At 38.9% G+C, this 258,947-nt stretch overlaps 6 protein-coding genes across 14 annotated transcripts; 5 read left to right on the top strand and 1 right to left on the bottom strand.

Moving 5' to 3' along the window:
* Positions 1-3,785: 3,785 nt before the first annotated feature.
* On the top strand, positions 3,786-14,274 carry polr3d (polymerase (RNA) III (DNA directed) polypeptide D). The gene is made up of 9 exons (XM_061985787.1): positions 3,786-3,915; positions 8,578-8,740; positions 8,822-8,865; positions 8,929-9,092; positions 9,498-9,622; positions 9,692-9,848; positions 13,370-13,617; positions 13,690-13,842; positions 13,913-14,274. The coding sequence occupies exons 2-9, from the start codon at positions 8,579-8,581 to the stop codon at positions 14,024-14,026; spliced, it is 1,167 nt and encodes a 388-aa protein (XP_061841771.1). The 5' UTR covers positions 3,786-3,915; position 8,578; the 3' UTR covers positions 14,027-14,274.
* Positions 14,275-25,324: 11,050 nt separating this feature from the next.
* LOC133623180 (glycerol-3-phosphate acyltransferase 4-like) lies at positions 25,325-53,686 on the top strand. Its single transcript, XM_061986241.1, has 13 exons — positions 25,325-25,479; positions 26,712-27,211; positions 32,387-32,456; positions 32,545-32,845; positions 35,206-35,280; positions 35,380-35,469; positions 40,906-40,999; positions 41,106-41,221; positions 41,911-41,966; positions 42,042-42,127; positions 49,979-50,107; positions 50,169-50,248; positions 52,578-53,686. The coding sequence occupies exons 2-13, from the start codon at positions 27,044-27,046 to the stop codon at positions 52,684-52,686; spliced, it is 1,374 nt and encodes a 457-aa protein (XP_061842225.1). The 5' UTR covers positions 25,325-25,479; positions 26,712-27,043; the 3' UTR covers positions 52,687-53,686.
* Positions 53,687-54,905: 1,219 nt separating this feature from the next.
* Positions 54,906-136,179, top strand: inpp5l (inositol polyphosphate-5-phosphatase L). 4 transcript variants are annotated; one of them, XR_009817858.1, is made up of 17 exons: positions 54,906-55,329; positions 69,234-69,275; positions 69,538-69,638; positions 69,964-70,051; positions 88,846-88,909; positions 89,308-89,411; positions 89,604-89,656; positions 92,347-92,466; positions 95,916-96,000; positions 96,191-96,283; positions 96,380-96,454; positions 109,713-109,786; positions 109,878-109,989; positions 112,287-112,355; positions 112,444-112,511; positions 132,537-132,630; positions 135,928-136,179. XR_009817858.1 is itself a non-coding variant. In XM_061986244.1 (16 exons), the coding sequence occupies exons 1-15, from the start codon at positions 55,270-55,272 to the stop codon at positions 112,483-112,485; spliced, it is 1,182 nt and encodes a 393-aa protein (XP_061842228.1). In that variant the 5' UTR covers positions 54,906-55,269; the 3' UTR covers positions 112,486-112,511; positions 132,537-132,970. The 4 variants fall into 4 exon arrangements, 3 of the variants coding, with proteins under 3 accessions (XP_061842228.1, XP_061842226.1, XP_061842227.1); XM_061986244.1 differs by lacking the exon at positions 135,928-136,179 and having other exon boundaries at positions 132,537-132,970; XM_061986242.1 differs by lacking the exons at positions 132,537-132,630; positions 135,928-136,179 and adding an exon at positions 114,309-115,056.
* Positions 122,030-130,517, bottom strand: nkx6.3 (NK6 homeobox 3). Its single transcript, XM_061985788.1, has 3 exons — positions 129,978-130,517; positions 123,417-123,583; positions 122,030-122,394 (listed from the first exon to the last, which is right to left on the bottom strand). The coding sequence occupies exons 1-3, from the start codon at positions 130,369-130,371 to the stop codon at positions 122,167-122,169; spliced, it is 789 nt and encodes a 262-aa protein (XP_061841772.1). The 5' UTR covers positions 130,372-130,517; the 3' UTR covers positions 122,030-122,166.
* A 6,373-nt stretch (positions 136,180-142,552) lies between the features above and the next one.
* LOC133622934 (E3 ubiquitin-protein ligase NEURL3) lies at positions 142,553-153,913 on the top strand. The gene is made up of 4 exons (XM_061985789.1): positions 142,553-142,713; positions 148,749-149,267; positions 153,366-153,461; positions 153,540-153,913. Exons 1-4 carry the CDS (start codon positions 142,689-142,691, stop codon positions 153,755-153,757), a joined length of 858 nt encoding a protein of 285 aa, XP_061841773.1. The 5' UTR covers positions 142,553-142,688; the 3' UTR covers positions 153,758-153,913.
* A 27,091-nt stretch (positions 153,914-181,004) lies between these two features.
* sorbs3 (sorbin and SH3 domain containing 3) lies at positions 181,005-256,401 on the top strand. 6 transcript variants are annotated; one of them, XM_061986248.1, is made up of 22 exons: positions 181,005-181,133; positions 191,497-191,856; positions 220,319-220,383; positions 223,045-223,221; positions 225,455-225,527; positions 225,657-225,763; positions 225,883-225,946; positions 226,223-226,261; positions 230,081-230,159; positions 233,571-233,679; positions 236,578-236,625; positions 236,746-236,859; positions 237,406-237,461; positions 241,219-241,289; positions 241,709-241,770; positions 242,634-242,680; positions 242,795-242,909; positions 242,978-243,103; positions 249,448-249,924; positions 250,020-250,105; positions 250,185-250,291; positions 255,699-256,401. In XM_061986248.1, exons 3-22 carry the CDS (start codon positions 220,372-220,374, stop codon positions 255,716-255,718), a joined length of 1,989 nt encoding a protein of 662 aa, XP_061842232.1. In that variant the 5' UTR covers positions 181,005-181,133; positions 191,497-191,856; positions 220,319-220,371; the 3' UTR covers positions 255,719-256,401. The 6 variants fall into 6 exon arrangements, with proteins under 6 accessions (XP_061842232.1, XP_061842229.1, XP_061842235.1 ...); XM_061986245.1 differs by having other exon boundaries at positions 255,235-255,702; XM_061986251.1 differs by having other exon boundaries at positions 249,448-249,549; positions 255,235-255,702.
* Positions 256,402-258,947: the final 2,546 nt, after the last annotated feature.

Genomic DNA, 258,947 nt, shown 5'->3' on the forward strand with positions numbered 1-258,947 from the left:
ATTTAGTTCATTTGAAAAGGGACAATACATATTAATAAATATGTGAGATTACAGAAAATGGCTAGTTTTCATCTCCAGTCCCTCTGCAAGTAAAATAAACACACGCACATTCAAAACGTAAAGTAGACAGATTCACAATATTAAAATGTAAAATCCCAAGTGTCAAAAGTGCTGTTGTAAACACTCACTGCTACAAATGTACCTTGTAAATTACATGAATACATAAAACAATTGAAAACAGCCAACGACCCATAATATGGGCTTTTTAAACATCAGATCATTGTCTCCCAAAACATTATTAGTTCATGAGGTCATTAGAGACAACAAGCTAAACGTCCTTGGTCTCAGTGAGACTTGGCTAAAACCAGATTACCTTTTTCCCGCTTAACGAGGCCTCTCCTCCTAACTATACAAGTGCACATATTGCCCGTCCCCTTAAAAGGGGTCGCACTAATATCCAATGAAAACCTTAGCCTTAGCCCTAACCTAAGTCCATCCATCCATTTTGTACCGCTTGTCCCTTTTTGGGATCGCGGGGGGTGCTGCAGCCTATCTCAGCTGCATTCGGGTGGAAGGCGGTGTACACCCTGACCTAAGTAATAAATATAAATCATTTGAGGTGCTTACTATGAGGTCTGTCACACCGCTACCTCTCTATCTGACTGTTATCTATTACTTCCCTGGGTCCTATTCAGACTTTATCAGTGAATTTTCAGAGTTTGTTGCTAAACGAGTGACGCACACAGATAATATAATTATAATGGGGGATTTTAATATCCATATGAATGCCCCCGTCAGAACCTCTGTGTGTGGCGCTCCAGACTATAATTGATGGCTGTGGTCTTACACATCGCAACGGTAATATGATAGATCTGGTCCTTGTTTGGGGTGTCACCACCTCCAAAGTTATGGTACTCCCGTACACTGAAGTAATTATATTATAAAATTTGAAGTTCTGACTCATTGTAAACAAGCTACTAATAACCAATGCTGTAGCAGCCGTAACATTAATGCTGTCACAACTACGACTCTTGCTGGCCTACTGCCTTCGGTAATGGGCTTTATCGATAACCTCACTAACAACTTTAACGATGCCCTGCGCAACGCCATTGATAGCATAACACTGCCGAATCTAAAAAAAAGGCCCCTAAAAGTCATACCCCCTGGTTCACGGAAGAAACCAGAGCTCTTAAACTATCATGTAGAAAGCTGGAACGCAAATGGCGTGCAACTAAACTTGAGGTTTTCCATCAAGCGTGGAGTGATAGTTTAATAACTTATAAAAACGCTCTTACCATAGCTAAAACTAATTACTACTCCAATCTCATCTGACTCAATAAAAACGATCCTAAATATTTGTTCAGTACAGTAGCATCGCTAACCCAACAAGGGACTCCTCCCAGTAGCTCCACCCACTCGGCTGATGAATTTATGAAATTCTTTACCAAGGAAATTTAACTCATTAGGAAGGAGAGTAAAGACAACCCGTCCCAGGTCCAATTGGGTTCTATTAACGCAGATACGAATGTATGTACCACGGATTTTGCTCTCCAAAATAATCTCTCTATTTTTGAAGAAATAACATTAGAGGAACTCCTGCGACTTGTAAATGGGACAAAGCAAACAACATGTTTACTTGACCCACTTCCTAGGAAACTTATCAAGGAGCTGTTTGTAATATCAGGACCATCAGTGCTAAATATTATTGACTTATCACTTTCCTCTGGTATTGTTTTCCTAGCATTCAAAACAGCAGTTGTTCATCAGCCATAGTCGTCTCTTCCAGGGTTTCTTGTCCCATTGGGTTAAGTTTTTTCTTGCCCTAATTTGGGATCAGAGTTGTTGTGGTTTTTGCAGCCTTTTGAGACATTCGTGATTAAGGGCTACCGTATTTTTTGGATTATAAATCGCAGTTTTTTTCATAGTTTGGCCGGGGGTGCGATTTATACTCTGGAGCGATTTATGTGTGAAATTATTAACACATTACACTAAAATATCAAATAATATTATTTATCTCATTCACGTAAGAGACTAGGCGTATATCAGCAATCGTCACACACAGACGTCAACCAATACAAATTTGGCGCGAGCGGGTCATGGCAGAAGTGCATTGTGAAAAAAAAGATGCTACCTGCTACTACTTCCGTACTTATGAAAATTGATAATTTCAACATTGGCGGTAATTTATAAAAACTGAGAAGGGCTGAACAAAAATGGCACCAAAAAGGAAATCATATACTGCAGGTTACAAGCTGGAAGTAGTGAAATATGCAGCTGTTGTTCACTATTCTTTATTTATTTTAAATTGCCTTTCAAATGTCTATTCTTGGTGTTGGATTTTATCAAATAAATTTCCCCAAAAAATGCGACTTATACTCTAGTGCGACTTATATATGTTTTTTTCCTTCTTTATTGTGCATTTTCGGCCGGTGCGATTTATACTCCGGACCGATTTATAATCCGAAAAATACGGTATTTAAGTAAACTTTGATTAATTGATTGATTTAGTTAAAAAAACAAAAACATTTCTGAAAGATGTACATGTCATAATAAAATACATCAGTTTTTTTTCTGAATGAATTATCAATCAATCATAATAATATCAATTATAAGATAATCATTTATCATATGCATATTGATTAAAAAAAATACGTTGTTCACAAATAAGCTCAAGTTTTCTGAAGAGAACTCACAGGCCATCAGTTGAATAGTCCAAATGAGGAAGAAGAGAGGACCTAAAATGGAACCTTAAGGATCAGTATCTTATATTGAATGAAAATACAATACAGCTCAGTTTGAATTTGGTGTATTGTAAAATTATGTATACCAACTAGGGTTGGACGGTATACCGGTATTAGTATAGTACCGCAATACTAATTAATTATATTCGGTACTACACCGCCTCTGAAAAGTACCGGTCCGCCAAATTTGTGGTATCATCCAAAACTAATGTAAAGTATTAAACAACGGAAGAATAAGTGATCATTACATTTTAACAGAAGTGTAGATAGAACATGTTAAAAGAAAAAGTGAGCAGATATTAACAGTAAATGAACAAGTAGATTAACAATTCATTTTCTACCACTTGTCCTAAATAATTTTGACAAAATAGAATGGAAAATAAAATGGAAAATGAACAATATGTTACTGCATACGTCAGCAGCTACATTAGGAGCCTTTGTTTGTTTACTTACTACTAAAAGTCAAGTTGTCTTGTATGTTCACTATTTTATTTAAGGACAAACTTGCATAAAGAAACATATGTTTAATGTACCGTAAGATTTGTTGTTAAAAAAAAGCCAATAATGCATTTTTTTGTCCCTTTTATTTAGAAAAGTACCGAAAAGTATCGAAATAATATTGATGTAAATAGGATGGGCTGTGTATCATAACTGTCATCGTCCAATATCCACTCAGAATTACTTTGAAACCATTCAATATTTGCAATTTTTATATGTATTACTTAAAGGAAAATTACCTACACATACTACCCTTTCGCATATGTAGTCAGAATATTGCACCTGTCATTCATTTAGTTATTTTATTGATCTAATTACGCAATTTGTAATTTGATCTTGTTTTGCATGTCTGCACCAGAACATAAGATGCTTTTATATTCATTCTGCATGCCTATATAATGACAACAAAATACATTATTTTCCATTATAATTGTAACAGTGTATTGTCACGATCAGCAAATGTAAGGAATGTATGGTCAACACGTAAACATGCAACTCTAAACAGCTGTTTATGCGCAGCTTTGTGCGCAGCTTTGATGCGCACGAGCTTTGGCTGACGAAACCCGGAAGTGTCATGTCGGCGGCGTGTGAGTAAGCATTGCGACGGGACTGCAACTTGCCATGTTTCGGCTCACACCTCTTAAGTTACTTTTTAGGACACATACGCGGTATTAACGTAAGTAACCTTCATACATTTTGTGTTGCAAATAATCTCTTTAGTAGTAAGTTTCGTGTTGGCTGTTTGGCATTTTACCGGCGTTGTAATTTGGCCACGTGTGACTTGCATTTCTGTTACGTTGTTGAAGAAACATAACTTATTCATATTAACACGACAATATACTGTAAACACTATTTTTTATTAATATTGTTGTTTTTTTTATATTTAATTTTTACAAATATGCCTTATTTCTCTCTTCTTTAAGTGAGTAATACATGTAAAGGACATCTGCCCTTGTTGTCAGTCTGCCCTTTAAATATGTACGTTACTATAAGAACGTCTAGTTACTAATAATACTATTTTATTGATTCGTTCAGGTAACTTAATCCGTTTATTTCTGACAGTTAAACAGCTGTGCAATTTTAATTTTAATTTCGTAATTATCAGAGGTGGGACCAAGTCATTGTTTTGCAAGTCACAGTCTGTAGAACTTGCACCTGGCTCGCTGACAATAAACTATCCATACACTTAGGTAAAACGGAATCCATCCTGTTTGGGTCCCACATCAATCTTAAGAAAGTCAATGACTTCACTATAAAAGTGGGTGTCATTGTTATCACCAGGAAAGATGAGGTCACCTACCTAGGTTTCATTCTAGAGGCTAATCTTTCCTGTGATAAAATGGCAACCTAGGTAATCAAAAAGGTCAACCAACGAACGAGATTTCTCTATAGAATCTCCTCTCTGGTCAACAAAAGCACCATGAGGATTCTAGCGGGAACTCTCGTTCAACCCTTTTTCGATTACGCATGCACCTCCTGGTACCCTAGCACCTCCAAAACCCTCAAATCTAAACTCCAAACATCCCAGAACAAGCTAGTCAGATTACTTCTAGACCTCCACCCCAGATCCCACCTCACTCCTACCCACTTCTCCAAAGTGGGCTGGCTCAGGGTGGAGGACAGAGTAAAACAACTTGCGCTGAGCCTAGTCTATAAAATCCGCTACACCTCCCTGATACCGAAGTACATGTCAAACTACTTCCTTAACGTAAATGACCGCCATAACCACAACACCAGGGGGAGCTCCACTAACCACATTAAAACCAGATTCCGATCTAACAAAGGTCTTAATTAATTCTCTTTCTATGCCACATCAATGTGGAATGCGCTCCCAACAGGTATAAAAGAAAGGGCATCTCTATCCTCCTTCAAAACCGCGATAAAAGTACACCTCCAGGCAACTTCAACCCTAAACTAACACCCTCCCCGGATTGTTAATAATCAAATGTAAACAATCAAATGTAGATACTTTTCTTATGCCTTCTGATCTCTCTCTCTCTCTCTGTCCACTACTTGCTGTCCATATCCTACCAAGTCAGACCTACACTGTTCAATATCCATTTCTCTGTTCTCAATTGTTGATGACTTATGATAACAACCAAACCTAACCCCCCCTCCACACCCTGAATTGTAAATAATGTAAATAATTCAATGTATACACCCTGATGATTATCTTGTGTGATGACTGTATTATGATGATAGTATATATGATAGTATATATCTGTATCATGAATCAATTTAAGTGGACCCCGACTTAAACAAGTTGAAAAACTTACCATTTAGTGGTCAATTGTACGGAATATGTACTTCACTATGCAACCTACTAATAAAAGTCTCAATCAATCAATCAAAAACAAGTATCAAGTCTTTGCCCTCAAGTCCCGAGTCAAGACAGGCAAGTCCCGAGTCAAGTCCAAAGTCAAGACTGGAAAGTCTCAAGTCAAGTCCCAAGTCCTGCATTTTGAGTTTCAAGTCCTTTCAAGTCATTTTAACCACAGACTAATATATTTACACAGATTGTAAACATTGTTTATGTAGGATATACGCATGTATATATAACCTAATCATATTGTTTCTTCAAGTTAAAAATAGCTGACCGGTTTTCCCCCCCTTCTCTGGGATTATATTCCCAGTTTTGATCTCGGATGTCTGGTCACTTATAGCATATAAGAATATTCTATTACTGTTAAGCAAACTATGAATAATAAAACACGCCCAAACATGTGTCCTTTATCATAGCTACACGAATGACAAAAAACGCGTGAAAATCAGTGGTATTCAGTGAGGTAAGTTGAATTAAATGCACTGACAGTTCATTGCTCATTGATTGATTGATTGATTGATTGATTGAGACTTTTATTAGTAGGTTGCACAGTGAAGTACATATTCCGTACAATTGACCACTAAATGGTAACACCCGAATAAGTTTTTCAACTTGTCTAAGTCGAGGTCCACTTAAATTGATTCATGATACAGATATATACTATCATATATACTATCATCATAATACAGTCATCACACAAGATAATCACATTGAATTATTTACATTATTTACAATCCGGGGTGTGGCGGGGGGCCGGGGGGGTTAGGTTTGGTTGTTATCATCAGTCATCAACAATTGAGAACAGAGAAATGGATATTGGAACAGTGTAGGTCTGACTTGGTAGGATATGTACAGCAAGTAGTGGACATAGAGAGAGAGAGAGATCAGAAGGCATAAGAAAATGTATCTACATTTGATTGTTTACATTTGATTATTAACAATCCGGGGAGGGTGTTAGTTTAGGGTTGTAGCTGCCTGGAGGTGTACTTTTATTGCGGTTTTGAAGGAGGATAGAGATGCCCTTTCTTTTATACCTATTGGGAGCGCATTCCACATTGATGTGGCATAGAAAGAGAATGAGTTAAGACCTTTGTTAGATCGGAATCTGGGTTTAACGTGGTTAGTGGAGCTCCCCCTGGTGTTGTGGTTATGGTGGTCATTTACGTTAAGGAAGTAGTTTGACATGTACTTCGGTATCAGGGAGGTGTAGCGGATTTTATAGATTAGATGCCAAATGAATTGCACTGAGTGGAGCGGATCACCACTCCAAGATGGCGGCCCCGCGTCTCGTCAGCGCCAGTAGGCAGTAGCCTACTGGCTAAGTTACGTTACTTAGCCAATAAACGTTAGCTTACATTCAAAACTTACCCTTCTTTTTGCATCTTCAAATGTCGAACGAAGTTGGAAGTTGTTGCGTCTCCGTCTGTTATCTTCGAACCACATGTTTTGCATAATGCAATGCGTTTTTTGTTGACCAACTCGTAGTTTTTATACCCGAACGAAACCAACTTTGGCATAATTTTTTCTCACTGCCGCGTTGTTTGACAACTCTTCTTCGTTGGTTGTCCTGCAATTTGATTGGATGAATGCTGTGGGAGGAAAACAACGTAGATCTAATTTGATTGGTTGTTGTATTGACAGCACACACGCTGACAGACACACGTATACAATGAAAGATACGGAGCGCTCCTGAATAACTTTTTAATCTTTGGGTTTTGGGGAAAGTAGCAAGTCTTGTCAAGTCAAAAGGCTCAAGTCCAAGTGAAGTCACAAGTCATTGATGTTAAAGTCTAAGTCGAGTTGCAAGTCTCTTTACATATTGTCAAGTCGAGTCTAAAGTCATCAAATTCATGACTCGAGTCTGACTCGAGTCCAAGTCATGTGACTCAAGTCCACACCTCTGGTAATTATTGTTACCCATACTTGCCAACCTTGAGACCTCCGAATTCGGGAGATGGGGGGGTGTATATATTTTCAAGTATTTCTTATATATATATATATATAATCCGTTCATGAATGAGTATATCCGTTTGGCCACCGTGTTCATTGGAGAAGTCTGATCTACAAAATTTGCAGGCAGCATACGAGCTGTCCTGGATGAACTGAAATTATTTTTTCCAATCCTTTTGGAACTTGCAAGCATACTTCTTCTTACTCGTTGTTGCCATGTCTCAACTTCGTTCTTCTGCTTCGTCTCTGTTATGTTTTTGGACATTACTACTTGCCGTAGTTTTGAAGCAATGCATAATGGGAATCCGGATGTTATGTGTCAGTGTATTAACGTGCCGGCTGGAATAAACACACTCTGAGAAATAGCTCCGTGCCTGCCTACTTTATGGGTTATAGAAAAACCTATGGATAACGGAGACATATATAATAGTCTCCTTTTCAGGTGAGAGGGAGGATGCTAAAGGCAGTGCCTTTAAGACACGCCCCCAATATTGTTGTCCGGGTGGAAATCGGGAGAAATTCGGGAGAATGGTTGCCCTGGGAGATTTTTGGGAGGGTCACTGAAATTCGGAAGTCTCCCGGGAAAATCGGGAGGGTTGGCAAGTATGTTGTTACCTCATGTTACATCATGAATCAACCCACACTTTTTTAACCATTGTGAAATTGACTGAGCAAGTCATAGGCAAGTTAAGTGTATTTTAAAAAGACTTTCCTAAACCCCTTAAGTACCGTATTTTCCGCACTATAAGGCGCACCTAAAAACCTCCAATTTTCTCAAAAGCTGACAGTGCGCCTTATAATCTGGTGCGCCTTATAGTGCGGAAAATACGGTACTTTTAGTCTAAATTAAACCATCAGTGTTGTCTTAAAACCTTGTGTGTAATGAATCAGGTCTGTGGTGTTCTGAATGTTAGTGTGGCGAGCCGCCACATATAAACATTGCATGGTGATCACAGGTTGCTTCGTTAAACAATGTAGTAATGCACAGTGTTGTAAATGTTAAAATATTTTTACTTTGCGTCACGCAACAGTAATTTTTATTGCCACCTGTCTGTGTATGCTAAGGATGGCTGATTCAGGTGCAGGGGATCCCAGTGGTCATCACATGCTCCCCCCTGGAGCAAGTGCCAGGGGTCAAATGATGGGCCGTCGAACACCTGCTACTATCTCTGCTGGCCGCCTCCCTACAATGCGTTCTAGAGACCTCACCTTGGGGGGAGTAAAAAAGGTCTGTGCCATCAAACATTTAGAAGAGTAAATGGACTTTTGTAACGATATATTTTCACCATTCCTTGTTTCTTTCTCGTAGAAAACATTCACACCCAACATCATTGGCCGTAAAGTTAGAGAAGAGTAAGTTCACAAACAGTTCTGTACCGCGGAACAAGTTTTGTGACCATGGGTTTTGTCTAAAAGCACTAAGGATGAGGGCACGCCAAGGAGGGACAAGGATTCAACCCGAGGCAGAGGTTCAAGAGATAGAGGCAGGGGTCGGGGTCGTGGACGGGGTTTCCCTGACACCATCCAGTCCCATTCTATTTTTGAGCAGGGCCCTACAGAAGCGGCCGTAAAAAGAATAGGTAGGTCCATACTTTAGGTAGATACTGTTTGTTTGGTTTTAGATCAGTGGTTCTCACACTTTTTTCACCAAGTACTATGTCCAAAATAACTTGGCTCACATAGTACTACCATAACGACCAACATTAAAATACTGTAGCATAGTAGGCCGAAGTATTCATTAAAAACAAGGCAGAGGTTTTCTTTAACAAGTATATTTAATATTTTTGGCCACTGTATTATTACACATAGTTTGACCAGTAACACTGTTTCAATACAGGGAAATAAAACGCTGTACTTTAATCAGGTAATACTTTGACGTACCACTATATGAAGCCCGCACACCAGTAGTGGTACACATACCACAGTTTGAGAATCACTGGTTTAGACAATATCGTATTAAGCAACTTCCTTGTTTTGAATAACAGCCGGTTATCAAAGTGAAAGAGAAGCCCCAAGTATGGGACTCTCACCCATCATCAATATCAAAAAAGAGAAGAGAGAAACCGAGGAAGAGACCAAAGAGATCTTGCGCAAACTGGATCGAGACGACGTGAGTTGATAAAAAAAAACATACATCAAGTGTTATTTGCATTGTAACGTGACTTTTGTTTGCTTTTAGTTTATAGATGATCATTTATTGAGGGGTGAACAGACGAGCTGCCCGGTTCAGCTTCCTCTTGCTGTGTCAGGATGGAGTTTCAAGGAAGAATCGAGTGCCCCTCGTGTTAAAATTGAGAAGATGGATGAAGACGATCCCATGGAGCCTGCAGTACAAAGTACTTTGACTTTTGCACCATGCACTCCATTTTTTAACATTAACAGCTGCAGAAAAGGGAACAATAACACAATAGTACCTCAATTTACAAACTCAATTCGTTATTTAATGGAGCTCTTAACACAAAACACTTGTATCTCGAATCAGTGTCTCCCATTGAAATTACCGGGTAGTTGAAAACAATTTATTCGGTGCTTGCGTCCTCCCCTTTTCCAAAAAAAAACACAAAACAACAACACAATTAACATGTAACATGTCTTTTAAAAAGAAAAACAAACTTTTACATAAGAAATATAGTTAAAAAACACAATAGAATGTACTACTAACAACGACAATAGTTTTACAATGTAATGTAATAATAATGTACAGCATTCACCTTGGTTAGTGGACTTCTACAGTATCTCCTTTCAGCTGCTTACATGAACAGCTTTTTCATAATTTTCTGAATAAATGTCTGCCGTTTAGATATTTTAACATTCTTGGCTGGAGGGGTTTCACATGGAACTTTAACCTAGCTCATGTGAGCAGGCTACTGTATAAACACATTTAGTTGGAAATTACACAATATTGGGGTAATTAGAGTCACCCACCTCTTCTAGAGTTTACATATCACTGTACCAACTGTCCTTTCAAACGAGGTGCAGCACTAATTTTGCCGAGTTAGTTTTGTCCAGGCACATCTATTTTTTGCTTCACTTTCTTCCTGAAACGACCATTTCTTTTTTCTTTTTTTTTCAACCTGTGTTCAGTTCTCGGAGAAACGGCAATGTCAGACTGAAAATCGCTCTGTGTTTTCTCTAAACACGAGAAAGAAGCACCCCCTACTGAACTGTAAGATTGGCCAGACCTTGCCGAGTTCAAGCATATTGCTACCTTTAATGTGATATGTACATTATAAGGGCTATGGTCTGGACGTGCCAAGCCACGCACAGGTCTGCGGACGATTCCAAGTAGATTGCAATGTCATAAAGAAATGGGCTTGGATTTGTGCGTGCAAACACTTTAATACACCTACATTTTTACGTGTGTACGCTGTTTTTGAAATTTGATCGTACGTCCATTTTTATTAGAAAAGCCATGCAACTGTTACATGAGTGCCCAGATGTCTTGGGCGGTAGCATAACAATTAGCCAATCTCAAAACAGTGTTTTAAGTTGAGGTACCACTGTACCAGATATTAACACTGCCCTACTCTGACACAGCCAGGCTGCTTTGCTAGTTGGACATCAAATCCCTACTCATGTTTACAATACTTTGACACCTACGTTTTTGGTAGTAGTCCGTTCCAAAATGTCAGATAAAGACCAAATCTTACATAGGCCTGGGCTGATAATACATTTGGCTGGATGACGTGTTGTCCCGCAATTTATTGTCAATAATATTGTCAGCATTATTTTGAAACCAAATTCAAGTACTAATGTAATCATTAGGGGTGTAACAGTATTATAAATACTGCTGTATTTCGGTATCAAAATCATCACAATAATACTGTGACGTGTGACGGTGTAAAATTAAAACTTGGTCACACAACTTCTTTGGTCTGCGTACTGCAAGGCAAAATCGCCGCCTTTGTCTTGAGTGTTTCCAAGACGACACTTAAAGACAGTCTGAAGTTGTGATATTTTAACCCACATGTTTTTCAATAAGATTGGTGCTATTAATGGATTTGTGATCTAAGTTTTAAGTAGGAAATGCGGCAGTGCGGACAAGAAAAAAGTTGGGTGACTGCGGGGAACACAAGTCAAATAAGACGCTACTTGATAAACCACCCCTCAGAAAATATAGTTGATGCCTAGGAGGCCAAGCATCATGTGAGGTATATACATTGTTAAACATTAAATTGTCAGCTAACTTAACTGAAAATTAGCGTTTTCCAAAGTTATGTAAGATGTCAACTACAGAGGACATCTTACATCTATGAAGTTAAAAGTTGAAAGACAGTAACGTAAATGTTATTGTTTTACATTTGTTACACTGGATGTTTATATTGTCAGTTTAAAGACACTTATCTGAAAAAAAAAAGAAAAAGAAAAAAATATATATATATATATATATATATATATATATATATACGGTATATAATTATTTGGTTGTTGTAATAATATGATTCAAACGTTTGAGCATTATATTTGTGTTCAATTACAGTAAGTGTGTTTATCCTAAATATTATTACCACTTCATTTTACACACAATAACAATTTTAAGATTTTTTTGGGACATATACCATGATAATATTTTACTGTGGGCTAAATGCCGTGATATCGTACCTTGACATTTTGACACCTTAACAATCATAATATATAGTAACTTTTTATTTCTCATTAGTATTTTTTACTGTTGTAATTAGAAGTTCAAGAACTTTTAATTATCTTGAATAATTAATCAAACAATAAAATTGTAACTTTAATAAATATCAACAGTACTAAAATCGGGGTCGATTTTTATTGCAACCATTTTTATTTTTTTATTTTTTTAAATTCAGCATATACGCACTTGTATTGTTTTTGTTGATGGGCTCATCTTAATTGCTCACTCAGTTTGAAGCCAAAATATTACCACGCAGTGACATTTTACTTTGCAGTTGTCTTTTTTTTTTCTCCTAATTTTTGTTACTTTGCGGTGCTTCTCGTTAACGACGAACAAGGCTAGCGGTTGAGCCTCCGCCCACCAAGACAAAGATGATGGATGGAATTTTTATGTATTCATTAATTTTTTGGGGGGGATACAACAAACCAAAAATATTCTTCACATATACAACTACATTAAGAAAAAAAACATCTCCATTACAATATTGTAATTTCTTCAAAAAAATCCAATTTAAGGGGAGAAAGACGAATCAAAGCTTATAATGTCCTGCCCCATCACTCAGATACAATAATCAGATTTTTGATCAACAATGTAACATAATCACCTGATACCATAATCCCTCTTGCACCCTGATTAGAAGCAACAAACGAAAACTATCAAGTTAATTTTCATTTATCTTTCATTTAATCAATGTTTTGACCCATGTATTGGCTCAGGCCTAATCTTACAAAAAAGAAATACACTTCCCATAACAATTCTAACCAAATTAATCCATTCCAAATACCCAAAAATATGAACTCAAAACACATTTAAATGAAATGGATAAATGGACATTTACTTTCCCTTTTACCTTAACTGAAGACTCATTTTGGCGAATAGAGGAAAGGGGAGAGCAAAACCACTTTTTTGGTAAATTCAATATTGTTTCTCAGCTTCTTTATTGAAGTGCTGGTAATCACTACTTTATTTGGCCCCATGGTGGATTATTTTGCAGTTGTACTCAATTAAAAAAGACTGAGTCACCAACTTTGATTCTCTGTTTCTGCTCTCAATTCAAATGTGGCAGTTCAATGATGAGATAGTATGTGAAAAAAGGAAAACATTTTTGTCATATTGAATCCTACAAAATTAAGGCATACAAAAACCAAGGTACCACTGCTATGCTGTATAAAAGTTTGTAAATCCAAAACAAGCATTTTCAATTCTTCTCTTCAGTAAAGGAGGAGCAAGAGGAAGTAGAAATAAAGAAGACAGAGGCCACTTATAAGCTTCCTCCGCTGCCGGAGCCTGAGGTTCTACAAGACCTGCTCCACAAGTGGAGTCTGAGCAAAAATGAGGAGCTGTTCTTCATGCAGCTGCCCGACTCACTGCCTGGCCAGCCACCCACCAAGGAGTACAAGCCTATAAAAACGGAAGTGCAGTCTGAGGATGGACAGTCTGTTCTACTAAAAACAGAGTCTGAGGTAGATAACAATAATGAATTAATCTATTACGTATACTGAATGTATGAATACAAATACTTGAATATTTTACAGGAGGAGCAAGTCGATGATAATAGTTGTAATTTGAAAGACCTACGAGATGGTCTTGTTGGGAAGATGCTGGTGCGGAAGTCTGGCCGAGTGCAGCTCATAATGGGACAAGTCTCATTGGACGTGTCCCTCGGAGCATCATGCGCTTTCTTTCAGGTAAGACGGGGTGATGACGTCCCAATCCTTTTGTTTTATGATGCAGCAAGTAACTCCTTGTTTTCTTTAGGAACTTGTCTCTGTTAGTACGGAGGGACGAACAGGAGACTTGACCGTGTTAGGTAATGTTAAACACAAAATAGTTTGCTCCCCAGACTTTGAATCTCTGCTGGAGAGCAGATGATGATGTGTGATGGTTTGACCGCTTGGGATTTGCTCTGTTGTGTCATATCAAAGTAGGAAATATAAAAATATAAACTCTAAAGAAAAAACTGGAAAGACCAGTATTCTATTACTAGCATTGATTGCAGTGGTATGCCATATTTATGTTTCATTGTCCTTCATCTAAAACGATTTGACATGACTGTACATTGATGTAAATGTGTGAATAAATGTTTTTTTTGTTATTAAAATGGAAAATCACAATTTTAAGTCAGTCCTGTTAGTTCTTAAATTGTATTCTTCTTTTGTTTTGATACAATTTGCTTGTGGGTCATTCCAAACTAATCTGACTTTATTCGTAGAGCACTTTAAAAATAACCAGTGGACCAAAGTGCTGTACAGAATAATACAAAAAATATAATAAGAGGTCTAAAAACTCACAAAGACAACAAGATACATCTTAAAAAACACCTAAAATAAAATTAAGTCGTAAAAATGTGGATAAAAAAAGAATAACAAAAAAACTAAGCTAACACCAAATAAATTACTATATGAAAGAAAAAGTGCCAAATAAGACAAAAACAGACAGTGAAGTCTAGTATGTCTAATATTCAAATGCAAATCATTCCACTGTTTTCCACCAAATCTGTGCCATTTGTGTCACCAGGAAATTAAATGTACGATACTAATGCACAATAAAATTTAATAGGATTTTTTTTTTTTCATATTAAGCTAAGTATCCTTTCATTGATTTGATTGAATGTTTATTAAATACAATTGAAATGCATTTGTTGCCTGTACCTGCTTCCTAAAATTAGCATGAAATTATTTTAATCCTTAAATGTTTTTATTAAGATAAGGGTCTTTCTGCATTGATTTGATTGCATATTTATTAAATACAATTGAAAAGGATTATTTTAAACTCTAAACATTTGCATTTATTGCTTGTCCCTGCTTCCTAAAATTACAATGAAATAGAATCATTTAAATTCTTAAAAAATATAATTTTTGTACATATGTGTGTCCTTTCTTGTCCCAACTACTAAGTATTAAAATTGTTGTCTTAAATAAAACAAAAAACATAATACATATTTTGAATGGATCAATATGTGTATTATATTGTTAAAAGTTTTGAGAGAGAAAATGGCATTCATTCGGTGGGATGGCCCTAATGTATTTTTAATACATAATCCGGTTGAACTAGTATGTTGACTTTTGATGACCTCAAACAGAATTTGTTTTACAAAACTGTTTAAAGACAGGTGTGCCTTCTGACAAGTTAGTCTACAAGGTAGTGTAGTTTGCTTTAGAGCAGTGGCCGACATGGCAGATTTTTAATCAACTTTCAGCAATTTGTCTTTATTTGATAGATTGTTGCTCATCCAACAAACTTTGTGTATCCCTCCCTAAATGTGTATATGCATATGTATACATATATGTGTATATATATTTGTGTGTATGTGTGTGTATATATATATATATATATATATATATATATATATATATATATATATATATATGTATATATAAAATTAACACCATTACTTTGATATTTTTAGTATGCTATTATACTTTTTAAAATTCATCATTCCAATTGGTGTATAAATGGAGATAGGCTACCAAAACACAACAACAGAGCCACAACACGATTGCAAAAGCCACAACAAAGGCAAACACCGCAACAACTTTATGCCACAACACCTTTTTGTCACAACACAACAACTTTACGCTACAACAAACCAACATAAATCCAAAACACAACTTTACAACACAACATAAATCCACAACACAACTTTATGCCACCACACGAAAACTGTGTTTACGCCACAACACAATTGCAAAAGCTGCAATATATGAAAACGCCACAACTCAACAACTTTATGCCACGACACAACAACTTTACGCCACAACACAACAGCTTTGTGCTACAACTCAGTTGCAAAAGCCACAACAAATACAAACACCAACACAACATAAATTGACAACACAACCACTTTACACCACAACACAACAACTTGACACTACAGCACAACTCTATGCCACGACACAGCAACATAAAGCCACAATGTAACAACTTTATGCTACAACACAACATATTTACACTACAATACGGTTGCAGAAGTCTAATTCAAACGCCACAACACAACAACTTTGTTTGCGTAACAACACAACTTAAAGCCACAACGCAATTGTAAAAGCCGTAACAAATGCAAACATGAAGCTACAACAACTTCATGTCACGACACAACAACTTTACGCCACAATATAACATAAAGCAACAACACAACAACTTTATGCTTAAACATAACAACATAAATCCACAACACAACAGCTGTACGCCACAACACTGTTGCAAAAGCCACAACAAATACAAACACCACAACACAACAACTTTACACCATAGCACGAAGACATAAATTCACAACACAACTTTGCTCTACAACTCAACTTTACCAATATGCCACAACACAACGTTTAGCCACAACAAAATTGTAAAAGCCGCAACAAATGATAACGCCAGGACACATCAACTTCACGCCAGGACATAACAACTTTACGACACGCCACAACAAATACAAACACCACAACACAACATAAATTCACAACACAAGAAATGTACGCCATTACACAAGAACTTCACGCCACAGCACACATTACGTTTACACCACAACAAAACAACCTTTTAGCCACAACAAAATTGGAAAAGCCGCAACAAATGCAAACACAACAACATGAAGCTACATTAAAAACAACTTTACGCCACGACACAACAACTTTACGCTACATTGCGATTGCACAACGCACAACAAATACAAACGGCACAAGATAAAGCCACAACACAACAACTTTATGTCAGAACACCAACAACTTGAAGTTTCAACACAACAATTAGATAAATACAACAACTTTCAGGTACAACGCGATTGCAAAAGCCACAACAAAGGCAAACGCCATGTTAAGCCACAACACTACAACTTTGTGCCACTGTGCAACAACATAAAGCTACAACACAACAACTTAAAGCAACAATACTAAAACAGTAAGCAACAACAGAGATGTGACAGCGGAGCAAGTTTTGCTGAAAGACCAAGTAGCTGATGCGGAAAATTGAAGAAGTTTTAATGAACAAAGTTGGAAAAGTAAAGTGAAAGTAAGTTGTTGTGATCGATGTCACTTCCCAGGGGTATTCCAGAAAGTAGGTGAAGTGGAAACTCTTGAGTATGAAACTCTTAGCTGGGAAATTAAAAAAAGAGAGGTAAGTCAAACTCAAAGTCCGTTACCATGGTAACTTACTCTGAAACTAACCTTGAACAAACCCTGAGGGTTTTTTTTTTTTTTTTTTTGCAAAAAACAAAGAAATATCATTTAATTTCATCTGTCTTGGTCATAATTATTTAAAAAATATATATTTTAGGGCAGCATGGTGGAAGAGGGGTTAGTGCATCTGCCTCACAATACGAAGGTCCTGAGTAGTCTTGGGTTCAATCCCGGGCTCGGGATCTTTCTGTGTGGAGTTTGCATGTTCTCCCCGTGACTGCGTGGGTTCCCTCCGGGTACTCCGGCTTCCTCCCACCTCCAAAGACATGCACCTGGGGATAAGTTGATTGGCAACACTAAATTGGCCCTAGTGTGTGAATGTGAGTGTGAATGTTGTCTGTCTATCCGTGTTGGCCCTGCGATGAGGTGGCGACTTGTCCAGGGTGTACCCCGCCTTCCGCCCGATTGTAGCTGAGATAGGCTCCAGCACCCCCCGCGACCCCAAAGGGAATAAGCGGTAGAAAATGGATGGATGGATATATATTTTATTTTTCAAATAGATGTTTTTGTATTTTATCATTGTAAATATAACTGATGTATGTTATTTACAATAGGCAAAATAAACTGGCTACATAAGCTGAAATGTTATATTTTCCTTATTTACTTTTTATTTCTTTAATTTATTATCATCAGATGTTAGTACATAATATTCGTGATATGGTGCCTGGTTATAAAAATATGTATATATTAGCCACTCAAAAAAATGTTTACTATGCATTTGCATATTGACTTTACATGTCAAAAACTGTATAATTAAAAACAAATATACAATGTGTGTTTTTCATGGTGGGTTTGCACCCACATTGAACTGATAACTAAAAGGAAAATGTAAATAATCGTTAAATCAATAAATTCAGTATCCAAACTCTAGCAGTAATAGTATGTAACTTCAGTTGAATATTATTAAAATAGTAAATAAACTATTTGAAACAGCACCAAACTGCTGACATGTATTTACATTGTTGAGTTTGAGTTTATTTGGAACATGCAAGCATACAACATGATACATCACATTTACCAGTTTCTCTATTCAACATGTTCGAAAAGGAGTAGGAAGAAGCAGAGCTTATTCAATCCTACCCCTTTTCCTTTACATAGCAGTTGATAAAACTTTTGTTTACTTCATGTTCTCAATTTATTCACAATATACTCCATAAGTAATAACTATAAAAATAAATCAATAATAATTAGGGAAGTAAGTTATTTCATATGGTGAGATGAGTAAGATTATTTTGAAAATGAATGGATGGATGAGTTAAATTCAGAATGTTTATTATGGTTGTTCTTCTTTGTACTTTGTAAACACTTTTAAGTTTTGAAGAGTTTCTTGAAGTGGATCATATTACATTGTTTGATTTATTTGCTTAATCCATTCCATAATTTAATTCCACATACTAATATACTGAAGGTCTTAAGTGTTGTACGTGGGTACAAATGTTTTAAATTACATTTTTCTCTAAGATTATATTTCTCCTCTTTTTATGAGAAGAATTGTTGTATATTCTTGGGTAGCAGATTATAGTTTGCTTTGTGTATAATTTTAGCTATTTCCAAATTCACTATGTCGTGGGATTTCAGTATATTTGATTCAATAAATAAAGGGTTTGTATGTTCTCTATATCCAACATTATGTATTATTCTAACTTATCTTTTTTGTAACAGTTAGTGAACAAAGAGTACTTTTGTAGTTATTTCCCCATATTTCTTCACAATAATTCAAATATGGTAACACTAGCGAGCAGTAGAGAACATGTTTTGCTTTATTCATTATTGACGTGTTTCTTATATATATATACAGGTAAAAGCCAGTAAATTAGAATATTTTGAAAAACTTGATTTATTTCAGTAATTGCATTCAAAAGGTGTAACTTGTACATTATATTTATTCATTGCACACAGACTGATGCATTCAAATGTTTATTTCATTTAATTGTGATGATTTGAAGTGGCAACAAATGAAAATCCAAAATTCCGTGTGTCACAAAATTAGAATATTACTTAAGGCTAATACAAAAAAGGGATTTTTAGAAATGTTGGCCAACTGAAAAGTATGAAAATGAAAAATATGAGCATGTACAATACTTGGTTGGAGCTCCTTTTGCCTCAATTACTGCGTTAATGTGGCGTGGCATGGAGTCGATGAGTTTCTGGCACTGCTCAGGTGTTATGAGAGCCCAGGTTGCTCTGATAGTGGCCTTCAACTCTTCTGCGTTTTTGGGTCTGGCATTCTGCATCTTCCTTTTCACAATACCCCACAGATTTTCTATGGGGCTAAGGTCAGGGGAGTTGGCGGGCCAATTTAGAACAGAAATACCATGGTCCGTAAACCAGGCACGGGTAGATTTTGCGCTGTGTGCAGGCGCAAAGTCCTGTTGGAACTTGAAATCTCCATCTCCATAGAGCAGGTCAGCAGCAGGAAGCATGAAGTGCTCTAAAACTTGCTGGTAGACGGCTGCGTTGACCCTGGATCTCAGGAAACAGAGTGGACCGACACCAGCAGATGACATGGCACCCCAAACCATCACTGATGGTGGAAACTTTACACTAGACTTCAGGCAACGTGGATCCTGTGCCTCTCCTGTCTTCCTCCAGACTCTGGGACCTCGATTTCCAAAGGAAATGCAAAATTTGCATGGTTGGGTGATGGTTTGGGGTGCCATGTCATCTGCTGGTGTCGGTCCACTCTGTTTCCTGAGATCCAGGGTCAACGCAGCCGTCTACCAGCAAGTTTTAGAGCACTTCATGCTTCCTGCTGCTGACCTGCTCTATGGAGATGGAGATTTCAAGTTCCAACAGGACTTGGCACCTGCACACAGCGCAAAATCTACCCGTGCCTGGTTTACGGACCATGGTATTTCTGTTCTAAATTGGCCCGCCAACTCCCCTGACCTTAGCCCCATAGAAAATCTGTGGGGTATTGTGAAAAGGAAGATGCAGAATGCCAGACCCAAAAACGCAGAAGAGTTGAAGGCCACTATCAGAGCAACCTGGGCTCCCATAACACCTGAGCAGTGCCAGAAACTCATCGACTCCATGCCACGCCGCATTAACGCAGTAATTGAGGCAAAAGGAGCTCCAACCAAGTATTGAGTATTGTACATGCTCATATTTTTCATTTTCATACTTTTCAGTTGGCCAACATTTCTAAAAATCCCTTTTTTGTATTAGCCTTAAGTAATATTCTAATTTTGTGACACACGGAATTTTGGATTTTCATTTGTTGCCACTTCAAATCATCACAATTAAATGAAATAAACATTTGAATGCATCAGTCTGTGTGCAATGAATAAATATAATGTACAAGTTACACCTTTTGAATGCAATTACTGAAATAAATCAAGTTTTTCAAAATATTCTAATTTACTGGCTTTTACCTGTGTGTGTGTGTGTGTGTGTGTGTGTGTGTGTGTGTGTGTGTGTGTGTGTGTGTGTGTGTGTGTGTGTGTGTGTGTGTGTGTGTGTGTGTGTGTGTGTGTGTGTGTGTGTGTGTGTGTGTGTGTGTGTGTGTGTGTGTGTGTGTGTGTGTGTGTGTGTGTGTGTGTGTGTGTGTGTGTGTGTGTGTGTGTGTGTGTGTGTGTGTGTGTGTGTGTGTGTGTGTGTGTGTGTGTGTATGTATGTATGTATGTATGTATGTATGTATGTATGTATGTATGTATGTATGTATGTATATATATATATATATATATATATATATAATGTATATGGTGGGCCGTGCGTTTCCCACCTAGGCCTTCAGTGATGTCCGACTTCAAGGATTACCTCTCAAAATACCATCATTGATGTCCCCACATGACCATTGCTGGAGAAATACTATACAGAAACACATTTACGCACTACTGGGCATTGTACAAAATGGGTTATTTTCTGGCGCATTTAAAAAACAATAAACCCGCATCAGCAATTAAAACATCTTATGTGGTACTGTCCAAATTTAAATTGCAAAAAACATTAATTGTGAAAAAATTAAAGGCCTACTGAAACCCACTACTACCAACCACGCAGTCTGATAGTTTATATATCAATGATGAAATCTTAACATTGCAACACATGCCAATACGGCCGGGTTAGCTTACTAAAGTGCAATTTAAATTTCGCGCAAAATATCCTGCTGAAAACGTCTCGGTATGATGATGTCAGCGCGTGACGTCACGAATTGTAGAGGACATTTTGGGACAGCATGTTGGCCAGCTATTAAGTCGTCTGTTTTCATCGCAAAATTCCACAGTATTCTGGACATCTGTGTTGGTGAATATTTTGCAATTTGTTCAATGAACAATGGAGACAGCAAAGAAGAAAGCTGTAGGTGGGAATCGGTGTATTGCGACAGACTTCAGCAACACAAACACGGCCAGTGTTTCATTGTTTACATTCCCGAAAGATGACAGTCAAGCTTTACCATTGGCCTGTGGAGAACTGGGACAACAGAGACTCTTACCAAGAGGACTTTGAGTTGGATGCGCAGACGCGGTACCGTGAGTACGCATGCAGCTGCGGCTTCCAAACATTTGATTGCTTGCCCGTACGTGCGTGCCGCTATGTGCATGTCACGTACGTAACTTTGGGGACTTTGGGGAAATATATGTGCTGTATGAACTTTGGGGAGGTGAACGGTACTTTGGGCTGTGGGATTGAGTGTGTTGTGCAGGTGTTTGAGTTGTATTGGCGGGTTATATGGACGGGAGGGGGGAGGTGTTTCTTATGTGGTATTAATTTGTGGCATATTAAATATAAGCCTGGTTGTGTTGTGGCGAATAGAGTGTATAAATGTCTTGTGTTTATTTACTGTTTTAGTCATTCCCAGCTGAATATCAGGTCCCACCCGCCTCTCACAGCATCTTCCCTATCTGAATCGCTCCCACTGCCCTCTAGTCCTTCACTCTCACTTTCCTCATCCACGAATCTTTCATCCTCGCTCAAATTAATGGGGAAATTGTCGCTTTCTCTGTCCGAATCGCTCTCGCTGCTGGTGGCCATGATTGTAAACAATGCGGATGTGAGGAGCTCCACAACCTGTGACGTCACGCTACTCGTCTGCTACTTCCGGTACAGGCAAGGCTTTTTATCAGCGACCAAAAGTTGCGAACTTTATCGTCAATGTTCTCTACTAAATCCTTTCAGCAAAAATATGGCAATATTGCGAAATGATCAAGTATGACACATTGAATGGACCTGCTATCCCCGTTTAAATAAGAAAATCGCATTTCAGTAGGCCTTTAAGAAATAAAATATCTGAACTCACATTTCATCGACAGCTGAGCTAGCTTCCGGGGTTGACCGACATGGTCTCACAAGATGTAGTTTCTCTGTAAATATCCTTCTTGAAAATGGCCTTGCAAATATATGTGTTGTCTTAAGAGTCATAAGAGATGCAGACAAGGCGTGTTGGCTGACTTCTTAAAGTTTACTCCACAAGGTGCTCATCAAAAACATCCCACTGCATGTCTACATTCAACCTAAACAGGGCTACTGTGCATGCTCTTTACTACTGAGGCATGCTGGGTAATGGACTTATTATGTTGCCAAGCTCAGTGTTTTTCAACCACTGTGAGATACAGTCTGATGGGCTGTGGGACAATATGTAATTGTACCAAGTTGGGTTAAAAATATTTTTTGCAAACCAGTAATACTAGTCTGCAAATGTGAAGTGTCTGTGCTGTCTAGAGCTCGGCAGAGTAACCATGTAATACTCTTCCATATCAGTAGGTGGCAGCAAGTAGCTAATTGCTTTGTAGATGTTGGGAACATGGTTTGTCGTGATCACAATATGCGGGAGGCAGCGTGCAGATAACAGATAACACTTAAACCAAAAATAAACAAAAGGCGAGTGCCACTAGGTGCCACTAAGAAAAGGCATTGAAGCCTAGGGTTGGCTATGCAAAACGAAACTTAAAGTGAACTGGCTGCAAAGTAAACAAAAACAGAATGCTGGACGACAGTAAAGACTTACAGCATGTGGAGCAGACGGCATCCACAAAGTACATCCGTACATGACAATCAACACCAAAATAGGAGCGCAACACAAGAACTAAAACACTACACACAGGAAAACACCAAAAAACTCAAAATAAGTCACAGCGTGATGTGACAGGTCGTGACAGTATGCCTACTTGAGACAGGAGCTTTTGTGATGCATGGTTGGTTATGGTTTGAATTCATATCCAACAATTGCTAGAACAACTTTTTACTGTCAATATCGGCTGCTGAGTTTCATTGTTTTCTGCTGGTGTTGTGCCTCGGGATTTTTCCAATGAAAAAATATGTGCCTTGGCTCAGAAAAGGTCGAAAAACACTGCATTAGAGTACATGGAATCAGTACCCCCCTATGCAACTGGCTGCTTGACTTCCTCACAGACAGACCCCAGTCTGGGAGAGTGGGCAACAACACCTCCAGTGCCATCTCCCTGAGCACCGGCTCCCCCCTAGGCTGCGTCTTGAGTCCGCTGCTGTTCATGTTGATGACCCATGACTGCTGCGCCAGGTCCACTACTAACCACATTGTGAAGTATGCGGACGACACAACAGTAGTGGGCCTCATCCGTGACAACAACGACATGGACTACAGGGAGGAGGTGAAACATCTGGTTGACTGGTGCAGAACCAACAACCTGGTCCTGAATGTCGACAAGACCAAGGAGATCATCGTTGACTTCAGGAAGCACCAATCCAGCCACGCTCCACTCTTCGACGGCACAGTGGTGGAGATAATAAGCAGCACCAAGTTCCTGGGGGTGCAGATAACTGACAATATGACCTGGTCCCTACACACCGGAGCTCTTGTAAAAAGAGCTCAGCAGCGCATGCACTTTTTGCTTTGGATGAAAAGAGCACAGCTCCCTTCCCTCAATCTCACCACATTCTACAGAGGCACTATAGAGAGCCTACTGACCAACTGCATCTCTGTCTGGACTGGAACCTGCACTGCCTCAGACTGGAAGTCTCTCCAGAGAGTGGTGAGGACGGCGGAAAAGATCATCAGGACTCTTCTTCCTCCTATACAGGAGATCGCAAAAAGCCGCACCTCCTGGTACCCTAGCACCCCCAAAACCCTCAAATCTAAACTCCAAACATCCCAGAACAAGCTAGTCAGATTACTTCTAGACCTCCACCCCATATCCCACCTCACTCCTACCCACTTCTCCAAAGTGGGCTGGCTCAGGGTGGAGGACAGAGTAAAACAACTTGCACTGAGCCTAGTCTATAAAACCCGCTACACCTCCTTGATACCGAAGTACATGTCCACTACTTGCTGTACATATCCTACCAAGTCAGACCTACACTGTTTCAATATCCATTTCTCTGTTCTCAATTGTTGATGACTGATGATAACAACCAAACCTACCCCCCCCCCCCCCCCCCCTCCACACACCGAATTGTAAATAATGTAAATAATTCAATGTATAAACCCTGATGATTATCTTGTGTGATGACTGTATTATGATGATAGTATATCTGTATCATGAATCAATAGTGGACCCCGACTTAAACAAGTTGAAAAACGTATTTGGGTGTTACCATTTAGTGGTCAATTGTACGGAATATGTACTTCACTATGCAACCTACTAATAAAAGTCTCAATCAATCAAAAAGCCTGACCAGGGCTCAGAAAATCTGCAAAGACTCCTCCCACCCCCACCAAGGACTGTTTTCACTGCTGGACTCTAGAAAGAGGTTCCGCAGCCTCCGTAGCAGAACCTCCAGGTTCTGTAACAGCTTCTTCCCTCCGGCCGTAAGGCTCTTGAACGCATCATAATTAAATTATCCCCTCAACTTCCCCCAGAATTAATTTTATTTATTTATATATGAACCTTATTTCTTTTTTATCCTGCACTACTATGAGCTTATGTAACGAAATGTCGTTCTTATTTGTACTGTAAAGTTCAAATTTGAATGACAATAAAAAGGAAGTCTAAGTCTAAGTCTATGTACAAAATGTTCATATCAGCATCCGCCATAACATGGTTCAGTACTACCTTCCAACCAGCAGCTGTCGCAAAAGAGGAGAGTGTGTCGTGTTCTAGCAGTAAAAGCACGCAGCAATAACAAGGCAAGCCTCAGCCAGTCAGTGGCCTGTTGTCGGCTCACGTTGTTCGCCGGCTGCCTTCTGGCTTCAAGTCCTAACAGAACAAAGACGCGATGGGCTCTTTAACCCCACTGAAGGTAGGTTTTTCCATTCACTTTTCCCCACGTGTGTTTTAAACCGTTATAAAGCTAGTTATAGAATGAGAAACGAAGCACTTAATCCACGCTGACAAAAGCCTCGGATCAGCACTTCATCCTCAAGCGGCGGCCGTTAGCAAGCTAACCCAGCAAGTTGCATCCAGGTCCGGCAGCCAACCTAATGGAGCAGTCGGGGAGCTAAAAAGCTAACTTGAGTCCCAAGTAGGCTTTGTGGGCACTTTTAACTACCCGGCTCGCTATTAAAAAGCAACCTTGGTCAGTTTATGTTGGCAGAAAATGGTGATAATAGCTGGGTGCCTGTGAAGAAGAAGCTAGCTGAACAGAGGATGGAGCTTCTTGTTAGCACATCAGTAGATGTCATCTTTATGCCCAGTAGCTCATCTTTAACGTTACTTTTCTCTTAAATAAGTTGACACCAGCGCTAAGTAAACACAACAAACGCATCAGACTTAGACTTCCTTTTTATTGTCATTCAAATTTGAACTTTACAGTACAGATAAGAACGACATTTCGTTGCATTAGCTCCTTGTAGTGCAGGATAAAAGAGCAATAAGGTGCAGATATAAATAAATGGGTTTATGGATGTATGTTATATTGTCTTTATATTCCAGCGAGTTAATCCATTTTTGGGGGGGGGTATTATGATGCGTTCAAGAGTCTTATGGCCTGAGGGAAGAAGCTGTTACAGAACCTGGAGGTTCTGCTACGGAGGCTGCGGAACCTCTTTCTAGAGTCCAGCATTGAAAACAGTCCTTGGTGGAGGAGTCTCTGCAGATTTTCTGAGCCCTGGTCAGGCAGCGGCTTTTTGCGATTTCCCGGATAGGAGGAAGAGGAGTCCTGATGATCTTTTCCGCCATCGTCACCACTATCTGCAGAGACTTCCAGTCTGAGGCACTGCAGGTTCCAGTCCAGACAGAGGTGCAGTTGGTCAGTAGGCTCTCTATAGTGCCTCTGTAAAATGTGGTGAGAATGTGCTCTTTTCATCCGACGCAAAAAGTGCATGCGCTGCTGAGCTCTGTTTACAAGAGCTCCGGCGTGTAGGGACCAGGTTATATTGTCAGTTATCTGCACCCTCAGGAACTTGGTGCTGCTTACGATCTCCACTGCTGTGCCGTTGATGAAGCTGTGCTGAGCAATGGTTAAATTGTATGCTGAAGGAATATTCAACTACGTTACAATAATCCAATGTATTTTTTATTTTTTTTTACCAGGCCACCTTGAACTGAGGATTTTCATCACACAGAGCAGCACTTACATGCTGTGTCCGGCTGTCCTTTTTTTGTTGACATTATTCCAATGGGACATTTGCCGCAAATCAGGATGTTAAATAGTTTCCGAGACTGATGGAACAATGGAACTATTTAATACTTTGCCCCATGAGGGCAACATTAAGATGATGCTCTGCAGTCCGAGGAGGAGCTCCATCCCACAGTCGCCCATATGAAGACATTGTGTTGACACCAGATAAGGGCCACTTAAGGCCACTTCTGCTCAACTCGTCGAACTAACAATCCAGAAGACCTCACTCATACGTGTCTTCAACATGGAGCTGTTCTTCAACCCCTTTGACAGCTTGGTGTGTATCCTCCTGGGGATCTCTTTCACCGTGTGGTTCACGTTGCTGCTTGTCTTCATCATCGTGCCCGCCATCTTTGGAGTCTCCTTTGGCATCCGACGCCTCTACATGAAATCATTGTTGAAGCTTTTTGAGGTAGGAGTTTGTATCGTAACTTTGTGTTCAGCAAATGTTTTTAAAGGAATTTAAATCGTAAAGAATATTTTCTTAATTCATTGCACTTGTAGACTGTACAGTAGAGCTATTCAACAGGCGGCCCAGGAATGACAACATACCAGCCTCCCCAAGTTCAGTTCAAAACTTGGGAGACAAACATTTTTGCAGCGAATTCCTTAAAGGGGAACATTATCACAATTTCAGAAGGGTTAAAACCATTAAAAATCAGTTCCCAGTGGCTTATTTTATTTTTCGAAGTTTTTTTCAAAATTTTACCCATCACGCAATATCCCTAAAAAAAGCTTCAAAGTGCCTGATTTTAACCATCGTTATATACACATGTCCATTTTTCTGTGACGTCACACAGTGATGCCAATACAAACAAACATGAAGGATAGAACAGCAAGATATAGCGACATTAGCCTCGGATTTCAGCGGCTTAAGCGATTCAACAGATTACGCATGTATTGAAACTGATGGTTGTAGTGTGGAGGCAGGTAGCGAAAACGAAATTGAAGAAGAAACTGAAGCTATTGAGCCATATCGGTTTGAACCGTATGCAAGCGAAACCGACGAAAACGACACGACAGCCAGCGACACGGGAGAAAGCGAGGACGAATTTGGCGATCGCCTTCTAACCAACGATTGGTATGTGTTTGTTTGGCATTAAAGGAAACTAACAACTATGAACTAGGTTTACAGCATATGAAATACATTTGGCAACAACATGCACTTTGAGAGTGCAGACAGCCCATTTCAGGCGCGCTAAGAGCATATATTTTTCCACAATTTCAGCACTCAGGTTAACCATACCTAAATGGACACAAAATACTGCATTACACAAGACTACCCGAATGTACTCGAATGATTGAAAAAAATAAATGTTTTAAAGCTAAATTACTGGTAAACACAGTTTATGTATAATAATTTACGTAAAACCGCGAGTAATGAATAAAGTTTTCATCAATTAATATATTCTGTAGACATACCCTCATCCGCTCTCTTTTCCTGAAAGCTGATCTGTCCAGTTTTGGAGTTGATATCAGCATCTGCTTTGAGTGTCGCAGGATATCCACACATTCTTGCCATCTCTGTCGTAGCATAGCTTTCGTCGGTAAAGTGTGCGGAACAAACGACTGACCATTTCGTCGGCTTTCCCCACAGCCTCGTATTTTGAACAAATTTCGTCCAATTTCTTGCCACTTTGGCATCTTTGGGCCACTGGTGCAACTTGAATCCGTCCCAGTTCGTGTTGTTACACCCTCCGACAACACACCGACGAAAGTGAGAAAATGGCGGATAGCTTCCCGATGTGACGTCACAACGTGACGTCATCGCTCCGAGAGCGAATAATAGAAAGGCGTTTAATTCGCCAAAATTCACCCATTTAGAGTTCGGAAATCGGTTAAAAAATATTTGGTCTTTTTTCTGCAACATCAAGGTATATATTGACGCTTACATAGGTCTGGTGATAATGTTCCCCTTTAAGAGTGCTCCTGTTGTATAGAGGAACCTGGACCACTTTTAACACATTGGCAGTTCCTTGCATTGACATTTCTTAACTTTGCTAGCAAACCAAGGACACTGGGGTCCAGAACTTACATTACTGAAGTGCTCCTCAAGGCATCCCTTTAAATCCTTTTTTGCAGTTACACGTTTTTTTCATAAAGTGATTTATGTAACTATGGTGTTGCTGTAGCTCGTTTACTTCAAATGCAGTCAGTAGTCATTTGTAGTTTTCCTCAAGGTTCCATTTTAGGTCCCCTCTTTACATAATTTGGGAAAATCAACTGGTGGCCCGCGAGTTCATTTCAAAAATTTTGTAAGAGACTCACATTTTTGCAGGAGATTTCCTAAAAACGCTAAAATGCTGTCAGAAAGATGATCTTTGACTAGCTTCTTTTTTTTTTGCTGAATTCCTTAAAAAGGTATACAAAATAAGACTACCGGTAATAGTGAAGGGAGAAGTCCGACCCCCCGATCCTTAGCTTTCTGGAAGTGTGGCCCATAAAACAATTTAGTAGAATATCCCCGGTGGTCAGTGCATGAAGTGGCGGATATGGATTACATTGCAACCTCCATGCAGCTGCTGTTATGTAATCTTTGGCAGGGTGGGGTGTCGTCACACTTCACCAACTAAGGTCTGTGTCACAGCTCCAACTAGCTCAAATACAACCCACAGCCTTTTTCTCTTAATGCATTGACGTAAATAACCTTTTTAAATTTTAAGCTACTACTTTCTCAACTCCAACTTGCACATGTGCCAGAAACAAATGGACCGGAGGAAGCTTGAGGAGATTTTCCTAGCACATGACTCCAGTAGCAAGCATGATGAATGAGTTAAAAGGACATGCATCAAGGTTTCATGGTTTAACATCAATTCCTCCTTTGATCACATCAGTAAAAAGCATGGCATGTTGTTAATTAGATTTTAAATAGTCTTCAGTGTTTTCTACGTTATCTAAAAAAAGCCTTTTGAATAAGCTTCTGTAGTGTCAAACTTTGGAGGCTAATTCCAGTGAACTATTCTGACACGCCTATTTCACGTTACTGTACCTTTTTTTGTATGTGCTCGCAAACGTTGCACTTTTTTTGGCTCACAGTTAAGGACATTGCGTACTTCTCTCTCAGCTACTAGGGACCTCCCTTTTTATGTCCCTTAAAGGGGTACTGCACTTGTTAAAAAAAAAAAAAAAGTTATCATTCACAGTCCTTACATAAGACAAGCACACATATATTTTTCTTTTTTTTAATCCATTTTAACTACGGTAGTAAACAAAAGCGCTTAAAAAAACATTCCAACACCTCTATCAAGGTTGTATATACACACTGTTAGTATATTTGTAATGTAGTAACAGACACATTTATAATAACATGTACTATTTACATTTAATAATTTCAAGCATATGGTGGCACATTAATTTCACAAACACATCACAACGTTCGCTATTTCTTTTGACAACATCACTGATTACTACTCACTGCAGACAAGAGAGCCAACAAACATAACGGGATGCCAACTGATGGGAGGTGTCGATATATTCCCATTTAGATGAAGAATATTATAATTATAATTCTCGTGAAGAAAATAAGGGGTGGAACCAAGCATGTTTTTGTGTCTCTCTCACCATTTTCGGGTCTATATTGGATGCCAAAGTTGACCAACTTGTTGGATTACATCAGGGGGTGCTCACACTTTTTCTGCAGGCGAGCTACTTTTCAATTGATCAAGTCGTGGGGATCTACCTCATTCATATATATAATTTATATTTACTTATTTATGAAACATATGTTTTTGTTAACAAGTTAAAGGTGTTTAATGATAATACAAGCATGTTTAACACATATAGTTAATATTGTTGATAAATTAAAGGTGTTTAATGAAAATACAAGTTTGTTTAATACATATAGTTAATATTGTTAACAAGTTAGATGTTTAGTGATAATGCAAGCATGTTTAACACATATAGTTAATATTGTTAATAAATTAAAGGTGTTTAATGATAATACAAGAATGTTTAAGACATAGTTAATATTGGTAATAAGTTAAAGGTGTTTAAAGATAATACAAGCATGTTTAACACATATAGTTAATATTGTTAATAAGTTAAAGGTGTTTAAAGATAATACAAGCATGTTTAACACATATACCGGTAGTTAATATTGTTAATAAGTTAAAGGTGTTTAAAGATAATACAAGCATGTTTAACACATATAGTTAATATTGTTAATAAGTTAAAAGTGTTTAGAGATAATACAAGCATGTTTAACACATATAGATTCCTTTCTTTCATGAAGACAAGAATATAAGTTGGTGTATTACCTGATTGTGATGACTTGCATTGATTGGAATCAGACAGTGGTGATGATAAGGTCCGCATTTTCGAATGGAGGAGAAAAAAAATCCTCCTTCTGTCCAATACCACATGAAAGTGGTTGGTTTTTGGCATTTTATTTATCCAGCTTCCGTACTCCTTTGTATACACTTTACAAGAAATCCATTGTCGGCAAACTCCGTAGCTTGCTAGCTTGTGCACGCCAGCTTTCTGAGACTCTTATTTTGGTAGCGCAGGCAGGATGAAGAAGCGCTTTTATTGTGCAACTGTGCAGTCGGTCTTTGGAGTTTTGACGACAGGTACGGCGCCAGAGTCTGTTGAAATAAAGTGTTTCTCGCCTTCCAGTCGGTAATTTTAATGAGCTGGCAGCAGCCAGCGTCATCTCAGAAGACCCTCGGGTGCCGTGAATGTCAATCAAGTGACGAAAGTGACGTCATAGTGAAGATTTATGATCGCTCATTTTTAGGACTATTTTTTTAATGGCTGGCTGGTGATCGACTGACACACCGTCCGAGATCGACCGGTAGCTCGCGATCGACGTAATGAGCACCCCTGGATTACATCCTCATCCTTCTACTATGACATTGAGAGGCATTATTCATGTTCGAGAATAAACTTTGATGAGCTCCTAGGCGAGGAAGCAGCTCACCAGCTAATGACATCAAGATAGCAGCACAAGCTGCTAAAAATAGTTTGTCTGTGTTAGCGCTTTCAATAACAATATCACTAATAATGATGATAATAATACTTGGTTAATAACAGTGATCAAGGGTGATGGGTCAAATGCAGAGAATCATTTTGCCACACCTAGTGTGTGTGTGTGTGTGACAATCATTGGCACTTAATTTAATACTTGGTTAATATTCAGGTCACAAAATGTGAATTGAGTATTGTTGGCGGTTTTTGTATGGTTATTTAGGGGGCTTTTTGGGCAAATTAGAAGACTTCCCCATTGACTTCAATGTAAGAAAACTTTTTTTTCCATTTACATCAGTTTTCTTGTCTCTCATAATGATTTTAAACGGTAAGAGAAATTAAAAAGAAAAGTGCAGTCCCCTTTTAAAGAAAGGCTTCTGGGTTCAAATAGACCATAACTACACACTTGTTTTAGTTACATTTATTTTCAAAATGTACTTACTTTCCATGCATAGCCTATTAAAAAACTAATGACCATTTGTAAAATGTTGTGTTTTTGTTTCGATTTTGAGTGCAACTTTAAAATAAACATGATTATAATGCAGTTATATGAAACTTGCAATTACAATTAGGGATTTGTGAATCAATTTTCCACCGAACACTATCATCTGTTGTTTTGTAGTGGGCGACACTGAGGCTAGAGAGAGGAGCCAAAGAAAAGAATCATCCCTTGCACAAACCCTACTCAAATGGTAAGATGTGACATGTCTGTGTTTCTTTGCGCATGTTGATGTTCCATAATGTTTGTTTATTTCGCCAAACTCCTTTGAACCCCTCCAGCAATCATTGCAAAAGAGCCCACTTCTTTGGAAGAAGAGATCAAGGAGATTCGGCGCAGTGGCAGCAACAGAGACTTGGACTCAGCCACTGAGTTCGAGATGTCCGATATTTTTTACTTTGCTCGGAGAGGGGTGGAGAGCATCATGGACGACGAGGTGACCAAGCGGTTCTCTGCAGAGGAGTTGGAGTCTTGGAATCTGCTGACACGCAGCAACTACAACTTCCAGTACATCAGCCTGAGGCTGACAGTCCTTTGGGGACTCGGCCTCCTGATCCGCTATGGTTTCCTGCTACCTCTCAGGTATTGACAGCACAAATAATTTATATATTTACTCAAGCTTTGGGGTAGACATGCAAACAGATCTGTTAATGCAAATGAGGACCTTCATTGTCATGCTGTAACTAGAGTAACGTAAAGTCTTATTTTGACTGTAACACGAGCTGATACCATAGCGATACAACTGCTAACTACTGTCAGTGCATATCAACATCATTTTGATTAGAAAAAAAGAAACACTCTTGTTATTATACTGTTGTTTCCACAATGCTCTACTGCCTCAGTAATAGTTCAGTTATTTTTTTCCAATCACTGAATGGGGGCATGAAAAATAACAATTTACTGGACACTTAATTAGGTACGCATGCACAATGTTACAAGGCCTATATGTAAAATTATGCTTTGTCAAAGATATTAGCAATAATGATGACAGAAAAAAAGAAGAAACCAAGGGCAAAATACGAAGCACCAAAATTAATTATGATGCCAATTATTACCATTGCATTTATGGCTTTGACTGTGTGCTATACTCACTAATATCTAGGCATTGCAACTCCACAAATTCATATGTATCCTTCAAAGAATGAAACAATCAAAAAGTTTTAAAAAGTTATTATTAAAGATATTAAATGTAATATATTTTATAATAATAATAATAATAATGACAAAATAATGGATCGACCAAACACTGAATGGTGCTAGGAAAGGAGTTGACAGGCCCCAATGATGAAGTCAACAGGGAAGCATCAAATGGGTTGTTTCACTGCAGCCAAACTAAGTCATTTTTTCACTTAAAGTTCATTAACTCTAAGTTCCTGGAACCTTTCATTCCTGGAACAAAAGGATGCTGTAGGGCTGTGTGGTTTGTGTTTCCACCAGATTTCACAATTCAGGGTAGTTTATACAAATTACGCTGATGACGTATGGATGAGTGGTACAGTATATAATTTTTTACACTGACACCATATAAAAATACAGTATTAGGTCATATGTCTTTCACTAAAGTTTAAGTAAATGAAATACAAAGCAATAATATTCACAACAATATGATTTTAAAACAAAGTGTCCCGGATTTTACATAAAAAGTCTGGCTTTTGTCCACATTGTCCAACAGTCAGAAAGTATTTCCCTCAGTAAATGATGAATTTACAAGAGTAAGGCGAGTCCTTATGATCCATTTCAGCTGTAAGTAACAATATATAAAAAATAAATGTCAGTGTTTATCTTACGGCAAAAACACGGACACATCGGATTAGGGCTGCACAGTTTATAATCTTCAAATCGACTTTGAGGTTTTAATAAATGCAATAAATAATCGCAAGAGGCAAGGTTTGTTTTTTCTCTCGCCTTCACCAGCATTAGAGTGATAGACGTATGCCATTCAGAATTGTTGAGCCTTTCGTCCTTTGCCTACTGGCCAATCAAAGGTGTCTACAGGAAACGGCAGGTTTGTGTGCACTGCAGTGGAGGCAGTCAGTACGCTAATATAAAACACCATTTGCACCTTGGAAAAGTTTTGATGGTGACTAGGCCTGGGTCGATAGTCAATAAGTCAATCGAACGATAATTTAAAAATTAAGTCGAAATACTTTGCTGGCATGGATAAATTGATATGACTCTGTATGTTTATTTTCTTTGTCTCTTGCTTCAAACAGGGAGACAGAGGTCTCACTCTGTGCGTTGCTCTCCTTACCTGAGAGAGTTTATTTAACAGTATAATTAACTGAAAGCAGTGAGCCCTCTTTTCAATCTTTCACAATCTTTGTCTCAGTGGGCGTAGAGTAGGACCGCTAGTTTACACACACAGGAAGCACAACAGTGCCAGATAGAGCGGAGCGAACTGTCTGAATAATTGGAAGGTACCCTGATTGCGCATTTAAATGTCACACAGTGAGTAGCTAAGCGAGAAACCACTCCATGCGTATCACGAGTAGTCCAGCACAGCGACTCAGTGCTGAGCGTGACTGGCACGCCTCTAATGAGCAGCCGGCAGGCCAGTCACGCCACATGCGAACAAAGTTTACAAGTGTCCTCTTGCTCATATTGTCCCTCATTAGGTGTGTTTGCAGACATTTTGTTTTGTCTTGATCAATTCAGTGGCATCCTTATCCAATTTAATTAGAAACCCTCCCAAAAAGAGTAAGATTGAGTCTTTTAGATTACTTTCATCTCTTGTAGAGTCGCTTTGTTGCCAGCAATTGTAGAAGTGTTTTTGCTAAATGATGCCTTGCCATTTTTCAGTTTCTATAGGGATGGATCATAAGATAAGTCAAAAGGTTTCAGCGTCTTTCTGACGCCGCTCTATTGGAATCACTCTTTGGTTTTACCTGTATTATGTTGACTTCTACCTGCTGTCATCAGTAACGCGCATCTGTTTGTTCCAGGGTAACCCTTGCCTTCACTGGTGTTGGCTTGCTGGTATTCCTCACCTCTGTTATAGGCTTATTGCCCAATGGAAGGTAGCCTTTTTTTTTTTTGTCCCATCAATACACACACAAAAGCGCCGGTTGGTTTACATGGCTCAAGTGACGAATCCTGTTGCGTGCTCCTTCTTGCAGGATAAAAAGCGTCCTGAGTGAAAAGGTTCATCTCATGTGCAACAGAATATGTGTCAGAGCTCTGACCGCCATCATAACATACCACGACAGGTAAGGGACTGCTGAAATAATTTGACTAAGCGGCATTGTCTGACAACAGACAATGTCAAAGGATCAATTGTTCATTTGCTATTAGTAAACAGACTTTTATTGTCGTATACTACATCTGGCCCAAAGTTCTTCCAAGTCCAAGTGGTTGTCATTTTTAACAGATTACCATTGCTCCTAATCAGTCATGATTTACAAACCCTGTTTCCATATGAGTTGGGAAATTGTGTTAGATGTACTGTAAATATAAACGGAATACAATGATTTGCAAATCCTTTTCAACCCATATTCAATTGAATGCACTACAAAGACAAGATACTTGATGTTCAAACTCAAACTTTATTTTTTTTTTTGCAAATAATAATTAACTTAGAATTTCATAGCTGCAACACGTGCCAAAGTAGTTGGGAAAGGGCATGTTCACCATTGTGTTACATGGCCTTTCCTTTTAACAACACTCAGTAAATGTTTGGGAACTGAGGAGACACATTTTTTAAGCTTCTCAGGTGGAATTCTTTCCCATTCTTGCTTGATGTGCAGCTTAAGTTGTTCAACAGTCCGGTGGTCTCCGTTGTGGTATTTTAGGCTTCATAATGCGCCACGCATTTTCAATGGGAGACAGGTCTGGACTACAGGCAGGCCAGTCTAGTACCCGCACTCTTTTGCTATGAAGCCATGTTGATGTAACACGTGGCTTGGCATTGTCTTGCTGAAATAAGCAGGTGCGTCCATGGTAATGTTGCTTGAATGGCAACATATGTTGCTCCAAAACCTGTATGCATTAATGGCACCTTAATGGCGCCTTCACAGATGTGTAAGTTACCCATGTCTTGGGCACTAATACACCCCCATACCATCACAGATGCTGGCTTTTCAACTTTGCGCCTATAACAAACCGGATGGTTCTTTTCTTCTTTGGTCCGGAGGACACGACGTCCACAGTTTCCAAAAACAATTTGAAACGTGGACTCGTCAGACCACAGAACACTTTTCCACTTTGTATCAGTCCATCTTAGATGAGCTCAGGCCCAGCGAAGCCGACGGCGTTTCTGGGTGTTGTTGATAAACGGTTTTTGCCTTGCATAGGAGAGTTTTAACTTGCACTTACAGATGTAGCGACCAACTATAGTTACTGACAGTGGGTTTCTGAAGTGTTCCTGAGCCCATGTGGTGATACCCTTTACACACCGATGTCGCTTGTTGATGCAGTGCAGCCTGAGGGATCGAAGGTCACGGGCTTAGCTGCTTACGTGCAGTGATTTCTCCAGATTCTCTGAACCCTTTGATGATATTACGGACCGTAGATGGTGAAATCCCTAAATTCCTTGCAATAGCTTGTTGAGAAAGGTTTTTCTTAAACTGTTCAACAATTTGCTCACGCATTTGTTGACAAAGTGGTGACCCTCGCCCCATCCTTGTTTGTGAATGACTGAGCATTTCATGGAATCTACTTTTATACCAATCATGGCACCCACCTGTTCCGAATTTGCTTGTTCACATGTGGGATGTTCCAAATAAGTCTTTGATGAGCATTGCTCAACTTTATCAGTATTTATTGCCACCTTTCCCAACTTCTTTGTCACGTGTTGCTGGCATCCAATTCTAAAGTTAATGATTATTTGCAAAAAATTTTTTTTATCAGTTTGAACATCAAATATGTTGTCTTTGTAGCATATTCAACTGAATATGGGTTGAAAATGATTTGCAAATCATTGTATTCCATTTATATTTACATCTAACACAATTTCCCAACTCATATGGAAACGGGGTTTGTAAGATTGAATAAATACTCATCTGGCTAATACCATTTTTATCAGGATTGATAAATTACACAGCAAAGATGGCACACAGGAGGAAGAATGACTTCATTCTTGAAAAGGTTGACTGCCTGCATGAACGCTACGTAATTAGGTGTGGCACATTTAATTCCTTTTAGTACTGAGTAGGGTTTTTTACGATTAATTGATGTATCGATTTATATTCCTTAGATTTAACTACATCAAACTATGCTCGCCAAGTTTGCTTTCCAGAAGATTGTAGGTATCAATCCAACGTCGTTTTAAAAGGTAATCGATCGATTTTATTGATACTTTAAAAGGGAAACCATTGCATTTAGGAACAGCAGACTTTATATGTAGTTTAGCACTTTTAATGATAAAGACGTTAAACATTTTTCAAGTCCGTATGTCCGTCTGGCGTCATCGCCATGAGTCATCGAAACAAGAATGGCGGATACCTCAGGTAGCCGAGAAAGGTCACAACAAAAACACGACAAGACAATATCACAAAGCCACATCACCTTCCTAAACAGTTGAAAACAGTGTAATGAACATAATATATTAGTATTATTGAAAAAGTTAAAAAAAAAGTTATTTATGACTGAAAAAGTGGTCACACTTCACTTACTTTTGCAACTTCATTCATGGCACAGTTTTCATCTTTTCGCCTCAGGAAGTTGAGTCGCCGAAACTTGTTCGCTGTCATTTCCGTTCTGTCTTTGTGTTGTCGTGGTTTGGCTTACAGTTGTTGTGTTATGGCTTTATGTTGTTGTTGTTGTGGTGTTTGTATTTGTTGTGGCTTTTGCAATCGTGATATAGCTGAAAGTTGTTGTGTTGTGGCGTTTGCGTTTTTGTGGCTTTTCTCTGCCACCGTAAAGTGTAGTGGCCGGTCAAACCACTGCTCATTTAACATAAAAAGATTTGGTTAAACTTAATTTTTTGTATTCATTTATTTTGTATTTGTATTATTTCTGTGTCAAAAAACAACAGTAAAAATAGCAGTTAAATCTACTGATAATTTAAACTGAAGATATGTTGTTTGCACGTTATTGTTTATAATAGTATTGTACTATTTTATGTTGAAAAATCAAAGCAGAAGTAGCAAGTAAATCTACTCTTAAAATGTTGGTTACCGTACTGTACTTTTATTGAAAATGCGAGCAGAAAAGGTTTTCTCTTGTTGAAGAGGAACTGCACTTTTTTTGGAATTTTGCCTATGGTCCACAATCATTCTGAAAGACCAAATGACGGATGGATTTTTTTTATTGCATTCTAAATATTAAATAAACATAAATAAAAGTCCGCTTACGGCGGAGCTAATGGGAGGTCCTCTATTCTGCCCATAAAATCCAATAAATAACCATTCAAAACATGCCAACAATACTCCATTTACATTTTGTGATTTGAATATTAACCAAGTATTGGTGATATTGTTATTATAAACGCTAATGCAGATTAACTATTTATAGTAGTGGTGTGATCAGTACCGTGTGTCCCTATGTTTACATCGTTTGGTCTGCTGTTTCCTCGCTTTCCGGCTCCTTGGGAGTTTATTCTTGATCATAAATCATGCCTCCCACCCCCCCGACCTGCGACTCCATTTCTTTGCGACGATTGAGTCATTTCTCATCTAAAAGGGAATATATGAACATCCCAGCAGTCGGCAGCCTAAAGACAGCAGACTTTATACAGTAAGTGATGTTTTATTATGTTTGTTGGCTCTCCTGAAGTCTGCTGTGAGTAATAATCGTTTTGAAACATTTTGAAATGTATGCGCCCCGTATGCTTAGTGATCAAAATGCGTAAAAATAAATGTTACTATTAATGTGCCTGTTACTACTTTACATATATACTTGCATCATGTATATAAAACTTTAATGGAGGTTTTTTGTAAGGGCTCTGTAGGCAGAATTGAACGGCTCTCATAGGCTCCATTGTAAGCGGACTTTTGATTGCATTTATTTAATATTTAGTAGGCATAAAAAAATCTATCGTCATGTTTCTCATAAAGATTGTAGACGATGGGCAAAATTGAAAAAAAGTGCCGTTCCCCTTTAAAGCTGGGGTACTTCAATCTTCTGTCACCAGGCAGAATTCTGAAAATTAAATTAAGTCATTATTAATGAGCTATATTAGATACAGTCGTTCTCGCCACAGCGTGCTCAGTGGCCTTGTGGTTAGAGTGTGCGCCCTGAGACTGGGAGGCCGTGAGTTCAAACCCCCCGGCCGAGTCATACCAAAGACTACAAAAAATGGGACCCATTGCCTCCCTGCTTGGCACTCAGCATCAAGGGTTGGAATTGGGGGTTAAATCACCACATGATTCCCGAGCGCGGCCATAGCTGCAGCTCACTGCTCCCCTCACCTCCCAGCGGGTGTCCCTTTTGGGGTTGCGGGGTGTAATGTACTGCTGCTCAGCTGCATTCGGGCAGTAGGCGAGGTGTACCCTGGACAAGTCACCACCTCATCGCAGTTTCAAATATCACTACATCAGATTTTTTGAGGGATTGATTTTTTATTAAGCATATTTCACAATATTTTGGTCCTAAATTAATGTCCGGCACCAATTAACAGAGATAAACATGGGACGACTGTAACACTAAAAACTATTTGCTTTGTCACTTATGACACAAAAGCTAAGATAAATGATTTTTAAACAGCCTGGCATAAACAGTAATAATATGTTCAGTACGAAACAGTTTTAAAATCTTCAAAGTACAAAATGTATCATAGTGGTCCCCATAGTCTTTCATTTTTAGCATGTGGGCCTTTTTGAAAAAAGTTTGGACTCCCTTCCATAAAAGTTTAATTGTTGAGCGTTTATAATACTTTTTGTTGAAAAAAGACCCCATCCCAGATTTGATTACAAATGTGTAAGCATTGTGCTGCAAAATACTACTTGTATTTATTTTTTCTTTAAACCTGATCCGCCCTGGTCTACAGGAGGAGATTACATAATGCCAGATGGGTTTTCTCTGAAGGAAGGAGGCCAGGGTGGGTTAACAGTAGGAATGTAAGAGTGGAGTTAAAAGGGTGGTTGCCAGAGGCTCAAATTTATGCCCAAGACGTCAATGGTTTGGACAAAGCACGGAAACCTCGAGAAAAAGGCTCTTTTACATATAAAAAAAGTTCTACTGTATATAAAGGTTTAAACAAGCACAGCAGATTTAGTGTTCAATTCTGTGTTTTTTGGGTGTTTTAAGTTAAGCAAGAGTAATGCAGACAATTCAGGAAGTGAAGAGTGTTGAAAACAAAAGGCTGGCGGTGTTTAGGTAGCCTGTTTAACAAATGGCTATAATGACATTCATTTATTTTGTGTCTGGTATGGCAGTGTCTGCTACCAATATGGTTGTAACACATTTTGTCATTTTGTGATATAAATACACCAGTAATGATGTCATGCTCTGTAACGCAATCCCTGAAATGAAGACTTAGTATATGCAGGTCTTACATGCTCAGAAGGTGAACGAGTTTACAGCGTCTGCATAACTCACTTTGTTGAAATCAAGAAATAAGTTTATTGCACTTAAAGCTGGCTATATTTCTTATAAAACAATCATGTTGCTCTGTAACTGTCATCGTGACTTACGGTTTGAATTATTTTTTTTTAAATGTTTGAGGAAATGCCAACTTAATGATCAGTTTATTTTTTCTTTCCTAGTGAGAATAAACCCAAAAACGGAGGAATATGTGTTGCCAACCACACGTCACCTATTGATGTCATCATTTTGGCCAGTGATGGCTGCTACGCCATGGTAACTGTTGACTCGGTTGCTTGTCTGTCTAAATTTCCACAGGCACATGTGAAGCCCTTTGCACGTGTTATATTGTGTGTGTGTGTGTGGTGCGTTTGTGTGTCAGGTGGGCCAAATTCACAGAGGCCTGATGGGAGTCATTCAGAGATCCATGGTGAAGGCCTGCCCACACATTTGGTTTGAGCGCTCAGAAGTCAAAGACAGACATCTAGTGGCCAAAAGGTAGAACTACTATATTTTATTACTCCACAGCAGTGGTTCTTAACCTTGTCGGAGGTACCGAACCCCACCAGTTTCATATGCGCATTCACCGAACCCTTCTTTAGTAAAACATCAAAACAAAAAAAAATTCAAATTCAAGAAAAAGTCATATGTCTTTTTTACTGGTGCACAAAATGAACCGTGCATGAACATCACCTTGTTCAAAGAACAAAACCAACACAGTGCATGAACTCACAACAAATTGCACACCTTACACACATTACCAGGAATTGATTAACGTGGACCCCGACTTAAACAAGTTTAAAAACTTATTCGGGTGTTACTATTTAGTGCTCAATTGTACAGAATATGTACTGTACTGTTTCATATAATGTATTCTCTTCCTTTGCAATCTACTAGTAAAAGTTTCAATCGATCAATCAAAAAACCTGCAAATCAGATGGAAAATTAGAGGGAACATTGTTTGGGGGTTTCCATAATACGCTGATAGGGAGAAGTTTTTATTTACACGATAAGTCGGATGTGTCTTTACCTCCGTGGCGGAGGCTCCGCCGAACCCCTGAGGCCGACTCACCGAACCCCTAGGGTTCGATCGAACCCAGGTTAAGAACCACTGCTCCACAGTTTCATTGTACCATAAATGCCAACCTGTTAGATTGTGAGTTAATTTTCTTCTTTCAACAATTCAGGTTGAGTGACCATGCGCAAGATAAATCTAAACTTCCCATTCTCATTTTCCCAGAAGGTGAGTGCAGATTGTAATGTGTTTTGTTTTTATTTTCAATTTTCAATTGTTTTATTGGTTCTTTTGGTTCTGCAGGTACATGCATTAACAACACATCAGTAATGATGTTTAAGAAAGGCAGCTTTGAAATTGGAGCCACAGTTTACCCTGTAGCCATCAAGGTGAGAGAAACTTATTTTTTCCTTCATTGATAGATATTTGTCGTAATGTTTTATATGCAGTTTGCATACAAAATGCATTGCCATTCCTCTCAATCTTGTGTCTTTCTGACGCTTTCACAGTTGTTGAGTTTGGTCCAGTCTTTGAGGTCCATGTTGCTCTGTTCCTCCCTTTTCCTCTCTTTCCAACTATCTTGCCTTCTATCAGCTGTCTTTGTATACCATATTTTCTGATTATATTGCCAAAATATTTTAGTTTCCGTGTTTTAACTGTGTAAAGTAGTAATTTATTACTATTCCTCCTTTCACCAAAAATGTGTTTGTTTTTAAGTCTGTCCATTAACACTTTAAACATTTTTCTGTATAAACAGAGCTCAAATGCTTCAAGTTTTTTTGCTTAGTTTTTAGTTCAGGTCAATGTTCTGTGACTATACAATAGTGATGTCCCGATCCGATATTTGGATTGGATCGGCCGCCGATATTTGCCAAAAAATGCGTATCGGCAAGGCATGGGAAAATGCCGATCCAGATCCAGTTGAAAAAAAAAGACTCCAGTCCGTGTTTTCCAACGCACCGATTTAAATAATACATTCCACTTTTCTGCTGCTCCCTAATTTCCGTTCCGCATTTTCCAGCACACCTTCAACACATCCACAGGTCTGTGGATTCTCAGCAGTTGCTTTTAGCTGCTGGCATTACACGACAGGCTCTTCTCACTCTTTCCTGTGTCTCCCTCTCACAGACAGCAAGCGCACCTTCTTACACACGTCACGTACTGTCACGACATACGTCACGTACGTATACGCCCTCGCACAGCAGAGAGGTAGCAGCATGGCTAATGTTAGCTGTGATGCTAGCGCAGCCGTGCGAGCAATGTTCCCTCTAAGGTGCGCGCCTGTGCAATTGCGCACTGCTCAAGCGTCCTCTGCGCACGGCAAATCTATGCCACGCACAAAATCAAATAAAAAAAGAAGCGCATAACAATTTTCGACACACGGACACGACAGAGAAAACAGTTTTCGTCATCATTGTTCAAATATTGTAACGTCTGTCGAGATGCTTATCTCCATTCGGTGCCACACGCCCACACCATCAAAATGCCGAGGAAAACCTTTCCAGATCAACACCGTATGAAAAAAAATAGTGATTTTTTTAGTTGTGATTTCCTTCTCTGCATGAAAGTTTAAAAGTAGCACATGTTATTGCAGTATGAAGAAGAATGTTTTAATGTAGACACATATAATCATCATACTGCTGTGATTATATGCATTAAGTGTTAATTCAAGGCTAAGGCCATATATCCACACATATATCGTGTATCGCGATATGGCCTTAAAATATCGCAATATTAAAAAAAGGCCATATCGCCCAGCCCTAGTTCAATGATGCCATTTCTGTTTGTCATGTATAATTTTGTCTATTTTGAGTTTATCCTTGAATAAACAGGTCAGTTTCTTGTTACCAGCCATTGTGTATTATTCAAACTCCCCTGATTCAGCTGGCTAGTTGTTATCAAGAGTACTAAAACCCTTTTCAACATGATTCTGACAACTAAGTAGGCTAAATAACTTTAAACTTTAATACATGCTCGGATAGGCCAGTATCGGATCGGAAGTGCAAAAACCTGGATCGGGACATCCCTACAATAGGGTAGACCACACATGGCTTTTGACATGATTTTCATGGTTTCAAGATGACATTTTTCTAATGTCAGTTTTCATATGATTTCTTAGCAATTTAAAATCTTCTTTTTATTTCATTGTCAGTTTTTCCATTCTCAAACTGCATTTGACCAAAATATACAATCTTTCATACTTGTTCTATAGGTCTGCCTTCTATTGTAAGGATTATTTAATGAACTGGAAAAATTAAACTTCATTGCTTGGTTTTTTTTCCACATCCATTTCCATTCCATATAGTTTGCCGTTATCATTTGCCACTGTTAATAATTGTTTTGGGTATTTTGCGTTCTGCACTATATTAGGTACCACTGTAATTTTGCTTTATTCTTCACTTTAAGCGTGAATGAATAATACGTAACGAATGCACTACTGACCTAATAAGTACTGATACAGATGATGCAGTATTATCTGCTTTAAGATTGTACCTGGTTGTTGATTGAGCACACTGCAGCTAGTTCTGGGAAGTACCACTCCTTAAAGCAGGGCGATACACTTAGCTTTTTCACAAGTAGCACTGGTGCTATTAAATGGACAAAAATAGTAGCACAGAATTTTTTTTGTGGCACAGAAAAAATTTAGCAGCAATGTGAAATGTCTTAAATATCACAATTTTATTATTAACACTCAACGTACACATGCGAACTCATACATAACACTGCTACTGTAACGCTCAATTGAACACAGAACATCCCTAAACTGTGCTAGCACTGTCAGTAAAACAAGTGTAGGGCTGGGCAATATGGATCAAAACTCATATCCCGATATAGTTTGGCCCAAAAACTAACCCATCAATGGAAATATTCGTTGACGTAACTAAATATCTACACCATGCCTTTATTTAAAATTTTCGGGGCTGATGGAAATCCCAAATACACAAAAACAAGTACCAGTATGAAAAGTAAGTTTTACATTATAGGATCCCAACTTAAGAAGTGTTTTGAGTAGAGATGCGCGGATAGGCAATTATTTCATCCGCAACCGCGTCAGAAAGTCGTCAACCATCCGCCATCCACCCGATGTAACGTTTGATCAGAACTTCACCCGCCCACCATCCGCCCGTTGTTATATATCTAATATTAATAAAAAAATTAAAAAAAAAAGGGTGAAAACTACGCGAATTGCACCTTGTGCAGACAAGATTTTTCGATCGGACACGGAGGAATTAGCGATGTAAAAGACCACGTTGGGACAAAAAAACACAAGTCTAATGCCGTTGCTAGCGATACAAGTGGAAAACTTTCAACGTTTTTCGTCGCCCAAACAGATTCTTTGGATGTGATAAATGCCGAAGTTTTATTTACGGAGGCAATAATTGAGCATGGACTTCCAATCGCACTGGCTGATCACATGGGACAGTTAATAATGTAATGCAACCTTTAAAAATCATTACGCGGTGATCGCGATCCCAAAAATAAACTTTTCTTGCATGATAATGTCCAGAAAAATTCGCTTTATATTACTATAGAGTCCTTTTAACGAATGAGTTTGATGGTTTATCACAAACCTTAAATGAAAGAAGTCCTTTGTTCTCCTGCACCGCATGCGCAATCCTGTCGGCTGTATTTCACAGCACGACATACTGTAAAAAGTGTTTATACTATTTATACTTTCAATTAACAAATTGAAGTCTTGTGAAAGGTTGACAGGATAACTGGCATTAACTGTCAAAATAATTTCAAACTATTGAAGTTAGCTTACAGAATAAACATGTCAATCAACCCATATGATTTTTGCTGTAATATTTTTGTTTTGAAAAGTCACTGTGACTGATAGAAAAGTGATGGTTTTAGCAACATTTTAACCTATCTGAATGCTAATAGTCATTTTGCGTCGGGGGGCGAAGCCCTGAACCCTCCACCAGGACTTTGTCCTGGACCTACCGGGGCCTGCGGCCCTTGGACCCTGGCTACTAGGTTTTTCTGATTTAAAAGTTGGCAGGTATGGTGATGTTATAATGCTTTTGCCTATTAAAGAAAAGAGACTGATCCAATGCACAGACATTCGCGTGCCACGCTGTCACGACCCAGACGCACACCAGTGCGCAACCATATGGGAGCCGCGCTGAGCGCACCTCCAAGCGCGTCTCGCTGCCGGCGACGGCCAGATATGGGCCCACGCTCCAGCGCCATCCATTTTCAGGGCTAGTTGATTCGGCAGGTGGGTTGTTACACACTCCTTAGCGGGTTCCAACTTCCATGGCCACCGTCCTGCTCTCTATATCAACCAGGGTGAGCCCCACCCCTTTCATGAGCGCACTACGCGCAGAGTGACCCCTGTTACGCGCCCCCGGCAACAGGGGTGGCAAGCAGGTAAGCTGCGCGGGCGGAGCGCGCGGAGTGACCCATGTTACGAGCCCCCGGCCACGGGGGTGGCGGGCAGGTAAGCTGCTTACCTGCTGCGCGTGACGCCGGCCGCGGCGAAAGCGGACGAGGCGGGGTGTCGGTGCGGTGGGCGCGGTAGTGACCCTGGACGTGCGTCGGGCCCTTCTCGCGGATCGCTTCAGCTACGGCTCCCGGTGGGGCCCTCTCGGGGGAAGGGGCCTCGGTCCAGGACCCCGGCGAGGCGTCCCTTCTCCGCTCCGTAAAAGTGTCCATCTCTTTTCTTTTTTTTTCTTCTGTTGTGGCATATGCAGCAGGTGCCTGCTCGTTTTTCGTATGTGGGTAACAACATTTAACTATGTATATATATTTCCGAATTGGTTTAACTGCCACCCGCAAAAAAAAAAAAAAAAAAAAAAATTAATCCGCCCGACCCGACCCGCGAGCGGATAAAATCTTAGTTTTTTTAATTTCATCCGCCCGATCCGCGGATAATCCGCGGACTCCGCGGTTGTGTCCGCAAACCGCGCATCTCTAGTTTTGAGTTAAAAAGAAAAAAAAAAGAGAACCTTAAAAATAATATAAGAAAAGTAAAATATAATCTACAGTCTCCTTTAAAAAAATTATTTAGCTACTGTACAAAAACAAACAATAACATGTGAAATAAAGTACCCTGGTTTAAGAGGACTTGTTTAAATATCAGCAGCAACATGAAAATAATTGACTTTTATCAATGGTGTTTTTCGAGGTAAACATTATCGGGCAGCACGATTTTGAGAAAAAAACAAATTGCGATTCTTTTTTTCCTCAAATTACGATTCGATATACGATTGTATATTTTATACAAAAAAATGCATTAAACTGCAAAAATTAGTAAAGGAATACATTTTATTTTTAGACTGTCAATCAACTTATCCTTGTCTCAAGGTGCTACACATTAAAACAATATGCAGTAATGTACTTTCAAAAATATTTGTCTTTTTGCAGAAAGAGCTTTTGCCAACATCTTGCTCTTTTAACTGAAGAAATATTTTATTAAAACTATACAGTGATTATAATGTAATGTAATCATAATATACAGTATATTATTGCAATTAACCATTTAAAAAGATATACACTTATTTCTCATTACTGTAGAATTGTTTAACATTGTACTGTCATTGGAACGTAAATGATTATTATAAATAAATGGACTAATTTCTGTAACTAAATAGATATTGAGCATCTTAAAGTGCATTTTTTCCCCCGATGGAAAAATGAGGTTGGATGTTTGTTTATTGCTATCACGTGATCGCGACGGCATTTTCGCTCATTTGTCTGTGTAAATGTGCTCTTATCGCCCATTCGATTTGAAGCTGAAATATTCCCACAACGGAGCATTTGGCTTTGTAATCTTTTTCCTCCTAATTTGTGTTAGTTTGCAGTACTTCTCACCGGCAAGTCGCGAGTCTCTCTGTACTGTGTGTGTGTCGGCGGCGGCGCCCTGCTTTTGTCTCTGCCAAAGCACTGACTGAAAAGAGGGGTCACTCTGTTCAGCTATTTCCACCGTTAAATAAACGCACTCAGGTGATGAGAGCGATGCACAAACTTTCTTCCTGTTTGAAGCGAGAGTCAAACACCTTAAAAATGTGTGTTTTTTAACTTAAAAACAAATTAAAGTAATAATGTATGAATGGATATATATAGTGTAATATATTTGGTAGAGTTTACATTAGGGATGTCCGATAATATCGGACTGCCGATATTATCGTTGATAAATGTTGTAAAATGTAATATCGGAAATTATTGGTATCGGTTTCAAAATTATCGGTATCTGTTTCAAAAAGTAAAATTTCTGACTTTTTGAAACGCCGCTGTGTACACGGAAGTAGAGAGAAGGACAGAGCGCCAGTAAACCTTAAAGGCACTGCCTTTGCGTGCCGGCCCAATCACATAATATCTACGGCTTTTCACACACACAAGCGAATGCAAGGCATACTTTATCAACAGCCATACAGGTCACACTGAGGGTGGCCGTATAAACAACTTTAACACCGTTACAAATATGCGCCACACTGTGAACCCACACCGTAACACAACATAAACACAACAGAACAAATACCCAGAACCCCTTGCAGCACTAACTCTTCCGGGACACTACAATGTACACCCCCCGCTACCCAACAGTCACATACGGGTCGCAGTCAGGTCGCATTGTGTTTAGACTGAGGTCACATTTGAAAAGATCAGATTGCATTCGGATTGGGACTACCTCATGATGTGGCCTGAATCTGATGTGAAAAGATCCAATTTAAAGCACTTCGGAGCGTTTAGACTGGCAAAAAAATCAGATCCGTGTCACTTTTTGAGGGCTAAAAAAAATCAGGTTTTGTGTGCAGTGTAGACGTGGCCTCTGAGTCTCACTAGCATTTTAGCTTAATGCTGTTTTTGTTAGCTTAGCAGCGGCAGTTTGTCAGCTCTGATGGGAGCTCTTTTGAACCTTTCTCTGGTTTGTGTAAACTCTGCGTAATAAAGGGATTGAATGTGCTTCCATGGCTGCATGTGCTTGACAACAAACACTATTATTGTTTGAATGGCAAGTTTGTCACTTCAATCATTGATTTGTTGTTCAATATTCCACCCGACCCTCCTAGTCAGTTTAGGTGGTGAAAAAAATGTCGTCTTTTACTGACCAGTTCTTCCAACTAAGACCTTGTTTCTTCCGTGTTGGAAGACTGTGTGTGTGAGCTAGGGGTTTTAGCCCCGTTATTCTCTGCTCGTGGCGCAGAAGGGACGGACACACTCAGCTTTCAGCACGCACAGATTGATCAGTGACACCGCCGCATCAATCACTTGGTTATGATTATGGTTTAAGGTTTTTCCAACAAATGCAAATACATATGGGTGAACATTTTACTCTTGTTTGATCAAATTTGGATGGATTTATTTTAGGAGCAAAATGCTAGTTTAAGAGTTAAAAACTGTATTTGTAAGTGTGTTACTTTTTTTTTTTTTTTTTCCAATATACTCGCACAAGCTACTTTTAGACTAAAATGCTCACACTGTACAGCCCTGCCTTAATGCTTCAGTAGCATGCAAGATTCTCACAGGAATGAGGCAAAATGATAGTGGTACCTACTGTAACAAGGATGTATCATCAGCATATCGTAGATTGTTTGTGTTCAGACACCAGTTTGTGTTTCATTTTCATTTTTCATTTATTTATTTATTTCAGGTAATGACATAAAGTACAAAGTTGACAACACATAATATAAATTAATATAGTGCAAATGTAATGTATGTAATGCATGATTGTCCAGTTTTGCCTGAAAGGGAGTGGGAGAAGATAATTTATTTAATCCCACCCCCAGTTCTCCATTCAGTGATTATTCACATGAGTTTCACTTTTACTTTGATCAAGGACTATAATACAGATGTTGTATCATAGTGGCATTACCACAGGTAACAATAATTATTACACTGTAACAATAATTTGTATCAACAATGTAGGAACAATGAATATACCAACAATGGTAGTAGAAAATGTAGCAATAATAGTAATAGACAACATAGCAATAATGGTAAGGAAACATTGAGCACATGTTAACACTTTGAGACAGAGTACAGCAGCAGGTCAAATTAAAGACCCCATGTTTGTATAATAGTTTAAATCGATTAATAGTTTGGCATTGCTTGTGTTGTAAGTCCAGTTTGTTCCATAGTTGTACTCCGCATACAGACATCAGACATCATAGATAAGACTGAGTTACTGAATAAGATTGACTTATTTCTTTATCGATTAGATGTTGATGGATTTGAGATATTAATGACTAAGTTTTGTTAACATTTTATTTTGGTGTTTGTGTTCTGTGCAGTATGATCCCAGATTTGGAGACGCCTTCTGGAATAGCAGCAAGTTTGGAATGGTCAACTACCTGTTACGCATGATGAGCAGCTGGGCCATTGTCTGTAGTGTGTGGTACCTTCCTCCCATGTCCAGAGAAGTAAGACTCTTGACTTATTGTAACTTACGATTTATTACAATTAATCAAAATTTCCCAATAGGAAGGGGAGGATGCTGTACAGTTTGCCAATCGAGTCAAAGCAGCCATTGCCAGGCAAGGAGGACTAGTAGACCTCTTATGGTAAGACATTGCCAACATTTCTTAAGCTATCACATCATGTCACGTGTAGTTCAAGAGTATTCCTCTTAGGTGAGGTGGAATCTCACCTTACCTGCTTGATGACCTTTGCCTCACTCTTGTTTACAGATAAGTCAGAGGTTAAAGTTTAGGACCGTTTTAAGTTTGTCAAATTTTCCTATTTAAGATTACTACTTAAATATTTTTACAGAAGTGATTAAAGAGCAGAGAGCTATATGTAGTACTGTTAATAATGTTGAAAGTATATTTTAGGGATGTGCCGATCGATCGGTGACGGCCAGATACCCTCTGGGTGACACTATATATTTTAGACATGCGAGCAGCTAATTATGTGTCTCCATACAGTGTGGGGCCTCTCCCCTAAGCCAATAATAATCACCGCCATTACGGCAAATAAACGGTATTTCTTAATATCTTATGCATAATTATTAAGTAGCATTATCCCTGGAGGAATAGGCTAAATGTTACACACCGAAAGAAAGCCAGGAGCAGGCATGCTAATAGCCAAGCTAGCCTCTAAGCTAGCTTGAAACAACACCAAGAAATACGTTATTTAGTAAACTTTAGGAAGTTGGTGTGTCAGCATTGTCGCAGTCAGTACATGATAAATAAAATTGGTGGTCTTGGTGCCAAGGGTAGTATCAATATATGATCCAGTGACGTGCGGTGAGGTTGATGGCTGGTGAGGCACTGACTTCATCACAGTCAGATTTACAAACATATGAACCCTAAAGAGTATCTTATTCACCATTTGATTGGCAGCAGTTAACGGGTTATGTTTAAAAGCTCATACCAGCATTCTTCCCTGCTTGGCACTCAGCATCAAGGGTTGGAATTGGGGGTTAAATCACCAAAAATTATTCCCGGGCGCGGCGCCGCTGCTGCCCACTGCTCCCCTCACCTCCCAGGATGTGATCAAGGGATGGGTCAAATACAGAGGACACATTTCACCACACTTAGTGTGTGTGTGACAATCATTGGTACTTTAACTTAACTTTAACTTTACACATACAAACTGTAGCACACAAAAAAGCACATTTAATAAAAAAAACATTATTATGGTCTTACCTTTACTTATAAGTGCGGGAACAGTGGTGTTCGTGTTGGAGGAGTTGTGAATGAATGAAATATGAAATCCGTGCTGCAGTCTGCAGGTGTACCTAATGTTGTGTCCCTGCAGTCATTCACGGCTCCTCCGGCGCGAGCCTTTTTGTTTTTGCACTTTTTGGCTTTTTGTTAAGTGACTTCTTTTGGGTGGATTCGGTCTTGCACGTGGAGGGTTTGGGTGTGGGCTTTGGTTGGTGTGGCGCTCCCGTCGGGGGGTGCATTACCCGGCACCAGGAGGCGGGATTACTGCGAGCCTCACACAGTGCGTCTTCGCAGCAGTTTTATGATTGCTCAGCAAAAGAAATACGTTACACACATACAGTTGTTGACAAAATACACTGTAAATTATATACCTCCGCTAACTAAACTATGGAAATGTATAATATAGTTCATATAGCAATACGGTCTCACTGCACAGCAGACCAGCAGTTAGCCGAGTCATTGCGCAATCCATGTTGAGGCACAACTGAGTGACGTGCCTCAACTGGCTGCTGACTCACCGCAAGTCTCTTCTCAGTATTTGAACGGCAAATGTGAAAATTCAGCGATTTTGAATAAAAATAATCTAAAACTGGTGAAGTTAAATGGAAAATAACTGTATAGTATAATCACTGAATACATATAACAATTTAATTCTTTTTTTTTTCTTTTTACATTTTTTGTCTTTCCATGATGGCAGGTGAGGCCCCGCACGTCACTGATATGATCGGTAATAGAGGGATCAGGTCGATATTTTTACTATCTCAAAATAGTTTTTTGTCAATGTTTAGAAACTCAGGGAATCATTCCTTGAACACAGGAAGACTTGTGAGGGCAAAACACAATTGATTTAAATTAGCAGTACATAGTCGTTTTTTATTTTGTTTAGTTATTGTGAATTATTGACTGTTTTGCTCAAACAATTGTATGAAATCATAGAATAAGGAACAAGTTAAAATATTATGTTCATATTTACTTTCAGAAGCACTCACTATAAACAAGTTGAAAAATGTACAGTTAATACATGTGATTGTTATTGGTATCGGCCGATCTCACTAATTGATGATCAGAATCAGCTGCATAAAACCCTGATCAGAACATCCCTAGCATACTTATGTGCATGGTTCAAAAGCAAGTTATTTTATTTTGTGGTTGAACGTTTTTTTTTACCATTTTATTCAGCGTGCGAAGTGACATCAACTAATAATGTTGTTTTTTTTAACAGGGATGGAGGGTTAAAGAGAGGGAAGGTAAAAGATACATTTAAAGAAGAGCAGCAGAAGCTCTACAGTAAAATGCTGGTGGGAACCCAAGAGGACCGAAGTCGCTCATGAAGGATTTGTGAGGAGGCGGACCGGCTCAAAAACCCTCACAGGGAAGCGCTGACTGCAAATGAAGTCAGCTGTGCACCCTCTACACTCGGGGCTCTTGGACTGTAAAACCCCCTCAGCATCACAGAGGCGTGTGCAGTTTGCAGCGTTGTTTGGGTCCTTCTTAGCCTGCTGCCCATTGGGAGTTAAAACCAGGCAGGTATTGTTCACCTTAGAATGGGGAAACATTGCTCTGAGATGGAGCCCGGTCTTCCTTGTGTTTGAGGAAAACACTTACAATATAGCTGTCTTTGAGTACCGGTCTTTCTGTTTTGTAATTTTCTTTTTTCATGTTAATTTTGCAAAGTTGGGTTTTCCTGGGTATATAACAGATGAGTTCTAGACTATAAAACAAAACAATTGGAGGGTTTTGCATGACTTGCCAGACTTTGTTACATTTAAAAGTATTTTTATGAGTGTTTTTCCAAGAAACAGTCTTGTATTTTAAGCTTAGCGTTTTACATGAAGGCTTACAACAGCAGCAATTAGTTTTATAGATGAACTCCTGTCTATTTTCTTTTTCCCATGGAATGTGTAAATGCTGACACATTATGAAGTGGAAACTGCACTTGTTTCAGCTAATGACGTATCCCGAGTCAAAGAATACACAAGTTGAGGTATTTTTGGCTAAGCTATTCACACTTGCAGGTAATCAGGGCAATTTAAACAATTACCGTACAATTGTTCTCCTCACAAAAACATAATTAGAATAATAGCAAGCCGTTAACGTTCACTAACACACTCCCTAACAGATTCTAATGCCTATTTGCTGTAACGGCGACTTTATCTTATTTATTATAAGTGAACTCCAAGGGCATATTGTCTTGATTTCCCTTGCTTTGGTGATCTTTGTCTTACTTGGCAGCCTCTTCAAAAAGAGTGTATTTTGGCTTCCATCAGGCTGGAGCCAGTCAAAAATGGTTGCTTCAAACATTGTTCATCAAAATAAAACCTTCAAGAATGACCATTAGTGCCTGGACGGTTTATTTTGAATGCACGACAGTGTTATTGAAAGAACACAAAATAATAATGTCCTTCCGACACATTTGTTAACCCTTTATTTTCAGACTGGTGGTAACTGAATGCACATGGGGCCCAAAAGAAGTGAATGAAGTGCACTCAGTGGTGATGTAAATGGCCGTGTTTGAGCAGCACTCCACCAGCACCATGGAAACTGATGTGTTTGCCGGAGCTCACAATCTATGTAAGCCAAGACTTTCACAGCCATTAAATCCAGTTTGACTGAACACTGAGGCTTTACAGTAGGGATATTGAACTAAATTGTTTTGGGGGGGCCGTGGGGCAGGACTTCTCCCTTCACTATTATTCTTATGTTGTATATTCCAGAGTACCAGCGTCCTATGACAGCAATCTAGTGTTGTTAAGAATCCCCTGCGAAAATGTGAGTCTACAGTTTTTTTTTAACTGAACTTTGGTGAATAGCCCAAATTAAATGTGCTATATAAATAAAGTGGATTGAAATGGTGAAAAATAGAGGACCCAAAATGGAACCTTGAGGAACACCACTAGTATAACTAAAGAAGTTCAACAAATGGCTACTGTCTGCACCATAAGTAAACAAGCTACAGCAACACCTTGGTTACACAAATCCCAATAGGAAAAAAAATGGCGGTGTGACGTCATTACCGGGCTGCCAGTTGAATGGCTTGCTTTAACAGTCCTTAGCAGGAAATGACTTCACTTATGGGAATGTATTGTAAAACAGTCATTAAAAGGCAACTTTTAATTGCAGTTCATGGGTTCACAATGTCGGGAGTGATTCACACTTGCCACTTATTTTAAAATTGCTATAATTTATAAAAGCTCAATAGGGGAAGTACATATTTTCGACATATAAAAATGCGCTCAATTCAAAGCTGTTTCGTAAAAAAAAAAACGACTTCCTGTTTGCTACTGCTGTGGCGTGTGTTTGTGGTAGCGTAAATGGTGCATTCAAGTCCGTCTGTTTCTTAAAGTCACCGGGCAGTGGGGTTATGAGAGTGATGGATGATAATTAAAAACATGCACGTTTGCTACTGTACATTTGTGTTTGTAATAGAACAAGTAAACGTTATTTTGTACGCAGCCCGTACACACCCTTGTGTTGAGTTTGATCTTTGCTCCAGTGATGCCAAGACGACTTCATTCAACACGCAGTAAAGGGGCGGATCACGGACGTTCATTAAACGCACCGCGACTTGGTCCTGCCGTCTTGTCTTGGGTCGCTGTAAGTCTCCCAAAGCTGTTAGTCAGATTACTCGGGAAGATTGAGACTTCGCTTTAAAAAAAGAAAGAATAGTTTTAATTTAAAGCGCCTCCGCTCGACAATGTCCCTGTATGCCCGTGCTGCGTTTGAGGACCTGAGACCACTGTCCGCCATCGGCAAACCAGTCGGCACCAGACGCTGCACAGGCTCTTTGCTGCAATGCTAGTTTATTTTAAGAGCGAACTACTCTGCTTCTCACAATAAGCCTCGCTAAGCTGCTGACGAAGTCGCTTATAGAACTACTGATTGTCTAGCGTGAGTGTTTTAGATGCGACAGGACCATGGAGACACACACCGATGTGCTTCTTGTCACCGCCAACGTCGGCTCTCTCTTCGACAACGTAAGTAACCCAGCGTGCGTGGGCGTGTAACGAAAACACAATAAACATAGTGAGAATGAAAAGTGTGGCTGACTGTGGGCGAGTTTACAAATACATTACACCTTTTGGAATCGGCGCCATTTGGGCGGTACGTCACACTTTTTAAATCGTCAGTTTGTCACGTGCATGCCTACCGCAATAGCGGCTTAAATACACGCGTGTTATATTTACACGCATTCTTTACGGCAGTGTTTTTCAACCACTGTGTGCCGTGAGATACAGTCTGGTGTGCCGTGGGAGATTATCTAATTTCACCTATTTGAGTTAAAACATTTATTGCAAACCAGTAATTCTAGTCTGCAAATGATGTGTTGTTGTTGAGTGTCGGTGCTATCTAGAGCTCGGCAGAGTAACCGTGTAATACTCTTCCATATCAGTAGGTGGCAGCCGGTAGCTAATTGCTTTGTAGATGACGGGAACAGCGGGAGGCAGGGTGCAGGTAAAAAGGTGTCTAATGCTTAAACCAAAAATAAACAAAAGGTGAGTGCCCCCAAGAAAAGGCATTGAAGGTTAGGGATGACTATGCACAATGAAACTAAGACTGAACTGGCTACAAAGTCAACAAAAACAGAATGCTGGACGACAGCAAAGACTTACAGTCGTAATCAAAAGTTTACATACCCTTGTAAAGAACATAATGTCATGGCTGTCTTGAGTTTCCAATAATTTCTACAACTCTTATTTTTTTGTGATAAATGATAAATGGGTTGTACTTGTATAGCGCTTTTCTACCTTCAAGGTACTCAAAGCGCTTTGACACTACTTCCACATTTACCCATTCACACACACATTCACACACTGATGGAGGGAGCTGCCATGCAAGGCGCTAACCAGCAGCCATCAGGAGCAAGGGTGAAGTGTCTTGCTCAGGACACAACGGACATGACAAGGTTGGTACTAGGTGGGGATTGAACCAGGGACCCTCGGGTCGCGCACGGCCATTCTTTCAGAGTGATTGGAGCACATACTTGTTGGTCACAAAAAACATTCATGAAGTTTGGTTCTTTTATGAATTTATTATGGGTCTACTGAAAATGTGACCAAATCTGCTGAGTCAAAAGTATACATACAGCAATGTTAATATTTGCTTACATGTCCCTTGGCAAGTTTCACTGCAATAAGGCGCTTTTGGTAGCCATCCACAAGCTTCTGGTTGAATTTTTGACCACTCCTCTTGACAAAATTGGTGCAGTTCAGCTAAATTTGACCCATCCCCTTGATCACCCCCTGGGAGGTGAGGGGAGCAGTGGGCAGCAGCGGTGCCGCGCCCGGGAATAATTTTGGTGATTTAACCCCCAATTCCAATCCTTGATGCTGAGTGCCAAGCAGGGAGGTAATGGGTCCCGTTTTTATAGTCTTTGGTATGACTCGGCCGGGGTTTGAACTCACAACCTACCGATCTTAGGGCGGACACTCTAACCACTAGCCCACTGAGTAGGCTGTACTGTCTATATATATATAAATATATATATATTAGAGATGTCTGATAATGACTTTTTTACCGATATTCCGATATTGTCCAAATCTTAATTACTGATTCCGAAATCAACCGATAGACATATACAGTCGTGGAATTAACACGTTATTATGCCTAATTTTGTTGTGATGCCCCGCTGGATGCATTGAACAATGTAACAAGGTTTTCCAAAATAAATCAACTCAAGTTATGGAAAAAAATGCCAACATGGCACTGCCATATTTATTATTGAAGTCACAAAGTGCATTTTTTTTAACATGCCTCAAAACAGCAGCTTGGAATTTGGGACATGTTCTCCCTTAGGTTGGGGGGGGGGGGGGGGGGTTTAGGTTGGGGTTAGGGGGTAGCGGTGGTGTATATTGTAGCGTCCCGGAAGAGTTAGTGCTGCAAGGGGTTCTGGGTATTTGTTCTGTTGTGTTTATGTTGTGTTACGGTGCGGATGTTCTCCCAAAATGTGTTTGTCATTCTTGTTTGGTGTGGGTTCACAGTGTGGCGCATATTTGTAACAGTGTTAAAGTTGGTTATACGGCCACCCTCAGTGTGACCTGTATGGCTGTTGACCAAGTATGCTTGCATTCACTTGTGTTTGTGAAAAGCCGTAGGTATTATGTGATTGGGCCGGCACGCAACGGTGCTCTGTACTTCTCCCTACGTCCGTGTACCACTCCATACAGCGGCGTTTTAAAAAGTCATAAATTTTACTTTTTTTTTATCGGACATCTCTAATATATATATATATATGTATGTATGTATGTATGTATGTATGTATGTATGTATGTGTGTGTGTGTGTACATACATATATATATATATATATATATATATGTTTTTCGAAACAAGTACAACAAAGTTTGATGGCACTACCTGCTGGGGAAAAAAAGAGTGCTGCAGCTATGAATCCAGCAGTCAATTCACTCAGCATTTTCCAGCAGGAACTCTTGCTTAGACTTAGACAAACTTTTATGATCCACAAGGGAAATCGTTCCAAGTCAAGTCAAGTTCCATGTCAAGACAAGATGCTTTCACTAGATGTCAAGTTGTGTAACTACACGTTTTGTAAGTATAAAACTGTGTCCGTTTTGCATGTTATTTTTTATTAATTAAAATGTGTTTGATAACTGTTATAAGCATGTAATAGGGTTTAGACTAGGGCAGGGGTGCCCAAAGTGGGGCATGTGGGCCAAATGTGGCCCGCTGAGTCATTTTGTTTGGAGCGCCAAAGGGTGGGTTCATTATTATTTACATTTAGGTTATTTGTGTTCCACACCTAGAATTAGGTTGTCATGGTCTAATATACAGTAGGATATTGGTGTGATATCAACAAAAAAAGTATTGGATGTAAAATCTCTGTTCAAGCAGTCCTTCAGCATGTTTACTTTTACAGTTAACATCTGATAAATGTCCTCCAATAAGCACACAAGGTTGATCTTTTCTTGTACTTTAGTCAAGTCAATTACAAAAGTTAAACATACTGGGCTATAGGCTACTAGGAGCTACCAGCTACACAACAGCTAAGCACACAATAGCGCACAAGGTAGACATATGTGATAATAATTCAACAATATTGCAGTCTAAAACAGCACTTATGTCAATATGAACAAGTATCAAATACCTCCATCCATCCATCCATCTTCTTCCGCTTATCCGAGGTCGGGTCGCGGGGGCAACAGCCTAAGCAGGGAAGCCCAGACTTCCCTCTCCCCAGCCACTTCGTCCAGCTCTTCCCGTGGGACCCCGAGGCGTTCCCAGGCCAGCCGGGAGACATAGTCTTCCCAACGTGTCCTGGGTCTTCCCCGCGGCCTCCTACCGGTCGGACGTGCCCTAAACACCTCCCTAGGGAGGCGCTCGGGTGGCATCCTGACCAGATGCCCGAACCACCTCATCTGGCTCCTCTCGATGTGGAGGAGCAGCGGCTTTACTTTGAGCTCCCCCCGGATGGCAGAGCTTCTCACCCTATCTTTAAGGGAGAGCCCCGCCACCCGGCGGAGGAAACTCATTTCAGCCGCTTGTACCCGTGATCTTGTCCTTTCGGTCATAACCCAAAGCTCATGATCATAGGTGAGGATGGGAACGTAGATCGACCGGTAAATCGAGAGCTTTGCCTTCCGGCTCAGCTCCTTCTTCACCACAACGGATCGATACAGCGTCCGCATTACTGAAGACGCCGCACCGATCCGCCTGTCGATCTCACGATCCACTCTTCCCTCACTCGTGAACAAGACTCCGAGGTACTTGAACTCCTCCACTTGGGGCAAGATCTCCTCCCCCAACCCGGAGATATTATATAGTATCAAATACCTATGAATGCATATTACTTACACATAGAAACACATACGTGACATGTCCGCATCATTCGACTTACTGCGCCTTGAGCTTAACTTCATCATTTATAGTGGCCACTAAAAAAATACCACTCCATTTCAACTTAAGACAGCATAAGTCCATTACAGACAGTTAATAATAAATAGCTTTGTGTTTTTCATGACAACCATTGTTCTCTGTTTGACTCATTTCACTTGACCAAGCATTTTCTCACATTGCACACTACAAAATAATACGAGTACTGTATCTATGAGTGCTGCTGATTATGTACTGTATCAATATCGGTATCGGCCAGTTCGTATTGCAAGTGAAAAAGTTGTATCGGGACACCCCTTCTTAAAATCGCTGACTTTGTCCACTGGCACACATTCACTTTGATCCTTGGAGGCAAAAAGTTTGGCCCCCAGTGGACTAGGGCAGTGTTTTTCAACCTTTTTTGAGCCAAGGCACATTTTTTTAATAAAAAAAATACGGAGGCACACCACCAGCAGAAAAGGTTAAAAAATTAAACTCCCCCAGTTTGTTGTTGTTTCCTGTGTCGTTCTTTAGTTCCTGTCTTGCGCTGTTATTTTGGTGGCCTTTCCTGTTTTGTTGGTGTTCTCCTGTAGCAGCTTCACGCCTTCCTTTGAGTGCTACTGCCCGCACCTGCTTTGTTTTCGCAATCAAGACAATTTAAGTTGTGCGTACGCTATCCTTCTTTGTGGGGACATTGTTGATTGTCATGTGATGTACGGATGTGCTTTGTGGACGCCGTCTTTGCTCCACACGCTGCAAGTTTTTGCTGTCGTCCAGCATTCTGTTTTTGTTGACTTGTTTGCCAGTTCAGTTTTACTTTTGTTTTACATAGCCATCCCTATGCTTCAGTGCTTTTTCCTAGCGGGACTTGCCTTTTGTATTAATTTTTGGTTTAAGCGTTACATACCTTTTTACCTGCACGCTGTCTCCCGCTGTGCTCTGCATGTTGGGATTGCCAAGCTCTACACAGCGCAGGCACTAGACAACGGCACATTATTATGATTATTGCTTTGCAAAAAATATTTTTTGGACCAATTAGGTGAAGTGGCATAATTTCCCACGGCACACCAGACAATATCTCACGGCACACTAGTGTGCCGCGGCACAGTGGTTGAAAAACACTGGACTAGGGTATAAAAAAAATAGTACATTTTAGGGCTTTTAATGGGTGCCCCCATTATTCGCGTTTTTTCGGTCTCGGAATGTAACCCCTAGTGACAAGAACAATCAATGTAAGTATACTCCATATCCAATAGCAGGGATCTACTGTACTCACCCTCACATTTCAGCAACTATTTGGTTAGATTTTTTAGAAATGTGCCGCTTATTGGCCACCGATCAGTATCAGCCGATTTTTGTGGAAAAAGTACCTGTTTAGAGTCCATTTTAAAATGATCTTACTCGTTTTTAAATCCTTACGTGGTCTTGCCCCACCTTACCTCTATGAGCTGCTCCACCTCTATGCCCCCACTCGGTCCCTCAGGTCAGCTGATCAGCTGATCCTGGAGGTACCCAGATCAAAGCGCAAGCTTCGAGGGGACAGGGCCTTCTCTGTTGCGGGTCCAAAACTCTGGAACAATCTCCCTCTCCATGTGAGACAGGCCCCTTCTTTGGCTACTTTTAAGACTCTTCTTAAAACCCATTTTTATTCACTGGCTTTTAACCCAGCGTGAGACTTTAAACTGTTTTTAACTTTAACTGCTTTTTATCGAACAAATTGTTCTTAGGGTAATTTGTATTTGCTTTTTCTATGTGTATTTTATAGGGGTGTAACGGTACGTGTATTTGTATTGAACCGTTTCGGTACGGGGGTTCCGGTTCGGTTCGGAGGTGTACCGAACGAGTTTCCACACGGACATATTAAGTAGCGTAACGCACGTTGTGTAAACAATGCACACCGAGGCACAACACACGGCATGCTAGCAGCTAACGGGCTACGATAGACTGACCATACATCTTCTTTTCACCGGACATGTCCTCTTTTGTGAGCTGTCAGGGCGGAGTTTCTTAAATGCCTCAAATGTCCGGCATTTTGAGTTAGGGTTGGGTGTATTTTCAATGTACGTTCAGGGTTAAGAAGGGGTTAAAAACAAAACAAATTGTGTGCGCAGCAGCATTCGTGAGGGAGGGGCAGACACAGAGAGAGTGAGAGAGTTACGATAAACGCGCATGCGTTGCCAGGCTCTGCTTTTTATCCATAGATTTATCAGATTTAATTTTTTATATCTATAGCAGGGGTGTCAAAAGTGTGCCCCGGAAGCCATTTGCGGCCACACCTAATGTTTTAAAGGCCCACGGCACGTTCTAAAAATACTATTAAAATAAACAAAAACATAATAAAAGTGAAATAAAAAAGCTTAAAGGTAAAATGTAATTTAGAAAAAGTTGCAATGTTGACTAATAAAACAAAGCTGTTTTTTTTCTTTCAAACTGTCATTGCTCAAAACATAATATTGAATCAAAATCAATGTTATTATGAATTATTGACCTATCCAAGGTTCCGATTACTTCACATCAAATATTCCACTTTGAAAAATATTTTTGGTGGAAGATTTTGCAAATTTGGTAAATAAATAACCCCAAAATTTATATTTTGTTGTTTTCTTACTGTACCGAAAATGAACCGAACCGTGACCTCTAAACCGAGGTACGTACCGAACCGAAATTTTTGTGTACCGTTTCACCCCTAGTATTTTACTTCTGTTTTAAATGTTATTTTTTAGTCTGTCCTTTGCCTCTATTTCTTTGTGGTGTACAGCCCTTTGGTCTTCAACTGTGGTTGTTTTTTAAAGGGCTTTATAAATAAAGTTGGTATGGTATGGTATCGTTGATTATTGCTGATCACAAACGCCAATCCCCTCTGGCTGACACTGTATTTATTTATACTCCCCTGGTGTCCCGGCTGACAAGTGGCTAGCAGCTAAACATGTGTCTCCATGCACAGAGTGGAACCACTTGCCTAAGATAATAATACTCACCTCCAGTGGGCAAATAAACTGCATTTCTTAGTATCTTAAGTATCATTATTAAGTACCATATTTTTCGGAGTATAAGTCGCTCTGGAGTATAAGTCGTACCGGCCGAAAATGCATAATAAATAAGGAAAAAAACATATATAAGTCGCATTGGAGTATAAATCACATTTTTTGGGGAAATGTATTTGATAAAACCCAACACCAAGAATAGACATTTGAAAGGCAATTTCAAATAAATAAAGAATGGTGAACAACAGGCTGAATAAGTTTACGTTATATGAGGCATAAATAACCAACTGAGAACGTGCCTGGTATGTTAACGTAACATATTATGGTAAGAGTCATTCAAATAACTATAACATATAGAACATGCTATACGTTTACCAAACAATCTGTCACTCCTAATCGCTAAATCCCATGAAATCTTATACGTCTAGTCTCTTACGTGAATGAGCTAAATAATATTATTTGATATTTTACGGTAATGTGTTAATAATTTCACACATAAGTCGCTCCTGAGTATAAGTCGCACCCCCGGCCAAACTATGAAAAAACTGCGACTTATAGTCCGAAAAATACGGTACACACTAAGAACAAGCCAGGAGCAGGCATCCTAATAGCTAAGCTAGCGTTAAACATCGTCACTGTAAAAAAGACTTATGGTAACATAAGCTAGCCTGCAGCGTTTTTGTTGGTTTGAAAAATGTAACTGAGCAAGTTGCAAACAGCCTCTTTAAACCAGACCAATAAATTCAAGTCTTTTTTTTTTTTTTAGGTTTGTCTGAGAGCTTTTTAATAAGAAAGAATGCGGGGGCAGAATGTGAGCGCACCTCCCATAGTTTGTTAGCTATGCTTGAACTGACAAAAGTTCTTTAGTGAGGTCAAGCGCTCCCTTACTCATGGAAATTTGGCTCAGGACCATGTTTCCGGGTGCCACATCTGTCTCCAGTGGAAACATGTCCGATCCCATTGTGGGAGATATGTAAACAGATGGTTATCTTTACTCAGGGATTTGGGCTGTTCTCGTCAAATACCCCCTCCTTCATTCATATAAACAAACATTCTAAAGCGTTCATGCAGCTTTTAGCATATTAGTGTTGTTTGTTGGTGAAGTCTCAACTTTATCGTGCGATCCAAGGAGCAAGTGAGGTACAGTCCAATGAATATTAGCTCACTTGGGAGTTAGTCGGACGCTTCAAATGTTCCATATTGGTTAGATTGTATAGTAGGTACTAGGTACACATACACTATATTATGTATTATAGAGTTTGCTTTGTGGAATCACGTTGCATTACAACATCACATTTTTGTTACTCTATTCAAAGTGATTGTTTTGCATGGTTACGGGGCTTCCCAAAGGGCGTTGGCTTTTCAAACGTGTTGCAAGCATTATATCCTGCCCCCTTCCTGCTCCAAGCATGTAAACTGCGCCCCACACTAGGCTTTGTCTGGCTCCATTTTGGTCTTTAATACTTAGTAGTACCTATTTATTATTATTATTATTATTATTATTATTATTATTATTATTATTGTAAGTCATCTGAAGGGCTCCCATAACCTCCCCCTGTACACACACTCAGTATGTTTACATGCACTAAAAGACTACTTATTTAAGATAGGATAGGACTTTATTGTCATTGCACAAGTAAAACGAAACTTACTTAATTTGGTTGAAACTAGCTTTTTAAAACACATGTAAATTTGCAAGTTTCCCTTTATTTCATGCTGTAAGATTAGCTGATTGTAGGATTATTATTTATGGCTAATAATTATAATCCTAAACAGGGAAGCCCAGACTTCCCTCTCCCCAGCCACTTCGTCCAGCTCTTCCCGAGGGATCCCGAGGCGTTCCCAGGCCAGCCGGGAGACATAGTCTTCCCAACGTGTTCTGGGTCTTCCCCGTGGCCTCTTACTGGTCGGACGTGCCCTAAACACCTCCCTATGGAGGCGTTCGGGTGGCAGATGCCCGAACCACCTCATCTGGCTCCTCTCGATGTGGAGGAGTAGTGGCTTTTCTTTGAGCTCCTCCCGGATGGCAGAGCTTCTCACCCTATCTCTAAGGGAGAACCCCGCCACCCGGCGGAGGAAACTAATTTCGGCCGCTTGTACCCATGATCTTGTCCTTTTCGGTCATAACCCAAAGCTCATGACCATAGGCGAGGATGGGAACGTTGATGGACCGGTAAATTGAGAGCTTTGCCTTCCGGCTCAGCTCCTTCTTCACCACAACGGATTGATACAGTGTCCGCATTACTGAAGATCCGCCTGTCGATCTCACGATCCACTCTTCTATCACTCGTGAACAAGACTCCGAGGTACTTGAACTCCTCCACTTGGGGCAGGGTCTCCTCCCCAACCCGGAGATGGCACTCCACCCTTTTCCGGGCGAGAACCATGGACTCGGATTTGGAGGTGCTGATTCTCATCACAGTCGCTTCACACTCGACTGCGAACCGATCTAGTGAGACCTGAAGATCCTGGCCAGATGAAGCCATCCGGACCACATCATCTGCAAAAAGCAGAGACCTAATCCTGGAGCCACCAAACCAGATCCCCTCAACGCCCTGAATGCGCCTAGAAATTCTGTCCATAAAAGTTATGAACAGAATCGGTGAAAAAGGGCAGCCCTTGCCGGAGTACAACCCTCATTGGAAACGTGTCCGACTTACTGCCGGCAATGCGGACCAACACTATTGTTTAGGGATGTCCCGATCCAGGTTTTTGCACTTCCGATCCGATACCGATATTGTTTTTGCACTTCCGATCCGATACCGATACTGACCGATACCGATACTGATCGATACTGGCCTATCTGAGCATGTATTAAAGTTTAAAGTTATTTAGCCTACTTAGTTGTCAGAATCATGTTGAAAAGGGTTTTAGTACTCTTGATAACAACTAGCCAGCTGAATTAGGGGAGTTTGAATAATACACAATGGTTGGTAACAAGAAACTGACCTGTTTATTCAAGGATAAACACAAAATAGACAAAATTATACATGACAAACAGAAATGGCATCATTGAACTAGGGCTGGGCGATATGGCCTTTTTTTAATATTGCGATATTTTAAGGCCATGTCACGATACACCATATATATGTGGATATGTTTAGTCCATGTCACGATACACCATATATATATGTGGATATGTTTAGTCCATGTCACGATACACCACATATATTTGGATATTTTGCCTTAGCCTTGAATGAACACTTGATGCACATAATCACAGCAGTATGATGATTCTATGTGTCTACATTAAAACATTCTTCTTCATACTGCATTAATATATGCTACTTTTAAACTTTCATGCAGAGAAGGAAGTCACAACTAAAAAAATCACAAATTTTTTCATACGGTGTTGATCTGGAAATGTTTGCCTCGGCATTTTGATGGTGTGGGCGTGTGGCACCGAATGGAGATAAGCGTCTCGACAGACGTTACAATATTTGAACAATGATGACGAAAACTGTTTTCTCTGTCGTGTCCGTGTGTCGAAAATTGTTATGCGCTTATTTTTTAATTTGATTTTGTGCGTGGCATAGATTTGCCGTGCGCAATTGCACAGGCGCGCACCTTAGAGGGAGCGTTGCTAGCACGGCTGCGCTAGCATCACAGCTAACGTTAGCCATGCTGCTACCTCGCTCTCTGCTGGAAGAGGGCGTGTACGTATGTGACGTATGTCGTGACAGTATGTGACGTGTGTAAGAAGGTGTCTGTGAGAGGAAGACACAGGAAAGAGTGAGAAGAGCCTGTCGTGTAATGCCAGCAGCTAAAAGCAACTGTGTGAGAATCCACAGACCTGTGGATGTGTTGAAGGTGTGCTGGAAGGTGTGCGGAACGGAAATTAGGGAGCAGGAGAAAAGTGGAATGTATTATTTAGATAGGTGTGTTGGAAAACACGGACTGGAGTTTTTTTAAAAACTGGATCTGGATCGGCATTTTCCCAAGCCTTGCCGATACGCATTTTTTGGCAAATATCGGCGGCCGATCCGATCCAAATATCGGATCGGGACATCCCTACTATTGTTATTAGTGCATCTACGGGGGGTTAAGCCTGCTCTGTCTTTAAAAAACAGTGGCACCTCTGTTTCGAACTTTAATCAAGGGTCCTTGAAGGCACCACAGTTATGTGCTATGAGATGCAAAAGTGGCAGCATGGTGGAACAGGGGTTAGTGCGTGTACCTCACAATACGAAGGTCCTGGGTTCAATCCTGGGCTCGGGATCTTTCTGTGTGGAGTTTGCATGTTCTCCCCGTGACTGCGTGGGTTCCCTCCGGGTACTCCGGCTTCCTCCCACCTCCAAAGACATGCACCTGGGGATAGGTTGATTGGCAACACTAAATTGGCCCTAGTGTGTGAATGTTGTCTGTCTATCTGTGTTGACAAGCGGTAGAAAATGGATGGGATGGAGATGCAAAAGTAAAACTGAAACATAACTTTGTCGGATGCTTCCAAAAATAGATTTAAAATATTTTATCTTTAGTCACCCCATGCTGGTTCCCAAATGTTGGCGCTGGGTGTGAATGAATAAGGGTGAGCTTTGATGACGTTTTGATATCTGTTTTGTGCAAACAGTGTTCAATTAGAGCATACTTGCCAACCCTCCCGGATTTTCCGGGAGACTCCCGAAATTCAGCGCCTCTCCCGAAAACCTCCCGGGACAAATTTTCTCCCGAAAATCTCCCGAAATTCAGGCGGACTCAGGTCCATGCGGACCTGAGTCCGCTAACCCACAATATAAACAGCGTACCTGCCCAATCACATCATAACTGTAGAATGATCGAGGGCGAGTTCTTGGTTTCTTATGTGGGTTTATTGTTAGGCAGTTTCATTAACGTCCTCCCAGCGCGGCAACAACACACAACAACAGCAGTCACGTTTTTGTCTACCATAAAGCAGTTCGTCTGCCGTAAACAGCAATGTTGTGACACTCTTAAACAGGACAATACTGCCATCTAGTGCATTTGATGAAAGCACTTTTGTGCGTGCCACACAGCAATGCATCATAAGAGAGGGTGTTCAGCATGGTTCGAAAAATAGTGACAGAGAATAGAACAAGGATGGACAATTCAACCCTTAACTCAACAATGAGTAGATGAGTGTTATGTGTGTGTATATGTGTAAATAAATGAACACTGAAATTCAAGTATTTATTTTTTATATATATATATATATATAATAAAATAAACATATATTTATAGCTAGAATATATATATATATATATATATATATATATATAAGAAATACTTGACGAAAAACTAAGTCAAGTATTTCTTATATATATATATATATATATATATATATATATATATATATGACAGAGGGGGAAATTGTGGGGACAAGAGGGGGATTAGACAGAGAGACAAAAACAACAACAGCAAATAACAACAACAACAACAACAATAGAGCAACGTCAGCAAATACGACATGTACAAATATGATGGTAAAAGTAATAGCAAATAAGCAGTTAGCGAAAAAAAAAAAATAATACAGAAATGACAATGAGCATTATTACACTACAAATGGATCAATACAAATACCAATAGAAATAGCGCTATTGATAATGAACAATACCAATAATTTACCTTTATTATCAACAATACAGTTGTTTAAATGCAACAATACATATACGTAATGATAACTTGAGATACGAAAGAATGCAGAAAAATGAAAGGGGAGAAAGAGAAGCAACCTACATTAACCTTGTAGATTGTTATAGTCACAATAGGTTAAGCTTTATCAGTGTGCCATGTGTTACACCCAGTTTACCCTAGGGCAGGGGTGCTCATTACGTCGACCGCGAGCTACCGGTCGATCTCGGAGGGTGTGTCAGTCGATCACCAGCCAGGCATTAAAAAAATAGTCCTAAAAATGAGCGATCATAAATCTTCACAATGACGTCATTTTCGTCACTTGATTGACATTCACAGCACCCGAGGGTCTTCTGAGATGACACTGGCTGCTGCCAGCTCATTAAAATTACCGACTGGAAGGCGAGAAACACTTTATTTCAACAGACTCTGGCGCCGTACCTGTCGTCAAAACTCCAAAGACCGACTGCACAGTTGCACAGTTGCGCCAACAAAATAAGAGTCTCAGAAAGCTGGCGTGCACAAGCTAGCAAGCTACGGAGTTTGCCGACAATGTATTTCTTGTAAAGTGTATACAAAGGAGTATGGAAGCTGGACAAATAAGATGCCAAAAACCAACCACTTTCATGTGGTATTGGACAGAAAGGAGGACTTTTTTTCTCCTCCATTCGACAATGCGGACGTTATCAGCACCACTGTCTGATTACAATCAATGCAAGTCATCAGAATCAGGTAATACACCAACTTATATTCTTGTCTTCATGAAAGAAAGGAATCTATATGTGTTAAACATGCTTGTATTATCTTTAAACACCTTTAACTTGTTAACAATATTAACTATATGTATTTAACATGCTTGTATTATCATTAAACACCTTTAATTTTTTAACAATATTGACTATATGAGTTAAACATGCTTTTATTATCTTTAAACACCTTTAATTTATTAACAATATTAACTATATGTGTTAAACATGCTTGCATTATCATTAAACACCTCTAACTTGTTAACAAAAACATATATTTCATAAATAAGTAAATATAAATTATGAATGAGGTAGATCCCCAGGACTTGATCAATTAAAAAGTAGCTCGCCTGCAGAAAAAGTGTGAGCACCCCTGAATTAGAGGCTCTGAGCCATTTTGCATTTTTGCAAGATGGTTGTAGGTGGTTAGACATTCCTAATTGGATTCAAAGAACTTTATTATTGAACATAGACAGCAAAAATGATTGAACTTTTTTAGAGAAAAAAACAAACACATCCTCTTGCGGTTAGGTTATTGCAGTCAATATTTCGAGCCCTAATAAAAACTCAATAATATTATCGCCGACACCTAATTTTCAATTCAGTTTGACTTTATTAGAAGTTGTGACGAGTGAGTGTTACCAACAGTACTAAAGGTTTTTGAGCTCTATACAGTAACTATGACAACATTTGATACCAAGTTTAATATTGTTGTATCTTGTTTATCTTCTTTATAGGTGGGCGAAATTCAAAATGAATGGCTTCAGGAGCTATACAAGGTACATTTGGGAAGTGGAAGCCGTTTAACCTTTTAACTTCTTTCCTTGTGACACATACTGTACATAAGTATTTCATCATGTACTCTGGAAAACGGACACTGTCCTGATCACTGATAAGAAATGAACACATGGCCTGGTATGTTAACTAAGCAACCCAAAAATTCCAGTTGACCCCTTGTGGAAAATTACCCTTCTGTGACAAAAAAAGTGAGCCTTTTTAGTGTGCAATGTAATAATCTTTGCTTTGCTCTCTGCACCACAGACCATCCACAGCTACCAGCCACAGTTCATCGCCCTGCACTTTCAGGAGGTGGGAGGGAAAGACTACGTTGTCAACATGGAGCATGCAGAAAAATTCTTTTGGTAGGGAAAATATGCTATAAATAATCAGTCTGACGTTATATTTCAGGATTTGTGTTTGTTTTGATCACAGACGCTCTAAAAATGCGGGCTCATTGTCCTGCGCCCAAATAATTCTCATTATCAGAAAGTTAAACTCACATGTTTTCTCAAAGGACAAAGAAGTGATTGGATATGTTTGCCAACTAGCCATTTCAAAACAGGCTAATGAAGATCTGGAGCAACCACGGAACCCCCCCCCCCCCAAAAAAAACCAAACATAGGAATCTTTACAGCCTTTTATCAACACAACCACACATTATACTAATGATCACTCTGTTGTTTCCAGGAGTATTGAGTCCAGTCAAGAACTGAAAGACTTTGATAGGCGCTGTATCTACGTGGACAACCAGTTCCAAGCAGAAGAGAGCTTCACGGTGAGAAGGAAGCACACAAACCTGCAACTGTAAAAGTGATGTAGTTCCCTGCATCACCACTAGATAGAGCCTTTAGCACGTTAGCAAAACAAAGAGACTGCTTGGCTGTTTAGGAGCCAGTATTACAGTATAAGGTGTTTTGTAGACCTCCTGCAAAGTCACACATATATGTAGAAGTTTATTTACATAGTATATTAAGTGTTCTTAATATGTAAAAAACCTCTCTTTCATCAAATTAGGCCTTGTCCTTAATTATTCTCATATCATTATAGATACCCAGTTCCATATTATTTAACATGTTTTTTGCCACATGTTGATGTTAAGACTTTTAATTTAATTACCTTTAGTTGATGAGTCATATAGGTTCTGTAGGTTACCTGTACAATCTCTGACATCTGCCATATATAATACAGTTATTGTATTTGAAGCCTCCCAATTTGAACAAGTGCCAAGTGGCACACATAAAGATGCACAAAGTATTGTGATTTTGACAGAATACATTTAATTGTTTGTTATTCTTACTGACAAAAAAGCAAACTTGCTTCAATTAATTATTTTTAGAGTGAATTTAATTAGAAACTATTACATTTATTATTAATTAACACATGTTTAAAGTGCAATTTCAATGTTGCTGATGTGCATCTATTAGAAAAAAAGAATGAAGGTTTCGGCAAGCAGAATAATTTTAAATTGTTTAATATTTTCCTAAAATACACATTGAGACTATAAAATGTGTTTTATCCGATTTACCCGATCGATAGCTGCAGCCCTATTAGAAACCATAGACTCCTGCGGCAAAGAAAAAAACTTAAGCAAGTCAATATTTTGCCTCTTTATAATAATACATACTTTGGTAAAGCAGCTCTCATTTAATCCTACCGTTTCTCTGTGTTTATTCACATTATGTTTTTAGTAGAGATGTCAGGCCGATATTATCGGGCGATAAATGCTTTAAAACGTAATATCGGAAATTATCGGTATCGTTTTTTTAATTATCGGTATGGTTTTTTAAATTTATTTTAATTTAATTTTTTTTTTTATTAAATCAACATAAAAAACACAAGATACACTTACAATTAGTGCACCAACCCAAAAAACCTCCCTCCCCCATTTACACTCATTCACACTCATTCACACAAAAGGGTTGTTTCTTTCTGTTATTAATATTTTGGTTCCTACATTATATATCAATACAGTCTGCAAGGGATACAGTCCGTAAGCACACATGATTGTGCGTGCTGCTGGTCCACTAATAGTACTAACCTTTAACAGTTAATTTTACTCATTTTCATTAATTACTAGTTTCTATGTAACTGTTTTTATATTGTTTTACTTTCTTTTTAATTCAAGAAAATGTTTTTAATTTATGTATCTTATTTTATTTTATTTTGATTTTTTTTAAAGGACCTTATCTTCACCATACCTGGTTGTCCAAATTAGGCATAATAATGTGTTAATTCCACGACTGTACGTATCGGTATCGGTTTATATCAGTATCGGTAATTAAGAGTTGGACAATATCGGAATATCGGATATCGGCAAAAAAGCCATTATCGGACATCTCTAGTATTTAGTGTGTTTATGCACTCCTAGTATTTTGAATGTTTGTTTATTTACTTGGGATGGCTTAGCTATGATGGTAGAGTGGTAATTTGAGGGTTCTAGGTTCGATTCCAGCTTCCGCCGGTCTAGTCATGGCCTTTATGCCCTTGGGCAAGACACTTCACCCACCTGTCTAGAAAAGTGCTTTATAATTCTTATCCATTTTTCATTATTATCATTACTTCCTGTGTGGGAAAAAAAAGGGAATAGAGGAGAAAAAAATGAAACCTCAATAAGTAATAAATAGGAGTGAACAAAATGACACTAGCTTTTACAGTGTTAAGAAAAATAAAAAAATAGGGATACAAATAAAGTGTATCTTTAAAATGTATACAATTTAATTAAATAGAGAGTGCATAGAAAATATATGAATTAGAGAAAGTGGGAACATTAACGACAAGAAAAGGAAGGACATTAACATTAAATATAGGAAAACATTTTTGGACTTAAATGAACAATTCATGAGTTTCAACACATCATTGGCGATATAATGAGATCCTTTTCATAATTGTTCCCCTTTAAGGAAGCCACTTTTTCTTCCTGCAGCACATCCATTTTTTTACAAGGTGATACGTTATGATTTTTTAATTCCTTAACATATTTTGTTAAATACAGTAGTGCCTCAACTTATGACTTAAATTGGTTCAACATCTCCCGTTGAAATTAATTGAAATTAATTCAATTGGTGCTCGGACCCACGCAAAACAGCACAATTTTAACGTGTAACATGCCTTTTGCAAAGAAAAACTGACTTTTACATTAGAAATATTGTACAAAAACAATACAATGGATAATATACGGTACTATGAACAACTTCAGTATTTTTTTGTACAGTATTTACCTTGGGGAGTGGACTTCTACAGTATCTCCTTCCAGCTGCTACTTTGTCGAACATTAGCAGCTTTTTCAAATTTCAATGAATAAATGGCCGCCGTTTAAATCAGGGGTGTCAAACTCATTTTAGCCCAGGGGCCGCATGGAAGAAAATCTATTCCCACATGGGCCGGGCGGGTAAAATCATGGCATAATAGCTTAAAAATACAACTACCACTACTTCAGTTTGTTTTATTTGTTTTACTTTGGCCCAAAACACAACAAGCACATTCTGAAAATGTACATATAACAAATAATCCTCTTGACAAATCACTTCAAGTTAGTTGAAAATTCTGATGAATAATTTGGTGCCGTTTTAAAAAACACCATGAAGAACACAATTAACTTAAGACTTAATCTCAGTGTACCTACAAAGCAATTAAACTGTAGGTCACAGCCCATCTACGATTGGACAAAAAACAAAATAAAGCATAAATAAAAACTATTCTATGTATCAACGACCTCATTTGTCATTTCCACATATTAATCCTGTGCTAATTCAACAAACTATTCAAGAGGTTTGAGTTACTCCCTGACTTCTAGGCATCACTGTGTATCGATAGAAAAATAAAAGCTGTGCAATGTGTGAACAATTTCAACAAACCAAAAAAACTTAAACTGACAATATTGCAGTCAATCACACACTGTTCACTTTCTTTAAATTTGCACAGAAGACCAACATTTTCACAGAACTATATCAATGTGTTACCAATTTTTATTTCACTCCTGTTTGTTTTACGTTAGGTTGAGGGGGCGGAGTCACAGCCCTGTTTTACCGTGTACCTCTTGCTTGGTTTACTTGCTCGCCCTGGTATAAACTATTTGCTTGCCTTACAGAATTGCTATTGCGACATCTAGTGGACACATTTAGAACAGCAGTTTCTTTTAATTTAAAAATGCAGCCCAATTTTACACTTAGCAAAGTCCTCTCGCGGGTAGTTTTGAACCTGTTCGCGGGCCTGATTCAGCCCACAGGTCGCATATTTGACATCACTGGTTTATTATTTTAACATCCTTGGTTCCCTCTTCAGTTTTGGTGCAGACTAGCAGTGATCATCTCAAATTTATTTACCGAGTTGGCAAGACTTTCTGTCATGTTTTTGATCATTTATTTCTTTAAGTCAATGAATATCATCCACTTCTTTTTCTCAGTACTGTCCTTCACACTCACCTTCTTTCTTCCCATGGTTGGAAAACAAAGTTATATCCATATTTAACTATACGCTAATGCGGACGAGAAAGACCATATATTCTGGGTGAATCTTACGGGTTTTAATGTGACATTTGCTACGCCAACTAATGGATGTTAATTGTAACTCAAATTTGTGCTTGCAACTAAAAGCATAACAATTAGCCATAAAACAGCTTTTATCTCAAAACAATATGTAAATTGGGTTACTCTTAAGTTGAGGTAGCGCAGTATACCAGCCAACAATATGGTTTAAACAAACTTAACATTAAACAGAATTCCTTCGCTATTATTTACATGAAAAACATCTCACCGCCATGGCAGTAAAACATAAAAACCTGTTTCAAGAGTCACATGCAACGTTCCCTCTAAGGTACGCACCTGCGCAATTGCGCACTGCTCACGCGTCCTCTGCACACAGCAAATATATGCCGCGCAAAAAATCAAATAACACTCTAAACCAGGGGTCTCAAACATGCGGCCCGCGAGACGTTTTTTTTGTGGCCCCCACCTTAATATGAAAGTTTAATGTTAGTGCGGCCCGCGAGTTTTAAATGAATGGCGCTTGACAGCGTTGTGTGCGGAGCTGAAGGAATCTACCAATCACTGTGTGGTATAAGACTCTCGACAATATCGAGGGCATGACGTGATGACACTACCTTTAATGTCCTCTGAGAGCTGTCACCGCATCATCTTTTTCTCCATACTAACAGCGTGCCGGCCCTGACACATGTTGTATGAGGCTTCTGCAGTCACACGCAAGTTATTGCGTGTGACTGCAGACAGAGACGATTTTTGATGCAATATTTCTTTGTTGAGCACAGGGACACCCCGACGTGTCTTATTTCATTTCATTTCATTTCATTTTTATTTATCTCCTTCATTGATGTGCATCTTTAATCGATAGACAATTATACCTCAATTATTCAATTGTACATTTACACACCAATGCCTGAGAAGGAGCAGGATGAAGAAAAATCTTATATTTTTCTGCTTCCTTCAACATAATATGTAGTCTTACTTAATGATATCATATAAACCAACAATTACATCCAAATATAACGAAAACAAACAAACACACACACAAAAAAACACAAGAAGTGCAAACCGAACAAAAAAAACTAAATAAGTAATATACACCTCACGGGATGATACAAAACCAGGCAAAAAATAAGTAAAATAATAAATATAAAGCAAAATGTAGACACTTTTGGCTGTCCATATGATCTAATTGTTCTGTCTTTATATATTTTTTCAATTGGAATATATTTTTTACAATCTTTTATCTCATTGTAAAGAGAATTCCATAGTTTAACCCCCACCACTGATATGCACATTTGTTTTAAAGTTGTCCTTGAATACTGATGTTGGAAATGACCTTTTCTTCTATGCTCTTCATTCTCAGAAGTGATGACAAACATTTTTTGTAAATTTGCTGGTTATGTTTTACTTTTATCCTTAAACATGACACATAATGTCTGTAACTTTACTAGCTCCTGTAATTTCAATAAACCCGAATTAATAAATAATATGTTAGTGTGTTCTAAGTAATCTACTTTATGAATAATCCTTATAGCTCTTTTTTGTTGTTTATACAGAGAAAGTTGCGGTGCACAAGGAATACAATTTGAAACGTCATTATACAACTAGACATGCTGAAGAGTGTGCAAAATACCAGGGAGATGAGAGAGTGAACCAGGTTGCAAATTTTAAAACCAGTCTACTGAGGCAACAAGATTTCGTCAAGAAAGCAAGCGAAAAGAGCGATGCAGCAGTCAAAGCTAGCTACATGGTGAGTGAGATGGTTGCTAGGGCGGGAAAGCCATTCAAAGAAGGTGAATTCATTAAAAAGTGCAAAGAAATATTTTCTTGCGGCCCAGCCTCACCCAGTTTCTGCATCCAGTGGCCCCCAGGTAAATTGAGTTTGAGACCCCTGCTCTAAACAAAATAAACAAATTGTTTGTTTTGTATGATTTTGCAATGCAACTGTGAGTAACAGGTGACGAAAGGCGGCCACAACAGATAAAACAATGTTTGTCAACACTGTTAAATTATTGTAACGTCTGTGGAGACACTTAAAGGAGGACAGGAATTCCATTGGTCCCTTTATTTAGCGAAATTGTTTGTCGGCCATAACCACACCAAAACAATGTGTAAAATACTTTTATCTAGCAAAACTGGTTGTTGTCTACCGTACAAACCAAGCCAAAAGCAACTCTTTGTCATCTGTTGTATCAACAGCAGCCGCTTGCTCTCTCTCTCACCTGCACCAACACATGTACTATGGCAATTAGCCACTGGTGTGTTTATGGCCACACAAAAAGTTGGACAACTCCAACACTACACGTAAAGTGTAAATTTCAGGTCGTTTTACTATGACTCCTCAATCAGTGTGCTTATTCTACTGTCATTTGTTTTTTGGATATTAATCATGAAATGATGTTACAGGACTACATAATTGCTAATAAAAATATTTATTTTAAGGACAGAAAGTTAATAAACACTTCATCTCATGCAACATGTGAATGTTTTAAGGGGAACTAAATGTGATCTCTGAAAGGGGTACACAATCTTTCCAAAGAAGGACCCCCACCCAGGCATAAAATACTATAGTGCATAGCTGATTAAAAAATCACAAATCACATATATTAGAAAATAATCTCTTGAAATTGACTACTGTCACTTGATTATAATAATAAGACATTTAAATTGTTATTTCAGGTTTGAGACAATTGTGCTGCTGGTATGACCACAGTGTGTACGTCTGTATTCCACTGAATGCTCAGGGTGTTTGTGCGTTTGCTCACACACATGAAAGATTAGAGGGAACATTGGTCACATGGTTAACTTAATTTAAGAGTCTTGATCCTGCACACACTCATTGGATAAACAGTGGCCGTGTCATTCATAAACTATTAACCCATACTCCTCTCAGGTGATCCCCCTTGCCCTGTCATCCGACAGCAGAGGTCATTGGCTGCTCCTGTAGGGTTGAAGGAGAAAGTCAATGGTCAGGTGTGCGGCTGACAGGGCTAAGTCAATACATTTAAGTCTAGATTAAAACTATTGATCCCAGCCCATTTGTGGACAATAAGTAAAGTGTGTGTGGGAACGGGTTGGAAGCCGGAACAGCTGGGACTAAGTTTGCCCATGTTAGCACCCTCCACTCTTTGCCCCCGAGAGGGATCGTGCGTCCCCACCCGCCTGGCCGTGTGCCTTATTCTCATTTTGTCGTTGCCACCTGCATTGATTTTCAATTTGTTCCTCCACGGCTACAGATCATCAGTTATACAGCCGAGAGAGAAAGCGTTTGGGGGTGGGAGGGGGTCTCCTGCAAAAGTAAATGGGGCAGACTTGCATGCATTTTCAGTACAAATGGTATTTTGATAAAAAATCACTTGCAAGTCAATATTTTTTTTATTAAACTGCACACACCTGATTGATGAAGATAGGTGTTGGCCGGAGTATGTGGAGAAACGTGCTTTTCTGCACTGTTAAAGTCAACTAAGGCAAATTTAGGTTACGCAACCAGATTGTTGCAAAACAAATTTCTTGCTGTAATTATGGACTGCAATGTTTATACAGCTACTTTTGTCCTAGTGTTTTAGTAACTGTCAACAGCCCTCATTTGTGCAGCCTTAGTTTGGACAAGTAGGTCCTTAAAGGGGAACATTATCACCAGACCTATGTAAGCGTCAATATATACCTTGACGTTGCAGAAAAAAGACCATATTTTTTTTTAGCCGATTTCCGAACTCTAAATGGGTGAATTTTGGCAAATTAAACGCCTTTCTAATATTCGCTCTCGGAGCGATGACGTCACAACGTGGCGTCACATCGGGAAGCAATCCGCCATTTTCTCAAACACCGAGTCAAATCAGCTCTGTTATTTTCCGTTTTTTCGACTGTTTTCCGTACCTTGGAGACATCATGCCTCGTCGGTGTGTTGTCGGAGGGTGTAACAACACGAACAGGGACGGATTCAAGTTGCACCAGTGGCCCAAAAGATGCGAAAGTGGCAAGAAATTGGACGTTTGTTCCGCACACTTTACCGACGAAAGCTATGCTACGACAGAGATGGCAAGAATGTGTGGATATCCTGCGACACTCAAAGCAGATGCATTTCCAACGATAAAGTCAAAGAAATCTGCCGCCAGACCCCCATTGAATCTGCCGGAGTGTGTGAGCAATTCAGGGACAAAGGACCTCGGTAGCACGGCAAGCAATGGCAGCAGTTTGTTCCCGCAGACGAGCGAGCTAAACCCCCTATCCACCCTAGCTTCCCTGGCCTGCTGACATCAACTCCAAAACTGGACAGATCAGCTTTCAGGAAAAGAGCGCGGATGAGGGTATGTCTACAGAATATATTAATTGATGAAAATTTGGCTGTCTGCACTCTCAAAGTGCATGTTGTTGCCAAATGTATTTCATATGCTGTAAACCTAGTTCATAGTTGTTAGTTTCCTTTAATGCCAAACAAACACATACCAATCGTTGGTTAGAAGGCGATCGCCGAATTCGTCCTCGTTTTCTCCCGTGTCGTTTTCGTCGGTTTCGCTTGCATACGGTTCAAACCGATATGGCTCAATAGCTTCAGTTTCTTCTTCAATTTCGTTTTCGCTACCTGCCTCCACACTACAACCATCCGTTTCAATACATTCGTAATCTGTTGAATCGCTTAAGCCGCTGAAATCCGAGTCTGAATCCGAGCTAATGTCGCTATAGCTTGCTGTTCTTTCCGCCATGTTTGTTTGTGTTGGCTTCACTATGTGACGTCACAGGAAAATGGACGGGTGTTTATAACGATGGTTAAAATCAGGCACTTTGAAGCTTTTTTTTAGGAATATTGCGTGATGGGTAAAATTTTGAAAAAAACTTCGAAAAATAAAATAAGCCACTGGGAACAGATTTTTAATGGTTTTAACAATTCTGAAATTGTGATAATGTTCCCCTTTAATTGCTGCTCACTGAGGCAAAGCACACAGACACCTCTATTTTGTCAAACAAGGAGGGCTTTGGCCCTGAAGAGAAATGATGTCTTCAGGGAGACATCTCTCATACTGAGGCGAGTGGCGGGGGTTGTGCAAGACCCTCCCTTGCACAGTGGTCCGTCACGCCCTAAGCCCCCCAGTGGAAGGGATGATTTTTCTTCGCTGCCAGTCGCCGCAGCAGTGTTGGCAGTCAGCAGGCCCACTGCCTAATACCTTTTAAATAGTTTTAATCTTCTGTCTTTATTGATCTCGCGGGACATGATTAATCAGATCAGTGGAGCAGGCAGTTAGTACATTAAAAATTGTCAGACCGTGTTAAGGATGATTGGGTGGCGAAGCGGAGGAGGGTAGGGGGTGTTTGTTGAAGTCCCTTATAGTAAGTTGTATGTGTCTTTGGCAGAGTAACAAACAATGTTAGAGTATCATTCACTGGCAGCCTCGCAGTTGAACGCACATGATGGCGAAACAAACATCTCAGTTCATCAGCTCGACTGTCGGGTCAGGATGATTTCTGCTGTTTTTGTCGCCACGTTCAGTAAACTTTTCGCAGTTTGTTTGCGGGGCAATGCTTTTGTAGTTTGTGCTGCCGAATAAAAACACGGTGAAGGCCTGACACTGATGAATTACTTCATTAAGAAACCTCTTTTTTTGCAAACGGCACCCAAAAAAACCCAGAATCCTATGAAAAGTGGGGGCTACGTAAACCGAGATACCACTGTGTAATGATGCTCACTTTTAAATGACAGCGCCAGACAAATACTAATTTAACAATGTGTTTTTTGTGTTTCTGACCTTATACTGTATTTTTCGGAGTATAAGTCGCACCGGCCGAAAATGCATAATAAAGAAGGAAAAAAACATATATAAGTCGCACTGGAGTATAAGTCGCATTTTTTGGGGAAATGTATTTGATAAAACCCAACACCAAGAATAGACATTTGAAAGGCAATTTAAAATAAATAAAGAATAGTGAACAACAGGCTGAGTAAGTGTACGTTATATGAGGCATAAATAATCAACTGAGAACGTGCCTGGTATGTTAACGTAACATATTATGGTAAGAGTCATTCAAATAACTATAACATATAGAACATGCTATACGTTTACCAAACAATCTTTCACTCCTAATCGCTAAATCCCATGAAATCTTATACGTCTAGTCAGAGGTGGGTAGAGTAGCCAGAAATTGTACTCAAGTAAGAGTACTGTTACTTTAGAGATTTATTACTCAAGTAAAAGTAAGGAGTAGTCACCCAAATATTTACTTGAGTAAAAGTAAAAAGTATGTTGTAAAAAAACTACTCAAGTACTGAGTAACTGATGAGTAACATACACACACATATCATATATATATATATACACACACACACACACACACATATATACATATATATATATATATATATATATATATATATATATATATATATATATATACACACACACACACATATATATATATATATATATATATATATATATATATATATATATATATATATATATACATACATAGATATATACAGTATATAATTTTTTTTTTTTTTTTTTGCCGTTTTTGTTTACATGTTAATAGTGTTTTAATGAATATACATGCATGTTTAACACATATAGATTCCTTTCTTTCATGAAGACAAGAATATAAGTTGGTGTATTACCTGATTCTGATGACTTGCATTGATTGGAATCAGACAGTAGTGATGACAAACGTCCACGTTTTCAAATGGAGGAGAAAAAAAGTTCCTCCTTTCTGTCTAATACCACATGAAAGTGGTTGGTTTTTGGCATCTTATATGTCCAGCTTCCATATTCGTTTTTATACACTTTACAAGAAATACATTGGCGGCAAACTCCGTAGCTTGCTAGCTTGTTAGCGCAGGCTTTCGGAGACTCTTATTTTGAAAGCGCAGGCGCGATGGAGCGGCACTTTTATTGTGAAGACAGGAACTGTGCAGTCAGTCTTTAGGCTTTTGACGGGGTGTACGGTTGAAATAAAAAATGGTCTTTTTTCCTTCACACTTTTGATTGATTGATTGGAACTTGTATTAGTAGATTGCTCAGTACAGTGCACATTCCGTACAATTGACCACTAAATGGTAACACCCCAATAAGTTTTTCAACTTGTTTAAGTCAGGTCATGTGACCGCCTGGCTCTGTTTGATTGGTCCAACGTCACCAGTGACTGCATCTGATTGGTGGAACGGAGTGAACGTCACCAGTGACAGTATTTGTTGAAACGCAGGCACTATGAAGGTCTGTCTGACAGACCAAAACAAACAAAGCGTGCATTAACAGATCGATAAAAATTAGTAGCGAGTAGCGAGCTGAATGTAGATAAAAGTAGCGGAGTAAAAGTAGCGTTTCTTCTCTATAAATATACTCAAGTAAAAGTAAAAGTATGTTGCATTAAAACTACTCTTAGAAGTACAATTTATCCCAAAAGTTACTCAAGTAGATGTAACGGAGTAAATGTAGCGTGTTACTACGCACCTCTGCGTCTAGTCTCTTACGTGAATGAGCTAAATAATATTATTTGATATTTTACGGTAATGGGTTAATAATTTCACACATAAGTCGCTCCTGAGTATAAGTCGCACCCCCCGGTCGCACAAATTATGAAAAAAACTGCGACTTATAGTCCGAAAAATCCGGTACTCGTCTCTTGTTCGATAACCAAGATGATGCAGCAAAATTCCACACCAAACTACAATAACAAAAATATCATGATATCACTCTGCCTATCAAAAGTCTTCGAACAGGCATATCGTTTCATCCAGTTTGCATATCCAACCTCTCATATTAACACTCATTGTGTAGTTGTTGCTAGTTAGAATACCTTGATGTGAAGTAAACCATAATTGGACCTAATATGCACACATAATACTGCAGTACAGTATGTACACAATACACAATAATTACATTTATTTTGCGTAATAATTTACCACGCAACACATATACAATCCTGCTCAGTTTTTATTTGAAGACAGCAGAAAAGAAATGGCACTTGTGTGCACATGTGCAATGTTCATGTTAAGTCTTAAGTTTAGTACATTTGCTCAACTTTTTCAATCACTTTATTAGCTTCTTAACCATTAAAAAAGTAACTTTTAGACAAATAAATGCATGTGATGCTACTATTTGTTGCAATCTATTAAACAACCAGTTCGTCTGTACTAAGAAGTAATTATAGACAATTCGGTATGTATCTAGATACATGAATGATTCAGAAATGATACATTGTAAAATGTATTGATTCAATTCAATTTGGTAGGATTTCAATCTGATGCAATATTATGCAATTTGGTGCACTTCCTTGTTTAAAGAAGACTTAAAATGACCATAAGTCAGTTCTATAAATGTAGCACTGTTTATATTCAAATATATATACTACAGATGTCAGATAATGGCTTTTTTGCCGATATCCGATATTCCGATATTGTCCAACTCTTAATTACCGATTCCGATATCAACCGATACCGATATATACAGTCGTGGAATTAACACATTATTACGCCTAATTTTGTTGTGATGCCCCGCTGGATGCATTAAACAATGTAAGGAGGTTTTACAAAATAAATCAACTCAAGTTATGGCAAAAAATGCCAACATGGCACTGCCATATTTATTATTGAAGTCACAAAGTGCAAAATTTTTTTTAACATGCCTCAAAACAGCAGGCTTGGAATTTGGGACATGCTCTCCCTGAAAGAGCATGAGGAGGTTGAGGTGGGAGGGGTGGGGGAGGGGTAGTGGGGGTGTATATTGTAGCGTCCCGGAAGAGTTAGTGTTGCAAGGGGTTCTGGGTATTTGTTCTGTTGTGTTAATGTTGTGTTACGGTGCGGATGTTCTCCCGAAATGTGTTTGTTATTCTTGTTTGGTGTGGGTTCACAGTGTGGCGCATATTTGTAACAGTTTTAAAGTTGTTTGTACGGCCACCTTCAGTGTGACCTGTATGGCTGTTGAGCAAGTATGCGTTGCATTCGCTTGTGTGTGGGAAAAGCCGTAGATATTATGTGACTGGGCCGGCACGCACTGACGTCCGTGTACACAGCAGCGTTTTAAAAAGTCATAAACCGGTACCGATAATTTCCGATATTACATTTTAAAGCATTTATCGGCCGATAATATCGGCAGCCAGATATTATCGGACATCTCTAATATATACTTTACAAAGTATTTGTGTTGCGTTTGACATGACCATGAACCTCATAGAGTAAAAGTTGTGTGAATTTCCTATTTAAAAATGGTACACGCTCAAATTCAGAAAAGGTCATACACACATTTTCATATGTATTATAGCGAGCGCACACATTTATCCAAGCATATTTCTTTTTTACTTCCCAATCAATGTGGAATTGACCATTCATGTTGGCATGCAGCTCGATACTCCCTATCGAAGCCCTCATTTAAATGTGAAATCATATTTAAATTAGCCATGTGCCTGTAATCCCACACTCTGCCCAATCAGAATTCACAAACAAGGAGTAGGAGGTGCTTCTTTTTGGCGTTTCCAGCGAATAAAAGAGGTTTAGGTGGGATTAAGTGTGCGAGGCTGTCAATGCTGAGGGGTCAGACAACCGCACACAGGAACAAATAAGAAATAAGTGGTACTACATCATGGAGAAGGTGATGAAGAAGATGGATGTGGCCAAAGCAGGCCCAGGGGACCGGAGATAAGATCATTTGAAAAGATAATCGCTGCAATGATACGTAAAACTTTAGAAGAGGTGGGAGCACATGTGAGTGACTCTGATTACACCCCAATATAAATATAATTTGTGTTACTTGCAACAAAATGTTATATAACAGTAGCCCGCTAACAGCCAGATTAGTGTTTCATGTAAAAATGATGTAATATTTGGTTTTACATCTTTTAAATGTAAAAATGCCAGTGTATCAAAAAGGATACGGAAGACTTTGACTCTTGTTTGATTACTCAATTTATTATTATAACACGGGAGAGTGACTTGCGGTAGCAGCCCCGTGACGCAAAGTCGGGCGAATCCTCCACCGTCTCTGGTGCCAATAATGTGACGCAACCAACGGTGGCTGCAAATGTCCGCCCTACTGGCCAAGCTGTGCTGCAGTCACAGGAACACATAGTGACAGCGATTAGTGGCAACATGATTGCCTAAATACTGTCCGTTAGCAGTCCTCACAAATATGAATATGAATATGAAGCATTAAATTAATTGGCGAAAAAGTAATTTTGTGTCTTTTCCACGATTTTTTACATCGTTGAAATCAAATGTTGGCAAAGCCCGAACGACCACCTCTGTGTGTCGCCAAAGTATCCACAGCATGTAGACATGTGAGTTCATGAAGCTGGCGTGAAATATCGCACATTTTCACCTTCAGTTCACGCTTGATACATTTGTTGTGAAAAAGGGTGTATGCCAGGTCTTTGTGCATACGCACGTTTAATACATAAGGCCCAATTTCATTGCCTTTATTACTGCAACGCTTTACACTGAAAGCACTTTGGAAAGCCCCTCTAACAAAAAGTTGAACGGACCAATATTACCTATTGGCACAAATTGTCTTCATCCCTTTATTTTTTATACAAACAACTCTGGTATGCATTTGTCGGTAAAATGCTGGCGACTTAGTACCTTTTACTGAGGCTCCAATGTGTTTATTATGCCCCGAAAAGCCCTGATCTACAAACCCTGTTTCCATATGAGTTGGGAAATTGTCTTCGATGTAAATATAAACGGAATACAATGATTTTCAAATCATTTTCAACCCATGTTCAGTTGAATATCTTACAAAGACAACATATTTGATGTTCAAACTGATAAACTTTTTTTTTTCTGCAAATAATCATTAACTTTAGAATTTGATGCCAGCAACACGTGACAAAGAAGTTGGGAAAGGTGGCAATAAATACTGATAAAGTTGAGGAATGCTCATCAAACACTTATTTGGAACATCCCACAGGCGAACAGGCAAATTGGGAACAGGTGGGTGCCATGATTGTGTATTAAAATAGATTCCATGAAATGCTCAGTCATTCACAAACAAGGATGGGGCAAGGGTCACCACTTTGTCAACAAATGCGTGAGCAAATTGTTGAACAGTTTAAGAAAAACCTTTCTCAGCCAGCTATTGCAAGGAATTTAGGGATTTCACCATCTACGGTCCGTAATATCATCAAAGGGTTCAGAGAATCTGGAGAAATCACTGCACGTAAGCAGCTAAGCCCGTGACCTTCGATCCCTCAGGCTGTACTGCATCAACAAGCGACATCAATGTGTAAAGGATATCACCACATGGGCTCAGGAACACTTCAGAAACCCACTGTCAGTAACTACAGTTGGTTGCTACATCTGTAAGTGCAAGTTAAAACTCTCCTATGCAAGGCGAAAACCGTTAATCAACAACACCCAGAAACGCCGTCGGCTTCGCTGGGCCTGAGCTCATCTAAGATGGACTGATACAAAGTGGAAAAGTGGTCTGACGAGTCCACATTTCAAATTGTTTTTGGAAACTGTGGACGTCGTGTTCTCCGGACCAAAGAGGAAAAGAACCATCCGGATTGTTATAGGCGCAAAGTTGAAAAGCCAGCATCTGTGATGGTATGGGGGTGTATTAGTGCCCAAGACATGGGTAACTTACACATCTGTGAAGGTGCCATTAATGCTGAAAGGTACATACAGGTTTTGGAGCAACATATGTTGCCATCCAAGCAACGTTACCATGGACGCCCCTGCTTATTTCAGCAAGACAATGCCAAGCCACGTGTTACATCAACGTGGCTTCATAGTAAAAGAGTGCGGGTACGAGACTGGCCTGCCTGTAGTCCAGACTTGTCTTCTATTGAAAATGTGTGGCGCATTATGAAGCTTAAAATACCACAACGGAGACCCCCGGACTGTTGAACATCAAGCAAGAATGGGAAAGAATTCCACCTGACAAGCTTAAAAAATGTGTCTCCTCAGTTCCCAAACGTTTACTGAGTGTTGTTAAAAGGAAAGGCCATGTAACACAGTGGTGAACATGCCCTTTCCCAACTACTTTGGCACGTGTTGCAGCCATGAAATTCTAAGTTAATTATTATTTGCAAATAAAAAATAAAGTTTATGAGTTTGAACATCAAATATCTTGTCTTTGTAGTGCATTCAATTGAATATGGATTGAAAAGGATTTGCAAATCATTGTATTCCATTTATATTTACATCTAACACAATTTCCCAACTCTTATGGAAACGGGGTTTGTACAACACTTTAAGATCTTTTATCAGGGACAAAATATCACTTATTATTACATAAATGTATCACAGTTTTATCAAGTTTATTGTTACTCATAAACAAACCAAATGTCTTCCAAACTTCGGACCTAATCATGTCCATGTCGCACATTTTGTATTTCCCCCTTGTGGCTCCCTTAGACGTTTTGGCCCTGAACAACAAACATAGACCAGTGGTACCCAACCACTGGCCAAGGGACCGGTACCGGTCTGTGACACAAAAAACATTATATAATTTATAAACGACCGCATTTTCACCGACTTTACTTTTGCCCGTCCTGTTATACAGACCCACACTGCAAAAAGGCAGTGTTCAAAACAAGGGAAAACAAAAAATTAGGGGTAGTTTATTTGAACTAGGCAAAATTATCTGCCAATAGAACAAGAAAATTTGGCTTGTCAAGACTTTCCAAAACAAGTAAAATTAGCTAACCTCAATGAACCCAAAAATACCTTAAAATAAGTATATTCTCACTTATAACAACTGTACTACTATATGAGTACGTATTTTCTATTGTTTCATTGAAAATAAAAAAGCAAAGTCCATTTGGCTGTCATCTGTTTTAATTATGAGACACAATTGTGTCAAAGTCATGGTTTTTTTTTGTCATGCTTGAAATAAGAAATTATTACTTTAAAAAAGTAGTTTTATTCTTGTGAGTGTTGATGACACAGCTTTGCAACATAATTTTCTAGTTTCAAGCATGTTTTACTCAATATAGGTCATAAAATCTCAGCTACAAGCTGTAATATCTTACTGAGATCATTTGGGACCAAAACCCTTAAAACAAGTAAAACACTCAACATAAAATCTGCTTAGTGAGAAGAATGATCTTATCAGACAGAAAATAAGCAAATATCACCCTTATTTGAGATATTTAATCTTACTTAGATTCCAGTTTTTGCAGTGCACCAGCTTCTTCACAGATGTATAATAAAACTCTTAGAAGAAAGTCACCATTTGTTATATTTTGTATATCTTTGTGACATAGCATATTAATGCACATACAAACACCGTTTCCATATGAGTTGGGAAATTGTGTTGGATGTAAATATACCGTAAACGGAATACAATGATTTGCAAATCCTTTTCAACCCATATTCAATTGAATGCACGACAAAGGCAAGATATTTGATGTTCAAACTCATAAACTTTATTTTTTTTGTTGCAAATAATAATTAACTTAGAATTTCATGGCTGCAACATGTGCCAAAGTAGTTGGGAAAAGGGCATGTTCACCACTGTGTTACATCACCTTTTCTTTTAACAACACTCAATAAACGATTGGGAACTGAGAAAACTAATTGTTGAAGCTTTGAAAGTGGAATTCTAAAGTTAATGATTATTTGCAAAAAAAAAATGTTTATCAGTCTGAACATCAAATATATTGTCTTTGTAGCATATTCAACTGAATATGGGTTGAAAATGATTTGCAAATCATTGTATTCCGTTTATATTTACGTCTAACACAATTTCCCAACTCCTATGGAAACGGGGTTTGTATAAAATATAAAAGTGCCAGATTGTAGCCAAAGGCTAATTTTTAATCTGCAGTCCCCGGCAGGTTGATGGTATATACTATATAATATAGAGTATACCATATAATTTCTCTATATTATTATTACTATATAATATAGTGTATACCAGGGGTCGGCAACCCAAAATGTTGAAAGAGCCATATTGGACCAAAAATACAAAAAAAAATCTGTCTGGAGCCGCAAAAAATTAAAAGCCATATTACATACAGATAGTGTGTCATGAGATATAAATTGAATTAAGAGGATTTAAAGGAAACTAAATGAGCTCAAATATAGCTACAAATGAGGCATTATGATGCAATATGTACATATAGCTAGCCTAAATAGCATGTTAGCATCGATTAGTCATGCAGTGACCAAATATGCCTGATTAGCACTCCAACAAGTCAATAACATCAACAAAACTCACCTTTCATGCACAACCTTAAAAGTTTGGTGGACAAAATGAGACGGAAAAAGAAGTGGCATAAAACACGTCCTAGAAAGTTATACATGTAAACAAACTACGGTGAGTTCAAGGACCGCCAAAATTAGTAGGACAAAACGGCGCTCGCCAAATACTCGAATCAGTGAAGCATGTTTAATATAAACAGTGTGCTTTATAACAATTAGGGAGGTTTGTGTCATGGTTGTCCTCCTACAGAAACCATATTAAAACAAAAAATATTTTTTTTCCCCCTCATCTTTTTCCATTTTTCATACATTTCTGAAAAAGCTCCAGAGCCGCGGGTTGCCGACCCCTGGTGTATACCATCAAGGGACGGCGTGGCGCAGTGGAAGAATGGCCGTGCGCGACCCGAGGGTCCCTGGTTCAATCCCCACCTAGTACCAACCTCGTCATGTCCGTTGTGTCCTGAGCAAGACACTTCACCCTTGCTCCTGATGGGTGCTGGTTAGCGCCTTGCATGGCAGCTCCCTCCATCAGTGTGTGAATGTGTGTGTTAATGGGTAAATGTGGAAGTAGTGTCAAAGCGCTTTGAGTACCTTGAAGGTAGAAAAGCGCTATACAAGTACAACCCATTTATCATTTATTTATTTATCAAGGTGTCGGGGACAATCTCATCACAAAGAAATAAGCCCAGGACTATCATTATTTCAGCTTTATGGTGACTTGTATTTTTATCATTCACTTATTTTTGCTGTATTTATTTGACCACACGTGGAAGGTCAGTCCGTAAAAAATAATGCCTACTGGTGCAAAAACGGTTGGGGACCCCTGGGATGGAGTTTTTTATGCCAGGTACTGGCCCAGGATAATCCTTTTCTCTAAACTAAATTGTGAGACATATTTATTGAATATTTGTACTTTCAGGCTGTGTAAATTCCCTCTCTCTTCCTTTTTGCCTCCAGGCATTGGGCAGCATGTACTTCATCCACAAGACATTAAAGAACATCTGCCAGTATGACTTCAGCGGTAAAACAAACTTGATTATGTTTGAAATTTGCATTGGTGACTTCCCGTTTGTGTGTGTGTGTGTGTATGTATGAGTACAAATCTACTCGCTAATCGCTACCACTCCACCTCTCTGGCCACACGTTTGCAAAGAGCCAGTCATTTTCCCCCCTGCATAGTCCAGTCACGTTAGGCCTGAAAAAGCTCTTCCGAAAAGCTTATGGAAGAACCATAAACAACAAGGAGCTGCCACTCGCTGATTGGCCCAAAAGTGATAGTCGCTCACCAAACACAGTCTAATGGCCCCTTTATGGATCCCCCCATCATGTATGCCGCGCTGATGAGGTTAACACCAGTTTATTGATTGCTCTTTGCATGTTTTCTCACTCTTTTACATGACATCCGCCTGCCCCTCACAGTTAAGGATTTTAAAGCAGTGTCGGGACTGAACAAGCATGTGGGCTCTCTGGACGGGGTCACCAGCGTGGAAAAAGAAAAATTTCCAAAGAATTTCTGGCCTGATGTGAGTGTTTGGGTCCGTGTGTGGGATGGTAATGTTTGCACCAAAGGGAGATGCTTGGACAAATGAGTCTACTGGGTCGGAGGGGGCTGTCTGCCTGCTCTGACAGAGAGACGAGACAAATTATGTGAATGAATCAATAATGATCAGTTTAACTGCTATTTAGTGACTCACTCTAATTTGTCTGTGTTGCAGTTCAAGTGGTCCAGGAAGGGCTTCATGAGGACCCGCTGGATCATCCACAAGCGGTACATACATCAAACCGACTTACCTAAGATAATCCGATCTGGCACATTTACACTTACATTTGCAGTTACACTTGAATAAGACCCATTTGATTCCGATTCTGATTTAGCTGCAAGAGAAAGGAATAACACTTCTGTTTGTGATGGGTTTTTTTTGTATTCGATTAAAATACAATCATGTTGTCTAGTAATATCGCTCATTGAGCATTGTTATAATTATAAAGGCATCATTTTTAATACAGCTTTTGTATTAAATCTTAGTAGATTGTCCAGTGAGTTTTAAGTCGTTACAATTTGAGCAGCCTCATGAGCTTCTTTGAACCCTAATAATGTCCCCTGCACACTGCAAAAACTGAAATCTAAGTAAGATTAAATATCTCAAATAAGGGTGATATTTGCTTATTTTCTGTCTGATAAGATACTTCTTCTCACTAAGCAGATTTTATGTTAGAGTGTTTTACGTGTTTTGGTCCTAAAATATCTCAGTAAGATATTACAGCTTGTTGCTGAGATTTTATGACTTACATTGAGTAAAACATGCTTGAAACTAGAATAACAACTGTTGAAAAGCTGTGTCATCAACACTCACAAGTATAAAACTGCTTTTTCAAAGTAATAATTTCTTATTTCAAGCATGAAATAAAAAATCATGACTTTGACACAATTGCGTCTCATAATTAAAACAGATGACAGCCAAATGGACTTTGCTGTTTTATTTTCAATGAAACAATAGAACATACGTACTCATATAGTAGTACAGTTGGCACAGTACAGCAAACTGACAGTTAATATTTAAACATTTAACATGTGACTTTCCAAACAATTTTGAACAGAAATAGTTCATGCACATTCAGATAAATTCTTCAAAATTATAATAAAAAAAACATTTGGTCGAGGGCCGGGCTGTAAATATATATATATATATATATATATATATATATATATATATATATATATAATTGACTGAAAGAACACGCACTTGGCGCGATGATGTCATGGTATCGATGGGAAAATGCAAGAAATGTAATGCCGAGCGCATATCATTATGTCAAGATAATGGCGCTAGCATTTACTTAATTTAAGAATATTTTTCAACATATTGACAAAAAAGGTCTCATATTTGTTTTTTCTATCAAGAAAAGTGCACTTGTTATTAGTGAGAAAATACTTATTTTAAGGTATTTTTGGGTTCATTGAGGTTAGCTAATTTTACTTGTTTTGGAAAGTCTTGACAAGCCAAATTGTCTTGTTCTATTGGCAGATAATTTTGCTTAGTAAAATGCCCCTAACTTTTTGTATTTTTTTTCTTGTTTTTGAACACTGACTTTTTGCAGTGCACTTTTTCAAAAATCAGTTATTGTCCCCTGCACTGTTTAACGTCCAAAAATGATCTTGCGCAAATAAATGAAGACAAGTCAAACACTTGCGCCAGGTGGAAAACGGCTGCCCAGGCTTGTCCCTTTAAACCCGCTCACAAGCTCACTGATTGGCTTTCTGGGGCCGTTGTTCCAATGTGACAGTGATTGACAGGATGCAGCAGCTGGCCAATCAGCAGTCAAATGCGAGATGAGAGCGATTTATAGGAGCCTCTACATGGCAATATGAATCACGAACGAGTTCTACACCAAAAAACCTCCAAACAAAAGGTGTCTATTGATAGTGCATTGGCTTTGGTGTAATTTTTTTGTTCAGCGGGCATGGTTTGATTCCCAGCTAGGACATACAAGGTAAACATTACACAAAATCATAATGCAATCCTGAATAACCGAAGTGAAATGAAGCAAATTATATTTACGGTATATAGCGCTTTTCTCTAGTGACTCAAAGCGCTTTTACATAGTGAAACCCAATATCTAAGTTACATTTAAACCAGTGTGGGTGTGGTTTATTTTGTAGAAATGTAGCATCATCTACAAAGATACAAATAATTGCTATTGTGACATGCAGTGGACACATTAAGAACTGCTGTTTCTTTCATTAAAAGATTTCAGGTTTATTTTTATACTTAGCAAAATCATCCCGCGGGCCGGATAAAACCTGTTCGCGGGCCTGTTTCGGCCCTCGGGCTGTACGTTTGACACCCCTGCATTAGATTGACCAGAGAAATTAAGTGCAACTAATTGTTTTTAGATTAAATGAGCAGTGGTTTGATCTGCTACTACTCTTACTTTAATAAACACAGAACATAATGAAGACGTAACAAAAAGTAAAGTTATTTATTTATTTATGATAATTTTGTTTTTTCGTACAAACAATAAATTATTGAACAGTTTGTTTCCCATTCATATTACTCCAAAACATAAATCAATCTCTTAAAGCCACACACCCTTTTTTGTGCTGTCATTATGGAGTGTTGGTAAAAAATCAATTACAAAAGTACATTCCATTTTGGAATAAAGGCGTCATATAACAAAGTGTGGAAAAAAGAAAGCGCTATGAATATTTTCCAGATTTACAGTTGTGTTTTATTGACTAAAGCTTTTTTTTTTTCTTTTTGTTTTGCTAAGTGAGAACCTGGTGTCAGTATGTCAGAATGGTCCTTGTGCAACAGTTTACTGTTTGTTGTACAATGTGTTGCAAACCAATGCTTAACAAAACAAAATACTGAGCCAATGACGAGACGTGACATTAACTATTTATTGTTTTTATTCGCATGCTTGCTCATTTTGTGTTTGTGTGCTCTGTTTTCCCAGAGGGTTGGACCTGGTCAACGTCCACCTTTTTCACGATGCCTCCAACCTCATTGCCTGCAACGCCAGTCCTTCAATTTACTCCGCAAACCGCAAAAATGCACTGCGATATGTCATCAACAGGTCTGCATTGCAGCTGTACTAAAAAACGCACCAACAATGAATCCACACCAAGTGGAAAATGATCTTTAAAAATGTCTATGTCCTACTAGGGTTGGATACATTGTTTGTAATCTTTCCACCACCTGATAAAAGCTTTTATTTTAATACATAAAAACAGACAGTTTGATTTGAAGGTTTGTCCTTTTAATAATTAGACTCGAGATCCTCACAATAGCTAAAAATAATATTTCCTTCAATTTTGACTTTTTATTCAGCATTCAATGTCATACAAGTATAGTCACAGGTGACAATAGTGTACATTATAAACTACTTGAACCAGAATGCACTTGTAGAGATAGATACAAGCTTATACAACATTGAGAAATCAATAGCTTTGTTACTGTAGTCAAAGTGCTTCATTGAGCAACTTATTTAAAGGGTAGCTGCACTTCTTTCTTTTTTTTTTTTTTGCCTAAAATTCACAATCCTTATGAGAGACGAGAACACATATATCTTTTTTTAATGCGCTCTTACTTACACAAATAAAAGTCTGCTTACAATGGAGCCAATGGAAGCCTTGACGTCATTCATTCATTTTCATTTTTCATTTACCGGTATTTATTTATTTCAGGCAATGACATAAAAAAAAGTACAAAATTGACAACACATAATAATATAAATTAATATAGTCCAAAAGGTAATGTATACCTCATTGTCATTGTGTCATTGCATCTATTCTGTCCATTAAACCCAATAGATAACCATCAAAAAGGGCCAACAATACTCCATTTACATCTCGTGACCTTAATATTAACCAACTATTAGCGATATTGTTATTGTAAGCACCAACAAACAAAGGACAAAGAAGAAGAGCCATGATAAACATTGTGGATTTATTGATAATCTTATTCATCTCAACATATTGAAATACAACTTACTTCACTATTTATTGTTTATTTATTTTAACGTTATTCTTTATGGAGTATATTGTGAATAAATTGAGAACAGGAAGCGAACAAAAGGTTTAGCAATTGCTATTAGAAATGTCCGATAATGGCTTTTTTGCCGATATCCGATATTCCGATAATGTCCAACTCTTAATTACCGATTCCGATATCAACCGATACGGATATGTACAGTCGAGGAATTAACACATTATTATGCCTAATTTTGTTGTGATGCCCCGCTGGATGCATTAAACAATGTAACAAGGTTTTCCAAAATAAATCAACTCAAGTTATGGAAAAAAAATGCCAACATGGCACTGCCATATTTATTATTGAAGTCACAAAGTGCATTATTTTTTTTAACATGCCTCAGAACAGCAGCTTGGAATTTGGGACATGCTCTCCCTGAGAGAGCATGAGGAGGTTGAGGTGGTCGGGTTTGGGGGGGGCGGGGTTTGGGGGGTAGAGGGGGGTGTATATTGTAGCGTCCCGGAAGAGTTAGTGCTGCAAGGGGTTCTGGGTATTTGTTTTGTTGTGTTTATGTTGTGTTACGGTGCGGATGTTCTCCTGAAATGTGTTTGTCATTCTTGTTTGGTGTGGGTTCACATATTTGTAACAGTGTTAAAGTTGTTTATACAGCCACCCTCAGTGTGACCTGAATGGCTGTTGACCAAGTATGATTGCATTCACTTGTGTGTCTGAAAAGCCATAGATATCATGTGATTGGGCCAGCACGCAAAGGCAGTGCCTTTAAGGTTTATTGGCACTCTGTACTTCACCCTACGTCCGTGTACCACTCCGTACAGCGGTGTTTTAAAATGTCTTAAATTTTACTTTTTGAAACCGATACCGATAATTTCCGATATTACATTTTAATGCATTTATCGGTCGATAATATCGGCAGCCCGATATTATCGGACATCTCTAATTGCCATGTAATGGAAAAGGGTTAGGATTATATAAGCTCTGCTTTTTTCTGCTCCCTATACAAAGAGAAACTGGAAATTGTGACATATCATGTTGTAATTGTATGCATGTTCGTAGTAAACTCAAACCATAGCCATAATGTTAAGGGCCTACATTCAGTGGCGCATCGATCACAGAGAGGCAACGTCTCTATGTTGCTGTATTGACGTCATCAGCTGGTGAGCTGCTTTCTTGCCTCTGCTCGTGGAAGTTTATTCTCGATTATAAAAACCATGCCTCTCACTCTGACAGTAAAATGGTGTGGACATAAACTGAGAGGTTGGTAAACTTTGACAGCCAATTTAGCATCCAAGTGAGAGCAGACATTGATCAGTAAGTGTTTATTTAATTATGTTTGTTTGCTCTCATGAAGTCTGCATGAGTTTTAGTCAGTGTTGTAGTTGAAGGAAAAAGCAAACGTGATGCGTCCCATGAAATGAATGCGCCGCCGTATGCTTAAAATGATCAAAATGCGTAAATATTGCATGTTATTATGAATGTACCTGTTACTACATTACATATACACTTACAGCGTGTATATAAAATGTTGATGGAAGTGTTTGGATGTATTTTAAGCGCTTTGGCAGAATAGAGTGACTCCTATTGACTCCATTGAAAGTGGACTTTTGCTTGTGCATTTATTTACTAGTTAGAATGCATAAAGAAAGAAAAATATATGTGTGCTTGTCTTACATAAAGATTGCGAATGAATTTCCAAAAAAGTGCAGTTCCCCTTTAACCTCTTAAGGCTCTAGCTGTTTTTTTTTTTTTTTTACATGCTTTTTTTTTTTTAATTTCTCTTTGCTATTTGGGCTTATTGGACCCTAATTAGAATAAAAACTAAGAATCATCTTTTGATATGATGTACTTAGTCCATAAGTACACAAATGTGTACTTTATGTTTAGTGACATGCTAATTCTTATTTTTACTCTTTTTTTTTTCCAAATTCCATTGTATGTTATATGTTCATGTTACCATGAATTGATTAACGTGGACCCCGACTTAAAGAAGTTGAAAAACTTATTCGGGTATTACCATTTAGTGGTCAATTGTACGGAATATATACTGTACTGTGCGATCTACTAATAAGAGTTTCAATCAATCAAAAACTCTTCTGACACCACCAGATAGCAGTATAAGTGTCCATATGTCGGCATAAGACCCCAATTCAGTAGTGTACACAATTTTGGAAAAAAAAGCTAAAAGGTGCTGTCCACACATGTGGCCACTAAGCCTTTAGAGGTTTTAATGGCACATGTACAGTACATTTTATGTCGAAAACCCTCCTCAAGTTGGTACTTACTGCATAGTTAAGTTTTGTAAATCAAACTTTTCAAATGTGACACAAATGTAAAAAGAAGTTAGCCACAGTTGTTGGTAAAATGTAAACAACAACATTTTTAATAGGATTTTGAGTCACGCTGTGCCTGAGGTGTATTTTTCTAAATATTGTTTGACTTCTGAATTGGGCTGGGAATTTTTAAAACTATTGCTAAAATGAGTCCTAATCCAAAAAAATCATGCTGAGTGAATTTTATCCCCTCGTCTTTTTCCAGGATATCTGACAACTGCCACACTCCGATGCCTTTCTTCCTGTTTGGAGATTTTAACTTCCGTTTGGACACGCAGAGTCTGGTGCAGGTATACAATCAAACATTATTACTAGCTTTGCGTCTGTGTTATTCCCCCATTTTGACCAAAACTCGTGTGTGTGTGTGTGTGTGTGTGTGTGTGTGTGTGTGTGTGTGTGTGTGTGTGTGTGTGTGTGTGTGTGTGTGTGTGTGTGTGTGTGTGTGTGTGTGTGTGTGTGTGTGTGTGTGCACGTGAGCAGTATCTGTCTACCTCAGCAGACGTCCAGACGGTGAAGAAGGACAGCACGGATGAAGTGCAGAAAATCATATGCGAGGAGAAAGCTGACCGCCAGGTATTTAAAAAAAAAAAAATATATATATATATATATATACATTTCCACAGTCACCGAGGATTCATTTTTACTATCCGGCTCCTGTTTGATTGACAGGTGCTTCTGCTAATCGAGGACAAGCTCTTCACCTACCTGCACCAGGCCTTGTTCCGAGAAGACAATGGCAAAGCGGTGAGAGCAGAACTCACACAATTATTAATTATATGTTGAATGTCAAATGCTTTATGGTCAGAACAACTTCAATTTTACTTCAATCATCATTTGACTATGTGGGGACAGACATGTGCACAGTAAGGGCCCTAGTGGTGGTCTCTGTAATGAATTGCCCAAATATGTTCTTGTGAAAATTCTTCCCCAAACGCCCGAGGGCCTGCAAGAGCCAGCCAGGTTTACTGCTCCACAAATAAGACAAGTTCTCTATTTTTTTTTTCATTTAAAATCCTAATTATTGAGATAAAAGGTGGGTCTTAAGTTGAGCTATGAATCTGGTGAGGTATATATTGGTATATTATGCTTCAGCTCAGAAAACTCAGAAAACAGTAAAAAAAAAAAATATTGTGTGAATTGTGCACATTTATTTCAATCAGTTTGATCATTTGAGTTCGTATTTGTTACTACGGTGTATACAGTCGTCCCTCGCCACGTCGCACCTCTAATATTGCATTGTCTCCACATTGGATTTTTGAAGATATTATTATTTCTTTAAAGCATATTATACTATTTTTGGTGCTAAATTAAGCATTTCAATCATTAAAATGGCTAAATAAACTAAACATATCAATACTATTGTAATATCGTCCACTAGATGAGACCAAACCAATCAGAGTGGGCTGTTCATTATTGTGGCCACTGATTGGCTCAGCCTCAGACAGCATTACTATAGTTTAGTTGAGTTTAGTCTTTATTTGAAGGAACAATGCACAGAAACATTAAGCTCAAAGACAGATATGTATAACTTCCTATGAGGAAGCAGTGCCTGGGGAGTCTGTGGTGGGCTCTCCTATTTCTGGGGCTGAGGTTGCTGAGGTAGTTAAAAAGCTCCTCGGTGGCAAGGCTCCGGGGGTAGATGAGATCCGCCCGGAGTTCCTTAAGGCTCTGGATGCTGTGGGGCTGTCTTGGTTGACAAGACTCTGCAGCATTGCGTGGACATTGGGGGCGGTACCTATGGATTGGCAGACCGGGGTGGTGGTTCCTCTCTTTAGAAGGGGAACCGGAGGGTGTGTTCTAACTATCGTGGGATCACACTCCTCAGCCTTCCCGGTAAGGTCTATTCGGTTGTACTGGAGAGGAGGCTACGCCGGATAGTCGAACCTCGGATTCAGGAGGAACAGTGTGGTTTTCGTCCTGGTCGTGGAACTGTGGACCAGCTCTATACTCTCGGCAGGGTCCTTGAGGGTGCATTGGAGTTTGCCCAACCAGTCTACATGTGTTTTGTGGACTTGGAGAAGGCATTCGACCGTGTCCCTCGGGAAGTCCTGTGGGGAGTGCTCAGGGAGTATGGAGTATCGGACTGTCTGATTGTGGCAGTCCGCTCCCTGTATGCTCAGTGCCAGAGCTTGGTCCGCATTGCCGGCAGTAAGTCGGACACTTTTCCAGTGAGGGTTGGACTCCGCCAAGGCTGCCCTTTGTCACCCATTCTGTTCATAACTTTTATGGACAGAATTTCTAGGCGCAGTCAAGGCGTTGAGAGGATCTGGTTTGGTGGCTGCAAGATTAGGTCTTTGCTTTTTGCAGATGATGTGGTCCTGATGGCTTCATATGGCCAGGATCTTCAGCTCTCGCTGGATCGGTTCGCAGCCGAGTGTGAAGCGACTGTGATGAGAATCAGCACCTCCAAGTCCGAGTCCATGGTTCTCGCCCGGAAAAGGGTGGAGTGCCATCTCCGGGTTGGGGAGGAGATCTTGCCCCAAGTGGAGGAGTTCAAGTACCTCGGAGTCTTGTTCACGAGTGAGGGAAGAGTGGATCGTGAGATCGACAGGCGGATCGGTGCGGCGTCTTCAGTAATGCGGACCCTGTATCGATCCGTTGTGGTGAAGAAGGATCTGAGCCGGAAGGCAAAGCTCTCAATTTACCGGTCGATCTACGTTCCCATCCTCACCTATGGTCATGAGCTTTGGGTTATGACCGAAAGGACAAGATCACGGGTACAAGCGGCCGAAATGAGTTTCCTCCGCCGGGTGGCGGGGCTCTCCCTTAGAGATAGGGTGAGAAGCTCTGCCATCCGGGGGGAGCTCAAAGTAAAGCCGCTGCTCCTCCACATCGAGAGGAGCCAGATGAGGTGGTTCGGGCATCTGGTCAGGATGCCACCCGAACGCCTCCCTAGGGAGGTGTTTAGGGCACGTCCAACCGGTAGGAGGCCGCGGGGAAGAACCAGGACACGTTGGGAAGACTATGTCTCCCGGCTGGCCTGGGAACGCCTCGGGGTCCCACAGGAAGAGCTGGACGAAGTGGCTGGGGAGAGGGAAGTCTGGGCTTCCCTGCTTAGGCTGCTGCCCCCGCGACCCGACCTCGGATAAGCGGAAGGAGATGGATGGATTGATGGACAGATATGTTCTGTACCAGAATATAGCTAAATAGCTAATTTCCATCTGCAGTCCCTGGCTACCTAAATTAAAGGGATACAAAAATCATGCAATAAAATTATGACAATAAAATCATACTATAGCATGCAATCAAATTAAGAAAAGTCATAAAATGCCCTTTCATGGACACATATTTAATATACAATACACCCACACCTCATTTACATCATCACACAAAGACAATACATGCTCTTGTTCACATCTGTCATCATTTGTAAAAACAACCATGATTTTAACAGACACACCTCACAATTTACAACAAAAATGCTCTCATGGATAAATATAATACACATTAAGTTGATGTGTCAAACATAGTGCCCACCTTAGTGACCGTGTGAGCAGCTTTGATTGCTCCATAGCCACTTTTTAACTTCAATTGTGAATGAAGAGTAATCTGTTAGACTTTTCAAGTTTGTTGTGAGGTCGTTCGTTGTGCAAAAGATGTTGTCCCTATATGGATTAAAAGAGTGTAAAGGTGACTAAATAGTGTTCTTTCATGTCTAGAGTGCTCTCATAATGTTGAAAAATGTATTTAGAAGGTTGTAGACAGTTTTTATATGCTCTAGTTATGAAAATATTTGATTCATAAGTATTGATTCTGGCTTTGCGGCATACTTGCCAACCTTGAGACCTCCGATTTCGGGAGTTGGGGAGGGGGAGGGGCGGGGGCGTGGTTAAGAGTGGAGGAGTATATTTACAGCTAGAATCCACCAAGTCAAGTAGTTCATATATATATATATATATATATATATATATATATATATATATATATATATATATATATATATATATATATATATATAAATAAAAGAAATGCTTGAATTTCAGTGTTTATTTAATTACACATATACACACACAACACTCATCTACTCATGGTTGAGTTAAGGGTTGAATTGTCCATCCTTGTTCTATTCTCTGTCACTATTTTTCTAACCATGCAGAACACCCTCTCTGATGATGCATTGCTGTGTGGCACGCACAAAAATGCTTTCATCAAATGCACTAGAGTCTGGAATCTTCCACCTTTCCCTAGCTTGGCCCAAAACCGGTCTATCCAGGTCCAATCGCAGCTGCGGCTTGGAACTTACAAGCGTATTTCTTCATCTTACTCGTCGTCGGCGTCGCCACGGCTGTATCTTCCTCGTTCTTCTGCTTCGTCTCCTTGTTGTGTTTGCAGTTGTGCACTGCATTCTCTAAAAGCCGTAGATGTTATTGTCACATATGCATGTACAGTAGATTTTGAGATTTTGATGATACCGGGTAGAAGGAGACGGCACTGAGGCTGGGAGAGTGTTTAGCCTGGGGCGTTTTTATTCAAAAGGAAAATCTATATCTATATATATATATATATATATATATATATATATATCTATATATATATATATATATATATATATATATATATACTATATATTATATTGTATGATATATTATATGATATATTATATTATATTATATATATCAATATATGTATACATTAGATGTGTATGTAACCAAACAGGAAATGGATGTCAGACAATGTGTAGAATTTAACTTGAGGGTTTTACCGTAAGTGTTGGAGGTGCGTGTTGAGAGGAGCGGTGCTGTCAGACAAGGGCGAGGCAGGCAGGGCTTGTCCAGGGGCGGAAGCCTGGTCGGGAGGCAGGAGCGAGTCATCGTAGTCCGGGGGCGAGCGAGCAGTCGAGAACCAGGAAGCACGAGGAAGACAGGGAAGATCCAGAAGCACACGACACACAGCATGACTCGGGGACGCACACAGGGAGGGTACGATGTACAGATTGCTACGTTCTGGCAAAGGATCTCTGGTGGCGGTTGTTTAAGTAGCCGTCCCTCTCATCAGTGTTGATTGAAGATGGAACGCAGCTGCCTGCAGCAGCTTGAGTCACGCGCGCGCGAGCGCGCTTGGAGGTGCGCTCAGCGCGGCTCCCAAATGATTGCGCACTGGTGTGCGTCTGGGCCGTGACATAGATGGCAGTATTGTCCTGTTTAAGAGTGTCACAACATTGCTGTTTACGGCAGACGAACTGCTTTACGGTGGACGAAAACGTGACTGCTGTTGTTGTGTGTTGTTACCGCGCTGGGAGGACGTTAATGAAACTGCCTAACAATAAACCCACATAAGAAACCAAGAACTCGCCCTCGATCATTCTACAGTTATAACGTCATTGGGCAGGCACGCTGTTTATATTGTGGGAAAGCGGACGTGAAAACAGGTCAGGTCCGCATGGAGCTGGAGGGGGCGTGGCCTCCAGCTCGGCCTGAATTTCGGGAGATTTTCGGAAGAAAATTTGTCCCGGAAGGTTTTCGGGAGAGGCGCTGAATTTCGGGAGTCTCCCTGAAAATCCGGGAGGGTTGGCAAGTATGCTTTGCGGAAATGTATTTATTGCGATATTGTTTCGAACCAATTACCAGCCATACACATTAAAATGGCTAAATAAACTAAACATATCAATACTACTGTAATATTGTCCACTAGATGAGACCAAACCAATCAGAGTGGGCTGTTCAGTATCGTGGCCACTGATTGGCTCAGCCTCAGACAGCATTACTATAGTTTAGTTGAGTTTAGTCTTTATTTGAAGGAACAATGCACAGAAACATTAAGCTCAAAGACAGATATGTATAACACGTCTTCCTATGAGGAAGCAGTGCCTGGGGAGTCTGTGGTGGGCTCTCCTATTTCTGGGGCTGAGGTTGCTGAGGTAGTTAAAAAGCTCCTCGGTGGCAAGGCCTCGGGGGTAGATGAGATCCGCCCGGAGTTCCTTAAGGCTCTGGATGCTGTGGGGCTGTCTTGGTTGACAAGACTCTGCAGCATCGCGTGGACATCGGGGGCGGTACCTCTGGATTGGCAGACCGGGGTGGTGGTTCCTCTCTTTAAGAAGGGGAACCGGAGGGTGTGTTCTAACTATCGTGGGATCACACTCCTCAGCCTTCCCGGTAAGGTCTATTCGGGTGTACAGGAGAGGAGGCTACGCCGGATAGTCGAACCTCGGATTCAGGAGGAACAGTGTGGTTTTCGTCCTGGTCGTGGAACTGTGGACCAGCTCTATACTCTCGGCAGGGTCCTTGAGGGTGCATGGGAGTTTGCCCAACCAGTCTACATGTGTTTTGTGGACTTGGAGAAGGCATTCGACCGTGTCCCTCGGGAAGTCCTGTGGGGAGTGCTCAGGGAGTATGGGGTATCGGACTGTCTGATTGTGGCAGTCCGCTCCCTGTATGCTCAGTGCCAGAGCTTGGTCCGCATTGCCGGCAGTAAGTCAGACACGTTTCCAGTGAGGGTTGGACTCCGCCAAGGCTGCCCTTTGTCACCCATTCTGTTCATAACTTTTATGGACAGAATTTCTAGGCGCAGTCTAGGCGTTGAGGGGATCTGGTTTGGTGGCTGCAGGATTAGGTCTCTGCTTTTTGCAGATGATGTGGTCCTGATGGCTTCATCTGGCCAGGATCTTCAGCTCTCGCTGGATCGGTTCGCAGCCGAGTGTGAAGCGACTGGGATGGGAATCAGCACCTCCAAGTCCGAGTCCATGGTTCTCGCCCGGAAAAGGGTGGAGTGCCATCTCCGGGTTGGGGAGGAGATCTTGCCCCAAGTGGAGGAGTTCAAGTACCTCGGAGTCTTGTTCACGAGTGATGGAAGAGTGGATCGTGAGATCGACAGGCGGATCGGTGCGGCGTCTTCAGTAATGCGGACGCTGTATCGATCCGTTGTGGTGAAGAAGGAGCTGAGCCGGAAGGCAAAGCTCTCAATTTACCGGTCGATCTACGTTCCCATCCTCACCTATGGTCATGAGCTTTGGGTTATGACCGAAAGGACAAGATCACGGGTACAAGCGGCCGAAATGAGTTTCCTCCGCCGGGTGGCGGGGCTCTCCCTTAGAGATAGGGTGAGAAGTTCAAAGTAAAGCCGCTGCTCCTCCACATCGAGAGGAGCCAGATGAGGTGGTTCGGGCATCTGGTCAGGATGCCACCCGAGCGCCTCCCTCGGGAGGTGTTTAGGGCACGTCCGACCGGTAGGAGGCCGCGGGGAAGACCCAGGACACGTTGGGAAGACTATATCTCCCGGCTGGCCTGGGAACGCCTCGGGGTCCCACAGGAAGAGCTGGACGAAGTGGCTGGGGGAGAGGGAAGTCTGGGCTTCCCTGCTTAGGCTGCTGCCCCCGCGACCTGACCTCGGATAAGCGGAAGAAGATGGATGGAGATGGATGGATGGATGGACAGATATGTTCTGTACCAGAATATAGCTAAATAGCTAATTTCCATCTGCAGTCCCTGGCTACCTAAGTTAAAGGGATACAAAAATCATGCAATAAAATTATGACAATAAAATCATACTATAGCATGCAATCAAATTAAGAAAAGTCATAAAATGCCCTTTCATGGACACATATTTAATATACAATACACCCACACCTCATTTACATCATCACACAAAGACAATACATGCTCTTGTTCACATCTGTCATCATTCAAAAAGCTCAGATCCAAGATGGCTGCCGGCTAGATGCACTGAGTCATACAGCTCCAACAATTCATGAAAAATCTTGAATATAAGTTGACATCCATCCAGCAGAGCAACATCTTCATGTTTATAAGGAAGATAAACATTGAACTGCCGGATCAATTTTGTGATTTTGGACTTGTTGGAGACTTTTTGATGACATGTGCTTCAATGCACTGACAAGCCATCAATACTGGATTGCCTGGAATCAGAAAGTATTCTGAAAGATCAACTGGATTCTAAAAGTACTTTTCCTCTCTAAAGAATGGCAACTAAGAAGTTGGCAGAAGAAATGGAAGAGGTGAAAAAGTCTCTGAATTTCATGTCAGAGGAACTGAGCAAAGTAGCAAAACAGCAAACGGGCCTTCTGGACTTAATTGATGAAATTAAGCAGCTGAAGGCAATAATCAAAGACAAAGACAAGAAGATTGAAGAGCTTGAAAGAAGAGTGGACGATCTAGAGCAGTACTCCAGGATGGATGACCTGGTGATTTCTGGGCTTGAGACAAGCCACCGCTCCTATGCTCGGATCACAGCAGGTGACAAGGAGGGAGAAGGTGCACCAAGAGGTGAACTGCACACGCTTGAGCAGCAAGTCATCAACTTCTTCAATAACAAAGGAATTCCTGTATGCAGTTCAAGTATAGCTGCATGCCACACCATTCCACTGAAACAAAACAACAGATCCAACATCATCATCCGTTTTGTGAGTAGAAAACATAAAATTGAAATGCTTAAGCTGGGAAAAAATTTGAAAGGCACTGGAGTGTATGTAAATGAGCACCTCACAAAGAGAAACGCAGAAATTGCAAGACAAGCCAGGATCTTGAAAAAGGGAAAGCGAATTCAGGATACATGGACAAGGAACTGTAAAGTAATGATCAGATTGAATGGTCCACCAGAACAAGCAAGGGTATTAGTGGTCAGAGACATGAAGGAACTTGAACAATATAAATGAAAAAGATGATGATGATAAACAAGTGGAATAGTGGGGAAAAGTTGCTTGTTGGCTATGTACTGTGTGCAGAGAAACAGTGTGGACAACCAACATGACGGAAGAACAAATGAGCTGCACAAAATTCAAGTCTTTTGACTTTCATGATCATAAATGCTATGAGTTAGAAAATAACATTGACCCAGATATTCACTTCTATCAGGACTCTAATGTGGACTGTGAGTATTATACTGAAGAACAGTTTAATTCAAATGTTAAAATGGAAGGCTTTTCTGTGATTCATTTCAACAGCAGGAGTCTTTACAGTAACTTTTCCAAAATTAAAGAGTATCTTAAACATATACAGCAAAGGTTTACTGTAATAGCAATTTCAGAGACTTGGTTGAGTGATAGTAAGGAATTACTGGATGGGTTAGAGGGATATGAAATGTTTTTGAAAAACAGGATGAACATGTATTGTTTGTGATGTCCTCTCTCAAATGTAGGCTGATTGCTGACATGACAACTGCTATTGACAATATGATGGAATGTGTAACTATTGAAATCAGTGTTGAAAGATCCAAAAACATATTCATTAGTTGTATTTATAGAACTCCAGGATCATGCATTGATCAATTTAATAAGAAAATGTTTGAGTTATATGAAAGACTTAATGATAAGGTGATCTTGATTTGTGGTGACTTCAACATTGATTTGATGACATTTAATGATCACATGAAAACTACTGATTTTGTTAATCTTATGTTTAGCTTGAGTTTCTTTCCACTAATTGTAAAACCTAGCAGAATAACAAAGGACAGCTTAACACTGATTGACAATATTTTTATAAATGTATTTGATGGGAATAGAAAAAGTGGACTCTTGGTGACTGATGTAAGTGATCACTTGCCTGTCTTTACAGTGATCCAAATGAACAAGGAGCAAAACTTACAAACAAAAAGACAAATAAATAACTTTGTTAGAATAAAATCACCAGAAGCAGTTAAGGCATTCAAGGCGGATCTTTTAAATCAGGATTGGCAAAATGTTTTTGTGGAGGATACTAATGAAGCATACGATACATTCCTGGATATATTTCTGACACTTTATGACCGTCATTGTCCATTAAGAGAATATAAGCAAAATACTAAAAAGAGGGAGAAACCATGGATAACAAGGGGTTTAGTAAAAGCCTGTAAAAAAAAAAAAGGCTTTACAAGGAATTTATTAAGCATCGAACAAAGGAAAGTGAGGACAAATATAAAAAGTATAAAAACAGATTGACATGTATCATGAGGCTGCAACAAAAAAACTATTATGAACAATTGCTGCATAAACATAAAAATAACATTATTGAAACCTGGGATGTGCTTAATACTATGATTAAAAAATCTAGCAAAAAGGATTTTACAGCTTATCTGGTAAAAGATGACAACTCAATTATTGAAAATATAGAAGAAATAGCTGAGGAATTCAATACATTTTTTGTGAATGTTGGCCCAAATTTGGCAAAAAATATTAAGTTTAATATGAATGATGAGAAAAAGTTAAGGCGTGTATCTGACATTAAAAATTCAATGTTTCTTGGCGGAGTTTGTGAAAGTGATGTGTTAGAAGTGGTAAGAAAGTTTAAAAACAAAAAATCTGTCGATGGTAACAACATGGATATGTCACTTGTTAAAGAAGTGATGGATTGTGTCCTGAAGCCGTTTACTTATATATGTAATACATCTTTATCAACTGGAACTTTTCCTGACAAAATGAAAATTGCTAAAGTTATTCCGATTTATAAAAATGGTGATAAACATATGGTCTCAAATTATAGACCTGTGTCTCTACTACCTCAATTTGCAAAAATTCTTGAGAAATTATTTGTAAATAGACTTGATAAGTTCATTGACAAACATGAGCTACTGAATGACCATCAGTATGGGTTCAGGAGTAATCGATCTACATCCCTAGCAGTGATGGACTTTGTAGAAAACGTAGCTACAGCAATAGAAAAAAAGCAACACACCGTTGGAGTATTTATTGATTTATGTAAAGCTTTTGACACAATCGATCATTCCTTACTTCTGCAAAAATTGGAAAACTATGGCATAAGAGGTGTTTCACAAGAGTGGTTAAGTAGTTATTTAAGTAATAGATCTCAATATGTGGAAATCAATAAGACTAAATCACAGCCAAGAAGAGTAACTTGTGGGGTTCCACAAGGCTCGGTATTGGGACCTAAGTTATTTATACTATATTTAAATGATATTTGTTCAGTATCTAATAAATTGAAATTTATTATGTTTGCAGATGATACAAATGTATATTGTTCAGGAGAAGACTTGAAGGAAGTGTTGAGGGTAATAGAGGTTGAGTTGATTCAGCTAAAAAAATGGTTTGATATCAATAAGTTATCATTAAATGATAAGAAAACTAAATTTATGGTGTTTAGTGGTGCAAGAACAAATCGTGAAGTAAAACTAAAATTAAATCAAGTGGAAATTGATAGAGTATATGAAACTAAATTCTTGGGAATAATAATTGGTCATAAATTATGTTGGAAACCGCATATTGAATATATAAAGGGAAAAATATCCAAATCCATTGCCATTCTTTATAAAGTAAAACACATGCTGAATAAGAAATGTTTGCATATGTTATATTATTCTTTTATTTTTCCATATTTAACATATTGTGTTGAAGTTTGGGGAAATGTTTATAGAACAAACATAGACCCAATAATTAAACTTCAAAAAAGGGTAATAAGAATAATACACAAAGCGTGCTACTATGAACATACCAATCCATTATTTATAAGTTCTAATGTGTTAAAATTTTCAGATATTGTGTTTTTAAAAACAATGGAAATTATGTTTCGAGTAAAGAACAACAGCCTTCCAGCTTGTATGCTTAGGTTATTTCAATTAAGAGGAGAAACCCATAATTTACGGGGGGTATTGATTTCTGAAATAGGTAAAGCAAGAACGAATATTAAATACAAATGTATTTCAGTTTTAGGAGTTAAATGGTGGAACAAGCTCAGTGATGAGTTGAAGACATGTACTTCTTTGTTAAGGTTTAAGAAAACATTGAAAGGTGAGATAGTTGAAAATTATAAAATATAGTAACAATTACTTTCATCCCATTGATTTTTTTTTTTTTTTTAACATTGATGTTCCAGGTAATCTTATTTTCAGTGAAGGTATAGGATAGGCAAATATAAGCTTTGGCTTCAGCCTATTCCTTTTTCGGTCATGCTTTTTCTTTTCTTTTCTTTTCCTTTTGTGTGTAAATGTGTATGATTGTTATATTATATATATATCTGTACTTTTAAACTGGTCACACAAAATGGTTAATGGTTGATGGTTGATTATATGACCGAAATAAACTTATTTCATTCATTCATTCATTCATTAAAATTCATTAAAATGAATGTATGGATGAAATACATTGAGAATGAAAACAATAAAATCATACTATAGCATGCAATCAAATTAAGAAAAGTCATAAAATGCCCTTTCATGGACACATGTTTAATATACAATACACCCACACCTCATTTACATCATCACACAAAGACAATACATGCTCTTGTTCACATCTGTCATCATTTGTAAAAACAACCATGATTTTAACAGACACACCTCACAATTTACAACAAAAATGCTCTCATGGATAAATATAATACACATTAAGTTGATGTGTCAAACATAGTGCCCACCTTAGTGACCGTGTGAGCAGCTTTGATTGCTCCATAGCCACTTTTTAACTTCAATTGTGAATGAAGAGTAATCTGTTAGACTTTTCAAGTTTGTTGTGAGGTCGTTCGTTGTGCAAAAGATGTTGTCCCTATATGGATTAAAAGAGTGTAAAGGTGACTAAATAGTGTTCTTTCATGTCTAGAGTGCTCTCATAATGTTGAAAAATGTATTTAGAAGGTTGTAGACAGTTTTTATATGCTCTAGTTATGAAAATATTTGATTCATAAGTATTGATTCTGGCTTTGCGGCATACTTGCCAACCTTGAGACCTCAAGGTTGGCAAGGTGGGAAGGTGGGAAGGGGGAGGGGCAGGGGCGTGGTTAAGAGGGGAGGAGTATATTTACAACTAGAATTCACCAAGTCAAGTAGTTCATATATATATATATATATATATACAGTATACATATATATATATATATATATATATATATAAGAAATACTTGCATTTCATTGTTCATTTATTTACAGATATACACACACAACACTCATTGTTGAGTTAAGGGTTGAATTGTCCATCCTTGTTCTATTCTCTGTCACTATTTTTCTAACCATGCTGAACACCATCTCTGATGATGCATTGCTGTGTGGCACGCACAAAAATTCTTTCAGCAAATGCACTAGAGTCTGGAATCTTCCATCGTTCCCTAGCATGGCCCAAAACCGGTCTATCCAGGTCCAATCGCAGCTGCGGCTTGGAACTTACAAGCGTTTTTCTTCATCTTACTCGTCGTCGGCGTCGCCACGGCTGTATCTTCCTCGTTCTTCTGCTTCGTCTCCTTGTTGTGTGCGCAGTTGTGCACTGCACTCTCGGGGACGCACACAGGGAGGGTACGATGTACAGATTGCTACGTTCTGGCAAAGGATCTCTGGTGGCGGTTGTTTAAGTAGCCGTCCCTCTCATCAGGGTGTGATGATTGAAGATGGAACGCAGCTGCCTGCAGCAGCTTGAGTGACGCGCGCGCGAGCGCGCTTGGAGGTGCGCTCAGCGCGGCTCCCAGATGATTGCGCACTGGTGTGCGTCTGGGCCGTGACATAGATGGCAGTATTGTCCTGTTTAAGAGTGTCACAACATTGCTGTATACGGCAGACGAACTGCTTTACGGTAGACGAAAACGTGACTGCTGTTGTTGTGTGTTGTTACCGCGCTGGGAGGACGTTAATGAAACTGCCTAACAATAAACCCACATAAGAAACCAAGAACTCGCCCTCGATCATTCTACAGTTTATAACGTCATTGGGCAGGCACGCTGTTTATATTGTGGGAAAGCGGACGTGAAAACAGGTCAGGTCCGCATGGAGCTGGAGGGGGCGTGGCCTCCAGCTCGGCCTGAATTTCAGGAGATTTAGGAGAGAAAATTTGTCCCGGGAGGTTTTCGGGAGAGGCACTGAATTTCGGGAGTCTCCCGGAAAATCCGGGAGGGTTGGCAAGTATGCTTTGCGGAAATGTATTTATTGCAATATTGTTTGGAACCAATTAACAGCCATAAACAAGGGACAATTGTAAATTGGAAATATTCTGCTGTGATTGTCATCATAATTGATAATAGTGATTATTTTATGAATAATTTTCACGGTGTGTGCACTTTTTTCTCGCTTGATATCCTGCCACACAAAATGTCTTGTACCTGTGCGGAGATAATATGTAATGACGTTCCCTTGCTTCCAGCTGCTGAAATATGACAAAGAAGTCAGAGCCTTTCACGATGTTGTTAGAGAAGAGGGAATCCAGTTTCCACCTAGGTGAGATTTCAAGCTTACTGCTGCGTTTTTTTATTTATTTAAAAAGAACTTCAGTGTATGACACTGGTCTCTTTCTCGCTCTCTCTCCCAGCTACCCCTACAGTGAAGAGTACACTAAGCCAACCCAGTACATGAACACTCGCTGTCCTGCATGGTGTGATCGCATCCTGATGTCGCACACTGCACAACAGTTCATCCATTGTGTAAGTTGTGAGCCCACATGCTGTCCTTCCCTCGATATCAATGTGATTGTGTCCACTCAGGCCTGATTAAAGACAAAATCGAACAATTTATGGTTTTCTAAGTTCGTTGTTAAAGCATGTTTTGATCATGTATAAATGCGGATTAATCACATTTTTTATTTTGACGTCACATGCTCCTTTATTTTTAAACGGTCAGTGATTAGGTGTCAGTGCAAAGATTAAGGAGGAGACGTGTAATAACTGGAACATTTTGTATCAAAATACACCCAGACTGGACTTTAGACAAAAATGTTACTAAGTTTTGAGCAAATAAAGGACGTGTGTTTAAGTAAAACATTTGAAAGACAATAAAATTTGCATTTATGTCCAAATATTGGAGTTTTTTTTAAAGCCCATGTACTGTGATTAATTACAATTCAAAGTGTGAATAATCATATTTTAATAATTTATTGTTTGAATGCACTAATTTAAACAAACAATAAACCAAACAAGGTAAGAAGAAACTCGTAACTAAACTAATTGAAAGGAACAAGTAACTAATAGAGCTGTGAACTGAATTGATTCTTCGGTAACGATTCGATTCAGAATTGATTCTTAATTCAAAACGATTCTCGATTTAAAATAATTACTTTTTAATAACATTAGATGCCAGTTCTATGATTAAGTACATTCTTCCATAAAATAGATAAACAGCTGTGATAAATGTCAATATAACTAAAAAAAAAAACTGGTTTTGTTTCTAAAATTCTATCCAAACATTTAATAAAGTCAAATACAAATAAGGCAACAAGAGAAGTATCCCACGGTTTCTTTTTTCTAAAGTAAATCTGTACAGCAGATATGGGCATTTACATCAACAATATGATTTGCCTGAGTGACTGGACAGGACAGATAAATATATATATATATATATATATATATATATATATATATATATATATATATATATATATATATATATATATAAAATCATTATTATTCTTAATTTTTTTTAAATTGATTAAGAATTGTTACAATTAGGAATTGCGAATCATTTGAAAAAAACAAAACATTTTTTGACACCCCTAGTAACTTAGTTCCAAAAACTGATTTACTGCAGTACTGTACGATAAACTAAGCAAATAAACGATTTGCTTAGTTTATAAACAATAATCTCTAAATGTGGAAAAAAGACAAATCAAATTGAATGAGTGTCTTTCGAAGTAGAACTAAACAGTAGAGATGTCCGATTATGGCTTTTTTGCCGATATCCGATATTCCTAATTTTGTTGTGATGCCACGCTGGATGCATTAAACAATGTAACAAGGTTTTCCAAAATAAATCAACTCAAGTTATGGAAAAAAAAATGCCAACATGGCACTGCCATATTTATTATTGAAGTCACAAAGTGCAATATTTTTTTGAACATGCCTCAAAACAGCAGCTTGGAATTTGGGACATGCTCTCCCTGAGAGAGCATGAGGAGGTTGAGGTGGGGGGGGGGTGAGTGTATATTGTAGCGTCCCGGAAGAGTTAGTGCTGCAAGGGGTTCTGGGTATTTGTTCTGTTGTGTTTATGTTGTGTTACGGTGCGGATGTTCTCCCGAAATGTGTTTGTCATTCTTGTTTGGTGTGGGTTCACAGTGTGGCGCATATTTGTAACAGTGTTAAAGTTGTTTATACGGCCACCCTCATGGCTGTTGACCAAGTATGCCTCGCATTAACTCGTGTGTGTGAAAAGCCGTAGATATTATGTGACTGGGCCGGCACGCAAAGGAAGTGCCTTTAAGGTTTATTGCCGCTCTGTACTTCTCCCTACGTCCGTGTACACAGTGGCATTTTAAAAAGTCATACATTTTACTTTTTGAAACCGATACCGATAATTATGAAACCTATACCTATAATTTCCGATATTACATTTTAAAGCATTAATCGGCCGATAATATCGGCAGTCCGATATTATCGGACATCCCTACTAAACAGTTAACCAAATCTAATTCAAATAAATAATTAAATCCACTATGTTTGAGCCGACTAATTATTTTCAGGGGGGAGAAACGTTTTTTTTATTTGGTCTGTGATTTGTAAATCAAAACGTTCGTACCATGAGAGGTGAGTAAATCAATGTTCCACTATATTTTGTGGGTGAGAAGGTGAGATGCAGATATTTTGCCTGCGAACTTAATGTCTTCTAAGGCTGATTACCGATTACAGTTTGGATTTTAATTAGCTACAATTGGAAAAAAAAACCTCCATGTAAAGAACTGAAACAAGTGAGTAATAAATCAAAGGACCATGAGAGTATGTTCTCCTTCCAGGGCGCTGACGGTGAGAGGCGTGTCACATACGACACACTGGGTCCTAATGTCTGTATGGGAGATCATAAGGTAACACTCCATGCAGCATTCCATGCTGTAACGGCAAACCAAGCAGCCATTAACTGGACTTTAACCTTGCTCTTTCCCTCCCCCACAGCCTGTTTTCTTGTTCTTTGCACTGAAGACAAACGAACATTGACTGGGCGTCTTCTCGACGGTGAACCAGTGAGTGTCCGTATTGGTACTGGTTGTGGGAGAGTGTGTGTGTAGGGGAAGCGGGAAGTGGGCTGCTCAGTGGGAAAGCAGCAATCTTGTTGTAATCCCCAGAGAGACATTACAGCCAGCAGAGTCGTCGTATGAACTAAGATGAAGCACCAGCGGGACAGGCGCTGTCCTTTGTGTCCACGTGCCATCAGCACCTTTCCCTGATCTATGTCTTTTACATCCTCTCTACTGTCACTCATCACAGCGCGTTACTATGGCGACTAGGGAGAAGTACATTGTAGCCAATGTTCCCTCTAAGGTGCGCGCCTGTGCAATTGCGCACTGCTCAAGCGTCCTCTGCGCACGGCAAATCTATGCCACGCACAAAATCAAATAAAAAAGATAAGCGCATAACAATTTTTGACACAACACGGACACGGCAGAGAAAACAGTTTTCGTCATCATTGTTCAAATATTGTAACATCTGTCGAGACGCTTTGAGGACATGAATTCCATCCATCACTTTACTGAGCAAAACTCTTTATTGTTGGCCATAAACACATCACCAAAACATTAGTAAAAAAAATGATATCTATCAAAACTGGTCATTTTCTGCAGTACAAACCAGACCAAAAGCAACTTTGTTATATCAACAGCAGCCACTCGCTCTTTCTCATTTGCGCCAACACATGCACATATGGCACTTAGCCAGTAATGCGTTTACAGCCACACTAAAAGTCGGACAACTCCAACACCACACATAAAGTGTCATTCCAGGTCGTTACACTATGATTTACCAATCAAATGTGTGCTTATTCTAGTGTCATTTATTAGGAATCTTAATTTATAAATATTAATCATGAAATGCTGTTAGTATATTAAATAAATACTAATAAAAATATATTTTTTACAAACAGGAAGTTGCAGGAATGTACACATGATCCCCTGCTTACATCTCATTGTGCAACAAGTGAATGTTTTAATGGGAACTAAATGCAATGTCTGAAAGGGGTACAAATTATTTCCAAAGCAGGACCTCCACCCAGACAAACAATACAAGTACACAGTTCATGAAAAACAATATTTTTTGTTATTGTCATTGTGAGTGGGCCTAAACACTTATATTAGAAAATAACCTCATGGAAATGACTGCTGTCATTTGATTATAATAATAAGAGAATGTTGTCTGTCTATCTGTGTTGGCCCTGCGATGAGGTGGGGACTTGTCCAGGGTGTACCCCGCCTTCCGCCCGAATGCAGCTGAGATAGGCTCCAGCACCGCCCGCGACCCCGAAAGGGACAAGCGGTAGAAAATGGATGAATGGATGAAGATTGAACTTGTTATTTAGTCAGGTTTGGGACAGGTGTGCTTCTTGTGTAGCCACAGTGTGCACACACAGGATATTGGCATTTTTATGGCCATGATTTTTTGGTTTTGCTGCCATTTAAATGGACTTTAATGAGGATGACTACTGTTTAAAGAAAACCTATATAGTTCCCGTAAGACAATTATGTCTTGCATGAACCGGATCAACTAGATGTATTTTTGGCTCCAAGTCTTTTCAGTCATTAACAGCACTAAATTGGCCCTAGTGTGTGAATGTGAGTGGGAATGTTGTCTATCTATCTGTGTTGGCCCTGCGATGAGGTGGCGACTTGTCCAGGGTGTACCCCGCCTTCCGCCCGATTGTAGCTGAGATAGGCTCCAACGCCCCCAGCGACCCCGAAAGGGACAATCAGTAGAAAATGGATGGATGGATGCATGGAACTTTCAAAAGTCAACTAACTGTAATTGACTTTTGTATTTTTTTTCTGTGGGTGTGCGTCTCTTCGCCCGGTGCAGGTACGTGCAACCACAACGGCCTGGGAAAACTGGCGCAGCATCAAAGGGAAAACGAAACAAACTGTCCGAAAAAAGCTCCAGTGACTTGAAAGTTCTGATGTCCTCCGTTGGGAAGTTACAAACCTTCCCTATCGTTTCCTACAAACTAACCTTTCACTTTTTAATAGAAACTTTTTTTATTTGATTTTTATGCATCATCAAGAGATGTTTTTTCCCTATAGACACCAATGAATCCACTTTCAGCTGTAAATGTTTGTTATTATAGCCTGGCGACTTTATTTCTGTCTTGCCAACTTATTTGTTTTACTAACTTGTTTCTGTGGGTGTGATTTTGTTGACATTTTATACCGTTTGTAGTCATTTAAAATAACTTTTACGAGATTCTTTCCACACAACATTAATTTTACAATAGGTTTTCTACAAAAGGTGTGCAGCACAGATGAATAGATTTATACACTCCAATTTATTCAACCCTCATTTTAAATGATCAAATCATTTAATAATATTGAACATATACCGTATTTTTCGGAGTATAAGTCGCCAAAAATGCATAATAAAGAAGGAAAAAAACATGTAAGTCGCATTTTTGGGGGAAATTTATTTGATAAAACCCAATACCAAGAATAGACATTTGAAAGGCAATTTAAAATAAATAAAGAATAGTGAACAACAGGCTGAATAAGTGTACGTTATATGACGCATAAATAACCAACTGAGAACTAGGGATATTCCGATATTGACCAAACCCTTAATTACAGATACCGATATCAACCGATACCAATATATACTGTCGTGGAATTAACACATTATTATGCCTAATTTGGACAACCAGGTATGGTGAAGATCAGGTCCTTTTTTTTAAATAAATACAAATAAAATAAGATATATAAATTAAAAACATTTTCTTGAATAAAAAAGAAAGTAAAACAATATAAAAACAGTTACATAGAAACTAGTAATTTAATGAAAATGAGTCAAATTAACTGTTAAAGGTTAGTAGTATTAGTGGACCAGCAGCACGCACAATCATGTGTGCTTACGGACTGTATCCCTTGCAGACTGTATTGATATATATTGATGTATAATGTAGAGCCAGAATATTAATAACAGAAAGAAACAACCCTTTTGTGTGAATGAGTATAAATGGGGGAGGGAGGTTTTTTGGGTTGGTGTACTAATTCTAAGTGTATCTTGTGTTTTTTATGTTGATTTAATTAAAAAAAAAAAACGATACCGATAATTCCCGATATTACATTCTAAAGCATTTATCGGCCGATAATATCGGCAGGCCGATATTATCGGACATCTCTACTGAGAACGTGCCTGGTATGTTAACGTAACATATTATAGTAAGAGTCATTCAAATAACTATAACATATAGAACATGCTATACGTTTACCAAACAATCTGTCACTCCTAATCGCTAAATCCCATGAAATCTTGTACGTCTAGTCTCTTACGTGAATGAGCTAAATAATATTATTTGATATTTTACGGTAATGTGTTAATAATTTCACACATTAAGTTGCTCCTGAGTATAAGTCGCACCCCCGGCCAAATTATGAAAAAAAACTGTGACTTATAGTCCGAAAAATACGGTAATTACAGTAGACGAGGGTTTACTGTATTCTTTAGTGATCTGCCTCAAATGGTCTTTAAAGTTGATTTTCTCAACTTAAGATGAACGAATTGGTCCCACAAAAAATATCTGAAAACTACATTGTTAGTCAATAATAGGAAGGTATTTTTTCTTGCATATATTTACATTTTTGCAGCGATTATTTTTACTAGTCCTCAGATTTAAAAAAAATTAATAAAAAAATGCTTTGGTATTTTGCCACAAAAAGGCAAAGACACTTTACATTTGTAGTCGTTGCAAATAAATATGATTTACAAAACTTTTGAGTGGAACTGCACGTCTTTAAATGCTGCCTAGGAAGGCTGCAGCAGCTGAATTGGAACCTAGAATCAGTCACACTTTCGTTCCTTCCGTCCTTACTTCTTTCCTTACATCATTGCCAAACTAATCCCGTACTGCACTCTCCTTGTGTACTGTACAGTCTGTCATACAGTCGTCATTAATTTTATTAGATTTTTTCTTCCTAATAGTCAGATATTGTATATTTCATCTCTTTGCATGTGTTTCTGTTCTGGCTTTAATGATGTGAAAAAGGGCTGGGTGTTCAATGACACTGATCCCAAGGACACTGTGCTGCTGTAACACACGTTTATTCACACCAGAATGTTTTTTTGTGCATAAGTTTTGATATATGGATTGACTTGTATGTACACGCGTGTGACTTAATGCAATTTAAACACAACAAATGCAGCTACAAAGCAATAAACAACACTGAGTTTGCATGAGAGGAGGAATTTGCTATTTTGTTTCATACACACTGAGCTGTTTGATAATAATAATAATACCGGGCTATAGAGCTCACTGGTATTTAAGCCGCACCCACCAAATTTTAGAAGAAATACCTGTTTCTACATTTTTTAGCTGTACCGGCCCATAACCTGCAGATATATACCGATACGAAAGATTTTACTTTTTCCAAACGGTGCCTGTCACATGGCAGTAAAACGGCTGAGCAAACAAAACAGAAGTCATCATCATAGACCCACTGGCTGCGGAAGCTAGGTCCCCATTCACATACTTGCCAACCTTGAGACCTCCGATTTCGTGAGGTGGGGGGTGGGGAGGGGGGCGTGGTTGGGGCGGGGGCGTGGTTAAGAGGGGAGGAGTATATTTACAGCTAGAATTCACCAAGTCAAGTATTTCATATATATACTGTGTATATATATATATATGTATATGTATATGTATATATATATATACTGTGTATATATATATGTATATGTATATACATATAAATATATATACACACGAAATACTCAAGTATTTCATATATATATATATATATATATATAAATATATATACACACGAAATACTCAAGTATTTCATATATATATATATATATACATATAAATATATATACACACGAAATACTCAAGTATTTCATATATATATATATATGAAATACTTGACTTTCAGTGAATTCTAGCTAAATATATATATTTATTTTATTATATATATATATATATATATATATATATATGTATATATATATAGTATAGCAGTTCTGCACTGCACTCTCTAAAAGCCGTAGATGTTATTGTCACATATGCATGTACAGTAGATGGCAGTATCGTCCTGTTTAAGACTGTCACAACATTGCTGTTTACGACAGACGAACTGCTTTACGGTAGACGAAAACGTGACTGCTGTTGTTGTGTGTTGTTACCGCGCTGGGAGGGCGTTAATGAAACTGCCTAACAATAAACCCACATAAGAAACCAAGAACTCGCCCTCGATCATTCTACAGTTATAACGTGATTGGGCAGGCACGCTGTTTATATTGTGGGAAAGCGGACGTGAAAACAGGCTGTCGACACGTCACTCAGGTCCGCATGGAGCTGAAGGGGGCGTGGCCTCTAGCTCCGCCTGAATTTCGGGAGATTTTCGGGAGAAAATTTGTCCCGCGAGGTTTTCGGGAGAGGCGCTGATTTTCGGGAGTCTCCCGGAAAATCTGTGAGGGTTGGCAAGTATGCCATTCAGCTAATTCAACTCAATAACTCCATGGTGACATTTTGGTGAATTTACGAAACTGAAACAATACAAAAAGTATGCCATTGTAAATTAGTAATACTAACACAGACACTTGAAAATGAGCATATTTGCTAATGTTAACAATGCTAGCTTGAATTAATTACGATAGCACGTACAAATATGCATGAAAACACTCCTACAGACATCACACATGGGACGGTTTAGTAATTATGAATACTTTTTGTTATATTGTAAATGGTAAATGCGCTTTTTTTTACCTTCAAAGTACTCAAAGCGCTTTGACACTATTTTCACATTCACCCATTCAAACACACTTTCACACACTGCCATGTAAGGCCCTAACCCCGACCCATCAGGATTTACAGACGTTACTCAAATGGCAGAAGCTGGGGATCGAACCAGGAACCCTCTACCAACCGAGCCACGCCATCCCTTGCTCACAAACGTTGCTTGGAGTGATGAATGAAGAATCATTTCAAGCAGTAACGCTACGGACGAATACTAGACAAAAGGGGATATACTTCCGGTTCAAGGCACGAAACAGGAAGTACATTTTCAACCCGCTACACCTGAAGTGACCAAACTCGTCCATAAGAGTTGCGACATGGTGGCACAAACAATATCACACCTTTTCAGTGTCTCTGTTGGTTTTAAACAAACATTTGTTGAATCCAAAATATTATTGTCCATAAATTAGCCGCACCTATATACATATATGTATATATACATATACATTTATATGTATATATACATATACATGTATATATGTATATGTATATATATATATATATATGTATATATATATATATATATACACATACATACATATATATGTATATATATACATACATACGTTTACATGTATATATACATATATATGTATATATATACATATACATGTATATATACATATATATGTATATATACATATATGTGTGTGTATATATATATGTATATATATACATATATGTATATATATACATATATGTATGTATATAAATATATGTATATATATGTGTATGTACATCTATATGTATATGTACTGTATGTGGGATCTGACCCGAGGATGTCGTTGTGGCTTGTGCAGCCCTTTGAGACACTCGTGATTTAGGGCTATATAAGTAAACTTTGATTGATTGATATATATGTATGTATATATATATATCCATTCATCCATCCATTTTCTACCGCTTATTCCCTTTGGGGTCGCGGGGGGCGCTGGAGCCTATCTCAGCTACAATCGGGCGGAAGGCGGGGTACACTCTGGACAAGTCGCCACCTCATCGCAGGGCCAACACAGATAGACAGACAACATTCACACTCACATCCACACACTAGGGCCAATTTAGTGTTGCCAATCAACTTATCCCCAGGTGCATGTCTTTGGAGGTGGGAGGAAGCCGGAGTACCCAGAGGGAATCCACGCAGTCACGGGGAGAACATGCAAACTCCACACAGAAAGATCCCGAGCCTATATATATATATATATATATATATATATATATATATATATATATATATATATTCCGCGACCCCAAAGGGTATAAGCGGTAGAAAATGGATGGATGGATATATATATATATATATATATATATATATATATATATATATATATATATATATATATATATATATATATATAATACTTAGACAGTAGTTTGTGAAGGGTGTACAATATATAATGCTACTTTTGCGCTGTGGAAATTGGCACATTGATTAAAATGGAAACCTTTTGGCAGTGTTTTGGATTTGTTCTCTAATAAAGAAACATTCAGAGAATACTGATAAGTCTTTTAAGCATTTATTTTAGATCTCAAATAAATGCACTCTGCAAAGAGCACAGAGTCCCCCTCCGGGGCTTTCTGACGGGAGACAGTGAGAGAAGACAAATAAAAAAGACCCCCACGCTTTATCTTAGCTCATGAATGCACGGGGAAGGATTGGAGACTAACGAGCACTTCTAAGTTAGGAAAAGTAAACTCACAAACTAAGACATGACTTTGGTCCACATAGGACGCGCCTAGCAGAGCGTGACAGTCAGAGGAAACGAAGCAATTACAGCATAAATCAAATACGAAAAACACTTGAGGGTTAATCTTTAACCAAAATGAGTGCCACGAAAATATTGATTGTAGCTACTACAGCAGCAGTGGACAAACTACATCCTCATAACAAACAGCTCAGACGCTCGACTACAGGAGTATTCAAAGTGCATCCTGGGTGACGTTTCCAGCCCACATAAGGTTCTTTTATTGGCTCCCAGTATATTGTAGAAATGACATTAATCCATTATTTATCAGATGTTGCTCCAATTTGCATTTTGTTCAGATTGCTTAGCCTATATTGACTCCTTTACCCCTTGGGAATCCCCCAAATGTGGTACTTGTATAGGTCCTGGGGAATTAAAAGGGTTTCAGCTAGAGATGTCCGATAATATCGGACTGCAGATATTATCGGCCGATATTATCGGCCGATAATATCTGCATATATATACACATACAGTATATATATATATATATATATATATATATATATATATATATATATATATATATATATACACACACATAAATGCAGTAAATGCACATATGTATATTTCTATATATATATCTATATGCAGTATATATACTGTTTCTATGTACACACACATATGTATGTGTTTATATATATATGTCCTATATATATATATATATATTTATATATAGCTGTAGTTAAGGCATTCTGAGCGATTATTATACATACTCTTAATATATTTTTTTTTATCAACTTTGTTTATTCTCATCTCTATTCTAAGAACTTGTATTCATCATTTTCATTTTCATTTCATTTCATTTTTATTTATCTCCTTCATTGATGTGCATCTTTGATGGACAATTATACCACAATTATTCAATTATACATTTACACACCAATGCCTGAGAAGGAGCAGGATGAAGAAACAATCTTATATTTTCCTGCCCCCTTCAACATAATACGTAGTCTTAATGATTTATAAACCAACAATTACATCCAAATATAACGAAAACAACAACAAAAAAAACACGAGTGCAAAACTTCATGAAGTACAAACCGAACAAAAAAAACAAAAGAAGTAATATACACCTTACGGGATGATACAAAACAAATACAAAACCAGGCAAAAAATAAGTAAAATAATAAATATAAAGCAAAATGTAAACACTTATGGCTGTCCATATGATCTTATTGTTCTGTCTTAATATATTTTTTTCAATTGGAATATGTTTTTACAATCTTTTATCTCATTGTAAAGAGAATTCCATAGTTTAACCCCCACCACTGATATGCACATTTGTTTTAAAGTTGTCCTTGAATACTGATGTTGGAAATGACCTTTTCTTCTATGCTCTTCATTCTCAGAATTGAGGACAAACATTTTTTGTAAATTTGCTGGTAATGTTTTACTTTTAGCCTTAAACATGACACATAATGTCTTTAACTTTACTATCTCCTGTAATTTCAATAAACCCGAATTAATAAATAATATGTTAGTGTGTTCTAAGTAATCTGCTTTATGAATAATCCTTATAGCTCTTTTCTGTAGTTGATACAATGCCTTTATGTTACTCTTATATGTGTTCCCCCACACTTCCACACAATAGCTGATATATGGCAATATAAGTGCACAATACAATATACATGATCTAGTTTTTAATGTCAAATGTATCTTTCAAGATTTGACTTTTTGTCACGTATTGAACTTTTATTCTTTTTAATTATGGGTTCAAGCGCACGTTTACGTCACGCTGGCACTGTCACCTATTAAAGAGGTTCTTGTGAGGCACATTAGCCTGTAAAAGTTTGGTATGTGGATTATAACGATTGTACTTTAAGTGGTACAAATGTTTAAAAAAAAGTGCACAAATGCACCCGGACTGATGGGTTGTGTGAAAATTAAATCATGTGATGTTCCTCAATGTCATTTGTTCAGCGTATCTGAAACAAATACGTTATTGGAAGATGAAAAAGCCGCCTTGGGTTGCAAAACTTGGCACACAAAATAGAGCAAACAAGCAGAAAATAAGTGAAATATTTTTATTGTAACATACTCCTTCACATATGGAAACCCTTGCTAATAATATAGTCAACATATTTACTGTGTGGTCATCTTGCAGGCAACCTCCTGCATGAGCGTGCGTGCGTTCATTCCCGACGTGCATGCAGGTCAGATAAAAAGTAGGCGTCACATATGGTGAGGGCCGAGGCGCAGGACCGAGAAAGCTCGGCGATGTTTACGTAGCAGCAACCGGATCTTGTCGTCATCCGAGTCCGGGTCCAGAGGCTTGTTGTACTCTTCGTCCTCCACCTCGTTGTCTGAGGCCTCGCCGCCCGGCCCCGCCTGGGTCTGGCTGGAGCTAGGCTCAGAGGCGCTCTTCTTCCTCCACTTGGTACGCCGGTTTTGGAACCAAACCTGCATTAGTGGAACACACCTGGGCTCACTATTCGGCAAGAGCATGACTACCATTTATTGAAATAATATTCATTGATAATTAATTACCCAACTTATTCATTAAGTCAATATTTTTCAACCTTTTTTGAGCCAAGGCACATTTTTTGCGTTGAAAAAATCCGGAAGCACACCACTAGCAGAAATCATTTAAAAAAACGAAACTCAGTTGACAGTAAAAAGTCGTCGCAATTATTGGATATGACTTTAAACCATAACCAAGCATGCATCAATATAGCTCTTGTCTCAAAGTAGGTGTACTATCACGACCTGTCACATCACGCCATGACTTATTTTGAGTTTTTTGCTGTTTTCCTGTGTGTAGTGTTTTAGTTCTTGTCTTGCGCTCCTATTTCCGTGGCTTTTTTCTCTTTTTTTGGTAATTTCCTGTAGCAGTTTCATGTCTTCCTTTTGAGCGATATTTCCCGCATCTACTTTGTTTTAGCAATCAAGAATATTTCAGTTGTTTTTATCCTTCTTTGTGGGGACATTGTTGATTGTCATGTCATGTTCGGATGTACATCGTGGACGCCGTCTTTGCTCCACAGTAAGTCTTTGCTGTCGTCCAGCATTCTGTTTTTGTTGACTTTGTAGCCAGTTCAGTTTTAGTTTCGTTCTGCATAGCCTTCCCTAAGCTTCAATGCCTTTTCTTAGGGGCACTCACCTTTGGTTTATTTTTGCTTTAAGCGTTAGAAACCTTTTTACCTGCACACTGCCTCCCGCTGTTTCCGACATCTACAAAGCAATTAGCTACCGGCTGCCACCTACTGATATGGAAGAGTATTACACCATAACTCTGCCGAGCTCAACAACAACACATAATTTGCAGACTATAATTACTGGTTTGCAAAAAATATTTCTAACCCAAATATGTGAAATTAGATAATCTCCCACGGCACACCAGACTGTATCTCACGGCACACAGTGGTTGAAAAACACTGCATTAAGTGGTACCAAACTTATTTTTCTAAATTTTCCGTGTTTACCTTCACTTGAGACTCAGTCATGCCCAAAGAATACGCCAGTCTTGCTCGTTCAGGCCCGGCCAAGTACTTAGTCTGCTCAAAGGTCTTCTCCAGAGCAAAGATCTGATGTCCACTGAAGGTCGGTCTGGTGTGTTTCTTGCCACCTGACATGTCTCCCAGCGAACCACCTGAAATCATAATACATCAATACGTCTGAATGGCTCGTGCCGCAGCATTAAACCTCTAAAGGCCTTAGTTGGCCACATGCATGGACATCACCTTTTAGCTCTTATTTCCAAAATGGTGTACACTACTGAATTGGGGTCTTATGCCGACATATGGACACTTATACTGCTATCTGGTGGTGTCAGAAGAGTATAACATACAATGGAAGTTGGAAAAAAAAAGTGTAAAAATAAAAATTAGCATGGCACTACACATTAAGTACACGTTTGTGTACTTATGGACTAAGTACATCATATGAAAAGATGATTTTTAGTTATTATTCTAATTAGGGTCCAATAATCCCCAAAAAAAGCATGTAAACAAACAGCTTGGGCCTTAAGACGTTTTTAAGGAGGAATAAAGTGCGAAATCTTTTTGTGGGAATGAAACTGGAAAATATGATTATTATATATAATATTATTCATACCAAACAGATAAATTCCCCAATTTCACTTTGATTGTTTGACACTTGGATTACGTCTCAAAAAATTAGTTGCACAAATGTTTATTTTGCAAGTTCAATACAAAAATAAATAAATTAAATACTCTTATTATAGACTTAGACTTCCTTTATTGTCGTTCAAATTTGAACTTTACAGTGCAGATAAGAACGACATTTCGTTGCATTAGCTCGTTGTAGTGCAGGATAGAAGAGCAATAAGGTGCAGATATAAATAAATAGATTACTGTACAGATAAATAACATTGCACTTTTGCATATGCATCCACGTTTATGAATGTATGTTATTTTGTCTTTATATTCCAGCGAGTTAGTCCGTTTTCGGGGGTGAATTGAGGGGATTATTATGATGCGTTCAAGAGTCTTATGGCCTGAGGGAAGAAGCTGTTACAGAACCTGGAGGTTCTGCTACGGAGGCTGCGGAACCTCTTTCTAGAGTCCAGCAGTGAAAACAGTCTTTGGTGGGGGTGGGAGGAGTCTCTGCAGATTTTCTGAGCCCTGGTCAGGCAGCTATCTTTTTTTTTTTTTTTTTTAAATAATCGAGTAATCCATCATTTGGTTTGTTTGATTTTTGGAGTAATCAAATTCTTGTTTTTTTCTGCTTGCCATAACTTTCATTCTTTTATTAATTGCAATACTAAAAATAAGTTTTTAAGGGTACTTCTTGTGGTCTAGATTTTATTCATTTTTGTTATTAGCTGTTTCTTATCGAATTATTTGATTTGCTTTAACCACCAGTGTTAATTGTTAACTTTGTCGGTCATGCCTTGTTTTGCCTCTGTTGTGTTTGGAGGTCATATTTCTGTTTGAGCACTCTCTCACTTGGTTACTTCTAGTTGCTAGGGGCGCTGATTTGTCACACCAGTTTCTGATTAGTGATCTGGAGGCTCACCTGCTTCTGATCGCTAATCAGAGAGCTTAGTATGCGAGCGTCACCCTGCCTTCCTCGCAGGTCCGTCGTTCGTTACGTGCGACTGTTATGTTGTTGTTCAAGCCGCGACTTAGGTTTAAGTCTTTGCTCAAATCTGCTGTGCTAAGTTCGCCTCGAGCTTCGTGTGCGCTTTCCCCAGCCGCACGGTCTCTTTATGGTATTTTGTCTCGCTTAAAGGATTAAAAAGACTTACAGGAACGCTACTTTCTGCCTGTCCTTCTGCATCCTGGGAACAAAACTATCGCTACAATGTGACCCGAACGTAACAAACTTTTGCGTTAACATGCTAATTAAGTTATACTATATTATATTATACTATATTGTATCTCTTTTAGTGCTGTCAAATGTTTTTTATTAGATTAATTGCACTTTTGAGATGTAATTAATCATGAACATGTACGGTAAATTACTTGCTTGAATATTTTTTAAATTGACTTTCTTATAAAAAATTGAATATATAAAAAAAATAAAATAAAAATGCGATGAGGTGGCGACTTGTCAGGGTGTGCCCCGCTTTCCGCTCGAATGCAGCTAAGATAGGCTCCAGCACCCCCCGCGGCCCCGAAAGGGACAAGCGGTAGAAAATGAATGTATGGATGGGTAAAAAAACAACAAAAAAAACAATATTTTGACACAAATGCAGAGGTAAAGGATCATCAAAATTAAGTGTGTGACTAATTTGCGTCTAAACATCCAATCCAATCCACTTTATTTATATAGCACATTTAAACAACAAAATGTTTCCAAAGTGCTGCACAACAATATTAAAAACAATATTCAAATATTATCCTTAGCTCCACCAATGACTGAATAAAAACAAAAAATAAATACATATAAAAAACTATATAAAATAAATATCATTAAAAACGATTTTAAAGGGTAAAACCAATTAAAACAGTAAATAGAAATCAACATTTTAAAAACACAGAGGACAACAGAGGACCACACAACTCACGTAGTGTTAAAAGCCAAAGAATAAAAGTGGGTTTTAAGACGAGACTTAAAACATTCCACTGTGGGAGCAGTTGGAACATGGAGGGGCAGAGTGTTCCAGAGCTTAGGGCCGACCACAGAGAAGGCCCTGTCTCCCCTGGTTTTAAGTCTGGTCTTGGGCACCACGAGCTGGAGCTGGCTCTCGGACCTCAGAGCGCGCGCAGGAGTGTAAATTTGGATGAGGTCCGAGATATACTGAGGTGCCAGTCCATGTAAAGCTTTAAAAACAAACAGCAAGGTTTTAAAATCAATTATAAGATGAACAGGGAGCCAGTGCAAAGTCTCAAGAATTGGGGTTTTCTGGCCCCTGTTAAAAGTCGTGCTGTCGCGTTCTGGACTAACTGCAACCGGGAGAGAGCTTTTTGGCTAATGCCAGCATAAAGTGCATTGCAGTAGTCCAGGCGACTTGAAATAAAAGCATGCATGACTTGTTCAAAAAGGTTAAAAGATAAAAAGCGGTTTTACCTTTGCTAAAAGATGAAGATGATAAAAACACGATTTTAAAATGCCATTGACTTGTTTGTCAAGTTTAAAATCGCTGTCTGTAGTGACGCCAAGGCTGGTGACTTTGGGACGCACATCATTTTGCAATGGTCCCAAGTCAGTGAGTGCCGGACCAAAAACTAAAATTTCCGTTTTTCCCTCATTCGTTATTAAAAAATTCTGGGCTAACCAAGCCTTGATGTCGCATAGACAGTTGAGAAGGGGTGTCAGGGGGCCGTGGCCTTTTGAAATCGGCATGATTAATGTGATCATTTTTTGCAGTTATTCGCATTAACTCATTATTTTTGACGTATTCAATTGTATTATATTACATTTAATTGTTATGATTATTATTGTTTTTTTCCCCCCAGTGTAATTCCAGAAGGGAAATAAAATGCATCTATTATTTTTGTGCGGGTGTGTTGCAGAGCACACAGAGAACCGCACTAGTCACGCAAGCAGCCGAATCAGAGCGATGTGGCGACCTAATGAGCGCAAAAGGTGTCCCTGTGGGATTTGGTGCCTTGCACGTGGTCAGGAGGCAGACGAGCGTCTCTCCAACAACCTTACTGTCATGTCTGTGTGATCATGTTTTGTTTTAGTCATGTTTTGTTTAGTTATTGGACTCTTTAGTTTCTGGCTTTTCACTCCCTTGTCTTGTTTCCATGATTACCCATTAGTTTCACCTGTTCCACGTTTGGACTCATTGTGCACTCTTGTTTGTCACCATAGCAACCCATTAGTTTTCACCTGTCACGTCACGCACCTGTTTCACGTTTTGAGTCACGCACCTGTTTTCGTTAATCATGTCTGTAGTATTTAAGTTCATTGTTTTCAGTTTGTCTTTCTGGTGACATCCCGCATTTATACTCTCCACACCCCCTTATGACCCTTGCTGCGCTTTTTCATGCCATTTTTTCATCCAAGTAAGTTTTCTTTATTCATGCCATAGTTTGCAAGTTTTGTTTAGTTGTTCATAGTTTCTGCCAATGTGCAAGTTCTGTGTTTATAGTCTAGTTTTGTACCTCCGCCCCTGTGCGCGCTTTTAGTTTGATCCTTTTTTTGTAGTTATAGTTTTTAAATAAATCATGTATTTACCTTCACGCCACATCTGGTCCAATTCACTTGCACCTCGGGAGAACAAACCAAGCCATAGTCCAAGTCGTGACACTTACAGACTGACCTCCCGCCACCCCGATTGATATCACACACATAAGTGCACTTGTGTGCATCATAACGACATGAAATATGTGCAGTGTACTAAGAATCCACATATTTAGTTGAGTTAATTTTGAAGGTGCATATTACAGTATAGTAGGTCACATATATACAGTCTCTCTGTATAATATGTCCGAAAAGGAGTAAGAAGAAACCGAGCTTATATAAACATACCTTTTTCTACTTTAATTCATGACACATTTACTTCCTGTCCCAGTTTGGGTTACAAATTACAAATAACAAATTATGGTTCACATAATTTGCTAAATATATAACAGATGATATATTATGTCTCATTTATCAAAAAGGTTCATGATGTTCATACGAATTCTTCTTTGTACTTTGTGAACACTTTCTTAAAATGGATCATATTAGTATTTTGTTTAGCTTCTTTGCTTAATCAGTTCCATAATTTAATTCCACATAATGATATACTAAAGTCTGAAGTGTTGTATTTGCATACACATTTTTTATGTTGAATTTTCCTCTTGTATTGAGAATTGTTGTACATTCTTAGGTAGCAGGTTCTAATTTGCTTTGTGTTTTATTTTAGCTGTTTGCAAATACACCTTGGTTGTGTTTCAATAAATAAAGGGTTTGTATGTTCTTTACATCCAACATTATCTATCATTCTAATTGATCTTTTTTGTAACACGGTTAGTGGATGAAGTGTACTTTTTCCACATATTTCTACACAATTACTCAGACATGGTAACACTAGTGAGCACTAGTAGAGAATATGAAGTGATTTTTTGTTCCAGAACATATTTAGCTTTGTTCATTATTTCATGCTGTATGAGATTTCCAGTTCATTTAATCATCTATTATTACACCCAAACATTGTGTTTATTTTACCCTGTCAACATCTACGCCGCCTATTTTTATTTGTGTTTGACTTTCTTTTATACTTTTAACAAATAACACTATTATAGTGTAACTGAGATTCAAAGATAGTCTGTTTTTGTTTCCTAAATGAGTAAATTTTTTCTATTCATATTTGTATTAGCTTCTGCGTTTTCTCCCCTGAACAAAACAAAGCTGTATTATCTGCAAAAAATGTTTGCGATGTTTACAAATGTTGTTTGTATGTTTGTATAGAGAGTGAACACATTTGGTCCCAGTATCGATCCCTGGGGTCTTTTCTAGTATTACCGAAAAGCATTATCTTGGTTAATAATCACTTTTTTTTGTCAAACTATCTCTTCCATTTATTATTTTTTTCTGTTATTATTTGTATTAACTTTTGTGTTTTCTCTCCTGAACAAAACAAAGCTGTATTATCTGCAAATAATACTAACTTTAGGTCCCTTGTTACGTTTACAAATGTTGTTTGTATAGAGATTGAACAAATTTGGTCCCAGTATCGATCCCTGGGTGTCATTTCTAGGATTTCCGAAAAGCATTATCTTGGTTAATAATCACTTGTTTTTGTCAAACCATCTCTTCCATTTATAATTTTTTTCGGTTTTTATTTGTATTAGCTTCTGCGTGTTCTCTCCTGAACAAAAAGTTGTATTATTTGCAAATAATACTAACTTTAGGTCCCTTGTAACATTTACAAATGTTGTTTGTATAGAGATTGAACAAATTTGGTCCCAGTATCGCTCCCTGGGAATTTTCTAGTATTACCGAAAAGCATTATCTTGGTTAATAATTACTTTTTTTTGTCAAACCATCTCTTCCATTTATTATTTTTTTCTGTTATTTATTTTGCGTTTTCTCTCCTGAACAAAACAAAGCTGTGTTATCTGCAAATAATACTAACTTTAGGTCCCTTGTTACGTTTACAAATGTTGTTTGTACCGGTATAGAGATTGAACAAATTTGGTCCCAGTATCGATCCCTGGGAATTTTCTAGTATCAACGAAAAGCATTATCTTGGTTAATAATCACTTTTTTTTGTCAAATTATCTTTTCATTTTTTTTTTCTGTTATTATTTGTATCAGCTTCTGCGTGTTCTCTCCTGAAGAAAAAGTTGTATTATTTGCAAAAAATACTAACTTTAGGTCCTAAACATAGTATTGATCACTGTGGTGTTTTCTAGTACTGCCGAAAAGCATTATTTTGGTTAATAATTACTTCTTTTTTTTTATCAAACCATCTCTTCCGTTTATTAATTTCAATATTTGAAATGAAACAATTGTCAGTCAGATTGTATCAAAAATGAGAATTTTGATACAGCTCTTGGGTTATTAAGTTTCAATAGTGTGCGTGTCTTGTTGTATAAAAGAAGAAACACAAAAGTTGTGGTTTAGAAAGTGTTCGTACTTACTGTTGGCGCACTGTTGCTTGCCTCCTCTCCAGTCGCAGCCGCTCTCGGCCCAGCAGCTGACACTGCTGCGCCCCTTCATGGGACACTCGGCACCCGACTTGGCGAACCCGTTAAGCGTGGAGCTGTAGTCTCGGTTGTAGTACAAAGACGTGCTGGAGACCGGAGGGCCGAACCCCCCCACGGCGGAGTAACCGGACAGCAGGGTGGTGGCGGCGGTGGTGCCCGGGGCCCCCATCCCCATCATGGAGCGGCTCAGGATATCACTGATGCCATGCGGGGTCCCTGCAGGCAGCTTGTAGAAGGAGTTCGGGACCGAGTACTGACACATCGGTGCCTTCAACTCGGTGGAAAACTGGTTGTTGAAGAGGAAAGAACCTTGGATGTTTGGATCCATGGAAAGTATGAGGTCTCAGATAGATCCAGTCAGGGTGTTTGGGGTGCAGCACCCTTCAGGTGTTGTGCTGGGATTGCGGGCTCCATAGGCTGGCGGCCATGGGACAAGAGGGCCACATGTGACACTGATGCTCCCCTCACATGTCACACACCAGACGTCAGCACCTTGATCAGGATCACCATGCGGCCTGCGATTGGTCACGGCCAGCGGCTCGTCTAGGAGAGCCGGGCCGGTTATTGGACGGCTGCAGATTAATGAGGTTTTGAACAGGTGGAGAGGGAACGGGTTGATTTTTCTTGTTTGACCAATTGTGCTGGGGGAGGAACGTCTAAACTGTGGTTTGCCTTTCTGGACGTGTGCTGTATGTTAGAACCTTTATTTAACCAGATGAGAAACCCATTGAGATCAAGATCTCTTTCTCTATATGTTATACATACTTTGTTTTGTCAGGCATACACATTTTATTTGTGAAACTTTTAGTAATATTTGTAATACGAGTATTTTTTTTTAAATAATCCTGCTTGTGGGTGTATTTATAAGTTTGTTTTCAATAGGAGTTTACGGTACGATATGGATATTGGAGCCTTGGGTGTTGGTTGATACCAATATTAATCCACGAATCATAGTACCATACCATACCATACCAGTTTTTACAGTAAAAACTTTACATTTACAAAATTTTACTAAAGAATATAGCGTTTTTTTTTTCCCATTTTAACAACATTTTACGGTAAATGGAAAAACAGTACCACTGTTCTTTTTTGGGGGGTCGGGCGTTTACGGAAAAAGCTGGCAACTTATTTGATATAATTTTTGTGTTAAATTTACATTGGTTTTTACAACACTATATTGTAATTGGAAAAACAGTACAAGTTATTTTTTTATTCTGGCAACTTAGCTGCCAGTTTTTCTACTGTAAAAACAAATGTATCGTTTTTTTCCATTAAAAATCTTGTTTTTAATTCCGTTAAAAACAAGATTTTACAGCATACTTGCCAACCCTCCCGGATTTTCCGGGAGACTCCCGAAATTCAGCGCTTCTCCCGAAAACCTCCCGGGGCAAATTTTCTCCCGAAAATCTCCCGAAATTCAGGCGGACCTGAGTGACGTGTCGACAGCCTGTTTTCACGTCCGCTTTCCCACAATATAAACAGCCTGCCTGCCCAATCACGTTATAACTGTAGAATGATCGAGGGCGAGTTCTTAGTTTCTTATGTGGGTTTATTGTTAGGCAGTTTCATTAACGTCCTCCCAGCGCGGCAACAACACACAACAACAGCAGTCACGTTTTCGTCTACCGTAAAGCAGTTCGTCTGCCGTAAACAGCAATGTTGTGACACTCTTAAACAGGGCAATACTGCCATCTACTGTACATGCATATGCGACATTAACATCTAGGGCTTTTAGAGAGTGCAGTGCACAACTGCGCACACAACAAGGAGACGAAGCAGAATGCATCTTCAGAGAGGGTGTTCAGCATGGTTAGAAACATAGTGACAGAGAATAGAACAAGGATGGACAATTCAACCCTTAACTCAACAATGAGTAAATGAGTGTTATGTGTGTGTATATGTGTAAATAAATGAACACTGAAATTCAAGTATTTCTCTTATTTATATATATATATATATATTTATATATATATATATATATATATAAATAAGAGAAATACTGTGTGTATATGTGTAAATAAATGAACACTGAAATTCAAGTATTTCTCTTATTTATATATATATATATATATATATATATATATATATATATATATATATATATATACATACATATATATATATATATATATATATATATATATATATATATATATATATATATATATATAGCTAGAATTCACTGAAAGTCAAGTATTTCTACTAATGTTTTAGTTTTTTTCTATTTAATTTTCAATATTCTTTAAAGAACACCGTATAATTCATTGTAATTTTTTATTACAAGTCAAGCAGATATTTAAGTATATATTTTCATTTAGACAAAAAATGTTTGGAAACATATACTGTAATATTTGTTGCAATAATGGATACTACTAAAGTTTAAAAGGTATGCAATTGCAAGCAGTACATATATTTTTTCTGTCAGAATGAAAAAAAATCTATTACAATTAGTGAGAAAATATTAAGTACTTTATTGACACAAATCATTTGCAGGTGTTTGCGGGCCAGATAAAATGATGTCGCGGGCCAGATCTGGCCCCCGGGCCTTGAGTTTGACACCCGTGCTGTAGATGGTAACAGGAAGAAGGTATGACGACAGTTGTACAATAATAACAATAAATAGTTAATCCCTTGTTACATGATGCGGTTATTGCTAAGTCTACACCAGTGGTTCTCAAACTTTTGTCACCAAGTACCACCTCAGAAAACCCTTGGCCGTCCAAGTACCACCCTAATGACCAAAATACAGTAGCGTAGTAGGCCCAAATATTGTTAAAAACTTGGCAGAGGTTTTATTTAACAAGTACATTTAATATTTGTGGCCACTGTAACATTACACGGAGTTTGAACAGTAACACTGTGTTTGAATATTTAATTGATTCTTTTGGCGTACCACTAGATCAGGGGTCCGCAACCCAAAATGTTGAAAGAGCCATATTGGACCACAAATACAAAAAAGTAATCTGTCTGGAGCCGCTAAAAATTAAAAGACTTATATAAGTATTATTATGATGGCAACACATGATGTAAGTAGCTACTGTAATTAGCTATATTAGCCTACTATCAAAATGACTATGTGTCACAGGCTGACGCAAATCTTCGTTGACGCAAATGTAGAAATGTAATATTTATTCTACACATTTTTACAACATTGGAAAACATTAGTAAAAAAGCCTCGGAGGGTGAGATAACTCCTGGAAATGACTGTCTTAGAATGACCAAAGGTATAGATGTGTGTGTCCAAGTTAAAGGAAACAACAGGCAGTCTTCTTCTAATGGATTTATTACAATCTTTGCAAGCTGGGTAACGTTTGCTGTGGTCTGGAACAACATGGCACACAAACAACTATCAGACATGCAGCCAATGTTACACACAGATAATGTGTCATGACACATGGAAAAATAAACGAAATACACAGAGGACATAAGTAAAGGATATTCAATATACCTACAAACGAGGCATAGTGATGCAATATGTACATACAGCTAGCCTAATAGTATGTTAGCATTGATTAGCTTGCAGTCATGCACTGACCAACTATGCCTGATTAGCACTCCAACAAGTCAATAACATCAACAAAGCTCACCTTTGTACATTCACGCACAGTATAAAATGTTTGGTGGACAAAATGAGACAAAGGAGTGGCATAAAACACTTCTTTCTGTGGCAGCCTCGGAGAAAGTTGTACATGTAAACAAACTGTTGAGTCACAGTGAACATAACAGTGAGTTCAAGGGCAGCTGAAATTAGTAGGACAAAAAAGCGCTCGCCAAATACTCTCATCAGTGAAGCATAAACACAAACACATTAAACAGTGGACTTTCTAGCAATTAGGAAGGTTTGTGTCGTGTTTTTCCTCCTACAGAAACCATATTACAACAAAAAACATGTTTTTCACCCCATTATTTTTACATTTCCATACAGAGAGCCGCGGGTTGCTGACCCCCGCACTAGAAGGAGCCTGCGTACCGCAGTTTGAGAATCACTGGTCTACACAATAAACAAACAGAAACTTTGATAAGACAGAAACAAATTCGATTGGTGAAAATTACGTTGGAAGTCCTAATTAATGTTGATATTTTTTATAACATGTCTATGTGGATATTAATAATTATAGAAGAGCAACAGACTACCTCCTATTTTCCTTCAAAATGACCAAAGTACTACATAACCTAACCTTTCAACTAAAAAACACAAATGTCCACTACAGAGGACATATGGTTTTAAAGCGCATTGCTCTGCATTATATACAACCCTATCCCTTTGTTGCCTCCACCAAAGAGACTGGGATTTCATTTCTGCAGACAAAAAGCAAGATTTGGTTTTGATGCAAATGTTCATTGTGGAGCATCACAATACCCCCGAACAGGTGAGACCAGGCAGTGGGCCAGATATCACAGTGAGAGTATGCACCAGGCGGTCAAACTACACCAACCTCTGGGTGTGGTTATTGAAGGCAAGTACATCCCTAACTCCATTCTCAATCAGGTTGATGTGTGGGCCACCTGCCCCAAGGCAGCTGTGTCAGGTTGGCAATCAGTGTTTGCTTAAAGGGGAACATTATCACAATTTCAGAATGGTTAAAACCATTAAAAATCAGTTCCCAGTGGCTTATTTTATTTTTCGAAGTTTTTTTCAAAATTTTACCCATCACGCAATATCCCTAAAAAAAAGCTTCAAAGTGCCTGATTTTAACCATCGTTATATACACCCGTCCATTTTCCTGTGACGTCACATAGTGATGCCGATACAAACAAACATGGCGGATAGAACAGCAAGGAATAGCGACATTAGCTCGGATTCAGACTCGTATTTCAGCGGCTTAAGCGATTCAACAGATTACGCATGTATTGAAACGGATGGTTGTAGTGTGGAGGCAGGTAGCGAAAACAAAATTGAAGAAGAAACTGAAGCTATTGAGCCATATCGGTTTGAACCGTATGCAAGCGAAACCGACGAAAACGACACGACAGCCAGCGACACGGGAGAAAGCGAGGACGAATTCGGCGATCGCCTTCTAACCAACGATTGGTATGTGTTTGTTTGGCATTAAAGGAAACTAACAACTATGAACTAGGTTTACAGCATATGAAATACATTTGGCAACAACATGCACTTTGAGAGTGCAGACAGCCCAGTTTTCATCAATTAATATATTCTGTAGACATACCCTCATCCGCTCGCAGATTTCTTTGACTTTATCGTTGGAAATGCATCTGTTTTGAGTGTCGCAGGATATCCACACATTCTTGCCATCTCTGTCGTAGCATAGCTTTCGTCGGTAAAGTGTGCGGAACAAACGTCCAATTTCTTACCACTTTCGCATCTTTGGGCCACTGGTGCAACTTGAATCCGTCCCTGTTCGTGTTGTTACACCCTCCGACAACACACCGACGAGGCATGATGTCTCCAAGGTACGGAAAACAGTCGAAAAAATGGAAAATAACAGAGCTGATTTGACTCGGTGTTTGTAATGTGTTTGAGAAAATGGCGGATTGCTTCCCGATGTGACGTCACGTTGTGACGTCATCGCTCCGAGAGCGAACAACAGAAAGGCGTTTAATTCGCCAAAATTCACCCATTTAGAGTTCGGAAATCGGTTAAAAAATATATGGTCTTTTTTTCTGCAACATCAAGATATATATTGACGCTTACATAGGTCTGGTGATAATGTTCCCCTTTAAATAGCACCTCAGTGTATGACTCATTGAGTGGCTGGCTCCCTGCTGGGAAAGGTCTGCTCCCATCGGGCGGTAAGTGTGTTGCTCCACTGAATTGTAGTTTATAGATTAGTCTGCTAAAGGTGTAATATGTTGGATTCATTGAATGATGTGATTTATTGAACTTTGTGCTGATCAGAGATTTCTCTGATCTGTGTTCCAGGCAATTTAGGAGACCTGATCAAGGAATAAAAAATGGGATCATTTGTTTGTTTCAATGGAAGCCCCAATCGGGAGAACTTTAAGTTAACCTGCATTCAGAAAAATGACTGAATAAATAAACCAACGCTGCTGCATTTGAACATTAACAGAAATGTCTCTGGGAGGTTGGTTTGTGCCCGCACATCACATCATCCTTGTTTAGCGTAATGTTTGAGGCCATCATTTACAAGAAGGATGTACAGTATGTTTATAATTCTGCCATAAACATTTATGATCGTGAAGTGTTTGGTTTTATCAGTCACAGATAGGCTTGGTCTAATAAAACGTGAGCTGGACAAAATGAAAGCTTTTCTTCCATTTAAGAGAGGAAAAAAAAGTATGAAGAATATAAGAGAATAACCAAATATGTGTAACGTGCATAATGTGTAGAAATAGCTCAGTAAGCACAACACAAAATGTGTATGGTGTTGTTGTGAGCAATTGTTCTATTCATTTTCTTCTTTAAGCATACTGATGAAAGTATTTATTTTATATAACATAGCAACTTGAATTGGGTTTAATATTACTACTTATTCACACAGAACGTACATCAGGAAGTCTCCCATTCGCTGCCTCGGTGTCTACCGTATTTTTCGGAGTATAAGTCGCACCGGAGTATAAGTCGCACCTGCCGAAAATGCATAATAAAGAAGGAAAAAAACATATATAAGTCGCACTGGAGCCCGGCCAAACTATGAAAAAAACTGCGACTTATAGTCCGAAAAATACGGTAATTGTCAGAATAATTGTATCTTGTCATATCTGTGTGATCATGTTTTGTTTTAGTAATGTTCGGTTTAAATTTTGGACTTTTTGTGCACTTTTGTTTTGTTTTGTTACCATAGCAACCATTAGTTTCACCTGTCACGTCACGCACCTGTTCCACGTTTGGACTCATTGTGCACTCTTGTCACCATAGCAACCATTCGTTTTCACCTGTCACGTCACGCACCTGTTTCACGTTTCGAGTCACGCACCTGCTTTCACTAATCATGTCCATAGTATTTAAGTTCATTCATTTTCTGTTGTTCGTTCTGACGACATCACCACATTTATGCTCCTGCACACTCTCCACACCCTGATGACCCTTGCTACTCTTTTTTTCATGCCGGTTCCATGCCAAGTAAGTTTTTGTTCGTTAAGCCACAGTTAGTGTTTTGTTTAATTGTTCATAGTTTCTGCCAATGTGCAAGTTTTGTGTTTAAAGTCTAGTTTTATTCTCCGCCACTGTGCGCGCCTTTTGTTTATTCCTTTTTTGATAGTTTAAAATAAATCATGTACCCACCTTCAAGCCTTGACCAGTCCAGTTCATTTGCACCACGGGAGAACAAACCAAGCCAAAGTCCAAGTCATGACATATCTAAGTTATCACAGAACTTTGTGTTTCAATGAGTTCCCGGCAAGCAGACAAAAGCTATCTTTGATCTTACCAATCTACTCCACTGTGTAGTATGGGAAGCGACATGAAGGTGTCGGTTCCTTTGATATATTGTAATCCACAGGAAGATTTTGTCTTGACCCTAGATCTACAAAGCGGAGAGGAAGCAGGACCTGACTCCCCTCCAGGCACCTTTTCTTTGAACTGTTTTGTGACCAAAGGCAGCGGCTGTTTACGACCCCCTTCCTTTAGAAACAGCTGTTGCCATGTAATCAGGGAATGTCCAAATAAAAGAGGAGGCGTACAATCTTTCGTCAGAGCGTGGTGGGACACTGTACAAGGGTACAGGTCTACGCGTTTCTCCTCATTGAGCCACATTTAATTATGTCTCTGTTTAATTCCTTGCTTCTTTGTCTGTTTAATAGATATCACCAGTGTTTGAACCTGACACTAATAATGGACTAATAGTGGGCGGTATAGCTCGGTTGGTAGAGTGGCTGTGCCAGCAACTTGAGGGTTGCAGGTTCGATCCCCGCTTCCGCCATCCTAGTCACTGCCGTTGTGTCCTTGGTCAAGACACTTTTACCCACCTGCTTCGAGTGCCACCCACACTGGTTTAAATGTAACTTGGATATTGGGTTTCACTATGTAAAAGTGCTTTGAGTCACTAGAGAAAAGCGCTATATAAATATAATTCACTAATTAGATATTTTATGGCAATCCGACTAACTAAATATAATAACTGTGTAGACAAGCAACTTCCTGCGAGCAAGCAGAAATGCCTCTGACTATCTCCTGGTGAACAATGTCAAAATGTAGAATTTTTACCTTATAATAACTTAAGGCAGGGGTCTCAAAGCTTCTACTTCCAGTGCCCCACAGGTAAATTGAGTTGTTTTTAAGGACTTTGTGCAAAAAAGCTAGTCAAACATCATCTAAATGTTAGCGCTCTAGTGTTTTTAAGATGTTGTCTCTCACAAGTTTTTTTGACATGAATAAGAGGGGAACTAAAATGGAACTAAAATGGAACCTTGAGGAACACCGCTAGTATACTGAAGAAGGTAAACAAATGACTACTGACCACATGTGAGGTAAACAAGCTACAGCAACACCTTAGTTGGATAATTTGTCAACAAGGAGAGGACTTAAAGGGGTGCCTTGAGGAACGCCTCAGTTATGTAAATCACACACGTTTGAACCCCAGTGTTTTGTGTTTGCTAGCAAGGTTAAAATGTCAATGTGAGGATCTGCCAATGTGTTTACATGACCGGAGCACTCGAGTGTTTTCTGGAATTTGCTGTATTGATTGATTGATATATCAATCAATCAATCAATGTTTATTTATATAACCCTAAATCACAAGTGTCTCAAAGGGCTGCACAAGCCACAACGACATCCTCGGTACAGAGCCCACATAAGGGCAAGGAAAAACTCACCCCAGTGGGACGTCGATGTCAATGACTATGAGAAACCTTGGAGAGGACCGCATATGTGGGTAACCCCCCCCTCTAGGGAGACCGAATGCAATGGATGTGGAGTGGGTCTGACATAATATTGTGAGAGTACAGTCCATAGTGGATCCAGCATAACAGTAAGAGTCCAGTCCATAGTGGGGTCAGCAGGAAACCATCCCGAACGGAGACGGGTCAGCAGCGCAGAGATGTTCCCAACCGATACACAGGCGAGCGGTCCACCCCGGGTCCCGACCCCGGACAGCCAGCACCCCATCCATGGCCACCGGACCTGTGTGTCTCCCCCTCCACAAGGGATAGGGGGGAGCAGAGGAGAAAAGAAAAGAAACGGCAGATCAACTGGTCTAAAAAAAAGGGGGCTATTTAAAGGCTAGAGTATACAAATGAGTTTTAAGATGGGACTTAAATGCTTCTACTGAGGTAGCATCTCTAACTGTTACCGGGAGGGCATTCCAGAGTACTGGAGCCCGAATAGAAAACGCTCTATAGCCCGCAGACTTTTTTTGGGCTCTGGGAATCACTAATAAGCTGGAGTTCTTTGAACGCAGATTTCTTGCCGCGACATATGGCACAATACAATCGGCAAGATAGGATGGAGCTAGACCGTGTAGTATTTTATACGTAAGTAGTAAAACCTTAAAGTCACATCTTAAGTGCACAGGAAGCCAGTGCAGGTGAGCCAGTATAGGCGTAATATGATCAAACTTTCTTGTTCTTGTCAAAAGTCTAGCAGCCGCATTTTGTACCAACTGTAATCTTTTAATGCTAGACATAGGGAGACCCGAAAATAATACGTTACAGTAATCGAGACGAGACGTAACGAACGCATGAATAATGATCTCAGCGTCGCTAGTGGACAAAATGGAACGAATTTTAGCGATATTACGGAGAGGAAAGAAGGCCGTTTTAGTAACACTCTTAATGTGTGACTCAAACGAGAGAGTTGGGTCGAAGATGATACCCAGATTCTTTGCCGAGTCGCTTTGTGTAATTGTTTGGTTGTCAAATGTTGAGGTGGTATTATTAAATAAATGTCGGTGTTTAGCAGGACCGATAATCAGCATTTCCGTTTTCTTAGTGTTGAGTTGCAAGAAGTTAGCGGACATCCATTGTTTAATTTCATTAAGACACGCCTCCAGCTGACTACAATCGGGCGTGTTGGTCAGCTTTAGGGGCATGTAGAGTTGGGTGTCATCGGGTGGGGCGGGGGCGTGGCTAAGAGGGGAGGAGTATATTTACAGCTAGAATTCACCAAGTCAAGTATTTCATATATATATATATATATTCAAGTATTTCATATATATATAAGAAATACTTGACTTTCGGTGAATTCTAGCTATATATATATATTTATTTTATTATATATATATATATATATATATATATATATATATATATGTATATATATATATATATATATATATATATATATATATATAATATATGTAAATAAAAGAAATACTTGAATTTCAGTGTTCATTTATTTACACATATACACACACACATAACACTCATCTACTCATTGTTGAGTTAAGGGTTGAATTGTCCATCCTTGTTCTATTCTCTGTCACTATTTTTCTAACCATGCAGGTACCCAGAAAGGTTTTGAGTACCACCAAAAAAACTGAATCTCTGAAGACAGTATAAAAATCTGTGTTAAAGGTGTACAAATACTGTTTGTATAATAAGCATGTCATTGTTTACAAATGAGGGTTAAGAGTTCTGTACTAAAAAAAAAAAAAAGAATGTGGCTTAAGTACAGTTTTTTAATTGAGCTGCTGTATTTTTTGGTTGGGTTGTTTATTTATTTTGAGTAACTTCTACAATTCTAAAAGGGGAGGAATGTAATAAAGTGATCTATTTTTGTCTGTTGCCATCTCATGGTGAATGTTGGCTATAGCGTACTGGGGTTACTTTTTGGTTGGCCAACGATTTACGTGGTGTTGCGCACCTGACGTCAAGTGTGTGAGTCTGTTCTGAAGTCTACAGTAAAGAGACGTACTTCATCACCTCGCCTGGTTATTGCCTCCAACTCAATATATTACAACAACATTGCTGTTTACGGCAGACGAACTGTTTTACGGTAGAATAAAACATGACTGCTGTTGTTGTGTGTTGTTACCGCGCTGGGAGGACGTTAATGAAACTGCCTAACAATAAACACATAAGAAACCAAGAACTCGCCCTCGATCATTCTACAGTTATAACGTGTTTGGGCAGGCACGCTATTTATATTGTGGGAAAGCGGACGTGAATACAGGCTGTTGACACGTCACTCAGGTCCGCATGGAGCTGGAGGGGGCGTGGCTTCCAGCTCCGCCTGAATTTCGGGAGATTTTCGGGAGAAAATTTGTCCCGGGAGGTTTTCGGGAGAGGCGCTGAATTTCGGGAGTCTCCCGGAAAATCCGGGAGGGTTGGCAAGTATGCTCATCAGCGTCATGTGGGTTGATTAAAGTGTGAGTGCAGCCGCGCGGATGAGCAGAGTGAGAGGCGGCAGGTGTTTGAACCTGCAAAAATGTTTGTCTACCAAGTTTTGAACTGAACGAGGGGGCCGGTATGGGCTGCCAGTTGAACATCCCTGCCCTACGTAGACCAAAAAAACAGTCATTACTAATCAGTTAGATGTTGGACCAGCAGTCGGGTTTGTTTTCTCTGAAAGACACTTTTGCTTCCAACTTTGGGGGGGGAACGTTTGGGGATTTCTGTGCACAAAACAGAGGACATGCTGGATTGTGTTAGTCAGAACTTACACAGAACCCTGACCTCAACCCCTTTGAATTTCCAATGACGGAACACAAATTCCCCGCATGCACAAGTGTGCTGACAAGTAGCTTGCAGGATTGCCAAACATCGCAGCCGTGGCTTGTAAAAGTAAATATATTTGAATGTTAATTATGGCTGTAAAAAATCAATCAATCAATCAATCAAAGTTTATTTATATATCCCTATATCACAAGTGTCTCAAAGGGCTGCACAAGCCACAACGACATCCTCGACTCAGATCCCACATAAGGGCAAGAAAAAACTCAACCCAGTGGGATACAATGAGAAACCTTGGAGGGGGCCGCAGAAGTGGGAACCCCCTGAGTGTTCCTGAGCGACATTCTGACAATAAAATTGCATTTGTTTACAAATATTGGCCTCTTTTTTTGAAGTTATTTTAAATAATGCTAGTGAGTAATAACTATTAAGTCATGAGTGAGTGTTGCGTTTGACCCCTGTGTGACACCTTCTGCCACCCATACCAAAAATATTCCATTTAGTTTAAAACAGTAGCAGATAATGTCATGTGGGAATGGAGCGGGGATTCCCAGATGCAGTCTCGTGACAAACGATCACAGTTAGTAACTTTCCAGCTGTGTCGTGTTTGGCTGGTCTCGCAACCACGTGCTCAGAGCTGCGATCCAATGTGGTTCTTGCAGACCATTGCAGTAGAGCAGGAGCCAGTTAAACACTTTCACTTTCACCAAGCAACATGTGTGCTCAAGTTACCGTACACACTGAGCATTTACAGGAAGTCGACTCGCTGTGTGCTAGTTAGTGTCTAAATGCAGGAGACAAATGAATCAGATAATACACGACTGAGGTGTTTGTATGAAGAAATATGCATACTTTATGGCTCTTGACAATAGATAGATAGATAGTACTTTATGGACAATGTCCATTCTACGAACTCACTCAAACAGTACATTTCCAAAAGTTGGCCCCTCCCCTTTAGGTCCATGTGATGTACAGTAGGGGTGGTTTAAATGTATGACCGCATGCAGTCTTGCTTTAAATATGCACTTGTCCTGCTTTTATTTTAAACAAAGCCAGATAGAAACTTAGCAAGTGAACTTCTTCATCTTTGGTCTTCCTCATACAAACTACAAGATGGAGATAATCAACCGCAACAATGGTGAGTTTTTTTTTTTCTTACTATCAACTTGAAATGAAAACAATAATACTGCACCTTTTAAAAAGGTCATTAGCACTTTGAGGTTGTTTGCTCAATGTCAAGTGCTTTTTACAAATAAAATACATTATTATTATTATTATTATTAATAGGCTACACTTTCTCTCATTGACCACTTCTTTAGGTACGCTTCTTCCATGTGATGATATTAAATTTGAACGATTTAGTGGTTTTAATGTAACTTTTTAAATGCATATATATGTATATATATATATGCAATTAAAAAGTTACATTAAAACCACTAAATCGTTCAAATGTAATATTTAGTGGTTTTAATGTAACTTTTTAAATGTATACATATATATATATATATATATATATATATATATATAGTATATGTATATATATATATATGTATATATATATATATATATATATATATATGCATTTAAAAAGTTACATTTAAAAAGTTACATTAAAACCACAAAATATGCACTAAATCATGCATATTAAATTTGAACGATTTAGTGGTTTTAATGTAACTTTTTAAATGTGCATATATATATATATATATATATATATATATAGTGGTTTTAATGTAACTTTTTAAATGCATATATATATATATATATATATATATATATATATATATATATATGCATTTAAAAAGTTACATTAATATATACATAATATGCATTTGGTATATATATATATGTATATATATATATATATGTATATACTGTGTATATATATATATATATATATATATATATATGCATATTAAATTTGAACGATTTAGTGGTTTTAATGTAACTTTTTAAATGCATATATATATATATATATATATATATATATATATATATATATATTAAAAAACAAACAAAAAAAACTTTTACATACATACATACATACATACATACATACATATATACATATATATATATATATATATATATATATATATATTAAATTTGAATGATTTAGTGGTTTTAATGTAACTTTTTAAATGCATATATATATATATATATATATATATATATATATATATATATATATATATATATATGTATATTAAATTTGAATGATTTAGTGGTTTTAATGTAACTTTTTAAATGCATATATATATATATATATATATATATATATATATATATATATATGCATTTAAAAAGTTACATTAAAACCACTAAATCATTCAAATTTAATATACATATATATATATATATATATATATATACATACATACATGTATATATATATATATATATATATATATATATATATATATATATATATATATGCATTTAAAAAGTTACATTAAAACCACTAAATCATTCAAATTTAATATATATATATATATATATATATATATATATATATATATATATATATATATATATATATATATATATATATATATATATATATATGTATGTATGTATGTATGTATGTAAAAGTTTTTTTTGTTTGTTTTTTAATAAAATGTATTCCTCCTCTTTGATGTATGCAAACATTGCATTAGAGCGGGGGTGTTCAAACTTTTTCCACCGAGGGTCGGGTTCAGCAAAATAGAAGCAAACTAATGTACGTCAATATACGTTTGTGTATATATATCTTGACATCCAAATTGCTGCCGTTGTGTCCTTTGGCAGGACACTTCACCCTTGCCCCCGGTGCCGCTCACACTGGTGAATGAATGATGAATGAATGATAGGTGGTGGTCGGAGGGGCCGTAGGCGCAAACTGGCAGCCTCGCTTCCGTCAGTCTACCCCAGGGCAGCTGTGGCTACAAATGTAGCTTACCACCACCAGGTGTGAATGAATGATGGCTTCTCACTTCTCTGTGAGCGCTTTGAGTATCTAATAATAGAAAAGCGCGATATAAAATCTAATCCATTATTTCTATTATTATATAAGTTAAACTAGCTGAACAAAACGTCAACATGTTAGCTTTGTGTTCGAGGCCACCAAGAAAATGAGTGTAATATGTAATAAACTAGGTCTGTCAAACGAGGTAACTCATGGGATTAATCGCAGATACCATTGTATTAATCATGCATATACGCAGATTGATCACGCTATTTATTTTGACTGCACTCGGGGTCTTTTTTAGGTTCATTTAATTTATACAAGCAAGTAACACTGCTTAAATTTCAAAAGTGCAATTCTTATTATTTTTGAAACCAAAAAAAACAACTATTAGTAACTAATCTTATTCATGATAAATAAATGTTATTTTCACAATAAGCAGAGGGCCAAGAAAAAACAAGCTGCAGTTTGAAATTGGCCCCCGGGCTGCACTTTGGACACCCCTGCATTTGTGTGTCCTTGAGCAGATTAGTCAATATTCGCTGGGAAAATTTCTTCTTGCACGGTCCTGTGCTGAGAAGTGCTTCTTATCCTCATTCGGCCCGCGGAACATTCTACAAATACTATTAAAAAATACAAATTAAAAAGTGAAATAAAGCTTTGATACAGGCTTTTTCTCTTTACAGGGGACCTATGATGATTTGAATTTACATTTAAAGCACTTCTTTGTGGTCTAAATAATATGCATTGGATATGCTTTGATTATAAATTTTGCTCCACAGTCACTTTTATAACCTGTTTTTTGAGTCTCCCTGCAAAATGTTCGATTCTGGAGGTGTTCCCAGATTGCAAATGAAACCACACCCCACCCTCTACAGAAGTATCATCATTTATCTTTTGTAAATGAACACTGTTCAAATATAAATCTTGAAGTCGTCACCGTTATTTTGTCCACAGACACGCTCGGAAATAAATGTTATAAATGTTAGATTCACCCGGTTACAACATTAGGTACATCTACACACTCTACAATCGATTCAGATTCTGCATTTTTTTAAAAGCTGGTTTTAGCAGCATTTATGTCACTGCATGTCGCACGTTGGTTTTATTATGCGCAGGCCAAGATTAGATAAAGTTATTACTTCTTCTTTGTTTCAGGGGTGTCCAAAGTGCGGATCGGGGCCAATGTCGGCCCGCAGCTAGTTATTCATTGGCCCCCAGCAGATTGTAAAAATGAAATGAAGTCAATATTGAGGTGTAATTAGTAATGCTATAAAATGACACTTTTTTTTTTAATACATGTGATTAATGCAATGTTTTTGTGATTATTTGCTTAATGTTATCTTGCTATTTTTTACTTTAATGTACAACATGTAGTATCAAAGCGGCCCCCACATCCTTCGATTTTACTGAATGCGGCCCTCACTGGAAAAAGTTTGGACACCCCCGCTTTAAGCAGAGGAGAGGCACGCCTTAACTGTTTTGTTAAACATTAACTACGTTTTTTTTTCCAGTGTGCAGACTCAAAAGTTTTGTAATGTTCTGTAATTGTCAATGGTGCAGTGTGTGTTATGTATTTTATAATTGCTTTTTTTTAAAAACCAATAACACAAAGCGCAGATGGAAATCCTTTGTCCAAATAGTTTAGGATAATTTGTAGATGTCAGAGTCTTTGGGCACCTTACGTTTCGATTCTGATTCTTGGGGTGAGGATTGGTTTCAGAATCGATTCTTGAGTCAACACGATTCTCGTAATATATTTTTTGTTGTATAAATTCTAATAAAACATTTTCAAAACAGCTTACTAAAGCTCGTCTGACTTATACGCCTAAAAAAAACGTATTTAAATAAAAAATGTCAATATATATATATATTTTTTTTTTTCAGACATCACAGCATGTTAATCAATCTAGTAAAATACAATAGAACAATCCTAAATCCAACCCAAATCTAACTTTACAATGTTTAAGATGATGGGAAAACTTTCAAACTCAATATATATATATATATATAAAAAAATTAAAAAAAATTATAAAATAAAACTAATACAAAACCTCACAATAATGTCTGATTGAAAACTAAGCAGTAATAATAATAATATTATCAACAATATTTGTTTAATGTTTTTAAGCCAAACATTCATTCCCAATGTTATTTTTCAAATGTATGTACTTATATATTTTTTCAAACCGATTCATAATTTGTGAGAATTGATTAAAAAAAATAAAAACATACCCTTTTTTTAACAATTATTTTCAGAATAAATACAAATTCCGATTTGGATGTGAATCGATTTTTTTGCGCACTCTTAATACGGTGATTGAGCTTCTTATCTTTAATGTACCAAATTCCCTCTGTATGCAGCTCCCGCTGGAAAAAGTTTAGATACCCCTGATTAAACGCCTCCTCCTGAGAACCACCGTCCATTGCGGTGGACATTTGCGTTTTGCATAACATGTGAAATAAATTGACCAGTGGTTCTCGAACTTTTTTCCCGAAGTACCACCTCAGAACACACTTGGCTCCCAAAGTAGCACAATATTGACCAATATTAAAATACAGTAGCGTAGTAGGCCTAAGCATTCATTAGAACAAGGCGGAAGTCTTATTTAATGTTTTTGAACACTTTAAAGGCCTACTGAAATGCGATTTTCTTTATTAAACGGGGATAGCAGGTCCATTCTATGTCATACTTGATCATTTCGCGATATTGCCATATTTTTGCTGAAAGGATTTAGTAGAGAACATTGACGATAAAGTTCGCAACTTTTGGTCGCTGATAAAAAAGCCTTGCCTGTACCGGAAGTAGCAGACGAGTAGCGTGACGTCACAGGTTGTGGAGCTCCTCACATCCGCACATTGTTTACAATCATGGCCACCAGCAGCGAGAGCGATTCTGACCGAGAAAGCGATTTCCCCATTAATTTGAGCGAGGATGAAAGATTTGTGGATGAGGAAAGTGAGAGTGAAGGACTAGAGGGCAGTGGGAGCGATTCAGATAGGGAAGATGCTGTGAGAGGCGGGTGGGACCTGATATTCAGCTGGGAATGACTAAAACAGTAAATAAACACAAGACATATATATACTCTATTAGCCACAACACAACCAGGGTTATATTTAATATGCCACAAATTAATACCGCATAACAAACACCTCCCCCCTCCCGTCCATATAACCCGCCAATACAACTCAAACACCTGCACAACACACTCAATCCCACAGCCCAAAGTACCGTTCACCTCCCCAAAGTCGATACAGCACATATATTTCCCCAAAATCCCCAAAGTTACGTACGTGACATGCACATAGCGGCACGCACGTACGGGCAAGCGATCAAATGTTTGGAAGCGTACTCACGGTACCGTGTCTGCGTATCCAACTCAAAGTCCTCCTGGTAAGAGTCTCTGTTGTCCCAGTTCTCCACAGGCCAATGGTAAAGATTGACTGTCATCTTTCGGGAATGTAAACAATGAAACACCGGCCGTGTTTGTGTTGCTGAATACACCGCTTCCCTCCGACAGCTTTCTTCTTTGCTGTCTCCATTGTTCATTGAACAAATTGCAAAAGATTCACCAACACAGATGTCCAGAATACTGTGGAATTTTGCGATGAAAACAGACGACTTAATAGGTGGCCGCCATGCTGTCTCAAAATGTCCTCTACAATCCGCGACGTCACGCGCTGACGTCATCATACCGAGACGTTTTCAGCAGGATATGTCCCGCGAAATTTAAAATTGCACTTTGGTAAACTAACCCGGCCGTATTGGCATGTGTTGCAGTGTTAAGATTTCATCATTGATGTATAAACTATCAGACTGCGTGGTCGGTCGGTCGTAGTGGTTTTCAGTAGGCCTTTAACATTACACACAGTTTGAACAGTAACACTGTGTTTAAATATCAATCTAAGTGATTCTTTGGCATACCACTAGATGGAGCCCGCGTACCACAAACTTTTGAGAATCACTGAAATAGACCAAAACCAAAAGCACTGCAGAGGATGTCAACTTTAGGACTTATGTTTACGACAGGTGCATTAAAATTAAGATAAAGGCACTTCTTGTTAGCACGTGCTTCAGAGTAAACGTTTTTTAGTTTCGTTATTAGTCAGCTTTATTGCCGAGCTGCCGTTTAGTCTCTGATTATTTCCTTTCATATTGTGATAAGCGGCCAAAAGGTGTTTCCTTTTTTTCTGCCGCTTGTTTACTTTTGGACCGTCCGACCTTGCAGATGCCGAGACCAAGACGTGGCACAAACACAAATGCGGCAGTTCTTGCCTCGGTCCTCTCACCTTCCACCACAAAGCCGTGGGAGACATGGTCCTTCTGAGCTACGGCTGTCGACAGGCAAACAGACCCAAAAACACCTTCAAGAACGGCCTGGTGTTCAGCAGCCGCCCGGTGAGGGTCCAGGAGCGGATTCGCCTGTGGGTGGAGGAAGACGTGGCTCGATGGCAGGGAGCAATGAGGCTGGGTTTTACCAACGTGCCGCCAGAAGCCCGAACTCTGCCTCTGCCCTGCTTGTCCATGCCTGACCTCGTCCAAACCCCCGGGCACTGGGTCGCCCCCCTGCATGAGGCCTCCTGCCGTGCAGGTGCAGAAGTACAGTTCTGGGTCTCCCATTCCGGCAAAGTGTATTTTTTAGACCAGAAAAAGCGCCGGCATGAGCTGCTAAAAGGAGTCGACCTCAGCAGACCTCTGTGGGCCGTGATCGACATCTACGGACAGACCTGCTCCATTATCCTCCTGGGTAGGTTTGATTCTTGTCACGCTTTCAAAGTAAACTCACATTTCTGCTTTTTTTCACATTGAAATGTAGTAATAACCACATTTATGCTCAGTGGCCTTGTGGTTAGAGCAGGCCTGGGCAATTATTTTGACTCGGGGGCCAAATTTAGAGAAAAAAATGTGTCTGGGGGCTGGTATATCTATTTTTAGGAGCACTAATACAGTGGTCCCCAACCCTTTTGTAACTGCGGACCGGTCAACGCTTGAAAATTTGTCCCACGGACCGGGGGAGGAAGGGGGGAATGTTTTTTGGTTTTTTTTTTTTGTCATAAAAAAATACAACCATGTGTGCTTACGGACTGTATCCCTGCAGACTGTATTGATCTATATGGGTTGGTGCACTAATTGTAAGTGTGTCTTGTGTTTTTTATGTTGATTTAATAAAAAAATAAATAATAATAATTTATTATATTTATTTTTATTTTTTTATTTCTTATGCGGCCCGGTACCAATCGATCCACGGACCGGTGGTTGGCATACTTGCCAACCTTGAGACCTCCGATTTCGGGAGGTGGGGGGTAGGGGCGTGGTCAGGGGTGGTGCGGGGCGTGGTTGGGGGCGTGGTTAAGAGGGGAGGAGTATATTGACAGCTAGAATTCACCAAGTCAAGTATTTCATACATATATATATCTATATCTATATATATATATAGATATAGATATCTACATCCTGAAAATATGCAAACAAACTGTGTTTAGATAATTGATACTTCAAACTTGCATAAATAAATATTAAGGAATGTAATATAACTTGGCTTCTGAGAGTTTCAAAATGTAATGAATAAAATGCTAAAGTTGTTGATAAACAAGCAATTATTTTAATAATTAAATATGGTCATTTTAAATGAATTATTATGATAATTTAAAATCAATTATTTCAAATATGTTTATTTTAATGTATAATTCTATGGCTGGATGTAATAAGGAGTCACGAAAAAATACAAATAAAAATACAATTAATTTTGATGTTTTTAGCAAAATATAGTAAAAATGTATTTAGTTTTTTTTTTTTTTTAATTAATAAATATATTTCTTTTTAGGTAAGATAAACATAATAATACAATTTATCTTTAGTCTGGATGATTTAGTTCTTGTCACCCTGTTGTCCTCCCGTCATGAAAAAAGGCTGTCCTCACTCAGGTCCGCATGGAGCTGGAGGGGGCGTGGCTTCCAGCTCCGGCTGAAAATCGGGATATTTTCGGGAGAATATTTGTTCCGGGAGGTTTTCGGGAGAGGCGCTGAATTTCGGGAGTCTCCCGGAAAATTCGGGAGGGTTGGCAAGTATGGTGGTTGGGGACCACTGCACTAATACAAAACCGCACAATAATGTCTGATTGAAAACTAAAAACGTTATGACAGACCGCCTTAAAAAATTGAACGGCATTTTAAATTTTTTTAATGAGTGAGACACCCAGAATGTACATGAAAATAAAGAATGTCACAACATTAACTATGAAGGATAAAACACTGAATATTGACAACATATGAACGTCACACCCCCTCTCATCCACATATTTTACAATCAAGCGAAACACAACAATAATGCAACAAACAGCGAAATATGATCGCGAAGGGTAAAAATAAACCCACCTACAATCTGATATATTTGATACATCATTAAGCTTTACAACTTTGTTGTAAAAATCTCCTTCCACGTTTGTCCCTGACACCCGCATTTCAGGCTCTGGAAACACTCTGTGGAAACACTCCCCACCCTCACTGCTTGGTGCCTCGTCTGAGCTGCTGTGATTTAGATTACCATAGTAACTAATTAGATTACCATAGTAACTAGTACATCATGCAAAATCGCAGATTCCAACTATTTAAATACTTTCACTGCACATCATAATGGCGGCTACAGTTTGCATCTTAAAGATCTAAAAAAAAAAAGTGTGAATGTCCGGCGGGCCAGATTGAAAAGCTTAATGGGCCTTAATTTGCCCAGGTCTGGGTTAGAGTGTCCGCCCTGAGATCGAGGTTGTGAGTTCAAACCCAAAGGCTATAAAAATGGGACCCATTACCTCCCTGCTTGGCACTCAGCATCAAGGGTTGGAATTGGGGGTTAAATCACCAAAAATGATTCCCGAAGGTGGCTACAGCTGCAAAGGCAGGCTTAAATAATGCCTCTTATTAGTGCTCGGGGAACAGGTGAGCGTCCCGAACACCAATCAGAGGCAGGTGAAAATAATAAGTAGCCAAGGTAACTAAACAAACTCAAGGGTGCACAACAAAAGGAACTAAGGGAGTCCAAAACTAACAGAAAATAACAAAAACATGATCCGGGCCACGGATCATGACAGGAATAGAGCGGTTCTCATTTGCTACATTGTTAGCTGACTTTTAATAGCTTTTATGTATGAGTTAGAATGCATAAAAAGGAAAAACATATATGTACTTGTCTCACATAAGCATTGTGAATGATAGGCACAATTCCAAAAAAAAAAAGTACTGTTCCCCTTTAAAGTGTAGTTAGAATAAGGATTATCCATACTTGCCAACCCTCCCGAATTTTCCGGGAGACTCCCGAAATTCAGCGCCTCTCCCGAAAACCTCCCGGGACAAATATTCTCCCGAAAATCTCCCCATTTTCAGCCGGAGCTGGAAGCCACGCCCCCTCCAGCTCCATGCGGACCTGAGTGAGGACAGCCTTTTTTCATGACGGGAGGACAACAGGGTGACAAGAACTAAATCGTCCAGACTAGAGATACAGTAAATTGTATTATTATGTTTATTTTACCTAAAAATAAATATATTTATTAATTAAAAAAAAAAAAAAAACTAAATACATTTTTACTATATTTTGCTAAAAACATCAAAATTAATTGTATTTTTATTTGTATTTTTTCGTGACTCCTTATTACATCCAGCCATAGAATTATACATTAAAATAAACATATTTGAAATAATTGATTTTAAATTATCATAATAATTCATTTAAAATGACCATATTTAATTATTAAAATAATTGCTTGTTTATCAACAACTTTAGCATTTTATTCATTACATTTTGAAACTCTCAGAAGCCAAGTTATGTTATATTCCTTAATATCTATTTATGCAAGTTTGAAGTATCAATTATCTAAACACAGTTTTGTTTGCATATCTTCAGGATGTAGATATCTATATATATATATATATATATATATATATATATATATATATATATATATATATATGAAATACTTGACTTGGTGAATTCTAGCTGTCAATATACTCCTCCCCTCTTAACCACGCCCCCAACCACGCCCCGCCCCCAGCACCGACCACGCCCCCAACCACGCCACGCCCCGACCACGCCCCCACCCCCCACCTCCCGAAATCGGAGGTCTCAAGGTTGGCAAGTATGGGATTATCACAAATATGTTGAAAATCTATAGCATTTCAAAAGTATGTAGAATATTAGATTTCATGGTAAAATCTACATTTAGGAAGTGTTGAACAACAAGAAATTATATCTTTTTAATGTTCAAGGTATTTAAAAAAAAAAGTATTTTAACGTTCGTTTATTGGATTTTTTTGACATACACAATACAGAAATACAATTAACACATGTCAAATGTTCTTTTTCTCTCCCCCAAACAAGTAACCTACAAAAATGATGTATAGAATAAAATAAAAATAGTAAACTAGAAAAAAAAAACATGCATCAGTCAAATAAGTAGAGGCAAACATTGACATAAAGCCACAGACAAGTGCACTCCTGAATGTCTCCAACACAGTGCAGCAAAGGGCTCGTCAATTATCTACCTTTCAATTACTTTTCAATATTTTACATATTTTAGGAAAGCATCCCATACGTCCTGAAACTTCACAGAACAACAGTTCAATGTCAGCGTAATTGTCTCCAATTTGAGAAAAGATGTTCAAGGCAGTTTGTTGAATGAATATTTTAAAATTGCATCTATTAAATAAGAAATCATGTGCAATGTTGCTTAATCAAAAATATTTTTTACTAGATTCTATAGTTTGTTGATACATTTTATTTCCAAATGGCACCAATTGGTTGTAAATGGAATCGTTTGCAGGGACATTGAACTGAATTCCCTCCTATTTTGGTGCAGGTTCAGAAAAAAGGGGCCGGATCTCCATCAGAAGAGCATGCATGAGTCTTGCCTCGACCGACTTCCTCTCCCTCCTCAACATGGAGCCGGCAGCAGGTAGGAGGAGTCCCTTCATCGTGTCCCCGACTGTGGTGGGCTTCTTTTCACCATGCTTCCTGTCTCCTCTCGCGACAGATCGAGAAGAACCGATGACCTGCGTGGTGTGCTTGAGCCAGCAGGCCAACGTCACTCTGCTATGCGGCCATCGCTGTATGTGTCCCACGTGCGCCGACGGCGTCTTTAAGCAGTTTGGAACGTGTCCCCTGTGCAGGCGGAGCATGAAGGGCCCGTCGCTGGCTTGGCGACAGGTCATCCCGGAGTGCCAGAAGAACAAAGCCACTGAGAGCCAATGACATGCACATAAACTAAATGCATTTGTATTTTATTCATATCTGAATGTCTTTTATATTGTTATTTTATTTAATCTGTTTTTTTAAATTAAGAGAGCAGATCTTCATTTGTACTATTAATGTACTCTGAAATGTTTGTATGAATACATGAAATATATAGCTGTGAAAACAAGTAAATTGAGTTGAGTTTGTCCATCTTAGTTTGGGGAGCAATTTGGGGTGTGGGAAAAAATCGATTCGAATTCGAATCGCGATTCTCACGTTGTGCGATTCAGAATCGATTCTCATTTTTAAAAAATCGTGTTTTTTTTCTTTTTTTTTCTTTTTCGATTAATCAATCCAACAAACAATACACAGCAATACCATAACAATGCAATTCAATTCCAAAACCGACCCAGGCTTGCTACATCAAAGATACATTTAACAGCATTTATCAATCAATCAATCAATCAATCAATGTTTATTTATATAGCCCTAAATCACAAGTGTCTCAAAGGGCTGCACAAGCCACAACGACATCCTCGGTACAAAGCCCACATAAGGGCAAGGAAAAACTCACCCCAGTGGGACGTCGATGTGAATGACTATGAGAAACCTTGGAGAGGACCGCATATGTGGGTAACCCCCCGCCCCTCTAGGGGAGACCGAATGCAATGGATGTCGAGTGGGTCTGATATAATATTGTGAGAGTCCAGTCCATAGTGGATCCAACATAATAGTAAGAGTCCAGTCCATAGTGGGGCCAGCAGGACACCCTGCCGAGCGGAGACGGGTCAGCAGCACAGAGATGTTCCCAGCCGATGCACAGGCGAGCGGTCCACCCCGGGTCCCGACTCTGGACAGCCAGCACTTCATCCATGGCCACCGGACCTGTGCCCCCCCCCCCTCCACAAGGAAGAGGGGAGTAGAGGAGAAAAGAAAAGAAACGGCAGATCAACTGGTCTAAAAGGGGGGTCTATTTAAAGGCTAGAGTATACAAATGAGTTGTAAGATGGGACTTAAATGCTTCTACTGAGGTAGCATCTCTAATTGTCTTTTGTTAGTAAGTAAGTAAACAAAGGCTCCTAATTTAGTCTGCTGACATATGCAGTAACATCCATCCCATCCATTTTCTACCGCTTGACCCGTTCGGGGTCGCGGGGGTGCTGGAGCCTATCTCATATTGTGTTATTTTCCCTTCTATTATTTTGTCAAAATTATTAAGGACAAGTAGTAGAAATTGAATTATTAATCTACTTGTTCATTTACTGTTAATATCTGCTTACTTTCTCTTTTAACATCTTCTATCTACACTTCTGTTCAAATGTAATAATCACTTATTCTTCTGTTGTTTGGATACATTACATTCGTTTTGGACTCAACGCCAAGAAAACGGAAATGCTGATTATCGGTCCTGCTAAACACCGACATTTATTTAATAATACCACCTTAACATTTGACAACCAAACAATTACACAAAGCGTATCAGTAAAGAATCTGGGTATTATCTTCGACCCAACTCTCTCGTTTGAATCACACATTAAGAGTGTTACTAAAACGGCCTTCTTTCATCTCCGTAATATCCCTAAAATCCGTTCTATTTTATCCACTAGCGACGCTGAGATTATTATTCATGCGTTCGTTACGTCTCGTCTCGACTACTGTAACGTATTATTTTTGGGTCTCCCTATGTCTAGCATTAAAAGATTACAATTGGTACAAAATGTGGCTGCTAGACTTTTGACAAGAACAAGAAAGTTTGATCATATTACGCCTATACTGGCTCACCTGCACTGGCTTCCTGTGCACTTAAGATGTGACTTTAAGGTTTTACTACTTACGTATAAAATACTACACGGTCTAGCTCCGTCCTATCTTGTCGATTGTATTGTACCATATGTCCCGGCAAGAAATCTGCGTTCAAAGAACTCCGGCTTATTAGTGATTCCCAGAGCCCAAAAAAAGTCTGCGGGCTATAGAGAGTTTACTATTCGGGCTCCAGTACGTATGTTCACTATTTTAATTAAGGACAAACTTGCAATAAGAAACATGTTTAATGTACCGTAAGATTTGTTGTTAAAATAAAGCCAATAATGCAATTTTTTGTGGTCCCTTTTATTTAGAAAAGTATCAAAAAGTATCAAAATAATATTGGTACCGGGTATCAGGACAACACTAGTATGAGCCCACATGTATGAGAGAGTGTACAAATGGATCCAATAATGGTCCTTTACTATTAACTATCTGTCATTTAGCCGGGGACACCCTACAACTACCTCTCTAGTTGACGCACCCCACTGTATGTATTTATTTAGTTTGCCTTTTCTTTGGCCCACCCCTATTATGGTATTAATTTTCTCTAACTACTGTAAAAAAACATCTCTTGACAAAAAAACAAAAACAAAGACTTACGAATTGCTTGTGAAAAGTTGGTAATGGTTATGTGCAGTAAAACTCACCTTAATGTGTGTTCCTAAATTTGTGTTCCACGTCTTCGATGAAGAAAAGAGTTATGATTTTGGTTTGCAGAGTAAACAATTAAAAACTGAGGTTTTGGGCGTTGTTTTCTCTAAACACATACATTTGTCTGAATATGGCCAAGGACAAGCATTATTGTGGGTTTCCTGGACGTCATCTTCATCACTAAAGGAAAATGTAATCTACGGAAGATAATCCCTCTGCCATTTTCAAGTACCGTATTTTTTTGGACTATAAGTCGCAGTTTTTTTTCATAGTTTGGCGGGGCTCCAGTGCGACTTAAATATGTTTTTTTCCTTTTTTTATTATGCATTTTCGGCAGGTGCAATTTATACTCCGGTGCGACTTATACTCCGAAAAATACGGTATGTTAAATTTTTTTTTGAGTCGTCAGCTTGAAGCGTCCCTCTGTCTCTGACTCCCTCGTCGTCATGTGACATGTGTACATGTCTGTTATGATTTTGCTTCCCGGTTTCGATGACCCGCCTTATCTTGCCTCTGATTGGCCAGTTTCTGACTCTCCCTAACCTTAGCCAATTGTGACTCATCATACAAATGCCAACCAATCATCATGAATTTTCTCCGTATGTATGGATGTTCTCATTCATCCAGGTAATTGTATTTTCTCCGTATTTTTTTTGGCCTGGATTCGCAGTCCATTTTCTCTCTTTGTAGCTTGTAGCTTTGATGTAAGCTACCTCGCTACATGGGTCTAAAAGAAGCAAAGCTACAGGAAAACCTACTCGTTAGAAAAGTAGCTAAGAAACCGCCAAGCTACTGGAAAATATAGTTAAGCTACGTAGTGTAGCTACATGTAGCTTGTTACTGCCCATCACTGTTATTACATTACTTCATAAAAATACTGTAGTTGTTAGTGGCATATCCTTTTGTATTGTTTGTATACAATATTTCTTATCTAACAGTTAGTTTTTCTTTTTAGAAGACATGTTACATGTTGAAATTGTCTAAATATCTAATGCGTCTAATGTGACAACATTGGTACTTTTTTCACAGTTCTGGACCTAAAAATTATGTCTGCAGTTCTCATCCTTCACTGAACTCTCTTCCAAATACGATTTGCCGAACTCCCACCTTTTTCGTTTCTTTCAGGCGCGGGACTTCGTGAAGAAGCAGTTCCCACACTTTCCAAATCGTCCTCCGGAAACTCTTATAGATACATTGTTATCTTTGAGCCCTAATCATGTTATATACCTCCTTAAGTTCAGTTGCTCCAAACTCTCTATCAGTGATAAGAGCCTCGTGGGAGAGCGATCTTAATATCAACATATCCGATCAACACTGGAACTCGGCCCTGAAACTGGTTCACTCCTCCTCAATATGTGCCCGTCATAGTCTCATCCAATGCAAAGTAATCCATAAAATTCACTACACTAATTCAAAACTATCCAAAATCTACCCCACTGTTAGCAATACCTGCAATAGATGCAAACAATCTCCGGCTGATCACGTTCATATGTTCTGGTCCTGCTCTAAACTATGTTCCTTTTGGGAGGACATTTTTGACACAATTGGAAAAGCATACGGTCAAAACTTTCCTCCCAACCCATTATCAGCCATTTTTGGCGTATGCCCCGATAACATGTGCCCGGTACCACTAAAACGAGCTGTTGCTTTTACGACCCTGCTGGCCAGGCGATTGATCTTGTTTAATTGGAAGCTGGCTCGCCCCCCATCACACGGCCGTTGGATTAGAGAGGTTCTCTACAATCTAAAACTGGAAAAACTTAGGTTTTCGCTAAAGGGCTCTGTTCAAGCATTTGAAAGCTCATGGAGCCCTTTTTTGCTGTATGTCAACTCTCTTGACCTATGCCCAGACGCAGATGAGGAATAATCTCCCTTTTATTTATTAGTATTATGTTATTCTATTTTTATTTTATTATATATTATTATTAGTATTACTAATTTTTATTTTATTTTTATTATTATATATATATATATTTTTTTTTATATATATCTGTCTGTCTCTGGCCGCGTATGTGTGTGTGTGTGTGAGAATGTGTCTGTCTTTGTCGTCTTGTTACATAATTGCGCCATTTGTCCCTCGTTAGTGGGACCTGAGTGGGGTGGGAGGGTGGGTGGGTGGTTTGGGTTTTAAGGGAAAGGGTGTGAATCATGTACTAACTTTAAAATTGTACTGTTTTGACTTGCACTTTTTTCTGTCTGTTTGAAAATGCCAATAAAAAAAAGTTGGAAAAAATTATGTCTGCAGGTCAAATTCTTCCATTAATAGGCACAGTCGCTATTTTAGGCTTGTTTTCTAATGAGTTTCAGCACGTTTTGGAACGCACACATTTAGCAACAAAATGTGGGCGGGCGGGATATGGGAGATGACTGCCAGATTCATTTTCAGGAGCAAAAATACATGAAGAGAACTTTTTAGTAATATGTCCTTTATTTGGACACTGTGGATCCTTTAAGTAGCATAGACTTATTTTTTCAATTAACTGTCACACGTGTGTGAAGAATATAGAATAGTAGAGAATACAATCAATAAAATACTATTTTGAGAAACAAATGACAGAACAGAGTTGAATTTCCAAGTTGTTACGCAACTTTGAAGATATTTTGTTCCTTCCATCCATCCATTTTCTACCGCTTGTCCCTTTTTGGGGTTGCGGGGGGTGCTGGAGCCTATCTCAGCTGCATTCGGGCGGAAGGCGGGGTACACCCTGGACAAGTCGCCACCTCATCACAGGGCCAACACAGATAGACAGACAACATTCACATTCAAATTCACACACTAGGGCCAATTTAGTGTTTGTTGTGTAGCAGAGAAGGGAAGGAGGCGACAACCAGGGCAGGACTGCGGTTTACAAGGTTTATTTTAAACCTATGATGAATACGTGGCGTGTGTATGCTACTCAAAGTGAATGAGTATTGACTATGTGTAATATTAATAATGTAAATGTTACCAAGGGTTGTTGTCAGCAAATGTTGGTTGTATCTTTCGTCGTTATCCAAGGGGGAAGGCGAAGAGGCAGTTCGTGGACAGGCAAAAGGTCGTGGGCAAGAGCAGGGCAGCGTGGTCTGGGTCCGAGCAGGGAGGTCGTGGATCGGGGAGAGCAGTCAGGAATCCGGATGGGTGTCGAGTGACAAGGCACGATCACGGAGGACAGGGGGGTCACTGTGGAAATACAAAAGGACATGAACTAGTGATGGGTCCGGCAACACCGATGCATCGGCGCATGCGTCGAGCTCATAGAGCAAAACCGTGTGTCGGTGCGCGTACCGCTTTTAGAAAGTCACGTGACCGATCATGAGCTGTTTTGGTCACGTGACCGATACGCGAACTGTGTCGCACTGACGCCTCCTCTGTGCCCTGTGAGCGGGTCTTTTCTACAGCCGGAGAAATAATAACTAAGAAGAGAAATCGTCTAAAATGTAATACGTCGGAAAAACTTTTTTTTAAATTTTATTTATAAAAATGTGTAAAAAAATACAATTAAAAAAATTCCCAGTCTACAATCATCCACAACACGTTCTCTTAGATTTCCATGTTATGATACATGTTCACATTATTTATTGACTGTATCTAAAAAAGATAAGAATATATTTTTATTTAAATGAAGATATGAAATAATCCTAAGTGAAGTACAATGACTTGGTTTATATTATTGTATATACTAGGGCAGGGGTCACCAACGCGTTGCCTGCGGGCACCAGGTAGCCCGTAAGGACCAGATCAGTCGCCCGCTGGCCTGTTCTAAAAATAGCTCAAAGAGCAGCACTTACCAGTGAGCTGCCTCTATTTTTTAAATTTTATTTATTCACTAGCAAGCTGGTCTCACTTTGCTCGACATTTTTAATTCTAAAAGAGACAAAACTCAAATAGAATTTGAAAATCCAAGAAAATATGTTAAAGACTTGGCCTTCACTTGGACTAAGCGGTAGAAAATGGATGGATGGGTCTTCACTTGTTTAAATAAATTCATTTATTTTTTTTACTTTGCTTCTTATTACTTTTAGAAATACAATTTTAGAGAAAAAATACAACCTTAAAAAATATACCTTTTTACCTTTTAAATTTCTTCCTCTTCTTTCCTGACAATTTAAATCAATGTTCAAGTAATTTTTTATTTTTTTTTATTGTAAAGAATAATAAATATTTTAGCTTCTGTTTTTTCGACGAAGAATATTTGTGAAATATTTCTTCAAACTTACTATGATTAAAATTCAAAAAAATTATTCTGGCAAATCTAGAAAATCTGTAGAATCAAATTTAAATCTTATTTCAAAGTATTTTGAATTTCTTTTAAAATTTTTGTTCTGGAAAATCTGGAAGAAATAATGATTTGTCTTTGTTAGAAATATAGCTTGGTCCAATTTGTTAAATATTCTAACAAAGTGCAGATTGGATTTTAAACAATTTAAAACATGTCATCAAAATTCTAAAATGTATCTTAATCAGGAAAAATGACTAATGATGTTCCATAAATTCTTTTTTTAATTTTTTCAAAAAGATTCAAATTAGCTAGTTTTTCTCTTCTTTTTGTCGGTTGAATTTTGAATTTCAAAGAGTCGAAATTGAAGATAAACTATGTTTAAAAATTTTATTTTAGTTTTTTTTCGTGTTTTCTCCTCTTTTAAACCGTTCAATTAAGTGTTTTTTTCATCATTTATTCTCTACAAAAAACCTTCCGTAAAAGGAAAAAAAAAATGTACGACGGAATGACAGACAGAAATACCCATTTTTTAATATATATACATTTATTTATTTAGCTATTCTTGTTTAAATCACACTTACGTGTAACTTACAAATGACAATATATTTATTTATTTAAGTGTGTATCAAACTGGTAGCCCTTCGCATTAATCAGTACCCAAGAAGTAGTTTTTGGTTTCAAAAAGGTTGGTGACCCCTGTACTAGGGCATAAAATCAGTGTCAGTTAAATCGGTCCATAGGTTGCCTGTAGGGATTTTTAATGTCCAGCAGGTGTCAGTATTTAGTGACACAGTATCAACACAGTATCAATACAGTTTTGCAATGTGTCGAAACGCTTCATCAACCCATCACTAGCATGAACCAAGGGAAAACATGGAGAAAGAGAGAGCAAAACAAGGGCGAGGAAATCACTGGGAAAAGGGATGCCAGACGTGATGCTTACTGGAAGGTTAGCGACGTTCTGGCAAAGGTTCCTCAGGTCCGCTGGTCTTTATGCCGCTCCCCTTCATCAAGTCCAGGTGTGTTGATTACTGAATGTCCGCAGGCTTGTTGCTGCGTGGGTGTGTTGCATGCAGGGGCGTGTCTGAGCGCGCTGTCAGCGGAGGTGCCGGCAGCTCCAGATGCCAAAAAGACGCGAGTAGAACTCCGCGTCGTGACAGTGTTGCTGAAATTGAATACATCTTTGATTCCAAACTGTACAACCTTAACCTCCAAAGGCCTTAGTGGCCACATGCGTGGACAGCACCTTTTAGCTCTTATTTCCAAAATTGTGTACACTACTGAATTGGGGTCTTATGCCAACAAATGGACATTTATACTGCTATGTGGTGGTGTCAGAAGAGTATAAAATACAATGGAATTTGGAGTGTAAAAATAAAAATTAGCATGTCACTACACATGAAGTACACGTTTGTGTACTTATGGACTAAGTACATCATATCAAAATATGATTTTTAGTTTTTATTCTAATTAGGGTCCAATAAGGCCAAATAGCAAAGAGAAATAAAAAAAAGCATGTAAACATACAGCTTGGGCCTTAAGAGGTTAAAGGGGTACTGCTCTTATTTTTTTTAAATTTTGCTCATTGTTCACAATCATTATGAAAGACATGACAACGAATGTATTTCCAAATATTACATAAATGTGATCAAAAGTCTGCTTACAATGGAGCCGATGTGAGGCACTCTATTCTGCCAATAAAGCCCTTAAAAAAACATCCAAACACCTCCATTAAGATTTTATATACATGATATAAGTATATTTGTAATGTAGTAATGGGCACATTTCTAGTAACATGTAATATTTTAATCATTGTAAACATACGCGGCACATTAATTTTAAAAAACACATCACAAAGTTTTGTTTTTTTAACAACATCACTGATTATTATTTACTCCAACAAACATAATAAAACATCACTTACTGTACAATGTCCGCTGTCATTGGGATGCCGACTGCTAGAATCCTGTTATATTCCCGTTTAGATGAAGAATGACTCATTATAGTTATAGTTTATTATAGTTTATTATTCTTCGGTCAATCGTCAACAAAATAAACAAACAGCTGTACATTCATAGATTGAAAAATGAAAATGTTGCAGACCGAAAGGGTTTAGGCTGAAGTTGAACACCTATTGCGCCTAACCCTATAAACAATGTCAAGTACAAGATGAACTTCCGAAAATTATGAAATGTCTTTTGTACAACATATTATAATAAATACACATTATACACAACATAAACACAGTTCAATTATATACACAGTAAAGGTATGTGAAATATCCTTGTACACGTGTTAAACCTTTGTACCTATTTATATACTATATACAAACAATTATACTTCCATTATTATTTATATCCCACATTTAGTATTTTAATTAACATTGATCATAGTATTAACTACTGTGTTGATTCAAGAGTGATATATTTTTTCAAGACATTGGTCTTAAAGTGTTTTTTAAATGTGTGAATGGAACTGGAACATTTTAAGGAATCATCCAAGCTGTTCCACAGTTGAACCCCCCTGACAGAAACACATCTACTTTTTAAGCTCGTTCTTATCTTAGCTTTCTGGAAGACAGCGGAACCTCTGAGGTCATAGGGATTCTCTCTGGGTTTAAACCTCTCCTGTAGACACCGAGGAAGCATTTGGTTATGAGCTTTGTACGTCACAATAGCAGTGTTGAGGTCAACAAGATCGTGCAGTTTTAATGTTTTTAATTTCATAAACAGAGCATTGGTATGGTCATGATAATCTGCATAATTAACAATTCTAATTGCTTTCTTTTGAAGTAAGAATATAGAGTTGATGTTTGTTTTGTAATTGTTACCCCAGATTTTAACACAATAATTAAGATAAGGGAGTACGAAATAATTATATAACATGTTAAGAGCCTTTTGATTTACGGAGTTTTTGATTTTATGTAACATAGCAATATTTTTTGCCATCCTTGTCTTAAGTATATTTATGTAAATGATAAATGGGTTATACTTGTATAGCGCTTTTCTACCTTCAAGGTACTCAAAGCGCTTTGACAGTATTTCCACATTCACCCATTCACACACACATTCACACACTGATGGCGGGAGCTGCCATGCAAGGCGCTAACCAGCAGCCATCAGGAGCAAGGGTGAAGTGTCTTGCCCAAGGACACAACGGACTTGACTAGGATGGTAGAAGGTGGGGATTGAACCCCAGTAACGGAGGACAGGGGGGTCTACCAACTTCGCCACGCCGCCCCATGTACAGTTTCCAATTTAATTTATCATCTATATAGATTCCCCAAAATTTTGTTGTATACACCCTTTCTATCTCCATATCATCAATTATCCTCGCAAAGAAAAAGGGGTTGAAACCAGTGACGTGCGGTGAGGTTCATGACTGGTGAGGCACTGACTTCAGTGAGATTTATAAACATATGAACCCTAAAGAGTATCTTATTCACCATTTGATTGGCAGCAGTTAACGGGTTATGTTTAAAAGCTCATACCAGCATTCTTCCCTGCTTGGCACTCAGCATCAAGGGTTGGAATTGGGGGTTAAATCACCAACAATTATTCCCGGGCGTGGCGCCGCTGCTGCCCACTGCTCCCCTCACATCCCAGGGGGTGATCAAGGGGATGGGTCAAATGCAGAGGACAAATTTCACCACACCTAGTGTGTGTGTGACAATCATTGGTACTTTAACTCATTGGCGTTGTTAGGCCTATTTTAGGGGGGCTCAAGCCCCCCTAAAATATTCTTAAGCCTCCCTAAATCATTTGGTGTTTTTTTGTTTTTTTTTATAAAGTGGCCCAAATATGAGTTTAAATAAATAATCATATAACCTGTTATTATTCACTCAGTTTCCCCTCACTTCGTAGCGTAAGGTAGAGAGCCCCTTTAGTGCGTCGGTATCCAATCCATTCCACTTGTTCATATAGAAAATGCCCACATCACTCAAATTCCAGCCCGCATTTTCTCTGCGACCTTGCTTGCGGTCCTGCAGGTGTACGAAGCACATTATCTTCCTTTACAATGAATGAAGCTGCACAAAACCTTGTGTGTGCAATTGTAAATCATTTATTTTTTAAGTTTTGTGTTTCTTGTAGAATCTATATAAAGTAATATACATAAGCCTATTGTTAAAATAATGAAAAAACATCATTAAATATATTTGTTTTATTGTATTGTTACATTAATAGCTGTTTTATTATTATAGGATGGCTTGTTAAACATTTAATAGGATTTTCAGAGGGAGGAAAAACCAAGACATTTAATATAAAATGTAAAATGAATAAATACATAAAAAGAAAAAGAAAATATATGGTTAAAAGCCATCGTCCCGGGGAGCATTTCATTTCGTCCCGTGCATTTAAAAAAAAAAATAATAATAACAATGAATAATTTCTAAGTCTTTGTTAGCCGTTTGTGAAGTTTTGTGCTCGTGCGTAACATTCGCTCGCATCCTGTGCATCTCTTGAGGGCAAAGCCCCCCCTGTCCTTAAAAGCTAGTGACGCCCTTGCTTTAACTTAACTTTAACTTTACACATACAAACTGTAGCACACAAAAAAGCACATTTAATTAAAAAAAACGTTATTATGGTCTTACCTTTACTTATAAGTGCGAGAACAGTGGTGTTCGTGTTGGAGGAGTTGTGAATGAATAAAATATGAAATCCGTGCTGCAGTCTGCAAGTGTACCTAATGTTGTGTCCCTGCAGTCGTTCACGGCTTCTCCGGCGCGAGCAATGTTGTTTTTGCACTTTTTGGCTTCTTGTTAAATGACTTTTTTTGGGTGGATTTGGTCTTGCATGTGGAGGGTTTGGGTGTGGGCTTTGGTTGGTGTGGCGCTCTCGTCGGGGGGTGCAGTCTGCGGCGGAGGTGCCTTAACCGGCACCAGGAGGCGGGGTTACGCGAGCCTCAGCCAGTGCGTCTTCGCAGCAGTTTTATGATCGCTCAGCACAAGAAATACTTTACACACATACAGTTGTTGACAAAATACACTGTACATTATATACCTCAGCTAACTAAACTATGGAAATGTATAATATAGTTCATATAGCAATACGGTCTCACTGCACAGCAGACCAGCAGTCCGCAATCCATGTTGCAGCACTGAGTGACGTGCCTCAACTGGCTGCTGTTCACCGCACCGTCTCTTCTCAGTATTTGAACGGCAAATGTGAAAATTCAGCGATTTTGAATAAAAATAATCTAAAACTGGTGAAGTTAAATGGAAAATAACTTTATAGTATAATCACTGGATACATATACAATTTATTTTATTTTTTTATTTTATTTTTACATTTTTTTTCTTTCCAGGATGGCAGGTGAGGCCCCGCCTCACCTGCCTCTAGTGACCGCACGTCACTGGTTGAAACCAAGCGTCTTTTTCTGTCGTTCTCGCAATTCCTGGGTCTAAATTGGCTGTCAAAGTGTGCCAACTTGTCGGAATATGTCCTCATCCTTCTACTATCCAGACGAGAGGCATTATTTATGATCCACAATACACTTTCACAGGCAAAGGAAGCGAGGAAGCACCTTACCACTAATTGATGTAAACACACGCTAGTAATCACGGTGCCGCTATAAATAATTGGACTGTGTTATGTTGGCACTTTTTGGTTGTTTAGAGGACCTCCTATTGACTATGCTGTAAGTGGACTTTTATTTACATTTATTAAAAAAAACAAAAAACATTTGTGGTCATGTCTTTCATAATGATTATGAACGACAGGCAACATGCCAAAAAAAGTGCAGTTGCCCTTTAATGGTGTTCAAATATGGAAGTGACTATTATATGGTAAATGGGTTATACTTGTATAACGCTTTTCTACTTTCAAGGTACTCAAAGCACTTTGACACTATTTCCACATTCACCCATACATTCACACTGATGGCGGGAGCTGCCATGCAAGGCCCTAACCACGACCCATCAGGAGCAAGGGTAAAGTGTCTTGCTCAAGGACACAACGGACGTGACTAGGTTGGTAGAAGGTGGGGATTGAACCAGGAACCCTCAAGTTCTTGGCACGGCCACTCTCCCAACTACGCCACGCCGTCCCGTTACAATATATTTCAGCTTGTAAAATTGACAAGATAATCTGTTTTCTGACCTGTTTGATCATTTCTGAGACAAGATAAATGCAATAAAGTCAGTTTCATTCTTACTGTTTGTGTCCTTTTACAACGTACATGAGTTGCACGGGACTAAATAATACCATGTGCTTTGAGAGTGTCCTTTCCTTTTGGAACCTTTATCTAATTTTATATCTACACCTAACTTTATAGTGCATGTCATGAGCTGCAAATGGCCCGCATCTCAATCCAATGGAACATCAATCAAGAAAATGGTTCATGACAAGACTCTAAACTGCAAAGCTGATGTGAGAACAGCAATCAGAGAAGGTTGAAGCAAGGTTGATGAAGAGTACTGTTTGTCATGCGCTGAAGTTCATGCCTCAGATAGTGCAAACTCTTAAAAAAACCAAAGGTGGTGCAACGAAATACTTGGGGTGTGTTGTAGTTGTTTTTTTCATGATTCTATAATTTTCTCACAAAACATTCAATTCATAATAAACGATTCCTACTTTGTGTGAAGTCGTTTACCCCAGTCATGTGATTGTCCAGTTTTTCTATTTTTCATCACAATTATTATCAGCAGAAAAACAATCAATAGAAAATCAAAGACAATAGTACACAATAACTAAACAAAAGCCAACCCTACTGTCTACTGTACTTTCCAGGCTGTAAAGTGCACCAGTATTTAAGCCACACCCACCAAATTTTAGAAGGAATAAATATTTTATTTTTATATATTACCGAACCATTAACCACTGATATATACCGGTACGAAATATTTAGTAAATGTTTATTTACATACCTTAATTATTTCCAAACGGTGCCTGTAACACGGCAGTAAAACGACTCATCAAACAAAACAGAAGTCATCGTCACTTGCTGCGGAATAGCTCTCCAATCAGCTAAACAGACTCAATGCTGAATTTACGAAACTGAAACAATACAAAAAGAATGCTAAGTAAATTAATAATACGAACACAGACACTCGTAAATTTGTTAGCATATTCGCTGGTGCTAACAATGCTAGCTTGATTACATTATGATATCACGCAAAAATATGCATGAAAAACACTCCTACAGACATCACACATGGGACGGTTAAGTAAGTATGAATTGTTTTAGTTATATTCTAAAACTTACAAATGTTGCTTGGCAGGATAAATGAAGAATCTTTTCAAGCAGAAAGGCTATGAGCGGCTGTACTTCCGGTTCAAGGTGCGAAACAGGAAATACATTTTTCAACCAGCAGCACCTGCAGTGAGCGAACTCGTCCGAAAGACGGTGCAATAGCACAAACAATAACACACATGTACATCAACGAAATATGTAAAGTATTAACACTGCTGAAGTTCATCCTCTTTGCTGACGATACAACCATTACATGTGCAGGTGACAACGTGAAGCAACTTCTGGCCTCTGTAACTGAGGAGATGATCAAGTTAAAAACTTGGTTTAATACGAACAAATTGTCTCTGAATTTAAAGAAGACCAAAATCATGCTCTTCAGCAATCGCAAAAGTAATATACCCATCAGGATTGTTATTGATGATACACCAATAGAATATGTTCAACAAAATTCACTCTTAGGCATGGGTGTCAAACTCTGGCCCGCCGTGTAATTTCACTTGCCCGTGAGGCGTATCAAATTAACACTAGAGCTGGCCCGCCGATTATATACAGCGGCGGTGCCGCGGTACACCGCTAATTCTCATACTTGCCAAACCTTCCCAAATTTCAGTGCCCCTCCCAAGAATTGTAACGTCCCCTTTTAGTCCAGTCCAACGAGTGCTGGCCCAGTCACATAATATGTGCGGCTTTGACACGCACACAGAATAATGTTGTGTCGTTCGCGAACGATTCGTTCAAACGAACGAATCTTTTGAGTGAACGTACTGAACCGAATCACTTCATGAACTGATTTGTTCCTTTCTCAGTTCAGTTGAGCTCCGCCGCGACCATGCCGGTATGAGTGGAACTGGCGCATTCTGTGACTCACTGAACCCTCGACGTCGGCGAACGACGCAGCCAGCTACTCATCATGGGGGCTGGGGGAGGAACTGAGCGAACGATTCGTTCACCGCGGATTAACGACATGAATCACTCAGTGAACGACAGAATCAGGACTCGCGAACCTACTGACACAGAGAACTGACTGTGTCGCGGAGGAGGACGTCACATTGAGGCTCTCGTTCAGTCACTGTGCGCGTCGTTCATTGGGTGCTGAGGGCTTGTGTCGTTCGCGAACTGACACACACCGAGATCTGCCGCTGGGGAAGCTGTGAACAAATTTTTTGAACGACTCAATTTAAGGAACTGATTCTAGTGATTCAGTACAGTCAAAAGAACTGCCGATCCCATCACTACACTAGGGCTGGCCCGTCGATTATATACAGTGGCGGTGCCGCGGTGCCGCGGTACACCGTTCATTCTCATACTTGCCAAACCTTCCCAAATTTCAGTGCCCCTCCCAAGAATTGTAACGTCCCCTTTTAGTCCAGTCCAACGAGTGCCGGCCCAGTCACTTTGACACGCACACAGAAGTGAATGCAACGCATACTTGATCTTCAGCGATACAGGTTACACTGAGGGTGCCAGTATAAACCCTTTGCAGCACTAACTCTTCCGGGACGCTACAAGGTGTGTGTGTGGGGGGGGGTTTTGGAGGTAGCGGGGGTGTATATTGTAGCGTCCCGGAAGAGTTGGTGCTGCAAAGGGTTCTGGGTATTTGTTCTGTTGTGTTTATGTTGTGTTACTGTGCGGATGTTCTCCCAAAATGTGTTTGTCATTCTTGTTTGGTGTGGATTCACAGTGTGGCGTATATTTCTAACAATGTTAAAGTTGCTTATACGGCCACTCTCAGTGTAAACTGTATCGCTGTTGATGAAGTATGCGTTGCATTTACGTGTGTGTGTGTGCGACGCGTACAGAAGCCGCTCATCTGTTGTGACTGGGTGGGCACGTTGTTAGAAGGGTTGAAAAGTGGACGTGACGACAGCCCCCAAGACTGTGGAATACGAGGTATAATGACTGATGAACAACTTTGTTGGATAATGAGAGTTGCCTCAGCTCAATAGTGATGGGATCGGCAGTTCTTTTGAATCACTAGAATCAGTTCTTTAAATTGATTCGTTCAAAAAATGTGTTCACCGAATCACTGGATCACTTCTGCAGCAGCAGTTCTGTGTGCAGGTCGGCGAATCACGAGTCAGTCAGTAACAGCTTCACCAGCGGCAGATCTCGGTGTGTGTCAGTTCGCGAACGACACAAGCCCTCAGCACCCAATGAACGACACGCACAGTGACTGAACGAGATCCTCAATGTGACGGCCTCCTCCGCGACACAGTCAGTTCTCTGTGTCAGTAGGTTCGCAAGTCCTGATTCTGAATGAGTGACTGAGTGCAGCGCGAACCTGAATCACGTCCTCAGCGACAACCAGTCAGTTCTTGTAGGTTCGTGAAGCGAACCTGAATCACTCAGCTACAGTTCTGTGGGCCAGAGGGCGACAGACGTGAATCGCTCTCTGCCCTGACAGACTTCCCTTGACGTTCGCAAACAGACATTGCAGCTGTAGTAGAGATTCTGTTACTTTTAAAAACACTGTGTGTGCGTTTCCGGCCTGTCCAATAAACAAAGTGTGACTAAATGTCTTGGTTGTTAAATATGTTTTATTGCACTGAAATGAAAATAAGAAATAAATAAAAGTGGGAGAAAAAAAATAGTTATAGCCTACTAAAATGCTTGCAATCAACAGTTAAATAAATGGGCCTTGTTTGTTAAGTGCAAAAACAAATATTAAATTAAGAAACCCTTAACAAATGCCAACATAAAAACTAAATGTTCTGTAGCAAAGAAAATGTAAACTTAAATATGCAAACAAAAAGAAAATAAATACCTTCAAAATAAAACAAATAAATTAAGAGCCAGAAATGCCAACATAAAAACTAAATGTTCTGTAGCCTACGTTTAAAAATATAACAAAGAAAATATCAACTTAAATGTGCAAACAAAAAGAAAATAAATAGGCTACCTTAAATAAAACAAAACAAATATTAAACCAAGTGCCAGAAATGCCAACATTAAAACTAAAATTTCTGTAGCTTACATTTAAAAATATACAAATGGAAATATCAACTTAAATATGCAATAAAAAATAAAATAAATAGCTTAAATAATATAAAAATCAAGAAACTAAATACACACACACACACACACACACACACACACCAAAAGTGTCAAACAAAGGAAAGATTGTTCTTGCACATTATGTTCTCTTTCAAGGTATTTTCATCCAAAGATCTTGCCCCTACTCCAGATTTGCATTTAAAAATACAAGCTGGCTGACTTTGGATGAGCTGAGCCGATTATTTTTGTTACAAGAACTGCGTAAATAATAGTCTATGTATTTATACATACATTAGTTATTATTTTTATTTTCCATCCATCCATCCATCCATTTTCTACCGCTTATTCCCTTCGGGGTCACGGAGGGCGCTGGAGCCTATCTCAGCTACAATCGGGTGGAAGGCGGGGACCGCGGGGTCCACCCTGGACAAGTCACCACCTCATCACAGGGCCAACACAGATAGACAGACAACATTCACACGTCTAGGGCCAAGAAACAGCCTGCCGTACACTTTACCCCCCGCCCCTCCCCCTCGCGTCGCTGCTGCTCAGCCTTGCCCTGCACTGACTTTCTTTCTGTCTCCTCTACTCTCATAACTTTATGTGTTGAGATAATGGGGACGGGGCGTGTGTGTGTGTTTGTTCTCATGTGGCTTGAGTCAACATTAGCCGTTAGCTTGGCGAATGAATGGAGAACGGATGCCAATGGCATGAAACATATCACTCGCGGCATTGGGGCAAGCAGAGCAGAGAGCGAGAGCGTTGTCGTTCACTGAGTGATTCATGTCGTTAATCCGCGGTGAACGAATCGTTCGCTCAGTCCCTCCCCCTGCCCCCATGATGAGTAGCTGGCTGCGTCGTTCGCCGACGTCGAGGGTTCAGTGAGTCACAGAATGCGCCAGTTCCACTCATACCGGCATGAACTGAGAAAGGAACGAATCAGTTCTTGAAGTGATTCGGTTCAGTACGTTCACGCAAAGGATTCGTTCGTTCGAACGAATCGTTCGCGAACGACACAACATTACAGCTCAAAGCCCTGAGCCCCGACATTAATGAACTAGTATCCAAGAAAAGATGGCAGGTATCTGGCTTGGGCACATCAGATTAGATCAGTGTGTTGCAAACTGAGCAGTTTATAGTCTTGAATGGTTGATTTATTCATTGTTATTTTATTTTCAAATTTATTAGCCTGTGGAAAAAGTTAATGTTGATATTTAAATAGAAAAGAGACATTCAATTTTTATTTAAATTGTATTTGATATGCCATTGATATTTTTTAATTATTATTATTATTTGAAACTCGATTTTGCATGTCACTATAAAGTTATATAAGCCTTGCTTGTTTTTAATATTTAATGCAAAACTTGTTTGGGTCCCTATTAAAAGGTTAATTTGTTCAACCTTGGCTTTGTTCAGTTTTAAATTTTAGCCCACTCTGTATTTGAGTTTGACAGCCCTGTTCTTAGGAGTGGTAATAGATGAAAATATCTCATGGAAGCCTCATATAAGTTACCTGAGGACAAAAGTTGCTAAATGTGTTGGAATGATGAGGAGATCATGTCATTTATTGAACACCAATGCTCTGCTGTTATTGTATCATTCATTTATTATGTCGTATTTAAACTATTGTGTTGAAGTCTGGGGAAATTGTTATAAATCCCATCTACAGCCTTTAGTCACTCTGCAGAAAAAGGCCATTAGGATTGTGTCCAATGTTCACTACAGACATCATTAAATCCACTAGGGATGTCCCGATCCAGGTTTTTGCACTTCCAATCCGATACCGATATTGTTTTTGCATTTTTGATCCGATACCGATACTGACCGATACCGATACTGACCGATACTGGCCTATCCGAGCATGTATTAAAGTTTAAAGTTATTTAGCCTACTTAGTTGTCAGAATCATGTTGAAAAGGGTTTTAGTACTCTTGATAACAACTAGCCAGCTGAATTAGGGGAGTTTGAATAATACACAATGGTTTGTAACAAGAAACTGACCTGTTTATTCAAGGATAAACACAAAATAGACAAAATTATACATGACAAACAGAAATGGCATCATTGAACTAGGGCTGGGCGATATGGCCTTTTTTTAATATTGAGATATTTTAAGGCCATATTGCGATACACAATATATATCTGGATATTTTGCCTTAGCCTTGAATGAACACTTGATGCATATAATCACAGCAGTATGATGATTCTATGTGTTTTGATTGATTGATTGAGACTTTTATTAGTAGGTTGCACAGTGAAGTACATATTCCGTACAATTGACCACTAAATGGTAACACCCCAATAAGTTTTTACACTTGTTTAAGTCGGGGTCCACTTAAATTGATTCATGATACAGATATATACTATCAGATATATACTATCATCATAATACAGTCATCACACAAGATAATCACATTGAATTATTGACATTATTTATAATCCAGGGTGTGGAGGGGGGCGCCGGATGTAAGTGTCAAAAAGACAGCCAAAAGAGTTTGATATGCGAGCACCTTAGAGGGAGCGTTGCTCGCACGGCTGCGCTAGCATCACAGCTAACGTTAGCCATGCTGCTACCTCTCTGCTGGGAGAGGACGTATACGTATGTGACGTATGACGTGACAGTATGTGACGTATGTCGTGACAGTGTGTGACGTATGTCGTGACAGTATGTGACGTGTGTAAGAAGGTGCGCTTGTCTGTCTGTGAGAGGGAGACACAGGAAAGTGTGAGAAGAGCCAGCAGCTAAAAGCAACTGCGTGAGAATTGTGGATGTGTTGAAGGTGTGCTGGAAAATGCGGAACGGAAATTACGGAGCAGCAGAAAAGTGGAATGTACTATTTAAATCGGTGCGTTGGAAAACACGGACCGGAGTTGTTTTTTTTTAAACTGGATCTGGATCGGCATTTTCCCAGGCCTTGCCGATACGCAATTTTTGGCAAATATCGGCAGCCGATCCGATCCAAATATCGGATCGGGACATCCCTAAAATCCACTATTCATGGAGTTAAAGCAACTTAAACTGCACAATGTGATTAACTTTAAAACTACTCAAATTATGTTTAGGGCATCCCAAAACTCTCTACCATCCAATATACAGAACCTATTCCAGGATAGAGATGCTCACCATAGTTACAGTCTAAGAGGAAACAACAAATTATATTTGCCTAAATTTAGAACAACTTTAAAATCAATGTGCATTTCAGTGCAACTTAGGGGACGAGTTAAAAACGTGTTCTAACATGATTCAATTTAAAACACTGTTTAAAAAAAGAAGTACTGAAGAAATACGAGGAGGAAAGAGAGTGATGCCCTCAGCACAGAGCGATGAGAGAGAGGTATATGGTCGGAGAGTGTTTGGGCCTGTGTGTGTGTGTGTGTGTGTGTGTGTGTGTGTGTGTGTGTGTGTGTGTGTGTGTGTGTGTGTGTGTGTGTGTGTGTGTGTCGTCTTGTCTTGTCTCATACTAACAGTGGTACTATTGTATTGTTTGTGTACAGGAGTTTTCTTGTATGGTATTGTTCTTGTAATATATTGTTTATGTTAAATGTGGAATGAGTGAGAGGGGTTGGGATATTATAAGCATTTGCTTCATCCAACCCCTTTTCAAGCCTTGCACAAATATCTCTGCAATGATGTAAAAAAATAAAATGTGTTGTTGTACTGTGCAGGTTTGAAATAAATACTTCAATTCAATTCAAATAATACATTACCAATATTTTTTTTACATAACCTGCAAAAAAAATCTTAAAATTTTACTTTAAAAACTGGCAGCTCAGTCACCAGAATTTTACAGTAAAAGCAGTGTTTTTTTTTAAAGCATATAAAAAAATTGAACAGATGGAGCATGGAAAAACAATACCACTGTTTTTAGCAGTAAAATTCAAGCAACAGAGCTGCCAGGTTGTTGTTTTTTTACCATAAAATCTTGTTGTTTCAATGGGTTTTTTTTGGTTAGTTTTTTAATGTTTTAGTGTCTTACTGTATATGGAAAAAAACAGTACCAAAGTTGATTTTACGGTAAAAAACTCAAGTCGGCGGAATATAACCGTAAAATCTATTGTCAATTTTACAGTCTACAATTTCATTGATAATTCTTTTTGAAATCATAAGTCAAGCAGATATTTAAGTACAGTATTTATCTTTATTTTACCCCCCCCCAAAATTTTTTGAATACATGATAATATAATATTTTGATGTTGATAATATTTAATTTTAAAAGATATGAAACTGCATGCAGTACATGATTTTTAATGTCAAAAGGGAAATAAATAAGAGTAAGAATAAGAATAAGAATAAGAATAAGAAAATATTAAGCATTTTGTTAACGCATATTATTTTTAGGCTTTCACGGGCCACATTAAATGATGTGGCGGGCCAGATTTGGCCCCCGGGCCTTGAGTTTGACACATGTGGTCTCGAGATTTCCTGAGTTTTAAGAACTATTTGATTATTTTTAGTCATTGACTTTATCTTAATTTTAGAATGAATTATTATATTTTGTTTATTCTAGTTAAAACATTTTTTTTTAAATAAAATAAATAAAAATTAATTCAAAACAGATAATTTGGTTTTCCCTAATAAAATCTTGTTTAAAGAATCTGTAACATCTCGAGCATGCTTATTTTCACAATTGCAAGTTGAATAATAATTGTTTTCAGAATAAAATACTTATTTTTATTTTAAAAGTCCCGCTAATTTTTAGATTTACAAATCTTAATTTAGGATGTCTTATTAAGTAAAATTAACTACCTACATGGCCAGATAATTTCACTTGTTTTTAGTATTTCGCCCCCTAAAATGTAATCTTTTTATCTTATCTTATCTTTGTCAGCTCTTTTTTGTAGAGTGATGACAATGAAGTTATTCACTGTCAACACTTTTAATGTGACTGTGGTTTAATTAATGCAACTTCCAATGCATTTTATTCGACTTCCTCGCCTGATGAGTTTGAGCCGTCTTTCAGAATGTTGTATTAAAGTAAAAAAATAAAATAAAAAAAGATCAAGAAAAAGCGGAATTTGCTTAAAATTCACATGTTATGTCATATGTTTATGTTTTACTTTCATTCTTACTGTGTTGGTTCATTGTATCAAAGCAATGATTTACACAATATGTGTTTTGGCTTTGATGTTCAACTTTAGGGAGAACATGCAAACATCACAAACAAAGTCCAGAAATTAACCCTCAACACTTCTTGCTGCAAGGCAGCAATTGGGTGTGCTTGCTACTGTGACAACAACCAATAACATGTCTTAAACAGGACAAACACTATATTGCCAAAAGTATTTGGCCACCCATCCCAAATGATCAGAATCAGGTGTCCTAATCACTTGGCCCGGCCACAGGTGTATAAAATCAAGCACTTAGGCATGGAGACTGTTTCTACAAACATTTGTGAAAGAATGGGCCGCTCTCAGGAGCTCAGTAATTTCCAGCGTGGAACTGTCATAGGAGGCCACCTGTGCAAAAATGTCCTCGCTCCTAAATATTCCAAAGTCAACTGTGGGTTTTATTATAAGAAAATGGAAGAGTTTGGGAACAACAGCAACTCAGCCACAAAGTGGTAGGCCATGTAAACTGACAGAGAGGGGTCAGCGGATGCTGAAGCGCATAGTGCAAAGACTTTCTGCACAGTCAGTTGCTACAGAGCTCCAAACTTCATGTGACCTTCCAATTAGCCCTCGTACAGTACGCAGAGAGTTTCACGGAATGGGTTTCCATGGCCGAGCAGCTGCATCTAAGCCATACATTATTAAGTCCAATGCAAAGTGTTTGATGCAGTGGTGTAAAGCAGTGTTTTTCAACCTTTTTTGACGTTGAAAGAATGCGGAGGCACACCACTAGCAGAAATCATCAAAAAACAAAACTCAGTTGACAGTAAAAAGTCGTTGTCGCAATTGTTGGATATGACTTTAACGCATAACCAAGCATGCATCACTATAGCTCTTGTCTCAAAGTAGGTGTACTGTCACCACCTGTCACATCACACCCTGACTTATTTGGACTTGTTTGCTGTTTTCCTGTGTGTAGTGTTTTAGTTCTCGTCTTGCGGTCCTATTTTGGTGGCTTTTTCTCTTATTTTGGTATTTTCCTGTAGCAGTTTTATGTAGGGATGTCCGATAATGGCTTTTTGCCGATATCCGATATTCCAATATTGTCCAACTCTTAATTACCGATACCGATATCAACCGATACTGACATATACAGTCATGGAATCAACACATTATTATGCCTAATTTGGACAACCAGTTATGGTGAAGATAAGGTCATTCAAAAAAAATAAAAATTAAATAATACATTAAATAAAGTAAGATAAATAAATTAAAAACATTTTCTTCAATAAAAAAGAAAGTAAAACAATATAAAAACAGTTACATAGAAACTAGTAATTAATGAAAATGAGTAAAATTAACTGTTAAAGGTATACTATTAGTGGACCAGCAGCACGCACAATCATGTGTGCTTATGGACTGTATCCCTGCAGACTGTATTGATATATATTGATATATAATGTAGGAACCAGGAATATTAATAACAGAAAGAAACAACCCTTTTGTGTGAATGAGTGTGAATGGGGGAGGGAGGTTTTTTGGGTTGGTGCACTAATTGTAAGTGTATCTTGTGCTTTTTATGTTGATTTAATAAAAAATAAAAAAAATAAAAACGATACAGATAATTAAAAAAACGATGCCGATAATTTCCGATATTACATTTTAAAGCATTTAACGGCCGATAATATCGGACATCTCTAGTTTCATGTCTTCCTTTGAGCGATATTTCCCGCATCTACTTTGTTTTAGCAATCAAACATTTTTCAGTTGGTTTTATCGTTCTTTGGGGGGACATTGTTGATTGTCATGTTCGGATGTACATTGTGGACACCGTCTTTGCTCCACAGTAAGTCTTTGCTGTCGTCCAGCATTCTGTTTTTGTTTACTTTGAAGCCGGTTCAGTTTTAGTTTCGTTCTGCATAGCCTTCCCTAAGCTTCAATGCCTTTTCTTAGGGGCACTCACCTTTTGTTTATTTTTGGTTTAAGCATTAGACACCTTTTTACCTGCACCCTGCCTCCTGCTGTTTCCCACATCTACAAAGCAATTAGCTACCGGCTGCCACCTACTGATATGGAAGAGAATTACACAATTACTCTGCCGAGCTCTAGACAGCACCGACACTCAACAACAACACATCATTTGCAGACTATAATTAATGGTTTGCAAAACATATTTTTAACCCAAATAGGTGAAATTAGAGAATCTCCCACGGCACACCAGACTATCTCACGGCACACTATTGTGCCGCTGCACAGTGGTTGTAAAACACTGGTGTAAAGCACGCCGCCACTGGACCCTAGAGCAGTGGAGACGCGTTCTCTGGAGTGATGAATCACACTTTTCCATCTGGCAATGTGATGGACAAGTCTGGGTTTGGAGGTTGCCAGGAGAACGGTACATTTCGGACCGCATTGTGCCGAGTGTGAAATTTGGTGGAGGAGGAATTATGGTGTGGGGTTGTTTGTCAGGAGTTGGGTTTGGCCCCTTAGTTCCAGTGAAAGGAACTTTGAATGCTCCAGGATACCAAAACATTTTGGACAATTCCATGCTCCCAACCTTGTGGGAGCAGTTGGGAGCGGGCCCCTTCCTCTTCCAACATGACTGTGCACCAGTCCACAAAGCAAGCTAACATAAAGACATGGATGACAGAATCTGGTGTGGATGAACTTGACTGGCCTGCACAGAGTCCTGACCTGAACCCGATAGAACACCTTTGGGATGAATTAGAATGGAGACTTCTTAATTTAGGATGTCTTATTAAGTAAAATTAACTACCTGCATGGTCAGATAATTTCACTAGTTTTGAATATTTTAAAAATATATAATCTAATCTTTTTACCTTATATTTTGTCAGCTCTTTTTTGTAGAGTGATGACAATGAAGTGGAACTTGCTTAGAATTCATATGTTATGCTCACCGAGCAGAGATGTATTTCCCTGAAATAGGCCAGTTAATGTTTTATTTTTGTTTTACTTTCATTCTTACTGTTTTGGTTCATTTGATCAATGCAATGATTTACAAACCATGTGGTTTGGCTATGACATTCAACTTTAGGGAGAACATGCAAACATCACAAACAAAGTCCAGAAACGAACAATCAACCTTTTTGCTGCAAGGCATCATCAGTAAAATGACCGACGATCAAATATAGTTTATACAGTCGACACAACCTCGTAACCTTACATGATTGTTGGCATTGCAATAAAATAATCCAAGGAGCCATTTGGGAGCTCACTTTTTATTGAGCCTAGTTAAAAGGGTTCATATAATCAAAGATAGTTCAAGCAGATTAAGGTTGGTCATACAATTGAAGGCATATTGCCCCCTTGTGGCTGCGTGTAGAACACACAGCACCGACCCTGTCACAAGCCACATCACGTTGGATGAAAGTATAAGATTTTTTTTTTCAAGTTATGTAATTATTAGCCAGTCATTGTTACCATTTTAACGTATAAATGTATTTATCTGCACTTTACTATATGATATCTACTAAACCAGGGGTGTCAAAAATGTATTTTGTATTTTACAGTATGAAAAAAAAAAAAAAATATCACTTTGGGTGAAATCTACGGTTGTTTTATTTACGGTGTATTAATATAAATGGGAAAACAAACGGTATCTCAGGTTTTTTTAGAGTTACATTTTTGTGCAAAATCTGTTGGAATTTAACACTGTACATACAATGTATTGATAACTTGCCTTGAAATAATGTGTCAAGCAGATATTTAACAAAAAGTTTGGAATGCATGATAATGCAATATTTGTTGCATTATTGGATCATAACAAAATATAAAAAATAAGCAATTGCATGCAGTACATGTATTTTTCTTCTGTTAAAATAGAGTACATTTTTTTAAGAAAAGCACCACGCCTATTGTATTGTTATTAGTATAGACACTTATTATTTTCAGGCTTTGGTGGGACATATAAAATGATGTGGCAGGCCAGGTCACAATTTGAGTTTGACACCTATGTACTAAACCACCTCAACTATTAAATGAACCAAAATATGGCTAATGGGATGTGATGCAAGTGTAAGCCACTGTGACACTATTGTTCATTTCTAATTTTTTAAATTATTTTTTATTAATGTTTTTAATGATAATATCAATGAAGGTTTTTTAATCACTGCTATTTTGAAATTGTTACTAATATTGATGCTGTTGTCGATAATGTTCATTTTTGTTTCACTACATTTGGATTCGTGTGTCCGCAATTGCTCTCAATTGCTCTGTTTATTGTTGTTCTTAATGTTGCTGGGACGGGTTTGGTTTTGGAATTGGATTGCATTGTTGTGGTGTTGTTGTGTATTGTTTTGTTGATTGATGAATCAATTCATTAAAATTAAAAATAATAATAATAATAATAATGGAAAAAATAAAAATAAAAAAAATAAAAAAATAAAAATAAACCACCTCAAATAGAATCTTAATGAATATAAAAACGTACTAATTTTTTTTTTAAATTTTTTTATTTTTTATTTTTTTACTATTATTATTTATTTTTGTATGTACTACAATTTACATGCATTTGTTCATTAGCAAGCAATTGTATACACAAATTGAAAAACAGCATTTTGATGAACTGTTCTGGTTAATTGTTTTGTTGGGGAATGGTAAAGTAGTACCAGGTAGGGTACTAAAATTATTAAATATTGTAGTTTTTTTTTCTATACAATTGTAGAAATACGATTATTTTTTAATTATGTGTATATTTCTTATCTGTACTAAAAAAAAACTTTGGAAGAAAAATCTCATTGTCAATGCACATATGGTATAGGGCGCCACCTTGTGGAACGTTTAAAATAAGAAACATAAACCAAATGAAATTGTTAAAAATATTTCTGAATATTTCTCACCAATAATTACTGTATATATAATCTGTGATTATTTTGATCCAAATCGTATTTTATAACTGCTACCAGTTATTGATTCCTTGAAAGTGACCTCTTTAAAACAAAAAAATAAAAATAGACAAATAACAACAAGCCATTACTTTTGAACAACTCTTTGATAGGAACGGGTTTTCAAGATCCGGTCTCTTTCAAAGAGCCATAAATGACATATACTTGGCTGCACTTCTCGGAATGAACACTAGGAGCCGGTGTGGCACAGTCTATCACATAAATGTCTGCTCAAAACAAAAGTCTGTCATTCGGACGTTGAGTCAGACGTTGCTTTACCTTAAGTAATTGTTTTTAATTTTTAAATCTCTCTGCCTAATCTTTGACAAATGTTAAAGACTTAAAGTGTGTTTCCATTCACACACTTCGGCATTCTGAGTGCAGAAGTGCGTTCACATTTAGAAGTACACTGCAGTAGTACCCGGATGTTGCACTCAACACGTGTTTGTAAACATGGTGACGAGTGTGTAGCGATGAACTTCTACCTTACCGGTGACATACAATACAAATGTACCACCCAGGTCTTAATAATCATAATATTGGCTACGTAACAACACATGACGACTCACAGTTAAAAATGAACAAAAAGAAAAAGAAGCGGTAAGTACGCGTCGACACAATTTTGATTTGTCGTGGCACTACACTGTCAAAATTCACACCCTCAAAGAGTGTATATAAAGTATACATATTGAAGTTTAACAATTGAAACTCAGCCATTGTGAGATGTATTGTTGTTTCCCCTTTCAAAACAGACACATTGTGCTAAAAAAGTTTTTGTTTGTTTGTTTTATTTGGCAGCGATTGTTATTAGGAAAGGCATTAGGGTGTTTGGCGACATATAGTGGTTTTAAAATAGAGCTGCACCAACAGAAAAAACTGCCTCTCGGCATTTGGTTTGATTGATTGAGACTTTTATTAGTAGGTTGCACAGTGAAGTACATATTCCGTACAATTGACCACTAAATGGTAACACCCGAATAAGTTTTTCAACTTGTTTAAGTCGGGGTCCGCTTAAATTGATTCATGATACAGATATATACTGTCATATATACTATCATCATAATACAGTCATCACACAAGATAATCATCAGGGTATATACATTGAATTATTTACAATCCGGGGTGTGGAGGGGGGGGGTTAGGTTTGGTTGTTATCATCAGTCATCAACAATTGAGAACAGAGAAATGGATATTGAAACAGTGTAGGTCTGACTTGGTAGGATATGTACAGTAGTGATGGGATCGGGAGTTCTTTTGACTGTACTGAATCACTAGAATCAGTTCCTTAAATTGAGTCGTTCAAAAAATGTGTTCACCGAATCCCCCCCCCCCAAAAAAAATAGGGGGGGGGGCGTGCGTAGTACAGTACAGTGCAGACATTCGCGGGAGAAGCAGCAAATAGGGTGAACGGGAGTCCCTACACAGCTCTGTGCATGCAGTACACCAGGCAGTGAGTGACTGACACAGCGCCACAGTCAGCACAGTTAAGTACGTGAACCTGAATCACTTCTGCAGCAGCAGTTCTGTGTGCAGGTCGGCGAATCATGAGTCAGTCAGTAACAGCTTCCCCAGCGGCAGATCTCGGTGTGTGTCAGTTCGCGAACGACACAAGCCCTCAGCACCCAATGAACGACGCGCACAGTGACTGAACGAGAGCCTCAATGTGACGTCCTCCTCCGCGACACAATCAGTTCTCTGTGTCAGTAGCGAGTCCTGATTCTGTCGTTCACTGAGTGATTCATGTCGTTAATCCGCGGTGAACGAATCGTTCGCTCAGCCCCCCCCCCCCCCATGATGAGTAGCTGGCTGCGTCGTTCGCCGACGTCGAGGGTTCAGTGAGTCACAGAATGCGCCAATTCCACTCATACTGTAAAAAATATTTATCTTAGAAGGTAGAAAAAAGTGAGATAAGCTTCTGTTTTTTTGTGTGTTTTTTTTCATGTATATATTCATTTCACACCATATTCATTGCACTTCTACATTTTTTATATTTTTATATATTTGCACATTGTTTTTCTAGCATGCACACATCGCACTGTATGGAATGGCCTCAATCTCGTTACCTTGTGTAATGACAATAAAGCTGATTCTGATTCTGATTCTGATTCTGTTCTCAGTACTGAGGCTTCAGAGAGCTTTGGAGCCGATATAGAGACATGTGAGCAGGATTAGAACAATGAACTTTACACAGAAGCTTTGCACATCTGCGAGAAGTTCAGAGGATCTGCTTTGATAACACTGTGGAGCAAAGGAAATCTGCAGGGCCTCCACTCTTGGCTTTGCTGCAAATACACTCTTGGAAAAACACATGGAAACACTGACACCTCCCTGAGGCCCTTTTAAGCGCTTGTGTGTGGGCTTTAACATGTGCATGCATGCATTGTTTGCAGTGGGGAGTTCACCTCAAAAAGCTTCCCTCCAAAATGCAGACGGACTTTGCAACACTGGGAGTGAGTTGACATTTGCCCTCCAGATCTCATATAGCATTAGCAAGTGTGTCCAAAGTGCGGCACTGAGGCCATTTTTGACCCGAAGCTTGTTTTTATGGGCCCTCGGCATGTTAAAAAAATTATATTTTAAAAAGTATTAATGACATGTATTATATGATAATTTTACTTCTATCTGTTCCAAAAGATCTGACCAAGACTGAATATTTTTTGCCCCATAACAAATAATCCAAACGTTCCAGACACCCAAACACATTTTATAGAGAACGATTATAGTTTAATATGCAGAAAACAATGTGAAATACATATAAAAGATGAATGATATGGAAAATGAACATTCAAGTGATAAAAACTAAGTGATTTGTAATTTGATGTAAGTTACTTCTTGTATTTATAGGGAGTTTTGATCAAGGTTTATATGCTAACGATTCCTATACCGATCGGCCAATACCAAAACCAATCACGTACAATGCGTAGTTGTTGCGTTTTTTTTGTTTTGTTTGTTTGTTTTTTGCATTGAGCAAAGAGAGCACAGTCTACCAAGTCAAATTCCTTGTGTGTTAAACATACTTGGCCAATATATCTCATTCTGATTCTGTTGTATTAACTTTAGATTTTTCAATGTATTTATTCTGAGTGCTTTGAAAATATCAAGTATTTCCTTATTCTCTTTTATTGCAAGCAACTGTTTGAATGAAACAAATTCAATAGTACACAATAACTAAACCAAAGTAAAAACTATCTACCGGTACTATGCCTCAAAATCCTTTGGTGTTTGCACTCAAAGTCCTCCAGAATCCAGGGAACTCTTCCCCGAGTGAGTAAACATGAACAAAAACACCAACAGCAAAGAAACTGACAAAATAAAAATATCGACCTATCCATCCATTTTCTACCGCTAATATCGACCTAATCGGTCTGATATCGATCATATACTGATACTACATTTGGTATTGAAACCATCAATTTATGGATCCGTCTGCCCCGTTCTTACTTGATAATGATACTCAAGATACTTTTACTTTGAAGAAATTCAGTTTATTTGCTGAAATGGAGGTGATTAATATTAACTCAAGGGATTGAGAACCAAAAATAGCAGCCAAGGCTAATAAAAATAAATCATTCAGTCATTAGCGTTTGTAATGGGAATTTAAAGGTATCAATCAGCAGTGGCGATCAAGTACTTTTTTTTACAAAATTCGATGGCAGTTCGATTAACAGAATTTAAGTGTTTTTCACCTTCTTTATCAAATTGCTGGCTCGCCCAACTTTTTTCTGCTCCATGGTGGCTTATTCTTCGGCCGTACTCAATAAAAAATCCCAATGATCCCCTGGACAACAAGAAAGACCAATAGTGTCCTTCAAGAGGTCAACCAAAAGAAGAGACTACTTGATGTGATAAATCATCCGGCACTGAGCTACTTTGGCCACATAGCAAGGCAAGAAAGCAACTTGCTACAGGGGAAAATTGAAGGCTCAAGAAGACCAGGACGACCAGAAGCCAAGTGGATTGACAGAATCTAATGCCTTGTTGGTAAACCCCTATCAACTGTTTGCCAACTCGCAGCTGATTGTAATACGTAGAAATCAATCATGGAAGTCTGTCAGGAATGACAGAAACTTAAATAACGAGAGAGAGAGAGAGATAAGTAATTTTTTATCCAAACAACTTGAAAACTGTTAAAAAAGAAGACTTTGCTAATAGCATGACAATTAGGCAACACAGGTTTTTTTTTTTGGTTTACTTTATATATTATTTATTTTAGGGTTTTGCCTAGATTGCCATTATACTTTTGGCTATGGAGCAATGAGCAATATGACATGTGATTTGCACATTCGGCGCTTATGCTTAAATTTTACACATACATTATACATACATGCAAACAAGTCTGTGTTACTATTAATTAGTTTTTAACATATTTTTTCCTGATATCATTTTGCTCCATTTTTCAATTGTTGCTGCTTTTGTACAATGTAACAGGCTGCACTTTGTGGAAAATGTTTAGGTTTTTTGTACTCGTGTTTAGGGACTCCTTACTTCTGTCGCTTGATGTCTGCTTGACTTTCTCTCTTTGAAAGCCTTCACTGCCCTCTTAATATTTACACTTTGCACATTTTGTAGATCGCTGGCCACGGGTATATCTAAATCAAAGTACGTCCACATCGCAGACATGCTGCCTGTGCTCCAGACAATGGTGTGCATTTTGTCTACGTCAACATCCTATTTTGTTTTCGCAGTGCTGTTTCGCTGATAAGTCTTTTTTCGGTGGCCAAATTTTCGGTGTATCATTACGTAATACTGCTCATATATACAGTACAGGCCAAAAGTTTGGACACACCTTCTCATTCAATGCGTTTTCTTTATTTTCATGACTATTTACGTTGTAGATTGTCACTGAGGGCATCAAAACTATGAATGAACACATGTGGAGTTATGTACTTAACAAAAAATAAGGTGAAATAACTGAAAACATGTTTTATATTCTAGTTTCTTCAAAATAGCCACCCTTTGCTCTGATTACTTTTTTGCACACTCTTGGCATTCTCTCGATGAGCTTCAAGAGGTAGTCACTTGAAATGGTTTTCTTTTCACAGGTGTGCTTGAAGCTCATTGAGAGAATGCCAAGAGTGTGCAAAGCAGTAATCAGAGCAAAAGGGTGGCTATTTTGAAGAAACTAGAATATAAAATATGTTTTATGTTTTTTCACCTTTTTGAATTTGCTGTCCTTTTTTCATAGTTATTAAATGTCATTTCTAGAAAAAAATTTGGCTTAACCTATTGGTACTATAACAATCTACAAGGTTAATAAAGGTTGCTTCTCTTTCTTCCTCTCTATTTTTCGGTATTCATTTTTTTAATCTCTAGTTATCATTACGTATATGTATTGTTGCATTTGAACAACTGTATTGTTGATAATAGAGGTAAATTATTGGTATTGTTCATTATCAATAACGCTATTTCTATTGATATTTGTGATGCTCCATTTGTAGTGTAAAAATGCTCATTGTCATTTCTGTATTATTTTTTTGTTTCGCTAACTGCTTCTTTGCTATCACTGTTACCATCATATTTGTACATATCCTATGTGCTGATGTTGCTCTATTGTTTTTGTTGTTTTTGTTATTGTTGTTTTTGCTGTTGTTGTTTTTGTCTCTCTGTCTAATCCCCCTCTTGTCCCCACAATTTCCCCCTCTGTCTTCCTTTTTTTCTCTTTCTATCCCCTCCTGCTCTGGCCCGGCTGCACCAAATGATAATATAAATACATTTAATAAAGTCAAATACAAATAAGGCAACAAGAGAAGTATCCTACACTTCTCTTTTGTAAAGTAAATCTGAACAGCCGATATGGGCATCTCCATCAACTATATGATCTGCCTAAGAAGCTGGACAGGACAAAAAAAATAATAAAAATAAAATAAAATTGAAAATTCTGCTTAATTTTGTTGTCACCAACTTAATTATACAAAATATGACCAACTTAAATACATAAAAAAATATTGGAAAATATTTTCAAAGTTTACTTGGTCGTAGGGCTGGGCGATATGGCCTTTTATTAATATCTCGATTTTTTTAGGCCAAATCACTATTCATGATATATATCTGGATATTTTGCATTAGCCTTGAATGAACACTTGATGCATATAATCACACCAGTATGATGATTCTATGTGTCTGCATTAAAACATTCTTATTCATACTGCATTAATATATGCTCATTTTAAACTTTCATGCAGAGAGGGAAATCACAACTACTTCAATTTACCAAAACTGTATTTATTAAACAGTTATTATGCAGTGGCACAAACATTCATGTCATTTCCAAAACAGAAAGTGCAAGATTGTCAGAGACATTTTAAAACAAGCTATTAGTGCACTTTTGTGAATGATGTCACCAAGATGACATATCAAAACAACACTAAATTAAAGTGTACTTTTTGTACAGAACGCCACTACAATAGTTAAAAACAAATAAAGTGCACTTTTGTGCATGAGGTCACACAAGATATTTCAATAACTGTCAAATAAAAATGAGCTGCATAATAGGTTCCTGGGGACGTTATCTCCTTCTGTTGTTGACTTTTTTTTTTCATACGGTGTTGATGTGGAAATGGTTGCTTCGGCATTTTGTTGGTGTGGCACCGGCCGGAGATGTTGACATGCAGAGTTTCAAGCACTCATCATTCTCTAGCGGGTGACTTTTCAAATGATGCTACATTAGCAGTGCTGCTACTTTTTGTAGCAACGCTTTTGCCGCATACATTTTGAACATATTCCCGCTTGAAGCCAAACCACCGCCGGACGATGGACCCCCTGCTGTTTTTCTTGGAATTAATTATTCCTCCATTTGTTACCAGATTCGCACTTTCTCTCTCTCGTATTACCACCCGCACCTCACCGTTAGCATCACAGCTAATGTTACCATGTAGCTACCTCTCTGCTCCGCGGGAGCGTGTGACGTTGCACACGTGACGTGACGTATGTAAGAAGGTGCGCTTGGTTTATGTCTCTGTGAGAAGGAGAGACAAGAAAGAGTGGGAAACTCATGTAGTGTAATGCCCGCAGCTAAAAGCAACTGTGTGAGAACGTATACTCGAATATCACGAAATAGTCATTTTCTATATCGCACAGAGACAAACCCGCGATATATCGAGTATATCGATATATCGCCCAACCCTCCTTGGTCGTACGTTAACCAGGACAGCATACGTTGAAAACTGAATCATGCAAAAAGTTGGTGTAGGAAAACCAAGCTACAATACTACTGTAATTTGATTTCTCACATACTCTCTCTCTCTATATATATATATATATATATATATAAATATATATATACTGTATATGTATATATAATTAGTGTTGTCCCGATACCAGTATTTTGGTACCGGTACCAACATTATTTCGATACTTTTCGGTACTTTTCTAAATAAAGGGGACCACAAAAAAATTGCTTTATTGGCTTTATTTTAACAAAAAAATCTTACGGTACATTAAACATATGTTTCTTATTGCAAGTTTGTCCTTAAATAAAATACTGACCATATTAGACAATTTGTCTTTTAGTAGTAAGTAAACAAACGAAGGCTCCTAATTTAGCTGCTGACGTATGCAGTAACATATTGTGTCATTCATATTCTATTACTTTGTCAACATTATTTAGGACAAGTGGTAGAAAATGAATTATTAATCCACTTGTTCATTTACTGTTAATATCTGCTCACTTTCTCTTTTAACATGGGGCTGACCGGTACTTTTCAGAGTCGGTATAGTACTGTATATGATTCATTAGTATCGCGGCACTATACTAATACCGGTATACCGTACAACCCTTATATATATATATATATATATATATATATATATATATATATATGTATATATATATATATATATATATTAGAGATGCGCGGTTTGCGGGCACAACCGCGGATTATCCGCGGATTGGGCGGATGAAATAAAAAAAAATTAGATTTTATCCGCGGGTCGGGTCGGGTCGGGCGGTTGAAATAAAAAAAAATTAGATTTTAAATAGATTCAGGTGGGTGGCAGTTAAACCAATTCGGAAATATATATACATAGTTAAATGTTGTTACCTACATACGAAAAACGAGCAGGCACCTGCTGCATATGCCACAACAGAAGAAAAAAAAAAAAAGAGATGGACACTTTTACGGAGCGAAGAAGGGACGCCTCGCCGGGGTCCGGGACCGAGGCCCCTTCCCCCGAGAGGGCCCCACCGGGAGCCGTAGCTGAGGCGATCCGCGAGAAGGGCCCGACGCACGTCCAGGGTCACCACCGCGCCCACCGCACCGACACCCCGCCTCGTCCGCCTTCGCCGCGGCCGGCGTCACGCGCAGCAGGTAAGCAGCTTACCTGCCCACCACCCCCGTGGCTGGGGGCTCGTAACAGGGGTCACTCCGCGCGCTCCGCTCGCGCAGCTTACCTGCCCGCCACCCCTGTTGCCGGGGGCGCGTAACAGGGGCCACTCCGCGCGCAGTGCGCTCACGAAAGGGGTGGGGCTCACCCTGGTTGATATAGACAGCAGGACGGTGGCCATGGAAGTCGGAACCCGCTAAGGAGTGTGTAACGACCCACCTGCCGAATCAACTAGCCCTGAAAATGGATGGCGCTGGAGCGTCGGGCCCATACCCGGCCGTCGCCGGCAGCGAGACGCGCTTGGAGGTGCGCTCAGCGCGGCTCCCATATGATTGCGCACTGGTGTGCGTCTGGGTCGTGACAGCGTGGCACGCGAATGTCTGTGCTGCATTGGATCAGTCTCCTTTCTTTAACAGGCAAAAGCTTTATAACCTCACTAATGCCTTGCATCGTCTATATTAGATATATAACAACGGGCGGGTGCGGGTGCGGGCGGGTGCGGTTCTGATCAAATGTTACATCGGGTGGATGGCGGATGGTTGACGACTTTCTGATGCGGTTGCGGATGAAATAATTGCCTATCCGCGCATCTCTAATATATATATGTATATATACTGTATATGTGTGTGTTTATATATATATGTGTATATGTATATACATATTTGTGTGTGCATATATACACATATATTGTATATAAACATATATGTATACATATAGTTAATCATGTATAGTAATATATTATTATGGATGGATGGAATATATATGTTTATATACGGTATCTGTTGATATGTGTGTTTGTTTATATATCAACATATATAAACGTGTGTATATATATATATATATATTACATATATGTAATATGTATATAATATATATATATATATGTATCAGTGACGTGCGGTGAGGTTGATGGCTGGGGAGGCACTGACTTCATCACAGTCAGATTTACAAACATATGAACCCTAAAGAGTATCTTATTCACCATTTGATTGGCAGCAGTTAACGGGTTATGTTTAAAAGCTCATACCAGCATTCTTCCCTGCTTGGCACTCAGCATCAAGGGTTGGAATTGGGGGTTAAATCACCAAAAATGATTCCCGGGCGCGGCGCCGCTGCTGCCCACTGCATCCCTCACCTCCCAGGGGGTGAATAAGCACATTTGATAAAAAAAACGTTATTATGGTCTTACCTTTACTTATAAATGAAGTCCACAACTAAAGCCCTCACTTAAACTTTCCACGTGCAAGATTGAATCTATTTAAAAAAGTGTAACCGAGGGTTTATAAATGTCGCCTATACTGTATGAAACTACAAAATAACAAACACGGAGGCTCCAGTTTACACGAGGACCACTTTATTTACCTTCTTTCAAAAACCTCCGCAACGTGACATCACTTCCGCTCTTAGCGCCTTCAAAATAAGAGCTCAAGGCATATACTGTATAACAGCGCATAACAGGAACTTAACATCACAAAGAGGAAAGCCCATGAAAATAGGTTACAAAAGTTATTTAATAAGAAGCCAAAAAGTGCAAAAACAATAATGTTCGTGTTGGAGGAGTTGTGAATTAGGTACACCTGCAGTCTGCAGGTGTATCTAATGTTGTGTCCCTGCAATCATTCACAACTCCTCCAACAACAACATTATTGTTTTTGCACTTTTTGGCTTCTTATGAAATAATTTTTTAAAATAGATTCAATCTTGCACGTGGAAAGTTTAAGTGTGGGCTTTAGTTGATATAACAATTCTACGGCGGGGGTGCAGGAGGCGAGCCTCAGCCAGTGCGTCTTTTGCAGCCGTTTTATGATCGCTCAGCACAAGAAATACGTTACACATACAGTTGTTGACAAAATACACTGTACATTATATACCTCAGCTAACTAAACTATGGAAATGTATAATATAGTTCATATAGCAATACAGTCTCACTGCACAGCAGGCCAGCAGTTAGCCGAGTCATTGCACAATCCATGTTGCGGCACTGAGTGACGTGCCTCAACTGGCTGCTGTTCACCGCACCGTCTCTTCTCAGTATTTGAACGGCAAATGTGAAAATTCAGCGATTTTGAATAAAAATAATCTAAAACTGGTGAAGTTAAATGGAAAATAACTTTATAGTATAATCACTGGATACATATAACAATTGAATTTTTTTTTTTCTTTTTACATTTTTTTTATTTCCATGATGGCAGGTGAGGCCCCGCCTCTAGTGACTGCACGTCACTGATATGTATATATATAAATTGTATATAAACTTATATGTGTATATATATTATATTAAAAATATGTTTATGTATATGTTGATATGTGTTTATTTATATATCAACATATATATGTGTGTATATATATATATATATATATATATATATATATATATATATATATATATATATATATATATATATATATATATATATATACACACACAAAGTAAACTGAAGCAATGTTTTGTTCAGATAGCTTAACATCACATATTAACCTACATTGGATTAGTTTGACATAATTAATGCAAAAATGTTTCAAAGTGTACCCCCCATCATTCTTTCTCTGTGTAAAAAGTGTGCACACCTTCTTTATTGTGACACACAATGTATTTCGTCGAGCATGCAATTACATGACATGTCATGCACTCTGTTCACAGAAAGCGACCTCAACTTGTCTCGCATGAGAAGGCGGTGCCACAGAGCTTGAACGGCCTGAATGGGAAGCTCTTATTACTTCCAGCTGTGGATGGAAACTATTAGTGAGCGCCATCTCCCTGATGAGCTCTAAAGTGTGTGCTCACTCTCACACATGCAAACATAGGCACACACATGCCTGCCTGACGGCCCGCGCCTATCTCAGAGCCACGCTGGAGGCTTCAACGTCAGATAAAGACACAAAGAACAAGCGAGAGAGAGAGAGAGACAGCAGTGCTTCCCTCGCTCGCTCCCTCCTCCTCCTCCTCCTTGTCTTCTTCCACTCACTTCCTTCACTGCACCGAGGAGACGCGCACTCTTCTGTAAGTACTGCACAACTTGACACTTCAACAAAAAGCCCAGATGATGACATTGTTATGCTTATTGGTGTCGGACATGGTAACAAATCCATTTATTGTAGGGATAAGTCTCATTATCCCCGCACTCTCTTTTATTGGACAGTTTTACCATTCTTACTCAGAACACACTTAAGAGTCCAAGTGAATGATTAATATGAGGAAGTTTCACAACTACCATCAAGATTATGTGAGAAAGCATCATAAGATGATGTTGATTCATATTCAATAAATAGCACAAGCATGTTTGTACTCTTGCTTATTGCTACCTGTAACACAAATAACATATCTGCAGCATTGGCAAGATGTCCCTAGGGTGGTTTTGTACTTGTGGACTCTCTCCGGTGACATCATAGTTTATCTCATGACTTTTATGAACATGCTAAAGGAGGTAAAAGGGCGCTATGGATTCGTTCGATTACATAACTGCAATAAGGGCTAATCACTTGCAGTACTCTCTGGGCTTTGAATGAACATCAACTTGAAGGCACATACTGTATCACTCGGCATTGTACAGTAAGCCTTTGTTGGTGGTCCAACTCCAAAACAGCCCAAGGCATGGCTCACACCTCTAAAATTCAACCTTTAACTTCTACTGGGAGGAGCTGTTGAACATCATCATTACTTCATACACCATGGACTGAGGCCGTCACTGGGATGAGTCCAAAGTTGTATCAGTTATGCTTCTACAAAGATAAAAGTACTCAGACTTAATGTTTGTCATTGGTGTAAAACTGTTCGGCATATTTAACTCTCTTAACACCGATAAATAACCAGGATTTTTAGAAACAAACATCACGTGTTTCATGGTATATGCTAGGGATGTGCTGATCGATCGCCCGCCGATCGGTGTCAGTTTTCATGAAAAAGTATGCGATCGGCCACTGCCGATTTATATCTTTTAATGCTAATCCCAACACTGACACTATTTATTTTTCATCCCCCAGCTGACAAGTGTCCGGCAGTTAATTATGTGTCTCCATACACAGTGTGGCACGCTCCAATATATTACTATTAATTACCTCTATTACGACAAATAAACTGTGTTTTGTTAGTATCATTATCATGTATCGTTATCACTGGAGGATGAGACTAAACATGTTCTACATCAAGAGCAAGCCAATAACAGACATGCTCTATTGTGGGGCAGCGTGGCTCGGTTGGTAGAGCGGCAGTGCCAGCAACTGGAGGGTTCCAAGTACGATTCACTGCCGTTGTGTCCTTGGGCAAGACACTTTACCCACCAGCTTTGTAGCTTAAAATACGTAGATCATGGGTTTCACTAGGTAAAGCGCGTTGAGCCTCTAGAGAAAAAGCATTATATAAATAGAATTCACTTCACAAGCTAAACGCTAAGCTAGCTAGAACAAAACAAATAAGTGCTTAGTAAAGTTTAAAAGTGTAGATGGAAGCACGTTACAGCAGAAAGTAAGCAGATATTAACAAGTAGATTAATAAGAGTTTAGAGTAGGCGTCCCCAAACTTTTTAACTCGGTATATATATATATATATATATATATATACATACATACAAACTTACTTGAATTTGGTGTGCGCCGATTATAAAAAAGTTTGTCGCTGTAACACTAACTCAGTACCTCAGTTTTATCTAAAGTTCCATCGAGGTTTATTTTGAAACGAAAGTCGCACAGAGTACATTGCTCTAACTATCACTGGTGTGTGACATGATCACTGCCTGTGCAATGCGCGCTGCCTTCAGGCGCCGGTCAATACATACACTTAACATACATTAATCATCATTCATTTATGGTAACGTGATTAAAAACTATTTAATTAATCACATGCGTTAACGCGTTAACATTATATATATATATATATATATATATATATTTAGACTTAGAAACTTAGACTTAGACTTCCTTTTTATTGTCATTCAAATTTGAACTTTACAGTACAGATAAGAACGGAATTTCGTTGCATTAGCTCATTGTAGTGCAGGATAAAAAAATCAATAAGGTGCTGATATAAATAAATAATTACTGTACAGATAAATATATTGCACTTTTGCATATGCGTCCACGTTTATGGATGTATGTTATATTGTCTTCATATTCCAGCGAGTTAATCCATTTTTGGGGGGAATTGAGGGGATTATTATGATGCGTTCAAGAGTCTTATGGCCTGAAGGAAGAAGCTGTTATAGAACCGGAGGCTGCGGAACCTCTTTTTAGAGTCCTGCAGTGAAAACAGTCCTTGGTGGGGGTGGGAAGATTCTCTTCAGATTTTCTGAGCCCTGGTCAGGCAGTGGCTTTTTGCGATCTCCTGGATAGGAGGAAGAGGAGTCCTGATGATCTTTTCCGCTGTCCTGACCACTCTCTGCCGAGACTTCCAGTCTGAGGCACTGCAGGCTCCAGTCCAGACAGAGATAAACATTATATATATATGTATATGTATGTATGTATGTATGTATATATATATATATATATATATATATATATATATATATATATATATATATATATGTATCAGTGGTGTCACGGTACAAATATTTTGGTACCGGACTGGTACTTTTTAGCGGCGGTATACTACCGAATAGGGTTCATTATTATCGCGGTACTGTGCTAATACCGGTATACCTTACAAACCTAATATATATATATATATATATATATATATATATATATATATATATATTGTATTGTCATCTTTTTCTGTTTTTCATTTTATTATCCACTCCTGCTCCGGTCCAGCTGTGCCAGACTCTAAATAAATCCAAACATTTAATAAAGTCAAATGCACATAAGGCAACAAGAGAAGAATCCCACACTTCTCTTGTGTAAAGTAAATCCTTACAGCATATATGGGCATCTACATCAACAATATGATTTGCCTAAGCGGCTGGACAGACAGATTTAAGAAAAAATAAATACATTTTGTATTTTATTTTTTATTTGGGACGTACCGCATGCCAGATCATGGATGGTGGCAGCCCAGGGGTTGTAGTTTGGGGGATCCTTGAATTAGAGAGAGGATAATGTAATAACAACTGTTGGTGTGTCAGCATTGTTACAGTCAGTACATCACATGTTAGAGGAGGAGTTTATAACCGATACAATAATAATTTGACAGATATATCCCATCCATCCATCCATCTTCTTCCGCTTATCCGAGGTCGGGTCGCGGGGGCAGCAGCCTAAGCAAGGAAGCCCAGACTTCCCTCTCCCCAGCCACTTCGTCCAGCTCTTCCCGGGAGATCCCGAGGCGTTCCCAGGCCAGCCGGGAGACATAGTCTTCCCAACGTGTCCTGGGTCTTCCCCGTGGCCTCCTACCGGTCGGACGTGCCCTAAACACCTCCCTAGGGAGGCGTTCGGGTGGCATCCTGACCAAATGCCCAAACCACCTCATCTGGCTCCTCTCGATGTGGAGGAGCAGCGGCTTTACTTTGAGCTCCCCCCGGATGGCAGAGCTTCTCACCCTATCTCTAAGGGAGAGCCCCGCCACCCGGCGGAGGAAACTCATTTCGGCCGCTTGTACCCGTGATCTTGTCCTTTCGGTCATAACCCAAAGCTCATGACCATAGGTGAGGATGGGAACGTAGATCGACCGGTAAATTGAGAGCTTTGCCTTCCGGCTCAGCTCCTTCTTCACCACAACGGATCGATACAGCGTCCGCATTACTGAAGACGCCGCACCGATCCGCCTGTCGATCTCACGATCCACTCTTCCCTCATTCGTGAACAAGACTCCGAGGTACTTGAACTCCTCCACTTGGGGCAGAGTCTCCTCCGCAACCCGGAGATGGCACTCCACCCTTTTCCGGGCGAGAACCATGGACTCGGACTTGGAGGTGCTGATTCTCATCCCAGTCGCTTCACACTCAGCTGCGAACCGATCCAGTGAGAGCTGAAGATCCTGGCCAGATGAAGCCATCAGGACCACATCATCTGCAAAAAGCAGAGACCAAATCCTGCAGCCACCAAACCAGATCCCCTCAATGCCTTGACTGCGCCTAGAAATTCTGTCCATAAAAGTTATGAACAGAATGGGTGACAAAGGGCAGCCTTGGCGGAGTCCAACCCTCACTGGAAACGTGTCCGACTTACTGCTGGCAATGCGGACCAAGCTCTGGCACTGATCATACAGGGAGCGGACTGCCACAATCAGACAGTCCGATACCCCATACTCTCTGAGCACTCCCCACAGGACTTCCCGAGGGACACGGTCGAATGCCTTCTCCAAGTCCACAAAACACATGTAGACTGGTTGGGCAAACTCCCATGCACCCTCAAGGACCCTGCCGAGAGTATAGAGCTGGTCCACAGTTCCATGACCAGGATGAAAACCACACTGTTCCTCCTGAATCCGAGGTTCGAATATCCGGCGTAGCCTCCTCTCCAGTACACCTGAATAGACCTTACCGGGAATTTGACAGATATATATTTTTTCATAATAATTATGTTGTCGTTTTTGTTAAGTTTACAAACTCAGGGAATAAGTCTCTGGACACAGGAGGACTTTGACGGCAAAGCCCAAATGATTGAATTCATTAATATAAAGTAATTTTGATTTTGTTTAGTTTTTTTGTCCTATTGACATTGTTTTGATCAAACTATTGGGAATATTGTGCTGATATTGTTACACTATAAAAAGCACTCCACCCATCCATCCATCCATTCATTTCCTATTGCGGGTAGTGCTGGAGCCTTTCTCAGCTGCATTCGGGCGGAAGGCGGGGTACACCCTGGACAAGTCGCCACCTTATCGTAGGGCCAACATAGCACTCACCATAAATAAATGTACAGTTTATACATGTAATCGGTATTGGTATTAGTATCAGCCGATCTCTCTCATGGATGATTGGTATGGAAATCGGCAGCATAAAAACTCTGTACGGAACATCCCTACTATATGCCTTTTCAAAGCAAGTTGTGCTCCCCTCTGCAGCTTGTGAGCACACCTGAATGACATTTGCTTATTTGAGAAGGTACAAAGGTATTGAAAGGATGACAGAAGGAGTGGAAAAAGAGAGTCACATGCTCTGGTAGATTGGTTTTCTTTCTTCTTTGATCTCATTCTTCGTGGTAGTTTTCTGTCCCTCAGCACTGTTCTAGTCTGCTGCACAAACTAAAACCAAAGCGAGATTAAATACCTGAAATCAAAGTCAAAATGTTTGTTTTAGCGAGGAGGAAAGCGTGAAGAAGAGTTGTATTGTTGATGTGATTGTGCAATAACTGTCTCACCATTCACGAAGAATGGCGAGGATCTGGTTAAAGGTGTGAATAGGAATGGTCACCATGTTCCAGCACGTAGCCTCGAAAGGGACTCAAAAGTAAAACGGTAGAACATGGGTCAAGAAAGAGGATTTTTGTGAAGATCTGGATAAAGATGCAGATTAGCTTTTGTTTTGTTTTGTGGTTTCAGTGGTACTTCTTACCAAGAACACCTTTTTAAAATATTTTTTCTCAAGGAATGTTTGTCATCAGGTGTATGGCCTTCTGTGTGATTGTCTTTGTGCTTCTTTCTCTATTGGTTGATATTTGAAGTTTATTTTTAAGTAGAGATGCTCGATATTGGCTTTATTACCAATGTGGCATATGTCAATACTGTCCACAGCACTTTATTTTCAAAATCGATATCAATATTTCCGAAAAGCTAAGCATTTTCACTATAATCTTACTTTGTATATTCTGGAAAACCAGAGTTCTTTGATTTTGGTCTATTTATTTATTGATTTAATATTATTATTTATTTTAGAGTTACATGAGCGCTCTGCAGCTTTTAAGGACCTTCTCCAAAAATGTGAGTCTCTCACAAGTTTTTCGAACTTAACTTGCGGGCCACCAGTTGAATAAAGTTAAAGTTAAATTACCAATGATTGTCACACACACACACAAGGTGTGGCGAAATTATTAGCCCAAATGATTAAAAAAAAGAGGACCTAAAATAGAACCTTGAGGAACACCACTAGTGTAACTAAAGAGGTTGAACAAATGACTACTGACTGCACCTACACCTTAGTTATATAAATAATATTTAGAAAACAATAACAAGGAGAGAGTACTTAAAGGGTTATCTTGGGGAACACCTCAGTTATGTAAATCACAAGTTTGGACCCCAAAGTTCTATGTTTGCTAGCAAGGTAAAAATGTCAATGCAAGGATCTGCCAATGTCTTTACAGTGGTCCAAGTTCCTCTATACAACAGCAGCACTCTAGTGTTTTTAGGAATTAGCTGCAAAAATGTTCGTCTCCCAAGTTTTGCACTGATCTTGGGGGCCGGTATGGTGTCATTCCCGGGCCAGATTTGGTCCCCAAGCTGCCAGTTAAATAGCCATGTTAAACATAATATGTAAATAAGTCAGATTTTACATGTAAGAAAAATAAAATTTACAACTGAAATTGAAACATGGAAATAATTCCAGACAGCGGACAAACTGAGCTAGCAAGCTTGTTGTCCTGTGAAGCAATGCACGGTTCGATGAGGTCAGCAGTCATGCGCCGGAAAAGTTCACATGACCACTCACACCGAGCAGTATCCATTAATTTGTGTGAAATTCAGGCAATACCTGAATCCGTATCATTATCAGCAGAAAAAAAAGGGAATTGAACCCAGCATTAACCCCTGTTCAACCATTCTACCCTCAAATAAACTAAATAATATATATGATTCTTAACTAATCTGTCTATAACATTAAAGCGCAAATGAAAATATAGCTTCACCAATTTAGTCATAATTTCTGCGCTTAAGAAACTTCTCTATGACTTTAGCTCCAGACTTCTGCTGTTTGATATTGTCATTACGGCTACACGTGGTGGAAAAGTGTATTACAACTAGGTAGCAGTACGGACCACAGCTAAGAAACAGTTATTGTTTGGCGGCTCTTTAGGACGTGCTCGCAGACCAACAATGAGCCCTATGGTTAAGAAACACTGGCATATCCATCCATCCATCCATTTTCTACCGCTTGTCCCTTTTTGGGGTATCCAATACATATTATCTTGACCACAAGGAATTGTGTTCATTCAGATTAAAATCATCACACTGTAGGTTCCCTTTAAACACGTCGGTCAGTGATTCTCAGACTGTGGTACGTGTACCACTAGTGGTAGGCCAAATAATAAATAAATTAAAGTACAGTGTTTTATTTTCTTATAATCAAAACCAGGGTTACTGTTCAAAATGTGCGTAATGTTACAGTGGCCCAAATTATTATATATACTTGTTAAATAAAACATCTGCTTTGTTTTTAATGCATACTTAAGCCTACTACACTACTGTATTTTAATGTTGGTCTTTACGATGGTACTTGGAGAGCCAAGTTTTTTCTGAGGTAGTACTTGGTGAAAAAAGTTTGAGAACCACTGAAGTAGGTAATTGATCTGTGTGTTCAATGAATCGACCAATACATTCACAGAAAAGCATTCAGTATGCCTCTCTGTGACGCTTCCAGTCTGTCTGTATGTCTGTTGTAATCTGCTGATGACACTCTGACACACTAAGCTCAGTAGCCACTTCTCTCTGAAAACGTCCCGTTTGACTGCTAATCAATTGTCTTGGTCTCACGATGTCTAGTTTTAGTTTAACCATAAAACGTAGGCACAGTGGTACCTCAACTTAAACGAGCATTTTGAGATACGAGCTGTCCCTCAGCTTTAAGTTGCGAGCATGAATTTGAGTTGGTAGTAATTAAAAATTGCATTAAAAACATTTAGTACATTCTGCAAGAGTCCACTGCCTCTGGCCAAAACACATTTATCCATGAAAATATTGAGAGGCTGCGGGATGGTCTGCCCAACATGTTGCCTTCTTTTCTCCTGACTACAAAAGTAGACCGTCGAGCATTAATAATCCGGGGTCACTGGGTCTTATGCAGAAATATGTACTGTATCGGTTGCTGTCCACTCTGACCTCTGCTGTCCGTCACTCAAACAATGTTTGTGTGAAACATAAACAATGATAACAGTTGCTATTCTTACTGGACAGAAAAGCAGCCCAAAGGAGACATTGCATTCGTGAGCTCCCCAAGGTACATCATTATTATATTACTTTATAAAACTATTGTAGTTGCTTGTAAACAATATCCTACCTAAAAGTCGTTTTTTTCTTTTTAAAAGGCATGTTACATGTTAAAATTGTGCTGTTTTGGGGTGGCCAATCAATCAATCAATGTTTATTATATTATTATTATTTATAGCCCTAAATCACAAGTGTCTCAAAGGGCTGCACAAGCCACAACGACATCCTCGGTACAGAGCCCACATAAGGGCAAGGAAAAATGAATGACTATGACTATGAGAAAACCTTGGAGAGGACCGCATATGTGGGTAACCCCCCCCCCCTCTAGGGGAGACCGAATGCAATGGATGTCGAGTGGGTCTGACATAATATTGTGAGAGTCCAGTCCACAGTGGATCCAACATAATAGTAAGAGTCCAGTCCATAGTGGGGTCAGCAGGAAACCATCCCGAGATGTTACCAACCGATACACAGGCGAGCGGTCCACCCCGGGTCCCGACTCTGGACAGCCAGCACTTCATCCATGGCCACCGGACCTGTGTGTCTCCCCCTCCACAAGGGATAGGTGGGAGCAGAGGAGAAAAGAAAAGAAACGGCAGATCAACTGGTCTAAAAAAGGGGGGCTATTTAAAGGCTAGAGTATACAAATGAGTTTTAAGATGGGACTTAAATGCTTCTACCGAGGTAGCATCTCTAACTGTTACCGGGAGGGCATTCCATCGTACTGGAGCCCGAATAGAAAACGCTCTATAGCCCGCAGACTTTTTTTGGGCTCTGGGAATCACGAATAAGCCAGAGTTCTTTGAACGCAGATTTCTTGCCGGGACATATGGTACAATACAATCAGCAAGATAGGATGGAGCTAGACCGTGTAGTATTTTATACATAAGTAGTAAAACCTTAAAGTCACATCTTAAGTACACAGGAAGCCAGTGCAGGTGAGCCAGTATAGGCGTAATATGATCAAACTTTCTTGTTCTTGTCAAAAGTCTAGCAGCCGCATTTTGTACCAACTGCAATCTTTTAATGCTAGACATAGGGAGACCCGAAAATAATACGTTACAGTAATCGAGAGACGAGACGTAACGAACGCATGAATAATGATCTCAGCGTCGCTAGTGGATAAAATAGAACAAATTTTAGCGATATTACGGAGATGAAAGAAGGCCGTTTTAGTAACGCTCTTAATGTGTGACTCAAAGGAGAGAGTTGGGTCGATTTAAATTAATTTCAATGGGCGAGGCTAATTTGAGGTACGAACTTTGTCATAAAAAGATTAGGTACCACTATTATGTATGTGTACAAACTTACGGAGTGTTAGTTGCTTACATAAGAATAATTTAAAAAAAAAAGATTTGTCAAGGGCGAGAATGGGTTGTGGCATCTGGGGCCAAAGTGTCAATCACCATTTGCTTGATTGCCTCATTTGGCCGCGCAGAGTGACGGGGTGTTAGATATGCTCACAGTGGGTAGAAAGTCTGTTCATGGTTGGATATATACTATTAGGGGGGACCCCACTTGAAAGCTGCCATGCCATACTTGTCTCTCAGGTTGAAAGGCTCCAATATTTGGCGAAAACAAGCCCACGAAGAGGAAAGGCCCAGTAAATGGATATCTGCCTCGAATAGCGACGCTGAGCCAGACCGCTGAATTATTAAAAAGAGTTGAGTCCTTCACTTTCAACATGGAAGCAAACATAATACACAGATGATGTTTCAACAAACAGAAGTCTCCTGAAAGTGTTTCGTTTATTGGTCCAGAGATAAATGCGCACTTTGGATAAAAAAAAGACAGGTTCAACTGGATCACTTGGCAGAGGTGCAAAGCTAAGAACTAGCACTCATGGCTAACATATTCAAGTTCTGCACACTTTGTTGGCAGGATGTGTGGGTGAACTGGAAATCCTAGTTTTAATTGGCCAAGCACTGTGTGCAACAACATCTTACCAGGCATTTTCAGATCAGGAATTTGCAATCTGTAAACAGGCCACTTGTGTAATTTGTCATTAGTCGGACAAACTATCATTCAGTCTTTGTTTATCTAGCAGCTTGTTTGTGTGAGGTCACAGAAGAGTTTGCCCTATCAAAAGTGGATGACATACCATTAGGACAGAAAGAATCATTGGTACTTTAACTTTAACTTTAACTCCCATCTTTTACTTACATACACTTTGCACACATATAAAGAGTGAGAGTCATGGGGCAGATAAAGTTAAGTGGGGGTGTCATGGAGTCACCAGTCTGGAAGATGGAGGTGATGAACTATTTTCATTCCCCTTTGGTTAACCCCAGGCCGTAAAACAGCACCTTATCACAACAATGAGGTCTCTTCACAGAGTGAGGTGCCCTCGAAGCGACAAGCCAGGGGCAGTGTGCCTTTTTGAGCGTGGTCGAAGCGGTTTCCATGGGGATGCTTGTCATCTGGCAAGTCTTCTGCAGAGGCAGGGAGGGCCGGTGCTGGGAGGGAGAGCTTTTTAAAGTTGTGACGAGGTTGTAAAATCAGAACTGGGAAAGCCTACAGCAGTGTGAGTCCACTTTGGAGGTGAGTCCACTTTTTAGAATCACATTGTATCTTGTTAGAAGCTGTCTTGCAAGACGTTTTTTGTAGTGTTGAGAAACCTGTTTGGCTTCTCTAAGTTTGTAGGACAGGGTTATTCAACTAGCGGCTCAGGGGCCTGTATGGTGTCATTCCGGGGACCGGATTTGGAGTTGAATTGAAAACTTGAGAGACAAGCATTTTATATATTTTTTTAGGGAATTACTAAAATCACTAGAGTGCTCATGTGGTCTGGAGAAACTTGGACAACTGTAAACACATTGGCAGATATTTGTGTTGACATTTTAACTTAGTTAGCAAACATAGAAATCTGGGGTCCAAAATTGGGATTTTCACCCGCGGCGTTCCTCAAGGCACCTCCTTAAGTCCTCTTCTTTTTGGCAGTTAGACATATTTTTTGTCATGTGATTTACAGTATGTAACTAAGGTGTTGCTGTAGCTTGTTTACTTCAGATGCAGTCAGTAGTATTGTGTTCAAATTATTTACTTATGCTCTTGGTGTTCCTCAAGGTTCCATTTTAGGTCCTCTCTTTTTCATCATTGGGCTAGTCAACTGGTGGCCTGTGAGTTCTGTTTAAAAAAAAAGTCACATTTTTGCAGCACATTCTTAAAAACACTAGAGGGCTATTATAGAGATGATCTTTGACTTGCTTTTTTGCAGAAGGTCCTTAAAAACAGCAGAGCACTCCTGTAACTCTAACAAGCTAAAGCTCAGCAGCATCTACTCCATCTCATACTAGTTGTTGGAAAAGCCACTTAATCTCAGATTGCTGGCCTTAAAGCGAGGCTCCCGGCTGCTGTCAGATTGATTTCCACAGCCGCTTCTGATTGCCTTTGTGATGTTACTGGGGTCCAGCATGTCCACAAGCCATAAAACAGCTTTAAATATGCGAGATGACAGCCATGAGGATTTTTGATATTTTTTTTTCAAGGTGTATTGAGAATTTTATCCATGAGCAGAAGTATCGGGACACCTTTCCATTACTCTAATTGTGTATATGGAATTTTGTGAACTTAGAAGTCACTGATGTTAAACAAGAGAAGGATCCTGCTGGCTCACCACCTGTGTTCTTCATTAGGGTTCTTCAACATATTCCAGGCCAAGGACATGCAAACTGATGGAAAGATATAGCAGGGACCCTCTACTAATACTGTATATTGTGTACGCTTATGTCATTTTCTTTTTATTTGTTTATTGTTGTGTGAGAAAACCCTCAATTTTTCCGATCAAAACACATAATCATAAACGAGCTGCTAGATGATAAGGGTTCTCGGCCAAACGCGGGAAACTTGACTGAGCCTTGTGATTGGCACAGCAGGGATAGGGGTGGATCCTCCTTGGTGAGGGGACAGGTGACTAAACCAACATCCTTCTTAAAAGAGCTCCTGTGTGTTGCTAAATGTGTTCATTACTGACTGAAAGACATAATCTGCCTCTATTTTTCTGTTCACGACAGTGTGTTGGATCAAAGTTTGTGACTGTCTCATTTGTGGATATAATATAACAGAAATAGCATTTTTTTTAAATGTCTAATCAACCAAAATAGTCACTGTTCCATGTTGAAGATCTATGTTCTACATCATCCCAATATAAAGGTATGTAATGGGATTAAAGACAAGGCCCACAGGTTCTTCCACACAATACTGATCCAAGCAGGCCTTTATGCTTGGAGCTTGCAATACATTGTGCTGGAATCTAAAAGAACTTTCCACAAAATATAAAAATACCAACCTCAATAGATGAATTAATTGATTTTGAGGTGTGTACTTTGAACTCAATAGAGGCAGGTTCATTACCCATTGTGGATGGAACGTAGGGATTTGTTCAATGTACTCTTAGGCAAGGTACGAAACATCTGAATGATGGGTTCTACATGTAAAGCGACTTTGGGTACTTAGAAAAGCGCTATATAAATCCCAGTTATATAAATCCCAGTTATTATCTGCCGTCTTAGGGGTGTGGCACACTTCTCTAATACAGAGGTATACAAAGTGTGGCGCAGGGGCCATTTGAGGGCCGCCATTCGTTTTTATTAGGCCCTGACACATTTTACAGACAAAATAAGAACATCTCCAATTAGAATGTAACACAAAAAAAAAACAGAAAAAATGCAACTGGCCAGAATTCCCCCCAAAAAACTGGACCTGAAAAAAAAAAAAAAAAAGGTGATGATTTGTGCGTCTTACTATATGGTCTTTGATGATTTCAGTGCATCCTGTCATGATAAACATGTGTACAAATTCCTTGCAAAATATGTTAAGTTTTAAAGTGAAACTGCACTTTAAAAAAAGCCTATTATTCACAATCCCTATGTGAGACAAGCTCACACATGTCTTTCTGTTTTTATGCATTCTAAATCATATATAAATGCTAGCAAGAGGCATCTAATAATGGGAATTTGATCTATTCCGCTTATAAAAACCTCTAAAAAACCTCCAAAAACCTTCAACATTGTTTTGTATACATGATGTAAGTATACAGTACATGTAATGTAGTAACAGTAACATGATAAAATGTAACATTTACGTATTTTGGTAATTTTAAGCATTGCTGGACATTTTTGGGGGTGCATTGATTTCACAGAGTGCATAGTAACATTCGCTATTTCCTTCAACAATAACAACTACTAATCATAACAGACTTCATGAGAGCCAACAATGACTACTTTGGGACAAATGATGATCCAGAATCTAATCTTCCTGAGCCTGAATATACAGAGGATGAGCTACAAGTTTTAGAAGCCAAGTGTTAAACAGATCCAGCTATAGTGAAACACTAGCATCATGTAGCAGTATTGCTTAGTGCTAAACAAGAAATACAAACTACGAACATAATATGCAATTACTTACTGTACAATATCCGCTCTCACTGGGATGTTTATATCTTTCAGCACAATACTTGTCTTCCCTGTTTAGATGATGAATTCATCTCACATCTCAGATAAAAAAATGCTGTGAAAAAAAACAACATTTCGCCACATCTTCCTCGTGACTTCGTACAATAGCAATGTTGCTATTACTTTGTTAATATGCATGTCATGGCATGTAACTGGAGTATAGTTGGTGGTTTTTGCATGCGTTTTAAAGGGCTTTAAAGGCAGAATAGATGAATCCCATTAACTACATGCAGTAAATTGTTAGCCGTCTTGTACTAGCAGGTTTTTTTTTTTACAATTTAGACTGCACAAAAAACAAAAAAAAGAAACATATGTGTTCTTGTCTCAAATAAGGATTTTGAATGATAGGCACAATTCCAAAAACGTCCAGTTCCAGGAATATTAAATTAGTAAACAAAAATAATAATAATAATAATAATAATAAATTAAATATCTCAATATTCAATATTACACGTATTTGATTTGTTAGGTATAACACAATGCTAAGATGTAAAAAAAAAAAAAAAAAAAGTCCACATAGTTTAGCATATATTGATTGACCTACATTCTTTTGGTGTTGGTATCTTTAATGAACAAAATGTATCAAAGTGGCCCCTACAGATTGTCTGTATGTGGCCCTCGCTGGAAAACGTTTGGACACCCATGTTGTGATATAAGAAGCATTTTCCTTTTTTAAATGAAGTAGCACTGTTTGTATCTTAGTTGTGAAAATAACTTTTGTTGCAGTCACCATGGAATTGATTTGTATAATTTGTTTCAAATCACCCCGCAATTTGGTATGTGATCAGTCAGGGCTATAAAGTCCACCTTTTATCCTAAATTAGCTGGGATAGGAATTAAAAGACTAAAAATATTTTCTACTGCTTATCCTGTTCAAAGTCATGAGTAAGCCAGAGCCTATCCCAGCTGACATTTGGTGAGGGGTGGAAACATCTAGTCGTTTCTTGAGTTTTATCCCTCAGATGACAATTTCAAGCCAGGATTCTGGGCGTGTTTGTCTTGAATACACAAAGTACACAACTATGTGGTTCCTTTTTGATTTAGAGCATCTCAGCTGCTCTCCATTGACAAGAAACACACAACACTGACACTGTGTGCTCACACTGGAGAAGCACCATACAAGGAGGTGGAATCCTTCCCTCCTGATAAATGAGTGGATCCCCCAATAACTACATATCATAAACTTGTAGCTGCAGGTCCTTGTATGGGCTCCGTCTGTGTTAGTTACGTGCAGAAGGGGCAGCACAGTATGATCCATCCTGCAGGACCTTGAACACCTAACGTAACTGCAGTCTGACTCACCTAATATGTTTGGAGCGGTCACCAAATGTACTCAATACTATCATCTCAACACTTTAAAATGTGGGATTTCTTCAGTTTTACAGCCATGTAAGGTCAGCTGCAGCAGCATATTTATGCAGATGGTTTGATAGTTACAGAGTCATCCAGTTAAAAGAAACCAGAAGTTGGAATGTGTTTATAAACTGACCTCCAACCTCTTGTATTTAGTTGCAACACCATAAGCTTTTATGGGCTGTATTTGCAGTGGCACCATTTTAATAACCAATCGTAGGTACAGATGTGCCCATCTCTACCTATGATTGGTGGACTCTCATTGTAGGAACTAAAAATCTATTATTTTTTACTTTAAGTATAACCAAAGTTTGTCGGCTCGAGTATTTGGCTGGGAAACAAGCACTCGGGGCATACTCAGTCAGACTGCCTCTAGGTAACAAATTTGTTACATTTTGTTATACATTTTCATGCCAACAAAGCAAGAAAATGGTGCTCAAAAGTACAGTAAAGCGCCACTTTTTAAAATGCACTAGCTCGCTGCTAATTTACATTGGAATTGCCAGAGACATGCATTAGCAATTTTAACACCTGCAAATTTGACTATCAAATTGATACCAGTATTCAGTGGCACCAATGTTATGTACGTGTGTCTGTTCAAATGTATTAATAAAAGGTAATTGTTGAAAAAAAATCAATATTTTTTTTTTAATTTAACATTTAAGATGTTAACATGTTTTCTTACAATTCTGCGTCTCATTTGTAAGTACTGCACTGTATTATATCTTAAATTCCAGAACGTTAGATGGCAGTAGTTTATAGAGTGTGTTATATGTACAGAGTGTAGAGTATATAGTGCGTAGCCAGGAAGTAGTCTTTGCTATTAAGTTGAATGTGCTAGTATTTTCTTTTGTTAAACCCAACAAAGTGTTTATACTGTAAGTATTGTATTTATTACACACCATCTGTTTAAATGTAAAACGCATCTTAGTTGTAGTTTTTATTACCAAATTTCGAGGTGTTGAAATCGCCATGTAATATTGCTAATACTAATCAGTAACATGTCTACGGCAAATTAGCATCAAGCTAGCACATTTAAACTGTATAGCCTTGCCGCACTTTTGGTCGCCTCCTTCTTGCTTTGTTGGCATGGAAAATTGTAACATTACCTAGGTCAGGGGTCGACAACCTTTACCACTCAAAGAGCCATTTTAACCCGTTTCACAAAATAAAGAAAACAATGGGAGCCACAAAACTCTTTTGAAATTTAAAATGAAATAACACTGCATACAAAGTTTTTTTTTGCTTTGTGCTATGTATAAACCAGGGGTCTCAGACACGCGGCCCGCACCTTAATATGAAACTGTAATGTTAGTGCGCCCGTGAGTTTTATATGAATGCCGCTTGACAGCATCACACTTGCCAACCCTCCCAATTTTTTCGGGAGACTCCCGAATTTCAGAGCAACTATTCTCTCGAATGTCTGCTGATTTTCACCCAAACAACAATAATAAGGGCATGCTATGATGGCACTGCCTTTAGCGCCCTCTACAACCTGTACAAACAGCTTGCCAGCCCAGTCACATGTTGTATGCGGCTTCTGCAGACACACATAAGTGACTGCAAGGCATACTTGTTCAACAGCCATACAGGTCACACTGAGGGTGCCCATTAACACTCTTACTAATATGCGCCACACTGTGAACCCACACCAAACAAGAATGACAAACACATTTCGGGAGAACATCCGCACCGTAACACAACATAAACACAACAGAACAAATACCCAGAATCCCATGCATCCCTAACTCTTCCGGGCTACATTATACACCCCCGCTACCACCAAACCACCCCAGACACACATAAGTGACTGCAAGGCATACTTGTTCAACAGCCATACAGGTCACACTGAGGGTGCCCGTTAACACTCTTTCTAATATGCGCCACACTGTGAACCCACACCAAACAAGAATGACAAACACATTTCGGGAGAACATCCGCACCGTAACACAACATAAACACAACAGAACAAATACCCAGAATCCCATGCATCCCTAACTCTTCCGGGCTACATTTTACACACTCGCTACCACCAACCCCCCCCCCCCCCCCGGTTGTCGGTTGAGGTGGGCTGGGTTGGGTTATGTTGTGTTACAGTGCGGATGTTCTCCCGAAATGTGTTTGTCATTCTTGTTTGGTGTGGCTCACAGTGTGGCGCATATTAGTAAGAGTGTTAAAGTTCTTTATATCACAACCCTCAGTGTAACCTGTATGGCTGTTGACCAAGTATGCCTTGCAGTCACTTACGTGTGTAAGCAGAGGCCGCATACAACATGTGACCGGGCCGGCACGCAGATAGCATGGTGTAAAAGCGGACGCGACGACATGTTGTAGAGGACGTTAAAGGCAGTGCCGTCACGGCACGCCCTCAATATTGTTGTCCAGGTGAAAATCGGAGAATGTTTGCCCCGAGAGATTTCCGGGAGAGACACTGAAATCCGGAAACCTCCCGGAAAAATCGGGGGGGGGGGGGGGTCGGCAAGTATGCAGCTGAGCCGCATCAGAGTGATCAAAGAGCTGCATGCGGCCCTGGAGCCGCGGGTTGCCGACCCCTGACCTAGGTGCAGTCCGACTGAGTCCGCTCTGAATGCTTGTTTCCCGACCAAGTGTTTGAGCCAATGCCGAGTCTGCAATCGGAAGTGAATTGGTAGTACTAACGGACTTCGATCGGCACCTATAAATGCACCGAATTCCACACCCATCCATAAGTATAGTAGCCTAATGGTTAAATACTGTTCTAGATGTGTAGGTCCATTTTATAGGAATACGTTATACTTTTTTAAAAGTCAGACTCCTGCCATATTGGTCAAAACGTTCCTCTTGATTCATCATACCATGTCAGTTTGGCTTTTACTTCACATGTCGGTCTTTATGCTTCACGGCAATTACCCCACTAGACTCGCTCTTAAATATTGATATTATTTTCGTACCAATCCAGTTCTCTTTACATTGTACTCACTGACTGACTTACTTTGGTCGAGCTCCCACTCAAATCTTTACATTGTCGTTGTGATAATAGTGTGTCAGATTTGTATCTCCTTCAGTATTAGTCAGGTGTTTACTATATGTCAGTCAATGCTGAATAGAAACAGTATTGCCACCTTAAGCAAACATCATGTTTGTTTTGGTCAGCATGAGCTAACATATGTGCAGTATTGCCACCTGATGGAGTCAATGATTAACTTTGTGCTCAGAGTCCAAGGCTTTGGTTGAGAAATGGAGCTGAAGTGACAGTGGTTTATTTGTCTTATTGAAAGCCTTGGCTTATTGTGTCTGCTCACATCATCACTTAGTTGCGTGGATGATTTATGGATGATGTGATTCTCCCTCTGACCACTTCGTTAGGCTTTGTTTGGTTACCTTGACAAGTTAGAACAATGTAATGCTCGGAGGTCACTGCAGGTCCGTCATAGAAACAAGGAATCTCTACACTTCAATCTCTACACTTTGCAGTGATAGTAAATCGAAAACGTCACTGTGTCCACAATAGCTTGGAGTTTTACATCGGTGAAGTGACGTGTTTCCCGGCTGTGATAACACATTTACAGGAATCATGCGGGTGTGGTGCAGTCCACTGACCTGCTGAGGGGTTCTCAACTTCTAATAATAGTCTGGTTCCTCATCTGTTAAATAGGAGAATACGTTTTTGCCTATGAGTCACAATACAGATGTGTGAGGAATAGATCAGCCATTGCATCACTCGCATGGATCTCTGCAGAAAAATATTTTTGGTTTCCTTTGTTGAGTTTTTTAACATGTGGCTGATTGCTTGCAGCGCCACAAAGAGTTTCCTGTAGACAGAAGCAGAACAACATCTTCCAAGTTTCTCATCTCACATGTCCTGATTTACCCTGAGAAACACCATGGATGCCATCTGACCCAGCTACAGATAGAAAGCAGGAAGTACTATCTTAAAAGTATCATTTTATCTTTAGTTTCTTCACCTGCACTTTTTATGGCTCTCTTTATTTTCCACTCCCAAAACGGATCCAGGTGTGATGATAGACATTTCACCGAGCTGCCGTTTTACAGCCTCTGAATCTGCTCTTGATATGCCGTCATTACGTAAGAATTCACTGCACATTCAAAGCAAACCCACTTGGCTGTCTTTTTTTGTAAGATACGGACAGTGTTGTTTTTCCCTTATTAGGAAGGATTGATTCATGCTCAAGAGGGGAATGCATGCGGCGCTGATGCTGATCCCCCCCGAAAAATGAGACACGGATGTTATGACATCAGCCTATTTATCAGCTTGCTACTTGAACTTTCAGCCTTGAAGCCACATTCAGACGCATGTGCTTATTTAGATTCCGTTATATGCATTAACCATATTTGGGCAGAAGGCTGACAGGAAAAAGGCCAGCATGAGGTCATATATAAAGCAACAATAAGCAATAGAAATAAAACTCTTCTGCTACCACAGTTTGCACACTGCTCACACTTGGATTTAGTTAGGATTCATCTGAAAACAAACGTCTGTTTCTGAATGCTGGTCGACATCCAGTTTGTTTGGATTCAGAATACATTTAAATGTGTGTGTGAGTGTATGTGTCAATCATTCAATCAATCAATGTTTATTTATATAGCCCTAAATCACAAGTGTCTCAAAGGGCTGCACAAGTCACAACGACATCCTCGGTTCAGATCCCACATCAGGGTAAGGAAAAACTCAACCTAGTGGAATGACAATGAGAAACCTTGGAGAGGACCCCCCCCCCCCCCCCCCCCTGAAAAGCATTTTGTTGAATTTTATAATATGAAATTTGCTATATTTTTAATTTGAAGACATGTTTTTGGTAAAGCATTTTTAAAGAAGCATAAAAAATAACAAACAAAACACCAAATAATAAACTTTTATCAGGCGGGGTTATCTGCCATGGCTGCATTTCAGTCCCCTCTGTAGACTGACAATCTGTCTTGATTAAAAAAAATAGTTCTTTTTGTTAGGGATGGGCACCGAAATCTGATTCCATAATGGCAGCGGTGCCAATTATCAGTGGTCCCCAACCACCGGGCCGCGGCCCGGAACCGGTCCGTGGATTGATTGGTAACAGGTCGCACAAGAAATAAAAAAAATACAAATACAAATAATCTTTGTAATTTTATTTTTAATTTTTTTATTAAATCAACATAAAAAGCACAAGACACACTTACAATTAGTGCACCAACCCAAAAAACATCCCTCCCCCATTTACACTCATTCACACTCATTCGCACAAAAGGGTTGTTTCTTTCTGTTATTAATATTTCTGGTTCCTACATTATACATCAATACAGTCTGCAGGGATACAGTCCGTAAGCACACATGATTGTATTTTTTTATGACACAAAAAAAAATAAAAAAATCCTGAGTCTCATTCGCAAGTAGGCTTATTATATAGTAGATTTTGCATGCAGTTGCAATTCCAAGATGTTAGATGGCAGTAGTGTATTGACTACGGTATAGTCTTTACCATGAGGCCGAATTTAGTCTTTTGTTGTGACCGAAAAAGTGTTTATACTGTAAGGACTGTACTTATTACACACCAGCTGTTTGATTGCAACATGCATCTTAGTTGTAATTGTCAATACCAAATTTGCAGGTGTTGAAATGGCCATCCAAACATATGTAGCATGTGTATGGCGCAGCATAGGTAATTTAGCATCGAGTTAGTCCATTTCGAAAAGTGAAAACTTATTGTACATTCGAGTGTTTTTCATAGGTATACTTGCTTTGTTGGCATTAGAAATTGTGACATTACCTAGAGTGTTTGACCCGGACGTCACGTCCTGTGCAACAAAGGTATCTTAAAATGGCATCGTTTGATACACAATAGTACGGATTTTTTTTGGTCGGTGCCTGGTAAAGTACCAGATTTGGTACCCATCCCTACCCACGACAAAGTTCTACTTCAGGTTCTGTGGTAACACATAGGTGTCTTACTATGGGTGTGTAACATCACACATAACCTAATTAGCTTACTGAGCTTTTTTAGACCTATTTTTCCCAAAAAATGCTACAATAAATTGGCCCTCGTGTGTGAATGTGAGTGTGAATGTTGTCTGTCTATCTGTGTTGGCCCCGCAATGAGGTGGCGACTTGTCCAGGGTGTACGCCGCCTTCCGCCCGAATGCAGCTGAGATAGGCTCCAGCACCCCCCGCGGCCCCGAAATGGACGGATGGATCATTGAATTCCAAACGTCTTTTACAGCTGTGCTCGATTTTTAAAAAACTTTTGACCATTTCTTTGCACGTAAACAAATGCAGTCACACTCAATTGGCGATGGTTGCTTAAATGTGAGTTATGCACATCACACAAAACTGTGTTGTTCTGTATTTTGTGTGGCTTTAAAAGGTACAGTGTGGTACTTCTGTTACTTGTCAAAGAAAGCCGTGCTGGGCGCTGAATCAGACATTATCTGCTGCTTAATCCAGCACATTACTCATGTGGTTCCTTTAGCTGCACGATGCCTGTTTAAATGAGGACCAGTGTGTTAAACACATTGTAAATTGCCGTTCTTTAAGTGATTATTTTGTGGCTTGTGTGTATTGTTTCCCTTTGGACATCTGGGTGTGATTGCTTTGGGCAATGAAAGGACATTTGTCATCACTGAGCAAAAATGTACAAATTTGTGGGGTTACGTAACCCACTTAATTGGGCGATGATGAGCCTGGTAGAGCGACATTGTTGTCTAGAAAGAATAACATTGGACTCATGGGTTCTATGCTGCCCATCGCTGTTTTTCACAGTCTTGACCACAATCCTTAAAGCCACTAATGTTCAGCTGCAAATTCCAGGCGGAAAACTCATCAGTGCAAATTTCATTGGACAGCCCTCAGCCAGTAGTCCGTCTTGTCCCACACACTTGGACTTTCTGACCATGCTGCATAACTTACACAAGAACAGTCAAAGATCCTTAAGTCATAAAGGGATTCCTATAGACTCTCTTTGTTGGGTGGTGACCTCAGTCAGACAAAGACCGAAAATGTCAGACTCGGTCTGAAAGAAATGTCACCAATCAGGGGCGGCACAGTGGCACTGTTTTTCAAGAGTGGGAGTCGGGTGGCATATATTATAGAGGATAGACGTAAGATGCTGTCTGAGCCCAACTAATCACAAAACCTATGAGAACATGGCATTAAGTGGCTACTTAGCCACTGTTGGCGAGAGCCTGTATGCTTCATTACCAACGCCTTTACTGATTAAACAAATCTAGTCTTTTTTCAGTGGAGCAATTGATTAGAAACGACATTCTGTTTTCAATCTAGAATGTTGTGGCAATAAATGACAGGGAAGAGATGTGACTGTATAGTAGAAGGTTGTGGCACCAAGCCGGGAAGTTGGTCAACTTTGACTTTTTTACCTGTGGGTTAAAGGGGAACATTATCACAATTTCAGAAGGGTTAAAACCATTAAAAATCAGTTTCCAGTGGCTTATTTTATTTTTCGAAGTTTTTTTCAAAATTTTACTCATCACGCAATATCCCTAAAAAAAAGCTTCAAAGTGCCTGATTTTAACCATCGTTATATACACCCGTCCATTTTCCTGTGACGTCACACAGTGATGCCAATACAAACAAACATGGCGGTTAGAACAGCAAGGTATAGCGACATTAGCTCGGATTCAGACTTGGATTTCAGCGGCTTAAGCGATTCAACAGATTACGCATGTATTGAAACGGATGGTTGTAGTGTGGAGGCAGGTAGCGAAAACGAAATTGAAGAAGAAACTGAAGCTATTGAGCCATATCGGTTTGAACCGTATGCAAGCGAAACCGACGAAAACGACATGACAGCCAGCGACAGCAAGACACTTCACCCTTGCTCCTGATGGGTGCTGGTTAGCGCCTTGCATGGCAGCTCCCTCCATCAGTGTGTGAATGTGTGTGTGAATGGGTAAATGTGGAAGTAGTGTCAAAGCGCTTTGAGTACCTTGAAGGTAGAAAAGCGCTATACAAGTACAACCCATTTATCATTTAACTAGGTTTACAGCATATGAAATACATTTGGCAACAACATGCACTTTGAGAGTGCAGACAGCCCAGTTTTCATCAATTAATATATTCTGTAGACATACCCTCATCCGCTCTCTTTTCCTGAAAACTGATCTGTCCAGTCCAGTTGGAAATGCATCTGCTTTGAGTGTCGCAGGATATCCACACATTCTTGCCATCTCTGTCGTAGCATAGCTTTCATCGGTAAAGTGTGCGGAACAAACGTCCAATTTCTTGCCACTTTCGCATCTTTGGGCCACTGGTGCAACTTGAATCCGTCCCTGTTCGTGTTGTTACACCCTCCGACAACACACCGACGAGGCATGATGTCTCCAAGGTACGGAAAACAGTCGATAAAACAGAAAATAACAGAGCTGATTTGACTCTGTGTTTGTAATGTGTTTGAGAAAATGGCGGATTGCTTCCCGATGTGACGTTACGTTGTGACGTCATCGCTCCGAGAGCGAATAATAGAAAGGCGTTTAATTCGCCAAAATTCACCCATTTAGAGTTCGAAAATCGGTTAAAAAAATATATGGTCTTTTTTCTGCAACATCAAGGTATATATTGACGCTTACATAGGTCTGGTGATAATGTTCCCCTTTAAGGATTATTCTGAATTTAGCAGCTCATATAGCGCAATAGTGCTGAACGATTCAAACATCCCAACAGTCGGCATCCCAGTGAGAGTAAACATTCTAAGGACATGACCACACGAACACAGATACTTAATAAACGCATACTTATCTGCGTTTAGGCCTCTTGTTCACACGCAGACGCATACTTTTGTCTTTAAAAACGCAGACTTTTACAAACGCTGGCCAAAGTGTAGCGTTCCAAAACTCTCCGCTTAGCGTTTGCGTGTACACGGCACAAACAGAGACTTGTGATGACGTCATAGTTGTGCGCTGTTATACAAAAACCTCAACAACAGTGTCTTGCTGCCTTTAAACACAGTAAAAGAAGAATTACTGTATGTTTGAACGTAAAGTCTTTGCTGAAAATTTTAATTTCCCTTCGGGGATTAATAAATTATTTCTGATTCTGATTCTCATTCTGAAATATCAGAATGAGAATCAGAACAATTTTTATTGCCATTGTTTGAGAACGGGTTCACAAACTAGGAATTTTACTTAGTGCAATCGTGCAACATAAAACACATATAATCATCATCGGCGGTCACTCGAAACGAGTATGACGATCCTCCTGGTAGGGGGGTATCCCTTTATGGAGGATGCCTGTGCGTGATTTTGTTTATCGTGGGGAGACTGGTGCACAGACAGTCACCACACGATCCTTGACAGATCCGCCGGGTCAGGGTCCAGTGGCATGGAGTCCAAGACGACTGGGGACCCTTTTCTGCTGCAGCCTTCATCCGCCATCCCAGCCGTTCTGACGCTCCATAGGTTTAGCAATCATCCTCCGCCTGTTCCACCGTTGAGGTCTTGGGTCGTTATTTCCCCATAACTGGGCCCACATGGATGTGGGGGTGCCTTCCTCCGCCATCGCAGCCGTTGTGGTAGTTCTTACATCTACCGTCTTCCGCCTGCTCCGCCGTTGAGGTCTTCACCGTATCCCTGGCTAGGGGGGCAGTCAGGTACTAGGCCTTTGCCAAGGGCCACCTGGGGTAACAGTAGTAAAGGGGTTAACCTCCTAGTGCCCCAAGACCCCATAGAGGAGCCTCCACTGCCGGATGCACTTTAACGTCATGCCCAGGACACAAAACACATATAACACAGAATAGAATAACATGAGCTGTAACTGCGCTATCAGATATTATTATTGTTCATGTGCCTGATGGCCGAGGGAAAAAAACTGTTCAGGTGGCGGGAGGTGTGGGTCTGGATGGACCGTAGTCTCCTGCCTGAGGGGAGAGGGAAATATAGTTTGTGTGCTGCTATTTTCTCTTTACATTGATAAAGACACATCAAAATGGGCTTTGCGACACTCCTGCCGACGCTAATGACAGTCAGCTGTTTTGGATACGATCGCTGTGTAACTTCCAACTGATGGGACAACTTTGACAAGCCTTTTTGCTTTGTGTCATGAGAAACGGGGAAAATTCTTTTTTAACGGCAAATTATGAAGTCAACTTAAGTTCTTGAAGATGGAACCGGGCGCGGCCGTGCTCACGCGCAAAAACTGACTAAGCAACACAAAAAAAGATAATGTTGCGTCCTCCTTGTAGAGCATACTTGCCAACGCTCCCGGATTTTCCGGGAGACTCCCGAAATTCAGCGCCTCTCCCGAAAACCTCCCGGGACAAATTTTCTCCCGAAAATCTCCCGAAATTCAGGCGGAGCTGGAGGGGGCGTGGCCTCCAGCTCCTGAGTCCGCTTTCCCACGATATAAACAGTGTGCCTGCCCAATCACATTATAACTGTAGAATGATCGAGGGCGAGTTCTTGGTTTCTTATGTGTGTTTATTGTTAGGCAGTTTCATTAACGTCCTACCAGCACGGTAACAACACACAACAGCAGCAGTCACGTTTTTTGTCTACCGTAAAGCAGTTCGTCTGCTGTAAACAGCAATGTTGTGACACTCTTAAACAGGACAATACTGACATCTATAACATCAATAACATATACGGCTTTTAGAGAGTGCAGTGCACAACTGCGCACACAACAAGGAGACGAAGCAGAAGAACGAGGAAGATACAGCCATGGCGACGCAGAAGACGAGTGAGATGAAGAAATACGCTTTGTTGCACCTTTCTTGCCTGAGTGCGGCGATTAGTTGCAAATCTTGCTTTATTGATTGCTTGCACACAGCCAATCCAACACAAAACAAACTAGTCCCCGCCCACACTCACGCTACCGCTCCCTCTCTTCTCTCGCCCACACACTCACTGACGTCTCTCACCTCACATGCTCACCTATTAAAGGGCCACACACACACATATGCTACTCTCATAACAGCTTGTAAGTTCCAAACCGCAGCTGCGATTGGACCTGGATAGCCTCCGGGAAGAAGTAGTGGACTACCAAGTGCTTGGCACTGAAGATCTTCCTCAGGAAGCAAAGATTGACCGGTTTTGGGCCATGCTAGGGAGAGATGGAAGATTCCAGACTCTAATGCATTTGATGAAAGCACTTTTGTGCGTGCCACACATCAATGCATCATCAGAGAGGGTGTTCAGCATGGTTAGAAAAATAGTGACAGAGAATAGAACATGGATGGACAATTCAACCCTTAACTCAACAATGAGTAGATGAGTGTTATGTGTGTGTATATGTGTAAATAAATGAACACTGAAATTCAAGTATTTCTTTTATTTATGCATACATATATATATATATATATATATATATATATAATAAAATAAATGTATATATATAGCTAGAATTCACTGAAAGTGAATTCTAGCCGTAAATATACTCCTCCCCTCTTAACCACGCCCCGCCCCAACCACGCCTCCTACCCCACCCCCGACCACGCCCACCCCACCCCCTCCCCCCACCTCCCGAAATCGGAGATCTCAAGGTTGACAAGTATGTTGTAGTGTGTACTGATGTTAAAGAAATATACACTTCATTACACATGTACTATATCACTATATCGATGATTAAATGCTTAATAATTCCACAAGTTTTGCAGCGGCACTCGCACGTCCGTGTGCTTTATATAGGCACTCAAACGGGCAAAATGGTTTCCTTGGCTCGTTAGTGCATGCTGATTTTAGAAATAATGTACACTTCACTGCACAAGTAAAACATCACCATGTTGCTGAACATGTTATAAATCTACCAGTGTTTAGTTTCAGCAGCACAGCCGTGCATGCGCGCTTTAAACACTAAAAAAAGAGATAGTAATGTTCCCATGCAGGGCTCTGGGTACGTGCAGGTTGGTTTTAAAGATAATGTACGTGTCATTGTACGTCTAGCATATCAAAATAAGCATAATAGGAGGTGTAATTCCACTAAGTCAGCTATTGCTGCTGTTTTCAGGCTTCTGATTGGAGTAAATGTGCATGACAGCAGGTGTGTATAAGTTTGTGTAGATATAGACACTTTTGAAACTACACTTGTATGGATGGACATCGTTTTAACCCCAAATATGTGTTTTTGAAACTGTCCGTTTTTGTGTGGACATGGCCTAAGTCAATGTTTTATGTTCCTATTTGAAACATTAAGCTTTAGTTCTACACGATAACGCTCAAAGCCTCTCTTGAAGTCTGCCATTAGTTGGACTTGGAGCAAACACAGGAAGTGATCTCTATGTTGTTGTTGACCTTCAATTCCCATAGTGCATAGCAACGAACACAACCTTGCTATACGCTCTGTGAAATCAATACGCCCAGGAAAGAAGTTACGGTAATGCTTATAATGACCAAAATACAGTAATTATTACATGTTATCATGAATGTGCCTGTTACTAAATTACATACATACTTACAGCATGTATATAAAACGGCGTTGGAGATTTTTGGATGGGTTTTTAAAGGGCTTTCAAGATCGTATCCCCATTACCTGCATTGTTAGCCGTCTCTTACTAGCAGTTTTTTGCTATTTTGGATACACAGAAAAGGGATATATGTGTGTTCTCGTCTCACATCAGGACTGTGGATGATAGGCAATATTTTTAAAAAAAGAAGTGCAAATCCCCTTCAAAAGTCAGCTGGGAGAGGCGGCCCTAATGAGGAGGTTATTCCAGTAATTGTCTACTTGAACAACATTTTAATAGCTAAGTGTTTCAATGCTCTTTAAAGCTGGTACATGTTGTTCAAGAACAAAATCTATTGCTTGTTCAGTTAAGTGGTCACTGAGTGATGGAGCTGTTATCTATAATAAAAGTGTATCACCTAGTGAAATGATCTCTTTCTAATATTTAGTATATACAGTATCAGAATGAATGAATGAATTAAATAAGTTTATTTCGGTCATATAATCAACCATTAACCATTTTGTGTGACCAGTTTAAGAGTACAGACTATACATATACAGTATAACAATCATACACATTTACACACAAAAGGAAAAGAAAAGAAAAGAAAAAGCATGACCGAAAAAGGAATAGGCTGAAGCCAAAGCTTATATTTGCCTATCCTATACCTTCACTGAAAATAAAATTACCTGGAACATCAATGTTAAAAAAAAAAAAAATCAAAATCAATGGGATGAAAGTAATTGTTACTATATTTTATAATTTTCAATTATCTCACCTTTCAATGTTTTCTTAAACCTTAACAAAGAAGTACATGTCTTCAACTCATCACTGAGCTTGTTCCACCATTTAACTCCTAAAACTGAAATACATTTGTATTTAATATTCGTTCTTGCTTTACCTATTTCAAAAATCAATAAATTATGGTTTTCTCCTCTTAAATGAAATAACCTAAGAATACAAGCTGGAAGGCTGTTGTTCTTTACTCGAAACATAATTTCCATTGTTTTTAAAAACACAATATCTGAAAATTTTAACACATTAGAACTTATGAATAATGGATTGGTATGTTCATAGTAGCACGCTTTGTGTATTATTCTAATGACCCTTTTTTGAAGTTTAATTATTGGGTCTATGTTTGTTCTATAAACATTTCCCCAAACTTCAACACAATATGTTAAATATGGAAAAATAAAAGAATAATATAACATATGCAGACATTTCTTATGCAGCATGTGTTTTACTTTATAAAGAATAAGCATGTATTTTTTTTTTTTGTATCTTCAGCTACTTTGGGAGAGGAATCTGACATCTGCCACCAAAGACAGACCTGAGAGCTCATGCAGTCGCAGGTAAAATTCTTCTTATTCACTAAACATTTTCATAAAAAATATTCAATTGGGCAACATATTGAAGAAACATAATTTACTTCATAACAAAAACACAGGAGTATAACAATAGATAACACCACTGAGTTAAATGAGATGCAACAGGAAGAGCTGTATCAAAAATGATTTCAACCTTTCCAAAGATAATACAGGTTATTTAATATTCTTGGTATGTGGCATTGAAGTTTTACAGTACTAAAACGTCAACCGCAATAACAAGCTTATTTCAAAATGGTGTATCATTGTCTTGTTAAGGACAAAACCATCTGTTAGAGCAGTGATTCTCATCTGGCGAGCGGGCTCCACCTAGTAGTACGCCAAAGATTTGACTCATTATTTAAGTACAGTGTTTTATTTTACTATATTCAAACACAGTCTTAATGTTCAAACTGAGTGTAATGTTGCAGTGGCCAAAAATATTAAAATATACTTTGTAAATAGTAATAACAGCAATAACTGTTTCCATGGAGAAGGCGCTAGCTGTTCCAAGTCGCGACCCGGGATGGACCACTCTCTGTGCATCAATTGGTGACACATCAAGAGGATCACTTTTTAATCAAGATACAATTAAGAAATTAATTAAACTATTTTATGGAATAATAAATGAACACCATACTAGAAATGCAAATGATGCATGTGTTCCGAAATGGATGATCGACTTAAACATTTTAGATGAACGAGACATATCATGGAATGATATTTGGAAAAATGCAAATAATAATAATAATGGATTAGATTTTATATTGCGCTTTTCTAAGCCCTTTAGAAGCATTAAAGATAAGCTGACTCAATTTAAGATCTTGAATAGATTGTATTTTACATCATCTCAGCTGTTTAAAATCGGTGTAGCAGATAGCAAGTTATGTATGAAGTGTCGGGCAGCCGAGGCAACTCTTGTTCATTTATTGTGGGAATGTCAGAGAATAAAAGAGTTATGGTTGAAAACAACAAAATAAGCAATTAACAAACAAACAAACAAACAAACAAACATCCTTAATATAAACATCCCAATGACACTGCAAACTTGTATTATTGGGGATCTCCATCAATTCAGTAATGTGTCATCAAAGAGTAAAAATGCATTTCTTTCAATATGCATAATAACAAAAAAGGTAATATTAAAAAAATGGATAGATGTTGATAGTCCGAACACATACTGACTGGTATACACAAGCTATGGAGATGATATTAGTAGAAAAAACTGCATTTAGTTTAGATAATAATGAGTCATATATTGGAATATGGGATCCATTATTTAAATTTGTTTCAACTATTAAATGAACCAAAAATATGACTTATTTTATCTTTGTGAAAATATTGGACCCAATGTGTTGTCAAGCTTATGAGATGCGATGCAAGTGTAAGCCACTGTGACACTACTGTTCATTTTTATTTTATTTGTTTATTTTATTTTTTTTATAAATGTCTAATGATAATGTCAATGAGGGATTTTTAATCACTGCTATGTTGAAATTGTTACTAATATTGATACTGTTGTTGATAATATTCATTTTGTTTCACTACTTTTGGATTGTTCTGTGTCGTGTTTGTGTGTCCTCTCAATTGCTCTGTTTATTGCTGTTCTGAGTGTTGCTGGGTCGGGTTGGATTGATTAATAAAAAATTAAAAAAAGAGGATCCCCTGCTGGCCTCCCAATGGACTGGACTCACACGTTATTAACCGTATCCACTCGGCACACATCTGCGGTCCCTTCCAAGGTTTCTTGTTGTCCCATTGGGTTAAGTTTTTTTCTTGTCCTGATGTGGGATCAGAGCTGAGTATGTCGTTATGGTTTGTGCAGCCCTTTGAGGCATTTGTGATTAAGGGCTATATAATAAACTTTGATTGATTGATTGATTGATTGAAATAATGCCTTGTTTTGAATGAATACTTAGGCCTACTCTGCTACTATGTTATAATGTCGGTCATTATGGTGGTACTTTGATAGCTAAATGTTTTTTGGGGTGGTACTTTAAAAAAAAAAAGTTCTCTCAGTGGCTCTCACTGGTGTGCCTAATGTTATGGCCAGTGGGTCTAAGAGTTATGGGGTCACTACAAAGCAGAGGAGCTTTCCCATGACCCCCGGCAACCACACATGGAGAGCAAAGCACCTGATTCAAATGTTCCAATCCAAGGAGTCAGACTGGCCATCACTAGGCGGCAGTAAAAAAAAAAAGTTCACCATGGAGACCGTAAGACGACAGCTAGCTTGTTGGACCGAGGTTGACATCAATGACCCTTTGCCAACCCCTCTGGCCCCAGCTCTGCCCCTTGGCTGCAGAATGAGAGGCTGCCGGGTGAATAGGGAGTTAATGGGCTCATAATAGTCATCTTCTGTTTTTGTGCCCCCCACTCTGCACCTTCAATGAGGCCTTATTGCACTTGTAGCGGAATGATATTTGATGATGAAGTGGGTGGAAGTCCGCCACTGGCTGGTCCTGCTTTAAATAAATTAGAGCCCTTTTTATTCGGCTCTTCTGCTATTGTCTGGGGAACAGTTGAGCTGTGAACATGTTCACATGACATCCCATGGGTGTTTATCCAGAGCTAACAGGAGGACACGGCAGGAGCAAAGTTCACTGATTGTTTGTCTTCATGCATATTTTTCATTTCCTTTATTTATAGCGACGTCTTGAAGCGGTTGGCTGTCCAAATGGCTTCTCCAGGGAGCCCGGGGGTCCTTCTGGTCAGCACATCCTAAATACACCAGATCTGACCCAAGAGGTGGTCATCTCCCCTGGACTGCCTACTCCTCCCCTGAGCCCCTTCCGCTCTGCCAGAGTTGCATCTGGAGAGTTTAAGGCATGTCCTGAAAGATACTGTTTGGACAAGTGCACCTTCATGTGGGCAAATAGTGCATAACAGTCTTTTTATTCCCTCATACTGGACTATTACCCAGATCTGAACCAAAATGATTATCAGGCCCATATTATCGGCCGATAAATGCGTTAAAATGTAATATCGTAAATGATCGGTATCGTTTTTTTTAATTATCAGTATTGTTTTTTTTAATTTTTTTATTTTTTTATTAAATCAACATAAAAAACACAAGATACACTTACAATTAGTGTACCAACCCAAAAAAACTCCCTTTTTACACTCATTCACATTCATTCACACAAAAGGGTTGTTTCTTTCTGTTATTAATATTCTGGTTCCTACATTATACATCAATATATATCAATACAGTCTGCAAGGGATACAGTCCGTAAGCACGCATGATTGTGCGTGCTGCTGGTCCACTAATAGTACTAACCTTTAACAGTTAATTTTACTCATTTTCATTAATTACTAGTTTCTATGTAACTGTTTTTATATTGTTTTACTTTCTTTTTTATTCAAGAAAAGGTTTTTAATTTATTTATCTTATTTATTTATTTATTTTTTAAAGTACCTTATCTTCACCATATCTGGTTGTCCAAATTAGGCATAATAATGTGTTAATTCCACGACTGCATATATCGGTTGATATCGGTATCGGTTGATATCAGTATCGGTAATTAAAGAGTTGGACAATATCGGAATATTGGATATCGGCAAAAAGCCATTATCGGACATCCCTAATGATTATTCACAAAGCTAATAATAATACATTTAGTAATATAATACATATAATGTACTGAGAGCTGAGAACACCCACGACAATAAACATTTTGTTAAATTAATTGCTCTTTGACTGTGAGATTTATTATCTTGGTAAAGGTAGGATTCTTGAATTGGATCTCTTTAGAATGTACAAGGCTGATCTGTCTAGAGCAGGGGTATCCAAAGTGCGGGCCTGGGGCTATTTTTGGCCCGAAACTAATTTTTTTAACGGCCTGTGGCACATTGTTAAAATGATTTTACAAAAAAAGAAAAAACATTAAAAAGTGCTTTAAAAGAACAAACAGATTAAATGTAAAGAGAACAAATTGCAACGTTGACTCTAATAACACGAGGCTACCATGCAGACAATAATCACAATTAATGTTCTCAATAATTATTTACCTATTCAAGGCTTCTATTACTACACATTAAATATTCCACTTTGAAATATTTTTTGGGGAAAATATTGCATATCATTTGTATTTGCCACATAAAAAATACAATTTTCATTGACCAAGGTGGCATTAAACAAAAAACATTAAAAAAAACTTACTATTGACGGATAGATCTGAAGTTGACGTAGAGATTTAAGAGTAAGTCAAACAAACAAGAAACCCTTAACATAATAGTTATTATCAACACTTTTATGAGTGGGCTGTTTTGGATCCCTGAGATCTTTAGTGGGATTAAAAAAAAAACAAAAAAAAAAAACTAATTGCTCAAAAAATTATATTGAATCAAAATCAATGTTATGAATTATTGACGTAGTCAAGGATCCAACTACTTCACATTAAACATTCCACTTAAAATGTTGCCATAAAATAACAGGGTTTTTTGTTTTTTAAGAAATGAGCTGTGAAACATAAAACAAATAATAAAAACTTAATATCGATAACGATAGCGCTGAAGTTGATCCAGAGATTTATTAATAAATCAATCAATTCCTTCATTGTCATTGTCATAATAACACTTAATTCATACAGGTCAACGAGATTTTGTTTGAGCTTTGTCTAGCGGCAGGTTGACCATAGTTTACAGTTTAGCATTGTCAAAAAGATCACAAATAGAGGGACGTGGGGGTGGGAACAGTCAGATGTCTGATGGGTGTTACGTTGATGTTGCAGCATTGCGATGTCCAGAGCATTAAGCATTTATAGTAAAATAAAATATCACTATATGACTTATTATGAACACTTTTATGAGTGGGGGACCAATAATTTTAGTAGGATTTTTTTTAAATCATGAAAGTAAAAAGAAATGTGTATAAATCTTATTTGTTAAAATGTTTAAGACTGAGATTCTTTTGAGTTCCCAGGGCCCAACCTGAGGGAAGCCCTAAGAGTTAAAAAAAAATATATATATATTCGGTGGAAAAAGTTCGGACAACGCTGATCTACATTATTATAGAAACATTATGTTCTTACTAACATAATTTTGATTATATTTTAAGGCGTCAGAAGTCAATGGAAGTGGACTAACGTCTCCAAGTTTTGGATCATACTATGGCCCCTCACATCCACATGGTAAATCTGCTTTATTTGTGTGTCATTTGACTGCTAATACTTCTATTTTTTTTCAATCAACCCCCCTGGAGTTTTACCATAAGCGTCATTGAAGGTTGTATGACTAAAATAGTGATTGTTATCACTCAGGGGACCTCACCAATGGGATGAATTCACCCACAAGGGAGGAACGGCTCATCAAATTCTCAGGAATTGGCCCAGTGGATGAAACAGGGATGCCCATTGCCTCCAGATCAGTAAGAATAACAGTTTAAAAAATGACATTCTTTTTTTCCTGTTTTTTTTTATTGAATATCAGTGCTTTTAAACCTCTAACACTCCCGCCTTTTCCACCTTCTCTCTTTTCTCATACCAGAGTGTAAACAAGCCCAGGGATTGGTACAAGAGCATGTTCAGACAAATTCACAAGAAGCCAGAGGGTATGATAGTGCCTCCTTGTCCTCCTCTCACACACACACTCCCCCCTGCCAGAATTCCTCTCAGTACAACAAAGATAATCCTTCAGACGTGTTATTGCAAATGGCCCAATAAGACTTAATGAAATAGCTCGTGCTTTTTAGCCCTGAAGATAAAACTTGTAATGGTTTTCTATGGCCTCACCCAATCTGGCTAATCCACTACCACATGCAAGCCTCAAATTACATTTCTTTTCAAATAATTGTATTTGTGAACTGATGTTTGGTATTCTTTTTTAGACTGTGATTTGGAGGATTCAGAGAGCTGGACCACTAGACGTAAGTCTTTCTACTCCAGTAGTACCTTAATTTACGAGCTTAATTGATTCTGTGACGCTGCTCTTATCTCAAAACACTTGTATCTCAAATCAACGTCTCCCTTTGAAAAGTGTTGAAATTGATTTAAGTGTTGCTCGGACCCCCCGAAACAGCCCAGTTTTAACATGTAACATGCCTTTTCAAAAGATAAACAAACTTTTAGATAAGAAATATTGTATAAAACAATACAAAATAATATACTGCTAACAACAACTGTAGTTTTATGATGTAATGTAATAATAATGTACAACATTTACGTATCTCATAGAGTGAAATTTTACGCAATCTCCTTCCAGCTGTTTCTCCGTCAAACACACCGTCTGCAGCTTTTACATGTTTTCATGGATAAATGTCCGCAATTTATTTATTATTTTAACATTCTTGGCTGGCGTTGTACTCGCGCTGTTTCAGTATTCAGTATGGTGCAGACTTGCAGTGATACGCTAAGTTAGCGACATGCTCAGTCATGCTTTTGATGATTTCTTTCTATAATTTAATGAATATCATCATCCACTCCTTCACACTCACTTTCTTCCTTCCCATGCTTGGAAAAACAAAGTTGTGTTGATCTCTAGCTATAAGCAAACGCAAGAGGGCAAAAAGATGTTTTGGTCGGATCTTACGGGGTTCTCTTGGACATTTGCCACACCAACTAATGGCGGTGATGCTTGTAACTCTCGTTTTTGCTTGCAACTTAAAGCATAACAATTAGCACATCTTATCTCAAAAATGAACAAATTAAAGAAATGGTTTGACAGAAACAGACTAACTTCGAATCTCAGGAAAACTAAAATAATACAATTCGGTAACAGCATAAGAGAAAGTCAAACACAAATACAAATAGGCGGACATTTTGGGCATTGTAATAGATGTGAAAATTAACTGGCAATCTAATAAAAAATATACAACATAAGGTGGCAATAAATATGTCAATAATAAATAAAGCAAAAGATGTTCTGGACAAAAAATCCCTCCATATTCTCTACTGTTTGCCAGTGTTACCATATCTGAGTTATTGTGCAGAAATATGGAGAAATTACTACAAAAGTGCATTTATTCACTTACTATGTTACAAAAAAGAAAGCTCAGTTAGAATAATATAATGAGTGATATATACAGTGATTACAAATACATTGGAGGCAGCCACTACAGTTAACATACTTCACACAAAAGTCAAAATTTCTCTGTGATTGTTGGTCAAAAGCTAAAGAAGATTTTGGCAAAATGATGGTAATAAGTAATTTTTTTGGTCGTTCTGTGTATTTGTTTTTCACGTTTATTGCACCGTCGTGTGCATACTTGCCGACCTTGAGACCTCCAAATTCGGGAGAAGGGGGGGGGTTTGGGTTTGGGTTTGGGCGGGGGTGAGGTGCAGGCAGCATACCCCTTCCCCTTCGAGCTGTCTTTTTTCTAATCATTTTAGAACTTGCAAGCCTATTTCTTATTCTTACTCGTCGTCGCCATGTCTCTTCTTCGTTCTTCTGCTTCGTCTCCTTCTTGTTGTGTGTGCAGTTGTGCACTGAGCTCCAAAAGCCGTAGATGTTATTGTAGCATCCCGGAAGAGTTAGTGCTGCAAGGGATTCTGGATATTTGTACTGTTGTATTTATGTTGTGTTACGGTGCAGATGTTTTCCCGAAATGTGTTTGTCATTCTTGTTTGGTGTGGGTTCACAGTGTGGCGCATATTTGTAACAGTGTTAAAGTTGTTTATACGGCCACCGTCAGTGTGACATGTATGGCTGTTGATCAAGTATGTCTTGCATTTACTTACGTGTGTGTGTGTGTGCACTTGAAATTAACGTTATCATTAAGCCAGTCAAAAGATCATACAACGTGTCAGCATTTCTTGGGACCATTGTTAAACCCGTCCAACGCTGCATTATTATGTGACTGGGCCGGCACGCTGTTTATATGGAGGAAAAGCGGACGCCTGGACAGCATGCAGCTGTTAAGGGGTGAAGGTTTCAGGTGAGAGAGGACGCTAAAGGCAGTGCCTTTAAGGCACGCCCCCAATATTGTTGTCCGGGTGGAAATCGGGAGAAATTCGGGAGAATGGTTGCCCCGGGAGATTTTCGGGAGGGGCACTGAAATTCGTGAGTCTCCCAGGAAAATCCGGAGGGTTGGCAAGTATGGTCGTGTGCCTGTTAGGGTGCCTGCTGGTCACTAAGCACTGCAGAAATGTAGCGGCAAAGTACTCAAATCCAGTCGCAAAATTATACTTTGACTAAATAAAAGCACATTTTATTGTAAGTTTATGAGCTGGAGTATGTTTAGAACTATATATAGATGTATTATTTTGGTTTATTTCGTCAGAAAAACTAACGTCAAAATGACATCTGGGCACAGCCGCACACGTCCTTGGTAGCTGTCATGGCGCCTGTTGTTTAGTTCGCCAAACTCTCTTTTTACACGACTCTGCTGCTGGGATAGGCTCCAGCCACCCCTGCGACCCTGAGAGGGACAAGCGGTAGAAAATGGATGGGTGGATGGATAGATGCCACAAACAGGTTGACAGTGCTTCTACTGGCCACTGCCAAGACGTGCACATCGATAGTAACGGTAACCACTGTATATATTTACTGTAACAATTAGCATACTTGCCAACCCTCCCGAATTTTCCGGGAGACTCCCGAATTTCAGTGCCTCTCCCGAAAATCTCCCGGGACAACCATTCTCCCGAATTTCTCCCGATTTCCAGCCGGACTTAAGGGACGCCCCCTCCAGGTTCATGCGGACCTGAGTGAGGACAGCCTCTCGTCACGTCCGCTCTTTACTTCATACTTCAGAACCGACTCCCACACTTGCCGTCAGAGTGCGCAATACAACGTAAACCGTTGGCCAACCAAAAAGTAACTATTTGGTTGGCCAACAATTTACGTTGTATTGCGCACCCTGACGGCAAGTGTGGGAGTCGGTTCTGAAGTATGAAGTAAAGAGACGTAACTTCATCACCTCGCCTGGTTATTGACTCCAACCCAGAATATTACACTGCACATACCTATGCTCCTTCAAAGGCTGTGCTGTTGCACTTTCAAATACAACAATGAGTAGAGAGGAGTGTTATGTGTGTATATGTGTAAATAAATTAACACTGAAATTCAAGTATTTATTTTATTTATATGTATGTATATATATATAATAAAATACATATTTATATATAGCTAGAATTCACTGAAAGTCAAGTATTTATATATATATATATATATATATATATATATATATATATATATATATATATATATATATATATATATATATATATATATATATAAGAAATACTTGAATTTCAGTGAATTCTAGCTATGAGTATATGCCTCCCCCTTAACCCCGACCCCCCCAAATCTCCCGAATTTGGAGGTCTCAAGGTTGGCAAGTATGACAATCAGTTCCACACAATAAATTAATCCAGGAGTTTAAAAAGTGTGAAGTGCATGGGCTTCCTCTGGGAGGTGCGAAAACTTCAAAGGAGACACCGCACCTTAAAAAAAAATAAAGAAAACATATTTTTCAAACCAGCTAAACTAACTTCCGTTTTGTTTAAATTTAAATATTTGTTAAATACTTTACCTCCTAAAGTAAGTCAAGTCACAGAGTTCTGGGTGAGCCAAAAACTCTACTAAATATGCTCCTGAAAATCAGCTTTTCGTGAAGCAAAGTACGGCCACATTGAGGCTACGTAGGCCTTCTGTGGATTAGTCGATTATTATGCCAATCCCTACTTTCCACCCTAGTTAACATTGTTGTTTTTAATCCCACCCTAACTGTCATATTGACCTACAGGCCTGTCTGCTAACACAGAGGATGAAGACGCGGACAAGCACCTTTTCAAGCTAACGCCACATGGAGCCTTGCCAGACTGGTGAGCTGACTCCCAATGTAACACGCAGCTCAGCATATGAGCTAGGGCTGTACGAGTAATCCACATCAAACCAATATTGAGCTTTTGATTAGTGCAATAACCAAACCGTCGGAGGATGAGGTTGTTTTTTTTCTTCGCCGTCATCGGCATTTGAGTGACTAGGAATGATGTTTGATAAGAAATTATCGAGTTCGAGCCCATTATCGAATCATCTTATCGAACCGAGTCCTTATCGATTCTTTTATCGAATCCAGATAGGTTGTTGTATATGGAAAAAAACACACAATATTTGGTTTAACAAAAGCTCACTTTTATTTTATAAGAAAAAAATAAAATAAAATAAATAAATACATATTGACTGTTGTTACCCCCCTAAAAAAATAAAATAAAATAAAAAAATATTGACTGTTGTTACCCAAAGTATATTAAGTGGGATTTTTCAGAAAAACAAATATATACAGTAACACAAAAACAACCTGTCTCTGTGATCACTATAGGTGTATAAATAATAATATAGTGTTAAATAAAATCAGTCCCTTGGGCACAAAACTGAAAATAATACAGCTCTCCAAAAAGTGCACTTATGTTGCTATTGGAACAACCTTCTGGGGTCCATCAGTGTGGCCCCCTCCAGGAATGACTGCACGTCCTTGTCCTGGAGGGAAATTGAGGGACAGACACAGCATAGATTTAGGGGAGAAATCAGCTGAATGTGAAGACTAGGGTGTCTGTTATTAAGTCTTTAGCATTAGCATGTGGAATTAAATGATGGAATGGATTAAGTAATGAAGTTAAACATTGTACTGATATGATCCACTTTAAGAGGTTGTTCAAATTAATAGTGCTTACAAAGTACAAAGAAGAATTATGAGAAATACTTTCAACCTTATTGAAAATAAGATATTCTTCATCTCAGTATATTAATAATGACTGAATGAATTAATTACATATTACAAAACTGTTGTATATACTAATTCACAGATGTTATTTTATTATAAAAAGGTCAGTAAATGTTGTATATATTTGTAAACGCTCTGAAGTGGGAAAGGGGTAGGATTAAATAAGCTACCTTTTCCTACTCCTTTTCGGACATGATGTGAAGTGAAATGATATGAAACTGTGATATGTTATGCTGTAAGTGTGTTCATGTACGAAATATACTAAAGACAGACCTGCAAACTCTGGAGTGGTGTAGGCTACAAGATAACGTTAACGTTATAAGACACATACAAAAAGGCTAACGTTAACTAACATTACTGCAGTCCTGGTTGACATAAGAGGTAACGTTATTTTAGCCTAAAGGCTACGAGTGAGCAGATATGAAAATTAACCGGCAACAGTTAACGTTAGTTACTCACCAGCACTATCACTGGAATTGGTGCTGTAGGTTGAAGCAGGGGAAGAGGGGCTTGCTTCGTCATCTCTGTCGCTGCTTCTCCACGGTTCACGAACGTTCAGGTTATGTACGGCCTGAACATGTTTCATCATGCTTGTTGTACTTCCCCCCTTTACATGAGAGCGAAGCCTGGCAATAATTGCAGATAGCCGTTTCCTTGTCGTATTTCTTAGTAAAATGAAGCCATGCCTTGAGGTGTTTTTTCCGGTCCATTGTTGTTGCTGCTTTCTGTATCTGCCGCCTAATGACTGAGCTACGTCATTTCCTGTGACGTGCCACAGGGCATTTCCTGTGGGACGGGATTCGTTCCCAGAATTCGAATAAAGAACCAACTCTTTTTCTTTACTATAGTGGCCTCGATAACGGGAACCGGTTCTCAAAAAGGGATTCGAGTCCATGGAATCAGTTCTTTTCTTATCAAACAACCGGGAGAACCGGTTTCGAACATCATCCCTTTGAGTGACTGACATGTTCGCCATTCGGAATTGTTGAGCCTCGCCTCCTTTTCCTCCTTGCCAATCAAAAGTGTTTAAGGAATAAGCAAGTTTGTGTGTGCTGCAGTGGAGGCAGTCAGTACGCTAATAACAAACACCACTTACACCTTGGAAAAACTTTTGATGGTGGCTAGGACTGAGCAGATAGTCAATAAGTCCATTAATCGAACAATAAATGAAAATGAAGTCGAAATACTTTGCCGGCATCAATACATTTCTGTGTCTGTTTATTTTCTTCGTCTCTCGCTGCAAACAGGGAGAAAAAGATCTCACTACGTGCAGTACGTTTATTTAACAGTAGAATTAACTAAAGGCAGTGTGCCCTCTTTTCAGTCATTCACAATCTTTGTCTCGGTGGGCGGAGAGCTGGACCGCTGGCTTATACACCTCCCTACCCGCGACTTGCTAGTAGAAGTTAACACACACAGGAAGCACAGATAGAGAGCCTTGCTGCTCACGACTCGCTGGTGAGAAGTTCTGCAAAGTAACAAAAATTAAGAAAAAACATATGACAACAAAGCTAAATGTCCCATTATGGTAATATTTCAGCTTCATCCCGAATGGGCAATATGAGCCCATCAACACGGATGAATGAACGAAAATGATGGGAACAAAAAAAAAAAAAAAGACAACCCGACCTAGTTTTTCTAACCGGGAAAAAATTCACTTAAAGATGTTAAATATTTATTTTAGTTACATTTCAGAAATGAGTCCATTTTATTTTATGTTTTCTTATTTAGGATAACGAGAAGTTTTTTACCTTCCAATTATAGTGCAATAATGAGAAATAAAATGTTAAATTGTGTCTTGCATTCTTATTATATACTGTGATTACATTACATTATAAACACTGTCTATTTTTATTTCTTCAGTTGAAGACAAAAAGCTCTGAGTCGGTCTGCATAAAGCCAAATATATTTGAAAGTAAATGACATAAATACTGTATGGTGATTGACAGTCTAGAAGTAACATGTCTTCCTTCAGTCTTTACTTTCGCAGTTTTATGAATTAATATGTATAAATATAAAATTGGCAAATCGAACCGCAATCACAATTTTAGAGAGAAAAATAACAAATAGTGCGGCCCTATCATGAACATTATGTCCATCACATTTGCAGTGTTGAGACAATGTGAATTGCATTTTGTAGATAAAAAAATTATATATCTATACGTTCCTGTTTCTTCTTCTGTGACCAAACAATTATTAGTTTTAAGGTATTTGACAATATATCTGCAAAAAAGTAAAGGTGTGATCGTGGTTATGTGACGTCGTGAGATGACCTCCTATTGTTATTCCTATACAACTCATGGCATCGAAGGTGCATATTTGCATGCATTATTTGGCTATAAAGCCATTAGACAGCCACTTAAACACAAATCTGTGCCAGGAGTAGCAGTGGGGAACATGTGGGACGGACATGTTGGGATTTGTTGTTACAAGCGCTTACAATAAGGCAATGATTAAGTTGCTGCCCATGGTGTGTGTGTGTGTGTGTGTTCACTGGGGTGTTATGTTTCAGGAGTCAGGATGTCAGCGAGCTGTCAGACCCAGGAAAGCAGCAACGTAAACCTAAGAGCATATTCGACTTCGAGCCCGGAAAAGAGGTCTCCTCTGTAGGCCTCAAGCAGGTAAGGCTTCTAAAATCCCGGTAGGCGTAGTTAATGCTTTAACCTTCTTTATCCTAACAGTTTTAATAACACAACTAGCGTTTATCTATAAGCTGTATTTAAAAGATACACCTAGGTGCTCCTGCTACCATATATGATCTTTGCATTTACTTTGGTGTTTACTGAGTGTTGCTAGATTGTCTTGCGTACAAGGAGAGTGTGTTGTTTACACACTGTTCCAAATTTGGTGCAAAAAAAGCCTTGTGTTTGCAATCATGAGCAAATAGAATCTTTGTCTCCACCCCCTCCACTGAAGCTGAGGTGTCTTGTGATCTGTATTATGGTGTTAACCTTTTGTGGAACAGCATGCCTTTACCTCTTGACAACATAGAGTGGCCCCTGAGCATGAAGACAAACTGAGCTCTGAGTGTGTCAGGTGCTCCACATGGACATTATGGTGTGGATGCTGGTGTGTGAATGGCGTGAGGATGAGTCCCATCTGATGGGGAAGACCTACACAACAACTTTTCACAAAAAAAATTACAATTTCTTTTTACTCTTAAAAGTGGGAACAGAAAACAGTGGATACGATTTTCTTGTTAAATTTGGACAAAATAATATGTTTTGAGGAATCATGTTAACACTATTAGATTTCAATATAGCAAATGAAGACAAATCACATGTTCTAATACCGGTATTACAATTTGGCCTTTTAATATGACTTTACTACACTATCAAAACAGGGTTGTGATGCCATAGAACCAGACATTATTTTATTATTATAATATTAGCGTAACATTTCTTTCCGGCGTTCCAGCAATGTTTTATGCGGGATGCCCTTCTTGACGAAACCATGGCCATGGGAATCAAGCCTCTGCTATGAAAGGCAGAAGTGTGTACCATTACACCACCAGAGATTATATTGGCATAAAAATCATTTAAAAAAAGTACATGATGTAATTTAGTTGTTATTTTACAGCAGTGAACTTGAAGACACATGGTCTGACAAGATAACTAAATCCTAAAATAATGGTCCAACTATTTTTTGTTAAACCTATATGAAGTTGGCTACTTTGATATTTTTACAGGTCCCGACTGAAGTCAATCGGTATTACCGGGTACCGAGTCACGTAAAATCAAACGGTGCTGTATTTCCATACCTTTGTTGCATGTGACGTCACATCTGGTTGCAGACTCAAGCACTTGGCCAGGGAAACAAGCCTTTAAGCACTCACAGCGGACTCAGCCAGACTGCGTCTAGGTCAGTGGTTCTTAACCTGAGTTCGATCGAACCCAAGGGGTTCGGTGAGTCGGCCTCAGGGGTTCGGCAGAGCGGAGGTCAAGACACGCCCGACTCATCGTGTAAATAAAAACTTCACCCTCTCGGCGTATTAAGGATACCCCCAAACAATGTTCCCTCTAATTTTCCATGTGTGTGAGCAAACGCAAAAACTCCTTGAGCATTCGGTGGAGCACATGTGAGCGACGTCAGACGTGCACATGCACTGTGGTCACACCTGCAGCACACCTGTCCCAAACCTGACTAAATAATGTTTTATTATTGTAATCAAATTACAGCAGTCATTTCCATGAGATTATTTTCTAATATAAGTGTTTTGGCCCACTTACAATGACTATAACATATTGTTTTTCATGAGCTGTGTACTAGTATTATATGTCTGGGTGGGAATCATACTTTGGAAATAATGTGTATCCTTTTCAGATATCGCATTTAGTTCCCACTAAAACATTCACATGTTGCACAATGAGATGTAAACATGGGATTATGTGTACATTCCTGTGACTTTCTGTTTGTAAAATATATCTTTATTAGTATTTTTTTAACATAATAACTTCATTTTAAGATTATGGTTCGGGTTCGGTGAATACGCATATGAAACTGGTGGGGTTCGGTACCTCCAACAAGGTTAAGAACCACTGGTCTAGGTAATGTTACAAATTTCCGCACCAACAAAGCAAGAAGACACGCTGAAAAGTACCGTAAGGCTCCACTTTTCGAAATACACTACCTCAATGGTAATTTACATTTGATTTGCCATAGACATGCTACCGATTAGCGTTAGTGATTTATGGCGATTTAAACACCTCCAAATTTGGTAATTAAAACTTCAACAAAGATACACGTTTGAATCCTCAGCTAGTATGTAATAAGTACAATACTTACAGTTTAAACACTTTGTACGACTCAACAAAAGAAAAAAATGCCACATTAAGCCTAATGGCAAAGACTACTTCCTGGTTAAGGCAACACATTGTAGTTTTTACACTACTGTCATCTAACATCTTTGAATTGCTACTGCATGCAAAGTTTACTGTAATACAGTACAGTACTTGCAAATGAGACACAGAAGTGTAGGAGAACAACCTAAATACTGGACAGCACAGCTCAGTGTAAAATATTAATTAAAAATAATATATAATTTTAAAAAACTAACATTTAATAACACATTTGAATACCCAAACGTCCAGAAAATTGGTACTATTGAGTACTAATATGATTGTGGTATCGATTCGTAGTTACCAGGAATGCATAGATTCACATGTGAACGGTATCGATCTGTAGAAGTATGGCTGTCTTTTAAATACTATAATAAAACAAGGTTGTAGGCGTCGGGTTTTAACTTGTCCTGAAACTACAGCGTGCAAACTTCTGTGGTAAGAGACAGGCTTTTTGTGGCCCTAAACAAGATTTTGTTTGTGGCCCCATTCCAGTCCTTAATATTACTCTGGTTGAATATTACAAGTTACTAATCAAATGGAGGTGCAGGCGTTAGTGCTGTTGCCCAGTGGTTGTGGACCGGATCGTTAAAAGCATCCTAAACACTAATCAATATGTTTTATTTAGTGCATCATGTCACAAACACACTTTGGATTAATTGAGTTTTTTTGTCTTCATAGAACCCGGTGTCCCCACAAACACAGCCCGAGAAGTCCCCATCTGTTGAGGTGAGCAATGTTGATGGCCCTTCTTCACTCCTTGTTCAGAATGTCAAAATCCGGGAGACTGGATGAGTTTCTTCCTTCTTAATTTTGCCATTCTAAACTGACATCATCACCCGGGCTCAGGCCAGTCTGGTCTCAGAGCTGAGTCGGTTTGAGGCCGAGTTGGACTTGGATATCCAAGGCCTGGAGACGAGACTTTCCCAGAAGAAGCGGCCGCAGCGTCAAGGCTGGGGTGAGGTACTGAGCCCCCCCGCCCCCCACTCCCCTGAACCTCGAACCTTTTACTCTTTCAGTTGCCCCCCAGATCACAGCCACCCCCTTCCAGTCAAGACTTTATGAACCCTTCACTGCTTGCTATACCTTTGACTGTGTCTGCTGTGTGGTCTGACCCCGATGAAGGCTACAGAATCACCTGCCTGCCTTGCATGTTGATTCATGTGTTCAATCATCTGCCTGCAAACCCTCACACATCTACCATGCCTGCCACACTTTAAAAGCCTTACCTAAAGCACCTGTATCCACATTCTTTGGATATGATCCTGCCAAAGTGCTGAACCCTTACACTTCCTGTTGTTGAACCTACATCAAATTCACAAATGAGTGATCAGATCATGAGTACCGGTATGCTTGTTTGTGGGCCAATGAGCGCAGGAGGATGTCCAACTCCTCTGGGAGTGGTCAGCACCACCACTTTCTTGTTAAGAGAGAGAGAATTCCTGCAAGCTGGGAGACAGTGGAGGCTGCAGGGTGCAAACGTTTGATAACAGTTCTCTCTGCTTTCAGGAGGCCAGGACCAGGGACACCACTACCGCTGCAAAGACAGGAACCACAAAATACAGGTCTGTGACCACATGACAACACTTGAGGGGTTCAACATATCATTGCTTTTGGCAGAACCTAATTAACTTTCTTAAATTTAAAGATTCTTATTAAATGTTAAACAAACAAAAAAAATTTGCTACAGTATGAGATGTTATTTATATGGATGAAGCTTATAAAGTATTTGTATTTGTTCTTATCGATTATGCATGTGAACCACAGTGGATCCGGAAACTATTCAGAGCGCTTCTCTTTTTCCACATTTTGTTCTCCCAAAGATGCATCAACAAAGTATTGAGCAAAGGTTGTGAATACTTCTGTACATGGGATTTTTATTTTTTTATTTGTAATAAATTTGCAAAAGTTAAAAAATAAATAAAATAAACTTTTCACATTGCCATTATGGGGTATCGTGTGTAGAATTTCAAGGACAAAAATGAATTCATTCCATTTTGGAATAAAGCTGTAACATAATAAAATGTGGAAAAAGTGAAGCGCTGTGAAATACTTTCTGGATGGACTGTAAAGTAGCAAACGAAGAAAAACACCAGGATTACACCACAACCATGTAATGCAAAGTTTTTCCAATGCCACTTTACTGTTAGATATTGAAAAGTTGAACTTTAAAAAGTTTAAGCACAGTATTTATTACTTGAGACAGCATTCCACATTTCTTACCGTCCGTGTAACGCATTCTTGGAAGATTCTGGCTGTTGTTTGCTGAGTCGGGTTTACAGGGAATTGACCTTTTAAGGGCTTGGTGTGTTGAGGGGCATTATTTAAAGAAGCTGTTGCTGAGGATGTGTGGAATTACAAGATAAAGTGACAAAAAGTGCTCTGTTTTTACTGCATGCTGTCACACTGACTTGTTTAACTGTGAGCTGCAGCTGCAAACACGAAGCAGATGGGACTTGTTTGTGCAAAGTCGTTTAAAAAATACTTTATCCATCAAACATCACCTTTAAAGTAGCATTCCAAAAGGGCAAACGACTATAGGGCCTAGTATACGAAAGGTTTATTAAACTTGATAGTACACGCAAAGCTGATCTAATGAGCTTGTGCGCCGAGGATTTGCGTCTCTTCAATGAGCAAAAATAGGAGCGCAATCCATTTAGTGTGTGTGGCATTGTTAAAATGCAATATATATGCTGATTATCAGAAAGGCCACAATACTGGGAGAGGAAAATGTAACTATATATTTTGCACACGCAGTGTGACTTATCAAGACTAAAACTGTACTGCGGGTGGTGTTTTGGGTCTTTAGATAGCACGTGTAGAATGCGCGTGCAAACTGGCAATTGCGCCGAAACAGCTGTGAAGAAGGAGACGATCGTGCTTCAGCTCCGTCCTACATATGCTTGTCAACATATATTAATTGTCCAAAATAAAATTATTAGACATTTTGTCTATTCAGCAATATCATTTTCTAATTTAAAAAATGCTGGATGACTTAATGGACTTATTAAAACAAATTCAATTAATGTGAAGTGAAGTGAAGTGAATTATATTTATATAGCGCTTTTTCTCAAGTGACTCAAAGCGCTTTACATAGTGAAACCCAATATCTAAGTTACATTTCAACCAGTGTGGGTGGCACTGGGAGCAGGTGGGTAAAGTGTCTTGCCCAAGGACACAACGGCAGTGACTAGGATGGCGGAAGCGGGGATCGAACCTGCAACCCTCAAGTTGCTGGCACGGCTACTCTACCAACCGAGCTATACCGCCCCAATGTGTTTTGGTGTCTGCTGGCGTTTTTAAAAAATTGTATATAATGTTAGTTTTTTTGTATTCATGAAAAAACTTCTGGTAAAATACAACAATTTCCCTTGATGATCAATAAAGTTTGTCAAAGTCTAAATTCCTTGCGTCTCGAACATTCAAGTGCACACTCGCAGTTAGTGCCAGCGTGTCCCAGAGGCTCAGAGGCTCCAGTGGCACTGTTGGACTGCTTCTAAAATGCCCAGAAAAAGTGGTACATGTTTTAGTTGTCTGCTGCATGTTTCAAAACAACGAAGGTAGGAGAACGATAACATGAATGAGCAGTAAATTAGTGTTTCTATGGTGAAAGCCGTGCAGTACATGCCGAAACCTAACTTAAATAAGGCGGTTTGCACGACTTTTCTACTTGTTATCAATTGTACATGCAGTCTTAATAGATCACCCGCAACACGCCCACTAATAATACACCAATTTATAGTTTGCACATGCTAGTATTGCTTGGTATTTGGATTTTAGTAGATTAGGGTCTCCATGTCACTCAAATTGATGAAAAAATTAATGTATAGTGCAGATAAATAAGCAGGGAACTGTAATGTGTGTAGTTCTGTCATTATTATAGATTTCTTATAAAATTATTCCTATGATTTTATCACATGTAAATGCATGTCCATACTCTGTACTAGTGGTGCCATTTAAGACTAATTTTCTAGCGACTAATCTGGCGGGTTACAAACATTACTGCCACAAATCAGATTTATGCTTCTAATCTATATTTAACACACTTCCTCGTGGTCCAGATAATATGTATTGAGTATGCTTTGGTGTAAGTTTTGATCCACAGTTACAATATTTAACCCCATTCTGAGTACGCCTACTACCGTATTTTTGGAGTATAAGTCGCACCGGAGTATAAGTCGCACCTGCCGAAAATGCATAATAAAGAAGGAAAAAAACATATATAAGGCGCACTGGAGTCGCATTTTTGGGGGAAATTTATTTGATAAAACCCAACACCAAGAATAGACATTTGAAAGGCAATTTAAAATAAATAAAGAATAGTGAACAACAGGCTGAATAAGTGTACGTTATATGAGGCATAAATAACCAACTGAGAACGTGCCTGGTATGTTAACGTAACATATTATGGTAAGAGTCATTCAAATAACTATAAGATATAGAACATGCTATACGTTTACCAAACAATCTGTCACTCTTAATCGCTAAATCCGATGAATAGTATACGTATAGTCTCTTACGTGAATGAGCTAAATAATATTATTTGATATTTTATGGTAATGTGTTAATAATTTCACACATAAGTCGCTCCTGAGTATAAGTCGCACCCCCGGCCAAACTATGAAAAAAACTGCGACTTATAGTCCGAAAAAATACGGTATTTTGGGACTGTCTTCTTGGATGCAAATCAACCCCTCTTTGCCCCCGCCCCTCTATACTGTGAAAATATATATCTTGAAGGCGAGGATTACTAAAAGCTGTTTTTTTCCAAATATAAACGTCATAGCATATCTCACTGCAAGTTTCACGTCACTGTAACTGTGGTGCACAGCATTGGACATATTGGGTTAGTGGTTGATTTAGGAAGGTTTAAATTCATGTTTTATTGAGGATAAAATGTTTACTTTGCTCTAAAAAAATTCCCATGAATTTCCTTTTAGTACAAAACATGACGCAAATCAGATTCATGTTTGATTAAAACAGTAAAAATGGTTTTACATAAATAAAAAAAGTGAGAATTTTCTTTGTGATGGGGCGAGGCTCAAATCATAATTCTGCTTAGGTCCCCAGTTTACCCCGGGGCCCTGCATAAGACATGTACGTGCAGAGATCACCTATACAATCAATTCTAATCGATTCATGATCGTAAAATGTGAACAATGTTTTCTAGCACCCCTATGAATGAGGCAAATAAATAAATAGGCGGTCAACATTAAAACGACATGTCAACTAAAAAAATTGTTTGCTGACTAATTTTCATGGTCTATAGTGCACAAAAAAGTGCTGTAAATGAATATCTCCTGTCTATTATTTGTATTTCAGCAACTCATCAGCACCAAGGCAACCCATCCATCAATCTGTTGGCCCTTCACCAGCCTTCACTTGTACATTTGGTAAACAATGTTCTTCTCTCATGTAATGTTTTTTGATGCTTGTCCATCAAGGTCTTGCTATTTAAAACAAATGTGGTTCTAACTACAAGCCTGTACACTTTTACTGAACCACCCTAGTTGTCATGATACTCTTTCATTGCCTCTTTTGTCTGCTGCTCAGACTTTTCAGAGAGCTTTACTTAAAAAAAAAAAAAGAGTTGCTGAACAGTATATGGGTGTGGTAGAAACCTAGCAAAAGAGGAAGTAGAGCCTTGTTTGAGATTAGCTGTATCCTTTTGTTTTCCCGTTTTAGATATAAGAGAGCAGCCTAATCCCATAGTTTCAGTATGTTCTTGATGCATCTTACTTTTTCATGACAATGCAAAACAGGAATAAGAGAAGCTGCACTAATCCTGCTGTATGATCATTTTGCTCCACAGTAGATCGACTTTCTGCTGCAAATGATACAATGGAGCGTTCGCCTAAGAAAGAAGAGAAGAAGGTGCATTTTTATCATTATTACATTAAATTATATCTAGAGATGTCCGATAATGGCTTTTTTGCCGATATTCCGATATTGTCCAACTCTTAATTACCGATTCCGATATCAACCGATACCGATATATACAGTCGTAGAATTAACACATTATTATGCCTAATTTTGTTGTGATGCCCCGCTGGATGCATTAAACAATGTAACAAGGTTTTCCAAAATAAATCAACTCAAGTTATGGAAAAAAATGCCAACACGGCACTGCCATATTTATTATTGAAGTCACAAAGTGCATAATTTTTTTTAACATGCCTCAAAACAGCAGCTTGGAATTTGGGACATGCTCTCCCTGAGAGTGCATGAGGAGGTTGATTGTAGCGTCCCGGAAGAGTTAGTGCTGCAAGGGGTTCTGGGTATTTGTTCTGTTGTGTTTATGTTGTGTTACGGTGCGGATGTTCTCCCGAAATGTGTTTGTCATTCTTGTTTGGTGTGGGTTCACAGTGTGGCGCATATTTGTAACAGTGTTAAAGTTGTTTATACAGCCACCCTCAGTGTGACCTGTATGGCTGTTGACCAAGTATGTTTTGCATTCACTTGTGTGTGTGAAACACCGTAGATATTATGTGATTGGGCCGGCACGCAAAGGCAGTGCCTTTAAGGCTTATTGGCGCTCTGTACTTCTCCCTACGTCCGTGTACACAGCGGCGTTTTAAAAAGTCATACATTTTACTTTTTGAAACCGATACCGATAATTTCCGATATTACATTTTAAAGCATTTATCGGCCGATAATATCGGCAGTCCGATATTATCGGACATCTCTAGTTATATCATATTGTATTCATATCTGCGCTTTTGTCAATTGTTTTTCAGATGAAAGCAGCACGGGCCAAATTTAATTTCCAGGCTCAGTCACAAAAGTAAGTAATCGGATTTAATAACAAAGCACACAAACTGGTAGGTGACAGTATTAGATAGCAGTAAGTGGGTTGTGTGACCTAATGGGATTCCACTTGTGTTTATTTGTCACACAGGGAGCTCACACTGCATAGAGGCGACATTGTTTACATCCACAGACAAGTCGACGCCAACTGGTTTGAAGGAGAACATCACGGCAGAGCGGGCATCTTCCCCACCACCTATGTGGAGGTGAAAGCCACAACTCTGAGTCTTATTGCTCGTTCTGTTGTGATTGTTGGGCGCCTTTCTCTTTCCAGGTTCTTCCGCCGTCGGAGAAGCCAACACCTATAAAGACCCCCAATGTACAGGTGCTAGACTATGGCGAAGCAGTGGCGTTGTATACTTTCAATGCCGACCTTCCAGTTGAACTTTCTTTTCGGAAAGTAAGTACATGTCGTGAATATGTCTGCATTAAATTAGACAACACTTCGAGAGTGTTTGGATAATTAGAGGGTGCATGCCTGGCAACCAAGCTACAGTATTTAACCCATTTGGATGTTTTAGCCTTTTATTGCTTTTAGAACTCAAATCATGATCAATGTAATTTAGCTTTTTTGACAAGAACTTAGTAGAGAGAAAGCTCCTTAAATGTCAAATTGAAAATAGATTTTACAAAGTGGTATTCGAAATATAATAGAGATGTCCTGATCCCATGATCGGGGCAGATATTTGCCTTTTTTAACTAATCAGCGATTGGCTGATGAGCTGTCGAAGCCCAGCTGATCTTTGTGGGGACTGTGTCCCAGTGTTTACAAAGATTGTACTCACGTGAAAGATTCCTTCAAAAGGGATGCAGGCTAAGAAAGACACAATTAAATTTCAGGATTCTTTGTTACACGCATGCGCAAGTTTCATGAACTCCAGAAGGGTGTGCGAAGCCGCTTCTAAGATAGTAATCCTAGCCACCATGGCGGAAAATTAACTACGTTTATTACATATAACATTATCACTGGAGGACTAGAGGAAAAGGAGTGGTTAAGCATGCCACACACACACACACACGCACACACACACACACACAAACATACTGGTTATCATTTGGAATGGGGACCAAGTTTTTGATTATCACTTGTGGGGACCACCCTTTCTACAGGTTGTGGAGGCATAAAAAAGTACCGGTAGGTAAAATGGCCACTGCCCAGGTAGCTCATACACATCTTTAAATCTCTGGTTTGAAGAAGTAATGTGCTGATCATTCTTACTGGGGACTCTGGGGAAAAAGAGTTAATATGGTTCATGGGGACCAAATTTAAATAATTTTGCATAATTCACACAAATTTGTACGTGACTACTGAGGACCATTTAAAAAAAAAAAAAAAAAAAAAGAAGAAAAAAAAACTTCAAATTAAATATGACATGATCGTCAGAATACAGCACTACAGCTGTCCTCTTATAGGAAGTTGCACCACTTAAATGTTAAAGCAAATCCTGCATCTTCTGTGACATTACTGAAAACTGCTATACAACAGTAATGAAGTTGTCTGCAACTCCAACTACCTTATATAGAAGGATGGACAATTCTGAAAGTGAATCATACTTTAAGGTAATAATGTATAATCATGCCGTATGAAAATATCATCCTAAGGAACACTAAACCAGATTTTGTTTTTGGAAAAATATATTAGTTTTAACTAAGGATGCATACCATACAGAATCACAGTACTATTAATGCCAGGATAACAAATGTTTCACTTTTCAAGAAAATAAATTTTCTCTTTTACCAATATTTGAAACACATAAACAAAGTAACCCAAATTTCCTTCCCAAATTTCCAACCATTTAAAAAGTTTTCCCTTTAGGGGACCTGTTTTTTTGTCCCCATACCGTCAGAGGTCCCCTAAAGGTGTGTAAACAGAGTGATGTCCCCATTAAGTAATTATTGCCAGAACACACACACACACACACACACACACACACACACACACACACACATCAAGCAGGACCACACAAGATGTTTCAGTGTAAAGTTGGTGATCGATCCAGATGTCGATACCTACTGTAGTATAGTATTACTATATAGATTATATTACCGTATTTTTCGGAGTACAAGTCGTACCTGCTAAAAATGCATAATAAAGAAGGAAAAAAACATATATAAGTCGCACTGGAGCCCGGCCAAACTATGAAAAAAACTGTGACTTATAGTCCGAAAAATACGGTAAGTTAATCTGATCGCTATTTTTCTTTTTTGTTTGTTTTTATTAGTACAAAATCCTATTTTTGTTTGTTTTTTTGTTTTTTACAATCCCAGAGAGTAAGTCTCTGGATGCAGGAAGACTTTGAAGGCAAAACCCAAATGATTTCAATAGGAGCCAATAGAGGTTTTTGCGTTTGTTTTGTTATTGTGCACTAGCCACTTTATTTTGTTAAAAACATTTCTATGTAACATTCAGTACCACAAATTTAACACACTATCTGATTTACAACAATACTAGCACATTCTAAATTTGATAAGATAAGCTTTATAAAAGATGTTCTTGTATTTTTCGTACTACAATCCTTTTATTTTCTCAAAAATCGAACGTACGCCTTATAACTTGGTGCGCCTTATGTGCGTATTATTTTTGGTTGTGCTTACTGACCTCAAGGCAATTTTAGTTGGTACATGGTGTATACATATGACATATGTATCTCATAAGAGATACATGTGGACTGCGGGTTGAAGCCTATTCATTAAATGATGCTAGCAAGTACCGGTATAAGTTTGATGTTTCATTGAGAATATAGAACATTACACACGTCGCTCAAAAACCTGATACAATGTTTTAGAGCGACTTTGGTAAGCTACAAAGCCGCACTGCTTGATGGATGTGTGTGTAAAGACCCTAAAATCACACCTATTGGGGGACATACTATCTGGCGTTTTGTTTTGCAATATTATGCAAAACCAACTTTTCTTACCTATTGGTACCTGCTGATGTATATTTTGGATCTGCATAAGTCCGGAAAATGTGCACGCGCCCGCTATTGTAGCCCTTGGGTAGTAATCAATAAGCTCCTTAATTTTCTCTATCCTCTTGTGGGAATTCATCCTCCGCTGTTGCCATTTCTTATATAAAGTAGTGTACAGTTCTAACTTATATCTGCCAGTAGACTCGCTACGGAGGCACTAAAAACTACTAGTACAACAAAGATTATGGGGAGAAGACGCTGTCAAAGTGGAGGCACGTAAATACGACAGCCCACAAAACGGCGCACCATGAAGAGACGGTCAGAAAGCGGCTTGAAGATGGTCTGTAAAACATAATCTATGCAACATTTTGACCAAATAATCATCATTAAATTGTTATGTAAACCACAAGGAAGTGTTGTAAATGTAGAAACAAATCATATAATGACCCCTTTAATGCGTTTTATAATCCGGTGCGCCTTTTGTATGAAAACAAACCCGCTCATCGACAGTGCGCCTTATAATCTGGTGCGCCCTATGGTTTGAAAAGTACGGTACTTAAAACATTTTCAGTTCTATAATCTATTGTCAAGGTATCGGATTGGTACACAAAATCCAATCGGCTCTGAAGACAGCAAAACTGATTGGATGGGAGGCCAAAAATGTTGATGAGGACATCCCTAAAATATGGAATGTAAAAAAAAAAGTGTATCAAAATTCACCCCCTTTTAAAGTGACTGACTTAATTTGGCAGAGATTCAGCTCATGAATGCCTGCAATGTCACAGTTAGTAAAATGGAGATCGCCTGAGTACAGTCATGGGATTTTAATACAAAAGCACTTCTTAGCACAAATTTGTTTTCACTTTTACATGAAAGGAGCTTGTCCAAAAAGCCAAGGGCACTGTAAATGTCGTAACACAAGTGACAAATGGTAAGGATCTGGATAATACAGTACTTTATTATTACAGTTTGAGTTATTAACTTATTACAGCATTAAATAGATAAATGGGCCACTTCCCCATAATCACAATGGTGCATAATTAAAAAAAATGCATTACTTTGGACCCCACCATTGATTGATTGATTGATTGATTGAGACTTTTATTAGTAGATTGCACAGTACAGTACATATTCCGTACAATTGACCACTAAATGGTAACACCCGAATAAGTTTTTCAACTTGTTTAAGTCGGGGTCCACGTTAATCAATTCATGGTATAAATATTTACTATCAGCATAATACAGTCATCACATAAGTTAATCATCAGAGTATATACATTGAATTATTTACATTATTTATGTGGGATGTGGAGGGGGTTGGGGCGAGGGGTTAGGTTTGGTTGATATCAGCACTTCAGTCATCAACAATTATATCATCTGAGAAATGGACATTGTAACAGTGTAGGTCTGACTTCGTAGGATATGTACAGCGAGCAGTGAACATAGTGAGCTCAGAAAGCATAAGAACAAGTATATACATTTGATTATTTACATTTGATTAATTACAATCCGGGGATGTGGGATGTGGGGGGAGAGTGTTAGTCTAGGGTTGTAGTTGCCTGGAGGTGTTCTTTTAGTGCGGTTTTGAAGGAGGGTAGAGATGCACTTTCTTTTACACCAAGGACCTGACCTTCTAAGATTCTAAAATAACACGCGCTAAATTGTGTGGTCAAACTATAAAATTGCGTGTACTATTAGCGGGCGTGTTGTGTGTGATCTACTAAGACTGCGTGCGTAAGTGATAACAAGTGCAAAAATGGTACACACAGCTTTATTTAAATGAGGATTTTCCGTGTACTACTGTCTGTCACCATGGACACACTCCATGGTGCCAAACTGCTCCAAACTGTGGTGCTTTATTAGGTTGTGGGACATGCAACACCCAACTATAATCTGTACCACCTTTGCTGGGCAATAGAGAAGCATATTTTGTACAATAGAACCTATTTTTAACCCGACAAAGGTACGCTCTGCCATGGTGCGCTGGAATGATCCAGATGTAAGAAAGTTCATGTTGCAAGAAGTAAATATATATATAAAGTAAAATATATCCCTAGTGGAAAAAAATGGTCCCCCAACATGCATTTTATTTGTACCTATGACAAAATGTAATCTATTTAAAAAAAATACCAGGAAAAATTGGAGCCAGCAGACACCAAAATGATTACAATTGATACATTTTGGTGTCTACTTGCTCCATTTTTTTCTTCATTTTTAAGTACCGCATTTTTCCGAGTATAAGTTGCACTTTCCGAAAATGCATAATAAAGAAGGAAAAAAACATATATAAGTCGCACTGGAGCCCGGCCAAACTATGAAAAAAACTGCGACTTATAGTCCAAAAAATACGGTACTCAATAAAAATAGCACCCAGACTGAGTCACCAACACGTGTGATTCTTTGTTGGGCACTCGATTTGATACGATCGGGTGACACGCGGGCAAACTAACAAGTTTGTTAAAAGCAGGGTTGGCCGTGATATAACCAAGACAGTATACAAAAACCGGGACAACATTTTTTGACACAATTTTTGTCAAAAAACAAATGATACGAAAAGTATAGTGTACAAAAACCAAAGTACCACTCAATATGCTGTTGTAGGTATGGCAACATGTGGCTACACAAGTGAATTATGTACCTTCTGCCATCACGTGGAAGAGCATTTACTTGTACTGCCTGTCACTACATATTGCTGGCATAGATTGATAAACAAAGATACATCAGTTGTAATAACGAAATAATACTATTGTCATGATCCGTGGTCCGGATCATGTTTTGTTATGTTCTGTTAGTTTTGGACTCCATAGTTTCTGTTTTTGTGCACCCTTGTTTGTTTTAGTTACCATGGTTACTTATTATTTCCACCTGTCTCTGATTAGTGTTCGCCCGCTCACCTGCTTCCCGAGCACTAATCAGAGGCATTATTTAAGCTTGCCTTTGCCAGTCAGTCGGCCTGGCGTCGTTATTTGCTTCATGCAACCTGTCTTCGTAAGTTTTGATTGTCTCCTAGCCAATGCTAAGTGGTAGCCTTGTCCATGTGTTATTTCTGGTCCATAGTCTATGCTAAGTATTTGCTTTAGCTTCGAGTGCGATCAGGCACGTTGTTCTGTCGGCTCGTTTTCTGATTTTTGTAATACTTTGATATTTTGAGGAATAAATCATGTTCCAACCTGCACGCCTGTCCGGAGGGGTCCGCCTGCATTTCGGGAGAATGAACCCCGCAGTAAGCTGCGAAAACCCCATCGCGACAACTATTATGACCAGTTTAGTGAAATTGGGTAAATTCTTGGGGCAAACCTGATGATGTCTCATGACACACCCGCTGTAAATCACTGCTGCATCAGGCATCATTAAATGAAATCATTCAGGAGGCGACCACTGCCTCGTGATCTTTTGAAGGAAAAAAACAAACTTCAAAAAGGTTTCACAAGCCTCATAATGTCTTAACATGAGCTCTCTAAAAAGTTTATTTTCTCATTGTTTTGTTGTATTAACAACAGCTTTCATCCGGACTCCTGTTGGATTAGGTGGTTTTGATTAGGGCCACACTTATTTTTAGATTTATCTGTCTGCCAGATCAGATCTGAAATTAGATGTAATACCTCACATAACATCTGCAAATTCTGCTTTGGTTCTTGTGTCAATGAAGATAATAAGACTGTTTAAATGCGCATAACTTTTCATTGCATTGACAATGAAATTGTGCTTCTTTCCCCCAAACAGCAATTTAGCCTTCATTGTATTGGTGTTAGCTTACATAATGTGAACTTTGTCTGTGAATCATAATGACTGAAGAATGTTTAAATAAGTAACTTTCCTTCATTGTGTTCCTTAGGGGGAAGTAATAAGTATAACCAGATGTGTGGATGACAAATGGCTGGAGGGGAGGATCTCAGGGACCAACCGGAGTGGCATCTTCCCCGCCAGCTACGTGCAGGTCAACAAGATGCCCCGCACCAAATACACCACGGATGACTACTCAGCAGGCCAATTGTCTCCTCTGTCCCCTGGACCGCAGAGTCCAGGACGTCCGCTCCACTCGCCTTGTCTGCAGTCACCACTGTCCCCTTCCAGTCCCACACAAACTCACTCCCCCCTGAAGTCATCTTCACCTCTTCCTTATGGTGCTGCTTCACAGCCGCGCTCTCCTGCGTTGTGCAAAGAAACAGCCAATCGATGGTCTCCCGGTTCCTCCAAACCTTCTTCCCCTGCCAATCACAACTGTGCGTCCCCTTCTGCTCAGTCACCAGCTTCTGCACGAAGCACAGGAGAGCCAACAGTAGACACTTCCAGATTTAATGATCTCTCACAGGTCAAACTCACTGCATGCTCACACCTGCTGGCTTGCCATGCTTTTTGATTTATTTGTCATGGTGCCTGACAGGAGATATTCATTCTTCTTTCTAGGGTGCTCTGTCCAATCCTCATCCCAACTCACTCCCACCTGCACACGTGCCAAACGCTGACGGTTCTGCTGTGGTGCAACGACAACCGTAATGCCACATTTGAGCTAGACCTAAGAAAGGTATTGAAGCTGTGGTGAGTTTGTGATTTCCATGCCTGTCATTTCAGATACAAAGCAGTGTACAACTACAAACCCCAGAATGCTGATGAGTTGGAGCTCAGAGAAGGCGACATTGTACAAGTAATGGAGAAATGTGATGATGGCTGGTTTGTAGGTAAGAAACAGACTCATTTCTTAAAGGCCTACTGAAATGTGATTTTCTTATTTAAACGGGGATAGCAGGTCCATTCTATGTGTCATACTTGATCATTTCGCGATATTGCCATATTTTTGCTGAAAGGATTTCGTAGAAAACATCAACGATATAGTTCGCAACTTTTGGTCGCTGATAAAAAAGCCTTGCCTGTACCGGAAGTAGCAGACGATATGCGCGTGACGTCACAGGTTGTGGAGCTCCTCACATCCGCACATTGTTTACAATCATGGCCACCAGCTGCAGGAGCGATTCGGACCGTGAAAGCGACGATTTCCCCATTAATTTGAGCGAGAATGAAAGATTTGTGGATGAGGAAAGTGAGAATGAAGGACTAGAGGGCAGTGGGAGCGATTCAGATAGGGAAGATGCTGTGAGAGGCGGGTGGGACCTGATATTCAGCTGGGAATGACTAAAACAGTAAATAAACACAAGATATATATATACTCTATTAGCCACAACACAACCAGGCTTATATTTAATATGCCACAAATTAATCCCACATAACAAACACCTCCCCCCTCCCGTCCATATAACCCGCCAATACAACTCAAACACCTGCACAACACACTCAATCCCACAGCCCAAAGTACCGTTCACCTCCCCAAAGTTTATACAGCACATATATTTCCTCAAAGTCCCCAAAGTTACGTACGTGACATGCACATAGCGGCACGCACGTACGGGCAAGCGATCAAATGTTTGGAAGCCGCAGCTGCATGCTTACTCACGGTACCGCGTCTACGTATCCAACTCAAAGTCCTCCTGGTAAGAGTCTCTGTTGTCCCAGTTCTCCACAGGCCAATGGTAAAGCTTGACTGTCATCTTTCGGGAAAGTAAACAATGAAACACCGGCTGTGTTTTCCAGCACAACACCGGCCGCAATGCACCGCTTCCCACCTACAGTTTGCTTCTTTGCTGTCTCCATTGTTCATTGAACAAATTGCAAAAGATTCACCAACACAGATGTCCAGAATACTGTGGAATTTTGCGATGAAAACAGACGACTTAATAGCTGGCCACCGTGCTGTCTCAAAATGTTGTCTACAATCCGTGACGTCACGCGCCAGCGTCATCATACCGAGACGTTTTCAGCAGGATATTTTGCGCGAAATTTAAAATTGCACTTTAGTAAGCTAACCCGGCCGTTATGGCATGTGTTGCAATGTTAAGATTTCATCATTGATACATAAACTATCAGACTGCGTGGTCGGTAGTAGTGGGTTTCAGTAGGCCTCTAATCCTCAGAAAAAGCAAACTGTTTCCGTATACCTTGGTTTTCGTATGCCCCACTTTCCTTATCATTTGGTTATGGACGAAAATATTTGCCATATTTTTATCGGAAGTTTTAAAGCCCGAACAAAGAATCTCCCTCGTTTATTGACTCAGTCTATTACTGTCTGTTTTGTTGTCGGTCTGGAACCCTAAGATGCAGAGACAGCAAGCAAAGCGAAGGTAAAAATGTATTCAATGACAAAATCCAGATGCAGTAGGGAAGTGCACAAAAAATAACCACAAAGAAAGCGCAGGAAAAACTATGCAGCACAACAAGAAAGAAAGAAAAAAGCACAACGAAAGCAATGCATGTCCTGATTGCCAATCAGGGACAGATGAGGGAGACAGCGCACAGACTGGAGAAGTGGTGGCAAAAAGAGACAAAAAAGAAGTGCAAACAGATCCACGTGCGCTGGACAGGAAGCAATACAAAGCACAGGAACATAAATAAACAAAGTCCATGCCTGACAAGTCATGACAAGAGTTTCTTATGGAGTATAACTGCAAAATAACCCACTGTAGGGCCAAAGAATGTTGCAAAGTTCCAGCACTTTGATAAAGAGGGTAAGAAACACTATTGAAATCAAGGATAGGATAGAATATACTTTATTTATCCCACTATGGGAAAATTATGTGGTTGCAGTGCACATACAAAAAGTCCGCAAAGAGTAAGGTCCAAAATCACATTAAAACAAGAGGTAAACATCAAAGAACAAAAAGGACATAAAAAACATTAAAATAGAGCAAAGAGCTGATGCAACCAGCTGCCACTTCAGCGGCGCCATTTCTGCATACAACTACAAAGTAAAACACAACAACAACAAAAAAAAAGCAATAAATTAATTGACCAAAAAAAAAACCATAATTTCAACACCCACATACTGTACACCATGGTGGCCTCTGCAGTGCTCCGCGTCATCGTGTGCCGGGGTGATGGGCAGCACGGCCAGAAACAGGAACAGACCCAACAAAATAACCGTCCTAGGCTGCCCACTAGCTCTCGGACAATGGGCGAGAATCCGTCCAAGGAGACCGAAGTGTCCGACACATGCTCATTCAGCCAGGATCCCCGTGAAACTTGTCTATCCTGACGCTCAACGCTAGCTCCGTAGCCCCGTCTCTTCCTCTGAATCTCCTCCAGTCTCTCTCCGCACGTACTCCGGTGTGGCAGAGAGCCAGCAGCTGGTCTCCGGTGCAAATGTGGCCAAGGCCAAAAGGCTCCCCGGCAGATCCAAAAGCTCACAAAAAAGCACAGCAGAAGTCACAAAAGTGTCACCTATTGTTGCGCAGTCATGAAAAGGCCCGAACCAAAAGGCAAAATCCCCTTAAAAACAAGAGGGAAACATCAAGAACACACAGGTGGCATCCGCTTAGCTGTTCCTTCCCTTTAGTCATTTCTGCTTATCACTGTCTTAACCAACAACAGTCTTCAATAAAGGTAAAAGTGACGTCACATGTTTATTCATCCCCTCTGTTCGTCATTTATATGTATTACACATTGTGTTCTGCATGTAAAACTATAAATATTAGGGATGGGAATTTTCCAACAAATCACAATGATATTTGATTCTTATTCATGGGGTGACGATTCAATTGCACACAATTCTCAATTCAAACCGATTCTTGCAACATATTATTTGGTATATAAATGATAATAAATAATTTTCACAACAAGTTACAGGTTACAAAAGCTCCTGTTGGCTGCTGAAGTAAAGTGAGTAAGCACAGATATGACATAAACATTTCATTTAAAAAAATAGATTCATAATAAAAAAAATATTAATTTTTGAAAATGATAAATCAAAATAAATAAAAATCACAATTTGGACGTGATATTTTTGAGCACCTGAGGATTTTTTTTTTTTTTGATGTGATTTATGTTAACGTTTTTGGCCGTCCAGAACAAATTAATTGGATTAACAATATTTCCTTTTAGAAAAATTGCTTTAATTTTCGTACCTTCAACCTTTTGGAAAGGATTACTAACAAAATCTGAAGAACCACTGTCATTTTTAAATGTCTAATATATAATACAAAGTCGAGATGGTTGCCAAAGAATAATTTTTAAATATGTCAGGGCTCCTTTTTATTAGTTTTTATTATTATAATATCATTTTAAAGCAGAGTGTATGCAGGGTCTTTATTGAAGAAAGTGACTTAATTCATTTTATTTTATCTGTTGATTGCTTTTATCAGGTTATGAAGATGATATATACAGTATATCCAGTACAGGCCAAAAGTTTTGACACACCTTCTCATTCAATGGGTTTTCTTTATTTTCATAACTATTTATAATGTAGATTGTCACTGAAGGCATCAACATTATGAATGAACACGTGTCACAAAAAAAGGTGAAAAAACTGAAAACATGTTTTATATTCTAGTTTCTTCCTAATAGCCACCCCCCTTTGCTCTGATTGGATGGATGGATGGATGGATGGATGGATAGATAGATAGATAGATAGATAGATAGATGGATGGATGGATGGATGGATGGATGGATGGATGGATGGATGGATGGATGGATGGATGGATGGATGGATGGATGGATGGATGGATGGATGGATGGATGGATGGATGGATGGATAGATAGATAGATAGATAGATAGATAGATAGATAGATAGATAGATAGACAGACAGACAGACAGATAGATAGATAGATAGATAGATAGATAGATAGATAGATAGATAGATAGATAGATAGATAGATAGTACTTTATTGATTGCTTCAGAAGAGTTCCCTCAGGAAAATTAAAAAAAATACTGTTTTGCACACTCTTGGCATTCTCTTGATGAGCTTCAAGAGGTACTCACCTGAAGGGGTTTTCACTTCACAAGTGTCATAGTATTAATGCCTTCAGTGACAATCTACAATGTAAATAGTCATAAAAATAAAGAAAACACATTGAATTGAGAAGGTGTGTCCAAACTTTTGGCCTGGTCTATCTATATATATATATATATATATATATATATATATATATATATATATATATATATATATATATATATATATATATATATATATGTATATATTTGTGTGTATGTGTGTGTTTTATATAAAGTCTCTTGGCGTTTTTAGCTTCTGCAATTTAGATCTTTATGCCTCTTTTTTTAATGACAGTACCACAAAATAGCACAAAAACAATGACTGCACTATTTGAGTGGATTTCTGCTTTTTAAACAAACTACAGCGACGTATCTCAAACTGTGGTACATGTACCATGAGTGGTACACGGGCTTCATCTAATGGTACGCCAAAGAACCACTTGATTAAAGTGCAGTTTTGAACACAGCGTTACTGTTCAAACTGTGTGTAATGTTACAGTGGCCAAAAATATCAAATACAATTGCTAAATAAAACCTCTGGCTTGTTTTTGATGAATACTTAGGCCTACTACGCTAATGTATTTTAATGTCGGTCATTGTGTAAGTACTCAGAGAGCCAAGTGTTTTCTCGGTTGAACTGATAAATGTTGGCGACCCCTGCAATACTGTCAGTTCCCCCTATAGTGGACAATGTCAAGCATTGCTCATCTTGCTTTATCCACTTACGCAATAAAACTTAAGCAAGCCCATGGAATGTTGTTCTTCGGTTGTGTAATACGTAATTGTCGTTATTCAACAGGTACGTCAGAAAGGACTCATGCTTTTGGGACTTTTCCTGGGAATTATGTGTCACCGGTTTGACTTCCTGTTTGACCACATTCACCTGGATATTCACAAGCAGAGCACGTTTGTTGTTGCCCACCTTTAGCAGATATGCATGTTCACAATAGTTGTCTTGGGAAGACATGAAGACGTCCTCACCTTCCGTCACGAGTGCATGTGTGTGTCGCACTGGCTTATGGGCGTTGCCACACTTACCGTAAGAGAGACTGGATGCTGAAGACACCGCTTTGAATGCAAAATCTACCATTTTGTTCCACAGCAATTTGCACATCCAGCAAATCATACTTTTTTTCCAGAGACCAAGCCTGCTCTTATGTCCTGCATCTGGCCAACACTGTGACACCAAACAAACCACTGATTTATGAATTTGAAATTTTTGGAGACTCACTGATTAACATTTCCATAAAATGTCTGTCACAGATTATCTTTCAGAGCTTTGAAGACTATTGAAGAAACAACGTGACCCTCTTTAGTTAAATCTACCAATATGAGGTTCAAGCCTTTCCACAAAGCTAAGTTTTTATTACGTCCACAGGTTTATGGCTATTCATTGTTAAATGTCAAGTTATAGCATACTTGCCAACCCTCCCGGATTTTCCGGGAGACTCCCGAAATTCAGCGCCTCTCCCAAAAACCTCCCGGGACAAATTTTCTCCCGAAAATCTCCCGAAATTCAGGCGGACTCAGGTCCATGCGAACCTGAGTCCGCTAACCCACAATATAAACAGCGTACCTGCCCAATCACGTCATAACTGTAGAATGATGGAGGGCGAGTTCTTGGTTTCTTATGTGGGTTTATTGTTGGGCAGTTTCATTAACGTCCTCCCAGCGCGGCAACAACACACAACAACAGCAGTCACGTTTTTGTCTACTGTAAAGCAGTTCGTCTGCCGTAAACAGCAATGTTGTGACACTCTTAAACGGGACAATACTGCCATCTAGTGCATTTGATGAAAGCACTTTTGTGCGTGCCACACAGCAATGCATCATCAGAGAGGGTGTTCAGCATGGTTCGAAAAATAGTGACAGAGAATAGAACAAGGATGGACAATTCAACCCTTAACTCAACAATGGGTAGATGAGTGTTATGTGTGTGTATATGTGTAAATAAATGAACACTGGAATTCAAGTATTTATTTTATATATATATATATATATATATATATATATATATATATATATATATATATATATATATATATATATATATATATATATATATATATATAATAAAATAAATATACATTTATAGCTAGAATTCACTGAAAGTCAAGTATTTCTTATATATATATATATATATGAAATACTTTACTTAGTATTTTGTCAAGTATTTCATATATATATATATATATATATATATATATATATATATATATATATATATATATATATATATATATATATATATATATATATATGAAATACTTGACTTGGTGAATTCTAGCTGTAAATATACTCCTCCCCTCTTAACCACGCCCCCCGCCCCCACCTCCCGAAATCGGAGGTCTCAAGGTTGGCAAGTATGAGTTATAGTTAATACCATTTGACAGGATGTGAAAGATGTAAGTTTCTCTAGTCACTAAGTTCTATATCTGGTAAATTTAGACAAAGTCTCCACAGCTAAGGACTAAGATGGATGCGATAGTAACCATTAAATCATTTATTTGAGAATTATTTTTTTTTTATGCTGTTAACACCAATATTTAAACAGCCTCATTCTGATAGTAGAACCAAGTGTAACCTTTGTAGGCCTTATTTTAGATATTAAGTTATATTTTATGATACCGCAAAGATTTTTGTCTAAATCATGTAGCCTACAGATGATTGTACAGTGTAACCTTTTTGTCAAAAATTGCAAACTTTAATATATGTGCCTATGAAATGTTGGATTTTTACAGTATGTTTGTTATCGTACCTGTTTCTAAGATGTGAATTAAACATTGATGTGTGAAGCAGAAAGAATCCTGTGTTGTGTGTGAACAAACGGGCCCGCAAAAGGAAGGCATTGCTGTTATTAAATGCATCAAGAACATGTTAACTATACTGTATAGTGCAGGAATTGATTAAGCAAAGAAATCAAACAATGTACTAATATAAATGATAAATGGGTTGTACTTGTATAGCGCTTTTCTACCTTCAAGGTACTCAAAGCGCTTTGACACTACTTCCACATTTACCCATTCACACACACATTCACACACTGATGGAGGGAGCTGCCATGCAAGGCGCTAACCAGCACCCATCAGGAGCAAGGGTGAAGTGTCTTGCTCAGGACACAACGGACATGACAAGGTTGGTACTAGGTGGGGATTGAACCAGGGACCCTCGGGTCGCGCACGGCCATTCTTCCACTGCGCCACGCCGTCCCAATATGATCCACTTCAAGAAACTCTTCAAACTTACAAAGAAGAAGAACCAAGATAAACATTCTGAATTAATTTCATCGATCCATTCATTTTGAAGATAATCTTACTCATCTCACCACATGAAATATAACTTACTGCACCAATTATTATTGATTTATTTTTATTGTTAATACTTATGGAGTATATATATGAATAAATTGAGAACAGGAAGTGAACAAAAGTTTTAGCAACTGCTATGTAAAGGAAAAGGGGTAGGATTAAATAAGCTCTGCTTCTTCCTACTCCTTTTCGAACATGTTGAATAGAGAAACTGGTAATAGTGATGTATCATGTTGTATGCATGCATGTTCCAAATAAACTCAAACACAACTCAAACTCAGTATGACTGTATATGTTTTGATACTATAACAGACCTGGGCAAATTAAGGTCCAGGGGCCACATGCGGCCCATTAAGTATTTCAATCTGGCCCGCCGGACATTCCCAAATATTTTTTTTAGATCTTTAAAGGGGAACATTATCACCAGACCTATGTAAGCGTCAATATATACCTTGATGTTGCAGAAAAAAGACCATATATTTTTTTAACCGATTTCCGAACTCTAAATGGGTGAATTTTGGCGAATTAAACGCCTTTCTAATATTCGCTCTCGGAGCGATGACGTCACAACGTGGCGTCACATCGGGAAGCAATCCGCCATTTTCTCAAACACCGAGTCAAATCAGCTCTGTTATTTTCCGTTTTTTCGACTGTTTTCCGTACCTTGGAGACATCATGCCTCGTCGGTGTGTTGTCGGCAGTGTTGGGACTAACGCGTTACAAAGTAACGCGTTACTGTAACGCCGTTAGTTTCGGCGGTAACGAGTAATCTAACGCGTTATTTTTTATATCCAGTAACTCAGTTACCGTTACTACATGATGCGTTACTGCGTTATTTTACGTTATTTTTTAGTATCGACTAGAAACAAGCGCTGCGGTGTCGTTCTTCTGAATCTTCCTCTGTCACACGCCGGAGAGAAGAAAAGAGGCGTGTGTGGGGAGGGGAGGGACACACGTGATCCGCGGTTTGATATCCATCCATCCAATGTTCTACAGCTTGTCCCTTTTGGGGTTGCGGGGGGTGCTTGAGCCTATCTCAGCTGCATTCGGGCGGAAGGCGGCAAGTCGCCACCTCATCAAAAAAAAAAGAAGTTGTTGGCACGTTCAGTCCACACACAGCGCGGTCATGGCGAGCGGAGTAACAGAGGAACTTGAACGCCCTGCGCCATTTAATCGGTGTGTCTATAGGTGCAGACTCCGTTGT

This window comes from Nerophis lumbriciformis, linkage group LG12 (assembly GCF_033978685.3).
Source record: "Nerophis lumbriciformis linkage group LG12, RoL_Nlum_v2.1, whole genome shotgun sequence".
NCBI classification, from domain to species: domain Eukaryota; kingdom Metazoa; phylum Chordata; class Actinopteri; order Syngnathiformes; family Syngnathidae; genus Nerophis; species Nerophis lumbriciformis.

Excerpts from the sequence above, each read along its gene's own strand:
- polr3d (XM_061985787.1), top strand. The coding sequence starts at position 8,579 with ATGGCTGATTCAGGTGCAGGGGATCCCAGTGGTCATCACATGCTCCCC. Across the intron at positions 8,741-8,821 it reads CCTTGGGGGGAGTAAAAAAG|AAAACATTCACACCCAACAT; the intron begins GTCTGTGCCATC and ends TCTTTCTCGTAG. Across the intron at positions 9,623-9,691 it reads GCAAACTGGATCGAGACGAC|TTTATAGATGATCATTTATT; the intron begins GTGAGTTGATAA and ends GTTTGCTTTTAG.
- LOC133623180 (XM_061986241.1), top strand. The coding sequence starts at position 27,044 with ATGGAGCTGTTCTTCAACCCCTTTGACAGCTTGGTGTGTATCCTCCTG. Across the intron at positions 35,281-35,379 it reads GGCTTATTGCCCAATGGAAG|GATAAAAAGCGTCCTGAGTG; the intron begins GTAGCCTTTTTT and ends TCCTTCTTGCAG. Across the intron at positions 50,108-50,168 it reads TTCCTCCCATGTCCAGAGAA|GAAGGGGAGGATGCTGTACA; the intron begins GTAAGACTCTTG and ends ATTTCCCAATAG.
- inpp5l (XM_061986244.1), top strand. The coding sequence starts at position 55,270 with ATGGAGACACACACCGATGTGCTTCTTGTCACCGCCAACGTCGGCTCT. Across the intron at positions 69,639-69,963 it reads CATGCAGAAAAATTCTTTTG|GAGTATTGAGTCCAGTCAAG; the intron begins GTAGGGAAAATA and ends TGTTGTTTCCAG. Across the intron at positions 88,910-89,307 it reads CTGCCAGTATGACTTCAGCG|TTAAGGATTTTAAAGCAGTG; the intron begins GTAAAACAAACT and ends TGCCCCTCACAG.
- nkx6.3 (XM_061985788.1), bottom strand. The coding sequence starts at position 130,371 with ATGGATCCAAACATCCAAGGTTCTTTCCTCTTCAACAACCAGTTTTCC. Across the intron at positions 123,584-129,977 it reads CAAGCAACAGTGCGCCAACA|GTGGTTCGCTGGGAGACATG; the intron begins GTAAGTACGAAC and ends TTATGATTTCAG. Across the intron at positions 122,395-123,416 it reads TGACTGAGTCTCAAGTGAAG|GTTTGGTTCCAAAACCGGCG; the intron begins GTAAACACGGAA and ends CCACTAATGCAG.
- LOC133622934 (XM_061985789.1), top strand. The coding sequence starts at position 142,689 with ATGGAGATAATCAACCGCAACAATG. Across the intron at positions 149,268-153,365 it reads CTGCTCCATTATCCTCCTGG|GTTCAGAAAAAAGGGGCCGG; the intron begins GTAGGTTTGATT and ends ATTTTGGTGCAG. Across the intron at positions 153,462-153,539 it reads CAACATGGAGCCGGCAGCAG|ATCGAGAAGAACCGATGACC; the intron begins GTAGGAGGAGTC and ends CTCTCGCGACAG.
- sorbs3 (XM_061986245.1), top strand. Across the intron at positions 223,222-225,454 it reads TTGCATCTGGAGAGTTTAAG|GCGTCAGAAGTCAATGGAAG; the intron begins GCATGTCCTGAA and ends TTATATTTTAAG. Across the intron at positions 237,462-241,218 it reads ACAGGAACCACAAAATACAG|CAACTCATCAGCACCAAGGC; the intron begins GTCTGTGACCAC and ends TTTGTATTTCAG.